This window comes from Gymnoscopelus braueri, assembly GCF_963280865.1.
Source record: "Gymnoscopelus braueri genome assembly, chromosome: 22".
Classification (NCBI taxonomy): domain Eukaryota; kingdom Metazoa; phylum Chordata; class Actinopteri; order Myctophiformes; family Myctophidae; genus Gymnoscopelus; species Gymnoscopelus braueri.
The window spans coordinates 13,592,737-13,860,560 of record NC_137624.1 but is presented as its reverse complement, the minus strand read 5'-3'; the positions used below and the strand labels follow the sequence as shown (position 1 = coordinate 13,860,560).

General features: G+C 41.8%; 5 protein-coding genes across 13 annotated transcripts in view; all 5 read left to right on the top strand.

Moving 5' to 3' along the window:
* Window positions 1–8,607: 8,607 nt before the first annotated feature.
* LOC308078361 (glutamine synthetase-like) lies at window positions 8,608–13,817 on the top strand. Its single transcript, XM_080419491.1, has 7 exons — window positions 8,608–8,667; window positions 9,342–9,516; window positions 10,279–10,440; window positions 10,864–11,010; window positions 11,506–11,633; window positions 11,825–12,024; window positions 13,413–13,817. The coding sequence occupies exons 2-7, from the start codon at window positions 9,348–9,350 to the stop codon at window positions 13,726–13,728; spliced, it is 1,122 nt and encodes a 373-aa protein (XP_080275617.1). The 5' UTR covers window positions 8,608–8,667; window positions 9,342–9,347; the 3' UTR covers window positions 13,729–13,817.
* A 43,737-nt stretch (window positions 13,818–57,554) lies between these two features.
* Window positions 57,555–125,037, top strand: arrdc1b (arrestin domain containing 1b). Its single transcript, XM_080418595.1, has 8 exons — window positions 57,555–57,703; window positions 91,784–91,894; window positions 104,731–104,781; window positions 115,546–115,700; window positions 117,464–117,646; window positions 118,439–118,615; window positions 120,030–120,492; window positions 122,859–125,037. The coding sequence occupies exons 1-8, from the start codon at window positions 57,586–57,588 to the stop codon at window positions 122,921–122,923; spliced, it is 1,323 nt and encodes a 440-aa protein (XP_080274721.1). The 5' UTR covers window positions 57,555–57,585; the 3' UTR covers window positions 122,924–125,037.
* Window positions 125,038–130,311: 5,274 nt separating this feature from the next.
* LOC308078735 (histone-lysine N-methyltransferase EHMT1-like) lies at window positions 130,312–165,310 on the top strand. The gene is made up of 26 exons (XM_080420048.1): window positions 130,312–130,333; window positions 145,530–145,617; window positions 146,012–146,544; window positions 146,676–146,901; window positions 147,062–147,210; window positions 147,972–148,133; window positions 149,911–149,982; window positions 150,839–150,944; window positions 152,047–152,175; window positions 152,904–153,190; window positions 154,530–154,768; window positions 155,285–155,494; window positions 155,582–155,664; window positions 156,146–156,252; window positions 157,364–157,486; window positions 157,827–157,925; window positions 158,262–158,366; window positions 159,145–159,299; window positions 159,618–159,788; window positions 160,290–160,434; window positions 160,694–160,771; window positions 161,551–161,666; window positions 162,194–162,280; window positions 162,742–162,820; window positions 163,410–163,585; window positions 164,286–165,310. Exons 1-26 carry the CDS (start codon window positions 130,313–130,315, stop codon window positions 164,473–164,475), a joined length of 3,936 nt encoding a protein of 1,311 aa, XP_080276174.1. The 5' UTR covers window position 130,312; the 3' UTR covers window positions 164,476–165,310.
* Window positions 165,311–168,166: 2,856 nt separating this feature from the next.
* LOC308078856 (histone-lysine N-methyltransferase EHMT1-like) lies at window positions 168,167–184,111 on the top strand (the record flags this gene model as incomplete). The annotated part of the gene is made up of 16 exons (XM_080420200.1): window positions 168,167–168,231; window positions 170,172–170,258; window positions 170,347–170,429; window positions 170,530–170,636; window positions 171,169–171,291; window positions 171,417–171,515; window positions 171,805–171,909; window positions 172,956–173,110; window positions 175,355–175,525; window positions 177,388–177,532; window positions 177,739–177,795; window positions 178,484–178,599; window positions 179,189–179,275; window positions 180,451–180,535; window positions 182,305–182,480; window positions 183,675–184,111. The coding sequence occupies 16 exons, from the start codon at window positions 168,167–168,169 to the stop codon at window positions 183,862–183,864; spliced, it is 1,851 nt and encodes a 616-aa protein (XP_080276326.1). The 3' UTR covers window positions 183,865–184,111.
* A 2,050-nt stretch (window positions 184,112–186,161) lies between these two features.
* Window positions 186,162–267,824, top strand: part of cacna1bb (calcium channel, voltage-dependent, N type, alpha 1B subunit, b) — a 234,243-nt gene continuing 152,580 nt past the window's right edge. For 6 of the 9 annotated variants that reach the window (XM_080419990.1, XM_080419993.1, XM_080419992.1 and 3 more), the window contains exons 1-6: window positions 186,162–186,353; window positions 187,826–188,072; window positions 188,569–188,643; window positions 195,269–195,574; window positions 198,999–199,104; window positions 207,709–207,848. In XM_080419990.1, coding sequence (XP_080276116.1) covers window positions 186,293–186,353; window positions 187,826–188,072; window positions 188,569–188,643; window positions 195,269–195,574; window positions 198,999–199,104; window positions 207,709–207,848 — 935 coding nt within the window. In that variant the 5' untranslated portion in view covers window positions 186,162–186,292. Of the gene's footprint in view, window positions 186,354–187,825; window positions 188,081–188,568; window positions 188,644–195,268; window positions 195,575–198,998; window positions 199,105–207,708; window positions 207,849–267,824 lie in introns of those variants that run through there. The other 3 variants (XM_080419988.1, XM_080419995.1, XM_080419994.1) reach the window with 3 other exon arrangements.

The window sequence follows — 267,824 nt, the reverse complement described above, 5'->3', positions numbered from 1 at the left end:
TCCAAGAAATATAGTGGAGTCAAAAGTACAATATCTGTATCAAAGAAAAAAGCAAAAGAGGAGGGCTGCAGCGTTCTTAAAGTCTGTGAAAGATAAATAGCAGAGTAGGAAGGTGCTCTTTGGTTAGAAAAAGGGGGGAGCCTTCAAAGTCAGTACAATATCATTTATTTGAATTGTAGTGGACTGAAATTAATCCAAAAATACAAATGCTCAAGTACAAGTACAGATACTCAAAATGTGTTACTTTAGAATAGTACTCAAGTAAATGTACTTTGTTACTGTCCTCCTCTGGAGCAGGTTGGTATAGGTCCACAGGAAGGCTGCTCAGCGCGGCCACTCACTCGCCTAGCAACTCGCTCAGGTGTACCTCACGAGGCTCAAGCCCGCGCTGACGGCGCACCTGCCTTGTTATTATCAAGTGATTTAAGGACGAGTAAAAAGTTATGTATTTGTTGTAGAACCACTTTATTTCAATACATTCAACAATAATAAGTTATAATAATCAGCTCTTTATTATGTATACGTACAGATAATGTAACATATTAAGGATAGTGTGCTTAATAAGTATACAGAACAATACGTTTGGCATATAGGTAAGATATATGCTAAGATGTGCAAAACATACGTATTATACAGACATTCTGAAGAACTTTACGTTATTTGAAGTCGACGTTAAGTATCCAGTGCACGTTTTATGATGAGACCGTGTTGGAAAGTCAGATGGACAAAGGCTACCATTGTATGGATGGAAATGGTATGAAACTCCTTAAGATTAAGGTCTACAATTTAGCCCATAAAGCGCAGAACTGACTGCCAACAGATGTAAAATCCACGCAGAAGTTGCCTTCAAGTGAGGCTTGTTGTTTTGGGAGCAATGCTGCTGTGGAGTCATGGTATAGTAGTTGAGAGAGAAGTTAGGCAAACAGTAAAACCATCAGTGAAATGTGACCATATATTTATATTTGTACGCTCTCAAGTTACAAATGAATAAATGAACACTGAGGACTTTACTGTGTAGTAAGAGAGAGGGAAAAGGTTAGTGGAACCAAAAGTGCGGACCCAGGAAGTTGATCTCTTGTGATCTTGGACTGGTTAGTAAAAGTCTGAATTGTGTAGAACATGATATGAAGTTATGGATGAATGTTGGATTCAATTTGATTGTAATCCTGTAATTGAGATTTGTATAAACTGAATGAATTAAAGTTCAAAATGTCTAAATAATGTTGGTGTTCTTTTTCTTTTTTAAACATTTTAAACATTTTTCTTTTTTATTGGAAGATCACTCAGGCCTTAATTATCTTAGCTGCTGTGGGCCAGCAATGCTTGGAATTCCTGCAAACTTTAGATCTTATCGTACTTTTAAATCAAACAGATCCGTCTTGTTCATAACATGATCAAGACATGATCTCTAGTCATATTATGAGAGATCATGTGTACTGATTTGCGTGAAATTTTGATAAAATCTGAAGGAGTAATATCAAAATTAATGTTTTACATAAATCTGCTTCCTAGTGGTGCTATAAAAGGCAGATGTGAAAAATGCAGGGCAAAGGTTTTTCCTTGGCCTCTAGGGAGTGCGCACACAAAGTCTTACACAGATGGTGCAGTTAGAGGTAAAAACACGAATTAGGCTGATTTGAAAATGTTCAAGTGACATTTCTTCCTCTGCCTAGTGGGAATGTTTGTGCAAACACACTTCGTTCATGATTTGAGGCATTTTGTTCAAAACGGAGCACTCCTGCAAACTTTGTCAGCCAGTCTTAGCCAATCTTGATGGAATATGGAAAATTGGACAGATCCATCTTGATCTTGTGTGATGTATGGATAAAATCTGTATATCAAAAAATGGGTTTTGCAAAAATCGGCCTCCTGGTGGCGCTATAACAGGCCATGCTGGATCACTCATAGGTTCTTCTCTAGCACCCAGGAGTGTCTGTGCTCAGTTTCGCTGCCATAGGGCCAACGCCAATCGTGCCGGAGATTATCTGTTCACACTCACAGATAGACAGACACACGTCACAGACGGACGGACAGGGTGCAAAACTGGCACACCTTCGGCTAACCTCGCGTCACCAGTCTTTCCAACCTTCGGCCTGGCGGAGACAATTAGGCTACTGCGCCCGATTGTGAAACGCGGGCCAGCTCTCTCGCTTCATAGAACAAACTGGGATGCTGAGCTGACCAACCTCCTGGCAACATCCCGTATCTAGGCAACGACAACAATGTGTCCTTGGCGCGCTAATGAACGATGCAATAGCCTACAATGCAATTCAATTGGCTACATGCATCCAGGGTATTTATTTACCTATCCGATCGAACTATTGTAGCAGCTACGGGGTGGCTGGCTCACGACACGAGACTGATGACATTATTACCGGAGCTGGCATTAGAATAGAGTATTATCATCATATGGGTCAGGTGGTGACAGCGCCCGCTGCAGCCGTGTCTGCAGACCTAAACTTGGACTGGGCACCACATCTGTTTCAGAGGGAAGAAGAATTATCTGCACAGTGACAGTTTTGTCACGCACGCGGCGGCAGCACGCCACGGGGACTTCGCAAACGTTGACGCTCGGTGACTCCGTGCACACACAGTGACAGTGCACACACACCTTGGTAGGTTCCCAGGAGATGATGGACCCTGCAGTGCTCATCTTCCTGCTGTATGTGATGATCGCTCACGAGCTGTTCTGTGGCATCATGCAGTACCGGCGGCAGGCGAACAAGCCCCGCAAACGGCCAGGACCGATGTTGTACTCAAGGTGAGGTTTAATAAAAAGGGTATAAAGATGTAGACAAATATGCTTTTCATATCGGGAAATGAAGTAGGATGTTGAATTGCGTTAATAGGCTATTAACCAACAGTATTCTCTTTAATTTGAACGATCCCCAGTTTGATATGCATTGTAAAAAAATATATATATATATTATAGCCAGTAGGACCCCAATGTAGGCTACACTGTAAAGTCCTCATTGTTAATTTAACTCTGAGAAAGTGCAAATGGAACCAAATGGACCCGTTAAGGATGCCTTTGGTTCCATGTGTAGCCTACTACACTAGATAAGGGTCCATTTGGTTCCTAACTATCAATCATTTGGGGCCCCTGGGGGTCCCTGGAAGGCTGGAACCCACGTTGAGAACCTTGAGAACCATCAGCTAAATAATGTTAAGCTATAGCTTTAAAAGACTCTCATCAAGTTGCATAGAATGCTTTCTATAAAAAGAAAAAAGTTTCATATTAAAAAAGTTTAATATGAAACGCTGTTATTATATACAATATAGTGGGGGTCCCTGCTTTGTCTTTCTCTCATCTAGGGGGCCCTTGGCCTAAAAATATGAAGAGCCCTGCTATAAACGTACATTTTTATCAGCTTATGTGAAATTCCTCTTTCCTACACAGTATGCGGGTGCAGGGAGCCTGGAGTGTGAGCAGCCAGCCCACCAGGACGGAACGATGGAGAGACACACGAAAGACTTGTCGGATTGTGAGAAAAGCATAATGAAGAGACAAGAGGAACATATGTGGAGGATATACAGTACAGACTCAGTCACAACACACATGACCTCTCATCACTTATACTGTAGCTGTATGAATGGGACATTGACCTTAAAGTTGCCTTTTGGAGGCTTATTGTTTTTTGTTCTGATCAGTACATTGTACACCATGTGGAATCTTTAAGCAAAATAATGTTGTTTTGTGACGCGTTTGTTTATCGTATGATGACTGATCTGCTGTTGATATCATTGTTTCATGCGAGGCATACGTTGGCCTAGATACTGATGATGAATAGGTTATGCCAGTGTCAGTGTAGTTCAAATATAGCCTAGTATGTTTTATCAGTATTGAACAGTATGGGAACTCCACACTAAAATCCTCAGTGTTCAATTTAACTCTGAGAGTGTACAAATGTAACCAAATGGACCCTTACGGATCCACTTGGTTAGATTAGTACACTCTCAGTTACTGAAGGATAAATGAACACTGACGATTGTAAAGATAGGAGGCCTATTTTCTCTGCTTTCTACTGAGGCTCTTGTCCTAGCTGTGTGCGTAAAGGATAATTGTGTCAGATCCTGTGTGTTGTATAAAAATCACACCCTGTGTGAAGTGGGCGGTGTCTTCCTAGCTAACCACAATACTGAATGGAGTCAACCAATCATGTACAAAAGATAAATACATTTATTGAAACACTCTTTATGATGGACAAAACCATAACTTAAAAAAAACAAATGTATTGTTTTTTTTAAGTTATGGTTGCTTATATGGGGCTATGCACATGTGTCATGTGACACTGGCCAATCACAGTCCTGAATAGATTGTGATTGGCCAATCACAGCGCAGGATAATTGTACAAATTTCCAAACTTCACTTTTAGGGGCGGTTTCACTGCCCAAGATATTTGTACATTTTTCCAAATCTCACTTATAGGGGCGGTTTCACCGCCCAAAAATCCCTATCATTATTGTGACCAAGAGAATTATGTGGACACTCATCTTTAATATATAAGTAAATAAATCAAAGAAATATGCACTACTTCCATTGGTTTATAAGCATTTAGCCGAAACTCTCATCACTACCTCAGTTAGTGAAGAAGAGTTTATGTGTCTTGCTCAAAGTCCTTTGGACATTAGAGACATGACTTTTAACACAGTCAAATCCTCAGTGTTAATTTTAAACTGCAACCCATTTAGATAATGTTGCTGTAATGTGGATGATGTTGAAGAGTAACTTACTGGGGTCCAGAAACGTTGATGTTCAACGAGTCAGTAGTTTTCAGAAATGTACAGTGCCAGCCTTTGGTCCTGACGACTTGGTTGAAAACTGAGAGTGTAAAAAGTTAAATTAACTCTCAGGATTTTACTGTCCATTGGATTGGCTCAAATCCGATGATGTCCTAATTGTGGAAATCAGCTGGGTGGTCTTGTTTGACCACCCAGCTGATTTCATCATATATACACTCCAACAGTTTGGTTAATTTGCCTTTTTTCTTTTCAAGATAGGCCAGATATTTAACAACTGATGTGTTGCTCAACAACACACATCGCAACAAGTTTTCTTTTTCTTTTTTGTATAGAAAAAAAGTTACTTTCAGTGTACTTTTTATGCACCCCAACAACTGTATTCTCCATTATTCAAGTAGTTACGTTTTCTGTTTATCTTCATTTCCACTTGTGATCAGTGAAATGTGTACTAACCAATGATTTAAGTGATGATGTAATGATTGCTTTTGATGAAGCCTTATAAAACATGCTTATCTGTGTATGAAATGCCTTATTGTTTTGACAATGTTAAGGGAAAATGTGTAGACAGATTAGACAGGAGATATGCTTTGTGTCAATACTAAGAATTAGAAAGGAGCGCTCAATAGAGCACATATCTCTGCCAAAGACTGGGCAAAACTCCATATTTGGGCAAGACTGGCGCACGGTGGTCTAATCCCATAGCCTGGAGGGGCGGTGGGTCTGAGGTAATAAATTCGCCGTCGTTGACAGTTTTGAAAAATATTCAGGAATTGAGTTCCTTTCCCTGCTGGGCTGGCACAAGAAATTTGACGCTGATCAGTGAAGTGGTTTGCCAGATTAGCCGTGGACAGACGGTCGAAAACATGATCTCACCCCATGCCTTCAGCCTGGCGGAGATTATTTGAGAAATGTATCAGATAGGCGTGAGTTCAGTAAAGGTTGAAGCAGGATGCATTTACAGGCTCTGCCTACCCATGCTGGGTGTTATATTAGGTATAAATAAAGGCTGCAGAAACAAAGAAAGATTGAAGAAAAAGGAATTGAGAAGGGAGAGAGTATTGAGAGAGAGAGGGAGAGAGAGTCAAGAATGTTTTTGTGAGTATTTGTAATAGTATTTGTAGAGATGTAATATTTTGGTGAGACAGAAAAGAATACATACATATTGAAGTAGTTTTTTCTATAAAGTAAAGATAAACCTGCCCCTTGGTGTACTTTAATATTTTTTTACATTCGTTATAACCTCCAGGTAGTAGGCGAGTCCAGCACCTTGTTTAAAAACTTCAAAGCCTGAATTTAGTGCAAAATAGAGGCAATACTATAAGACTCCATCCTGTTTCTCCCTAGAAGGAGTTATTATAGTCCATGGTCTAAGACAACCCTGGAGCTTCTCAATCTTTGTGTCTGGCTCAGGAGGTAGAGCAACCCCCCCTCCAGGTTTAGTGTTGAAGTGTCCTTGAAGACACTGATGAAGTGCTCCCCGGGCTCTGTATTAATAGCGCCCACTGATGGGTTAATACAGAGGACGAAATCCAGATATGTGCATAATGTATTTGGCAAAAACCCAGCAACAACTCCAGTGGAGGAAGACAGAAGGCATGATCACAATTTATAAGTCAATACAACATGGGATTGTTGTCCGACCTAGACGACATCAAAGTAGGTCCAATGACATACCGAATCATACCCATGTAAAATGATGCATATCCAGATTACAAGAGCCTGCTGTTGTATATGACAGCAAAATAAACCAGACTTTAAGGACAGAAGGTGTCCAGATATTTAATTGTTTTGTACTGTCAAGAAACTTGGCACTCTGATGCCTCTCCAACTATATTATATCTATATTTGTTTAAATAAGTGTTAAATAACTATATTCTGATAGTCATTGCTATAGACTAGTGTTTGTTCAGTAACCAGGATCTCCCCATCTCTCCAGCTCACAGATGATACATTTTCAGGTCAGGATACCAATTTCATCCAATCAGCACACAGAACTCATGCAGCATACAGGATAAACAAGTGAAACTGGAAGTAATAAAATGAGCAAACAAAAATGGAACTGTTATAGTCTCCTATAAAATGGAAGCTAATAAATGGGTCTCTCTCCTGATGGGATTACATTTGTAGCCCACCTGAAAATATATTTTCTGTTTATTAAAGAGCTGAGAAGTTGGGGAGGCCCTGTTACCGAACAAACACTCTATAGCAATGGTTATCAGAATATAAAGTTTGAGCTTTTTAACAACCAAAAATATCACACCACTTTTAAAACCCTCATATTAAAACCTGAAGAACTTATTGGTGTTCGTCGATACATGCATGTAATCACTGTTTTACTTTAGTATTGTTTGGCTTCATATGCAAGCTGTCCTTTATTGTCCTTTAAGCATTGTACGTATATTGTCTCTTGTTTGTAAGCAGAGAAAAAAAGGAGAAAACATACCTATGAGACATTTTATTTTCCTTGAACTTAATTTGAAATACATTTTTCAGTAAAGAAAATAAATTGACATCCCCCATATGCATTCCCCATGATGCAGTATTCTTTTTTGTTTGTTACCTGCAGCCAAGCTGTTCATTCAGTATTCAGACACACTACATCATGTATGGCTGCTCTTGAAACAAACAGAAAGGCAAAGGCACAAACACACACACACACACACACACACACACACACACACACACACACACACACACACACACACACACACACACACACACACACACACACACACACACACACACACACACACACACACACACACACACACACACACACACACACACACACACACACACACACACACACACACACACACACACACACACACACACACACACACACACACACACACAGACAGACATGCACACACAGACAAATGGGTGTGGCCTCCCCTATATCATGTCATAGCAACAACCTCTCCCTGTGAGAGGTAACCATATGACCCAGATAATGACATGACAGGTGAGACAAGTTCAAAATTGAAACACAAAACAACATGAGATGAGATCACACAGAAACAAATTTATATAATACACATCATAAATGAAAGATTTAATACACATAGGTTTGACCATAGGCTGTGAGAATCATGGGGGAGCTACAGTATATAGAGAGAGTAGAGCACATTATTTATAGAAGATATGTGAAGTCTTTATCCTCATTGAGATCAGGATACTTTAACAGCAAAACACCAACCTAGTAAGGCACACATAATGTTGTGTTGTGCTCAGTCCCTATCTGATAACATTAAACGCCACATATACTTTATGAAGGTAGCCTCACTTGTCTAATAAACTCTGACTCTGCCCTCTGGGAATGTCCCCTTTGGACGTGGTTGTGCTGTGAGTCAAAATGTTCTGTCCTTCCCAATCTCAAGACAGCTAGCCTAATGGAAAATTAGCAGCCTCTATTTTTTTTAATTGTGTGCTGATGTGCACTGAGCTGCAAGGTTTTGATGTGGCTCAGCAAACATCAATAGTTGTCCATCAGCAGATCTCCTGCCTCCTCTTGGATATTCATGTTTAATTCTCGTGGGGAGAGAGAGGTTTTGGCTGGCTCAGGTGTACATGTCTAAATGTCAGCATTGTCTACAGCGGATTTGTTTTGTCTCGTTTTGTTTTGTTTGTTTGCTAATTTATAGATGATTTAACTTTATATACAAAATAAAGCGCCTGGGTGTGTTGATACTGAGCATATAGAGTATGTGTTGTGTTTTGTGCTGATGTTTCCTGTCCACGGAACAGAAACAATGGATGATGTTTTAAATAATTAATTAATTCATATACTGTAAGTCACGTGAGCCTGTGACATCAGTCATTTGCATGTCATTGAAACGCTATAAACAGGTTTAGGTAGTGTAGCAGAAATCAATCTGAGAAGAGAGTTGACACAGAACTTCATCTTATCTGGACTCTACCAAAGTAAGTTCAGACATGTTTATTTGTCTATTTGCCTCTTATTGTGACATGTTAAAGCTGCACTATGTAACTTTCCTCTTCTACTCCGGATTTGAACCCGGGTCTCTGGGCAAGTGCTGCATTATTTTACCTTTGAGCTAATAGAGCCTGCCTGCTAGCTCATGGGATGAATTGAATCTTGACCTCAGGTCAAAATTCACGTCAAACCAGAAACAGAATCGTGTCAAAGGTCATGTCTCACCTAGACACAGGATCTAAATGTCTCAATAGACATACTCTACCATACAGATTGGATGAAATTACACTTTATTCATAACAAAATAAAGTTACATAGTGCCACTTTAATACAATGTTATATGTTTTTTTGTTAATGTGCAGAATGTTTGTAATATATTCCTCACATGAACATGGATTACATGCATTGCATATTTACATTTAGAGCTCGAGTAACCTGGCATCCCCTATTTTGTTCATTATAGGTGAACATTTTCCAAAGATATATATTTAAAATGTTCACATCATGATGTGTTGTGAGCTTGTGGATTGCTTTTTTTAAAATATATATATATATATATACTGTATATGTATATATAGGGCTTAAGTGGTAATTTTTTGCCACCCTCTATTTATTTCTGAAAATATGCCTCTGACAACGCTGTAAACTATCTCTTCTAAAGGTCAACATGGAGACCGTGTCAGACAGTTCTCGCCTTAACAAGATCCTTCGGCCACATTACCTGAGCCTACCACAGGGAGACTACTGTCAGGTCACATATATCTGGCTTGATGGCTCGGGGCAGGGCCTGCGCAACAAGACTAAAACTCTGGACAAAGAGCCTAAATCAATTGAAGGTAATCGCCTTCGTCTCCTGTCCTGCATGGGTGAATTTTATACTGTGTAGCATGGGGGTTAGTATAGGGTGGGCGATATGGACAAAATCAATATTATCAGATCACATCATATTTCTTATCAAATACCTCAATATGAATGAATATTGTGATGAGGTCATATTGAGAAAACAATATAATTTTTTTATACAATTTTTAAAAATAGTGAAAATATCCGATTTACAAGTTAATAATGTGATGTGATGCGCTATGAACAATGTTTAACAATTTTGAAAGTCTACAATCAGGCTCAATTGTTATTAGAACCAGGAAACCAAAATCCCAGACGATATCTAGTCTCATATCACGATGTTGATGTAAAATCGATGTATTTCCCAGCCATAATTCTTACCCATACAGTAACTATGTGCTCAGGGGAAGGTTGCAGTGTTAGGGAAGTGACCACTGTGAATGCGGCCATAATTGCACTAATGACCAATGCAATACCAAATGCCATGACTTTGATTTACTCTACATACATTTAATCAGTAGAAATTGAAAAAAGTGATAATAATAATAAAGAGGTGATTGTTAAAAGTTATTTTCCAAGGACTGGACAAGTTTGCACAATTGATGATTAAGATCCTAGTCTATGACTGTATGTACTGTATGTGCTATTAATTGCCAATATTCCTCTCCAATTCCTCATCAATTTCCCCGGGGAAGAATTACTGCATACTTATTGTAATGTATTGCATCTGTTTTGCTGATGGTTCATTCTGACAGATATTCCTGAATGGAGCTTTGATGGCTCCAGTACGGCCCAGTCTGAGGGTACCAACAGTGATATGTACTTGGTCCCCATACGGATGTTCAGGGATCCCTTCACCCTGGACCCCAACAAGCTGGTGCTCTGTGAGGTCCTCGAGTACAACCGCTTACCTGCAGGTATAACCTAATGTTTCTCCTACAAGACACAGCTGTGCAACAGTAGGGCTGTGACAGTTAATCTAACTAATCAACTTCATTGATTATAGAACATATAATTGATTGTTTAATAAAATATTCGATTCATAAATAATAATCAATCCCAATGTTTTATGTCATTATAGGTGACAAGTGTTTTTAAAATAAAGAATGTAAAAAAATAGTGAAAATTGCTGATCTACAAGCTCACAACGTGTGGCAATGCAATATGTCTATTTTAAAAATGTTCTGCATGACACAAATTATAAACGTATGCTTACATGGTTATCGATACATTGCTTGTTATGAGGTAATTGATTTGTTGATATATGTAAGAATATAATCAATAATTGCATCTCTATTTATAATTGTATAATTATAACCGCCTTTTCCCCCCCAATCCAGAATCAAATCAACGGTTCCAGTGCAGTAAAGTGATGGAGAAGGTTAAGGAGCATTGCATCTGGTTTGGCATGGAGCAGGAATACACACTGTTAGGAATCGATGGACACCCTTTTAGTTGGCCTCAGAATGGATATCCTGGACCCCAAGGTACTGTAGCACACGTGTTGCTCAACTACACAATAAAATACTAATACTAATGTGTCCTATACCCTTGATTTGAACTCGGGTCACTCTCATGAGAGATGTCTACCGCTCTGGCGCTCTCTAAGAGGCAATCCTCGGCCAGGGGAGATATTGCGCGTATGAGCCACAGGCTGTACTACTTGTCAACACCTGTCCTACCTGACACCAGTGTCTAGGTTTCTCAGTGGAAGAGTAGGGAGACATACCTACAACCACTGCACAGATGTACTGGTTATTTTGTATTAACATACTCCATACCCTACAGATTGGTTAAAATACAATTGTATTCATTAAAATCAGTTCTTTTCTTGAATGCAGCTTTAACTATTCAACTGAGTGTTGCAGTTTCAAGTGGATAAATGAACACTGAGAACACTGATAAACATTTTGTATACACATTAGATTTGAAAGGATTGGAACGACACTGAACAACAGTCTTCTATTGTTTTCCATCTGAAGGCCCATACTACTGTGGCGTGGGCGCAGGCAATGTTTACGGCCGTGATATCGTGGAGTGCCACTACAAAGCCTGCCTCTTCGCCGGGGTCAAAATATGTGGCACCAACGCTGAGGTTATGCCTTCTCAGGCAAGTACTAGTTACTACAATGTTGCATAGTGGAAGGAAATACACCTCGGATTACATCTCTCACATTAATGTAGTTGTATGTCGACTTGATTTTGCGTTTCTCCACTCATCTTGTTTTTCTTACGCCTCTCTCCTCTCTCTTTCCCCTGTTGCTCATTTCCATCTTTCCTCTGTTGTTTCTCGGATTCCAGTGGGAGTTCCAGGTGGGCCCCTGTGAGGGGATTGAGATGGGGGACCATCTGTGGGCGGCACGTTTCATTCTGCATCGCGTGTGCGAGGACTTCGGGGTCCTCGCCACCATGGACCCCAAGCCCATGAAAGGCAACTGGAACGGTGCTGGCTGTCATACTAATGTCAGCACCAAGCTGATGAGGGAGGAAGGTGGACTGCAGTGAGTGTATACACGCGCACACGCACGCGCGCACACACACACACACACGCACACACACACACACACACACACACACACACACACACTGACACACACACTGTAATACTGGATCCCTGATCTGAGAGAGAGAGAGATTTTTCCTCTCACACCTGAGAGTGTGTTTGTTGTCTCCGCCAGGCCGAAAGGCATGGCGAGAGTATGTTTTCGCCCCTGCTGGCGAGAGTATGTTTTCGCCCCTGTCCGTCCGTCCGTCCGTCCGTGTGTGTGTCCGTGTGTCCGTCCGTGTGTCCGTCATTCTGTCATTTTGTGTACAGCTAATCTCTGGCACCGTTGGCTTGATCGCAGAGAAACTGTGCACACACACTCCCTGGATGCCAGAGCAGAACCTCTGCCCCAAATTTTTCAAATGGGCCTGTTATAGCGCCACCAGGAGGCCGCTTTTTGCAAAACACATTTTTGGACAATACTCCTACAGATTTTGGCCATAAATCCCCCAAATCGGTACACAGTATCTCTATAGTCATTAAAAGAAACGGCTAATTTCAGATTTTTCATATTCCATCCTGATTGGCAAAAATTGGCTTTCAAAGTTTGCAGGAGTCATCCGTTTCGAACAAAATGCCTCAAATCATGAACACAGCATACAATTTCCGTGAAATTTTGCTCACACATTCCCATTAGGCCGAGGAAGAAATGCCATTTGAAAATGTTCAAATCAGCCTCATGGTGGCGCAGTAACAGGCCGATTCGTGTTTTTACCTATAACTGCACCGATCAGTGTAAAACTTTGTATGCACACTCTCTAGAGGCCAAGGAAAAACCTTTGCCCTGCATTTTTCACATTTGCCTTTTATAGCGCCACCAGGAGGCAGAATTATGTAAAACAATTTTTTTAATATTAAGCCTTCAGATTTGATCCAAATTTCACGCAAATAGGTACACATGATCTCTATAGTCATGTGATCAAGACGGATCTGTTTGATTTTTCATATTCCATCCTGATTGGCTAACATTGACATTCATGTTTGCAGGAGTGGCCCGTTTTGAACAAAATGCCGCAAATCATGAACGCAGCGTCCGATTGTGGTGAAACTTTGAATGCACATTTGCACTACGTTGAGGAACAAATGCCACCCTTTTAACATTGGAATGTTATAGCGCCACCAGCAGGTCAAAATTTGCAAAACAAATTTTTAGAACAAAATGCCTCAAATCATGCATGCAGTGTCCGATTGCCGTGCAAAGCCTAAGAATAAATGGCACCCTTTTCACATTGGCCTATTATAGCGCCACCAGGAGGCCATAATAACCTACCTGACCTGGCGGAGACTTGTGCTCCGAGGAGCACTTTTTCTAGTTGTTTATGTTTCTCTACTATTGTGTTGCAGACACATTGAGCAGGCCATAGAGAAGCTGGGCAAGAACCACGCCGCACACATCTTGATGTACGACCCACGCGGAGGACAGGACAACAAGAGGCGTCTGACGGGCCTGCACGAGACCGCCCACATCAACGACTTCTCTGCGGGCGTGGCCAACCGCGGGGCCAGCATCCGCATCCCGCGGCAGGTGGGACAGGAGCAGCGCGGCTACTTCGAGGACCGCCGGCCCTCGGCCAACTGCGACCCGTACGTGGTGACGGGGGCCATCGCACGCACCTGCCTGCTGGAGGGACTGGAGGAGGAGGAGGACGAGGAAGGGTGATGCAGAGTGAATGTGTCCAGAGGTGGATACTTGCACTACAGGACAATCCTCTGTGTCATTTTATCCATTTGTTAGAGTGTACAAATGAAACCAAATGGACCCTTATGGTTCCATTTGTACAGTCTCAGAATTGCAAATGGATAAATTAAAGTGATATTTTTTGGGGCTATCTTGTAAAAATAGAAAAGCAAAGAAAAAAAGAGAAAGAAGTTAAAGCTCTATATGATAATCATTGCTATAGAGCAGGGGTCTTCCACGTTTTTCAGGTCAAGGACCCCTTAGCTGAGAGAGGGATGAAGCAGGGACCCCCACTACTTATTGGATTCATGTTAAATGTGTGTTTTCAGACATTAAACTACTTAAACCCTCAGATATACTTTGTAAACTTGACCTTTGACTTGGTCTGCTCCTGGCCGAAAATCTATAAGCTCACAATGTGTAGCTGATGCGCTGTGAGCTTGTAGATCTGCTATTTTCAGCTAATGCTCCCCCCAGAATAGGGATGCGAGGGTTCAAGTCACCCCCTAGGGGTCCCGGACCCCCTGTTGAGGACCCCTGCTATAGTGTGTTTGTTCAACAGGGGTCTCCCCATCTCTCCAGAGAGTAAATATATTTTCAGGTGGGAGTGGGAGACCAATTTTCATCCCATCAGGACCCTGATTGGAGCCATTTATGAGCTTAGTTTTTGTTCAGTTCCATTTTGTTCTGCTTTTGTTTTTGTTACACTTTCAGATTCACTTGTTTTTTTTTCTGTTCACTAAAGACTCAAGAGATGGAGAGATGGGAAGACCCTGTTACTGAACAAACTCACATATCTTTGATTAAACTAAGGGAATATAGAGCTATTTAAAATGTATTTTAACAAATAAATAACACTTACAGCACATCTGACAGTGAGGAGTTTACTGTGTTCTGCAGGATGAAGAGATAATAATGTTAGATGCTTTTATTCACCAATGCGTTGTTTTAATCTTGTTTACTTTAGAGCCATATGAATATCTATGAATACCTACTGTACAATATTATATACGTATCACTGCTGTTAATTGGATACCTAAGATATGCTGTTAATAGTACAGTGTATATTCCTTGTCAGTTGATTTAGTGAGCACACATTATACGTTACGTAGGCCAGTGGTTCTCAAAGTTAGGTGCGGGACTCACTGGGGCCCTTGAAGGAGTTCCAAGGGGTCCCCAGCAAAATGTGTTAATATATCCACAAGATCAGTTTAACCACTTTAACCCTGTATATATTGAATACATTGTTGATCTACAAGCTCACAAAGCATCGCAATGTGTGTGAAACATAATACATATTGAATATTTTTTGCAACACAAATCTTGTATGGGGGTCCCTGGCAATGTTTTTAGATGGGGTCTGCGGTCAAATAACTTGGGGGTACTTGACATGAATAACTTTGAGAACCACTGATATAGGCTATTGTTAATTGATATTAATGGATCCTTTCTTGTTTGATTGTAAAGTAGCCTACTACTTCAGGTGATATCATGAAATAAAGGTGCACTGTGGCGGTAAGGTGAAACTTTCTGCAATTCTCCACTAGGTGGCGCAATGATAATGCTTTTAATTCCAGATAATCCTTCAGCTACAGTAGCCTCTACTCAGGGAGTTTGAAAAAGGAATACACATTAAGAGTTAAATTAACACTGATGGCTTTTAAAGAAGAGATATTAATTAGGTGTCCAAACAGTAGAGAAGTGATGATGTAACCGATCATATTCCCCAGACCAGGCCCAACAAATTGTAGACTAGACAAGACCAAGGATATCACTAACGTGGTGTCATATAATTACACACACACACACACACACACACACACACACACACACACACACACACACACACACACACACACACACACACACACACACACACACACACACACACACACACACACACACACACACACACACACACATCATTTCAGTATTGCCAGTTAGTCTTATGCTGAAATGTATTACATTTGTACGACTTACACAGTCAAATTAACACTCTGACATGTGAGATGATGAACATGAAACTCATGTCCTCATTTGAGGACTGACCTTTGACCTTTGAGCTCTCCGAATGGATAACATTTTCGAGTTGTGTAAAACAGTGGCTCTCAAACTTTTTAATTGCAAGGACCCCCAGTTTGATGTACATTAAACATTTTCAAGTCAAGGACTTGTATTTGGACGCGGACCCCCATCTGAAAAGGTTGTGCCAGGGACCCCCAGAAGAGAAGATTTATGCAAAAAAATTAAATAAAATGATTCATCGTTTTCCAAACATAAAAAAATAGCAGATGTACAAACTTGCAGCGCGGCACGAAATGACGTGCTGTGAGCTTGTATATCTGCTATTTTTGAATAGCCAACGTATAAATGGATAAAGTGGTTAAAATGATTGTGATATCGTATTAACACATTTGGCTGGGGACCCCTGGGGGTCCCCGGACCCCACTTTGAGAACCACTGGTGTAAAGGTATAGCCTTCACAACGTGGCCGGACAGGAAAAAAAAAAGAAGTGATTCTTCAGACCTGATCAGTTTCTCATTTCCATGGATACTGCCAGTAACTTGGCAACCATGGCGTTTGTCTGTTGTCATGGAAGCATCTGTCTCAGAGCATTTGACCAGGGTTGGCCGAGTAGCTGTGTGTCTCTGTGGCTTTTACCTTAAAATCCTTCTAACATGTTGGCAACTGGAGCATAGGAAATAAGGGGGGAAAATACATTAAAAAACTGGATAATTTGAGATGACATGGTTTGAGTTGAGATTACATGAGTGCTCTTCTCACCCCGGATAAAAAATGAAACCTAAATTGAAAATCATAAGTGGTTATTACCTCTTGTGAAACATTGTATAACATTCTTACATATGCAAGACAGTACACAGAGGAGCGTCCATTGACCTTGGATAATGATGCCCTTTCCCTATAACAAATCCTGACTATTAGTTTAGAGTTAAACTGACATTCTGGATTTTGCGGTGCAGATCCAAATGGAAATCCAGGTAAAGACAGCAATCCTTTTTTTCCTTCTTTTTTTTTTACATAAATACACCATTAAAGCTACCTGTCACAAAGCGCCTAGCACAAAAAGCACCCACAATGACAGACAGTACTCTTTCTGACTGCAAAACCATCAGGGACAGGTAGCACACTGAAACCATCAGATTATAATCATTCATTCATCCTTTCATTATTATTATTATTATTGTTATTATTGTTATTATTATTATTATTATTATTACTATTATTATTATTATTATTATTACCCCTATTGAGTTTGGCGTGCAATTAAGGCAGCGGCTATTGGAAGTGTACACGGCCAAATTTCCAGGCCCCACTGTGCAGCCCGTGGGGGCGTGAAAATTCAGGGGGTGGACTCTACATGTCCTCTGGGCCCCCCTCTGCGCGTGGACACTACTTGTTCGCCCATCAGTCTTACGGATTACCCACACAGATTTTTTTCCCCTTTGTTTACGTTTTAGGGTCCTATCTTGCAGTTCAAGCATAATTCCACAGGGTGGCAGGGTGTCAGGGTGCAAGGCTATGAACCAAAACTATTAGAAATGAACCGTGTACACCTCCCACAGTATACTATGGGAAACGGCGTTTCTGATCGTGTACACCTCCCACACTATGCTATGGGAAACAGCGTTTCTGATCAAGTGACCTCCCGGGACGCTGTTTCTGGGCGGGGTCTCGCCAAATTTGTGCCACACCCCCCCCGATGGACCTTCTCGAGGCTAGGCTAGCCTTGTCCAGCCTAGTCCAGCCTATTACAGAGCGAACTATTAGAAATGTGCTCCATGTACACGGCGTGTACACCTCCCACACTATGCTATGGGAAAAGCCGTTTCTGATCATGTGACCTCCCGGGACGTTGTTCCTGGGCGGGGTCTCGCCAAATTTTTGCCAAGCCCACCCCGATGGACCCTCTCGAGGATAGGCTAGCCTCAATCAATCAATCAATCAATCAATCAAGGCCAACTATTAGAAATGTGCTCCGTGTACATGGCGTGTACACCTCCCACACTATGCTATGGGAAACAACGTTTCTGATCATGTGACCTCCCGGGACGCTGTTACTGGGCGGGGTCTGGCCAAATTTGTGCCACCCCCCCCCCCCCCCCCCCCCGATGGACCTTCTCGAGGCTAAGCTAGCCTTGTCCAGCTTAGTCCAGCCTAGTCCAGCCTAGTCCAGCCTATTACAGAGCGAACTATTAGAAATGTGCTCCGTGTACACGGCGTGTACACCTCCCACACTATACTAAGGGAAACGGCGTTTTTGATCATGTGACCTCCCGGGACGCTGTTTCTGGGCGGAGTCTCGCCAAATTCGTGCCGTGCCCCCCCCGATGGACCCTCTCGAGGCTAGCCTCAATCAATCAATCAATCAAAGCTAACTATTAGAAATGTGCTCCTTGTACATGGCGTGTACACCTCCCACACTATGCTATGGGAAACGACGTTTCTGATCATGTGACCTCCAGGGACGCTGTTTCTGGGCGGGGTCTCGCCAAATTTGTGCCGCACCCCCCCCACCGATGGACCTTCTCGAGGCTAGGCTAGCCTTGTCCAGCTTAGTCCAGCCGAGTCCAGCCTAGTCCAGCCTATTACAGAGCGAACTATTAGAAATGTGCTCCGTGTACACGGCGTGTACACCTCCCACACTATGCTATGGGAAAAGCCATTTCTGATCATGTGACCTCCCGGGACGTTGTTCCGGGTTGGGGTCTCGCCAAATTCGTGCCAAGCCCCCCCCCCCCCGATGGACCCTCTCGAGGATAGGCTAGCCTCAATCAATCAATCAATCAATCAATCAAGGCCAACTATTAGAAATGTGCTCTGTGTACACCTCCCACACTATGCTATGGGAAACAGCGTTTCTGATCATGTGACCTTCCGGGCCGCTGTTTCTGGGCGGAGTCTCGCCAAATTCGTTAAACAGTCATAACTCCAGTTCCCGGCATCGAAAACCTACAAAACTCCCTAGGTACAATTAGACGGCCAACAGGGACAGGCTAAAATGTATTAAGCCCCACCCCCTCTTTGTTCCTATTGGCTGGGCTTTAAACAGCCATAACTCCAATTCCCAGGATCGAAAACCTATGAAACCCCTTAGGTACAATTAGACGGCCAACAGGGACAGGCTGAAATGTGTTAAGCCCCGCCCCCTCTGTGTTCCTATTGGCTGGGCTTCGAAAAGCCATAATTCCAGTTCCCAGCATCGAAAACCTACGAAACTCCCTAGGTACACTTAGACGGCCAACAGGGACAGGCTGAAATGTATTAAGCCCCGCCCCCTCTGTGTTCCTATTGGCTGGGCTTTAAACTGCCATAACTCCAATTCCCAGCATCAAAAACCTATGAAACTTTTTAGATGCACTGAGGGCCGTTTCTCACTGGATCCGTTTTCATTGAAAACGTTTCCCAATTCGAATGCTGGCCTCAGTGGCCTGCATTCACATTGGGCATAGATCCTATCGCACCACAGAACACATGCATATACACCCCCGATCCTACAGGTGGCGGCATGCACATAGTGTTTCCCCTGTGGACACAGACGTCATCATCTATGCGACAATGTTTGTGCTGGTCACGCACAAATATGCGTTTAAATATGTTGAAAGCAATTTGCGGTGAGAACTGAATAACACTACTCATCATGAAAACATCATGCATGTGCAATATAAAATATTAATATTATCCAGTGATATGAAAACATTAGCTAATGTTTTTATATCACTGGATAATATTAATATTTTATTTCAAGGTGCCTTGACAAAATTAAAACACCATTACATTATTATGAATAGTATTAACCACATGAACCCCAGCATGGGGGGAACATAAGCCAAAAATAGCCAATCTACAAGCTCACAATGTGCGACGCGTTGTGAGCTTGTAGATCTGCAATTTTTGACAGAGAGATTTGGTGTTGACAGATAAAAGCGTCCAAGAAAAGTAGGTCCGTTTTTACTGAGAATAGAGGGTTTAAGTAGGCTACATAATAATAAAACAATAACTTTATTTATATAGCACTTTTCAAAACATGAGTTACAAAGTGCTGCTGAACAACCTATTTTACCTTATTTTATGCTACAATTGGAGAAAAGGTCAAATAAAAGATACACGTTTTTTTTTAAGCATAAGGGAATAGCCTACCATAGTTAACAAGTAAGTTAATTCTGACAAGCAATAAAGAAAACACATTTAAACAAACTAAAATGAGACCAAAATAACTTTGGTCTCGTTGCCCACATCAACAAACAAACAAATACAGACATACATGTGAATTACATCAATAATTATGAATGACAGATTCATATGGTAGAAGAGTGCAATTTATGACAATAAAGCACAGAGATGTTTCGTTTTTGTAGCCCACGTTTGTGTGTGAAACTGTAGAATTAATAAAAAGAAACTTCTCATTCATTTTGGATAGTAATTATTCTGCTATTCTTCATTATGCTCATTATAATATTATATTATATCTTATCTTCATATAACTGGTCCTCATAATGCTCATTATAATGTATTTTGGATAGTAATTTAATGTATTATTCTGCTATTCTTTATTATGCTCACATAAGCTATTTAGAAGGGATAAACTAAACTGTGCATTCAGGAGAAATTGCATCATGAGTGAAACGGCTATAGTCCTTGGGAAACTATAAACCTACGTAGGCCTACATCTAAATGAGTTACCATATTTACTTACAAATTTCAAATTACAAAGCCTTATAAGCTATATATTTCTGGGATGCATAGTAGCTGAAACTCCACAAGATACCCACAAGATATACTATATGCGCTGCTCGCGCACCTGAAATGCGCGATGGAGACCCGCCAATGTTTCATGACTGATAGACATGAAAGAAGGCCCTTCACAGCTAATAGATAATTTTAAATTTTAAGAATCGGTTCAGAATTGAATGAGTAAAATTGTTAGAAAGGCTCCCATAATATAAGTTGATTATTATTTCAATTGTTATGTTCCACCTTAAGAGTAATATGCACCAGCCCACCTTAACACACTCTAATGTGTGAGGGGGCCGTGATTTTGCCATAACTTCTTTCATTTTTTTTAAATATATATTTTTAATGTTTATTTTATTTGAAAGTGGAGTATCCCTTTAAGTGCGCAATGCATTCTGGGGCGTTTTCATTCATTCAGTAGCACCGGCTAGAAGAGCAGTGTTTTTGTTGGCTGTTTTTGTCGAGTTTATATACCGTCACCTATTCCAAATAGCGGGCCACTTCCGTCTAACGGTACGCTTGCTTTCACATTGCAGCTACCGTACCCGAAAACGCATGATTCGGATCCGAGACTGCCTCCCGAGGTGGTTTCGGGAACGGAACGGTTATCCGTTTCGCGGGTCGATTCGCTACATTCACACTAGCCAAGCGGTCTGGAATGCGCACCCGGGACCTGAGTGTGAAAGCGCCCTTAGATGGCCAACAGGGAAAGGCTGAAACTAGGCTAGACCTGGGTGTACTAGGCTTTACTGTACTAGACTCTACTGGTCTCTAATAGACTGTTTTAAATTCCAGTAGGCTGTGCTGGTCTGAACTATGGTCTACAAAGGTTCATGCAAAACTATTGCTTGTGCACACACAAGCTATTGCCCGTGTACACAGTGGTTAGTCCCTATGGGTTGAGGATCTACAGGGCTGACAAGAGCCTAATAAAGCCTAATAGAGCCTATTAGAGTCTAGTACAGCCTAGTACAGCCTAATCTATCCTAGTCCAGCCTTATCAGTCCTAGCATAGCCTGGTACCCCCTCCCCTATTCTGTTCTCCCACCAGGCTGGACTAGACTAGTCTTGGGTGTACTAGGCTGTACTGTACTGGACTCTACTGGTCTCTAATAGGCTGTTTTAAGCTCTAGTAGGCTGTGCTAGGCTGTACTAGGCTCCATTAGAATGTAAAAGGCAGATCTGTACTATGGTCCACACAGGTCTACTTTGGCCTAAAAAAATTCATGTAAAACTATTGGTTGTGCACACACAAACTATTGCCCGTGTACACAGTGGTTAATCCTAATGGTCTGAGTATCTTCAGGGCTGACAAGGGACTAGTACAGCCTAATAAAGCCTATTAGAGTCTAGTACAGCCTAGTACAGCCTAATCTATCCTAGTCCATCCTTATCAGTCCTAGCATAGCCTGGTACCCCCTCACCTATTCTGTTTTCCCACCAGGCTGGACTAGGCTAGACCTGGGTGTAGTAGGCTTTACTGTACTAGACTCTGCTGGGCTCTAATAGTCTATTTTCAGCTCTAGCAGGCTTTGCTAGGCTGAACTGGGCTCTATTAGGCTATAAAAGGAAGTACTTTACTTTGGCCTACAAATGTTCTTGCAAAACTATTGGTCGTGCACACACAAACTATTGCCCGTGTACACAGTGGTTAATCCCAATGGTCTGAGTATCTACAGGGCTGACAAGGGACTAGTACAGCCTAATAGAGCCTATTAGAGTCTGGTACAGCCTAGTACAACCTAGTCTAGCCTATTCCAGCCTGTTCCATGCTAGTATAGCCTATACCACCCTCCCCTAGTCTGTTCTCCCAAAAGGCTGGACTAGACTAGTCTTGGGTGTACTAGGCTGTACTGTACTAGGCTCTACTGGTCTCTAATAGGCTGTTTTAAGCTCTAGTAGGCTGTGCTAGGCTGTACTAGGCTCTATTAGGCTGTACAAGGCAGATCTGTACCATGGTCTACAAAGGTCTACTTTGGCCTACAAATGTTCATGCAAAACTATTGGTCGTGCACACACAAACTATTGCCCGTGTACAAAGTGGTTAATCCCAATGGTCTGAGTATATAAAGGGCTGACAAGGGACTAGTACAGCCTAATAAAGCCTATTAGAGTCTAGTACAGCCTAGTAAAGCCTAATCTATCCTAGTCCAGCCTTATCAGTCTTAGCATAGCCTTGTACCCCCTCCCCTATTCTGTTCTCCAACTAGGCTGGACTAGGCTGGACTGGGCTGGACTAGGCTGGACTAGGCTGGACTAGGCTGGACTAGCCTGGACTAAACTGTAATAGGCTGGACTAGCCTGGACTAAGCTGGACTAGGCTGTAATAGGCTGTACGAGACAGTACTGTACTATATTCTTCAAACGTTCTTGTCAAACTACTGGTCGTGCACACAAACTCATGTAAAAACTATTGCCTGTGCACACAGTGGTTAAGCACAATAGTCTGTTACCCCACTAGGCTGGACTAATCTAGACTTGGGTGAACTAGGCTGTAATAGGCTGGACTAGGCTGTTATAGGCTGGACTAGGCTGGACTAGGCTTTAATAGGATGTACGAGACAATATTTTACTCTATCTTACAAACGTTGATGTCAAACTATTGGTCGTGCACACAAACTCATGTAAAAACTATTGCCTGTGCACACAGTGGTTAAGCGCAATAGTCTGTTCCCCCACTAGGCTGGAATAGGCTAGACTTGGGTGAACTAGGCTGTAATAGGCTGGACTAGGCTGTTATAGGCTGTTATAGGCTGGACTAGGCTGGACTAGGCTTTAATAGGATGTACGAGACAATATTTTACTCTATCTTACAAACGTTGATGTCAAACTATTGGTCGTGCACACAAACTCATGTAAAAACTATTGCCCTTGCACACAGTGGTTAAGCCCAATAATCTGTTCCCCCACTAGGCTGGACTAGGCTAGACTTGGGTCAACTAGGCTGTAATAGTTTGGACTAGGTTGGACTAGGCTGGACTAGCCTGGACAACGCAGTAATAGGATGGACTAGGCTGGACTAGCCTGGACTAGGCTGGACTAGGCTGGACTGGGTAGTAATAGGCTGGACTAGCCTGGACTAGGCTCTAATAGGCTGGACTAGGCTGGACTAGCCTGGACTAGGCTGTAATAGGCTGGACTAGCCTGGACTAGGCTGGACTAGGCTTGACTAGGCTGGACTAGGCTGTACGAGACAGTACTGTACTATATCCTACAAACGTTCATGTCAAACTATTGGTCGTACACACAAACTCATGTAAAAACTATTGCCTGTGCACACAGTGGTTAAGCCCAATAGTCTGTTCCCCCACTAGGCTGGACTAGGCTAGACTTGGGTGAACTAGGCTATAATAGGCTGTTATAGGCTGGACTAGGCTGTAATAGGATGTACGAGACAGTACTTTACTCTATCCTAAAAACGTTCATGTCAAACTATTGGTCGTGAACACAAACTCATGTAAAAACTATTGCCCGTGCACACAGTGGTTTAGCCCAATAGTCTGTTCCCCCACTAGGCTGGACTAGGCTAGACTTGGGTGAACTAGGCTTTAATAGACTGGACTAGGTTGGACTAGGCTGGACTAGCCTGGACTACGCTGTAATAGGATGGACTAGGCTGGACTAGGCTAGACTGGGCAGTAATAGGCTGGACTAGCCTGGACTAGGCTCTAATAGGCTGGACTAGCCTGGACTAAGCTGTAATAGGCTGGACTAGCCTGGACTAGGCTGGACTAGGCTTGACTAGGCTGGACTAGGCTGTACGAGACAGTACTGTACTATATCCTACAAACGTTCATGTCAAACTATTGGTCGTGAAAACAAACTCATGTAAAAACTATTGCCCGTGCACACAGTGGTTAAGCCCAATAGTCTGTTCCCCCACTAGGCTGGACTAGGCTGGACTTGGGTGAACTAGGCTGTAATAGGCTGGACTAGGTTGGACTAGGCTGGACTAGCCTGGACTACGCTGTAATAGGATGGACTAGGCTGGACTAGGCTAGACTGGGCAGTAATAGTCTGGACTAGCCTGGACTAGGCTGTAATAGGCTGGACTAGACTGGACTAGCCTGGACTAGGCTGTAATAGGCTGGACTAGTCTGGACTAGGCTGGACTAGGCTTGACTATGCTGGACTAGGCTGTATTAGGATGTACGAGACAGTACTTTACTCTATCCTACAAACGTTCATGTCAAACTATTGGTCGTGCACACAGACTCATGTAAAAACTATTGCCCGTGCACACAGTGGTTAGTCTCAAGTGTGAGGAGCCACAGCGCTGACAAGAGCCTAGTCCAGCCTAATAGAGCGTAGTACAGCCTAGCACAGCCTAGTACACCCTGGTCTAGCCTATTCAAGCCCGATCCAGCTTAGTATAGCCTAGTACAGCCCTCTAACTAGCCCCCCTCTCCTAGTCTATTCCCCCACTAGGCTGGACTAGGCTAGACTTGGGTGTACTAAACTCTACTGGGCTCTAATAGTCTGGACTAGGCTCTAGTAGGCTGGGCTAGGCTTTACTAGGCTCTAGTAGGCTGTACGAGACAGTACTTTACTGTAAGCCTAGAAACGTTAATGTAAAACTATTGGTCGTGCACACAGACTCATGTAAAAACTATTGCCCGTGTACACAGTGGTTAGTCTCAAGTGTGAGGAGCCACAGGGCTGACAAGAGCCTAGTCCAGCCTAATAGAGCCTAGTAAAGCCTAGCACAGTCTAGTACACCCTGGTATAGCCTATTCAAGCCTGATCCAGCTTAGTATAGCCTAGTACAACCCTCTAACTAGCCCCCCTCTCCTAGTCTATTCCCCCACTAGGCTGGACTAGGCTAGACTTGGGTGTACTAAACTCTACTGGGCTCTAATAGGCTGGACTATGCTCTAGTAGGCTGGGCTAGGCTGTACTAGACTCTAGTAGGCTGTCCGAGAAAGTACTGTACTATAAGCCTAGAAACGTTAATTTAAAACTATTGGTCGTGCACACAGACTCATGTAAAAACTATTGCCCGTGTACACAGTGGTTAGTCTCAAGTGTGAGGAGCCACAGGGCTGACAAGAGCCTAGTCCAGCCTAATAGAGCCTAGTACAGCCTAGCACAGCCTAGTAAACCCTGGTCTAGCCTATTCAAGCCGATCCAGCTTAGTATAGCCTACTACAGCCCTCTAACTAGCCCCCCTCTCCTAGTCTATTCCCCCACTAGGCTAGACTAGGCCAGACTTGGATGTACTAAACTCTACTGGGCTCTAATAGGCTGGACTAGGCTCTAGTAGGCTGTGCTAGGCTGTCCTAGGCTCTAGTAGGCTGTATGAGACAGTATTGTACTATAAGCCTAGAAACGTTAATGTAAAACTATTGGTCGTGCACACAGACTCATGTAAAAACTATTGCCCGTGTACACAGTGGTTAGTCTCAAGTGTGAGGAGCCAGAGGGCTGACAAGAGCCTAGTCCAGCCTAATAGAGCCTAGTACAGCCTAGCACAGCCTAGTACACCCTGGTCTAGCCTATTCAAGCCCGATCCAGCTTAGTATAGCCTAGTACAGCCCTCTAACTAGCCCCCCTCTCCTAGTCTATTCCCCCACTAGGCTGGACTAGGCTCGACTTGGCTGTACTAAACTCTACTGGGCTCTAATAGGCTGGACTAGGCTCTAGTAGAATGGGCTAGGCTGGGCTAGGCTGTACTAGGCTCTAGTAGGCTGCACGAGACAGTACTGTACTATAAGTCTAGAAACGTTAATGTAAACCTATTGGTCGTGCACACAGACTCATGTAAAAACTATTGCCCGTGTACACAGTGGTTAGTCTCAAGTGTGAGGAGCCAAAGGGCTGACAAGAGCCTAGTCCAGCCTAATAGAGCCTAGTACAGCCTAGCACAGCCTAGTACACCCTGGTCTAGCATATTCAAGCCCGATCCAGCTTAGTATAGCCTAAACCAGCCGTCTAACTAGCCCCCTTCTCCTAGTCTATTCCCCCACTAGACTGGACTAGGCTAGACTTGGGTGTACTAAACTCTACTGGGCTCTAATAGGCTGGACTAGGCTCTAGTAGAATGGGCTAGGCTGTGCTAGGCTCTAGTAGGCTCTACGAGACAGTACTGTACTGTAAGCCTAGAAACGTTAATGTAAAACTATTGGTCGTGCACACAGACTCATGTAAAACTATTGCCCGTGTACACAGTGGTTAGTCTCAAGTGTGAGGAGCCACAGGGCTGACAAGAGCCTAGTCCAGCCTAATAGAGCCTAGTACAGCCTAGCACAGTCTAGTACACCCTGGTTTAGCCTATTCAAGCCTGATCCAGCTTAGTATAGCCTAGTACAACCCTCTAACTAGCCCCCCTCTCCTAGTCTATTCCCCCACTAGGCTGGACTAGGCTAGATTTGGCTGTACTAAACTCTACTGGGCTCTAATAGGCTGGACTAGGCTCTAGTAGGCTGGGCTAGGCTGTACTAGGCTCTAGTAGGCTGTACAAGACAGTATTGTACTATAAGCCATTGAAACGTTAATTTAAAACTATTGGTCGTGCACACAGACTCATGTAAAAACTATTGCCTGTGTACACAGTAGTTAGTCTCAAGTGTGAGGAGCCACAGGGCTGACAAGAGCCTAGTCCAGCCTAATAGAGCCTAGTAAAGCCTAGCACAGCCTAGTACACCCTGGTCTAGCCTATTCAAGCCCGATCCAGCTTGGTATAGCATACTACAGCCCTCTAACTAGCCCCCCTCTCCTAGTCTATTCCCCCACTAGGCTGGACTAGGCTAGACTTGGCTGTACTAAACTCTACTGGGCTCTAATAGGCTGTAATAGGCTCTAGTAGGCTGTGCTAGGCTGTCCTAGGCTCTAGTAGGCTGTACGAGACAGTATTGTACTATAAGCCTAGAAACGTTAATGTAAAACTATTGATCGTGCACACAGACTCATGTAAAAACTATTGCCCGTGTACACAGTGGTTAGTCTCAAGTGTGAGGAGCCACAGGGCTGACAAGAGCCTAGTCCAGCCTAATAGAGCCTAGTACAGCCTAGCACAGCCTATAACACCCTGGTCTAGCCTCTTCAAGCCCGATCCACCTTAGTATAGCCTAGTACAGCCCTTTAACTAGCCCCCCTCTCCTAGTCTATTCCCCCACTAGGCTGGACTAGGCTAGACTTGGCTGTATTAAACTCTACTGGGCTCTAATAGGCTTGACTAGGCTCTAGTAGGCTGGGCTAGGCTGGGCTAGGCTCTAGTAAACTGCACGAGACAGTACTGTACTATAAGCCTAGAAACGTTAATGTAAAACTATTGATCGTGCACACAGACTCATGTAAAAACTATTGCCCGTGTACACAGTGATTAGTCTCAAGTTTGAGGAGCCACAGGGCTGACAAGAGCCTAGTCCAGTCTAATAGAGCCTAGTACCGCCTAGCACAGCCTAGTACACCCTGGTCTAGCCTATTCAAGCCCGATCCAGCTTAGTATAGCCTAGTACAGCCCCCTAACTAGCCCCCCTCTCCTAGTCTATTCCCCCACTAGGCTGGACCAGGCTAGATTTGGCTGTACTAAACTCTACTGGGCTCTAGTAGGCTGGACTAGGCTCTAGTAGGCTGGGCTAGGCTGTCCTAGGCTCTAGTAGGCTGTACAAGACAGTACTGTACTATAAGCCTAGAAACGATAATGTAAAACTATTGGTCGTGCACACAGACTCATGTAAAAACTATTGCCCGTGTACACAGTGGTTAGTCTCAAGTGTGAGGAGCCACAGGGCTGACAAGAGCCTAGTTCAGTCTAATAGAGCCTAGTATAGCCTAGCAGAGCCTAGTACACCCTGGTCTAGCCTATTCAAGCCCGATCCAGCTTAGTATAGCCTAGTAAAGCCCTCTAACTAGCCCCCCTCTCCTAGTCTATTCCCCCACTAGGCTGTACTAGACTAGACGTGGGTGTACTAAACTCTACTGGGCTCTAATAGGCTGTACTAGGCTCTAGTAGGCTGTGCTAGGCTGTCCTAGACTCTAGTAGACTGTACGAGACAGTATTGTACTATAACCCTAGAAACGTTAATGTAAAACTATTAGTCGTGCACACAGACTCATGTAAAAACTATTGCCCGTGTACACAGTGGTTAGTCTCAAGTGTGAGGAGCCACAGGGCTGACAAGAGCCTAGTCCAGCCAAATAGAGCCTAGTAAAGCCTAGCACAGCCTAGTAAAGCCTGGTCTAGCCTATTCAAGCCCGATCCAGCTTGGTATAGCATACTACAGCCCTCTAACTAGCCCCCCTCTCCTAGTCTATTCCCCCACTAGGCTGGACTAGGCTAGACTTGGCTGTACTAAACTCTACTGGGCTCTAATAGGCTGTAATAGTCTCTAGTAGGCTGTGCTAGGCTGTCCTAGGCTCTAGTAGGCTGTACGAGACAGTATTGTACTATAAGCCTAGAAACGTTAATGTAAAACTATTGGTCGTGCACACAGACTCATGTAAAAACTATTGCCCGTGTACACAGAGGTTAGTCTCAAGTGTGAGGAGCCACAGGGCTGACAAGAACCTAGTCCAGCCTAATAGAGCCTAGTACAGCCTAGCACAGCCTAGTACACCCTGGTCTAGCCTATTCAAGCCCGATCCAGCTTAGTATAGCCTAGTACAGCCCTCTTAACTAGCCCCCCTCTCCTAGTCTATTCCCCCACTAGGCTGGACTAGGCTCGACTTGGCTGTACTAAACTCTACTGGGCTCTAATAGGCTGGACTAGGCTCTAGTAGGCTGGGCTAGGCTGGGCTAGGCTGTACTAGGCTCTAGTAGGCTGCACGAGACAGCACTGTACTATAAGCCTAGAAACGTTAATGTAAAACTATTGGTCGTGCACACAGACTCATGTAAAAACTATTGCCCGTGTACACAGTGGTTAGTCTCAAGTTTGAGGAGCCACAGGGCTGACAAGAGCCTAGTCCAGTCTAATAGAGCCTAGTACCGCCTAGCAGAGCCTAGTACACCCTGGTCTAGCCTATTCAAGCCCGATCCAGCTTAGTATAGCCTAGTACAGCCCTCTAACTAGCCCCCCTCTCCTAGTCTATTCCCCCACTAGGCTGGACCAGGCTAGATTTGGCTGTACTAAACTATACTGGGCTCTAATAGGCTGGACTAGGCTCTAGTAGGCTGGGCTAGGCTGTCCTAGGCTCTAGTAGGCTGTACGAGACAGTACTGTACTATAAGCCTAGAAACGATAATGTCAAACTATTGGTCGTGCACACAGACTCATGTAAAAACTATTGCCCGTGTACACAGTGGTTAGTCTCAAGTGTGAGGAGCCACAGGGCTGACAAGAGCCTAGTCCAGTCTAATAGAGCCTAGTACAGCCTAGCAGAGCCTAGTACACCCTGGTCTAGCCTATTCAAGCCAGATCCAGCTTAGTATAGCCTAGTACAGCCCTCTAACTAGCCCCCCTCTCCTAGTCTATTCCCCCACTAGGCTGTACTAGACTAGACGTGGGTGTACTAAACTCTACTGGGCTCTAATAGGCTGTACTAGGCTCTAGTAGGCTGTGCTAGGCTGTCCTAAACTCTAGTAGGCTGTACGAGACAGTATTGTACTATAACCCTAGAAACGTTAATGTAAAACTATTGGTCGTGCACACAGACTCATGTAAAAACTATTGCCCGTGTACACAGTGGTTAGTCTCAAGTGTGAGGAGCCACAGGGCTGACAAGAGCCTAGTCCAGCCTAATAGAACCTAGTACAGCCTAGCATAGCCTAGTTAGTACACCCTGGTCTAGCCTATTCAAGCCCTATCCAGCTTAGTATAGCCTAGTACAGCCCTCTATCTAGCCCCCCTCTCCTAGTCTATTCCCCCACTAGGCTGGACTAGGCTCGACTTGGCTGTACTAAACTCTACTGGGATCTAATAAGCTGGACTAGGCTCTAGTAGGCTGGGCTAGGCTGGGCTAGGCTGTACTAGGCTCTAGTAAACTGCACGAGACAGTACTGTACTATAAGCCTAGAAACGTTAATGTAAAACTATTGGTCATGCACACAGACTCATGTAAAAACTATTGCCAGTGTACACAGTGGTTAGTCTCAATTGTGAGGAGCCACAGGGCTGACAAGAGCCTAGTCCAGCCTAATAGAGCCTAATACAGCCTAGCACAGCCTAGTACACCCTGGTCTACCATATTCAAGCTTAGTATAGCCTACTACAGCCCTCTAACTAGCCCCCCTCTCCTAGTCTATTCCCCCACTAGGCTGGACTAGGTTAGACTTGGGTGTACTAAACTCTACTGGGCTCTAATAGGCTGTACTAGGCTCTAGTAGGCTAGGCTAGTTTGTACTAGGCTCTAGTAGGCTGGGCTAGGCTCTACTAGGCTCTAGTAGGCTGCACGAGACAGTACTGTACTATAAGCCTAGAAACGTTAATGTAAACCTATTGGTCGTGCACACAGACTCATGTAAAAACTATTGCCTGTGGACACAGTGGTTAGTCTCAAGTTTGAGGAGCCACAGGGCTGACAAGAGCCTAGTCCAGTCTAATAGAGCCTATTACCGACTAGCACAGCCTAGTACACCCTGGTCTAGCCTATTCAAGCCCGATCCAGCTTAGTATAGCCTAGTACATCCCTCTAACTAGCCCCCCTCTCCTAGTCTATTCCCCCACTAGGCTGGACTAGAATAGACGTGGGTGTACTAAACTCTACTGGGCTCTAATAGGCTGTACTAGGCTCTAGTAGGCTGTGCTAGGCTGTCCTAGACTCTAGTAGGCTGTACGAGACAGTATTGTACTATAACCCTAGAAACGTTAATTTAAAACTATTGGTCGTGCACACAGACTCATGTAAAAACTATTGCCCATGTACACAGTGGTTAGTCTCAAGTGTGAGGAGCCACAGGGCAGACAAGAGCCTAGTCCAGTCTAATAGAGCCTAGTACAGCCCAGCACAGCCTAGTACACCCTGGTCTAGCCTATTCAAGCCCGATCCAGCTTAGTATAGCCTAGTACAGCCCTCTATCTAGCCCCCCTCTCCTAGTCTATTCCCCCACTAGGCTGGACTAGGCTCGACTTGGCTGTACTAAACTCTACTGGGATCTAATAAGCTGGACTAGGCTCTAGTAGGCTGGGCTAGGCTGGGCTAGGCTGTACTAGGCTCTAGTAAACTTAACGAGACAGTACTGTACTATAAGCCTAGAAACGTTAATGTAAACCTATTGGTCATGCACACAGACTCATGTAAAAACTATTGCCCGTGTACACAGTGTTTAGTCTCAAGTGTGAGGAGCCACAGGGCAGACAAGAGCCTAGTCCAGTCTAATAGAGCCTAGTACAGCCCAGCACAGCCTAGTACACCCTGGTCTAGCCTATTCAAGCCCGATCCAGCTTAGTATAGCCTAGTACAGCCCTCTAACTAGCCCCCCTCTCCTAGTCTATTCCCCCACTAGAATGGACTAGGCTAGATTTGGCTGTACTAAACTCTACTGGGCTCTAATAGGCCGGACTAGGCTCTAGTAGGCTGGGCTAGGCTGTCCTAGGCTCTAGTAGGCTGTAAGAGACAGTACTGTAATATAAGCCTAGAAACGTTAATGTCAAACTATTGGTCGTGCACACAGACTCATGTAAAAACTATTGCCCGTGTACACAGTGGTTAGTCTCAAGTGTGAGGAGCCACAGCGCTGACAAGAGGCCTAATAGAGCCTAGTACAGCCTAGCACAGTCTAGTAAACCCTGGTCTAGCCTATTCAAGCCCGATCCAGCTTAGTATAGCCTAGTACAGCCCTCTAACTAGCCCCCCTCTCCTAGTCTATTCCCCCACTAGGCTGGACTAGGCTAGACTTGGGTGTACTAAACTCTACTGGGCTCTAATAGGCTGTACTAGGCTCTAGTAGGCTAGGCTAGGCTGTACTAGGCTCTAGTAGGCTGTACAAGACAGTACTGTACTATAAGCCATTGAAACGTTAATTTAAAACTATTGGTCGTGCACACAGACTCATGTAAAAACTATTGCCCGTGTACACAGTGGTTAGTCTCAAGTGTGAGGAGCCACAGGGCTGACAAGAGCCTAGTCCAGCCTAATAGAGCCTAGTAAAGCCTAGCACAGCCTAGTACACCCTGGTCTAGCCTATTCAAGCCCGATCCAGCTTGGTATAGCCTACTACAGCCCTCTAACTAGCCCCCCTCTCCTAGTCTATTCCTTCACTAGGCTGGACTAGGCTAGACTTGGCTGTACTAAACTCTACTGGGCTCTAATAGGCTGTACTAGGTAGGCTCTAGTAGGCTGTGCTAGGCTGTCCTAGGCTCTAGTAGGCTGTACGAGACAGTATTGTACTATAAGCCTAGAAACGTTAATGTAAAACTATTGGTCGTGCAAACAGACTCATGTAAAAACTATTGCCCGTGTACACAGTGGTTAGTCTCAAGTGTGAGGAGCCACAGGGCTGACAAGAGCCTAGTCCAGCCTAATAGAGCCTATTACAGCCTAGCACAGCCTATAACACCCTGGTCTATTCTATTCAAGCCCGATCCACCTTAGTATAGCCTTTACAGCCCTCTAACTAGCCCCCCTCTCCTAGTCTATTCCCCCACTAGGCTGGACTAGGCTAGACTTGGCTGTATTAAACTCTACTGGGCTCTAATAGGCTGGACTAGGCTCTAGTAGGCTGGGCTAGGCTGTTCTAAGCTCTAGTAAACTGCACGAGACAGTACTGTACTATAACCCTAGAAACGTTAATGTAAAACTATTGGTCGTGCACACAGACTCATGTAAAAACTATTGCCCGTGTACACAATGGTTAGTCTCAAGTTTGAGGAGCCACAGGGCTGACAAGAGCCTAGTCCAGTCTTATAGAGCCTAGTACCGCATAGCACAGCCTAGTACACCCTGGTCTAGCCAATTCAAGCCCGATCCAGCTTAGTACAGCCTAGTACAGCCCTCTAACTAGCCCCCCTCTCCTAGTCTATTCCCCCACTAGGCTGGACTAGGCTAGATTTGGCTGTACTAAACTCTACTGGGCTCTAATAGGCTGGACTAGGCTCTAGTAGGCTGGGGTAGGCTGTCCTAGGCTCTAGTAGGCTGTACGAGACAGTACTGTACTATAAGCCTAGAAACGATAATGTCAAATTATTGGTCGTGAACACAGACTCATATATAAACTATTGCCCGTGTACACAGTGGTTAGTCTCAAGTGTGAGGAGCCACAGGGCTGACAAGAGCCTAGTCCAGTCTAATAGAGCCTAGTACAGCCTAGCACAGCCTAGTACACCCTGGTCTAGCCTATTCAAGCCCGATCCAGCTTAGTATAGCCTAGTACAGCCCTTTAACTAGCCCCCCTCTCCTAGTCTATTCCCCCATTAGGCTGGACTAGGCTAGATTTGGCTGTACTAAACTCTACTGGGCTCTAATAGGCCGGACTAGGCTCTAGTAGGCTGGGCTAGGCTGTCCTAGGCTATACTAGGCTCTAGTAGGCTGCACGAGACAGTACTGTACTATAAGCCTAGAAACGTTAATGTAAACCTATTGGTGGTGCACACAGACTCATGTAAAAACTATTGCCCGTGTACACAGTGGTTAGTCTCAAGTGTGAGGAGCCACAGGGCAGACAAGATGCTGGTCCAGTCTAATAGAGCCTAGTACAGCCCAGCACAGCCTAGTACACCCTGGTCTAGCCTATTCAAGCCCGATCCAGCTTAGTATAGCCTAGTACAGCCCTCTAACTAGCCCCCCTCTCCTAGTATATTCCCCCACTAGGCTGGACTAGGCTAGATTTGGCTGTACTAAACTCTACTGGGCTCTAATAGGCCGGACTAGGCTCTAGTAGGCTGGGCTAGGCTGTCCTAGGCTCTAGTAGGCTATACGAGACAGTACTGTACTATAAGCCTAGAAACGTTAATGTCAAACTATTGGTCGTGCACACAGACTCATGTAAAAACTATTATCCGTGTACACAGTGGTTAGTCTCTAGTGTGAGGAGCCACAGGGCTGACAAGAGCCTAGTCCAGCCTAATAGAGCCTAGTACAGCCTAGCACAGCCTAGTACACCCTGGTCTAGCATATTCAAGCCCGATCCAGCTTAGTATAGCCTACTACAGCCCTCTAACTAGCCCCCCTCTCCTAGTCTATTCCCCCACTAGGCTGGACTAGGCTAGACTTGGGTGTACTAAACTCTACTGGGCTCTAATACGATGGACTAGGCTCTAGTAGGCTGGGCTAGGCTGTCCTAGGCTCTAGTAGGCTGTACGAGACAGTACTGTACTATAAGCCTAGAAACGTTAATGTCAAACTATTGGTCGTGCACACAGACTCATGTAAAAACTATTGCCCGTGTACACAGTGGTTAGTCTCAATTGTGAGGAGCCACAGGGCTGAAAAGAGCCTAGTCCAGCCTAATAGAGCCTAGTACAGCCTAGCACAGCCTAGTACACCCTGGTCTAGCATATTCAAGCCCGATCCAGCTTAGTATAGCCTACTACAGCCCTCTAACTAGCCCCCCTCTCCTAGTCTATTCCCCCACTAGGCTGGACTAGGCTAGACTTGGGTGTACTAAACTCTACTGGGCTCTAATACGATGGACTATGCTCTAGTAGGCTTGGCTAGGCTGTACTAGGCTCTAGTAGGCTGTACGAGACAGTACTGTACTGTAAACCTAGAAACGTTAATGTAAAACTATTGGTCGTGCACACAGACTCATGTAAAAACTATTGCTCGTGTACACAGTGGTTAGTCTCAAGTGTGAGGAGCCACAGGGCTGACAAGAGGCCTAATAGAGCCTAGTACAGCCTAGCACAGTCTAGTACACCCTGGTCTAGCCTATTCAAGCCCGATCCAGCTTAGTATAGCCTAGTACAGCCCTCTAACTAGCCCCCCTCTCCTAGTCTATTCCCCCACTAGAATGGACTAGGCTAGATTTGGCTGTACTAAACTCTACTGGGCTCTAATAGGCCGGACTAGGCTCTAGTAGGCTGGGCTAGGCTGTCCTAGGCTCTAGTAGGCTGTAAGAGACAGTACTGTAATATAAGCCTAGAAACGTTAATGTCAAACTATTGGTCGTGCACACAGACTCATGTAAAAACTATTGCCCGTGTACACAGTGGTTAGTCTCAAGTGTGAGGAGCCACAGCGCTGACAAGAGGCCTAATAGAGCCTAGTACAGCCTAGCACAGTCTAGTAAACCCTGGTCTAGCCTATTCAAGCCCGATCCAGCTTAGTATAGCCTAGTACAGCCCTCTAACTAGCCCCCCTCTCCTAGTCTATTCCCCCACTAGGCTGGACTAGGCTAGACTTGGGTGTACTAAACTCTACTGGGCTCTAATAGGCTGTACTAGGCTCTAGTAGGCTAGGCTAGGCTGTACTAGGCTCTAGTAGGCTGTACAAGACAGTACTGTACTATAAGCCATTGAAACGTTAATTTAAAACTATTGGTCGTGCACACAGACTCATGTAAAAACTATTGCCCGTGTACACAGTGGTTAGTCTCAAGTGTGAGGAGCCACAGGGCTGACAAGAGCCTAGTCCAGCCTAATAGAGCCTAGTAAAGCCTAGCACAGCCTAGTACACCCTGGTCTAGCCTATTCAAGCCCGATCCAGCTTGGTATAGCCTACTACAGCCCTCTAACTAGCCCCCCTCTCCTAGTCTATTCCTTCACTAGGCTGGACTAGGCTAGACTTGGCTGTACTAAACTCTACTGGGCTCTAATAGGCTGTACTAGGTAGGCTCTAGTAGGCTGTGCTAGGCTGTCCTAGGCTCTAGTAGGCTGTACGAGACAGTATTGTACTATAAGCCTAGAAACGTTAATGTAAAACTATTGGTCGTGCAAACAGACTCATGTAAAAACTATTGCCCGTGTACACAGTGGTTAGTCTCAAGTGTGAGGAGCCACAGGGCTGACAAGAGCCTAGTCCAGCCTAATAGAGCCTATTACAGCCTAGCACAGCCTATAACACCCTGGTCTATTCTATTCAAGCCCGATCCACCTTAGTATAGCCTTTACAGCCCTCTAACTAGCCCCCCTCTCCTAGTCTATTCCCCCACTAGGCTGGACTAGGCTAGACTTGGCTGTATTAAACTCTACTGGGCTCTAATAGGCTGGACTAGGCTCTAGTAGGCTGGGCTAGGCTGTTCTAAGCTCTAGTAAACTGCACGAGACAGTACTGTACTATAACCCTAGAAACGTTAATGTAAAACTATTGGTCGTGCACACAGACTCATGTAAAAACTATTGCCCGTGTACACAATGGTTAGTCTCAAGTTTGAGGAGCCACAGGGCTGACAAGAGCCTAGTCCAGTCTTATAGAGCCTAGTACCGCATAGCACAGCCTAGTACACCCTGGTCTAGCCAATTCAAGCCCGATCCAGCTTAGTACAGCCTAGTACAGCCCTCTAACTAGCCCCCCTCTCCTAGTCTATTCCCCCACTAGGCTGGACTAGGCTAGATTTGGCTGTACTAAACTCTACTGGGCTCTAATAGGCTGGACTAGGCTCTAGTAGGCTGGGGTAGGCTGTCCTAGGCTCTAGTAGGCTGTACGAGACAGTACTGTACTATAAGCCTAGAAACGATAATGTCAAATTATTGGTCGTGAACACAGACTCATATATAAACTATTGCCCGTGTACACAGTGGTTAGTCTCAAGTGTGAGGAGCCACAGGGCTGACAAGAGCCTAGTCCAGTCTAATAGAGCCTAGTACAGCCTAGCACAGCCTAGTACACCCTGGTCTAGCCTATTCAAGCCCGATCCAGCTTAGTATAGCCTAGTACAGCCCTTTAACTAGCCCCCCTCTCCTAGTCTATTCCCCCATTAGGCTGGACTAGGCTAGATTTGGCTGTACTAAACTCTACTGGGCTCTAATAGGCCGGACTAGGCTCTAGTAGGCTGGGCTAGGCTGTCCTAGGCTATACTAGGCTCTAGTAGGCTGCACGAGACAGTACTGTACTATAAACCTAGAAACGTTAATGTAAAACTATTGGTCGTGCACACAGACTCATGTAAAAACTATTGCCCGTGTACACAGTGGTTAGTCTCAAGTGTGAGGAGCCACAGGGCTGACAAGAGGCCTAATAGAGCCTAGTACAGCCTAGCACAGTCTAGTACACCCTGGTCTAGCCTATTCAAGCCTGATCCAGCTTAGTATAGCCTAGTACAACCCTCTAACTAGCCCCCCTCTCCTAGTCTAGTCCCCCACTAGGCTGGACTAGGCTAGACTTGGGTGTATTAAACTCTACTGGGCTCTAATAGGCTGGACTAGGCTCTAGTAGGCTGGGCTAGGCTGTAATAGGCTCTAGTAGGCTGTACAAGACAGTACTGTACTATAAGCCATTGAAACGTTAATTTAAAACTATTGGTCGTGCACACAGACTCATGTAAAAACTATTGCCCGTGTACACAGTGGTTAGTCTCAAGAGTGAGGAGCCACAGGGCTGACAAGAGCCTAGTCCAGCCTAATAGAGCCTAGTAAAGCCTAGCACAGCCTAGTACACCCTGGTCTATTCTATTCAAGCCCGATCCAGCTTGGTATAGCCTACTACAGCCCTCTAACTAGCCCCCCTCTCCTAGTCTATTCCCCCACTAGGCTGGACTAGGCTAGACTTGGCTGTACTAAACTCTACTGGGCTCTAATAGGCTGTACTAGGCTCTAGTAGGCTGTGCTAGGCTGTCCTAGGCTCTAGTAGGCTGTACGAGACAGTATTGTACTATAAGCCTAGAAACGTTAATGTAAAACTGTTGGTCGTGCACACAGACTCATGTAAAACTATTGCCCTTGTACACAGTGGTTAGTCTCAAGTGTGAGGAGCCACAGCGCTGACAAGAGCCTAGTCCAGCCTAATAGAGCCTAGTACAGCCTAGCACAGCCTATAACACCCTGGTCTAGCCTATTCAAGCCCGATCCACCTTAGTATAGCCTAGTACAGCCCTCTAACTAGCCCCCCTCTCCTAGTCTATTCCCCCACTAGGCTGGAATAGGCTAGACTTCGCTGTATTAAACTCTACTGGGCTCTAATAGGCTGGACTAGGCTCTAGTAGGCTGGGCTAGGATGTCCTAGGCTCTAGTAAACTGCACAAGACAGTACTGTACTATAACCCTAGAAACGTTAATGTAAAACTATTGGTCGTGCACACAGACTCATGTAAAAACTATTGCCTGTGTACACAGTGGTTAGTCTCAAGTTTGAGGAGCCACAGGGCAGACAAGAGCCTAGTCCAGTCTAATAGAGCTTAGTACCGCCTAGCACAGCCTAGTACACCCTGGTCTAGCCTATTCAAGCCCGATCCAGCTTAGTATAGCCTAGTACAGCCCTCTAACTAGCCCCCCTCTCCTAGTCTATTCCCCCACTAGGCTGGACTAGGCTAGATTTGGCTGTACTAAACTCTACTGGGCTCTAATAGGCTGGACTAGGCTCTAGTAGGCTGGGCTAGGCTGTCCTAGGCTCTAGTAGGCTATACGAGACAGTACTGTACTATAACCCTAGAAACGTTAATGTAAAACTATTGGTCGTGCACACAGACTCATGTAAAAACTATTGCCCGTGTACACAGTGGTTAGTCTCAAGTTTGAGGAGCCACAGGGCTGACAAGAGCCTAGTCCAGCCTAATATAGCCTAGTACAGCCTAGCACAGCCTAGTACACCCTGGTCTAGCATATTCAAGCCCGATCCAGCTTAGTATAGCCTACTACAGCCCTCTAACTAGCCCCCCTCTCCTAGTCTATTCCCCCACTGGCTGGACTAGGCTAGACTTGGGTGTACTAAACTCTACTGGGCTCTAATAGGCTGGACTAGGCTCTAGTAGGCTAGGCTAGGCTGTACTAGGCTCTAGTAGGCTGTACGAGACAGTACTGTACTGTAAACCTAGAAACGTTAATGTAAAACTATTGGTCGTGCACACAGACTCATGTAAAAACTATTGCCCGTGTACACAGTGGTTAGTCTCAAGTGTGAGGAGCCACAGGGCTGACATGAGGCCTAATAGAGCCTAGTACAGCCTAGCAGAGCCTAGTACACCCTGGTCTAGCCTACTCAAGCCCGATCCAGCTTGGTATAGCCTACTACAGCCCTCTAACTAGCCCCCCTCTCCTAGTCTATTCCCCCACTAGGCTGGACTAGGCTAGACTTGGCTGTACTAAACTCTACTGGGCTCTAATAGGCTGTACTAGGCTCTAGTAGGCTGTCCTAGGCTCTAGTAGGCTGTACGAGACAGTACTGTACTGTAAGCCTAGAAACGTTAATTTAAAACTATTGGTCGTGCACACAGACTCATGTAAAAACTATTGCCCGTGTACACAGTGGTTAGTCTCAAGTCTGAGGAGCCACAGGGCTGACAAGAGCCTAGTCCAGCCTAATAGAGCCTAGCACAGCCTAGCACAGTCTAGTACACCCTGGTCTAGCCTATTCAAGCCTGATCCAGCTTAGTATAGCCTAGTACAACCCTCTAACTAGCCCCCTCTCCTAGTCTATTCCCCCACTAGGGTGGACTAGGCTAGACTTGGGTGTACTAAACTCTACTGGGCTCTAATAGGCTGGACTAGGCTCTAGTAGGTTGGGCTAGGCTGGGCTAGGCTGTACTAGGCTCTAGTAGGCTGCACAAGACAGTACTGTACTATAAGCCTAGAAACGTCAATGTAAAACTATTGGTTGTGCACACAGACTCATGTAAAAACTATTGCCCGTGTACACAGTGGTTAGTCTCAAGTGTGAGAAGCCACAGGGCTGACAAGAGCCTAGTCCAGTCTAATAGAGCCTAGTACAGCCTAGCACAGCCTAGTACACCCTGGTCTAGCCTATTCAAGCCCAATCCAGCTTAGTATAGCCTAGTACAGCCCTCTAACTAGCCCCCCTCTCCTAGTCTATTCCCCCACTAGGCTGGACTAGGCTAGACTTGAATGTACTAAACTCTACTGGGCTCTAGTAGGCTTTGGTAGGCTGTCCTAGGCTCTAGTAGGCTGTACAAGACAGTATTGTACTATAAGCCTAGAAACGTTAATGTCAAACTATTGGTCGTGCACAAAGACTCATGTAAAAACTATTGCCCGTGTACACAGTGGTTAGTCTCAAGTGTGAGGAGCCACAGGGCTGACAAGAGCCTAGTCCAGCTTAATAGAGCCTAGTACAGCCTAGCATAGCCTAGTACACCCTGGTCTAGCCTATTCAAGCCCGATCCAGCTTAGTATAGCCTACTACAGCCCTCTAACTAGCCCCCCTCTCCTAGTCTATTCCCCCACTGGCTGGACTAGGCTAGACTTGGGTGTACTAAACTCTACTGGGCTCTAATAGGCTGGACTAGGCTCTAGTAGGCTAGGCTAGGCTGTACTAGGCTCTAGTAGGCTGTACGAGACAGTACTGTACTGTAAACCTAGAAACGTTAATGTAAAACTATTGGTCGTGCACACAGACTCATGTAAAAACTATTGCCCGTGTACACAGTGGTTAGTCTCAAGTGTGAGGAGCCACAGGGCTGACATGAGGCCTAATAGAGCCTAGTACAGCCTAGCACAGCCTAGTACACCCTGGTCTAGCCTACTCAAGCCCGATCCAGCTTGGTATAGCCTACTACAGCCCTCTAACTAGCCCCCCTCTCCTAGTCTATTCCCCCACTAGGCTGGACTAGGCTAGACTTGGCTGTACTAAACTCTACTGGGCTCTAATAGGCTGTACTAGGCTCTAGTAGGCTGTCCTAGGCTCTAGTAGGCTGTACGAGACAGTACTGTACTGTAAGCCTAGAAACGTTAATTTAAAACTATTGGTCATGCACACAGACTCATGTAAAAACTATTGCCCGTGTACACAGTGGTTAGTCTCAAGTCTGAGGAGCCACAGGGCTGAAAAGAGCCTAGTCCAGCCTAATAGAGCCTAGCACAGCCTAGCACAGTCTAGTACACCCTGGTCTAGCCTATTCAAGCCTGATCCAGCTTAGTATAGCCTAGTACAACCCTCTAACTAGCCCCCTCTCCTAGTCTATTCCCCCACTAGGGTGGACTAGGCTAGACTTGGGTGTACTAAACTCTACTGGGCTCTAATAGGCTGGACTAGGCTCTAGTAGGTTGGGCTAGGCTGGGCTAGGCTGTACTAGGCTCTAGTAGGCTGCACAAGACAGTACTGTACTATAAGCCTAGAAACGTCAATGTAAAACTATTGGTTGTGCACACAGACTCATGTAAAAACTATTGCCCGTGTACACAGTGGTTAGTCTCAAGTGTGAGAAGCCACAGGGCTGACAAGAGCCTAGTCCAGTCTAATAGAGCCTAGTACAGCCTAGCACAGCCTAGTACACCCTGGTCTAGCCTATTCAAGCCCAATCCAGCTTAGTATAGCCTAGTACAGCCCTCTAACTAGCCCCCCTCTCCTAGTCTATTCCCCCACTAGGCTGGACTAGGCTAGACTTGAATGTACTAAACTCTACTGGGCTCTAATAGGCCGGACTAGACTCTAGTAGGCTGTGCTAGGCTGTCATAGGCTCTAGTAGGCTCTACGAGACAGTATTGTACTATAAGCCTAGAAAAGTTAATGTCAAACTATTGGTCGTGCACACAGACTCATGTAAAAACTATTGCCTGTGTACACAGTGGTTAGTCTCAAGTCTGAGGAGCCACAAGGCTGACACGGGACTAGTACAGCCTAATAGAGCCTATTAGAGTCTGGTACATTCTAGTACAACCTAGTATTAACTAGTCCAGTCTGTTCCATGCTAGTATAGCCTATATCGCCCTCCCCTAGTCTTTTCCATCAAAAGGCTGGACTAGGCTAGACCTGGGTGTACTAGAATTTACTGTACTAGACTCTACTGGTCTCTAATAGACTGTTTTAAATTCTAGTATGCTCTGCTGGTCTGTACTAGGCTCTATTAGGCTGTACAAGGCAGATCATTACTATGGTCTATAAAAGGTCTACTTTGGCCTACAAATGTTCATGCAAAACTATTGGTCGTGCACACACAAACTATTGCCCGTGTACACAGTGGTTAATCCCAATGGTCTGAGTATCTAAAGGGCTGACAAGGGACTATACAGCCTAATAGAGCCTATTAGAGTGTAGTACAGTCTACTACAGTCTAATCTATCCTAGTCCAGCCTTATCAGTCCTAGCATAGCCTGGTACCCCCTCCCCTATTCTGTCCTCCCACCAGGCTGGACTAGGCTAGACCTGGGTGTACTAGGCTTTACTGTACTAGACTCTGCTGGGCTCTAATAGTCTGTTTTCAGCTCTATTGGGCTTTGCTAGGCTGTACTAGGCTCTATTAGGCTGTACAAGGAAGATCTGTACTATGGTCTACAAATGTTCATGCAAAACTATTGCTCGTGCACACACAAGCTATTGCCCGTGTACACAGTGGTTAGTCCCTATGGGTTGAGGATCTACAGGGCTGACAAGAGCCTAGTACAGCCTAATAGAGCCTATTAGAGTCTAGTACAGCCTAGTACAGCTTAATCTATCCTATTCCAGCCTTATCAGTCCTAGCATAGCCTGGTACCCCCTCCCCTATTATGTCCTCCCACCAGGCTGGACTAGGCTAGACCTGGGTGTACTAGGCTTTACTGTACTAGACTCTGCTGGGCTCTAATAGTCTGCTTTCAGCTCTAGCAGGCTTTGCTAGGCTGTACTGGGCTCTATTAGGCTATAGAAGGCAGTACTTTACCTTGGCCTACACATGTTCATGCAAAACTATTGGTCGTGCACACACAAACTTTTGCCCGTGTACACAGTGGTTAATCCCAATGGTCTGAGTATCTACAGGGCTGACAAGGGACTATACACCCTAATAGAGCCTATTAGAGTCTGGTACATTCTAGTACAACCTAGTCTAGCCTAGTCCAGCCTGTTCCATGCTAGTATAGCCTATACCACCCTCCCCTAGTCTGTTCTCCCAAAAGGCTGGACTAGACTAGTCTTGGGTGTACTAGGCTGTACTGTACTAGACTCTACTGGTCTCTATAGGCTGTTTTAAGCTCTAGTAGTCTGTGCTATGCTGTACTAGGCTCTATTAGGCTGTACAAGGCGGATCTGTACTATGGTCTACAAAGGTCTACTTTGGCCTACAAATGTTCATGCAAAACTATTGGTCGTGCACACACAAGCTATTGCCCGTGTACACAGTGGTTAGTCCCTATTGGTTGAGGATCTACAGGGCTGACAAGAGCCTAGTACAGCCTAATAGGACTCTCTAATAGACTCTAGCCTATTAGAGTCTAGTACAGCCTAATACAACGTAATCTATCCTAGTCCAGCCTTATCAGTCCTAGCAAAGCCTGGTACCCCCTCCCCTATTCTGTTTTCCCACCAGGCTGGACTAGGCTAGACCTGGGTGTACTAGGCTTTACTGTACGAGACTCTGCTGGGCTCTAATAGTCTGTTTTCAGCTCTAGCAGACTTTGCTAGGCTGTACTGGGCTCTATTAGGCTATAGAAGGCACTACTTTACTTTGGCCTACAAAGGTTCATGCAAAACTATTGGTCGTGCACACACAAGCTATTGCCCGTGTACACAGTGGTTAATCCCAAGTAACTGGGAAACGATAAGGGCTTAGGGTCTAATCTTTGGATATGTTGTACAGCTGGCCGAGACGCACGGGTGGATGTCATCGGCGTGTGTGTTTGTGTGTGTGGGGGGGGGGGGAGATTGCACTGTGAATTAAGTTTTGTCAGAACAACTGAGTGGATTACACAACTTTTACCATGCTCTTATTTGAATGGGGAAAAAGCTTGGTAAGGGAAAATAATCTAACTTTTGAGCTGCTAAAATCGTTGCCTCTCCATGTTATTCCTGCGTGAGGAACACATGCCTTCAAAGAGCAGCGCAAGTTGACTCGTTAACATTCCATTCAATCAAGGTCTTTTGTTCTCACAGCTGAGACCACTAATGGCCCTAAGGCTCGCTGCAGCGAGGGGGAGGGAGGAGCGTCCTCAGAGCCTCCTGGACGCACAGCAAGGCAATGAAAACTGCGACTCTGTCTGTTAGATGTAGTATCAATTTACTATTTTTAAAAGTATTTTGCGGGCCGCCATGGACCTTTCCGCGGGCCGCTAAAAGCCTGCGGCCCGCCACTATGACATCACTGTACTAGGCTGTACCAGACTCTTATAGGCTCTATTAGGCTGTACTACTCCCTTGTCAGCCCTGTTGATACTCAGACCATTGGGATTAACCACTGTGTACACGGGCAATAGTTTGTGTGTGCACGACCAATAGTTTTGCATGAACATTTGTAGGCCAAATTAAAGTACTGCCTTCTATAGCCTAATAGAGCCCAGTACAGCCTAGCAAAGTCTAATAGAGCTGAAAACAGACTATAAGAGCCCAGCAGAGTCTAGTACAGTAAAGCCTAGTACACCCAGGTCTAGCCTAATCCAGCCTGGTGGGAGAACAGAATAGGGGAGGGGGTACCAGGCTCTGCTAGGACTGATAAGGCTGGACTAGGATAGATTAGGCTGTAATAGGCTGTACTAGACTCTAATAGAATCTATTAGGCTGTACTAGTCCCTTGTCAGCCCTGTAGATACTCAGACCATTGGGATTAACCACTGTGTACACGGGCAATAGTTTGTGTGTGCACGACCAATAGTTTTGCATGAACATTTGTAGGCCAAAGTAGACCTTTGTAGACCATAGTACAGATCTGCCTTGTACAGCCTAATAGAGCCTAGTACAGCCTAGCACAGCCTACTAGAGCTTAAAACAGCCTATTAGATACCAGTAGAGTCTAGTAAAGTACAGCCTAGTACACCCAAGACTAGTCTAGTCCAGCCTTTTGGGAGAACAGACTAGGGGAGGGTGGTATAGTCTATACTAGCATGGAACAGGCTGGACTAGGCTAGACTAGGTTGTACTAGGCTGTACCAGACTCTAATAGGCTCTATTAGGCTGTACTAGTCCCTTGTCAGCCCTGTAGATACTCAGACCATTGGGATTAACCACTGTGTACATGGGCAATAGTTTGTGTGTGCACGACCAATAGTTTTGCATGTACATTTGTAGGACAAAGTAAAGTACTGCCTTCTATAGCCTAATAGAGTCCAGTACAGTCTAACAAAGCCTGCTAGAGATGAAAACAGACTATTATAGCCCAGCAGAGTGTAGTGCAGTAAAGCCTAGTACACCCAGGTCTAGCCCAGTCCAACCTGGTGGGAGAACATAATAGGGGAGGGGGTACCAGGCTATGCTAGGACTGATAAGACTGGACTAGGATAGATTAGGCTGTAATAGGCTGTACTAGACTCTTTTGGGCTCTATTAGGCTGTACTAGTCCCTTGTCAGCCCTGTAGATACTCGGACCATTGGGATTAACCACTGTGTACACGGGCAATAGTTTGTGTGTGCACGACCAATAGTTTTGCATTAATATTTGTAGGCCAAAGTAAAGTACTGCCTTCTATAGCCTAATAGAGCCCAGTACAGCCTAGCAAAGCCTGCTAGAGCTGAAAATAGACTATTAGAGTCCAGCAGAGTCTAGTACAGTAAAGCCTAGTACACCCCCGTCTAGCCTAGTCCAGCCTGGTGGGAGAACACAATAGGGGAGGGGGTACCAGGCTCTGTTAGGACTGATAAGGCTGGACTAGGATAGATTAGGCTGTACTAGGCTGTACTAGACTCTAATAGGCTCTATTAGGCTGTACTAGTCCCTTGTCAGCCCTGTAGATACTCAGACCATTGGGATTAACCACTGTGTACACGGGCAATAGTTTGTGTGTGCACGACCAATAGTTTTGCATGAACATTTGTAGGCCAAAGTAGACCTTTGTAGACCATCGTACAGATCTGCCTTGTACAGCCTAATAGCGCCTAGTACAGCCTAGTAGAGCCTACTAGAGCTTAAAACAGCCTATTAGAGACCAGTAGAGTCTAGTACAGTACAGCCTAGTACACCCAAGACTAGTCTAGTCCAGCCTTTTGGGAGAACAGACTAGGGGAGGGTGGTATAGTCTATACTAGCATGGAACAGGCTGGACTAGGCTAGACTAGGTTGTTCTAGGCTGTACCAGACTCTAATAGGCTCTATTAGGCTGTACTAGTCCCTTGTCAGCCCTGTATATACTCAGACCATTGGGATTAACCACTGTGTACACGGGCAATAGTTTGTGTGTGCACGACCAATAGTTTTGCATGAACATTTGTAGGCCAAAATAGACAGTTGAACACCATAGTACAGATCTGCCTTGTACAGCCTAATAGCGCCTAGTACAGCCTAGCAGAGCCTACTAGAGCTTAAAACAGCCTATTAGAGACCAGTAGAGTCTAGTACAGTACAGCCTAGTACACCCAAGACTAGTCTAGTCCAGCCTTTTGGGAGAAGAGACTAGGGGAGGTTGGTATAGGCTATACTAGCATGGAACAGGCTGGAATAGGCTACACTAGGTTGTACTAGGCTGTACCAGACTCTAATAGGCTCTATTAGGCTGTACTAGTCCCTTGTCAGCCCTGTAGATACTCAGACATTGGGATTAACCACTGTGTACACGGGCAATAGCTTGTGTGTGCACGACCAATAGTTTTGCATGTACATTTGTAGGACAAAGTTAAGTACTGCCTTCTATAGCCTAATAGAGCCCAGTACAGTCTAACAAAGCCTTCTAGAGATGAAAACAGACTATTAGAGCCCAGCAGAGTGTAGTGCAGTAAAGCCTAGTACACCCAGGTCTAGCCTAGTCAAGCCTGGTGGGAGAAAAGAATAGGGGAGGGGGTACCAGGCTATGCTAGGACTGATAAGGCTGGACCAGGATAGATTAGGCTGTACTAGGCTGTACTAGACTCTTTTAGGCTCTATTAGGCTACACTAGTCCCTTGTCAGCCCTGTAGATACTCAGACCATTGGGATTAACCACTGTGTACACGGGCAATAGTTTTGTGTGCACGACCAATAGTTTTGCATTAATACTTGTAGGCCAAAGTAAAGTACTGCCTTCTATAGCCTAATAGAGCCCAGTACAGCCTAGCAAAGCCTGCTAGAGCTGAAAACAGACTATTAGAGCCCAGCAGAGTCTAGTACAGTAAAGCCTAGTACACCCCTGTCTAGCCTAGTCCAGCCTCGTTGGAGAACAAAATAGGGGAGGGGGTACCAAGCTCTGCTAGGACTGATAAGGCTGGACTAGGATAGATTAGGTTGTACTAGGCTGTACTAGACTCTAATAGGCTCTATTAGACTGTACTAGTCCCTTGTCAGCCCTTTATATACTCAGACCATTGGGATTAACCACTGTGTACACGGGCAATAGTTTGTGTGTGCACGACCAATAGTTTTGCATGAACATTTGTAGGCTAAAGTAGATCTTTGGAGACCATAGTACAGATCTGCCTTGTACAGCCTAATAGCACCTAGTACAGCCTAGCACAGCCTACTAGAGCTTAAAACAGCCTATTAGAGACCAGTAGAGTCTAGCACAGTACAGCCTAGTACACCCAAGACTAGTCTAGTCCAGCCTTTTGGGAGAAGAGACTAGGGGAGGTTGGTATAGGCTATACTAGCATGGAACAGGCTGGACTAGGCTAGACTAGGTTGTACTAGGCTGTACCAGACTCTAATAGGCTCTATTAGGCTGTACTAGTCCCTTGTCAGCACTTTATATACTCAGACCATTGGGATTAACCACTGTGTACACGGGCAATAGTTTGTGTGTGCACGACCAATAGTTCTGCATGAACATTTGTAGGCCAAAGTAGACAGTTGTACACCATAGTACAGATCTGCCTTGTACAGCCTATTAGAGCCTAGAACAGCCTAGCACAGCCTACTAGAGCTTAAAACAGCCTATTAGAGACCAGTAGAGTCTAGTACAGTACAGCCTAGTACACCCAAGACTAGTCTAGTCCAGCCTTTTGGGAGAAGAGACTAGGGGAGGGTGGTATAGGCTATACTAGCATGGAACAGGCTGGACTAGAATAGACTAGGTTGCACTAGGCTGTACCAGACTCTAATAGGCTCTATTAGGCTGTACTAGTCCCTTGTCAGCCCTGTAGATACTCAGACCATTGGGATTAACCACTGTGTACACGGGCAATAGTTTGTGTGTGTACGACCAATAGTTTTGCATGTACATTTGTAGAACAAAGTTAAGTACTGCCTTCTATAGCCTAATAGAGCCCAGTACAGTCTAACAAAGCCTGCTAGAGATGAAAACAGACTATTAGAGCCCAGCAGAGTGTAGTGCAGTAAAGCCTAGTACACCCAGGTCTAGCCTAGTCCAGCCTGGTGGGAGAACAGAATAGGGGAGGGGGTACCAGGCTATGCTAGGACTGATAAGGCTGGACTAGGATAGATTAGGCTGTACTAGGCTGTACTAGACTCTTTTAGGCTCTATTAGGCTGTACTAGTCCCTTGTCAGCCCTGTAGATACTCAGACCATTGGGATTAACCACTTCGTACACGGCCAATAGTTTTTGTGTGCACGACCAATAGTTTTGCATTAATACTTGTAGGCCAAAGTAAAGTACTGCCTTCTATAGCCTAATAGAGCCCAGTACAGCCTAGCAAAGCCTGCTAGAGCTGAAAACAGACTATTAGAGCCCAGCAGAGTCTAGTACAGTAAAGCCTAGTACACCCCCGTCTAGCCTAGTCCAGCCTGGTGGGAGAACAAAATAGGGGAGGGGGTACCAGGCTCTGCTAGGACTGATAAGGCTGGACTAGGATAGATTAGGCTGTACTAGGCTGTACTAGACTCTAATAGGCTCTATTAGGCTGTACTAGTCCCTTGTCAGCCCTGTAGATACTCAGACCATTGGGATTAACCACTGTGTACACTGACAATAGTTTGTGTGTGCACGACCAATAGTTTTGCATGAACATTTGTAGGCCAAAGTAGACCTTTGTAGACCATCGTACAGATCTGCCTTGTACAGCCTAATAGCGCCTAGTACAGCCTAGCAGAGCCTACTAGAGCTTAAAACAGCCTATTAGAGACCAGTAGAGTCTAGTACAGTACAGCCTAGTACACCCAAGACTAGTCTAGTCCAGCCTTGTGGGAGAAGAGACTAGGGGAGGGTGGTATAGGCTATACTAGCATGGAACAGGCTGGACTAGAATAGACTAGGTTGCACTAGGCTGTACCAGACTCTAATAGGCTCTATTAGGCTGTACTAGTCCCTTGTCAGCCCTGTAGATACTCAGACCATTGGGATTAACCACTGTGTACACGGGCAATAGTTTGTGTGTGCACGACCAATAGTTTTGCATGAACATTTGTAGGCTAAAGTAGATCTTTGGAGACCATAGTACAGATCTGCCTTGTACAGCCTAATAGCACCTAGTACAGCCTAGCACAGCCTACTAGAGCTTAAAACAGCCTATTAGAGACCAGTAGAGTCTAGTACAGTACAGCCTAGTACACCCAAGACTAGTCTAGTCCAGCCTTTTGGGAGAAGAGACTAGGGGAGGTTGGTATAGGCTATACTAGAATGGAACAGGCTGGATTAGGCTAGACTAGGTTGTACTAGGCTGTACCAGACTCTAATAGGCTCTATTAGGCTGTACTAGTCCCTTGTCAGCCCTGTAGATACTCAGACCATTGGGATTAACCACTGTGTACACGGGCAATAGTTTGTGTGTGCACGACCAATAGTTTTGCATGAACATTTGTAGGCCAAAGTAGACAGTTGAACACCATAGTACAGATCTGCCTTGTACAGCCTAATAGCGCCTAGTACAGCCTAGCAGAGCCTACTAGAGCTTAAAACAGCCTATTAGAGACCAGTAGAGTCTAGTACAGTACAGCCTAGTACACCCAAGACTAGTCTAGTCCAGCCTTTTGGGAGAAGAGACTAGGGGAGGTTGGTATAGGCTATACTAGCATGGAACAGGCTGGAATAGGCTACACTAGGTTGTACTAGGCTGTACCAGACTCTAATAGGCTCTATTAGGCTGTACTAGTCCCTTGTCAGCCCTGTAGATACTCAGACATTGGGATTAACCACTGTGTACACGGGCAATAGCTTTTGTGTGCACGACCAATAGTTTTGCATGTACATTTGTAGGACAAAGTTAAGTACTGCCTTCTATAGCCTAATAGAGCCCAGTACAGTCTAACAAAGCCTTCTAGAGATGAAAACAGACTATTAGAGCCCAGCAGAGTGTAGTGCAGTAAAGCCTAGTACACCCAGGTCTAGCCTAGTCAAGCCTGGTGGGAGAAAAGAATAGGGGAGGGGGTACCAGGCTATGCTAGGACTGATAAGGCTGGACCAGGATAGATTAGGCTGTACTAGGCTGTACTAGACTCTTTTAGGCTCTATTAGGCTACACTAGTCCCTTGTCAGCCCTGTAGATACTCAGACCATTGGGATTAACCACTGTGTACACGGGCAATAGTTTTGTGTGCACGACCAATAGTTTTGCATTAATACTTGTAGGCCAAAGTAAAGTACTGCCTTCTATAGCCTAATAGAGCCCAGTACAGCCTAGCAAAGCCTGCTAGAGCTGAAAACAGACTATTAGAGCCCAGCAGAGTCTAGTACAGTAAAGCCTAGTACACCCCTGTCTAGCCTAGTCCAGCCTCGTTGGAGAACAAAATAGGGGAGGGGGTACCAAGCTCTGCTAGGACTGATAAGGCTGGACTAAGATAGATTAGGTTGTACTAGGCTGTACTAGACTCTAATAGGCTCTATTAGACTGTACTAGTCCCTTGTCAGCCCTTTATATACTCAGACCATTGGGATTAACCACTGTGTACACAGGCAATAGTTTGTGTGTGCACAACCAATAGTTTTGCATGAACATTTGTTAGGCCAAAGTAGACCTTTGTAGACCTTAGTACAGATCTGCCTTGTACAGCCTAATATAGCCTAGTACAGCCTAGCACAACCTACTAAAGCTTAAAACAGCCTATTAGAGACCAGTAGAATCTAGTACAGTACAGCCTAGTACACCCAAGACTAGTCTAGTCCAGCCTTTTGGGAGAAGAGACTAGGGGAGGGTGGTATAGGCTATACTAGCATGGAACAGGCTGGACTAGGCTAGACTAGGTTGTACTAGGCTGTACCAGACTCTAATAGGCTCTATTAGGCTGTACTAGTCCCTTGTCAGCCCTTTATATACTCAGACCATTGGGATTAACCACTGTGTACACGGGCAATAGTTTGTGTGTGCACGACCAATAGTTTTGCATGAACATTTGTAGGCTAAAGTAGATCTTTGGAGACCATAGTACAGATCTGCCTTGTACAGCCTAATAGCACCTAGTACAGCCTAGCACAGCCTACTAGAGCTTAAAACAGCCTATTAGAGACCAGTAGAGTCTAGTACAGTACAGCCTAGTACACCCAAGACTAGTCTAGTCCAGCCTTTTGGGAGAAGAGACTAGGGGAGGTTGGTATAGGCTATACTAGCATGGAACAGGCTGGATTAGGCTAGACTAGGTTGTACTAGGCTGTACCAGACTCTAATAGGCTCTATTAGGCTGTACTAGTCCCTTGTCAGCCCTGTAGATACTCAGACCATTGGGATTAACCACTGTGTACACGGGCAATAGTTTGTGTGTGCACGACCAATAGTTTTGCATGAACATTTGTAGGCCAAAGTAGACAGTTGAACACCATAGTACAGATCTGCCTTGTACAGCCTAATAGCGCCTAGTACAGCCTAGCAGAGCCTACTACAGCTTAAAACAGCCTATTAGAGACCAGTAGAGTCTAGTACAGTACAGCCTAGTACACCCAAGACTAGTCTAGTCCAGCCTTTTGGGAGAAGAGACTAGGGGAGGTTGGTATAGGCTATACTAGCATGGAACAGGCTGGAATAGGCTACACTAGGTTGTACTAGGCTGTACCAGACTCTAATAGGCTCTATTAGGCTGTACTAGTCCCTTGTAAGCCCTGTAGATACTCAGACATTGGGATTAACCACTGTGTACACGGGCAATAGTTTGTGTGTGGACGACCAATAGTTTTGCATGAACATTTGTAGGCCAAAGTAGACCTTTATAGACCATAGTACAGATCTGCCTTGTACAGCCTAATAGCGCCTAGTACAGCCTAGCACAGCCTACTAGAGCTTAAAACAGCCTTTTAGAGACCAGTAGAGTCTAGTACAGTACAGCCTAGTACACCCAAGACTAGTCTAGTCCAGCCTTTTGGGAGAAGAGACTAGGGGAGGTTGGTATAGGCTAAACTAGCATGGAACAGGCTGGACTAGGCTAGACTAGGTTGTACTAGGCTGTACCAGACTCTAATAGGCTCTATTAGGCTGTATTAGTCCCTTGTCAGCCCTTTATATACTCAGACCATTGGGATTAACCACTGTGTACACGGGCAATAGTTTGTGTGTGCACGACCAATAGTTTTGCATGAACATTTATAGGCCAAGGTTCTGGCTCTGCCATAGTACAGATCTGCCTTGTACAGCCTAATAGCACCTAGTACAGCCTAGCACAGCCTACTAGAGCTTAACACAGCCTATTAGAGACCAGTAGAGTCTAGCACAGTACAGGCTAGTACACCCAAGACTAGTCTAGCCCAGCCTTTTGGGAGAAGAGACTAGGGGAGGTTGGTATAGGCTATACTAGCATGGAACAGGCTGGATTAGGCTAGACTAGGTTGTACTAGGCTGTACCAGACTCTAATAGGCTCTATTAGGCTGTACTAGTCCCTTGTCAGCCCTGTATATACTCAGACCATTGGGATTAAACACTGTGTACACAGGCAATAGTTTGTGTGTGCACGACCAATAGTTTTGCATGAACATTTGTAGGCCAAAGTATATGGTTGAACACCATAGTACAGATCTGCCTTGTACAGCCTATTAGAGCCTAGTACAGCCTAGCACAGCCTACTAGAGCTTAAAACAACTTTTTAGAGACCAGTAGAGTCTAGTACAGTACAGCCTAGTACACCCAAGACTAGTCTAGTCCAGCCTTTTGGGAGAAGAGACTAGGGGAGGGTGGTATAGGCTATACTAGCATGGAACAGGCTGGACTAGAATAGACTAGTTTGCACTAGGCTGTACCAGACTCTAATAGGCTCTATTAGGCTGTACTAGTCCCTTGTCAGCCCTGTAGATACTCAGACCATTGGGATTAACCACTGTGTACACGGGCAATAGTTTGTGTGTGCACGACCAATAGTTTTGCATGAACATTTGTAGGACAAAGTAAAGTACTGCCTTCTATAGCCTAATAGAGCCCATTACAGCCTAGCAAAGCCTGCTAGAGCTGAAAACAGACTATTAGAGCCCAGCAGAGTCTAGTACAGTAAAGCCTAGTACACCCCCGTCTAGCCTAGTCCAGCCTGGTGGGAGAAAACAATAGGGGAGGGGGTACCAGGCTCTGCTAGGACTGATAAGGCTGGACTAGGATAGATTAGGCTGTACTAGGCTGTACTAGACTCTAATAGGCTCTATTAGGCTGTACTAGTCCCTTGTCAGCCCTGTAGATACTCAGACCATTGGGATTAACCACTGTGTACACGGGCAATAGTTTGTGTGTGCACGACCAATAGTTTTGCATTAACATTTGTTAGGCCAAAGTAGACCTTTGTAGAACATAGTAAAGATCTGCCTTGTACAGCCTAATAGAGCATAGTACAGCCTAGCACAGCCTACAAGAGCTTAAAACAGCCTATTAGAGAACAGTAGAGTCTAGTACAGTACAGCCTAGTACACCCAAGACTAGTCTAGTCCAGCCTTTTGGGAGAAGAGACTAGGGGAGGGTGGTATAGGCTATACTAGCATGGAACAGGCTGGACTAGAATAGACTAGGTTGCACTAGGCTGTACCAGACTCTAATAGGCTCTATTAGGCTGTACTAGTCCCTTGTCAGCCCTGTAGATACTCAGACCATTGGGATTAACCACTGTGTACACGGGCAATAGTTTGTGTGTGCACGACCAATAGTTTTGCATGTACATTTGTAGGACAAAGTAAAGTACTGCCTTCTTTAGCTTAATAGAGCCCAGTACACTCTAACAAAGCCTGCTAGAGATGAAAACAGACTATTAGAGCCCAGCAGAGTGTAGTGCAGTAAAGCCTAGTACACCCAGGTCTAGCCTAGTCCAGCCTGGTGGGAGAACAGAATAGGGGAGGGGGTACCAGGCTATGCTAGGACTGATAAGGCTGGACTAGGATAGATTAGGCTGTACTAGGCTGTACTAGACTCTAATAGGCTCTATTAGGCTGTACTAGTCCCTTGTCAGCCCTGTAGATACTCAGACCATTAGGATTAACACTGTGTACACGGGCAATAGTTTATGTGTGCACAACCAATAGTTTTACATGAACATTTGTAGGCCAAAGTAGACCTTTGTGGACCATAGTACAGATCTGCCTTGTACATTCTAATAGAGCCTAGTACTGCCTAGCACATTCTACTAGAGCTTAAAACAGCCTATTAGAGACCAGTAGAGTCCAGTACAGTACAGTACAGCCTAGTACACCCAAGACTAGTCTAGTCCAGCCTGGTGGGAGAACAGAATAGGGTAGGGGGTACCAGGCTATAATAGGACTGATAAGGCTGGACTAGGATAGATTAGGCTGTACTAGGCTGTACTAGACTCTAATAGGCTCTATTAGGCTTTATTAGGCTCTTGTCAGCCCTGTAGATCCTCAACCCATAGGGACTAATCACTGTGTACACGGGCAATAGCTTGTGTGTGCACGAGCAATAGTTTTGCATGAACCTTTGTAGACCATAGTACAGATCTGCCTTGTACAGCCTAATATAGCTTAGTACAGACCAGCACAACCTACTGGAATTTAAAACAGTCTATTAGAGACCAGTAGAGTCTAGTAGAGTAAAGCCTAGTACACCCAGGTCTAGCCTAGTCCAGCCTTTTGATTGAACAGAATAGGGGAGGGCAATATAGGCTATACTAGCATGGAACAGACTGGACTAGTTAAGACTAGGTTGTACTAGGCTGTACTAGGCTATATTAGGATGTACTAGGCTGTACTAGGCTGGACTAGGCTGTAATAGCCTGGACTAGGCTTTAATAGCCGGGACTAAGCTGGACTAGGCTGTAATAGGTTGGACTAGGCTGGACTAGGCTGTAATAGGCTGGACTAGGCTGTAATAGGCAGAACTAGGCTGGACTAGGCTGTAATAGCTTGGATTAGGCTGTGCTAGGCTGTAATAGGCTGTACTAGGCTGTACTAGGCTGTAATAGGCAGGACTAGGCTCTAATAGGCTGGACTAGGCTTAATACGTTGAACTAGGCTGGACTAGGCTGTAATAGGCTGGACTAGGCTGTACTAGGCTGTAATAGGCTGGACTAGGCTGGACTAGGCTATAATAGACTGGACTAGGCTGTAAAAGGCTGGACTAGGCTGTAATAGGCTGGACTAGGCTGTAATAGGGCGGACTAGGCTGTAATAGGCTGGACTAGGCTGGACTAAGCTGAAATAGGTGGGACTAGGCTGGACTAGGATGTAATAGGCTGGACTAGGCTGTACTAGGTAGGGTCCATCTGGAGTGTGGGGGGACGTGGCATGACTTTGGCGAGACTCCGCCCAGAAACAGCGTCCCGGGTGGTCACACCCTCGAGGTCACGCCCTCGACGTTCTGTCTACAATACAAGCCTTTATGGCAATCAACTGAAAAGTTAGGCTACATAGCTTAAACGATTTCAGCCTTTCCCTGTTGGCCGTCTAAGTGCATCTAGGAAGTTTCATAGGTTTTCGATGCTGGGAATTGGAGTTATGGCAGTTTAAAGCCCAGCCAATAGGAACACAGAGGGGGCGGGGCTTAATACATTTCAGCCTGTCCCTGTTGGCCGTCTAAGTGTACCTAGGGAGTTTCGTAGGTTTTCGATGCTGGGAACTGGAATTATGGCTGTTCGAAGCCCAGCCAATAGGAACACAGAGGGGGCGGGGCTTAATACATTTCAGCCTGTCCCTGTTGGCCGTCTAATTGTACCTAAGGGGTTTCATAGGTTTTCGATGCTGGGAATTGGAGTTATGGCTATTTAAAGCCCAGCCAATAGGAACAAAGAGGGGGTGGGGCTTAATACATTTCAGCCTGTCCCTGTTGGCCGTCTAAGTGTACCTAGGGAGTTTTGTAGGTTTACGATGCCGGGAACTGGAGTTATGACTGTTTAACGAATTTGGCGAGAATTTGGCGAGAATTTGGCGAGACTCCGCCCAGAAACAGAAATGTTCATGTAAAACTATTGGTCGTGCACACAAACTATGGCCCGTGTACATACTGGATCTCTGCTGCCCCCCATTGATGAAACATAGTAGGCATAGCCGTGTACACGAAAGGCAGCTGGGTATGTTCACGTGCCATAGGAACTATGGGAAATGAACACGTGTGTGTTCACGGCGGTGTGTGTTCACGAAAGTGTGCACTTGCCATAGTCATTAACATTGAAACTGCCTGAAGTGAACGCCAAACTCAATTGTTATTATTATTATTATTATTATTATTATTATTATTATTATTATCATTATTATGTACAACATGCTTTCAGTTTTCTCTGTGTTCTGTTGAGGCAGTTGTATGTCCTAAATGAATGTTTTGACGCCTACTTTTAAAACATACAGGACGTTTACTTTTAACAGTATTTCTACATTGTGATATGACCCTAACCCCCCAAAAAAACTAATGAAATCTCACTTCGTCCACCACTGTACTTTAATAATGGATTAATTTCCTCAATGTTGATGTTTTTATTTCAACGATGACGTCATAACTTGGGGGTGGAGGCAGGGATGCAGCAGGTGAGAGAGACTGATGAGCATTGCTCTCGCTACCCAGCCAGTCAGCAGTGTTGCCATGTCCGCTTATTATAAGCGACTTTGGGCTTATTATTCTTCTGTAAAGTTGCTTGTAAATATTGGTAGTTGCGGGTTGCAGTTTTTGGGGGCTTGTTTCTAAAGTGTAGATGCTTATTTGGGCTTGTTCCCTAAATGTTGTTTAAACCAGCTGGTGGTTCTCAAACATTTTCAAGTCAAGGACCCCCAAATTAATATGAATTTGTCAGGGACCCCCATACAAGATTTGTGTTGTTTGTTGTTTCAAAAATATTCAATTTTTTTAAAAATGCCTTCAAGATAAAATAAATAAATAGCAGGTATCTGTTTAAAGGGCGAAGGGCTCGCTTCTTTTGGGCTTGTCTTCATAGACCTGCTTGTTTCTCTCACAAAACGTGGCAACACAGGTGAGAGAGACTGAATCGCACTCCTCTCTCTACCCAGTCAGTCTGTCAGTCAGTCTCATCCAGTGGAAGCAGAGAGCAGAGCCACCACCATGGGCAAGCTGCAGGAATTTGACATCACTTTCACCAACAATAAAGTGGTTTACAGTCCCGGCGAGTCCATCAGTGGAACTTTGAAAATAAGAACTGTCAACTCGCTGCCCTTTAAAGGTAAGAGCGTACAGTTTGTCTACAGTATTATTATCTAAACATTTTGGAGAGAGTTTCAATTTACCAACAGCCTATCGACTACAGTATGTTGTCATGCATGGTTCTGGTGCGGAGCGCAAGAAGTGACTCCTAACATGAAGTTTACCTTCTTATTTTAGGAAATAGAGGCAACTCGTGAGTCGTGTTAATGGGTGTTCTGAAACCATTTAAATTCCTTATTTCAAGACCATAATAGGAGGCTGTATGACTAAGACAGAGGACATAACGCATTGTTGCTGTGCGGAGCGTGTCATTTATACTCCGTCGCTCGCACCCTGTGATGTACGCGTAGTTGGAACACGTCGCGATGCGACGGAAAATAGCAGATCTACAAGCTCACAAGGCATCGCGACGCCACGCCTTGTGAGCTTGTAGATCTGCTATTTTTCCGGCGAGCGACAGGGACTCTCCACTTTTCACTGACAGTTGTTTGACAGTTAGCTCCGGACGTTAACTCCTATCCGCCCAGCTGCTGACAGACAGTCACTGCATGCCTGGCTGCTGGTGATGATGATGATGGTGGTGGATATTGTTTTTATTTTGCATGTCAGTCAGAGGCAGAGCGTATGTTTCAAAGCCACATCCTACTGCCTGCTGCACCGCATCCTGTTCATTACAGCATACATGTTGTTGTTGCTTGCATTCATTCATTCATTCATTCATTCATTCATTCGTTGTTGTGTGAGAAACCAGAGGAATGGTTGTTTAGGTTGCTGGTTACTGAGCAGTGTCACATACTGTATGGTGGGGAATACAGATGGAGTTGACAAAGTACAGTAGGCTATAAGCAAATAATGTGGAGCATCATCACACAACAGGTGTCATCTAGGGCTGGGCGATATGGATAAATATCCAATATCACTTTCTTTTCTTTTCTTTTGTAATCTATTTTTGCTTTTCTTACCAAATACATCATATTGACATTGTGACAATTCTTTAAAATAAGTATTCAAACGTAGATTGGCTATTTTTTTCTTTTTTGGACATATTTAAAAAATATGTGATTAAAACCAGGTAAAAAAAAAACTTTAAGTTATGCCTTATCACAATATTACGATTGCCAAAATCCCAGATGATATAGTCTCATATCATATCATATTATTGATATTATATCAATATATTGCCCAGCCCTAACACTGATCCCTGCTTTTGTTGTTGTTATTGTTGTTGTTGTTGTATTTAATCAAGTTTTAAGTTTAGTCTGTGATGTTATATTGATTATGACAGGCGTGCCGAATATAGCTTATCTACAAGCCCCAGAACGGCAGCATTAGCTGACATTCATGATGGTGGGTGGTAGTGGGTAGCAAGTAGGTTTTTCAAGGTGAAGAACAGCTTGTGGAGTTTCCATGGATGGAACTACACAAAGAATCCATTGTTGGATTCCTCCAGATAATAGAGGGCTGGAACCAACCTTCACATCCACAGGATAACGGGTAACTAGAGTAGATAACCTAAAGGTCCACGTTTGTAGGCTACTCACAGGTTTCACTGTGTGTAGATTAAGCCCTCAGTAGTCAGTATAAGAGTTGCTTTAAATGGCAAGGGCAATACATGAAGGAAATGTTAAGAATGCTAGTATTCGGATAACATGTTGTTTAGACAGATGCTAGATTCATTGTTTACCTGGTATCCTAGTTTCTTTGAGGCATCAGGGAATACATAGTTCTCTCTGCACTCTTCTTATGTGTCTATTTACCTTGTTTGTTGATTGGAGTTCATGCTTACTCTGATTATTCCCATCTTGCGCTTGTAAGTCGCTCTGGATAAGAATGTCGACTAAATGCCTAAAATTATAATGATAATAATAATAATTATTACAAAATGCTTCTATGGCATTTTGAAACAACTCTTGAAGTGTTAATCCAAATAAAAGGAGGAAAATAAATCCTGCAGTATCTGTTCTGCATGTATGTCCTTTTCCCCCTACATTATTTGAATGTATGATATAGTATATTATTCGTTTCTATTAGCTACTATGTTAATTAGCCTCTTGTGTTGGGGTCGACCTAGGACAGATGGCGTACAGTGGAGGTCACGCTTCCTGCTGGTCATACTGTAAGGTCACACCATGACCGCTATGGTTTGTGAGGAGGATGGGGACCATCTGACACCTGTAGCTGCCTCGGGGATCAATGTTTATTTAGATTCATGGCTAGGGCTGCAACAGTTAATCAAACTAATTGATTTAATTGATTATAAAAAATAATCAATTTATAATTAGTAATTAATTTCCAAAAAGTTTCAAAAGTAGCAAAAATTACTGATCTATGAGCTTGTAGATCGGCAATTTTTTTTATTACAATCGATTTGAATTATTTATTTTTTATTCGTATTGTTTGTATAAAACATAAAATAATAACAAAACACGCTTCTTGATTGATCAAATAAGTAATCTATTGAATTAATAATCCCTAAGATAATAATCAATAGTTTCAGCCCTAATGATAACATACTTGCCAATCCTCATGTGTATGGACCAAGCTTTTCCCTTCCCCGTGCCATGCTCTGCGAGTTGTCGGGACATTTGCTCATTTCTGTCAGGCCTTCCCAAGTCTTCTACACTTAGCATCCATGATGGGAGTCCCTTAGAGATGACTGGACACTTTATAACCAACCCTGCTCCTGGTGAATTCATTGGATGTTGTTGCTGTCTGGCAGAAACCATTAAAAAAAGAATAATCTTCTTCATAAATGTAATTCCCTACTTCATCATACAACAGTGTCTTGCCAAAGTATCGTAGATAGCCGATCTACAAGCTCACAACGCGTCGACTTATGATGAGCCTGTAGATCTATTTCTGACGAATGTTGAAAGTGGAAATATTGAAGCAAGGTTTTTGACTAAATAACCACAATGTAATAAATACATTGGGTTGGAACACAGATTCTTTTTTCAATTTCCTGATATATCCCCACCAGAAAACCTGAGCTTTGCCCAATTATGGCGAACAAGCCGGAAAACATTGACCGGACCACTTCAAAATGGACCTAGGTGTTTACCTTTGATACAGGTTCATGTTTGATTGTAGGCTGAGAGGTAGTAAGTGGTGGTTCCACCCTCTCCAAAAGTGTGTCTGAGCTGATAAGCCACATGCTATCCATTACATACAGTAGATTGTGGCATCATGTGAGCCCTTATGGATTTAGCCATTGTTGGCCTTTTATTTACATTGTAGTCTGAGTGGGGTATATACAGTTACCGCTTGTATTGTGGGGGAATAAAGAGAGAGGGATTGTTCTATATGGCAGACCTTGGTGCTGTTTTCCTTAGATGTTGATTCTGTGAGTTGAAAAGGGGGGGACAGGGGATATTCACCACCTCACTCTATTATTGATGAAAGGACCATTAGTCAGTATTTCCATTGATAAGCCCACTTAGCATAACAGTCATTTAAGGAGTCATAAATGCAAGGTTGGTGCACTGATAGCTATAAGATTGTATCAGCCTTTCTGTTCTTCTGAATCAGCAAAGCAATCACTTTCTGAAACTGTTGTGTTTTCCTCGATTCCTTTTCTCTGCCATGCCATCTAGAACAGGGTTTGTCTGTGTGTATGTCTGCGCCCCTTACAATTAGACCAATAATGCTGCTATGTGCGTGATGCCATGGCTGTGGTGTGTTGATCCGGGGAAGGTCATGGTCAAGGTAAAAACCAAGGCCATGTCCACTCCAGACATGACATCGGGGTTCAGCGTGACGTCATATTATTGACCCCTGACATCATATGGATGCTTTCTGAAGTTTGGGACCAGTGGTATGTCACCAGGGCTGTATGATATCGATCATTTTCTTAGCGATTAAATCAACGAAAGTTTTGGAACTTGTTTGAAACTTTTCACCTATAATGACATGCCCAAAATAGGGAGCAATTGTTAATCGATTAGTTTATTGAATTATCGATTATATTTTATAATCTATTAAATTGATTTGTTTGATTGTTGCACCCCTAGTCACCATAATGGGTGGGAAATACTCAGCTCTCTTGCCATCCAGTATAAAATGAAAGTATTTGTGGTTTTGACTGTTTTGTGCTTTGACCTGCCTATGACCTTCCCCGGATCATATCACACCACTATGCAAAGTTTCAGCCCAGTCTGACCTGGGGTGTGTTGGCGTTAGTGGTAGACAACATACTCAAGTAAATATACTCAAGTCTATTTTCTTTTTAATATCAATTCATTGCTGTATTCAAATTTAGAATATTTAAAGAAAAATAAATACGTCAGATAAAAAAATGGCTAAACATATTGTGATTATCTCAAATAAGGCTATTCTCACTATATTTGAAATAGGGCTTAAGTGGTTTGTTCTAATTGCGATTATCTCAAATAAGGCTATTCTCACTATATTAGACATAGGGCTTAAGTGGTTAATTCATAATATATTTTTGTAAGTTTGGGTCGCAAGAGTCAAAAGTACAACATTCTAAAAGAAAAACTATAAAAATTTACTTAAGTACAGTACTGAAGTTAATGTACTTAGCTACTGTCCATCACTGGTTTGGCATACATAAAAGACAGACAGACAGACAGACAGACAGACAGACATCTCCAATTATAAATGAATGAATGAATAAATAAATCCAACAAGCATTGTCATGGAGAGCTGAGGGGAACCCTGGGTGTGTGTGTGATAGGGTTTATAGATCTGGGGTGGCAGTGAGAGCCAGGATGTCTGGTCTGTTTAGCATCAAGGTGAGTGTTGGCATGTCTACCATGTCCCAGCAGTGTGTCTGTCTAGTCATCTGATACAGCACAGGAATATTGACTTATTGGAACAGCTGTGAGAGCGCGTATCGATGTCCTGCATAGCAGGGGAACACCTCGCTATTGACCTTGTATGGCTGTATACCAGCGGTTCACAACCTGTGGGCCGGCGACCGCTGGTGGTCCGTGAGGATATTGTAGGCGGGTCCCCAAATAATTGGCAAAATGCTACGATTTTATTGATGATGTAACATTAATTAAAAAAAATTATAATGCTCCAATGATCAAAGCCTTTTTTCCATTTTCTATATTTAAAAAAAAAATATTTTATTTCAAAAGATTTACAAAAAGGTTTAAACAAAAAAATCATCACAACTCATCCCGGGCAAACGTCACATTTTTGGTCTAAAAAGTTTGGGAACCACTGCTGTGTGTATATTATTTGCATGTAGATGAAGATTTGCAGCTTTAGTTCCAAACTGTTTTCCCAACTGGTCTGGAGGTGGAAGAGTGTGGGCTTTCTTCTTCTGCTAGAAAAACAACAATGGTCAAGTTCCTGAAATTGACTCTAAAGAGGGCATCTTTAGAGTCGTCCTTCTTCTATTGTTGTTTGTGATTTTCTGTTATAAAGTAGTCATTTCCAAGTGAAACCGCAAAACAATACACATACTTTCATTACAGTTCAATCATCATGTTTGGAAATAAGAGCTGGGAATATCTGTTTTGCATGTAGATTGATGGTAAATGATCGTGGCTTAGCTCGCAGCAAACGGCAACATTTAGTGTAACCGAATCACCGTGAATGGTAACGAGAGCCATTACTCTCATGTAAACAAGACTGCGGATCACACACACACACACACGCACACGCACACGCACTAGTCTCTAGTCTCACATTTTAAAATCTGACCTCAGCTTCCTGTTCTGCCTTGATTTACAGAACGTCTTACTTCTCTTTGTTTCTGTCTCGGTCTGCTTCATTAAATTAATTCCGTGTTTTGTCAGCATGTTATAACGGTGCAGTGAGCGCAGCCTGCCACGGCTTCATTTCATTCCCTACGCCTGGCATCCTCTGCACTGTCTGTGTGGCTGCTGAACAGAACATGTCATGAACAGAGATCCAGGCAATGAGGACTTGCAGTTGTACCGTGCTGCAGTGGTTCTCAAAGTGGGGTCGGGGAACCCTAGAAAAAGGGTCCCTAGGAGCAGTTTAACCACTTACAATTGTTTCAAAAAGCGTGTGTCGTGACCATAGACTATATGGTTGTGATGTGACAGATTGAGATGAAAGACTGTACTGTATAAGAATGACTATTCATATGATATTAGAGATTTCTCTCTCCCTACTTTCAGTATAGACAGTGGTATTATTCTGTACTCAATCTATCCCAGTACCTAAGATCTTCTCTTATGGGGGTCCCCCTGGCACAACATCTTTTTCTAAGGGGCGGTCTGTGGCTTAATATGTATCAATTAGGGGGTCCTTGATGTGAAAATGTTTGAGAACCACTGCTGTACTAATGTGCATAGTGATCACGTGCAAGAAAACAAAGACGATGAGACGTTCAGATAGAAATGGACACCTCCTGCACACTGGGCCTGGCGCTCCCTCTGTGGTTTATATCATGAGCACACACACACACACACACACACACACACACACACACACACACACACACACACACACACACACACACACACACACACACACACACACACACACACACACACACACACACACACACACACACACACACACACACGCCATGTTCATCCTGAGGAATACCGGCTGCGCTCTGAGAAAAGATGACTTACACTCTAAGTCATTAGTGTAAATGTATCCATTTGTAACTCTGGGGGTTGTAAAAACACTCAGAGTTAAATTAACACTGAGGATTTTCAGTGGGGAGGGAGTGCAGGGATTCCACCAGAACAGTTCAGTGTAGGCATATTACCACAGAGACTGAATTGATCAGCACAGAGACTAAACATCACACTAGACGTTTTAAATAAGAGCATAATTGACGTGTAATATGCTGGTTTTCTTAAGAATGTTTAGTTTCACCGTTATGTTTATTGGTATAACTGTTCTGCCCTATAAAGCCAAAGGGCAGCAACAACATTTTTGGACATATTGACTTATTTGTCACTTGGGGGATAAACTATTACGTCATGAACAGAGTAGACATACATTTAGTGCAATATCACTTATAACCCATGATTTTCAATTGAAGTTACTGCACTTTGGCTATGATATGGACAACATTTCATACCTTAATAATTGAGATAGGAAGTTTCTTTGTCTATACTAGAGGTTCGAGGTGCTACGCAGACCTCACATCTAGAGTTTGAGCCTACATCGCACCGCCAACCCAACCGATATGTCTGAGTCATAGTGACGTAGCCGTGGTCCTGTCTATGGGCGTATCGGGTTTGTTTATGGTTATGTCTGAGTCCGAGTGACGTGGCCGTGGTCCGTCCGCCCGCCCGCCCATTAGTCAATTCTAATACAGGATTGTGTAGCCCCAGAGTGCGCACTGCGCAGTCACCAGCACCCGCCCCCCAGTAGCGCCTAGACTAGACTACGTTTTTCCCTGCAGAGAACCCTGGAGTGTCAGTCCAAAATGTGGGCATCTCTTTTTCTTTTTCGCACACAGATCTCTGAGTCTGCAGCCAGCCGAGCCTACGGTTTTGTGAGTTGGCGTTGTGTTTGTCTAGACTCTGTGGGCCTGCCGGGGTAAATGATGACATCATTGCCTTGAGGGCCAGCGATAAGGGAGCGAGCAGGTGGGGGAACAGAGGAGCTGGAACAAACAAAGCCCTGCGTAATGATACCTGGAGTGTTCATTTCACTGAGAGCACACTGTTTCCTTCACTGGCATTTAACCACTTGAGCCCTAGCACTCCCTATTCTGGGGGGAACATTCTGGTGTTGAAGGAAACAAGAGCAGACCAAGTACAGAGCCAACTCAGGCCCGTTTCAATAGGTAGGCCTATAGAGGTGATTAAAAAAGTATTTTCTTTGCGAACGGGAAACATCGTTTCGGTACACAGACCTCCATCAGGTTATCTTTTCTCTCATCTGGTTCTTTTGAGAAGCTAACCTGATTAATGTCAGTGTACCGAAACATTGTTTCCCTTCCCAATAAATATGTTTTGAATGCAAGTGTGCAGGAAAACAGTGTGCAGGAGACGGAAGTCCTTTCTTTTATAATAGTCGGCCTCGGCCCATATGGTCCGACACACCTGTTGATCTCTACAGTTGTAGGTGTGCAAAAGTTCTGCACTTTTATTTATAGTGTTAAAATGGTAATGGGCCAAAGTGTGCGTGCTCAGATTTTATTATACAAGGGATTCAGCCAATCAGCGATTTAACCAAGCCTTAATATGCATTTATATATCATTGCTGTCGGGAAGAAACCTTGTATCTCCATATTTCTGCTTTTTTCTTTTGGGGGTGGGGTTTAATTCCCTACTTCATCATACAAGAGTGTCACACGAGAGTAGTGAAAATAGCAGATCTATAAGCTCATAACGCGTCACACAGCGACGATACAATAGATTTAGATTGTGTTTAATGTTATTTAGCATCATGTTATTGTCTCTGCCAGGCCGAAAGGCATGGCGAGGGAATATGTTTTGCACCCTGTCCGTCCGTGTGTCCGTCCATGTTTCCGTCTGTGTGTGTGTCCTTCTGTCTGTGAGCAGCTGATCTCTGGCACCGTTGGCCCGGTCACTGTGAAACTGTGCACAAACACTCCCTGGATGCCAATTCAGAACCTCTGGCCCATATTCCATCCTGATTGCCTAACAAAGTTTGCAGGATTGGTTCGTTTTGAATGCCTCAAATCATGAACGCAGCATGCAATTTCAGTGACATTTTGCACGCATATTCCCACTAGGCCGAGGAAGACATTTCACCCTTTTCACATTGGCCTGTTATAGCGCCACCAGCAGGTCTAATTTAGCAAAACACATTTTTGGAACAAAATGCCTCAAATCATGAATGCAGTGTCCGATTGCAGTGAAAGGCCTAAGAATAAATGGCACCCTTTTCACATTGGCCTAGTATAGCGCCACCAGGAGGCCACAATAACCTACCTGACCTGGTGGAGCCCTGTGCTCCGAGGAGCACTTTTTCTAGTTTTCTAGTTCTAGCTGATGTACTTTTCCTTTAACTCGGTTTTTAATTGTGATTGGCAATTTTATTGTTAATCTTATGGGAATTTGCCTGGAATTTGTAAATGTGTGCAGTGTACTACACCAGTACTAAAGTCTGCTCTCACAAAAAAGGAATGACATGAATGTGTCATCACTCTAAGCCTTCTTCTCTGGGCGTAGCTCAGTGCTGGTGATGTGCTGTCACTGCTGTTTTAACACCATCTGTAGAGCATTGTGGTGGTTGTGTTTTTGGAGCATCTTCCCTGCCAGTCTATGGTGCATGCTGTAGAAGTTGCGGAGTATATTCCAAATCTCTTCACTGTGTGGAGGAAGAAGAGCCATTGTCTTGCCTAGGCCTGTCACAATTATTACATAATCGCCTAATCGCAATTATTTTATATAATCGCAATTACATCGTCATAATCGTCATAATCAATTCCATGTTAAAAAATGTCATATTGAAAAAAGATTGCAAAAATGGTGGAAATAGCAGATCTATAAGCTCAAAACGCGTCGCGATGCGACGTGTTTTGAGCTTATAGATCGTCTATTTCCACTATTAATGTTTATTTTTAAGTGTAAAGTAATTAAATATGTGTTATTTGTCATATCTGCCCTGTGCAACTTTTGTTTACGAAAGCTAAAAGCCAAACAGAATTTTTTATTCATAATGTTCCATTAATTTTCAACGACAGAAACACAATTAAATTGTTAATCGCAATTATTTGAGTGATAATTAATCGTCAACTTAAATGTGTAATCGTGACAGCCCTAGTCTTGCCTCCTTGGCCAAAGCCCAGGTCATCATCACTGATGTGAACCCTGAGGTACTTGGGGCTGATGATCACTCTCTCCATTGCGGACCTGATGGTGTGAATGGAGACGTGTGCTCCCTGCAGCCACCCAGTAGTCCACGATCATAACCGTAGTTTTGGAGAAGTTCAGATGATCTTGATACTACGATATCTCGTCTTTCTCAAGTTTCATTTCCTCTCCGAGTTCCTACAAGGAAGAAATCAAAAAAAAAATTAGACAATTGTAGAAGTGACAGAATTGTAGTGATAGTGGTGGGCAGTGTTTCACATACAGTACAAACCATCATTAAATGTACACAGCAAAATACTCTGTGTAAAGTGTGATTTATTCTTAGTTGCACACTTGGTTTTACACGACAAAAATAGCTGATGATTTACCAGCTCACAAGGCATCATGCGTTGTGACCTTGTAGGTCGGCTATTTTTCAGTGCGTGACATGGTGCGCAACCGTCCATCAGACATTAGTTAGACTGTGATACTCTCGCTAAACACAGAGTATTTGGCTGTTTGCCTTGTCCGTAGCATCAGTGTGGCGTAAGCTTGGAGCATTGTCACCACCACCTGCTCCGTGTCCTCTCAGATTGGGATTATGTCGTGTAGATGATCCGTTGACCCCTATAACCAACCCCCCATGCTCTGTTATTTAGGTCTACATTAAGAGGATTCTTCCTCAGGGCCAACACACGCCATGGCGGCCGTATTACAGTATCTGTTCCCCTTCTCTTCCTCATTCCTTCCTCTTTCACTGGAATATGACTATTGTCCATTGATCTGTTGACATGTTATGATGAAGGGTGACTCAACAACTTCCCTCTACACCCTTCTGTATTGTTGTGTATCTGGCAGTGGTGGAAAAAGTACTCACATTTATTACTTAAATAAAAGTATCAATACTGCAATATAGAAAATACGTAAAGTAAAAGTCTGGAATTCAAAATGTAAAAGTACAAAAGTATTGGCATCAAAAAGTACCAAAAGTAAAAGTACTCATCATGTAGAATGTCCCATTTCAAGTTTTCAAATGTATAAAAATCTTTTGAAAATAGCCGATCTACAAGCTCACAATGTGTCGCATCGCGACGCATTGTGAGCTTGTAGATTGGCTATTTTCAAATGGCTGAAATGTATATAGGGCTGAAGTGGTTAGTGTATGTTTTGTAATAATAATCAAAATCTTGAAAGTAACTAGTAACTAAAGTTTTCAAATAATTGTAGTGGAGTAAAAGTACAATATTTACTTAGAAATTGTAGATACTAAAGTACAAATACCTTTTTTTACCTAAGTACAGTACTTAAGTAAATGTACTTGTACCAAACTGTGTCCTAGACTTCTCTCTCCTCATGGCTCCCAAGCTGTGGAATGACCTTTACCCATCTCAGTCAGGACTGTAGACTCTCTTCCCCATTTTTCACCACAGTCTGCAAACTCACCTCTTCCCCCTACTAGCGCTCCTCCTTATATCCTTGTGTCTCTCCTTGTTGCCTGTTTTGGTAGATGATATTACTATGCAGAGATGTTGGTTACTTGTTCACACATGCCATGTACTGTATATGTTATTTGGATAGACATACCGTTTTCTTGAATAAATATAGGAATGTTATTTAGATAGCATGTTGGTTAGACATATAGGTTTGATGTTTACCTGGTATCTTAGTTACTTTGTACTGGTTATAGTGGCACTAAATGTGTTTGTCTTTCCCTAACAGTGTGTTATGATCCGGGGTAGGCCAGTGGCAACTTAAAAAAAAACCGATGGTTACCTGGTATTCCAGTTTCTTAAAGCACTAAACAGTTTTTCTTGCACTGTTGTTTGTTGACTACGGTTCAACAAACTCTGATCTCACACTTGTAAGTCGCTCTGGATGAGATCATCTGCTAAATGCCTACATTGTAAATTGTAAATCATTTTCTTTTCATTTTTATTACTTTTATTACTTTTATTACTTCATTTTTACCCTGTCAATTGTTGATGTACCATTTAATCTGATCTTGCACTTTGTCAGTCACTCTGGATAAGAGCATCTACAAATTGCTTAAATTGTTAATTGACTTAAGACACTATAAGCATTAGTGTAAGACAATACAATCCACAGTAGTTGTAATACACTTGGTAACAATTAAGAATTCTAAGAGACTTAAGGGATTTTCACTGGGTCGTGAAATTGTCTAAACCTAGTTTACAGTGTTATGCATCCAGGACCGGGCTTTTCTACAGAAGCCCTGCAGTGAGTCACTCTTTACAGAGAAATGAAACCTTGTTTCCTGCACATGTTTCTTTGTCAGTCATCATTTGCTGTTTTTTTTTTTTGATTGTACAGTAAAATGTTGAGTACAGAGTTGATCCAGGTTGAAATGGTTACACCCAGCAGGAAATGTAAAAAAAGTGTTTTGATTTACATGACACATAGGCAATGTGATTGTTTCAGTGCAACTGGGGTAATGCTGCAGCGGTACACTTCACTGCGATCTCCAAGTGGGCCTGTATAAGCCAATAGCTAGCGCATGGTCAGGGTTGGCGGTTTGATTTCCCCTGGGAAAAAATGCTGTAGTTTAGGGCAGGGCAATATATTGATATTATATTCAATATTGACATCATGATATGAGACTAGACATCATATGATTTGGGATATTGTAATGTGATATGGCATAAGTGATGTTTCCTGGATGGTTTTAAAGTCTGCATTACACAGTCAAGCACGTCCTAGACTGACTCCAATAACTCCTATGTGGAATCTTTTGCAATACTTTTGAAACATTTAATCAGAAATCTTGTATGGGGGTCCCTGGCACAAAATATTCTCAGATGGGGGTCCGATGGAGGCTTAATACATATTTACTTAGGGGGGGTCCTTGGTATGAAAAAGTTTCACAACCAACCACTGCTGTAAACATAGTGGCATGCAAAGGAGCGAGGCTGTAATGTTGTTGATGAAGGAGGAGGTTTTGTGTGATGTTGCAGAGATTCTTGAAGTGCCTGTGGAATGTCACACATTCCATTCTTCACAGTCCACATAGCATGGCTGTCTGTCTACCTCTGGCTTCTGGTCATTGTCAGGTTTTTGGTTGGACATGAAAAATGTCCCGTTATCCAAAATGCAGTGCATGCCGATGAAGTCTTTTACAACCTGTAGAGCAGGGGGTCATCAACAGGGGGTCTGGGACCCCTAGGGGGTCCTCGGAGTTACTACAGGGGGGCCGCAAGCTCCCAAACAAGCTCCCAATGTGAGCTTGTAGATCGGCTATTTTTGAGTGTTGACGTGGTTAAATGTCTGAAAATACACATTAACATGAATCCAACATACATTGATGACAGTGCTGTCAAACAAGTCTATGAAGCTATCTATGAAATCTGTGTAAAAGTTTAATCTGCAACACAATTTTATACAATATGGGGGTCCCTGCCTCATCTCACTCTCAGCTAGGGGGTCCTTGGGCTGAAAAATGTTGAAGACCCCTGCTGTAGAGGCAAGGCTTTGTGCTAAGCATATTGAAAACTGAAACAAAAGAGAAGCAATATGTTCTGTACATTTAAACTGAAGAACGGGAAGCTGAAGTCAGACTTAAAAAATGTGAGACTACTCTTACTGTGTGTGTGTGTGTGTGTGTGTGTGTGTGTGTGTGTGTGTGTGTGTGTGTGTGTAATCAGAGAGATACAATAAGACATAAGTTTCTACCATTATCTCTGCAGCTGAGCCTCTTTTCCTATGCACTGCCTCTTCTCATTGTAATCCCTGCCGTTCTTTTACAGACTATTTGGGCCACTTGAATCACATTATCATTATTGTCGTTGTCGGGTAGAAACCTTGTATGTCCACAACTGTTACTTTTCAGAAAATGAACCTGTGTTCCATTGGATCCCATGTACCGTAGATATTATTTATTCACAAGCTCTTGTGAATGCTTTTCATTGGTTTGATATTTATAAAACCCACAGAAACATTTAGCAGATCTACAAGCTCACAACAAGTGACATTGCGACATGTGAGCTTGTAGATCACCTAGTTTTGCTGCTTTTGTGTGAAACTGTAGTATGACAAAGTAGGGCATTCATTTACCAAAGATAAGATGGATATACAAGGTTTCTAGCCCACACACACACACACACACACACACACACACACACACACACACACACACACACACACACACACACACACACACACACACACACACACACACACACACAGTAAAATCCTCAAGAGATCATATCCATTTTTTATTCTGAGTGTACAAATGAAACCAAATTTGGTCACATTTATACACTCTCAGAGTTGAATTAACACTGAGGATTTCACGGTGTACATGGATGATTATATTGAGTCAGACATATTCCAGACAGGGCACAGAGTGAATGAAGAGCCAGTAGTGGTATCCCTGAGTAGGGTTTGGAGCTCAGTTTCCTACTCAAGGACACTTCCCCAAGGATGGATGCATTGGCTGTTGAAGGGATCGAACTTGTGACCTTCACTTCTCTCTACCACGTTAGCCTATCCTCATCCTGCAGCCTTGAGAGTTTTTATACAATTGGTTTATTGCCGTTTTACTCTATATATTAAAGCCTCTCAACTCCCAATTCACTGTATAGCCTTTGTTACCAGCCCTTTCTGTAGGGTAACAATGCGTCTGATAAGCCCAAGACTGAGAATGTTGTCTGTAGGCGGAGGAATGTACTTTAGGATATATCATTCAAAAACATTTTGTGTGAATTTTATTTTCAATGTGAAAATTCTGTGTCAAAGTGTCAGACTGGCTGAGATCAAAACGAAAAGATTCAATGAAACAGGTTTTGTACAAAGATGAAAAAAAAAACATAATAGACTCCACCTTCCTTTGCCCGGCCATCCTCTGAATTTGAAGATATTCAAAGCTATCAAGAGGGGGGGGGGGGTGGTGCCAGTGGAAGACTGGGTGGTTGCATTGACGGAACAGCACATTATAACCAGTATTACAGCATTCAACAAAACAAATGTAGCGTTCAGGTTTCTGGAATCAGGATACTGCTGATGCTCTGTTGCAGATATCAATCCTAATTGCAACCTGCTGATCCAAAATTTAGAGACACTACCAGCTGAAATGCCATACTCTGTCAAATCGTCTTCAATTTGACTTCTGTGCAGAGATCTCAAGGTCACAGCAGGTCGGGCGACTACACAGTAAAATCCGCAGTGTTCATTTAACTCTCAAGAGTGAAATGAACAATTTAACTCTCAAGAGTTAAATGAACACAGGATTTTACGTGTACTCATAATTACCACCAGTGGCTACAATCAGAGGTTTGGTCGAAAAGATTCCCCTATCGTCATAAGGCCTGTTTTAAGTGTGGATTAGTATTTCTGTTGGATGAATCATATATATATAGATATAGATATAGATATTCATATAGATATAGATATAGATATAGATATAGATGTATAGGTATATATATATATATATATATATATATATATATATATATATATATATATATATATATATATATATATTCTTCAGTAAACAGATAATTAAAAATGACTGCTGATAATATTAAAAAAAAGACTATGCTGATAATTTGAAAAAAAGAAATTCAAATGTTGTACAGTGCAAGACAGACTATTTTCAAGCCATGGAGTACATTTAGTATTGATTCATTGTCCTAATATTATGAATATGGATGGAGAGTGCCCTGGAATCGCTGACTCCACAGAAATGTGGGCTACTCAGGCTGAGTGAACTGTACAATGTAATGAACACTACTAATAATAGATGAGATTTATTACACAGCAGAAAATGTCCACCTGGCAGTTGTACTGTGCAGTTGTACTCTGACTCCAGTTGTTCAGTGGAGTCAGTGTCAGTGGTGTAAAGTAACTAAGTACATTTACTCAAGTTTGTATTTGTGTATTTTTGTGTATTTATTCGGATCCCCATTAGCTGTGCCCTAAAGCACAGCTAGTCTTCCTGGGGTCCACATATACAAACATTACATACATTTAAAACATACATTTAAAAAGACAAAACATAAAGAAATAAATACATTAAACTTTAGAACACGTATAAGACTAATTAAAAAGCATTAAAAAAACGGCCTTGTGTTGCCTGTCTGGTGGCATATGTATATGACTCTAAAGTAAGTTCTGTACTTAAGTACAATTTTGAGGTACTTTTACTTTACTGGAGTATTTCCAATTGTCTATACTTTTACTTCTACTCCAGTACATCTCAGAGGCAAATATTGTACGTTTTACTCCACTACAATTATTTGAAAACTTCAGTTACTAGTTACTTTGCAGATATAGATGATTACATTATAAAACATACATTAACCACTTTAGCCCTATTTTATACCTAGGCTATTTGAAAATAGCCGATCTACAAGCTCACAACGCGTCACATCGCGATGCGTTGTGAGCTTGTACATCTGCTATTTTCAAAACATTTTGTACTTTTACTTTTGGTACATTAAGTACATTTTTATACCAATACTTTTGTACTTTTACAAAATTGTGTGTGCCTGATGAAGGCCAGCTAGTTGGAACTGTCACTTTAGAGTGTGTGTGTGTGTGTGTGTGTGTGTGTGTGTGTGTGTGTGTGTGTGTGTGTGTGTGTGTGTGTGTGTGTGTGTGTGTGTGTGTGTGTGTGTGTGTGTGTGTGTGTGTGTGTGTGTGTGTGTGTGTGTGTGTGTGTGTGTGTGTGTGTGTGTGTGTGTGTGTGTGTGTGATCTCACTCATTGTCATCCAGATGAGTTCAGCTGAACACAAGAGTGACCACAGAGGGCATGTGGGGTTGCCTGTTCAGCTCTGGATCTAATACAGAGCAATGTTGTCATGTGTGGTGACCACAGATGAGAAATCAAGTGTTCACATTGCAACTCTGCTGGCTGCTTGGTGATGTAACCTCCTCCGGGCTCTTACACAGGGATGCATCATGCTCACAGGTACACAGGCACTCACACTGTAATGTCTTAAGGCAGATTTGCTCACACTTAAACCAAAGTCAAAGTCTTGGCTTGAAGTGCTAGTCCTTGATGTTAGCAGAGGAAAAATATGTGAAATCCACAATGTCATTTTTTTATTTTATTTTTTTTACCGTTTAGCTGTTTAGAAGTGTGAGTGTGTGTGTGTGTGTGTGTGTGTGTGTGTGTGTGTGAGAGAGACAGGGGCTCACACATAACTGTAACTTTACACTGGAATTCAGTGGATGTCAGATTGGGTTGAAACTTTGCCCAAATATGGAGTTGACTCACGTCATTGTACTGATGGCATATTACTTTGTAATCAGCCATGTGTTCAGGGACGGAGACCTTTGTTCAATCAGGAACACGTCTTTTAGTTTCCAAATAAGAGATGATGATTCCTCATTTCAAAGGGGCGGTTGGCTGAACCCAGCAACCGCTTTATGTGGGATTCCCATACAGCCATTTGCAATAGATCATAAGGTCATCTAGTTGAGCCCTGACTCCTGTCCAGAGGCAGTGTAAAGGGAGATATGGGGAAAGTAGCAAGAGGCACTAATTGTGTGCAGCACTTAAACATTTAATGAGCACAGTGAATAGATCAGATTACATGCTTGTCTGGATGTAGAGAATGAAACGTCATGACCTCTGTGCTGCTGTGTGCACAGTAACATTCTCTGTGTTCATTGTGTCCATTTGTAACTCTCAGAGTTATTTGACACTTCTGGACTGTGCAAACACTGTCTCAGATGTTTGGTGAATATTATGAAATGGGGTGGTACCATGGTTTATGTTCTGTTCTGTAACTGTATTCAGTTGCGTTCCAGGCAGAGAAAACAACCCTCTTCACTCACACAGTATTCATTAAACGTGAAACAAAATAAAACCAAAAAAAAAATAGCACTATAACTTTCAGGGTAATAGGGCAGCTGGGTGGGAGACTGTTCCCTGAACAGAAGAATACAGGTTTGGGGATCATGTCTTATGTTCCCTCAACCCAGTTTGTTCCCTCAGCCCTGCGTTCCCTCAAATCCATGTGCCGTCAACCCTACGTTACCGTAATCCTATATTCCCTTAATCCTATATTCCCTTAATCCTATATTCCCTTAATCCTATATTCCCTCATCAGCCCTATATGTTCCCTCATGTTTTAGGCATCATTTCTGGGGCAGGAACCTTAGAATCCACACGCTAACACAGAGGATGATGGCAGTGGAATGTGGACCATGCCAACTCCATGTGGCAACTACAGTAACCTTGTGCAATTTCTAAATAGATTATACAACCGATTCTCACCGTATCTGTATGTAACTCACACGGTGCTGAGTTGACACTGCGGCCATCACAGCTTAGTGGCCGCTCACTTGGGCATCCCTCATATACAGTAGTGAGTCATACGGTCCACTGGGCCACATTCCTATTGAGTCGTCATGGTCAGCATTCCTTCAGTGTCATGGCATGCAAAAGGCTACCCCTGCTATCATTATAGTGATGCCAGGAAGGCAGGAAGGGCTGATACTGAGGGAACATATAGGGCCCGAGCTGACCCCACTGTGATTATGGCCACAGATTACCACAACAAAGGTTTGGGATGTTTGGTAAGATCTATATTAGTTTTACTAAATCCAGCAAATAGTGAAACAAGGAGCTTTCAGTTTCTATATTAGTTTTTCTAAATCAAGTATACAAATAATGAAACGAAGAGAATTTTTCAGTGACAGTTTCTATATTAGTTTGCCTAAATCCATCATACAAATAATGACTTTGTGTTTCTGCTCACGCTCCCTGGCGTGCAGTTATCTGTAACAGTGTGCATCATCCACTTAAAGACTGTGTTACAACTCGTCACGGCGTACTGCAGCAAACATATACTTTCATTATCAGGTGAAGTGGCACATTGGGCTCTATTCAGAGCCAGATTTGAACAAACCACTAATTAGGGATTTCGGACTAGGCAAGAGGCGTTTCCCCGCAAAATTCGGTATTCTATGGCACCCCCGTGACCCGCCAAACACCTGAGCTACCCGTTACATTATGCATAGGTGTGGTTTGGGCGTTACAATGATAAAACCAATCACCGTGCCAGAAGCCATTGCCTTTAAGAGAAGACTGCGCTAGCCGTCATCCCGATCCAATATATGCTCTAGCCTATCTACCTGTCTGCACTGTTGCCTGGTCTGATTATTATAAGCCACATTGGGCTTGTTTTCCTTCTTTTTTTTTAATCCAAATACATTTTTATATTAATTTGTAGCCTATTGTGTTCACAATAAGCTTGTCATATTAGTCAGATCCGGAATAGTATATGAAAGCCATTTAAAATATGTATACTATTGGTACACACTGGCTGCTCCCAAATAATTAATTACATCATGTTGCGACAACGCTCCTACGTGGTACACAGACAAACAGTAGCACATGGGTATAATAAATTGGACAGTTTTAGGAAAGGTCTATACTATAGCCTATGTACTCACGTTGGCTGTTATCGTTCTATTTCCACCGTTCTAATGGATTCCAGGGGTGTGTAAACATCTCTGAAGTTGCTCCATAGTTTCCTCTGAAGTGACGCAGTTTTAAAGTTAACTTACATCCATATTGTCCCCGTTATCTTTCATCATCCACCTTTGTTCAGTAATCCCGAACAGAGCTAAACTTTAAGTTTACATCAATCAAAGCCTCTCAAACCCAGACACATTGCTGCGATGCGTATGTGCGTCGCATGTAACTTGCTTGGAGCTTAATGCAGTGGTTCTCAACCTGTGGGTCGAGACCACAATGGAGCACCCAACGCCTGGCGAGCTTGTAGATCTGCTATTTTCACAATATTTATCTGTGGAACCGAGTCAAACAAAATGGGGGGGTCCCCAGTTCAAATATGGTTATTTTGGGGGGTCATGAACGTAGCGTTTACGCGGGGAATATAATAATAATATAGGCTAATATATATAATATAGGCTATAATATAATATTGACCCGCACGTCCCGCAGCAGGGGTTTAATGAGACAGCAGCCAAAATGAAAATCACACTATGATCCGATCACCTTATAAAAAATGTAAGTGCTTAAGATTTTAGCCCAAACCCAACGGGACCCGACCCGGCCCGTCGGCACCGGCTGAGCCGGGTCTAAGTTTTTTTTACATCCAAATAAATTCACATATTAATTAATTTGTAGCGTAGGCTATTGTGTTCACAATAAGCAACTTGTCATATTAGTCAGATCCCCAAGAGTATATGAAAGCCATTTAAAATAGTTATATATTCCTACACAGCTGATGCCAAATAATTAATCAACAGGGCAGCGCAACGCTAAAGTAGCCTAGGTCAAATCAATCACTGTCTTGTCATGACGCAGCAGTAGAGAGCTCCCTTTAAACTTTAAACCATAACATGACATAAATAATGGATCTTCAGAACTTTCTTCATGTCTTTTTCACCTCAAAGAAATTGTTGGATTATTTCTTCAAATGAAAGCACAGGCAGCGGCCAGAAGGTAACATTGGGTGTGATTTCTCCATTGCAAAAATGATTACGGTTATTCTATGAAACATATATTTCATAGAATAACCATACTCATTTTTAAAATGGTTATGGGGAAGTGTATATATTTATATAGCCCTATTTGCTCCAAGCTGTTTTTTAAATAAAATATAGACTGTTAGGGTAGAATGACTCCTGTTCTTAACGAATTACCAAGATTTAATGAGAAATAAGGCTTCTTTAGAAAAATGACTGACGGGCTGACTGGGTCTAATTTGTCAATTATTAGTCGAGCCAGGCTGAAATATTTAGGGGATATGAAAGCTCTAGTTAGTAGTTTGAAGTGCTCATGTGGCCTTAGAGTTGCTTCTTTTTGTTTTCATAGACCTGCGGACTGCGTTGCTTATTTCTCTCCAAGGCTGGCAACACGGCTCATGGTCCAACGCACAAAGCCATTGTAGTGTCTGTGTGCACTTGACGGGTGATTTTATAAACCAGCGGGTGCTTCTAGAATCCACTATCCCCCGTCCCCAAGCCGTACCCATGTGTGTCTGTAGAATTGCAATGTGGGGGATATAGCAACAACACGCCCACAGGCACACCTCCACGCGCAAATAACGGCGTCGGCATAATGGTGACGGGTAGAGCAGGTGCTAGAATAACCTATTGGGGCGGCGCAGGTCCATTATCCCGATTTAACGGGGAATTTTTGGCCTGTGAATAGAGCCCCTGGTCTATTCATGAGGAAGAGACCTTGGTGTACCTGACTCTCCTCACTCACTGTGTCACTCACTCACTGGTGCAAAAAGTACTCAAATGTTTTACTTAATTAAAATAATCAATACTGCAATTTAGAAGTACGGTACTCTGTTACAAGTGAAAGTCCAGAATGAAAAATGTACTTGAGTAAAAGTACAAAAGTATTGGTATCAAAATGTACTTAAAGTACCAAAAGTAAAAGTACTCATTATGCAGAATGTCCCATTTCACAAGTTTTCTAGAGTATATAAAATGTACAAAAATCCTTTGAAAATAGTAGATCTACAAGCTTGTAGATCTGCTATTTTCATGTAGTCAAAAGTTTTAAGGGCTGAAGTTGTGTACGGTATATGTTTTGTAAGCTAAATCTACAAAGTAACTAGTATCTAAAGTGGTCAAATAATAGTAATGGAGTAAAAGTACAATATTTGCCTCCATGTAGTGGAGTAAAAGTATTGGATATTGGAAATACTCAAAGTAAAAATACCTCAAAATTGTACAGTACTTGAGTACATATACTTGGTTACTTTCCACCACTGCTCACTGTGTCACTCTCTCACTCACTCACTGTCTCTCACACTCAGTGCCATTAACTGAATTTGTATGATAATTCATATTTTTAGACTGATGTTGCCTCAATGCTGAACTGTAGCTGTACTGTAACGTAAATACTCATATCAACACAGGTGTCAGCATATAATTTAGTCATAGGAAAGGGGGCTGGCATGGCTGTCTGATCCCATGGCTCAAAGGAGCCCACTGTCTCGGACTTTGAAAACCCCTGCTGTAGGTAATTTGATTGGTTCAGGCTAGTCTCCTTATAACAGGCAACGCTACATATCAGCACTGTTTGGCACGCAACTATGTCTACAGTTTGAAAATTCAACAGTTTGCTTGCTCGCTGTTTTGCATGCAACTATGTCTACAGTGTGCTTGCTTACTGGCTGTCAGGAACCGGTCTAATAACAAATATATTAGAAATATGCTTCATATCCCTGCAAATCTCTAATCTCATGCTAAACAATTCTGGAATTAAAAACAGCAAACTGGAAACTCTGTGCATTAAAGTTCAAGTTCAAGTTTGAGATGTGTACTTCAAAGTTCTAGCCTAATTTGGGATGTAAAACAAAATCATAGATGCTGAGGGAACATAGGGCCGTATTAAGATACGGTCACTTTTGTGGGGAGTGACGTACGATATAGCATAAATTTGGCTATATTATTCCGGTATTCATGCCTGCCATCTGTGGAACACACTTGGAATGTTCATAGATTCTCAAGAGATTCACCAGGCCCTTCCCTAATCTCCTCATTAAATCCTCTTGACCCACTTTGTGAAGATATCCCAGTCATCTTATAGACACAATTCTCGCCTTGTCTGGGGTACTTTCCCTGCTCCGTGTTTTGGCTGAAGGATAAATGGCTACCTCAGTCTGCATTGTTCCGAATTTAAACAAACTGTGGCTCCGTTGTGCCTGAGATCATCAGCAGGACCTTTCCTCAGAATAGCAGCAAATAACCGTCTTTTTCAGCCACTGTCCCTGACTGCACCTCAGTGGTGGAAAATTCTGAGGTTTTTTTTTTACTTTACTTGAGTATATCCAGTTTTCAATACTTTATACTTTTACTCCACTACATCTCAGAGACAAATATTGTACTTTTTACTCCACTACAATTATTTGAAAACTCTGTAGTTACTAGTTTTTTTCTAGATTTAGATTCGTAACACAAAACGTGCATTAACCGCTTATAGCTTATACTTGGGGTTAGGGATTGGCTATTTTCGAAAAAGATTTAGAGTACTTTTACTTTTGGTACTTTAAGCATATTTTGATGCCAATACTTTTGTACTTTTACTCGAGTAACATTATCAATACTGCCCTTTTACTTACATAGTAACATAGCATTTCTACATTGTGGTATTGCTTGTAGATCTGCTATTTTTAAATAGCCAAAGAAATCTTAAAATGACACGGATGCGTTCCCGGTCTTAATGGATTAAGTAAAACATCTGAATTACTTCTTCCACCACTGCTGCTCACCGTGGCCCACACACACACACACACACACACACACACACACACACACACACACACACACACACACACACACACACACACACACACACACGCTGACTCAGTGATGCCATGTAGTGATATCACTGAGGTCAGCCTCTGACTGATGGAGACGGGCTGTGTCGCATTGGCCGCAAATTGGAAAGCCTTTGTTGCCACGGCGATTTCTCTGCTCTTGATCTTTTGTGTTGTTGACACGATGGGCCAGTTGTGTGGTCATTACCGTGAGCAAAGAACCGCCATTTACCAGTTTGAAGTAAAAAAGTGCCCTTTGTTACAGTGAAGGAGTGACATAACAAACAGCAGTGTTGCTTAACACAGGCACATATTCTATCCAGAAGAAAGGTTTTGCCCCCAAGGGCCCAGATTCCAGGACAGGGAGAGGGTGGTTGAGTATCACAGGAATGCAACGCATATATGAGTTGTAACCAGTGGTGGAAAAAGTAAATTTTGTACTTCAGTAAAAGTATCAATACTGAGATGTAGAAATACTCCATTACAAGTAAAAGTCCCAAATTCTAAATTGACTTGAGGAAAAGCACAAAAGTATTGGCATCAAAATATACTTAAAGTACCGAAAGTAGAAGTACTCATTATGCAGAAGAAAGTTTTCAAATGTATAAAATGTTTAAAAATCATGGAAATACTCCAGTCAAAATTGTACTTAAAGGGGAAATCCACCCATTTTCAATATTTAACTATGTCATTAATATAGCATAAAGGAGTTGTGTGGAAATAAGAAAAAATTTAAAAAAAAATTAACATTGCAAAAAAATTTAACATTGCAAAAAAATTAACATTGCAAATTACACTGTGATGACTCATCATGGTGTAATTTGCAATGTTAATTTTTTTGCAATGTTACATTTTTTTGCAATGTTATTTTTTTTTTTAATTTTTTCTTATTTCCACACAACTCCTTTATGCTATATTAATGACATAGTTAAATATTGAAAATGGGTGGATTTCCCCTTTAAGTACAGTACTTGAGTAAATGTACTTAGTTATTTTACACCACTGGTTCTAACCAAGAGGGGAAGAAGTGTGAGGAACTATTCCAAAACTATTCCCAGATACTGTAGATGCCTTGGGGAATTAAAACAAAAAAAAACACAAGGTACAATTATCCGTCCTTGGTTGTCACATGCAGTAAAGACTGTTAACACACAGTGGTGGTGAAGTGGTTCTGTCTGTCTGGGAACCGGAGGGTTTCCAGTTTGACCCCAGAGTCCTCCTGGATTTGTCTTGGAAGTAATAATAATAATAGTAACTTTATTTGTATAGCACTTTTCAAAAGAAGAGATAAAACCGTGAGCAAGATCCTGATCCCCTAACTGCTTCTCACGAGCAGGGTGGTGCCGTGTGTGGTTTCCTCCACTCTCTGTGTGTGTGTGTGTGTGTGTGTGTGTGTGTGTGTGTGTGTGTGTGTGTGTGTGTGTGTGTGTGTGTGTGTGTGTGTGTGTGTGTGTGTGTGTGTGTGTGTGTGTGTGTGTGTGTGTGTGTGTGTGTGTGTGTGTGACCAAAATAGACAATCTAAATAATATTACTGTAATCTGCACTACACACGCACAGACAATCTCCCTTTCTCTCTCTTTTTTTCCCTCTCTCTCTTTTTCTCTCTCACACACACACACACACGCACTTACACACGCACGCGCACACACCATTTCACATAAGGAAATCACAGCCTACGCAAAGCCTTTGAAGCATACAATGCAGACCTGTCATCGTAAAGCACTCATGCTTGCCCTCAGAAGGCTATCGATCACATTATCTCTCCTCCCTGGCGCTATCTGCCCACACAGTCTGATATACCGCTTGTGGTGATACAGTCCTGTGGCTGTGATAAGCGGAGCAGACATCATCCACGCCTACCCTCATGTTCCACTAGACGGACAGACATGACAGTCACTGAGCCAAGCTGTGCACCTGGACCGTCTCTGTAGTGCCGGGAGATCCTGCCAACAGACAACTGAGTCAGATGATCACACTCTAGTCTCTCCCAATCAGTGGTGGAAAAAGTAGTACTCACATTGTTTACTTAAGTAAAAGTGTATCAATACTGCAATGTAGAAATACTCTGTTGCCAGGAAAAGTCCGGAATTCAAAGTTTTACTCGAGTAAAAGTACAAAAGTCTTGGCATCAGAAAATACTTAAAGTACTAAAAGTAAAAGTACTAGTTATGCCGAATGTCCCGTCTAACATGTGTAAAAGGATGGCGACGCGTTGTGAGCTTGTAGATCTGCTATTTTCAAATAGCCAAAGTTTACATACAGGGCTGATGTATGTTTTGTAATAATAATCAAAATCTGCAAAGTAACTAGTAACTAAAGTTTTCAAATAATTGCAGTGGAGTAAAAGTACAATATTTGCCTCTGAGATGTAGTGGAGTAGAAGTAAAAGTATAGAAAAATGGAAATACTCCAGTAAAGTACAAAATTCCTCAAAATTCCTGAAAATTGTACTTAAGTACAGTACTTGAGTACAGTACTTGAGTACATGTACTTAGTTACTCTCCACCACTGTACTCTAGTCTAGTCTCTCCCAATGTCTCTCCTCCACTACTCGGCACGGTACAATTAGCCCTATATGACTCACTCTTTCCCTGAGGTAAAGCTAAACGTTTTCATTGTGAGTTCTTCGTTGAGAGACGCCCCGCGGCTCAGACGCTACTCGTAGCCAGCTGGCATGTCAAAGGTGTGATCCACAGCTATCAGTGTGTGTGATGCCGCCTGTCAGGGTGGGTGAGCCCCACCATGTGTTCTGTACTCTCCCTCGTTTTGATTCCCGTGAGATGACAAGATTTCATTATTACTCATAGCTTGGAGTATTGTTTTTTTGATATTATATACTGTGTGTGTGTGTGTGTGTGTGTGTGTGTGTGTGTGTGTGTGTGTGTGTGTGGGGGTGTGTGTGTGGGGGTGTGTGTGTGTGTGTGTGTGTGTGCGCGCGAGAATGGGCTTCCTTTTTTAGAGTAAACATGTTAACAAATGACAACAGAATTTCACCTATTTCTTTAATCCACCCATCAGTCTCAGTTCTGGTCTCTCTGTCTATCCATTCCTCTGTCATCAGAAGGTTAAAAATGCAGCTGCTAGACTTTCACTTGGAACAAAGAAAAGACAGCTCACTTGCACTGGTTACCAGTGAACGTTTTGTTTATAAATGGATTAGCTCCACAATACGGTCTCTGATCTGCTAATACCACATTCTGCCCTCAGGTCACTTACAGTAGGTCATCCATCCTCTCAGCAACAACTCTCAGTTCCCCAATCACACCTCAAAATCAAAGGTGACCAGGCATGTTCTGTTGCTGCCCCTAGGCTCTGGAATAGTCTCCTGTCCCACATTAACCACTTAACCACAATACACCCTATATACAGTATGTACTTAGCTGACCGTGGTCCCCTGGGGGTCTATTCTTGGGCCCCTCCTTTATTCCCTCTACACTAAATGTTTTGGTGAATGTTCACCACACAATGTGGAAGTCAGGGTTCATGTGGTTAAGTCTTCAACCGCTGACAATTCTAAATTAAAATGTAAAGCCTGTCACCTTTTTTCTCTTGCATTTAGCTCAGTCTGAGGTCGTCCCATATTTCTTTCTTCACTCAGTGGATTTCATATAATTTATTTTTGATACCCTCTAACAGCGTTTTAATCTATTGTTTTATTTGGTTTCTCATAACGTTATCATTTTGGTTTTGATTTTAGAATGTTATATTGTGATTTATGTGTTTTTCATTATAGTCTTCCTTTTGTGTGTATTATGATCTATTATGTTTTTTTTGCTTGGCTATCCTTAGTCTCGTGTGGCCAGACCTCCCACAATGTTCAAATGCTTCCGGTCATACAGCACTCTGAGATTGTGGAATAGTTGTCTGGCTACACAAGGCTAGGCTATCCTCAATTGGGAAGCATTGGGTCAAAGCCTGTTGTTAAAGGAGAATTCCGGACTATGTTTTTCTTACCTTTTTATATGATATTATTATATCCTAGGACAAGTGGTACAGTGTTAACAAGCTGATGCTGGGTGAAATCTCGTTTTGTGAGTCTTCCGGAGGGGCGCATCTAAAACAAACACTGTAAAATCACGATAAAAATACGCGATCTAGCGCATCGACCGCTTGGGTTTTTAGCTGCGGTGGACTAGGGATGGAGTTATTTTTCTACTGTACCACTCGTCCAAGGATGTAATAATATCATATATAAGGTAAGAAAAACGTAGTCCGGAATTCTCCTTTAATCCATTTAGACCTGATGCCGATTCCACAAATGTCTAAAATCCCAACAGATTTCAGAAAAACCTATGTTGCTATATCAGTGGTGCTCAAACTTTTTCATATCAAGGACCCCCAAAATGATATGTATTTGGCCGCCGACCCCCACCCAAAAATATTTTGTTCCAGGGACCCCCAGAAGCAAAGATTTGAGTCAAAATGTTCGCTTTAAAAGAATATATATGTCACAGTACGTTTGGAGAACCAGTACGATTGAAGACAGAGCGCTCGTTTTTAGGCACGGGGCTTCGGGGCGATGCGGGGCTTTTCGAGACAGGGTTTATTAGCGAGGCTCGCGAGGTTCTCCTTCTCCTCCTCGTGTGTGTGTGTGTGTGTGTGTGTGTGTGTGTGTGTGTGTGTGTGTGTGTGTGTGTGTGTGTGTGTGTGTGTGTGTGTGTGTCAGGGAGAAACTAAAACAAAAGCCAGCAGAACACAATAAAAGTATCTTAACAGTCCACCTGATTCGAATGCTATCTGCATTGAATGGGGAAATAGGCGAGTTTATTAGACCTTTGAATGGGCGAAATAGGCGACCTACTTACCTACCCACGATTTATCAGACCATTCATTGGGTGTTATCAAGACATACTAACCTACCAACTGACATGACTTAATAGTTCAGTTTAGGTTTCGCTTTTGGTTTTGGACCCTGACGGAGGCGCGCAGTCACAGGCGAACTGTCACCCCGTGAAGGACCACAGAGGGAGCTAAGGCGACCGAGTTGCCGTCCTGAACGGTGTGACGTTCGCCTGTGCCTACTCAGCGCCGTTTGAGTTATGTACCGATAGGCACAGAATCGTAAATATTGTTGTGCGGACTGCTCCGCCTCCAAGTAGGTCAGTAGCTCCTGAATGAATGGTCTGATAAATCGCGGGTAGGTAGTAGCCTATTTCGCCCATTGAAAGGTCTAATAAACTCGCCTATTTCCCCATTCAATGCATTGATAGCACTCGAAGCCGGTCACACACGCGCGCACGTGTGTGTGTGGTCGCGGCAATATATGCTTGTGCACAAGCCTGGCTCGTGGCTCCCTCTAGTGTTGCTTCTACAGAATTGCTGGGTGGGTGGTAAAAACGAGCGAGCCTTCTTCAATCGTACTGGTTCTCCAATCATACTGTAACATATATATTCAAAGATTTGCACACATTTTCACGATTTTTCAAAAATAGCAGATCTACAAGCTCGTAGCGCGGCACTCGGTGCCGCTCTATGAGCTTTTATATCTGCTATTTTTGAATAGCCAAAGTGTAAAATAATGCTTTTTAGCTCAAATCCCAGAATGACACTGATGCGTTGCAGGTCTCTATGGGTTAAATATGTCATATAACATTCAAGATGAATGTAATCTGAGAGTGACCTTGGCTGTGTGTAACAGAATGTGGCAACACATCATCCTTATAGTAGCCACCGCTGTGCCAGTCTGTGCACGTGCATGCACTCGTCTCCTGGCGTAGCACACTCATTACTACAACTGCTGGTCCATCTGGCCTACACATGCCCCTTGTATCTCCATATTTAATCTTTTTGTGTTTTTTTCCCCTCATAAATCAATGCCCTATTTTGTATGTTGTCTTATGACAGTGTCACGCAAAGGTGGCAAAATTAGCCAACACATTTGCTACACGACATGCTGTGAGCTTGTAGATTGGCTATTTATGAAAGTTTTTGCCTAATGATATGCCTAAAAGAGGGAAGCCAGGTTACCTAAGTGGTTAAGTCTGGGGCGCACGTTGGCCTAGTGGTCCAGGCGCATATACCACATATAGGCTCTATTGCAGCCTGACAACGCGTCGAGGGTTCAAATCCAAACCCCGACGACCTTTGCTGCGTGTCACTCCCCGTCTCTCTCTCTCTCTCCCTGTTTCCTGTCTATCTTCACTATGTAATATCAATAAAGGCAGAAAGTGGTTAAAGGGATAGTTCACCCAAAAAATTACTTATTTTCTATCAATTACACACCCCATGAAGCCTTGAATTCATGGAGATTTTTTTGTTTTTGACACTTTGAGTCTCCGCCGTCATCAAATTATTGGCTTAGGAATGCGAAAAAAATTTAATAAGTCTCCATGAATTCCAAGTCTCCATGGGTTGTGTAATCGATAGAACAAAATGTCATTTTGGGGGTGAACTATCCCTTTAAGTCTGTCTGTGGATTTTATAAATATTTAACCAATGAAAAGTATTAACAAGAGCTACAGTACACTTGATCCATTGGAACACGGGTTCTCTTTTATGCATTTTCTGAAAAGTATTTGGTTTTGGACATTCACAATTCTTTTGTGATCTGACAGGCATTAGATTCACTATTGCACTCTGTTGCAGTATCCAGGTTCCCTGCTGCTTTGGGTATTGTGAGGGACATGAACAGATTACCCCTGCACTGACCTTCTTCAAGGGCTGACCCCTTTCCGCATCAGTCGTACTGACAGTAAAATCCGGAGTGTTCATTTAACAAGTGTGATGAATAAACCTGATGCACTTCTATGGCGTTTGTACGTTGTCACGCGTGATTCACTGTCAAGTGTCATAAAAAATACTCAAGGACAGTGGTTACTGAACTTTTTAGCTCAAGACCCAAAAGAGAGATTAGATGTTTGCCCTGGACCCAAACTAGTGAAAATAGCAGATCTGCAAGCTCACAACGTGGTGTAGATCTGCTATTTTCATTACTTCTTAAATTTATATTTTTATTTATTGAAATTCTTCATTAAGTTGTTTTTAATTGATGAAAAGTTGTAATTTTTGCTGTTAAACTTTAAAAAAAAAAGTATTGTATTATTTATTTTACGTATAGGAAACGAAAAATAGGGGATATTACTTGCGACCCCTAAAAATTGCTCCACGACCCAGACACGGGTCCCGACCCACTGTTTGGGAAACAGTGCTCTAGGAGGTGTTTGCGAGTGTGAGTGCGCAATGTGTACTGTATGTTTGTGGGTGGGTGGGATTGTGTGTGTGTGTGTGTGTGTGTGTGTGTGTGTGTGGCGGGGAGGGGGGGGGGGGCTCACAATGGCATAGCGCCCCTCTGTGAAAAGGGCAGATGGCAGCAAAAAGCAGATTGCATGGTTTTTATTTAATGCCCTCATCAACAGTGACGAGGTTGAAGGGCAGCGCTGCCTTTAGTGCGCCACACATTTCGGTTATTGTTTTTAAACCGGCAGAAGATGTCCTCCCCCCCAGCCCTACCACGCCCCCACACACACCCCACCCCCTCCAAACTGTGCCAATAACCAGCTCTGCCACTGCCAGTGGAGAGTGCTGCCATCTGTCACATGTGCTTGTGTGTGTGTGTGTGTGTGTGTGTGGCCACACACAGTTCACAGTCGGTGTCATATGCGTCCCCTTTTTGCTGCAGTTCTTTTTTACCTTATGTTATTGTTTAATGTTTACCAATACACTGTTTCTATCTAGGTAAATAATAATACATTTGATTTGTAACGCACTTTATATTTGACACAGATCTAAAAGTGCTACATTGCAAGAAAAAAATATTTTAAAGATTTAAAAATAATAATAATAAAAACAATGAAATTAGTAAAATTCAGATCAATGGCCTCTTGCAGACCCCCCTCCGCAGATATACACAATATATGTGTCTGTCTTTAACTCATTCAGTGCCCGGCTTATTTATGGCAGTTTGGCTCAGAGTGCCACAGCCAAAATTCATTGTAAAAAAAAAAGTGCTTAGGAGCAGAGATACAGCCTTTTTCAGCAGAATATTTTCAAATCATGATATCTTGGGTTCTGATTTTTTTCCCCAAAAAAATAACAACAACAAAAAAACGTCTTAGACGTCCAGTGGCACTCAGGGCTTATATTAACGGACGTCTTAGACGTCCAGTGGCACTGAATGAGTTAACATTCTTTGCAAAAACATATAAATAAATGTGTGATTACTGTAGTGCTAAACAATAAGCTCCCATTCTATCCAGTCCTCTGCCTTTCTGTGACAATGTCAGGTCATGAGGAAATATGATAGCGTGGGAATCAGTTTTCAAGTAGAAAGGAGAGAAACGCAACCTTGTGTCCTTTTTGGCATTTCTTTACCGCCATGAAAAGGCTTTCACGTCATCACGACAGGGAGATCAACGGAGAGATGGGTGGGAGAGAGGGACAGCGAGAGGGTGTGTGTGTATGAGAGAGAGAGAGAGAGAGAGAGAGAGAGAGAGAGAGAGAGAGAGAGAGAGAGAGAGAGAGAGAGAGAGAGAGAGAGAGAGAGAGAGAGAGAGAGAGAGAGAGAGAGAGAGAGAGAGAGAGAGAGAGAGAGAGAGAGAGAGAGAGAGAGAGAGAGAGAGAGAGAGAGAGAGAGAGAGAGAGAGAGAGAGAGAGAGAAATCAGAATCATCTTTATTGTCACATGATCTCACATCACAGGTTTACAGGTATAAAACAGCGGGTGGAATACGTTTTTATGCAAGCTCCATCGTATTTGTTGTTTCCAGAAAGAGAAAGAAACAAAGAAGGGGGGTTGGAAGCAAGGACAAATAAAAAAAACAAAAAGGTATCTACATATTTACACATAGCATATCCATCCGTTTGGTATGTACATGAGGTTTAGACAAAAGGTGCTTGAGCATAACTGCTGGTATATACAGTTTATTGATATACATGGACATTTAAGGTTCAAGAAGAGTTTCAGCGCGTTGTACATGAGGCGCGTGTTCAAGTTCAACCACATAGTCCACAAAAGGCCACTTTCACTGGTATAATCCATAACTTGCTGCATCATTGTCATCATCATCAGTGGTGTAAAGTAACTAAGTACATGTACTCAACTGTGTACTGTAAGTACAATGTTGAGGTATTTTTGGGCGGTGAAACCGCCCCTATAAGTGAGGTTTGGATATTTGTACAACAAATCCTGCGCTGTGATTGGCCAAAAAGTACCCCGCCTAACCCTGCACCGTGATTGGCCAATCACAGTCTATTCAGGACTGTGATTGGCCAGTGTCACATGACACATGTGCATAGCCCTATATAAGAAACCATAACTTAAAAAAAAACATAAATTGGTTTTTTTTAAGTTATGGTTTCTTCCATCATAAAGAGTGTTTCAATAAATGTATTTATTATTTGTACATGATTGGTTGACTCCATTCAGTATTGTGATTAGCTAGCAAGACACCGCCCACTTCACACAGGGTGTGATTTTTACTTTACTCGAGTATTTCCAATTTTCAGTACTTCTACTACTTCTACTCCACTACATCTCAGAGGCAAATATTGTACTTTTACTCCACTACAATTATTTGAAAACTTAAGTTACTAGTTACTTTGTAGATTTAGATTATTATTACAAAACATACATTACCCACTTCAGCCCTATATACATTTTGACCTTTTCTACAAGCTTGTGAGCTTGTAGATCTGCTATTTTCAAAAGATTTTTTACATTTGAAAACTTGTGAAATGGGCCATTCTGCATAATGAATACTTTCTACTTTTGGTACATTTTGATACCAATACTTTTGTACTTTTACTTTTACTTAAATTTTGAATTCCGGACTTTTACGTTTTATGTATTTCTACATTGCTGTATTGATACGTTTACTTAAGTAAAGAATGTGAGTACTTTTTTCCACCACTCATCATCATCATCATCATCATCATCCCTAGATGAAAACATGTTCCAACATGTCAACCACAAGATCACCAGTTCAGAATCGGATTACTGGATCCCTTCTATTTCAGTGACAATTATGTGGGTGCTGGCTGCACACTCCCTCGTCTATCTGCCCGACCGACAGCCACACAGTCTTTTTGTTTTGATAGATTATTTACCACTATAGAGGAGAATAAGGCTCCATACACCCACCGCCGCCTCAAGTGGCACTATGATTAAGTACGCCACGGTGCTTTGTGCGCTCGATTGGGTCATTTTCATGCTAATTAGTGTGCGCAGTGTGGTCGAGGTCTGTTTTTCACACTGTGTCGACGGAGCCACGTGGAGTCACAACCCGCCCCGTAAACATGTAATCGGCTTCGTGTCTGTGGGTCGGGGATGTGTCAGATCATCGAAGGATCAAATTAGATCCCGGGGAACGGTTTGAATCTGATTTAGCTGAAGCTAGCGTGTGAGTTGTATAGGCTCACACATCCCAGCTCACATCAAAGCTTGACCCCCACCCTTGCCTCGTTTTAAAGCCATTCAAACCGGGAACGCAAACATGATCTACATTATTTGCTATTTTCTGCTATTTCAACTAGCCGATCTACACGTTGTGAGCTTGTAGATTGGCTATTTGAACAATTTGAAAATGTTTTTAAAAATAGTAAAAAATATGGCAAAGAAGTTTAGGGATAATAGGTAAGGCACTGGCGAAAATAGGGCCAGAAACGTACTTGGAACTCTGTACCAGAACTTGTGAGTGCTCTTGCAAGTTGCAACCACTACATGGGTTTCAAAGCAGTGCTATTTGTTAGTAATAATGGGTAAGCTCCAAGGACATTTATTTGGGAAATAACTACTTAACCCCTATATACTTCATTGACCGGGGTTCTCCAGGGGTCTGTCCTGGACCCAAACCCTTTTTTTCCCTTTACACCAAATCTCTGATCTACAAGCTCACAACAGGACACGTTGTATTGAGGAGTTCTGGCCACAGCAAATCCTCTGAAAGGTCTTTGATGTCATTAACCTACAGGGATGGAAACAAGCTAATAGCATATTATTTACAAAGTAAACTGTGGTCCAACATGAGATCACAAAAGCCTCAGGTTAAAGTACAACAATAATTCTTATGTTAACTATTTATCACTGCTTGTTTTCTCAGTATGTATCGTATGTTTGAACAAACAATGTTTTGACTCCCTGCTTTCCTCTCTCCCCAGCCATCAAAGTGAACTGTCAGGGCTCATGTGGGGTTTCCAACAAAATGAACGACACCTCATGGACGCTGGAGGAGCAATATTTCAACAGCACACTGTCTGTAACTGACAAAGGTGAGGTCATTTAAGTTTCTACAGTGCACAGCAATAGGGCTGGGCGTTATGACTTCAAATCAATATCATTTATTTTTGAACTTTTGCCTCAATTACGATTAATGAACGATTTATATTTTACTACTACTAGACGTTTTTCATGTTGATTCATTGATATAAGAGAACAAAAAACAAAAGTCGGTTATTGGTTCTAAAGGTCGGTTTCGATGTATTTTTGGTCAGCCCTAGCACAGCATAATCCTGAGTTAATGAGTGAAACTAACACTCAGGATGTGCCACCATGCCAGGTAATGGAACAGTGTGTGAATTCAATCAAGTAAAATAGCCATCATCATTATTCAACCTGTAGCGTGGATAAGCTGCTTGTAGACAGAACAGTAACACTGACTACTAGGGGTCTAGGGCTACAGGGAGCAAAACATTTGTTTGGATTCTACAAATAAAATATATTAAATAAAATAAAATAAATCGGACTTTCAAGTGTGGTCGTCTTCTATTGAATATGATGGTAGAAGGTTTTAGGGCTTTCTGTGAGCATAGCATCCATACTTGTAGCCCAGAAGCCATGTAACATGGTCGGGGGGGATTTCCTTTTGACTGAGCTGTAGACGTTTGGTTCCCCACACAGGAAATCAGGTCGTTACCCGTAGCATGTTAGTCATGCTGTCCTGGTAGTGATCTGCATCCTGTCAAAACACCTGACTATAAGGTACATATATAAGGCACTCGGTGCCGCGCTATGAGCTTGTAGATCTGATATTTTTGAATAGCCAAAGCTAAGTGGTTAAAATGATTGTAACGCTATGTTAACTAATTTAGCTGGGGACCCCCTGGTACCCCCCCCAAGGACTACTGGTGGTCCCCGGACCACTGGTTGAGAACCACAGCCTTAGACCACAAGTCAGTCTATAAACGCTTGGCTCAGCTAGACTGGTCTCCCAAGTCTTCATTGGTAAAACTGTGCGGAAACAATTTGGATATTAAAAAAATAAACTGCGTTGCAGAACCAATGCAATTTTCATAATTGGATAGTGATATGATTTGTTTTCAAAGCAGTAAACATTATGTTTGTTAACGGCTGTTCTCGCCACTGTTAAACATCTGCATTGAATTTAGATGTCACTTGACGTTATCGATAGACGGAGATCTCTGATCGTCTAGCAACACGAGGCTACACCACATCTTGAGGGGTGCACACAGCTATTCTTCAAAGTAGTCACTCTGCTGATGTAGCCTACCCTACTGTATGGTTTTCATTTCCATTGAGGCATTTAGCTGTGAGGTACCCAGAGTAATGATCAGCATGTGCAACCATAGTGTAGTGCAAGCTGCAGGCAGGTGTAACCATTAGAAAGAGCTGGGGCTGGGCAATTAACTTAAAATAAAACTGTTTTTTATAACCAATAACCGACATGTTGTAGGGTAATTGAATATTCAAGAAGGAGGTTTGTTCAACACAAAACTTTTTTTATATATATTTTTTCCTAGTATATATGATTGTAGAGGCTTTACTTACTGTGCAGTGAATTAGTGTGGTAATAGTATAGTAGGGCGGCTGTGCGGTGCAGTTAACCACCAAACCGCCAGGACACGTTGCTTTTTTACAGCAGTAATAAAAATTCCATACCAGCCCAGCCCTAGATAATAGCGTTTTTTACAGCTATGTATGTATACTTGAAGGAAGCCCCCCAGCCAGCTATACTAATGTACTGACCCCTGTAAGACTATAGCCTGGTTTATACTTAGTCATACGATGGTGTGACGTCCAGCGCAAAAAATAGCCGATCTAGAAGCTCACAACGCATTGTAATGTGACAAGCTGAAGGCTCACAATGCTTCACAATGTGACATTTTGTGGGCTTGCATGGGACACCATCGTACGGTGGAGTATGAATTAGGTGTACTGGTGTCTGCGTCGCTCTTCCGATATCAAACTTAGTAATGAGTGTCTACCAATCACTGATGAGGCCTTGCTGTTGTCAGTCGTGGAAAAAGTACTAAAATGTTTTACTTATGTAAAAGTATCAATACTGCAATGTACAAGTAAAAGTCCAGAATTCAAAATGTACTTCACTAAAAGTACAAAAGTATTGGCATCAAAATGTACTTTAAGTACCAAAAGTAAAAGTACTCATTATACAGAATGTCCCATTTCAAGTTTTCAAATGTATAAAAATCTTTTGAAAATAGCCGATCTACAAGCTCACAATGCGACGCATTGAGAGCTTGTAGATTGGCTATTTTCAAATGGCCGAAATGTATATAGGTCTGAAGTGGTTAATGTATGTTTTGTAATAATAATCAAAATCTATGAATAACTAACTAAAATATTAACTATAAATAATTGTAGTGGAGTAAAAGTACAATATTTGGATCAGAGATGTAGTGGAGTAGAAGTAAAAGTATTGGAAATTGGAAACACTCAAGTAAAGTACAAATACCTCAAAATTGTACTTAAGTAAATGTACTTAGTTACTTTCCACCACTGGCTGTTGTTGGGGTACTGCTGGCCAGGTACATTTGGACCTGGGATTTGTCATCCGCATTGACACATTCTAACTATTGGGAGCAGTGGGCAACTATTTAACAGCACCTGGGGAGAGGTCTAGTTCGGTGTGTTCTCACAGAGACAGTTCAACACTAAAGCTACAGGAGGAGCTGGGATCAAACCGGGACCTTACTGTTCCTAGATGGCCACTCAACCTCCTGAGCCAGTGAGGCTGCATATACGGTCAAATATGTTCACCATGTGCCACCAGGGCCTAACAACACTGGGGCGCTTAGCTAGACCTCTCGGAAATGAGGACTTTAGACAACCTATTGTTGTGTGTGTGTACTGTGTAATTCTGTGTGTGTGTGCGTGTGCGCGTGCTTGAGAGCCATGCATGCGTGAAACCTGTTGAAAATGCAAATTGCCATGTGGACCTCAGTGACAGTCATTAGACCATGTAATCTGCGCTGGTTAAAACATCACTGAGCACTTCAATGCTTAACCCCAGCTCTCTCTCTCTCTCTCTCTCTCTCTCTCTCTCTCTCTCTCTCTCTCTCTCTCTCTCTCTCTCTCTCTCTCTCAGATACAGCAGTAGTGCAATGTTTCTGAACACACGACCACAATACAAACTGCATCCATGCAACAGTCTGGACAATAGAATAGATATAGAACGTGATGGGAATCGAATGAGTAACCTTTACAATGTATTCGTCGGCGCTAACGGAAGCTGTGGTCGCTGAAGGCGGAATTCGCTTTACAGTTGTTTTTCTGTGCTTATTATTCCATGTGTTCATGTCTGTGTAATGGTTTATGAAAGGTATACTGTAAGCACGCACAGTAAAATCCCAAATGGTCATTTATCCATTAACTCTGAGAGTGAACAAATGGAACCAAATGGACCCGTAAGGGTCCATTTGGTTCCATTTGTACACTCCCAGAGTTAAAAGGTAGGGTAAGTGATGTTTTTTTGTTTTTGTTAAAGTACGGTTAAAGTACTATATTCTGATAGTAATCGTTGCTACAGAGCGTTTGTTCTGTCACAGGGGTCTCTCCAGCTCTTTAGTAAACGGAATGAATGCACATTTTCAGGTAGGTGACAACGTTTAAGCCAATCAGGAGAGAGCACTGAAAATGCATATTTTCAGTTTAATAAAGAGCTGGAGAGACATGGGAGACTCCTTTTACTGAACAAACACTCTATAGCAATGAGAATATAGAGCTATTTAACACTTATTTTAACCAAAGCAAATCACTTACCCTACCTTTAACCATATAAACCATAGCATCCCAATTCCGGAGCGAACATTCGGGTCATAATAGCAGATCGATGCGTTGTGTGTGCTTGTAGATTGGCCGTTTTCTGTGAAGGGATTTTGTTTAGACAGGGAGAAAAAGGAGCGGATCGAGTATAGAGCCATGAGGGACCACATTTTACTCCGTAGCGGTAAACAGATGCTCTATATTCGCGCTCACGCAGCGAGATAACAAGGCATGGAGACGTGATATCGACGGTATGAAATATACCAGGATTGGAAATCTGCGGTTGTTCCCACAGGACGGCAAAATTAAATGTACCAATAAATTACAGGCATTTCATGCGAGTGGGAAAGGTGTTTATCACTGTCAGGACGGTGTAGTGGCATCAGTGAGATGGCAAGAGAGCGTAGGAACATGTAATCTAGCACTGTAAATGTATTCCAGGATAGATATCACCAGTAAATGTCACTAAATGGTAATGTAAGGCGTTGGTTCTCAAAGTGGGATCTGGGGACCCCCAGGGGTCCTTGAGGGGTTTCCAGGGGGTCCCCAGCGAAATGCATCACAATATTTTTTTACCACCTTTTTTACTTTGGCTATTCAAAAATAGCAGATCTACAAGCTCATAGCCGCGCTATGAGCTTGTAGATCTGCTTCTTTTTTTTTTATCGTGAAAATGTGTGCAAATCTTTGAATGCTATAGTTTTTTAAAGCGAACATTTGTAACTCAAATCTTTGCTTCTGGGGTGGTCCCTGGAACAAAATATTTTGACGTGGGGGTCCGCGGCCAAATACATATCATTTTGGGGGTCCTTGACATGAAAAAGTTTGAGAACCACTGATGTAAGGCTCCACAATATTGCCAAGAACACAAGAGCCTGTTAGGAAATAACAAAAAAGTCTCCTTCTCATGACAGGCGAAAGACGAAGGTCATAACGTGCCTAACCAAACTGCACATGGTGGGAACCAGTGGACAAACACGTTCTGATGCCAGGAAAGTTGTGTAACTACCAGTGAATGTGGCACGTACCTAAATCCCTAGAGGACCGAGATAAGGCCAGATGGCCATGCGATGGCAAAAGTCTATTGTTAAGAGACATGACATGATTTATAGATGTATTGAAAGATGAGGGATAATGACTGTATAATACCCAATGTCGGGGTAGATGGGCCTCCGACAATCTGTATCACGCTTGCTGCACTATATGTCTCTGTAGACTTAAAGGGATAGTTCACCTTTTTTCCTATTTGATTAGTTACCCCATGGAGACTTGAAATCATGGATATTTTTTTGTTTTTGTCGCATTCCTAAGCCAATAATCTGATGACCAGCGGACCGGTAGGCAACGGTTCCGGTAGGAGACACAAAGGAGACTCTTTGTGTCTCCTACCGGAACCGCTGCCGGTCATCAAATTATTGGCTTAGGAATGTGACAAAAACAAAAGAATATCCATGAATTCAAGTCTCCATGGGGTGACTAATCGATAGAAAAAAATGTCATTTTGGGGGTGAACTATCCCTTTAACGTCTGCATTGCATAAATAAAGCCACGCTTGAGATTCAACATTTGTCTCACGACTCCTGATCAATTCTCTGGAAGAATAACCCAGCCACAGAAATCCACAACAGCGGTCCTCTGGGAGCGATGGCTTCATAGCTTGTAACAATGACAGCCCTGTCAGTGATGTGTCCTTTTATTTCGATATACTATTGGGAAATGAATATCTGAATGTCGTCCCTTGTGTATTAGTGCTGTGTGGAAGAGTTGATACAACGTTTGATGGTTTATTCAAAAACAGGGTTGGGAAACATCTTCACATTTTATGCATCTTAAATCTTATTTATATTATTTAAAACAAAAATAAATCTTCCAAGGGGGTTGCATGGCCTAAACAGTCAATTTAATTCTGAAGAGTGTATAAATGGAGCCAAATGGAATCTTACGGGTTCATTTGGTTACATTTGTACACTCTACATAGTTAAATTAACACTGAGAATTGTACTGTGTACTACGGTACTTACATTTTCCTACATTGCTGCTCAATCTGTTTCTCTAGAACTCTTCTAGAACCAGGTGACATTACGTTGAAAGTTCATAAACTACCTCCACCCAGGTAACTGTAATACATTATTGAAACAAGTAAAACTGCATTGGGAAAATGTGGACACGTTTTCTTTTAACACAAATTAGGTTTCACAGTCTGAGCAAAAGATTAGATTGAAAATCTTCTGTAGTGTAACAGTCCTGTTATGTTCACTAACCGACTACGCACACATCTCTGGTTTTGAGCCCGTTATTGCAGGGATTGTCAACTCCACTTTAGATCAGCTTAAATCATAAAAAAAGAATACATCATTTCTCCAAGTGATTGCGTGTTGAAATCAGGCCTATTGTTAGATCAAAGAGCGCTCAGTGAAGAAGCGAAGAAAGCTAACATGCACGCTGTGCAGGGAGTGGACTACACACGGTGCACGCTGTTCCGACGTGCGTGCGGCTGTCCAGGGACTACAGAGAGACAGAATTATGGTTAGGATCCAAACGGATTCCCTTTAACTCTCTCAGTGCCACACAACGAGATATCCCGAGTTTTTTCTGAATGCCCTCAGTGCCAAAACGAGAAATCCAGAGTTAAAAAAAAAAAAAAAAAAAAAAGTTTTTTTTTTAATTTATTTTTTTATGTTCAGAACCCAAGATATCATTATCTGAAGATTTGCAGCTCCATCCACTCTTTGTTTAACTTATAACTGAAAAACGCTGTATCTCGCTTCCTAAGCACTTTTTTTTTTACTTTGAAATATATATATATATATATATATGCTGGCACAGTATGAACATATTTTTTTATTTCATTGGCACTGAGAGAGTTAACAATTCCTTTTTCTTTGGGTCTTCATTAAAAAAAAGGATAAATCCAAATTCAACTTTTCATATAGTACTGCATGCATATTATTGTCGTGGTTCTCAAAGTGAGGTCCATGGACCCTCTGGGTTACTTGAGGTTGGTTCCAAATGGACCCCTTACAGGTCTGTAACTTTGAGAGTGTACAAATGGAACCAAATGGACCCGTAATTGGTTCCATTTGTACACTCTCAGAGTTGTGGTGGTCCTTGAAATTAAAATGTTTTGAGAACCACCCGTATTGTAATTGTATAGCAGACGTGAAGTCCACATACCAGAGACCCTGACAGTGTGGTTCTGGAAACGGTAACAAATATGATGCAGTGGATTCCGGTTCCTCTGTGTTAGATCCCAACCCTAGACAGAATGCAGAATATTGATGCAACTTTGACCACACTGATCACTGACAATCCACAAAACATGCTAGATCTGTTGGTGTTCCTCGGAGAATGAGTCACTCCTCAGTTCCTCCTATACTGTAGGTCCCAATATGGATAACGTGAAGATATAAACTTGTGCTGGTGAGTCGGTGACACAGCGCTAGTCGCAGGCAGTTTAATACGTAATTTAGTGGCAAAATCTCTCCATTCCCCCCCCCCCCCCCCCCTGCAGATATCTTTGTTGTAACAAGATTGAGCTAGCGAGGCAGTTTTGTGTTTATATGTATGGTATTTATTCAGTTTGGGAAACCACAAGCTCTAGAAATCATTAGCTCAATCAGCTCTGTGTATAACTGTAGTAGCAGTTTTCAGAAGGTGTAGGTGGCATACCTGTACCTGTTTCCTGTCACAGTTAATATTCCCATAGCTTCGTTTGATTGGCTCTGCAGTAGGTCTGAACTGGAAACACAAATGACACCTTCACATGTTTCCAGCTCAAATCTGCTTCTGGGCCAATCAAATTAACTCTCTCAGTGCCTAACCCTAACCCTAACACACACAACGAGATATCCCGAGTTTTTTCTGAATGCCCTCATTGCCAGAACGAAAAATCCAGAGTTTAAAAAAAATATATATTATTATATATATTATTTTTTTGGAAGAAGAAATTCAGAACCCAAGATATCATTATCTGAAGATTTGCAGCTCCATCCACTCCTTGTTTAACTTATAACTGAAAAAGGCTGTATCTCGCTTCCTAAGCACTTTTTTTTTTTTTATTGCTGGCAAAGTATGATTTTTTTTTTCTTTGGCACTGAGAGAGTTAAGTTATGGGAAAATTTACTGGAACAGGAAACGGTTCAGAAAACTGGGACTATATACAGTAGCCTATTTTGGCAAATGGTCAGTCAGACCCCCATGTATTTCCAGAGAAACAGAGGTAGGCCCTACAATTGCGATAAAGAATTCTGCAACATGGAACCCACAGTGTGCGTGTGCGAGCGTTCCCTTTTGGTGTTCATGTTACATTTCTTCGCTCAGCACGTGCCCAACTTCGGGTTTGGATGTGCATGTCTTTCCTCCTTTTTATGGTAAAGTACACCCACCCACTCGTGTAATATTGCTTAAATTTCACATCCTCTTTATCTCCAACAGTTTAACATCCTTCTTCTGCTGTGAAAATGGGCTGCTGTGCCCCAAGGGCTGAGTAAATACATTGAAATGACAGACCACACACACACACACACACACACACACACACACACACACACACACACACACACACACACACACACACACACACACACACACACACACACACACACACACACACACACACACACACACACACACACACACACACACACAGCCACACTGACCTGACTGTGGCTGACTGATAATGTGGTATGCCTCACTAGTGATGTCACTATACCCCCTCCCATGTTCTTTTGCAGTTATTCATTGTCTTTCTTTGCGAGTGGCAGGGCGGCTCGTCGGGTGCGTGTGCGTGTGTGTGCGCGTGCGTGTGCGTGTGTGTGCGCGTGCGTGGTGACACACAGGGCTTGTTTTGTAAACTGTCAGTTTTATATTTAGCCCACCCAAGCTTGAGGCAGATGCACCATATACTGTGTCTTGACATAGGCCTATTGTTGTCATCTTCCATATTACTGATTTCAGTTTCAACATCATTATGTGTTGTTTAATCAATAATAATAATAATAATAAAAACATCAACAACAATAATGAAAACTTTATCTTTGGTACTACATAGTGAGATGAGTACAACCACACGGAATGTGAGCTAATGCTAAATCAGTTAAGGAGACTCTTTTGGCCTACAGGTAAAACGAAACGACCTAATACAGTACCATCTTCTTTGACATTTCTCTGTAAGTACTTGCCCAGTATGTCAGCTCTGCAAACATGTGTAAACTCGTCCCCACAGCTGTTGTAGAAGAAGACAAGTACAGTACTTTTTACAGTAATATTTATAGTATAGTACAAATGCCCCCAGCACCCCCTCCCCGTTCCTATTTATATGACATGCACGCTCATGCGCACGTGCAAATGAGCTTACACACACACACACACACAAACACACAACACACAACACACAACACACAACACACAACACACAACACACACACACACACACACACACACACGCTTATACACTCTCACTCACACGTCTGCACCAATGCACCACAATGGAAATTAGCCTCTGGGCTTTTTTGTGTTTGTGTTTATTGTGTGTATAATATGTATTGATTATGCATTTATGCCTATTTTCAATAAAAAATATCAATCAATTTATCACAAGAGAATCTTTGGTTCAGTGGCTGCCTGTTGCCCCTACAGCAATGAAAGGTCGTCGGGATCGGGACTCGAACCCGCGACATGCTGTCAGCGGGTCCGATCAGCGGTCCGGGACCCAAAATTAACTTTTGATAATGTTGGGGCAGTGAGGCATTTGAAGTTCATATTGAAGTATTTCCCTTGTCAGCAAATCAAGAGCAGTGGAAAGGTTGCCCTTGATGAGGTCAGTGTTTGGTGTTGATGTTACTATCTGGAAGAATTTAATTGGACTCTTGGCTTATGGAGATAATTAATGGTCCGATGCGCTCAAGATGTTCCTGCTTTTGAAGGAGAGGGAAAGGGCCTAATGAAAGCTAATATTAATAATAAAAATCGTTGCTGTCCGGCAGAAACAGTGTATCTCCATATTTCGACTTTGGATACTTTTTCGTAAATTAATGCCCTACTTCATCATACAAGTGTTGCACAAAAGTAGTGAAAATTGCAGATCTACAAGCTCGCGATTCGACGTGTTGTGAGCTTGTAGATCGGCTATTTTCAAAATAGTGATAAAAAAAATAAGTTTTTTTGGACGTTTACAAAATTATAAATGTGATGCTCAGTATGGATGAAGTATCTTCTTTTCACAGTTTTTACAAATCCAACTGTATGCATCCATTGTGATCCATGTGCTACTGTATGTGATGAGTACGTTATGCAAGGAAACTTCCTTTATGATAAACAAGTGCCTCTTAAAAGCATCCACCAACTCTGCTTCTCAAATGTCTTTGTGCAGGGTATTTCATCATTTAACCCATTAAGACCGGGAACGCATCTGTGTGTCATTTTTTGATTTTGTTGGGCTATTAAAAAATAGCAAATATACAAGCTCATAGTGCGCTATCTTTGAATATATATTTTTAAAGCGAACATTTGTAACTCAAATCTTTGCTTCTGGGGGTCCCTGGAACAACATATTTGGAGATGGGGGTCTGCGGCCAAATACATATCATTTTGGGTGTCCTTGACATGAAAAAGTTTGAGAACCACTGATATAGCAACATAGGTTTTTTCAAAAAACTGTTAGGATTTAGAAGACATTTTGTAGAATCGGCCTCAGGTCTTAGGAGCATAATGTGTGAAGGCAGTGCTGCCAAGTGTCTTGTGAGTGAGTTTGGGTATATTAAACCTGCTGCAGAGGACCTTGGTTTCCGGGGCTGGGACGTTGAAATCCATTCTAAATGGAATTTGCTGGAATCCAGTGAAGTGTAGCCAAAAACAGGAGTGCATGATGTGGTCTCTCTCTCTGCTGTTATTGTTAGCAGACTAGCGGCTGTGTTTTGAATCTATAATCTCTTGTAATTGAGGTAAAGCAACTACTGGAGCACAGTCTGTTAAGTGCCTGTATTAGTGAAGGTGCACGTCGCACCTTTATTGATAATAAAGTCACGTAACAGTCCGTACCGCTCCAGTGGTTTCGTTAGCTTTGCTGCAGTGTCCTTCTCCTGAGATGCATCGGACCTGCCGCTACCTGGCTGATGCGCGGTGGCATTCCCTTTCTTCTCGTGTAACTGACTTATTGGCAGTGATGGAAGAAGTACTCCATTTTTTTTACTTAAGTAAAAGTATCAATACCACAATGTAGAAATGCTCTGTTACAAGTAAAAGTCCTGTATTCAAAAGTAATACAGGACTAGTAACTAAAGTTTTCAAATAATTGGAGTGAAGTAAAAGTATAATATTTGCCCCAGAGATGTAGTGGAGTAGAAGTAAAATTATCGAAAATTGGAAATACTCCAGTAAAGTATAAATACGTCAAATTGTAATTAAGTACAGTACTTGAGTAACTGTAATTAGTTACTTTACACCCCTGCTTATTGGGGGACAGTATTGCAGTAGTTTTATGTACTTGTAATAAAGGCATATAGTCTCAGCAGCATCCTGCTGTATTAAGAATTGCTGTAGTTTGGAGGTATTTCCTACATGGAAGACAGTTGACTTGGTCCCCATGTTGATGTGTGTCACAACCTCCCAACTGGTCTAGAAGAGCATCCCTTTTGGATTGGAACAGATAGGATTACCTCAATTGTATTTGCATTTAGTTTAAGGAATGCTAATTTGTCTACTGATGGATTTTTAACAGGCAGGAAGTCAACAAACAAGTAGCATTGGGATCACTACGGTAATTTTTAAGTATATACAGTACCTGCGTGTCATCTACAATGTAGATATGTCACCTGGACAATGCAAATGACACAAAACACACACTTTTAGATTGTAGATACATAGTATGAAAGTTCACATTATGTTTTTGTGTAAAACACAGAAATAGTGTTTCTGTGTTTTACACAAAACATAATGTGCGATATGAGTTTCAACATGCCGTTAGCTCAAACTTACAGCTGCCAAGAATTTGGGGTTTTAATTTTGTTTACTAGGATATATTCCCCACTCTGATTTCTGATGCTGTAAAACTGAACAAATAGATAGCACAGTAAATAGTGCAGTCGCATCATGACATCATAAACACAGTGCCAACACATCTAGTCTGTAAAGGGGAGAAGTGCACGGTAAAATCCACAGTGTTAATTTAACTCTTGAGAGTGTACAAATGTCACCAAATAGTCATCTGTACACTCTCAAGAGAGTGACGTTGGCCCTTTGATGTTCAGGTGGAAGGGAGAGGTGCCGTCTGTCTTGGGTCGATCACAGCTTTAGCCTGGCTGTGCTCTGTAAATCATTGATCGACTTTGCTGGGAAAACTGTTGAACTTTTCCCAGCCGACACGCATTGCGTTTCACTCACAAAACCTGTAGTTTGTCATTTCCTCTGACAATGTGTGATTAGACTCAGCTGTGTGAACCCCCTGCGTTATCAGCAGGGGAAAGTATCTCTCTCAGCAGGGCTGTGTTTGAACAGTAAAGCCTGTTTGTGGCTGAAACCCCATCCATTAGGGACATAGGTAAGCCCGGTAGGCGTGGCCCGTGTGTCACCTGGATATATCTGTGTCAGCGGTTGCTCTCAGGGCTATGATAAACAGCTAAAATAAACACACACGCGCGCACACACATGCATGAGTGTAGCAAGCAGCATGCGCGCTCATCCACACAACCGCCCGCAGCCGCCTCTGTAGGGGAATTGACCTGCATGTTCACGATGACATGCATACCAAACATTATTGTTGAGCCTTCTATCATCTCAAACATCAGCGTGACATTTGAAGAGTTTTGTGTTTGACCTATTTCTGTCGCTTCTTTTTACTTCACTTCTCTTGTTATCAAGACAATAGGTGTTGTTTGCCTTGAGTCCACGAGGAGGACTGGAATAGTTCATTGTTTAACCAATTTAAATGTTCCAATTTTCATCATTTGTACTCATTTGTCTTTATTTTGATCAAAAAAAATTGGATTGGTATTTTTATTGAACGTCCTTGTTATTCCTTTTTAACTGTAAACCTTATTATAATAAACTAAACTATAATGGTTTTCAACTGTTTGTTATCTTTTCACAGGAACGTTGAACGCCGGTGAATACGCCTTCCCGTTCCAGTTCCTCATTCCAGGTACTTAGGTTGTCTTTATCACTGTCCATATCACTGACACGCCTGTGGTTCCCCTAATTGTTTTCCAAGGTGAATTACTCCACGATCGTTATCAGAATTCCATTTCGTGGCGAAACAAATAGGTGACGTAAAATGACCTGCAGTTGGAACCACCGCTGATATCATATCAGTCAATTTGGAGATACAGTAGATAACCAGTGGTATTTAACATTTGGTCCCATTCCGTCTACGTTATTATGGCTAGACTATTGTTGCGCTGCATTAAAGTAGAAATGTGTCATTGTTGTCAGACTAGTATCACTGCGTGTTCAGTATTGTGAAACGTACCTTAGCGTGTAGTTACAGGGGTGTATTAGTGAATACGCAGACAGAGTGGTACCATAGCAACACAATATTTTTATGCTTACTTGCTTAGCCGTAATAAATGATTTGTTTTCTATGTTTTTATGTAAGCATGATTTGACAATGATGGAGCGTGTCATTGGAACCAAATGTTCCAACGATGTAACATGTAATATAGGCGGTGTGCTTTAAAGTGTTCAACCGAGGGCTCCTTTGAATGAAGCACAAAGCACTGTGATGTAATATAAAGATTGGCATGGCACCTAGACCTATGTCATCAATAATCTAGGAAGGCTCAGCTGTACGCACTTGCACTTCACATAGTTAATGTTAAACTGTACTAATGTTAGTGCCATAGGGGCCTCTGAAAAGGTACTGTATAACACTTGACCCATTCCCTGAAGACAAAAACTTCCACAGAACCAGTGGTGGAAAGTAACTAAGTACATGTACTCAAGTACTGTACTTAAGTACAGTTTTGAGGTATTTTTTACTTTACTCGAGTGTATCCAATTTCCAGTACTTTTACTTCTACTCCACTACATCTCAGAGGCAAATATTGTACTTTTACTCCACTACAAGTATTTGAAAACTTTATTTACTAATTATTTTGCAATTATCAATTATTATAATTTATAAAACATACATTAACCACTTTAGCCCTATTTAATACATAGGGTATTTGAAAATAGCCGATCTACAAGCTCACAGTCACACAGTTGCATCGCGACGCATTGTGAGCTTGTAGATCTGCTATTTTCAAACATTTTACCAATACATTTGTACTTTTACTCAAGTAAATGTTGAATTCCAGACTTTTACTTGTAACAGAGTATTTCTATAATGCAGTATTGATACGTTTACTTAAGTAACATATCTGAGTACTTTTTCCACCACTGCACAGAACACAATGCAAACCAGAGTTAAACTAGCTAAACTAAGTACTTTCTCCCTGTGAACACACAAACGGCACTGGCTCAAGAGGTAGAGTGGCCGCTCGGGAATCGGAAGGTTCCCAGTTTGATCCCCGGCTCCTCCTGGCTTAGTGTCGAAGTGTCCTTGAGCAAGCCACTGACACTGCTCCCGAGGAACAGGTTGGTGCCTTGCATTGCTGTTGGTGTGTGTGTATGTGTGTGTAATAATGCACATTGTTTTGGATAAAGGCACTATATAAATGCACCATCACTCACGCACACACGCACGCACGGCAGTGGTGGAAAGTAACTGAGTACATTTACTCAAGTACTGTACTTAAGTAAAATGTTTAGGTACTTTTACTTTACTTGAGTCTTTCCAATTTCCAATACTTTTACTTCTACTCCACTACATCTCAGAGGCAAATATTGTACTTTTACTCCACTACAATTATTTGAAAACGTTAGTTACTAGTTACTTTGCAGATATAAATTATTACATTATAAAACTATAAATTATTACATTATAAAACATACATTAACCACTTCAGCCCTATGTTATACCTAGGCTATTTGAAAATAGCCGATCTACAAGCTCACAATGACGCGACGCGTTGTGAGCTTGTAGATCTGCTATTTTCAAACATTTTAGTACTTTTACTTTTGGTACTTTAAGTACATTTTAATGCCAATACTTTTGTACTTTTACTCAGGTAAATTTTGAATTCTGGACTTTTACTAGTAACAGAGTATTTATATATTGCAGTATTGGTACTTTTACTTAAGTAAAGAATTTGAGTACTTTTTCCACCACTGTATATAAATGCACGCACGCACGCGCACGCACGCACGCACGCACGCACGCACACACACATGTGACACTTCAGGAAACACTCTCTCTCTATTTGAAACGACTGGAGGGTGATTATGCAGGTGTGAGGGCACACAGTGCAGGAACTGTCTGGGATGTTGTACTCTCTCTCTCATTCTCTGGGGTGGGTTGAGACGAGGGTTATTTTTAGCCCAGCGTCTCGTGGTGCTGTCACTGTTTAATTGCTCTTCATGGACTCTTGCTTTGCTACACGGCCTACAGCTTTTTTACCCCGCTCAGACCCCTGGGGATCTTGAGAGCGTTGGCACATTGACATGTTAACTAGGGTTATAGTTAACTAAACGACCAACAAAATAACTAAGGCTAGAATCGACACATTTGAGTTAAATAGAAGGCTTTACAATAACTAGCTGAAACATTGTGTGTTTGCAAAACTAACAAAAATCATAGTGAGAATGTTTTAAATAAAGACTAAAAAAGTTTTAGTCTTTGTCAATATTTCATACATAATCTACATACATAATACTTTTTGAATCTCACCCCTGACAAATACCCCATATTACAATAAAAAACTAACACTAAAACAAAAAATAAACAAAAACAATATACTGAAACTAAGCATTTTCCATTTTTTTGAAAATGCTTAGTTTCAGTATATTGTTTTTGTTTGTTTTTTGTACTAACTAGCAAAACCCATTTCAAAAACGAATTAAAACTGAACTGAAATGAAAAATGTAAAACTACAATAACCTTTGATGTTACTCCCTGGTTTGTGTTGAGTCAGAGTGGATCACTGCAGGCTACACACAAACTTTGCCCCCTGCAGGCAGTAAAACAGGGCTAAACATGCCATACTGGTGGACTGGCATGTTTAGCTTTGACTATCCCTAATCATGCTGTCGATCACTTTCCTAAGCAGAGCCAATGCGTTCGGTTAATTTAATCATATTATAGAAATCAATGTTCAGAGACTTGAAATATTACAGTTATTTTGATTGCATGGCGCGGAAAGGGGCCAGCAATGGGCCAAAACAGCCAAAAGCTTTGGTGTGTGTGTGTGTGTGTGTGTGTCACAGTAGACCAATCACAGCAAACCACACAGCTCCCCTGATGATGTTACGCCAATTTCAGATCACCTAATGCTGCTGTTAAGCTCTCACGTTAGCAGAACATTGATGCTTCATTCACAAACTGGCTGCACGCCTACAGTAGTAAACTTGCTATCCATAGACAGATTGTACAGGGAAGCCACACCGTTATTAGACTCTCTGTTTAGTCAAAGTCATGTCATCATGGTGTTTTATTGCATTTTCAACACAGATTGGTTTCAAAAGTAGTCCCTGGAGAAAAGATTGATTTGTGAAATTGAAGCGTCCATGACTTATTAACCTTACAATTGTGTTCAGCCAACATTGACTAAATTCTTCAGGAAGGTTTGGTAGCGTTTTGATAACTTGGGACAAAATGTAAATAAATGCTAAGTCTAAAATTAAGGGGAAATGGTCTATATTTGTTTATGGCTGAAGCTGTGAATAGACAATATCATGTATTAATGCTGGAATAGTCCTTTAAGGCCTTAACAGGTCTGTCAGATAAGGGGAAACCCAGATTGATCCAGACCCAGGGATGATCAGGTGTCGGTGGATGTGTTGGCTGCTCTGGGGACAACCATGTTGCTGTCAATATCACTTATTACAAGTTTGCCGTCGTCAATAAGATATGCTGTCAAGGATATTGCAATCAATATCTGGTTGTTCATAGACACAAGAGGCAGCAGGTGTTTGTCTAAATCAGTGTTTCTCATGCATGTTCATGTCGAGGACCCCCAAATTAATACTGTGTGTGTGTGTGTGTAGTTGGCTGCTGCCCCCCATATGAAAATGTTTGGTGCCAGGGACCCACCCATACAAAATTTGTGTTAAAATGTTTAAAAAATATTCCAAAGAATTGTTTTAAATAGCAGATCTACAGCCTGCAGATCGGCTATTTTGAAGCCAATTTATGTAGGGTTAAAATGTTTAAACTGATTTTGATGTTAAATAGCTCATTTGGCTGGGGACCCCCTGGAGTGCATTCAAGGGGCGAAAACAGTTCCTTCGGCCTGGCGGAAACAATAACACTACAGATTTTCCTGTCAAGTTTCAGAAAACTTCCTCTAAGCTGCTTACAGATGAGTTGACAAAAGACAATGTGAGAGGTCAGGTGGGGATGCAGGGAGTGGACAAAGGAGAAGGAGGGATGGAGAAGTTTGAAGAAAGATGAGAGCACACATGGGGATTTGTGAATGGCAGACTGAGTCTAAAGGGTTTAGGGTTTCACGTGGAGGAAGTTGAAAACCAGAAAAGATTAATAAACAGTGGTGGACAGTAACTAAGTACATTTACTCAAATACAGTACTTAACTGTACAATTTTAAAGTACTTTTATTTTACGTGAGTATTTCCGTTGTTTTGTTGTTGTTCTTTTACTTCTACTCCACTACATCTGAGGGAAATAATGTACATTTTACTTAAATAATGTACTTTTAATTATTTGACAGCTTTAGTTACTAGTTACTGTGTAGATTTAGATTATCATTACAGAACATGTATTGTTCATTACAGTGTACTGTACATGTAACATTAAGCCCTACTTTATACTTCATCTATATGAAAAATAGCCAATCTACAAGCATTGTAGCTCGACAAAAACAACTGGCATTCAACTGAAAAACAGGTTGTGAATAGATGTGACAATATAAATTAGGCTTGAAGCAGTGTGCTGCAGAAAGTATCCTATAGGCCACTGGTTCTCAAAGTGAGGTCCGAGGACCCCCAGGGGTCCTTGAGGGGGTTCCAAGCCATCCCCAGCTAAAGTAGTTAATATTAATGGGCACCTGCCTACTCGGGAATGATGCAAGTCGGGAATGCATGCACCATTCGGTTATGCAATACCCATTGTATCCATTGTACCCACAGTCAGCATACCCGTTGGACCTGTCTGTCTTGTGCCCCTTTTATACCCATTATATGTGGAAAAAGTGAAACATTTGGAATGTTTTTTCAACGTTTTAACAACACAAATGTGGCATAGGATGCATATGGGGGTCCGCAGCAAATTCATATTAACCCATTAAAACCGGCAACGCATCTGTGTAACCATTTAGCCATTATTTTATACTTTGGCAATTCAAAAATAGCAGATCTACAAGCTCATGAGCTTGTAGATCTGCTATTTTTGAAAAAACTTGAAAACGTGTGCAAATCTTTGAATATATATGTCTTAAAGCAACAAAAAAAACCTCAAACCTTTGCTTCTGGGGGCCCCTAGAACAACATATTTTCAGATGGGGGTCCGCGGCCAAATACACATACTTCTGGGGGTCCTTGACATGAAAAAGCATGAGCACCACTGATATTACAGCAACACAGCAAGTGTTTCAGAAAACTGTTAGGATATTAGAAGACATTTGTGGAATCTTATCTCACGTCTTTATGGGTTAATTTGGGGTTCCTCGTTCCTTGATATGAAAAGGAACACCCAGGCTACATCCTGCCCTGCTTTATTGTCTGCCTCAGAGAACAAGGAAGTGCACACAGACACCAGGGAGGCGTTGGCTGAGGTTGACTCAGCTTACGGGACTCACAGCTGCAGAGCCCTGCCTCTCCGTACCACAGAACTAGTGCAATTAGGCCTGGAGGGATGAATGGGTTTAGATAAGAAGAGCTGAGGTGAAGAGGTGAACGGCCTTGTTCCCAGAAACAATGAGAGAGACGGAGAGAGAGAGAGAGAGAGAGAGAGAGCAGCTGGGAGAGAGGAATAAATGACTAATTTATACCCTGTTGCATGACTGTGTCACTTGCTGACAAGATCTGGTCTTTTCGGCGAGGAACGCTGTCGTGCGATGAAGTCTTAAATTGAGCTTTAGACCAGCGATTCCCAACCGGTGGTCCGGAGCCCCCTGGTGGGCCGTGAGGATATTGCAAGTGGGCACCCAAAGAATTGTCGAAACATTTTATTAATAATAGTCGGTCGGACGGTTCTTGAGATACATGAACTACAGACCGATGTACAGACAGACGTACAGAGATTTTGCGCATTTATAGTAGGATAAAATGTACATTAAAAAAAAAAAAAAATCTTTAAAACCCGGCCCACCCATCCTAACACGGCAGCCTGTCGGCTGGCTCCTGTGTTAACTGGCCAGATGGGTGGGCCGCGAACACTTTTCAAGTGGCCCTGATCCAGGAAAGGTTTAGACTGTGGAGAAGACACGTGATATATACAGTAAATTAATGAGTAGTATAGTAGGATACTTCCTCTGTACTTCCTTCAAAGTTTGTCTTTGTATTGGAGGCTGAGTCAGACGGAAAGGCAGACATGTTGTGGAGATGAGAAGCTGATTGCTCAGCAGCGTCTGGGCTACCTATTGATGCACAACTGAAACACAGAACAACACCTAAACCAGCTTCATGCAGCACGGTGCCAGTCTGCAAGGCCTAAGACGATTTCTGAATTCAGCAATGACGTTTACCTCAACATTTGTATTCTGATCTAATTGCAATTTTTTTTCAGCCAACCCCTTGAGAGAGAATTTCACAAATACACATAATTCCTGGGACTGAACAATTCCAAAAGAAGAGACAGAATATGAAGTGTGTGTGTGTGTGTGTGTGTGTGTGTGTGTGTGTGTGTGTGTGTGTGTGTGTGTGTGTGTGTGTGTGTGTGTGTGTGTGTGTGTGTGTGTGTGTGTGTGTGTGTGTGTGTGTGTGTGTGTGTGTGTGTGTGTGTGTGTGTGTGTGTGTGTGTGTGTGGCGTTTTCAGCTGAATACAGCGCGCCGCCATTCTCAATGAATCAATTTGTTCACACTCAAGGACACAGACACAGTGTTTACGATTCCTGTCCCCTTTGACCAGCCAGCCATGAGCAACAGGACTTCTGATGTGTCCCCGAGGAGAGACATGCAGCTGTCTGTCTGTCTGTCTATCTGTCTCCCCCACACACTGGCTACAGGGCCCTGCCAAGCTGTCTCTGCAACCAGACTACAGCACTGCTTTTAATCCTTATTGGCAGCGGCAGGCAGGCCCTGTCCACAGAACAGCCACCGACATTGACATTATCATTCAAATGAGGATCAAGGGAAAGGCGAACCGATTAAAGGGGAGGGAGTGGCAAGAACTGTAATTATTTTTTTAAAAGCACCTTTTTCCTATCAAAATTCATTCAGAAGACAGAATTAGAGAGAAGTAAATATGTAACTCTTTGTATGTGCTGTATGTGTGTGTATGTGAGATCCAATACAAAAAAAAAGGATATGGAATAAAATAGAAGGCTGCTAAATTGTTTCAGTGTGTCTTGTGTTTTCACACTTTCTTCTTTCTATCGTCAATTTTGTCAGCGCATTCATAGCAATAGCATGATAGAATATCAGACTTGTAATGCCTAAGTTATGCTCTGTCGTACAATGGTGTTGCTCACCAATTATTTTTTTAAAGATTATACAAGCTCACAACACACCATGACGCTGCGTGTTGTGAGCTTGTAGATCGCGCAACACCGCTGTACGACTTAAAGGGATAGTTCACCCAAATTTGTTTCTATCGATTAGTCACCCCATTGAGACTTGAATTCATGGACATGTTTTATTTTTTCTTGCATTCCTAAGCCAATAATTTTATGACCGGCGGACCAGTAGGCATCGGTTCCAGTAGGAGACACAAAGGAGACTTGTTGTGTCTCCTACCGGAACCGCTGCCGGTCATCAAATTCTTGGCTTAGGATTGCGACAAAAACAAAAAAAATATTCATGAATTCAAGTCTCCATGGGGTGAAAAGTAATTTTGGCGGTGAACTATCCCTTTAAGTCTAAATCACGCCCTTGGTTCTATCCTCCTCTGTTCCCTGACAGCACTCTCCCAAAATAGTTATTTTGGTTTTCTCTTCTTACGTTTCCTTCCCTTTCTTCCAAAACCCTCCCTGTTTTCTCCTCTCCTCTGTCTCTGGATCCCGTAAACAAATAGACAGAACCTCTTCCCTCTTTGATTTATGAGTCAGATCTGCACTCATCAGACCGCCGGGCTCAATGCATCTCCTGACTTTGATTTGGCAATTGTTTCACAAATGCCAAAAAAACGTAGCAATATGAGAGCATTTGGTTGCATTTTTTGCTGGATAAGAAACATACACATGGGTACAAAGCAGTGGTGTGAAGTAACTAAGTACATTTACTAAATTTTGAGGTATTTTTACTTTACTGGAGGATTTACAATCTTCAATGCTTTTACTTCTACTCCGCTACATCTCAGAGGCAAATATTGTACTTTTACTCCACTACAATTATTTGAAAACTTGAGTTACTAGTTACTTTGCAGATATAAATTATTACATTATAAAACATACATTAACCACTTGAGCCCTATTTTATACCTAGGCTATTTGAAAATAGCAGATCTACAAGCAGCTCACAACACGTCGCATTGGAACGCGTTGTGAGCTTGTAGATCGGCTATTTTCAAACATTTTAGCCCTTTTGCTTTTAGTACTTTAAGTACATTTTGATACCAATACTTTTGTACTTTTGCTCAAGTAAATTTTTAATTCCGACTTTTACTTGTAACAGAGTACTTCTACATTGCAGTATTGATACTTTTACTTAAGTAAAACATTTGAGTACTTTTTCCACCACGGGTACAAAGTAATACATCTAAATAGGGTAAAATGTTCACTTACAGTACAGTGTAGATCAGTCTTTAGAAGTCTCGTAAGGAATTAGATTGGTGAATTTACTTTCAGATCTCTTTGTGGAAACCTATCTTTAAACCAATGTTTTTTTCTGTGGTATAGCCAACGTCTGAAGGGACTAGAACTGCGGTTTCCAACCTTCTCTGGATCGGGGCCCATGTTGAAAATCTTGAAAGCGTCCGCGGCCAGCCCATCTGACCACTTAACACGGCAGCCGGATGGCCGCGTTAAGTGGTCAGATATGGGTGGGCCGCGTGCATTTTCAGAGCATTTATTATTTCAACGATGAATCGATCGATGGTGTTCTGCTTCAATCAGTCGAACTAACATAGTATACTTAAGTTCCTATTTATCTGTGTCTAAATGAAGACACGTTTTTGTCAAGGTTTTAAAGAAAGAAAATGCCATGTCATTTTTTTATACGTTATTTGTTAGGGTTATATTATCATTTAAATTTAAATTTGTTGCCAATTATTTGGAGTCCCATTTGCAATGCCCTCACGGCCCACAGGACTAGAAGGCTACGTGCAAAGTCCCTTATCCCATTAAGACCGGGAACGCGGGGGGGGGGGGGGGGCGGAGCAGAGGCGGAGCAGAGGCGATGATTGACAGGCAAAATCCCTCAACAGCGACACCCGCAGGCAAAGATTTGTTTTTTCATTGCAGTTGAAAAGGCTTTAGAAAAGTGAGAGAAAAACACCTGCCATGGATCACTGGAGTGGATTTTTTTGTTAACTTTTTATACACGTTTGAAGGACCATAACAAAGACTTTTAATGTGTGGTAAAACTGAATGTCATGAAACCTTTAAAAAATATATATTTAAAGATTTGCACAAATGTTCATGAATTTTCAAAAAATAGCAGATCTACAAGCTTGTATATCTGCAATTCTTCAATAGCCAAAGTATAAGATAATGGTTAAAGTGGTTAAAATCTGAAATGACAGATGCTTTCCCGGTTAACACAGTGTGTAGTATCTTATTGATGACAGTGCTGTGAGGAGGAGGCCTTGATAATAATAATTGCCCAGTCTTAGTCTTAAGCCTAATTCATGCACCGCTGTACGACCGCAACACACAAATAATAGATGTTCACTCGGCGAACGTTAGTAGAACGAAGTATAAATGAGGTTTTTCCTCACTCTATTCTCAGCACCGTCTCCCAATACCTGATAATATGTTGTTCCAAAGATTGTCTTGCAGCCATTGAGGTTCTTAAATATCTATTTTGCTCAATATGTTTCCTTAATGAGTTATGGTGGGTTTTAACGGGGTGATAATAAGTGTGTCTATAAAAATCTTAGTTAATATTTGCCTTAACTTTATTCATTGGTAATGTTTACAGCTAAAATTAAACAACTGTTTACAGAAGATTATTTTACCTAACATGTGCTAGCTAAAACCCCTAAGGAGCCAATTAAGTATACTAAAAAATGTGTATTGCCTCTTATGGATTTATGGCTTTGATGTCTCTGGTCAATGTTAGTTTCAACTATTAGTCATCATGCTCACATGGTTTACTTAAAGGGATAGTTCACCCCAAAAAAAAAGACTTGAATTCATTGATATTTTTTTAGTTTTTGTCGCATTCCTAAGCCAATAATTTGATGACCAGCGGACCGGTAGGCAGCCGGTCATCAAATTATTGGCTTAGGAATGCGACAAAAAAAAGAAATCCATGAATCAAGTCTCCATGGGGTGACTAATCGATAGAAAAAAAAGTCATTTTGGGGGTGAACTATCCCTTTAAGCCTGATTTATATTTAGTTGCGGCGGAAGTGTCGCACACCGAAAAGAACAGATCTTCAAGCTCGCAACGCGTTGTGGGCTTGCATATCTGCAATTTTCGCGGCGGGACGCCGTCATATGACGAAGTATAAATCACGCTTAATCGTCTTCGATGTGAGACGATTGTTTTGAATTGTTTTCCCCTGACCTCCTCCTCCTCGTGCCCAGCCGCCGTGCCGACCTCCTTTGAAGGGCCCTTTGGGAAGATTGTTTACCGCGTGAGAGCTGTCATCGACACGCCCCGTTTCTCCAAGGACTACAAAGCCCAGAGAGGCTTCTACCTTCTGAACCCGCTCAACCTCAACACAGTGCCCGACATTGAGGTGAGAGCTACTGTATGGGGACCGGAGATTTTCCCATAAGCGCTTGCTTTTCAAAACACTTGGCCTCTATTTGGTTCTCAAAAGTGGGGTCGGGGGTCCCCCAGGGGTCCTTGATCCCGCAACGATTGCGGCATCAAGAACCCTGGAACCCCCATCAAAATGATAGGGTTCCAGGGGGTCCCCAGCAAAATGATAGATAGTTAGGAACCAAATGGACCCTTATGGGTCTGTAACTCTGAGAGTGTACAAATGGAATCAAATGGACCCGTTAGGGTCCATTTGATTCCATTTGTACACTCTCAGAGTTAAATTAACATTTATATTTTACAATATAAATTGGGGTCCCAGAGATAGGAATGCCATTAAATGGGGGTCCGTAGCCTAATGCATGTCAAACAGCATGTCAAAAAGAAAAAAGCAGTAAAAATATTCTCTTATGGGGGTCCTTATCTTTTCAAATAGGGGGCCGTGGGCTAATAAGTGTCATTTTGGGTGGTCCTTGACATGAAAAGGTTTGAGAACCACTGCTCTATGACTGTCCCAACCGTTTTCTACAGTCATGGGCATTTGAGAGCCGGTCCCCATGCCGGTTCAATCCCTTTACAAACAAAAGTGTGTACACAGTCTCATGCCAGCTCGCAGTGTGGTTAAATATATCACAGAGATGATTTAGACTCTAAATCATCTCTGTGATATATTTAACCACACTCTAAATGTTAGAGCACTGGTTCTCAATGTCGAGTCCGGGGACCACCATGGGCCCAAATGGACCCTTATTATGGGTCTGTACCTCTGAGAGTGTGCAAATGGAACCAAATGGACGGGTCTAATTGGTTCCATTTGTACACTCTCAGAGTTAAATAAACACTGAGGATATTACGGTAAGTATTTGTAACAAATGAGGGTCCGTGACCTGATGCATATCAAACTGGGTGTGCTTGAAATGAAAAAGGTTGAGAAACACTGATTTGGAGGCAGAGGTACAGCAGAGACAGGGACTTAGTGAAGCTGTGTAGAGCATGCACTCATTTGATCAGCTCCCATCTCGATCGAGCTTTATTTGATTTCAGGGCAGAGCTGCCTCTTAATTCATTTCCTCCTTGGCTCTCATGCATCACTTTGACGATGCACAGTCTTTCTGCCCCCTTGCCACTCTTCTTCGCCACGCCGACCCACAATGACCCAGCGTTCTGGCCAGTAAAGTAACCGAGTACATTTACTCAAGTACTGTACTTAAGTACAATTTTGAGGTATTGTTTACTTTACTGGAGTATTTCCAATTTTCAGTACTTTTACTTCTACTCCACTACATCTCAGAGGCAAATGTTGTACTTTTACTACACTACAGTTATTTGACAACTTTAGTTACTAGTTACTTTGTAGATTTTTAATTATTATTACAAAACATACATCACCCACTTCAGCCCGATCTACATTTCGGCCATTTGAAAATAGCCGATCTACAAGCTCACAATACGTCGCATCAAAAAAATGTATACATTTGAAAACTTGTGAAATGGGACATTCTGCATAATGAGTACTTTCTACTGTTGGTACTTTAAGTACATTTTGATACCAATACTTTTATACTGTGTGTTTCTACATTGCAGTATTGATACTTTTACTTAAGTAAAAAAAAATGTACTTTTTACACCACTGGCTTCCAGGAAGGGAGAGCTTTGTCGCTGTGGAGTCAGGCTAATGGGCGCTCCTAATGAAAAACAATAAACAACTATTTTTTTGTTTGCTTCTGTCTCCCCCAGCAACCCAGTTATGCTGTGACCACTAAGAAGTTCAGCTACCTCCTGGTGAAGACAGGAACCCTGATGCTGAAGGCTCACTGTGACCTGAGAGGCTACATCCCCGGTCAGGTCATCAGGCTAGCCGCGGAGATTCACAACAAATCTGGCAAGGACACGGGATGTGTGTTGGCCAGTCTAATACAGGTAACAGCTGAACCGCAATACTACTACAACTATTAACTCATTGAGTGCCTGAATTATTTCTGTCTATTTCTGGCCAGTACGATTTTGATTTTTTTTTTTTTTTCAAAGTAAAAAAAAAAAGTGCTTAGAAAGCGAGATACAGCCTTTTTCAGTTATAAGTTAAACAAGGAGTGGATGGAGCTGCAAATCTTCAGATAATGATATCTTGGGTTCTTTTTTTGAGTTTTTTTCTTTTTTTTTCAAAAACACGTGAAACACGTTAATGGCACGTTGCACCATAGCGGTAAAACACGTGAAACACGTTAATGGCACTCAATGAGTTATGATGATGATTATGTCATTTTCGTCAATCCTTGTTTTGCCTTGTAGCTATATTTGTATTAGGATAGCTTTGTTTAAAAACATACTTAAGGCATTAGGTATTATTATTTAATTCTTTCAAGTATTCAGCCAAATATTAGATTTTGAGCTTCGATGATAGAGATGATAGGCGATGGAGGCGGCGAGTTTTGCACAGTAGTAAAGTAGTAATTTTGAGTTTTTGCTCCAAAATAAGATATATACCTTTTGGAAAAGTCACACTTACTTTTACATCTTGTCTCAGTTAATGTATTGTTAGTAGTATTCATTACAGTTATCAGCTATTAGGAATACGTTTTGAATACCATTTTAATACATCTAATGTCCCACACAGCATTAGATGTATGGCAGCAAACAGTGTGGAGTGTTTTAATTGAAATGCATACTGCACATGTTGCTTTGTACCAAAGTGAAATACTGCCTCCTTACTAGAAAGTGACGTATAAGAGCAAACGGCCTGTGTATGATCTGAGGACCATAGCAGAGGTGGAGGGAGCCGGGGTGAAAGCTGGAAAGCACGCAGAATGGAGAGAGCAGATCATCGTTCCTCCACTCCCTCAGTCAGCACTTTCCTGTTGTAGCCTCATAGATATTGACTACTTCATTCAGGTGAGTGTGTGTGTGTGTGTGTGTGTGTGTGTGTGTGTGTGTGTGTGTGTGTGTGTGTGTGTGTGCGTGTGCGTGTGCTGGGATGTGTGTTTGTTTTGCGTGTGCTTTTTGTGCATGTTTGATTATGTTCGTGTTTCAGAAACAATCCTAATAGATTAGTTTGTTTGTTTATTTTGTTGGGTTATTGGAAAGTATTGTGGTGGATTCTTGTTATATCAAAGGAGGAAAGGATTGAATATTTTTTGAAATATTTGAAACATGATCACATTGACCTTTGTGTGGATAAACAGTCAAATTCTAAAATCTTACCTTACTGTGATTTGAATAGAGGATGAAAACATACAAATAAATGAAATTCTGCCTGTCCATATTTGGTGAATCGTAGTAGAAGTACTATTATGTGTTGTGCGTGTAGATATCCACTTGCTTAAACAGAATCTTTTGCCTGATTTGCCTATAATTTGAATTATTTAAATGTTTGAATCTCTTCTTTGTGAGCAGAGTCGAGAGACTCAAATCTGTTCCTTTCTCATACTCATGCGGCCAATTTACTGCACCATATTACATCCACAAAGCCAGGAACATGCTAATTGATAGAAAAAAAACAACATTAGACTGTTTGTTTTCCAGATTGGAACATTGGCCATTAGGCTGCAACATGCAGAGAACATTGTGAAATGAGCATAGACACACACACACACACAAGTCCAGGTACTCACAGAGTCTCACATCGTCGCTGTTGGGCAGAAATATTGGACAGAATTAATTTTTTGAAGCTTTTCGCCTTTAATGACATGCCCAAAATATGCCAGTTTGGAAGTGGTTAAGTCTACCAACGAAAAGCATTCACAAGAGCTCGTGACTAAGTAATAACTACATTGGATCCACTAGAACAGTGTTTTTCAACCCTTTTCATATCAAGGTCCATTATTTATTCGGCATTTGAGTCACGGACCGCCATTTGATGAAATTTAGCCTCTCAGACCCAAAACTTAGAATATTTTGTTATCGTTGGATAAGATTTTGTCCACAATTCCATGATGTAGTACCATAGGAGAGAGATGACAGGCAAACGTTGATCAAAATAGCAATTATTTAATTAAGTAATGCAGATGTTTAACAATAATTTTACTCTTGAGAGCGTAAAATGAAACCAAATTTGGTTTCATTTTACACTCTCAAGATTTAAAGATCTATAAGGGTCCATTTGGCTACCAACTCTTCCATAATTTAGCTGGGGACCACCGGACCACTGGTCCACTGGACCACTGGTTGAAGACCCCTGCACTAAAACACAAATTCTTTTTCCATTTCCTGAAAAGTAACAGTTTTGGACATACATGGTTCCCACCCAACACTGATGATATAAACCCACAGCTTAGCGTGTTTTTTTTTTTTTTTACGACTGTCGCAGGTATCACTAAAATCTCCAGAGGCGGTCGTGACTCTGCCCATCTACATCGGGAACACCGCCGTGAACCTGTCCCCGTCGAGACCCGCGACCTCCAGTCCGGCCCCTAGTCCGGCGGCCGGGGTGACCCCTAGCGCCCCGCCGGCCGAGGAGGACCCCGAGGAAGATCAGCTGTGTGCGGGGGGCCCCGCCAGCGAGGAGATCCCCACCAAGAGCCACTCTCAGCAAGACCCGTCGGGCCAGCCCCTCTGCATGTCCCCTGGCGCGTTCAGCCAGGCCCCCGGCGGCGCCGCCTTCCCGCCCGGCCAAGGAAGGCCGGGCGCCAGTGACTCGTCCTCCGCTCCCATGTTCTGTGTGTCCACGGGGGCCACCATACCTTTCTTCACCGAAGGAGACGTCACTCCCGTCCCCACGTCCTGCTCCCTTATCCTCCCTCCGGAATACAGCAGCTGGGACTACCCGCATGGTCAGTCACGTGCATTCACTCACGCACGCACGCACATGTTCAGTGGTTTTGCACAAACCTTAATGCCCTGCAACAGCTGTCTCCATATAGCAGTTTTGGGTTTTAGCATTAGATTAAGAAATACATTGCGGTGGTATACGGGGTGGCGCAGGCAGGGGTCATCGCTGTGTCCGTACACATTTGTCCTGGTAAGACTTGGCGTTGTCCGTGGCAAAGTTTCGATTTTCTTTTCTTTCATTTCACGGTATAATTTTGTCATTTTTATCATAATACCCAATTAATTTCTGACTGTCAGTGTCCAGGTTTTCTTCAGAATATTTATGACACTGATTTACCAAGACACTATGGCACATTAGGAGTCCACTAGGACGGTGGTTCTCTGACTTTTTCATTTTCAAGGACCCCCATAACTCTGAGAGTGCACAAATGGAACCAAATGGACCCGTACCCGTCCATTTGGTTCCATTTATGCACTCTCAGAGTTACAGATATGCAAAGGTCATTTAAGGCTATAGCTCTTATATGTTTCTAGTAATATTATTGTCCGCTCATTTGTATGTCCATGGCAAAAATACAATTTTGACAAAAAATTTACACCACAAGCCAGCATGGCGATGACCCCTGGGCGCACGGCTAAAGTTGCTGCCCGCCACAGGAGACTGGGAGTGGAACTGAGAAGGGTAGCGTGTTCCTCCTCATGCGTTATGCTCTTCCACTGAAGAAGAAGGGGCACATATATCAGTGGAGACGTGGTTGTCTCTTGTCTACCTTTTGCATGTGAACATGTATCATATGTGGGGAAAAATGTGATGTTTTTGCTAAGTAATTAACTCTTTGACTGCGGACGACGCGATAACGCGTCAAGTGCTACTTTGTCCAGTTGGCCGTCGACGCGCTCATTGTTTAATCTCTGATTGCGCTATGCTGCTTAATATTCAATGTTATTCTCGAGTTCCACTTACTTCACGGACATCTGCATCCGGTTTCATGACCTGGATTCCGTTTCCGGTTTTTGATTCTTTTCCCCAGTCATTTTCGTCCAAAATAGGTAAATAAACGGTCTTTCACACGGTATGACGGACAAACGGACAGTTTCTCTTCTATAATCTATGGTCTGGGTGACGATCAGTCATCGCCGTCGTGTATCACGACGGCATTTTGGCGATCAAAACAATCTGGGACGACGTCACTTCCGTTTTCATGTTTTTCCCTGTCTAATCTATCAAGAAGGCTGAGAGAGACCCAACGACCTGATCAAGCAGTCATGTGCTGCACTCTAGTGGCGGATTTGTGCTGGGTCTTTACATTATGTCCCCTTAAATTATTTTCATGAGAAAAATTCAAAATATAAAAATAAAAAAACACGAAAATTGCTGGCACTGGGGGAGTACTTTATGAAAATACTCTGGCAGTCAAAGAGTTAAAGGAGTTGGAGGGCATTAAATGGGAACCTATGGCGGCAAGCATAAAGGTGTATGTAAAGCCATGGAATGGAGGGATGCCTGCAGCAGATGTACTGTATATGCAGGCACACAAATAACACTAGCACATACTGTACAATCACTAGTCATACTATCATTATCACAGTTAATGATTCCATTTGACCGGTTTCCTGATCACACTACAACATGTTCACATTACCACGGCCAACCAAAGAACAAATACTTATGTGGGAGTCCACTCATTCTCTACAACCTGGGAAACGGTGGCTAATGTTATCCATGTGTTGACACAGAGAATTTGGCTGCAGATTGGGTGAGGCAACCACCCACCCACCCGCACCACAGTCATGTACTGTTGTAACATTGAAACGTGTCCCACCAAACAGTACAACACCATCGGCGCTGCACATCGCAATACCTTGTAGAGAATAAATGGACACAAATTACAATGTAGGCATTTCGCGGACGCTCTTATCCAGAGCGACTTGCTAAATGCCATGACCCCTAGTCAACCAGTAACAGGGTAAGTGGTCCATTAAATAGAGTGCTAAGAAAACAAGTATGTGCTAAAAAGGCATGCAACTAGCAAGGTAAACATCAGACCTGGCCAATAATAACACACTTACACCTTTTTATACTTTGTTGACCAGTGTCCCCTAGGGGTCTATACTATTACTTGTGTGTCCTTTTTTTTGGTCTCTACATCAAATCTCTCCAAAAATTGCTGATCTGCAAGCTCACAGCGTGGCTTTGTGAGCTTGCAGATCTGTTTTTTTTGCCGCAGGACACCGTCATAGAAAGGATTATGAATTAAATTACACATTAGCATCTGCCTACAAGTAAATCACGTGCCTAACAACAACGTAACTTAAAAGGTAGGATGTTGCTGAAGATAACTGAACTGTATTTTTGCATGTTTTCCAGAGCCTCCTCCCACTTACGAGGAAAGCTGCAGCAGTACCAACTCCAGCTTCAACAGTAGACAGTAGCATCACCACTCCCACTCCCACCCGCAGCCTACCTACGCCACCTGCTGGACAAATTAGAGTGGTGGCACACTGGTATGAACTGGACAGATGACATGGCCCCCTCTGTGATGACGTCTTTATTCCGTGTTTTAAAAAAGAAAAGGGATGTTTAATTTTGAATTTGCGATTAGATTTGACCCTGTTTCTCCCAAGGCAGTGTCGGATACATGGGTGAACTACACTGTGCCTAATTGTAGTACTCTGAATCATTATGGAAGGAGCGAGATATTTGATGTTGGGGGATTCGGTCATTTTTGGGGAGCGGTAATCAATATTTTTTGTAATTGAATCGAGAATACTTGCATCTGTGATGCCTTGAAATTGATTGGGCCTGCTAGAAGGTCACATTTTACAAGACCAAAACTTGGTTTTCATTGTAATATCATTCTAAACGTGTACTGTACTGTACTGTACGGTACTACTACTGTTGTTCCATCACTGTACCCTTGCATTTCGCATTCACCTGGGATTCATATCATCTGCTGCCTCAAGGCTTTGTCTGTCTCTGAAAACGTGTCCCTGTGTAAAAGATGGTCTCTGAGTAAAACCTCTTAGTGGAGCTGATGAACAGATTGAACGCCCGCGTTTTTAAAGAAACATCCCACAAGTGATGAACCAACAAAACCCAAATGTCGACGGTGACATGAATACTTGATAATGAACTTATCAAACTACACATAGGCGTGTCCTTGGATTTACTATGTACAGTGAGCTTGTTCATTTCCCCCTTCGGGGACAATTAAGAACAATAATTGTTACTTTTAGAGGTTCATATAAGTTACAGTAGCCGTGGCCACTAACTCTTCAGTTTGAATCTGGATAGGGAAACAGAAAGAGCGGCAGAGCAATACTGGACGCTCGATCTCCTCCTTCAATAACTACTACTATTGTGCCCTTGTGCCAGGCAGTAAACCCCAAACTGTTCCAGTGTCGCTGCTCAGTTTACATTGGACCCGTGAAGCCTGATTTATACCTAGTTACTGTACGCACCTGTGTCGCACACCAAGAATAGCAATTTTTCACGTACGACACTGGTGTGCAACTAAGCATTAACCAGACAAGGCCTATTAGGAAGGTTACAAACTGTTGCAACTGTAGTGAAGTGACAAATGGCACTGTCAACCACTTTGTATTAATGACAATACATCACCACAAACCACTCTCATACACAGATGCGCACACGCACACACACCCACACACATTGAGTGATATGATACTATGATTTTATTTTAATATTTTATGATACATTAATATAATGCATACATTTTTATGAAGTTGTACAAATTTATAAACAATTTTGGAAATAATATATTGTGTGTAAGAGTCATTACTGTAAATATATTTAAATCGAGAATTGTGATTTATCTGGAAGGACCCTAGGTTTGAAATGGAGGGTTTGAATGAAGGGGATGCTATATCGCCACCTTGTGTTGTTTTGTGCAAGTGGCAGGTTTTACTTGGAGACTATACCCTTTCATTTTTTTATTTATTTTTTTCATTTTTTAGCAACAGGATACTATTGCTAATTGTCCTGTAATGGCATGGTCTTTGACTACCCCCATGTGGCCATCAATGGAGACCCCTCATCCAAAATAAAAATGTGAACAGTTTGTACGTTTTTATACATGCTTAAAACTGGAACATAAATGATATGCTATTCAACCATCCAACACGTTTGTCTGTGATGCACCATCCTGAGACCTGTTGTAACCATCTTAATATATTCACATCACCTTATACTTGTGCAACATATATCACTGGTTGTGTATAGGTGCTGGCATTTGTAGATTAGATTAGCATTTTTGACATCTAGTGTAAATGTTTTGTTTAGTCTTTTGTGGGGCTTAGATGAGAATGTATGTTGGTATTCCCATGCCTTACTTTTTCTCAAGTGTTGTCAAATGTCCAAAACATTTGAAAAAGGAATTATCAGTGCAGACTATCAACATGAGGTACAAACTGTGTGCATGCACAAGACAGCACTTTTTGACAGTTTAAAATTGTGCTTGCAAAGTCTGTGCGTGTGTGTGTGTGTGTGTGTGTGTGTGTGTGTGTGTGTGTGTGTGTGTGTGTGTGTGTGTGTGTGTGTGTGTGTGTGTGTGTGTGTGTGTGTGTGTGTGTGTGTGTGTGTGTGTGTGTGTGTGTGTGTGTGTGTGTGTGTGAGAACCTATGCGTAAGGTTATGCCTAACCTAAGTTGATTATTTTCTGAAGATGCTTGATCCACATGTAAACGTCATCATTCAATTCATGCCTGACATTTTGCGATAATTCCCTGATTCATACAGTCTCATTTCATTGTCTGGTGTGGGCAATTTCCTATACTTTTTTTCAACTCTACACAGCGATACCAACACATTGTCATTATCCTTACATTAACTGAAGGACTTTGTTAAACACTTAACATAACATTGAGGCCTATAGCACAAGTTGAAATTTGTTGAATACAGAACAGGGGCAGACTGTTAGTGTGCACCTGAATGCGGACCATCTTGCCACATGCTTTTGACTGCAAGGGCTAATTTATACTTAGTCGCACAACTGGGTCACTCGACTAATATTTTCACTTGGAAATTGGTTATTTCATTAGCCGACATAGTTGTTTGATCATGTATTAGGCTTAAGGCAGGCACATCAGAACTGATGTTCCAACATGCAAACTATTGATACAGTGGTAAACTGCTCTGGCTCCATGGTGCCTTAAACAGTCCCAGTGTCCATTTGCCCTCAGTGTACGGGAAGGAGCCTGTGATGGAGTTGTTTATCTTCCTTTGTCAGGAGCCAATAAGGAGTGCTGTCATGGCTCTAGCTGTTGTGTCTCCCCTGGACTGAGCTAAGTGCACTTGACTTGACATAAATGTAGCTCTTGAAATACTGAGGATAGAACTCAGTGACTCTCAGATCTTGGACCTGCTGAACAAAGTTTGAATTTTTTATGATGATGATTATTATTATGATTATTTCTTTCGAATGGACCAATAACAGATTGCAATTTTGCAACCAAGAATGCTACAACTGCTACACTGTTGATGACATTTAAAGTACTCTCGTCAAGCCCTCATAAAAACAATTCATATTGTGTTTAATTCTTCCTCACCAAAAGGTACTATAGCTTTATAAACCTATAAAAAAAGGAATAAAAAAAAAATCCAAAAAGGTAGCACATCCAAAACATTTCAATTAAATGGAGGACAAATTACTCACATTTCCACTTTTTTTATTGGCACACCAATAAATTGAACGCTTACGCGTTTCGGCTATGAGCCTTCCTCAGAGCATGAACCCAAGCTTTATAAACCCTAACATGCGCTCCATCATTGCCCCCCCCCCCTTTTTGTTTTGTTTTGTTGGTGTGTATTTTTCTACTTGTAAATTGTTTACTGGTGCAGTACACAGATAATAGTAGCAACTGTCTGTAAATGTATTTCAACTTATTGCGCAGAATCAATCAAAGTTGTACAGCTGAACAATAAATTCACCTGCCATGTCTTTTATTGTTGATGTGAGTTTGTGAATACACACTGGTTGCATAGCTTCCATAATGAGCCATTTATTTTCCTTCTCACTTTAAAAGAGATGAGAGAGTGCATTAACGGGCAGAAGCAACTTGGATCTTTACATGTAGATCCAAGAGAAAGATCCTGAGTGTTTAGTGTATGCGTAGCAGCGTCAGCCCTGCCTTGAGATAAGAATAATCGCATCATATTTCCCCTGGCCAAGGGTGTGACTCCCTTGGAACGATAGCTAGACCTTTATTGATCCCAGAGGGAAAATACAGTTGTCCTGGTAGTAATGCATTGCAGTTATGAAACACGGGGCCGATGCAGAAAAAGAGATACAGCTAGGTAGAAAAAACATAAACAAAAAACATAGGAGATTTAATTATACTACAGAGCTCTTGCTTGGCCCTCTGCACTTTCACCAGGGATTTGTGTGTCGTATGAGCTACAGTATTAACAGGTATAAATAAATATAAAGCAGAATCAGAATCTGCTTTATTGTCACATCACAGGTTTACAGAAGTAAAAAAGTGGGGGAATTTGTTTTTGTGCATAGTTCCCATTGTATCGTTATTTCCATAGAAAAAAGAAGGGGAAGAAGAAGAAGAAGAGGGGGGGGGGCAAGTGGGAATAGTGATCAAACAAGAGAACAAAAAAAAACAAGTTATCTACATATTTACACAAGTACCTGAGATAGGATATAAAGGTGCGTGAGTATAGCAGCAGACGTATGCTGTGCATGATATACTTATGCACGTTAGTTAAGGTGCTAGAAAAAACACAATAAAAAGACAAAAATGTAGTTAAAGTGCACCAACAGTATATGAGCGGTAGATGCTTGGTTTCAAGGCGATCAAATCCAGATGGTTACATATAGAAGGAACCCTAGAATAAGTATGTACCCTACCTCAGGTCCCCTTTACCTCTACGGAATTGGAAGGTCACTGGTTCACCCCCCCGTCAGCCCAGTCTACTGTGTCGAAGTGTCCCTGAGCAAGACACTTAACACCTACCCCAGGCGCTGTATTAATAGTGCCCACTGCCCCTAATAGTTAAGAAATGCAGAAGACAAATTTCATGTATGTGCAAATTTACAGTGACAAATACCACTGTATATTTTAGTAACAACTAAAGGGGACTATTATTAATGTTGATATGATTATGTCATATGAGGGTCTTACAGCATGTATAATTACTACTGTAAGGTAATAGCCCAGTGGTTCTCAATTTAAAGTGGGGTCCCAGGACCCCCAGGGGTCCTTGAGGGGATTCCAGGGGGTCCCCAGCAGAATTTGTTAATATAGCATTAAAATCAGTTTAACCGCTTTAACCCTATGGGCTATACATAGGCTATTTGAAAATATATATTTTTTTAAAAGGGTTAGGAACTTGAAGATCAACTATTTTCTTGAAATATTTTGAAAATGTTGAATATATATACTGGTATATACTGTAGCCTATAGCTGATGTTGGGCAATAAGGTGCATGGTTTCAGGAAACTGTCTGCAAAACAATGATAACATTTGAGGAACAACATTCCTTGATGATGTGTGTTGATGTGTAACCATAATGTTAATTGCAGCAAAGCTCTTCAATAGTTTGTAATTTGTGATGAAAAAACATTATTCATGCGGACTATTAACATGACCTGACTAAAAGCCTGTAAATAAAGGAATATGTGTGTCTTTATCAATTATATTCAGATGAAGAAATGGGCCTATAGAAAGAGTCACATAATCCTAAATCAGCCTTATCTTGAAAATGATGGCCTTACATCTTTTGGTGGCCTTGTGGTAGTAGAGTGTTAGCCCTGAAAGTGGGAGGTCCGGGTTTAATCCCCAGTCAACTCATACCAAAGACTATACAAATGTTACCCAATGCCTCCTGCTAGGCACTCAGCATCAAGTGTTAGATTTGGGGCAAGCTGCCTCACAGTAAGGAAACAGGAGATAGCCTCCTATAGGCCACATGGCTTGTGAACCGTTGGTTAGTAACAACTAGTAACAACTCCCAATAGCCTTGGGAACCAAAGGTGTATTTGGCAGACAACCTCGAAAGAACACTTTCAAAATTGGTGATATTACTTCCAAATCAACCTGCCTATTAAACTATCTGTGAAAATCAACATTAAATTCAGTGGGCAAATTTGTGCTGAGTAACAAGCCACCGATGGAACAAGAACATCTCCTACGTTAAGTAAAGAAAACACAGCACCTGCTGCTGCCTAGCCAAATCCTCTCTGTTACTTTTAACTCTGGTAAAAATAGACCCTTATAGGGCAATTATGTACTGTTTTTATTGGATTTGTGATTCTTACAGAGTTATATTAACCACTTAATCAGAATCTATTTTATTGTCACAGCACAGGTTTACAGGTGTTAAGAAGTTTGTTTTGTGTGCAAGGCAAGCTCCATCATTTTGTTGTTTTCAGGAAAAAGGGAGGGGGCAGAGACAGGGAGAGCAAGGAGAAAAACTGAAAAGAAACATGTCAAAGATATCTACATAATATACACACATAACAAAAAAGCAACAGGTCTAACCTGTTAGAACCTATGTTAGAACCTATGTCTAACCTCATGTACATGAGGTTAGACATAAGGTGCAAAACTTGGCAACAGATTGATAGGCCCACATAGCAGCAGTTATGTACGTGAGGTTAGACAAGGTACAACAAGACATATTAGCAGGTTCACATATAAGAAGGTTGTCTGTATAAGGCAAAACTCAACAGGTACAAATCCACATGGTAGATCCACGAATGAAAGTAGTCCTATTTCTTTCTTTTTTAAAGCCTATACAGATATATGGTAATGATTGTACTTCTGTTGACCAGGGTCCCCCATGGGTCTATTATACTTAGGTTCTCTCTTTTTCCCCCTCCAAACAAAATCTCTTCACCAATAACAAAGCTACAAGCTCACAACGTGTTGACATGTTGCAGTGCAGAATGTGCACCTTGCCCAGTTTTCATATAGGACTAAAGGATATTCACATTATCCATTACATTCTGGTACACTGCAGGATCCTGTCCTCCACTGAAGAACTGGTGAAAAGACTAACAGTAATGGCAGGAAGGAGCATTTCTCCCAAACATTCTTTGGGGACATAGCATAGGTACTCTATGTCAGTGGTTCTCAACCTGTGGGTCGGGACCCCAAGGGGAGACCCCACATGATTTTGGTGGAGGTCCCCAGATGACAGTAACATGACAATTTAAGGACTTTTAATACCTTTTTAATACCTAAAATAACAAAAAAATTATAATAAATGAAATGATAAATGTTGTCACCTACCTGAAAATGTACTATATTCTACTTACTAAAGAGCTGGAGAGACCACTGTGACCGAACAAACGGTTCTTGTAGCAATGATTACTATCAGAATATAGCACTTTAACCTTTTTAACAAAAAAAAAAAATACCCAAAAATATCACTTACCCTACCTTTAATGATCAAAAAATAATTAATTACAATAATGTTACGGCTAGAGTCAAATAGAACTATCACAATGAAAAGTCATTTTTCAAGAAGAGAAGAAAAGAATAACATTAATTTTTAAATTGTTATTTAAATCAAATCTTAGCGTTTTCCCAATTATTTGAGGGCCAATATCCTCCTCAGGGCCCACTTGGTTTGCCCATTCAAACCAAAAGGGTAAAGGCAGGGAAAAGGGTACACATTTTACATGTATTTATTTATTTAATTAATGTATTTAGTGTATTTAATGTATTTATGTATTTGTGTATTAATTTATGTATGTATGTATGTATTTAATAATTTATTTTCTCAATCAGGTGTGGCATCACAGATCGATACGCGTGACGTAGGCACAAGGGGGCGGAGCTTCTATCCATGGCTTCGGTAGGAACCGAGGTGAGTGAGAACACAAGCTTGCTTTATGTCTGTGTCGCTACGTTTTGCTTGCATGCGTTCACGCAACTGACAATATTATCATTTATACATGTGAAATACTATTTTGGGGGGAGGGAAATGCAGTCTCTCGTACATTTTCCTCACGCTGTGGGAAAAAAAGGCAACCCTTTTGTTTTGTGCTATGAAGACCCGGGGAGAGAGAGGGTAACTGGATGTGCAGCACAGGAAGATGCTCAGCCCGGGAACATGTATTACAGTGTTGCCATATCCGCTTATTATAAGCGACTTTGGGCTTGTCTTTCTGTAAAGTTGCTTGTAAATATTTGTAGTTTTTGCGGGTTGCGTTTTTTTGGGCTTGTTTCTAACTTGCTTTATAATTATTTTTTAAACCAGTGGTTCACAAATATTTTCATAAATGTTTTGTGCCAGGGAGCATTTGTGTTGTTAGAATGTTTCAAAAACTAAAAAAATACTAATATTCCACATTTTATTTCTTGAGTTTTTGAAAACAGAAGATCTACAAGCTCTCAACGCGTTGTAAAATAGCCGATACATATGTTTAAAGAGCTCGTGTGGCCTAAGTTGCTTCTTTTGGGCTAGTTTTCCTAGACCTGGTTGCTTATTTCTCTCGCTAAATCTGGCAACACTGCCTTTGGTGTTCCTTCATACATGTTCCCGGGCCGCGTTGCTCCGCTCTCTCTGTAGTGTACTGCTGGCTGGCTCGCTTCTTCCAGCCCAGGAGCTTTTTAGCGGTACAAAATAAATCGTGCACGCGCCCGGTTTAGCTTGCAATAATGACCGGTAACCGATCGGCATCGTGCCGCGTGCTTTGCACAAGCCTTCTCTATCCAACGGCATGTGTTTCATAGTGTTATATAGTGTTTTATACGGCCAACGGTGTAGCCAGTTAGCAGCCCCCATCATAAGCCCCGCACACCAGTTCTCAATAATGTCTTAATTGAGGTTTAATGGTCGAGTTGTTGCGTCTGTAAACGCAACACTGTAACGTCCCCAGTGTTATATTATCAATGTGTAACTCTGAGAGGCTACAAATGCATCCAAATGGATACATTTGTAGCCTCTGAGTTAAATGAACAGCAGTGAAGGGAACATTGAGTGGGGGGCATCTTACAAATACATTGTAATAACAGACACGAAGCTGACAACTTGCTTGTTTTAGTGTTTTCGGTCAGCGAACTGGTTTGTGAAGCACTCAGCTTGGATCTTTGTGAACAAAGTGATCTCGGTTTTAAGTTCAGTCGGCGTTTTTCAGATCACTTGGCGCGCACAGTCCTCCTGTCGTATGGTATATCGGTGTGTTGTAACGTGACTGACGTCAGTCTCATTGTCCAGCAGTGTTTTGATGACCACGGCTTTAAACATTATATACTCTTATTGCTTAATAACAACGTTGTAGAAATGTTTTTTTTAGATGAGCACGGTCGTTCCATATGTCTTTTGTTAGAGAGGGTCCGCTCTTGGGCGACAGAGGGCGCCGAAATGCCACTTTAGATGTTTTGTATTTTGGACCCAAACCCCGCCCCCAATCTAAAATCATTCATAATATTCTATTTTCTATAAAGGAAAAATGGATTTGTGTTATTGCATAATTGGATAAAAATAAATAAAATACAATTACCATTTATGTTTATTCCTGGCATGCATATTCCCTTAGCAACTGTGATGTTAATATATTGAGCAGTACCACCTTCCGAAAAAGTTTCATCAGTGCAATCTACTGCTGTATCCATCTACCAGCTCATTTACTTTTTAATTATTACATCTTTATTGTTCTTTATTGTTACATCTTGTGTGCGGGTACATAAGAGTACAATTATTTTGTTATGGTTCCTTAGAGACATTGTAGCAGCCTTATAGTAATAACATTTAATAAACATATATACAAGGAAAATAGCTAAATATAAATAATTATAAAATAAAATCAAGGAATGATCAAGACTATGAAGGTGCTGTGTAAGTTGTAAAAGGTTCTTAGTTAGGTTTCTCAGTTTTAAACGTCTGTGTCAGTGTCCTTGGCATTTTGTAACACGCCTCTGACCTCCAATAGACCATATTCACACGGTGGCCATTTTGCTATTAAGTTAATTAAATGCCACCCCTTTCTTTCAATGCAAAGTGCCAACATGGCCGCCATGTGAATATGGTCTATAGGAAGTCGTGGAGTGGGAGGGTACAGGGGCACTGGCTTCCTCTGAACACAGATGGATTTAATTTTCCCGCCATTTTATTAGTTTTACCCTGGTCTGATGATCGTCCATAAGATTGTCTGGGAGTAGTTATTTAGCATCCCACTGCCAGTGGCCTTTCGGCTGCTGAGCCACTTGCCACATGGCAGCTTCTGAAACAGTCTGTGGTTGGGATGACTACGATCTTTGATGATCCTGCAAGCTTTGCTGACACTGTCCACCAAATGTCCTGGATGGAGTGAAGTTAACAAGCGTCACATTCACTGATATACTTGGCTCTCTGCACAACCCTTTACAAATGGCTTTGAGGTTGAGATCAGTACAGTTCCCATACCAGGCAGTGATGCCTTAAGTCTGCATGCTCTCGTGGTACTTCTGTAGAAGGTAGCCTACCCTGTAGATGTAGAAGGTAGGAGGTACCCATACCAAACTTCTTCTGTCGCCTGAGGAAGTAGAGGCATTGCTGTGCCTTCCTCACCAATTGTTTGCTGTGTACATCCCAGGTGAGTTTCTCAGTGATGTGGACAGCAAGGAATTAAAAAGTTGCTGACCCTCTCCACTGCAAGTGCCAGCTATGTAGATGGGAGCGTGCTCTCTGCCTGACTTCGGCATTTAGCAGATGCTCTTATCATTGATTTTACCACGACTCTCCTCTGTTTGTTTACATTAACTTCCGGTGTGCTTTGTCATAATTTGTCTCTAAGATTTGCCATTTCTGGCGACATACGTGGTGGACAAAGAGTGTGGTATCACTTTCCATTAATTCCTTGTCATCTGGTTGTGTTTGTAGTCCCTACCCTCAGAGAGGGATTTGGTTTGTACCTCCTAACCACCTCAGACAGTTTTCTTCAAGACTGTTTTGTCTTCAGAGATTTTGGAAGACCTGCTGAAGCCAAAATTTATTTATTTCACATTTTATTATGGGTTCTCAATTGAATCCAGTTAGATTCCTGCATTGTCTTCAGATTAGTTAAAAACTGAATGACCAATAAAAAGAATCGGACTCTGTGTGCAATACCTTTGGCCCTATTTTGCGCACGTCTTAAGTACCAGATCTTATGACTTAACTTGACCTGGAGGCGTGGCCAATGCTGTTTGGCCACTCAAAATAGCCAAACAACATTGGTCACACCTCCAGGTCTTCAGTTAAGTCATAAGACCTGGTACTTAGGACGCGCAAAATATGTCCCCTACTCCCCTTGAATATTAGGGATATTTAGCAGCTCTTGAGAAGAAGCTGTTGAGACGTGCTCGGGTGGAGCAGTGGTAAAGTACCTGCACACCATCGCGGAGGTTGTGGGTTCGAATCCACCGTGGTGCATCCGGCCTTGTTGAGCGTCTATACGAACATAATTGGTCCGTGTTCAGGGGAAGGGGGGCGGGGAGGGTGATATCGCCGCATGTAGCAGGGAGTGTTGGGCGGGAGGAGTAGGATGAAGGCTCTACATCCTCCCGGTGGGGGCTCCTCACTGACAGTTGAGTCAGTAGGATACAACAGCATCTGGGAACCCAGCGCCAAATGAAAAGGAAAAACAGCGCCCTCTGCTGTTTTGACTATCTCAGTTGGCTCTGGGAGGAAGTTGACGTAGCACCCGTGCGCAAGGAAACCTGGGTTTTGGTCTGCCTTCAGCGCATCACTTCCGGTGGTGCGACTATGTTTTCATTCCCACTAACAATATTTCTACACGGAACACTAACACCACTTCTCCCAGAGAACATGGATGGTTTTGGTTATAAGCCCACTTGTTTCTATGATGAAAGAGCAAGTTAAAATGTGAATATCTTTCTGTGGTTTTGTCTTTTCGCAGACGCTATTGTTAAATTAGTTTCGGTTGGTTTCGAGTGGGGAAGGATCGACGGACACGTGAATCCCGCCCACTACATTTGATTGCTTCCTGATCTGAAGGCACGCCCACTTGTAGGCCAGTGCGTACGTGATATGACGAACCCCCCCGACAGATTCAAACGCAGAGCAGAATCTGTTCTTGAGAGATTACAACAGCAGTGACAGCACAGAACATGCAAATGTGTGTGGGGAGGAATCAATTGGCATAACGACTAAATTGGGGAGAAAAAGGGGTAAAGAAGAGAATCTGTTGCTACAAGGGGTGGTTCACTTTCTCACCAGAGAAGGTTGCTTTGGTATAGTAGGCCTGGCAGCAACCCTTCTGCCCTGGCAGGCTGGCATCATGTAACTATATCATGGAGCTCAATATAGTACCACATATCTGTGGTTGTTTTGCCTTATTCACCTGGATTTGTTGTTTAAGACAAGTCTTAATTTGTGTTTTACGAATTTAAAGGAAAGGCACAATGAAGTTCAAGTTGTTCAGAATTTCCTATTTCAAGTCTCTGCAAGTTGATTTTCATACCGCACTGGAATGAAAGGAATGACTTACTCTAATGACTTAATTGAAACTCAAACAAACCATTGTATGCTTTGGAAGTGAAGTGAGTCGTAGTCAGTGGGCTGAACATGCCAGAACTTATGGTTCTTTAACACTTGATTAACCAACTGACTGGGTTTACACACAATTTCAAGATTTCAGTTCATAGTAAACACCTGACCCTGTTATGTGTTGAACCCAAAATATGTTGGTTTGTATACCGCAAATAGCAAGTCAGTGGTCCAATGTATTTGAATAAATGGATGGATTTTCATTTAGGCCAAAATATAGCTCCCAAAATATGCAGTTTCAAGAAAGGGATAAAGAATAGAGGCAGAAAGTACCAAGAAAAACATGTCACATTTTGTCAAATTTTCCTAATATAATATGAGCAATGTCAAAAATGTACATAAGCTGTATCCTATATTAAAAGTGCCTAAAGGGTCAACCGACTGTAATTGCCTAATTCCCGCCCCCACTGTGTTCCTATTGGCTGGGGTTTAAACATCCATAACTCCAGTTCCCAGCATGCTAAAGGCCCCAAACTGGGTAGGTGCTCTTAGATGGCCAATAGGGACAGGCTGTAATTACTTTAGCCCCACCCCCTCTATGTTCCTATTGGCTGGGGTTTAAACAGCCATAACTCCAGTTCCCAGCATGCTAAAGGCCCCAAACTTGGTATGTGCTCTTAAATGGCCAATAGGGAAGGCTATAATTGCTTGAGCCCCGCTCCCTCTGTGTTCCTATTGGCTGGGCTTTAAACAGCCATAACTCCAGTTCCCAGCATGCTAAACAGCCCAAACTTGGTAGGTGCTCTTAGACGGCTGGGGACAGGCTGCAATTGTTTAAGCCCCGCTACTCTGTGTTCCCATTGGCTGTGCTTTAAACAGCCATAACTCCAGTTCCCAGTATGCTAAATGCTTCAAAATTGGTGGGTGCTCTTAGACAGCGAATAGGGGCAGGCTGTAATTTGCTGATGCCCCCCCCCCCTCTCTGTTCCTATTGAATGGGGTTTAAACGGCCATAACTCCAGTTCCCAGTATGCTAAATGCTTCAAAATTGGTGGGTGCTCTTAGACAGCGAATAGGGGCAGGCTGTAATTCGCTGATGCCCCGCCCCTCTCTGTGTTCCTATTGAATGGGGTTTAAACGGCCATAACTCCAGTTCCCAGTATGCTAAATGCTTCAAAATTGGTAGGTGTCTTAAGGGATGGGCTGTAATTGCGGAAGTGGATCTGTTCATTTCCGGTTTTACCAGGAAGTGGTCGTAGACCCCTACCTCCCGAACACAAGGTCACACAGGTGTGACAGTGGACCTGGGTCCTGCAAGTGCATCACTGCTTGGCAGCAGTGTTATAGCAGTGTTTAACACTTAAAATGGCCATACTTCGGTGACCATTGCTCCTAGGACTAGCTTTGAAGGCTGTGTAGCGTCCTGAAAATTTAGTGGTCAAAAATAGCAATAATATGAGGCAGTTAGATAGTGGCACATATAGAATCACAGAGACTCTTGTGCGTGGTTGGAAAAGCATTAAAACAAGGCAGAAATGTCTCTAGTGCAAGTGGAGAAAAATTGCAGCGCGTATAATAGCAGTAGAAAATCATAGTGATACATTAGCATTAGATATCTAACATGTCAGTGTAAACATAAGTGACAGTGTCAGTGCTGCAGCAGCAGAGTGCAACCACAGTAATATTTTTTTTTAAAACACACCGTTTCCCCAAACATATCCCACCCAAGTCAGTCCATTTTATTTTAGGCCTATACTGTAATGTTATGCCAAATAACTACATTACTTATCTAAAATCACTTTTCATATGGAGAAGGTTTAGACTGATTTAGGAGTTTCTACTGCATTGTTGCACTGTTTCTCTCCTACTCTGCTCTCTATTTCACGAAGCCGCCTAGACCCCCCCTGCAGTAAACCTAGGGGAAACACTGGAACATTTGTTAAAAAAGTGGAGGTACTTAGTTTGGTGCTGTTCGGTCCAGCAGTTTGCCAGATTAGCTCCAGAGAGACAGACGGACAGACAAGCACACACACACACATGGGTGTTAACAGAGGGAGCGAGGAGGCAAACTGAAAAGAGCGAGAAGAACTGTCAAAAGAAAAATCCTAGTTATCTACATGATGAGGTTAGACATATTGTAAGTAGTATATATGGTATATTCCAACATAAGGAAAAACAGTATGTGGCATGCCATCCTGGTGACAGTAGGTGTTCAGGGCCTTGTTCAACAGTCTCGATGGTAGCTCAGGGAAGAGAGGGGGGTGTGGTTGGAGTTTGTTTTTTATTCGTTTAGCTTCTGTTTGGTATTTCATTAGGTAAATAGGCATTTGTTTTGGGTCTGCAAATATTAGTGCTGTGCTGTTAGATGATTGTGGGAGTGTCACGGTGCCCTTCACTGTGCACCATGACAGATAGATGGCTGGTAGAGGCTGAAGTTCGCTGAACTAAATATTGTGTAGTCCGACTTGGAGACACCCTCTGGGCCAGGCATGGGGCCGGTCTGACTGAAACTACAAGAAACATGGACTGTAGTCCAGAAAGAACTTAGATTTCATCCAGTTACATCAAAGGATTGGAAATCAAGTTCAAAACACCCCCCACCGCACCCACAGAAAACACTCATGCCACCTGTTTATTATGTCCTCAATGTCATAAAAAGGGGATTTGGGTTCAAAATCTGTCAAGTGGCCCTTTAATCAAACATATCTGTTTAATTGTTGGCGCTGGATATCGATTATAGTGTCGTTAGTGTGTAACTGTGTAGCCTCGATCTCCAGGCTTTTATTGCTTAGTTTTGCTAAAAAATAAAAGCCTGGCCCAACTATAGCCTGTACTGGGTATGAGGAAGTGTTTCATTTCCCAACCAACCAGAGTGCAGTGGGCGTCGCTCGTAATGTTGTGTTAACGGGGCGGGGGTTGACGGACAGATCGGTGAACCAATGGGATCAGGCGCCGTCTCTCGCCGGCTCTATACACACGCCCCTTTATACACGAAATCAGGAGGGTTGCAGCAGGCTAGTAACTGTGTATTAATCATGAATAAGTTAACGACATGAACTCTAGCATCCCTATTCACGTGTACATTTGGTGAAAATAGCAGATTTTACAGTCTCACAATGCATAGCAATATGACACGTTGTGAGCTTGTACATCGGCTATTTCCAATGAAGAGATTTGGTTTATTATATAGACCCCTGGGTAATACCAGTCAATGAAGTATAGGGTTTCCCCTCATAACAAGACAATACTCCCTAGACCTTTACCGTACTTTTCGGTCAGATTATGTTACAGAGGTAGTTTAGCAGATTGCTGTAGTTCAGATGTCTTTAACGAGATGTAGTTTGCTGGAATTAGTAACGTGACAGTCGGACATTAAACATGCTGGGTTTTCTTCCTTTTTCTTTCTCTAGTGAAATGCAAACACCTGTACTTCAGTGCATATTCTGTAATTATCTGAAGGCTTCAAGCCTGTTCTAAAAGACATGCAGGGTTCGCTGAGAGACAGCGGGACACCAGGGACGCTGAGGAATAAATGCATCCTTCGTCCTTCATAACCTCCGCCCACGTGTGCTGCATGAAATAAAGCTCTTGCCTCTCGTGAGACCGTAACTAACGGTATTTGGCCCTCAGTCATAATAGTGCTTCTATGGTCTAATACTAGGATTAACTTGATGTAGACTAATATACAATATACAGCTTCTTGCAATGTTTCTTCAGTGATAGTGGTAATTAGCCAGAAGAAGACAGAAGTCACATTAGCTTTCAACAAAACGTATTATACGTAGACTATCATTGACAAGCATTTTTCATGAAAATATGTCAAATGTGTCACAGCATAGATATTGAAACGTCACACACAAAGAAAATAAAGTGTGCATATGAACTGCAGAGCCTGTTTGACCGTAGTAAGGTCTTATTGTGATTTTATTGGACCTAATTATTATTGGACTTTTTACCCCTCAAAGCTCCAGGAGATTAACCTCACTCCGTCAAATGGAAGAAGCTTGCGACACACATTTTGTTTCACAGCGTACTTGCATCTGAGACTCCGGGCGCAGAATCGATGACAGACGGAGTTTCATTTTTTCAAGCTACTAGGCAGGTGATTGGATGATCCCGCCCCTAGCAGCCGCTGATTGGTTCGTATGCGCAGCGGTTCGGGCAGCTTTACTCTGTGAGCAATCCCAGACCCTCCTTCCTGAAACCAAATGCAATGCAATGCATGAGATTTCCGGAGGGAGGGGGTGTTTACCAGGCTACCAGGAGATAGGGGTATAATCAATGGCATAGGTCTTACTGGGTTAATTTCCTCTAGCATAGATTAGTGACTCCCAATCCCATAGTTTTACATGCTGAAATCAGCTAATATAGCCTTTTGCCAGAAGAGTTGAAAAGCATTCATGCTGCTGGCCATTTGGGCAACATTCTAAACATATGACTTCATGGAAATTGTTTTAAATTAAACATTTGAAATGGAGCAGTCTAGGATCCCAGAGGGTCCCCAGACTCAGATTAGAAAAGCACCAGCTATAAGATTTGTTTTGTCTTCTCCATGAAAGCCTATGTTGTCTCGTTTTCCTCACAGTTTAGGCTTTTCATTCAATATAAACAAATGAATAGGGATTCTAGGCTTAGCGTGTTGCCAAGTCATTCTCATTCAGATGTTACATTCATTCAAACCGAATTTCTATTACGGATGATCTTTAAATATAGTGGCACCATTGAGCCATATTGGTGTGTGACTAAAAGAGCTCCTAAAACTGGAGAGGACCTGTGTCATTGACAGTGAAAAAAATAGACGGCTGTTATCCATCTATTGCTCCTCAGGGGTACTAGTCTGTGTGACATGTATGGCTGATTCGGAAGCATTTGACGGCTCTTGTTTCACAAATGGCTGCATGATCGTTTCTTCCCCCTTTCTTCTTCCTTCTATATGGAAAAACGTCAGGGACCGATCTGAGCATGCCCAGAGAAGGCCGTGCCAGAGCTTTCTACAGTGCTGGCCATGTGACTTGACGAGGGGAGGGTGCATGTGTGGGTAGCGGCTAGATGTTAGTGTGTGGAGCCCTACTGTCTGCTGCTCCCTCCTCTCTGCTTATTGGAGTCAGACTTCCCTTTTTCAGGCACTTTTCACGGTTACCTTGGGTATTGTTGGAGAAAGAGAAAACAAGCAATGATCATTGGGCTCTCCACTTTCCGTATTGTAGATTCCTCAAGCATTAAACCCGATGACATGTCCCCACATTCTTGGTGTTTTAATTCATTGATTGGTAGAAGATATTAATTGGTTTATACATTCTCCAATATGATATGAATGATAAGATACATTAAATGTATAATGTTTATATTTTCCTTATCTTATCTTTAAAGTGAAAAGTTAAAAAGAGAAAAGTCTCTCTGTTGCATCTCTTCCAACCTCTGTTGTTCAGCAGATTTGTGACATTTTGTTCATAAATATACTAGTGATAATACTTTCAAGTTATCACCCAGCTCTACTGACACCAGTGTGCGTTCGTGACGAGGCCAAGGGAGGGCTAAAGAAGGAAAGTATACTACATAGCCTATTTATACACACAGGTGCGAGGTAGAATCCTGTACAACAGGAATTTGAATACCCATAAGTTACTGTTCTAGGTGTACAGTACGTGTATGCAGGAAGTATTATCTGTAATGGTTTCCACTGCACTATACATTCAACTTAAGACCCTTGTTTAGTGTTGGGAGAACCCTGGATCTGATTGTGTTGTCTCTACATTTGGTTGGGTGTACTGTTTCAACTTGTTTTACTGTGTGGCTCTCATTCTTAGTCAGAGAGGGTGAGAGATTCTGCTAAACACTTTGAACGTGTTTGATAAAGGTCTAGGAATTTAACATTTGTAAGATCCAGGCTTTGTCTTGTGTATAGGACAAGTCCAGGTCAATGTTACCCAACAGTAACACATGACTGTAGTGTAGTTGTACTGTGGTGACAGGTGTCCTCTTACACTCTTTAGAGTGTGGCAGTACACTTCAACTAGAAGCTTCAGTAAAACTGGCCTGTGTTCATAATACGCGGGGCCTTCTCACTGTTGGATCTCCTTTCTCATAACCCAGTAACTTTGTATTGTGATTTGTATTGTTTCTCTGCCGTACAAATAGAAAACAAATCCTTACACTCTTAGCAGAGCCTTTTTGTGCTCAAGTCTCTTCAATGACTGAGGATGTTCATAGCTTATTACTGGTCCTCTTCTGGTGACTATTTAACATCTCTTAAGGCTTTCCTCTAAACTCATCTAGCTCTGTTATTTCATCTGTGGGATATGGTGTCTGCCGAAGTGCCGATCACACGTGTCCGAGTCTCGACAGTATTATTATTTTGTGCACCTGCCCTGCACCTGCAGCTCGTTGCACACGTAAGTCTCAAAGTGTAATTCTGAAGGGTCTTATTGTTCACATGGTTCTCCTTTGGTGGAGAGAGCTGTAGGTTCTTTTTTTTTTTTACAATCAAATCTTAAGTCTCTCTTTTCAATACCCTTTCTCCATAACGTTCCCGGCGGTGAAGTCTTTAGAGCTGGAAAAGAGAAAGAAATGCCATTAAGATCTGAAGAGAGACTGAGCTTGCTCTGTGAAGATCTTATGAAGGGAGAGAGACCAGTAGAGGGAGCCACCAGGTCACATGACCACTGAGGTGAATGTGCATGTGGGGCGAGAAAGGAAAACAGGAACAATCTGTTCGAGACTCCCGCTCTCGCTCTCTCTTTCTCTCTATCTCACTCACACACACACACGCACGCACACACACACACACACACACACACACACACACATACTCTCACATGCAGACACACGCACACACTCCCTCTCTTTCTCTTACCCACACTCTCCTTCTCAATGGAGGCCATGAGAAGACAGCAGGTATGATGTTTGCTACAGGAACACATTTAGCACAGGAAAACATGTGCTAGGCTTTACTGATTACCCTTGATTGGTTCTGAATGGACCTCTGAGGAGATACTCATGCTTGGGTTTTGGTCTTTTTATTCAGCCATTTCTTTCTCCAAACATGAATATTTCAGTTTTAAGCTGTGATGTGTCTTCTAGTGAGATGTTTTTCTTTTTTTTAGTTTGCACTAAAAGGTGGTAGACAGTGTGTGCTGCTTGATCAACCCACACACGTCACGAACACACACACACACTGATCACAGTCCTTTTCCTCCTGAGCTCTTGGTGAATTCGAGGATATATTGTTGCTGTTGCAGGTACAGTAGCCGTGGCTACTGCTCTGCTCCAAAGGCTGGGGGTAGGAAGACAGCAAACAGTGCTGTGTCATTGGTCAGAGGCTCAGTGGTTTCAAGCCAGCGCCTTGGATCCTGTTGTTGGAGAGCTCTTCATCGTTATCACAGCTTTTGTGGAGAACTGTGTTGAGAGTAATCACTGACTGACAAGGCAACTTATTTCATTTGTGATGTTGGAGGAGCAGCCTGACTTCATGGAGATCAGGAGCAAGGGTATTTACGTTCCTGGCAGATGTTTTAGGCTCAGACCATACATGTCTCTGTTTTTACTGTCTGTGTCTGTGTCTCTGTCTGTGTCTCTGTCTCTCCTCTCTCTCTGTCTGTCTCTCCTCTCTCTCTGTCTCTCCTCTTTCTCTCCTGTCTCTCTCTATCCCTCTCTGTCTGTCTCTGTCTCTCTGTCTGTCTCTGTCTCTGTGTCTCTCTCTCTCTGCCCACCTTATGTTACTTCCAACTATCCCTCATGGGCAGTCTAATGAGATCTCATGGGGCATGATGGACAACCTAGACCCGGCCATACAGTACAATCAGGGACATACTTGAGCAGACACACACACACACACACACACACACACACACACACACACACACACACACACACACACACACACACACACACACACACACACACACAGGAAACAACAGCTGATTAAAAGACCCAAAGATACAAGTTGTCCTGTGGAATGGCATGATCTATCATGCTGCGCAAAGATACAAATGTCCTCAGTTTGTGCGGTTATTAATCAACTGATCAACTAATCCATTGATCTGTTCCTTACCTTCTTGGTTGGGTTAATACAAAGTAAGAAATATAGTCAGGTATTGAGATTTTAAACAATAAATAAAAAAAGAGAGATTGTTTCCTGTATATGCATGCAGTGGTGGTGGCCTTTTGTGTGTCGTGGCTTCCTGCTCTTTGTGTGGGCTGTTGGCACCCTTGAGCTGTCAGTCACACAAAAAAGAACTGATTGTGTAATGTGCTCCTGCTCGCAAAGGTAGTCTCAAGGTGGATCCATTTTTCCCGGCATAGCTATGCAGTCGTTGTGAACGTTTGTGTTTACTTGAAGGCCGTGACAGGCACCATATTCTCTTCACGTTGTAGGGTTCCAGAGTGCACTGGTTCAGAAATAGCCCAAGCGGGTAAGATTTTGTAATGAGCTGTATTTTCAGCTACAGGGCTATAGTGACATCAGCACCATAAATAAACATATTTATTTTTAGAATAATTAACCTTTTTAATTTAATCAGTTTATTCAGATTTGAAGAGTCATTGCTTGTTCAGTCATTGTTGAAGCTTCAATGTTTTTGTTTTTGAAGGACATTGATAATTATTTTTTGTTGTATTATTAATGTGCAGATTCATTAATGAGAACTCAGAATTCAGGCATAGGTATATCACTCCTTTCAGCAGTTCCCTAGAATGCTGCCCCTACTACCTTCACCATCTAGTGGAAAGCTGCTGCAATGGGCATGCTGTGTCAGTAAACAGTCTGGTTACAAAATGGCGGAGATCTGCAGACAGCTTTCTCTTTCTCCCCTCCCCCTCCCTTTTCTTTCTCTAACGTGTGGTTTCCTTTTCCGTCCACTAGGGGGACATCTGAGGACAGTGTTTCCTCTTGCATTCCTAAAATTCATAAAAGAAAACTAAAGGGTTCTTCTCTCTGCCCTTCACATGTGGTGTCTGCATTCCTCCAGATGTTTCACCATAGAGGCTTTAGATGTTGTCCTTGATGTTCTCTGGAAAGAACTCACACTGTTGTTCTGGTCACAGAGTCTGTCCTCACTGGCCCTCACAGTAATCAGCTTAATGTTGCTGCTTCAGTCTCTAAGTAAGATCCAAAAAATCATTCAGGTTGTTTATGTTTGGTCTATCTAAATGATCCTGCTGTTCTGTTCAGAGTTACTAGTCCTACATTTAGAACATTCATTCTCTCACTAGCTGCAGCTCATTCTGTGCATTTCATTGTTGAAGGCATCGAGGAGAGACTTCTTTGTCTGCTCCCTCGCTGAAGCCCTTTTGTTAACAGGCAACCACATGCAAACTAGTGTTCCTGCCTCCAGTAGGCCTTTTGATCATGGGCTATAGTTAGAGAAATACGGTCTTATCTGCTTTAGATTAATCGTGCTTGACATTCTCTGGTGATTTGATTGAGAGACTGTGGGGAAAGTATCTCCCTTGATGAAAATAACATGGAATTCTGTTCATGTTAAGGGTGAGGCCTAATTGGCTACATGTGGATTATAGAGCTGACGCATAGTCTGTAGGTCTATCTTCTCTCTGTTATCCCCTAAAGACCCAGAGAATGAGGTGACTACACAGGCACTGGCTGTGCTGACGTTGAAGGACAAACTGACGTGAATCCAATAATATCCTCTTCCTTTTTAGCTTTTGATTTGGCAAGCTGCCACTGTGTTATGGTTTTGGAAGTGACAAAGAGTAGATGTGAAAGAGTTAAAACTTCTCTGAAAATGAAAGCAAAGTGGATGAGATAGAGATGCTCTCTGTAAGTCATTTCCTGGGTAGAGATATAGATGGGCCTCTGTTGTCGCCTGCTTCAGAGCAGATATTTCCCCAATGCTTTTAGAGGCAGTCAGGTGTCGTCTGCTGCAACTGCTAAGTGGCCAGCAGGCTTGCCTGGTGCGTGGGTTGGCAGGTTAGGGGTGAGGAAGAAATTAAATGGCTGCTTATATCTAACCTTTATGTTTTACCATCACTTATAATACTTCTACAATACGTTATGATATTTGGCAGATATTTGTACAGCCCTATCTTGTTATGGTTCAGTTTGTCCCTGAAGCAGCTATAGTATAACTATGAAATCTGCCCTGTGCTCTTGGCAGAACTACCGTACCACTGACATGAGTGTTATTGTGCACTTCTCCCCATGATATCGTGTACATAAAGCATAATCATCACCACCTAGAATATTGTCTCGACTCCTATGTGCCTCATCGATTGCTGATTGATCCAGAATTCCACGACAGGGGGGCTATTTACTGGTTTTACAGATTTATTTTTGAACAGCCTCTACTGCTGAGATGTATGGGTGCTATCTTTTGAAGCTACAGAATGGACATGCTGTTTAGCTGGAGCTTAGCCTAATAAGTGTCAAAGATAATTCAATTGGTTTTCCCTCATACCGTCTGTTTTAAATTTTCTTAATTTCTTTATTTTTGCATTTGAACAACATTTTATGCTCTCAAAATGATTGCACCCCCCACACCCATGCATTTCAAAGAGGTTGTTTGGTTTTATGTATATTAATATATCACTAATATACTATTCCCATATTTTTCCTGAACTGTATTCTTTTCATCAGCCTCCTGGCCTGGCCAAGGATAGCGTGGGTAAAGGAGAGCCCACAGGGAAAGAAGGAATGGATTCTCCTAACAATGGAGAAGAGAGAGGTGATACATTTAAATATTTGTCTTAACTCATTGAGTGCCATTAACGTGTTTCACGTGTTTTACCGCTATGGTGCAACGTGCCATTAACATGTTTCATGTGTTTAAAAAAAAAACAAAAAAAAAAACAAGATATCATTAACTGAAGATTTGCAGCTCCATCCACTCCTTGTTTAACTTATAACTGAAAAAGGCTGTATCTCGCTTCCTAAGTACTTTTTTTTTACTTTGAAAAAAAATAAAATAATAATAATCGTACTGTCCAGAAATAGCCAGAAATAATTCTGGCACTCAGTGAGTTAATAATGTTTTTTTTATTTGTTCTGTAAAATTCACAGTTATGTTTTAATTTTGAATGGTTTCCATTTGATGTTTCAAATATTTTTATTTTTTACAGACAGAGACAAGGAGGCTGCAACCAGGCTTGGTCCTCCGTCTGGAAGTGACGCAACACTAAATGGGACCTATGAGGGCACAGAATACAGTAGTAGACATAGGAGCCCGAAGCACAGCCTTTCAGAGGACAGCAAAATGTTATTGTCGGTCAATGAGAATGGAATGTTGGGGAGAGAAGTGCCGCATGGTTCTGTTACCGGAAGCAATGGATTAATCCTCGGCAAGCAGCAGGAGAGTGGTTCTGTGACGGTATCGGGGTTAGGGGTTACCCCTCAGAGTACTACCTGGTTACCCCTATTACCCCCCACAATGATGGGACATATGGTCAAAATTGTACCATCCTCAGCATCTGGTCATGGCCCGAGTTCGGGTGCACTAAGGACAGACACCAGTGCTGGAACCACTTTTGGACAAGGGGCGCCAGAGACAGATAGTAAAAATGGCATAGCCCCATCTCATTCTCCTGTACCATTCATTACAACAAACCGAGCACGCAAGACCATGTCCAGGCCTGCTGTCAGCCTGGCACAAAAGGTAACCAATAGCCAACGACACATAAGTTGGATGGGAATTATCTAAAAGTCAGTGGAGGGGGTTTCAGAGGAGATTGCATAGTAACACATAAAGGCTGGATCATAAAGGCTTTTGGTTCTTGTCGTTTGCAGCTTCTGAACAGGGAACTAAGAGAAGCAAGCGGCGCAAAAGTGGAGAGTCCCGTTACGCCCCAGGAGGAGGACGCCCCGCAGCCGACCGCCACGCAGAACCAGCTACCTCAGAGCCCAGCGGAAACGCCAGATTCAGCTCCAGCAACTTCATCGGGCTCACCACCAGCAGCCTCAGCTTCAGCCGTGGTTCCAGCCCCAAGGCCAGCCCCAGCCAAGCTCCAGCTAGGTTAGACTGCACTGGACCCAGTGATGAGAACGTGCATGACATTAAACTGGCAAAGGCCAGCGATTGTATTCTTGTGTTTTGAGGTTATCTATACATGGGTACGGAACATTTGCACCACTCACTCGCCGCTCACGAAATTATTATTTCTTGTTCCCCCCAGTCTCTCTCTCAGGAGTCATGCCATCTCGTAAAAAGAAGAGGAAGATGGGAACCTACAGCTTTGTCCCCAAGAAGAAAGCCAAAGTTCTACGGCAGCGAACCGTGCTGGAGATGTTTCAGCAGCTGCAACGCACGGCGGAGAACCAACAGGTCTTTGCCCTTCCCATTTAAATATTGAGATAATAATGATTAGATTTTTTTTTGGCCTCTTGGAAAACACCTCAAACTCTCCTTAAGGAAAAAAAGAACGAAATCACTTTTTGTTGGGTAGCTACAGATTTTGTCTCTGTAGAAGTGATGCAGCAGAGCCATAATCTAATAACTGATGTGGAAACACAAATGACATATTGGCAGATTTAGCACACATGCAACACACCCAGGGACAATGGAACATGCAGTTAATAAAGGACAGCGCCATACACAACGATAGACCAAAGATGAGATGTTACGACATACTGTCTATACTTCCAGAATTTGATCTCTGTGCATTTAGCCATCGTGGCTCATGGTACCCACCCTGTAACCCAAACTGTTATGAAGTGTCAGTCAGTTTACTGAGAAATACCTTTACTCAGTCTACAGCGTGGCTGTCCTGGCTGATAGGACTGAGCTAATTCCCATTGTCTGACTAAGTGTAATAACCTTACAACTGATTCCTTACAAATTCATTACATTTAGATTTTAAGATTGTGTAGTGTGCGCAGATGTTTTACAGATCATGCGTTTTACAACTTAAGCCCTGTATACGTTGTATATATATGAATAGCGAAAATAGACGATCTACAAGCTCACAACGCGACGCAATGCAACGCGGTGTCAGCTTGTCGATCTGCTATTTTTGCTAAAGATGCCAGTTTGAAAGTGGTGAATAATCTCCATTCCTTTCTCTTTCTCATTTCACACATCATTAGCCCAAACAGCTGGCTAATGTGAACGGGGAGCGAGTAGAAAATGAGTCTGAGGAGGACGAGTCGGAGGACGGAGACGAGTCGGACGAAGAGGAGGAGCAACCCCGCAGAGATGGAAGTGTCAGCGTCACCCAGGAAACGAGCTCGTCTGAACCCGCCTCGCAGGTTGGAACAAAAGACTGTTTATTTTGGTATTGGCCTTGTTACGGTATATTGGCCTTTTCTTTTACTTTGTGTAGCATTTCTGCTGTATTGGGACGGGGCATTGAAGAGAGATGTGGGGACAATGAGTGCAGAGAGGATGACTGACCTTCAGTATTAAATCCACTCGATATACATATACTTCATTGAATGGAGTCCCCAAAGACATTTATTTTTTAAACATTTAGCCTGCAATGACATCTCCAACATAGGAAGTTATCTGAAAGTTATCTGGTGAAGCGACCAGTGTGCTCTGTAATAATTGCTTGTTATCACATAACCAGCCTTTATTTGCTCTGGGTCAGGGGAGTGCTAAAAGGACACGGGAGGTGATAACTGATATGCGCCCTAAGGCCATATCAGCCCTAGAGCTGATATGGCTCCATATATATATATATATATATATATATATATATATATATATATATATATATATATATATATATATATATATATATATATATATATATATATAATCACTGAATAGTGATAAAACCACCGCTCATCTGCCAGTAGACTTGGGTGAGTTGCTGGAGCCAAAAGGAAACCAAATGAACAATAAAAGGCAGCCTCCACACACTCAAAACTGTGCAAAATCAGATTTTTGTATTTTTTATGTAGAAAGCTTTCGGTCATAGACCTTCCTCAGGCCTCATTATAACATCACTGAAAAAAGCTAATGTTACATCTGACTCTTGCTTGCTATTGGAATTCAATATGGGACATTGTTCTATCCAAATAACAGTGTCAACTGTCACCTAATCCAGTGGGGCCCATGCCAGTGGCAGTTAGCATACATCACTAAAAGGGCTTGTCGTGACTGAGTAGGTGGACCGTGGTAGTGTTTTACAATCGTTCATGATGTAACATGCATCATTTTTTACTAATATCAGCCTGCATGACACCCATTTTCACAAGGGCAATCCTTGTGAAACATCAGTTTGCAATTATTTATTTGCACTGCAGTCGTATAATATTTTGCTTCATATGACGATGAATGGCTATGATTATTTTTACATTCACCAGTCTGATGATGGTGCAGTTCTTTGCCTTGCTTTAGAGAAGAGCAAGTAAGCTACATACGTATACCAGGAATTTGTCCTATTCGTCTACCCATCCTAACTATTAGGAGCAGTGGGCAGCTATTGAACAACAACTGGGGAGAAGTTGGGTTCAGTGTCTTCCTCGAGGTCACTTCAACACTAAGTTAGGAGGACCAAACCGGGGACCTTCCCATTCTCAGATGGCTGCTTTGCTTATTGAGCCACTGAAATGGTAGCAAGTTTACCCAAGTCTGGAGTTGCGATAGCCAGAAAGCCCACACCTAGTTGGTAGAGATTGAATAAAATGTGTTAATTCTATCTCCACAAACTACTTTGTGGCTTTCTGTAGGTGATTGAACATCAATGCAAAGCACATTGACCATTTGTCTTGATGCCACTTACAGTATTTCATACAATTGTGGAGATGTGGCACACCTTTGGTGGGTCGTTGTGGAAACACGCACCTTATGCAATCTGCTTTTAAGTCTATATCATTCAAAAAGCACTTTCAGGACCATTTGAGTATACCTTAAAGTATGACACAAAGTAAACATACTTTTTAAAATTTCTCCTCCAAGGTGGACAGACTTTTTCATGGTTGTTCATCTGGATGCTGTTTTGGGTGAACGAGAGGATGAGGCAGGGTTCCTGTGATGTGTTAGTGTTGGTGATGAGGTTTGTTGTTGTCTGTGGTGCAGCTGGGGGAAGAGCAGGAGTCTGAGGAGTCTGCAGAAGATGAAGGTGAAGAAGAGGGCACAGAGTCAGACCTGGTAAGATCAGCCAATCATCATGTCAAGGTTTCATTTCTGGGACTGAGCTGTGGGAGTGCATGCTATGTTAACAATGTCTCTGGAAATGTGTCTTTCCTGTTGGAAGTTGCAGTGTGTGGGTTCCATTTCACTTACTACTTTGATCTTAGTACCTATGCACAATATCCAGATACTTTCTAAACTAATTATCCAATATATCAAGGCTAAAACAGCAAGTCACACCTCGAGAGACACTCACATAGACAAAACATGAAACTGCACAATGCACAGTCATTGATTCTTTGTAAAACCAGGAAATGCCAACCTGTGGAGGTTCCATTGTAGTTGAAAATCTATCTTGTTCTCTGCAAGGAAGCGTGTAAAACATATTTGATCGTATCAGTGAATCTCTAACTTATGCCAGCATTGTCTCTATAAAGCAGTTTTGTTCATAGAACAGAAACCTTAAAAGATCCCTATGGGCATGTATCCAAAGGTGACAACAACCCCAGACAGTCACTCCCACACAACACTAGCCAAAACACCCACATGGGAGCATGTTGAAAATGGATGCACTCCTCAGCTCCGCTTGCACATGTGACATGGCTGTGTAATGATGAAAAAAAATCAAAATGATGCATCCGAATATTAAAATTGTGTTTGAATAGCAGCCTATTGAAGAAACATACAAATATTTGGGGCCAGGTAGGATTAGATTACACTTTATTTGACCCAGAGGGAGATTTCTGAAAACAAATCCCCTCAGGGACATTAAACTCGAATCTAATCTAATTCGGGGGCCAGCCCTACAAATTGCCTTCTGTCCATCAGTCAAATTCACTTTGGTAATTACAAATTCACTTGTTCACCTTTTTAGAGCTCTGAATCCAGTATGAAGAGGAAATTGAAAAAGAAAACAAAGGGAGACAACGCCTGGCTTAGGCCGTCCAGGAAACGGAAAAGGAAGATAAAAGTCAAGTCAGGTAATGGTACATTCCCTCAACACTACGCTTCCACAGTAATTTACACTGTAAAACATCAGTGTTAATTTAACCCTGAGAGAGTAGAAGTGTAACCAAATGGACCGGTTAGGGTAAACTAAGGACGGCAAACGTCACTCTACATGCATCGATTAGTGAATGGTTCAGCACCACCACCAAAGGACAGCGACCCACTGTGATCAAGCAGCATGCTTTTTTTTAAATACGGGAATAAAATGACCCAAAGCAGCATGCAGAGCCGGTTGAACCACCGATCCGACCGATATGCCCATATATTCGGGCCATTCGGGGGGTGGCCCGAATGGCCGACGTATTCCGTTCAAGCCTTCTTGATTTATTACAGATTTCCACGGGAATGCTAACGTAAAACTCCATATACGGATATGGCTGACTTATCGTGACATCAGTGAAATGCCGCGTGCATCCAGTCAAGCACTATATAAAGGGTGGCCGGTTACCCTGAATATACCACTACCCCTAACACTATAACCTTCGAGATCATCGACCAGCTCTCACCAGGAGAAAGTCCAGCAACTCCTGTACGAACCAGGATATTTGGCCTTACAACCCAAATACCTCTGCATGGTACATGGCTCTTTAGATCCATATTCATTCTTAATCACCAGGGTTCACATCTCGGTTAAGTTCTTACACAACTTAGACAACCAGTCACCTTTCCTTTGAGTAGTATTTTATATGATCTTTGATATGCTAAGTGGGAAGTTGTTGGATCAGTGGATCTCCAAAGAATATATCGATTAAACCACAAACCCGATATACGGAGTACCCTGGTGTCTATAATAATATGACATCATAGTTCTGACTTCATAGACTGACCTGGACTCCATATTGCCTGACACAGAACTCCATATATTGCCATAAAAGGGACACAGAAAGACGGATACAGAAATATCCATGTATGGGCATAAAAGGGACATATGATACAGTGAATGTATAAAACAATTTAATTTCCTTTTTATGCAAATGTCATTACTGATTTTGGAAGTTTAGTTTGGTTGATAATCTCACACAAGTCCAGCCTTGCGATTTTATGTGTGCAATATTGACCCTTTCACTCCCTCAGAGACTCCAGTTGAACCCCAGGAGGGTCCAGTTCAGGCTCCAGCTGAACCAAGTACAGAGTGCACAAAGATCTCCCCAGTGTCAGACAACCCCATGGCCCAAGAACCCACGGTTTCGTCACAAAAGACAGGTGAGAGCTACAATGGCTTCATAGAATTCTCATGGTGTGTTTTGCCATAAAATACTGTGAAATGCCACTGCTCAAATACTAGGAATTGATTCTGCAGTGGTTGGAGGTTGTCAAGTGGGCCATTGATTAAGTGGTAGAAATGTGCTGGAGGGGGGCTGGTTCAAGTCCTGGGTAAAGTTCAAAGTTGCAGCTTTTAAATGAACACGTTTATTCTGTGCTGTAGGGCTACAACTATCGATTATTTTCTTAGCGATTATAGATGCAGATCTACAAGTTGAGTTTGTAGAGCAGCTATTTTCACTATTTTAGATTTTTTTAGAACTTATTTTTTAAGAAAAAATTGTCCAAAAAGGGATCGATTACTAATCGATTATCCTATATTAAAATTGGCTAATGGGAGGACCGACCGGCGGACCGCGTCATCACGCTCATATCACTATGACTCAGCCATAACCGTATAAGGAGTTCACAGTGCAGCTATGCCCAAATATGGAATGTGTTGTCTAACCTCGATGTGTCGTCATGGCATCAGGCGCAAACAAATCAGTCACTTTATATGGGCACTAAAAGGGGCATGCCCATATATGGGCATGGGACAAAGACTGAGATCTCCATATATGGGTATATCGGTCGGATCGGCGGTGCAACGTAGGTGTGAGGGCCAGTCCTTTTTAAATGATCGATTATCAATGAACCAATCAAATCAATTGGTTTGATTAACTGTGCAGGTGAGTCTACTGGACCAGCGGTGCAGGAGGACCTGGCCCAGGAGCTCCCGCTCTGCAGCTGTCGCATGGAGACGCCCAAGAGCCGAGAGATCCTCATCCTGGCAGACAGGAAGTGCATGGCTACGGAGAGTGTGGACGGACTGCTGAACCGCTGCCAGGGGGCCGTGCTGAAGCACGAGATGATGCGTCCCTCCAACTCTGTCCAGCTGCTGGTTCTGTGCGAGGACCACCGCAATGGCATGGTGAAGCACCAATGCTGCCCAGGCTGTGGCTTCTTCTGTAGGGCTGTGAGTGGATCAACTCTTCTACATATATTAACCACTTGAACACTATGCTTGGTTGACCGGAGTCCTAGTGACCTTTTGTGTTTTCGCTCTACGTTTTAAATAGCTTGTAGATCGGCTATTGAAATTAAAATGCTTTCCTTCATGATCAGTGGACAACGCACATACAATATTGATATTGTTTTAATATTGTAATACCGTGACATAAGCCTTATATCTACCTATACATTGGGATAGTTAACTCTCGCCGCTTCCGACGCCACACTCATTCCATTGTTTCGGACTAAACACAACAACAACATATCACATGTCACCACAACACTAGCCACAACGTGCGCAATGAATTCACGGGTGGCGTAGGCTACTTCTCATTGCTCACCACACATTTGCCTCCTCGCAGCACATTTAATTCAACTCACCACATTACGACCACAGCGGACGGGGAAACACTTTAGCACCGTTTACCGTGAGCACCGGCGAGCGAAACCGAAGCACCCCGAGCCAACACGACGCGGCCGCCATTGAAATCTCTCCATCTCCACAACAACAACAACACACACGACCACTTCGCTTCAACCCGCGCCGTTGCTTTCACTTTGCTCATGTCTCTATCCCACCACACTCACGCTAATATGTCCTTCATTTTCCTCCCAAACAATACATTATTAGTTACCCGCGCCAGCGCCTACACGCTGATTATTATCGTCACAATATTGGTATTTGGTAAAAAATATTTATTGTGATGTTTGATTTAGTACATATCGCCCAGCCCTGACATACAGTACAACAAATAATAATCTAAAGTTTAAATGTAATCCTAAATAATTTATGTACACAAATTGCTGCACTTACAGGGGGTGATCAATCCTGTGTATCCTTCTGAATAAGTCCACATGCAGGAAATAGAGTATGGGTGCAGGACTTACCATGCTTTCAGTCATTTATTTATTTTACAGCGGGGGAATTAACACCTTATGGTTAAAAACTTTGGCTGTTACTGATTTACCAAAAAGGTGTTCCTCAAGATAGATAAATATTGTTGTAATTCATATGAAAAGAGATTAACTGAAAGAGAGTATAGTAAAGGGGTAAGAGTCGTTCACACTAAGCACTATAATAACTATATTGTTCGCCATTGTATTTTTTTATAGTTGGTGTGAACTCTGCCATCCACTTCACTTAAAAAACGATTTTTAAAACTCTATTTTTATAGTTATCGTTATAGTGCTCAGTGTGAACGGCCCTGAAGTATATAAACCCTTATGTTTTACACGTAGCCAAGATACAGGTAATTTGCAGTGGCTCTTACAGTGATTTACGCCTGGTCATTGCTTTCCCATAGGGAACCTTCATGGAGTGCCAACCCGACGTCAGCATCTCTCACCGATTCCATCTCGCTTGTGCCTCGGTGCTGAGAGGCCAGAGCTTCTGTCCCCACTGTGGAGAGGAGGCAGGCAGAGCCAAGGAGGTCACCATCGCCAACGCCGACACCACCTCCACGGTGCCCCTGACACACACAGAGGGGCCGGCCACGCCTGGCGCACTGGAGGGCAGGGCAGACTGTGACACCACCACTGGCAGGTAGGACTTTGTAGAAATTGTACCTGACGTCATACAAATAATTGCAATTAATGATTTCATTGTTGATTTCAAAAATATTTTTTTGTGCCTTTTTTAGGCTTTGTAAACTTAAATTGAACAGGGCAGATGTGACGATAATATACAAAGCCTATTACTGAAATATACAAAGAAATGGCTGACAATTACCAATGTTAAAAATGTGTAATATTTACTATGGCCAAAACATGCCATATAAAGTCAGGGTTGCCAGATCTGCTTATTATAATTTCCCAGCAAGATTTTATTTGAAAATAGCCGATCTACAAGCTCACAACGCGTCGCATCATGTGAGCTTGTAGATCTGCTATTTTCAAATAGCTGATGTACATGTTAAAGTACTCATGTGGCCCATAGTCGCTTCTTTTGGGCTGGTTTTCCTAGACCTGGTTGCTTGTTTCTCGCACAGAATCTGGCAACACTGTATACAGTACTTAATAAGTTTGTACTTTCAAACATGTCCTCTTTATTTATTTGCAGTACATCTCATGTAGCTGTAAGTGGCGAGCTGGGTGGCAGGGCAGACAGCTCTCTGCCCAGCTGTTCTGGACAGGGGCTCGATACCTCTGCGATTCCTGGAGCGTTCATGATAGCTGCACCTCTGGCTGTGATGGGGGAGGCTCCTGTAATCCTCCAAGGACCACCTAAAGAAACCCTGGACAGTATTCTTCTGGCCCTCGATACAGAGAAGTAAGTCTCATCTCTAAAGTATCACGTGATTTTGCATCAAACTACACACTGCCTTGATCGTTGATTTTCATTTTGTTCTCTAATTAGACCCAAGAAACTGCGCTTCCATCCCAAGCAGCTTTACATCTCAGCCAAACAAGGGGAGCTCAAGAAAGTCGTGCTGATGCTAGGTGCGTTAACTCCCTCTGGTGGTTGCAATTGGCTATTACAAATGTCTCACTCTGCACATTGTCTAGTTTGTCTTTTAACCCATTGAGGCCTGAGGTTCCGATTCTGCAAAAATGTCTTCTAAATCCTAACGGTTTTCTGAAAAATGTATGTTTCTATATCAGTGGTTCTCAAACTTTTTCATGTCAAGGACCCCCAAAAATGATATGAATTTGGCCGCCGGCCCCCAGAAGCAAATATTTGAGTTAATGTTTGCTTTAAAAGAATATATATTTTCAAAGATTTGCACACATTTTCACGATTTTTCAAAAATAGCAGATATACAAGCTCGTAGCGCGGCACTCTGTGCCGTGCTACGAGCTTGTATATCTGCTATTTTTGAATAGCCAAAGTGTAAAACAATGCTTTTTAGCTCAAATGAAAAAGTGACGCAGATGCGTTCCCGGTCTCAATGGGTTAATGGAAAATGTGTCTTTATTCCAGTGGAAGGAATAGACCCCAACTTCAAGATGGAGATGCAGAATAAACGCACACCGCTCCATGCTGCAGCCGAGACGGGCCACCAAGAGATCTGTCACATGCTCATACAAGTAAGTCACCGATGTGTTTTCCGGATCCAAGTATGCAACTCTCTGTTCTTGTGAGTGTGAGTGAGTGGGGAGTCCTGCACCTAGTACTGAATGTCATACAATATCACTTGATTTTAATAGGTGGTTAAATATAGCCCTTTTCTCAAAAAACAACTTAGTAGTGGAGCTGTGAAGTGATTGTGAAACTATTGTATTGAGGCTGTGTGTACTTATGCGTGTCCCTCTGTCTGCAATGACTTAACCACATGAACCCCAGCGTCCATGTTCTAGGCATGTCATAATAGGCAAATGTAACAAAGTGCATGCTAATGTGGGTTCTGCTCAACACACGAGACAGACAGGTGAAGTTACTCACCTGTGCTTTATTTGGCCACACACTGTTCACACACATAAAACTCAGTAGTAACTGAAACATAGAAATAGGGGTTCGGCAGCTACTCAAACTATTACATTTATAGATCATTCATTTTAATGCCGTAGCAGCGGTCCGTAGCAGATCTGAGCTTGTAGATCGCTATTTTTGCCTGATACTGCTTTACGACCAAGTATAAAATAGAGCTTAAGTGTTTAATCATATTAATCAGTTGTAAAAAATCGATTAACTTATTTTTTCATGTTGGGTCGCTTCTCGATTGTAAACAATATTATTATTGCTGAGAAAATAATGGATAGTTGCATGCCTGTATAGAAGGCCTGCAACATGGATAGTTGGTACGCCCTTGAGCCCAGCTGTGCTGGGTCTGCGGCTTGCCATGTGTTTTGCATAGTCTTCAACTCTGCACCCCTTTTTAGACAGCTCTCTCAGATAACGTCTTACGTGTGTGTGTGTGGGTGGGTTCCACCCATCTTCACTCGCTGACCGTACAAATCACAATTACTGCGTTGTCTGGTTGAGGACTATGGATTGCCCTGTGATCATTTGTCTTGTTTATTTTTGTACAGAAATTCTTAAATTCATGTTAAGAAGCTAATGTTTCATGACAAAACGCCCCTAGAAATGTCTGGGGAAAACTGTAAAAGAAGCCCAGCAATGACATTCATGCTTTGATGCCTTTGCTATACATAAGTACATAAGTATTAATAGCCCATGTTTGCGGTGTGGCCCATTCAGGCTGGTGCCAACTTGAATATGTGTGACGATGACCAGCGCACACCACTGATGGAGGCCTGTGAGAACAACCACATAGACACAGCCCGCTACCTGTTGAGAGCTGGAGCCAGCTCCAGACACAGGGTAAGGACTTTAAATTCAATGTCCAACAGCTAAATTGATTAATTCACAATTAAAGGTAGGGTAAGTGATTTTCTTTGGTTAAAATAAGTGTTAAATAGCTCTATATTTTGATTGTACTCATTGCTATAGAGTGAGAGAATACAGTGCTTTAACCTTTTTTTAACACAAAACTTTGTGTTTTAACCCAAAAATGTCACTTACCCTACCTTAAGTTTTAGTTTTGGTTTTGGTTTCAAGTCAGCCAGAGTAATTTTGAACAATTAGTCAATTACACTGAAGTCTGTGTATTTATTAATAAACATTTGTTGAGGTTTCATGTGACTTGTTTTCTTTTCCTCAGGATGTAGAGGGGTTCACGTGTCTCCACCTAGCGGCAAAGTCTGGTCATTACGACATTGTTGAGTACCTTCTCTCTGGACTGGTAGACATCAACTGTCAGGTTAGTATAGTACTGCTTCTCCACGGCTCTGTCAGTGACTCATACCGTGATCACTGCTGTGTCCTGTCGTAATGGAAAAAATGCTAATCGCCAAAGGACCAACTTTTGATTTTGACAGAAGATGATTACAAATTGCAATATATAATCTCCATTCGCCAATTACAGTAGCTTTGAAGGAATTTAACATTTGTACAGATAATTGACTCTTTTTTTCTTGAACTTTTTGAACCTTCTTTTATTCATTCTTGCGGAATGAATTTTTGTAATCTTTAGGCTTTTTATCGTGTTATGTCATCAAAGAATTGATCTACTTTGATCGGCTTGATTCTTGTTTAGGATGATGGTGGCTGGACGGCTATGATCTGGGCTACAGAATACAAGCACGTGGACCAGGTGAAGCTGCTTCTGTCTAAAGGGGCCGACATCAGCATCAGGGACAAGGTGAGGTTCTTGATTATATCACATGCACAGTTGACGATGCCATTCAGCTAGAGGGCGAGGCGTGCGCTCTAACACCATTTGTTGTAATATTCTACCAGTTGTTAACCATCATGTTCAGAGCTTTTCTCCCAGTGCATCCATTTACAAATGCTTGTGTGAAGTCACTGACCCATCCTTTGGTGCGTTCGAAAATACAGCACTGAGCGCACTGGCCAATACAAACTAATAGGCGAGTGTGCTCCGGTGCGTAATTTTCGAACGCGCCCCTTGTCTTATAGTCCTATATCATAACCGGTAAGTGATAGGTATTATGACAACAGTTAACCATCCTTGCGTGTGTCACCACTCAACTCTGTTGTTTTTAAATGTGCTCTATAAATAAAGTTGCATTGGATTATAGTCCTACAGTATAATAGCCAGGAAGTGATAGATATTGTCACGACACCAAGGCTAGGTAAAAAGGAAAGAACCGAAACGTCACTTTCTTGGTCCGGCAATTCCGACGGGCATATATATCAGGCACTGGGAGGTAAAACTGGAGCCGGAAGTTGGATGGAATATATTGAAGTGGACAAGCTTTTGAATAAACACTATCTTTGGATCTTTGTTAAATAATCAGTTCTGTTTCTTTTTATTTATTTATGTGCACTCTATATAATTTTGTTGAGGTATCTGAATAGCACAGATTAAGTTTCTGACTTTTTATGACATGCCCATAATAGGAATGCTATAGGGTTCAAGTGGTTAATATGTGCTATTCCTCTTGTCACTTCTTCAGGAGGAGAACATTTGCCTTCACTGGGCAGCGTTCAGTGGCAGTGTTGACATCGCAAAGTTGCTCCTGGATGCACATTGTGACCATCAAGCTGTCAACGTCCACGGTGACTCCCCTCTTCACATCGCTGCACGAGAGAATAGGGTGGAGTGTGTCCTGTGAGTACTGGATATACACACACACACACACACACACACACACACACACACACACACACACAGTATTGTATATGTGGTTAATAGTGTTGAGCATTATGTAATGTGTTTTGTAAATTGCATTGTATTTCTTAAGCTGCCTAAACTAAATTCTGGTAAATCACTGAGTGTAAACCTTGGTAATGTCGGTATGTCTTGGCGTGTTATAATTAGCAATTTAGTCATTTAGGAAATGTAGGCATTTACAACAACTGAGTGCTTCAAAGAAACTAGGACACCAGGTAAACGGGTCGTTTTAAGTGCGGGGTTTCTCTTTCCCAGGCTCTTCTTGTCTCAAGGTTCGGACGTCAACCTGAAGAATCGAGAGGGAGAGACCCCTCCAGACTGCTGTAACCACACTTCCAAAGTCTGGGCCATCTTGCAAGCTAACAGGAGGGAAAGAGAAGCCAAAAACCTCTCGTCCCCTAAGAATGCCGAAATAATCCTTCACAGGTCAGTTTTATGTTTAACTGACAAGAGTGTGTGTTTAGAGAAACAAGAAGTTGAGGCTAGAATGGCTATGCGAATACAAGCCTTCGCTCGGTATCGGACCGGGGATTATCTCACATAATTGTGATTCAGGCGATTATGTAATAATTGTGACTGGACTACCCATATAATCAGTAGTTCCTTCTTCTAAATCAGTAGTTCACACTTTTCAAGACTTTTTTTTTTTTTTTTTTAAATAGCAGATGTACAAGCTTGCAGCGCTGCACGAAGTGAACTTCTATATCTGCTATTTTTGAATAGTCAACACTAAAATCTAAAGTGACACAGATGCTTTCCCGGTTTTAATGGGGAAAGTAATCAAACAGCAATAATGCAATAACAGTAATGAATTAAGTTTATAATAGAGCAACAGAGCAATGACAAACAGGTGTCATTCAAGGAGATAAACATCTGCTGTGCTTGGTAAAACTATTGCATGACCCCCTTGTCCATTTCCGTTTACAGAGACATAGCTCGGGGGCACGAGAGGGTTCCAATTCCCTGTGTCAACTCTGTGGACAGTGACCGTTATCCTGACAACTATAAATACGTCCCTGAGTGTTGTGTCACTTCCCCCATGAATATTGATAGGAACATCACGCACTTACAGGTGAGACAAGCAGGACACCATGGGCATTCCATCAGAATGGTGTCCAAGGGACAATTTTGTCTTGTTGTTATTGGTGGGGAAATCAACAGAGTATTGCCTTTAATGGAGAGTAAATCTAAATCAATGCTAATACTTATTTTATAGTCTCTCGTAAAATAACTATGTGCTGAAAAGATCTTACAATGAAGTATAAATCAGGTTTATAATACATACAGTAGCAGCGTAATAACCGCTTTCCTTCTTTAACTTTGGCCCACAGTACTGTGTGTGTGAAGAAAACTGCTCAGCTAGTGTCTGCATGTGTGGACAACTAAGTCTACGATGTTGGTATGACAAGGTAAGGCTGAATTATTGAAAAGAATATCACTATTTCAACTGTTGTGCAGTGTCGGTTTTGAGGAGATCAGATCAGTGCAAGTATATGAGTAAATTAATGCATTTGTATACAAGACAATATATACAGTAAATAAGAAAAAGAGGTTGCGCATCAACAATGGGTTTTCTCAGTGGAGTGCTAAACCCAAAATCCAGTATACATACAGTATCAAAAAAATGAATTAAAAAAAATCCAAAAGGGTAGCACATCCAAAAATTTCAATTAAATGGAGGACAAATTACTCACATTTCCACTTTTTTTATTGGCACACCAATAAAATGAACGCTTACGCGTTTCGGCTATGAGCCTTCCTCAGAGACAATATATACAGTGTCTATTAAATCACGTGAGAAGCACTGCCTGGATCAATATTTGCCTAGCTGATATATCGTCTATGTTCTGTGTGTGAAGTATAAATCCAGCTTAAATAAGTTGTAGAAGAGCTACTTTACTTGTTTGTTTATTTAGATGAGATACTGCACATTAATGAACATTCAATTCATGTATTCAACTGAACATGATCTCATGTAAACATGCCAGATTTAACTAGAAGCCACTTTCCATCCACGGTACAATACAATAATAGCATAACAAATACAGAGAACATACAACTGCCTATTTAAGCCTAACTAAAAACCTACATACCTACTGCTGTGGGCAACACAGTTCAAGGTGAAAATTTACACACACACACACACACACCTTTTTTAAATGTCTGTCTTTTGTTATTTGACCATCAGGGAGGGCGTTTGCTACCGGAGTTCTACCTTGAAGACCCTCCCTTCATCTTTGAGTGTAACCATGCCTGTTCCTGTTGGAGGGGCTGTAAGAACCGTGTAGTACAAAATGGACTAAGGTACTAAAATTGCATTTCAACTGCATCATGATGTGGTACTTTATGGAATCTAAAGATCAACCTCTTCTTCTGGCTCCAAATCTTGCTTGCCGTCATCTAATTCGGAACCAGATGTCATGTCACCAGCATGATGATAATCTTCTGTATTCTACTGCTGTGATCTTTGAACCTGTATTCTGTCGTAAGCCTTGAATACACTTAGTGTGGCGCACACACTTGCCGGCGAGCAAGGATTATACACCACAAACTACACAATGACATTTGTCCAGATTACAGACACAAAAATGAACCCACATTTGCTAATAATAATCATTACGGTTCCAACTGGTCCGATGCTCCATCAGGAAGTGACAGATTGTCGTAATTTGTGCAGATCTTTAATATCAGTCGCCATGGCCAAATATGGGTTATGATCGGGATTTCAATCTTCATGTGTGTCGGCATTGGCAAAGACTCGGATACGTTGACATCTGTTGTTTGTTTTTGAGTTTGAAAAACAACTTCTAATGATAATCGTCATACTCCAGGACCAGACTTCAGCTCTTCAAGACCAATAAGAAGGGCTGGGGTGTTCGGGCAATGCAAGACATACCCCAATGGACCTTTGTATGCGAGTAAGTACCAATTATCTATTCATTGTTAAATTCAAGCCTAGTCACAGAAAACAGTTTATTCTGGGAGACAGATTCCTGGGCAGTGTTTGAGCAGTGTTCTGTCCAGCACTAGTCCTCCCTATAGCATCCCTGCTCTCTGATGACCATGGCGAATTAAGGGAAATCGCCACGGACAGATACGGAGCTGACACTGTCATTTCCCTTACGGACATTTAATTAGAAGTTGCAAAGAAACATTAAGTGAATTGTTTTATGTTGTTTCTTGAGAAGTCTAATACAGGCACTCATGATGCAGATTAAATGATTTGTTGAACTGAAATGAACAGTCTCTTCTCTATGAGACAAGAAAACTGAAAAATCACTGTTCCACTCATTTCAACAATTGTTGATTGGTGATTGCATTACTTAACCACTTTAACCCAAGTTGTAGGCCTGTTGATAAGTCTCATTTCTTTGCATAGGTATGTGGGGGAGATCATCTCGGAGGCAGAAGCAAAAATGAGGGAAAATGATACCTACATTTTCAGCTTGGATTCCAAGGTATGTTAATAACACCAGTACCAGTTTCAGCCACATCAGCACTGCTTCAATAGAGGTGTTGTGTGTGTTTTCTCGGTTTTTAAATGATATAAACACAACCACAAAGCACCCATGAGAGTAAAGCCTGACTTATACTTGGTTGCGTGGGGCCATTGCACAGCAAAAATAGCCGATCTACTCATTGTGGTTGTATACCTCCACCAACCAGTAGCCATTTAGATCTGTGTCTTTACAGACTCATAATATACAGTATATAATGAATGAAGACTTTAATGAACGTGTTTTGTGATGTCACAGTGACCTTGACCTTTGACCTTTTACCACCTTGACCACCTAATCAGTTCATCCTTGAGTCCACTTGGATGATATCTCAAAAATGAGATATCATCTTCACAATGTAGGGACAGACATGAGATCACCTTGACTTTGATCAACTACTTATCAGTTGAGCGTCTATTATTTTGATCTTGTCTTTTTATTGTTTTTATAATTTTTTTATTATTTGAGGTATTCGTTTTGTACAACTCTGCTCTCCGCTGTGTTTGGATGGTTTATTTCATTTGAGCCTTCATCTTCTTTCCCCTCTCAGTTGGAAGACTCGTACTGCGTTGACGCCCGTTTCTATGGCAACATCAGCCGGTTCATTAACCACATGTGCGAGCCCAACTTGTTTCCTTGTCGAGTGTTCACAACTCACCAGGACCTGCGGTTCCCACACATTGCTTTGTTTACCTGCACAAACATTAAGGCTGGAGAGGAGCTTGGGTACGTTTGTGATTTGTTTTTCCTGTTGTTTTTAAACCCAAAATAATTGTCTTTCAATGATAACTACTGTACATGTATGAATATGTCAGCCTTTAGACCAAAAGCTTTTATAGTAGTTATATTTGGGGCATGAGACTTGCATGGGCAAGGCATAAAGGACCATGCAGATTTTGACTCGATTAAGAACAGCAAACTTTAAGTCACTGGTCCTCAAAGTGGGGTCCGGGGACCTCCAGGAGTCCTTAAGGGGGATCCAGGGGTCCCCAGCAAAATGAGGAAAAAAATTGCCCATCTACAAGCTCACAGTGCATCGCAATGCATTGTTAGCTGGTATATCTGTTATTTTGGAAAAATGTTGTCAAATCTTCTCTTATCCCTGGCACAAAATAAATGGATAGGTGGATACCTTTATTGATCCCGCAGGGGAATTTCAGTCGCCCAGGGGCAGCACAGCAGTTAAGAGTTACAGAGTTAGGAAGTCATTAAAGAAAGTACTGTCATATACAGCAATACAAAGGCAAGAAAAACAATAAGAAATGGGGGTCCGCGGCCAACACATATCAATCCGGGGGGGTCATTGACATGAAAATGTTTGAGAACCACTGCTTTAAGTTACAAGGGTGTTACTGCACAGACGTGATTAATCAAAGCATGGCGTAGTAATCGTATCATTCCTCTTCTCCACATTATCCTTTGTCAGATTTAACTATGGCGACGCCTACTGGGAGGTGAAAGGCAAATATTTCAGCTGTGAGTGCGGCTCCCCCAAGTGCAAGCATTCAGCGTCGGCCATGGCCCAGCTACAGGCAGACAGCACCCCAGAGGACCAGCAGCAGGACAGCACTCTGCCTGACACCAGCTCTTCTACAACTGCTTCTAGCCCCTCCTAAAGCATACGTTATACTTTACTCTACAACGGTGTCAGTCGTCGTCAATAAAAACGATTTTCAGCTGGAAACAAACAAATGTGTTGCAGTTATTATCATACCACAAAGTATGAACTAAGACTGCCATGGACCTGTACTGTATCGCTCCATCTCTTACTGTTTCTGGTCGAAATGATGGCATCTTCCAAGGAATGTCAAGCAAGCCCATCCAAATCTACAGATGCACACAACCAGACAACCAACGCACAATCCAAGCTTGCAGAGAGCACCGCTAATCCCTCGTGCTTTCTTTTTTAGTTTTGTTTTCTCCAACATGAACAACGGGGCAGTGAAGTATAGTGAGGATACACAGACTTATCACAAACTGCTCTCCATTAAATGGATGGTTCTGGTTTTTCTTTTTCTTTGGATTTGATATCGCACATCTCCAGGTTCTTGTCTAATAGTTAATAACCGTTGCTCTGCACTACGGTTTCTAATGTCCACTGGAAACTTGGTAGCATTTTGTAGCAACTGTTTTTTTGTTTACTGGCTAGCTGATTCCGTTAAAGAAAAAAACTGAACTATCCCTTTAATGATATAGTGATCATACATACAATGTTTTTGAAGGGTAATTTCTTTGAAATCCTCAAATGGCTTATTTGATATGTTTATGGAATTTGTTTTGGTGTGGAGAGGACAAGTTCTTTATTTCTTTTCCTACATTTTGTTTAACCATAATTTTGTATGTTAATTTTTTGTCTAATTAAGTTAACGGAAGCATACAGTGTAGTTGGGTGCATATTGTTGGACCTGTCTGGTTGATACCTACCATTCCAAAATAAATGTTTTGATTTTATTTTTTACGCATTTTAAGCATGTTTTAAAATGGACTATTTTACCACAATTGTGGAATAAATGATCTTTTTACTAATGAATTCAAATAAACAAACTAGAAAATGGTGCTGAAAGATATTTTTCTTTTGAGCTCCTTTTCTTTTGGTCCCCAACATAGCTTGTAAATTTAAACGTTTATGTACTATTTCGGCAAAATTAGGTGAATATATTTTGACTGAAATGGCCATATTTTTTGTTTTTGTTTTTTCACCATGTTGATAAGCGTTCATGTTTTTCCACAATTGTGGAGGAAGTGATTGGGGTTCAAATGAAAATAGGAATGAAATTAGCAAATGGTGCTGACAAAGGTTTTCATTTTGTATTACTCAAGTGAATAGATTGTAAAATACAAGAAAGTTTAAGTTTTTTATGTTTTGACTGTATGTCCAGTTTTATTACAGTAGTTACCTGTAGATAGATAGCCTGTTTCAATTTTGTTTCATAATCTCGTGTTGACAGAAACCAACCCATTACTCTCATGTCTTTTTCAATGTTGTTAGTAAAGCAGTGACTCTTGTGCAAATTCTTGAAGGAATACATTAAAAAAAAAATTATGATAATGCACCTCCATTAATTTCTGTTACATATTTCTGGACAGTGAAACATCCATCTAATTGGTTGTATCTTTTTTCAATAAATTTACTACTAATGCATTAATCCTGATTATGTTTTACTCTTTTAATATGCTTCATACAGTTTCTACTTAGAAGTACTTAGTGTGGACTGGGTCCTTGGAAGGTTTCAAGGGGGGCAAGGTAGCTAAATTTGCTACCTTGGCTATATTTAAAAATAGCAGATATACATGCTCACAGCGCCACTTCATGTCGTGCTGCGAGCTTGTACATCTACTATTTTTTTAACACAAATTTATCTTCTCTTCTGGGGGGTCCCTGGCACAAAACCTTTTCAGATGGGGGGGTCCGTGGCAAAAATACATATCAATGTGGGAGTCCTTGACATGAAAAGGTTTGCACTGACTTAGACGATGCACCTGCTTTTGGAGTAGATTTCTTTTAACTCCTTATCTGGTCTCCCAGACCCACACAACATGACTAAAAGAACTTCAAACTGCAGCCTGCAGTCCATTTGACCCTGTGTGAACTGAGCAGCGGTGCATTTCTGACTGACAGACAGGCTTGGGGACCTGGCACTGAAATATTCCTGCAGCTGTGTCATAACTAATTCAATGCTTCCGTCACAAAGTGTCATGTAATGTGTCACTCCACAAAGGTTGGACACTACTACCATGGTTGGATTGCTGGGCGGGGGATCCACGCCTCTGCTTTTGACATCCTCCATTTGGTCATTTGTTTTTATGGCCAGAGGGGATCTGTTTTATCCCTGCTTCTGGCCAGACTGAATTAAATACAGTACATGCCATTTCCTTTGGGGAAATGATACGTATTTAATATGATATAGCTGATATGTTTGATATTTATGTTTTGATAGTGTAACAATAATTTAACAATTTAACAATTTGCTATGCAAACAAGCTCAAAATGTTAAAAAAAATAACACTTGTGGAGCAAGATACAGCTTGTGTGTACTCTGCTTGAATTCTGCATTAAAGTCAACCTCAAACCTTTTTTTTTAAATAGCCGATATACAAGCTCACAACGCCTCGCAACTTGTAGATCTGCTATTTTCACAATATTTATCTGTGGAACCGAGTCAAACATAATGTAATGCCTCAATTCCAAGTGCTTGTCAGGCTGGGGGGGTCCCCTGTTCAAATATGATTATGTTGGGGGGTCACAGCCTGAAAAGGTTGAGAACCACATATAGTCCCTCTCAGGGCTCTATAATAGGCCCCCTCCTGTTTTCCCTCTACAATAAATATCTTCACCTTAAATAACCATTCTGCAAGCTCACAATGCTTTGCGTTGGGACATGTTGTGAGCTTGTAGATCTGCTATTTTTGCCATAGGCCTATGTTAGGTGGGTCTAGAATATGGATTCTGGGTTCAAGAGTGGTTCCATCCCTGCCTGGACCAAAGGAGCTGAATGGCATGGTTGTTATATAACACACCACCAAGGCAGACAAAGCCACTGTAATTACAACCATCAGTCACTAGAAGTCAGAATCATTTATTGAATGAACTTGAGTTACTATTTACTTTGTAGATTTTGATTATTATTACAAAACCACTTCAGACTTATATTTATACTTTGGCAATTTGAAAATAGCTGATCCACAAGCTTGTAGATTTGCTATGTAGAGTAGCCTACTTTTACTTTTACTTAAAATATATTTTTGATGCCAATACTTTTGTACTTTTACTCAAGTAAATGTTTAATACCGAACTTGTACATGTAACAAAGTAGGCCTATTTCTACAATAGAGTATTGATACTTTTACTTAAGTAAAACATGTGAGTAGGCTAACTTCTTCCATCACTGCCGATAGGCGCGTCTTGGTCACATGCGCTCATTCTGATACTGAAGCTTATATTGAAGCTTCTACAACGAGCGATCAAGCAGAAATCAGAGGAAAATGCGTCTGATCGGTGTTACCAACAGAAACAAGCTTTTATTTGTGAACCGGGCTAATATTGATTAAATAAGTTATAATTGTTCTGTACAATTGTTTTTATTCGACTAGCTGAAGAGCACGCCGGAATATGTAGTTAACCAGGCTACAAACTTACTTTTCTTTCTTCTTTTTTTGTTTTTGTTTTTAAACTTTTTACCCGTTTTAATAACATGGAGGATGAGTGAATGGACAGGACCGAAAGAACACATTTTCACTGAAGCGATGTCAGCTATTTGTAATAATGCCTCGTGCTTGAAGTTGTGCCACTGTGGAGAGGAGACCACCATGGCCAAACATGCCACCTCCACACACACACTGACCCCGACACACACACTGGACCTGGAGGACAGGTAGGGTGGTGCACTGTCATCTGTTAGCAGGTTGAAACCTTTGTTGTCATTAATTGTGGTAGACCATGGCTGCAGGATTACCTATTTTCTTGCTCTATAAATTATATATTCTTTAATTAATCAAAATCAAATAGCCGAATATTAATAAGATAATTGGATTATTTTATTTTATTTTATTTGAATCAACGTGAAAAAATCGAATAGATTGTATTTATAATTGACTTAATCAATTAGACCGATTAAACACTTAAGCCCTATTTTATAGCCTACTTCATTGTCTGGCCTACAACAGTGTCTAAACAATTGCGAATATGGCTGATCTAACTGTACCAGCTCAAAATGCAATGCCTGATATTCTCATGCCAACTTTGCTAAGAAACCTGGGGCCTGTTCCTCAAAAGGTGAATTAGAGCTAAAGCCTGGCTTTACCACCTATCCTGGCTTAATTTAGCCAGGATTAGAGCTGAGTCGGTTCCTCAAAAGGTGAATTATCTTGAAGATTAGTTTAGCCAGTTCACCCTGGCTAAGTTTAGCCTTATCCGATTCCTCAAAAGAGAATTGAAGCAAGCCTAGCTTAGTTACCATGGCAATTTAGCTGTGAAGTTAGCCTGGTCAGGAGCAGGCTAACAGCCAAGCTTTATTAATCCAGTGCCTTGTTCTTCAAGTTTTGTGAAATAGCTGTTAGTCCAATGACTCCAATCATAAACCAATGAGTTTTTCTACACTTATTCAATTCTTATGCGAAAATCAAAGATCTACAAGCCCGAAATGTTTTTGTCTTATGGCGGCCGGGGGTCCCCGGCCCCCCATGGACCCCCGCCCCCGTGGACCCCCGGACCCCCGTGTACCCCCGGCCCCCTGTGTACCTCCGGACCCCCGTGGACCCCCGGACCCCCATGGACCTCCGGACCCCCGTGGACCCCCATGGACCCCCGGACCCCCATGGACCTCCGGACCCCCGTGGACCCCCGCCCCCGTGGACCCCCGTATACCCCAGACCTCTGTTGGGGGTCAACGGGGGTCCGGGAGTACACGGGGGCGGCCCCCCGTGTACTCCCGGACCCCCGTTGACCCCCGTGGACCGTGGACCCCCGGCCGCCAAAAGGCAAGCTTTTCCCTTGTAGATCTTCGATTTTAGAAATTTGAAATTAGAAAATTATTCTAAGTGTTTATAATTATAATTCCAACATTCACTTAAACTCCTTATGTTTAAACCTAACTGAATTATATATTTATGGATTTGTATATAAATTAATTGCATATTTTTGGACAACTTGTGCATTTAATTTGTCGGCAATACTTTGCCACGCTTTCTCCCTGGATCTATATTTATTGCGGCCGTGTTTCCTTTCTTGCTTATTATAAATTTTACTTCCTTGTAAGATTCCATGAGCTGCTGCAGTGCTGCTGTTCAGCCACAGAGAAGAACGCCACTCTGGTTTTGGGCTCCATGATTGGTCAAGTTCAAGGATTCTGCTATCGACTTTCATGGTCTTTTATAGAAATAAGTGAAGCCTGGCTTCATTATCCTGGCTCGACACAGCCTGGCTTGACAAGGCCTAGCTCGACAAAGTCGCTCCTTTTCAGCCTGGCTTGGCGTTCCAGGAACCGAATAAACCAGGCTATACGGACCCGACTTTGTCAAGCCTGGATTTGACTTAAATCCAGGCTTATTTAATTCACCTTTCGAGGAACAGGCCCCTGGTGAGTGGAAATCCTGTGTGGATGAATGAAAAATTAAGCAAAATGTGAAAAAGTCATCATTAAAGCTGAAACAAGTAATATAGATTAATATTTAAATTGAATGAAACTTAGCTCCTTTAATGTTATGTATTGAGCAGCACTGACCATTCCACAATTTCCATCACATCAGTGCAGTGTAGGCTATACCAGCCCATATAGCCTACTGTATAGTAAATGACCCCTCTTTATATTTGCAGCTCATCCCATCGTGGTGAGGTGGGTGGCAGGGCAGACAGCTCTCTGCCCAGTTCTGAACAGGGTCTTCTGGCCCTTGATACAGAAAAGTAAGTTAACTTATCTCTAAAGTATCATGTGATTTGCATCAAACTACACACTGCCTTGATCGTTGATTTTCATTTTGTTTCTCATTAGACCCAAGAAACTGCGCTTCCATCCCAAGCAGCTTTACATCTCAGCCAAACAAGGGGAGCTGAAGGAAGTCGTGCTGATGTTAGGTGCGTTAACCCCCCTCTGGTGGTTGAAATCTGCTATTACACAAATGTCACTCCACACATCTGTTTGTCTTTTGATGGAAAATTTGTCTTTTTATTCCAGTTGAAGGAATAGACCCCAACTTCAAGATGGAGACACAGAATAAACGCACACCGCTCCATGCTGCAGCTGAGACAGGCCACCAAGAGATCTGTCACATGCTCGTACAAGTAAGTTACTGTGTGTTTTCCAGATCCAAGTTCTGTTCTTGTGCGTGTGAATGAGTAGTAGGGTGTCCTGCACCTAGTATTGAATGTCATAAACTGTATTGAAGATCACTTCATTTTGAAAGTGGTTAAATATAGCCTTCAAGTATTAAATGTAGTTAGTTTGTCTTGTCTCAAAAAACTACTTAGTGGTGGAGCTGTGAAGTGATTGTGAAACTATTGTATTGAGGCTGTGTGTATTGTGTAGGCTACTGTATGTATGTCCCTCTGTCTGCAATCATAATTAACCACATGAACCCCAGCGTCCCTGTTCTGGGCATGTCATAATAGGCAAATGTAACAAAGTGAATGCTCAACACACGAGACAGACAGGTGAAGTTGCTCTTGTTCTTTATGTGGCCACACACTGCTCACACACAAAACTCGGTATTAACTGAAACATGTAGAATTAGGGTTGCAACAGCTAATCAAACTAATCAATGTGCCTTTGTTACATAAGTATTAATAGCCCATGTTTGCGGTGTGGCCCATTCAGGCTGGTGCCAACTTGAATATGTGTGACGAGGACCAGCGCACACCACTGATGGAGGCCTGTGAGAACAACCACATAGACACAGCCCGCTACCTGTTGAGAGCTGGAGCCAGCTCCAGACACAGGGTAAGGACTTTAACTTCAATGTCCAACAGCTAAAATGGTTGATTGACAATGAAGTTATGGTTTTAGTTTCAAGTCAGCCACAGTAGTCCACAGTAGGTTCATGTGACTTGTTTTCTTTTCCTCAGGATGTAGAGGGGTTCACGTGTCTCCACCTAGCGGCAAAGTCTGGTCATTACGACATTGTTGAGTACCTTCTCTCTGGACTGGTAGACATTGACTGTCAGGTTAGTATAGTACTGCTTCTCCGTGACTCATACTGTGATCACTGCTGTGCCCTGTCTATGATCTACTTTTTCTTAATACAATTATATGCAGGTAAAAGGCAATCTATTGGGAGGATTTGGAGAACCCCCTACAAAATAACTACGATCTTCAAACAAAATATAGCCTTTTTGGATTTTAGCGGTACCCTGTGTTGTCAGACAGTAATCAGGATATCTTGAATTCAATAGGCTTTTTATCGTGTTATGACTTGAGAATTGATCTACTTTGATCTGCTTGATTCTTGTTTAGGATGATGGTGGCTGGACGGCTATGATCTGGGCTACAGAATACAAGCACCTGGACCAGGTGAAGCTGCTTCTGTCTAAAGGGGCCGACATCAGCATCAGGGACAAGGTGAGTCTATTATGAAGATCAGGTGGTCCGTCACATGATGTCACGCCTTACATATATACACAGTCAAATCCACAATGTTACTTGAGCTCCCAAGGAGTACAAATGGAACCAAATGGACCTGTTCCATTTGTATCATCTTGGAGTTAAATGAACACTGAGGACTTTTACAGTGTATCCGGAGTTTCAAGGTTATTATTAGGGGTGGGACGATATGGGTATCTTTAGGCCCTCGATAACAATAATATCACGATATTCGATATATTGCGATATCACGATATATTGCATGAAATTTCACCAACGATATATCACGATAGTCCTTGTATTCAATTCATGAACACAAAATAGCACCAAACAGTTCAAAATCATCATTACACAAATACACGGAAAAAGTCGGAAAAACAACGTATCACAAAAAAATAAATAATATATATATCAATTTTTTTCGGCAATATATCGAGTATTTATCGCGGGAGAAAGTATCACGATATATCGCGATATCGATATATCGTCCCACCCCTAGTTATTATGTGCAGTTGATGATGCAATTCAGCTAGATGGCTAGGAGTGCACTCTTAACACCATTTGTTGTAATATCATAACGTTGTTAACCGTCATTTTCAGAGCTTGTCTCCCAGTGCTCCCATTTGCGAATGCTTGTGTGATGACACTGACCCATCCTTGTCTTATAGAGCTATATATCATAGGCTGATATGATAGATATTGTCACGACACCAAGGCTATGTTAAAAAAGGAAAGGACAGAAACGTCACTTTCCTGGTCGGGCAATTCCAGCTGGGAGATTCGTCAGGTACTGGGAGGCGAACTGGAGCTGGAAGTTTGATGGAATACATTGAAGTCAATGCAAGCTGAAAATAAAAGAAGACTTATCACACGTTGTTTTCTTATATGTGCCACACTGTAGAATTTTATTGAGGTATCTGAATAGCACAAAGTAAGTTTCTGACTTTTTTTATGACATGCCCAGAATAGGAATGCTATAGGGTTCATGTGGTTAATATGTGCTATTCTTCTTGTCACTTCTTCAGGAGGAGAACATTTGCCTTCACTGGGCAGCGTTCAGTGGCAGTGTTGACATCGCAAAGTTGCTCCTGGATGCACATTGTGACCATCAAGCTGTCAACATCCACGGTGACTCCCCTCTTCACATCGCTGCACGTGAGAATAGGGTGGAGTGTGTTCTGTGAGTACTGGATATGGACACACACACATGCACACGCACGTGCACGCGCACACACACACACACACACACACACACACACACACACACACACACACACACACACACACACACACACACACACACACACACACACACACACACACACACACACACACACACACACACACACTACTAACTAAAGGACCACAATGAATATAAGCTATCCTTTAACCGTTGTGTGCACCTGTATTAATTTGAACTTGCAATTTTATCAGCAAAAATTCAATGAATGAATTAATTAATTAATCAATCAATCAATCAATCAATCAATCAATCAATCAATCAATTTCACTCTCAGAAATTTAGACTGAGGACTTTACTGTGTACATCCAATTGATGTTAATGAACATACTGTAATACTGTACGTGTAGTTAATTATTACAAGTAAGACGCGCAAACGCGGGAAGCGAACGCAAAAACAAAACAAAAATCAATGAATTTTTTTTTAAGTAACCAATAAAAATAAGAAAAATACCCAAAAATTCTGCGTTAAAAGGAGCATCTTAGAAAAATACAAATTCACAAAAAAATTACTTTGAATGTTTTTGAACAATTCAACAAAGTGTTTGAAGTGCCTGTTTCACCCACTTCCGGGCGGCGGAGCCAAAATCCGAGCCCGAAGTATTTGTTCGTAGACCCCTACTTAGGGGGGGTAGAAAAAGTTTCGGAGCGATTCGGGCACTTTTCATTTAACATGGGGTTTCAATGGGGAGTTTTTAGGAGCCTTCTCCGGGGCGTGGCTTCCGGGGGAAGGGGCGGGCTTAAACGCAACCTTGACAGGTGTGTTCAGTTTTCACAGACCTTTCATTTGATGTATGGTACGTCTAAATTGGACATTTACTTATCTCAGAGGAGCTGCACACAGAAAGTGCACACAGAGACCCAGAGACACACACAAGCCGAGCACGGTTTCATAGTATGCTCCACTTGCGCGGAGGCGCGCCTTCGGCGCGCCTCCTTCCGCTGCGTTCGCAATTATTATTTTTTGCATTGAATTTCCTCAATATTGTAAATCAACTTAGCTGTAGCCAACAAACAACAGTGTAAATGGTCATGTAAATAAAGTGCAAAGAACAATTGAGTGCTTCAAAGAAACTAGACGCGTCGCAATTCAGGGCAATTGCAGAGTGTGGTTGCGCCGACGCTAGTCGCGGTTCGCTGCCGCCGGGACTCGAGGAATACGCTGGGAGGAATACCGTCGGAGGCTGCGCCAATTACATTGTCACGCAACTCCTGAGATCACTTGCGTTTCATTTTGAGAGGATTGGTCCCCCCAACATATGGTTTTTGCATCAAAAGGTTACATTTTGAGCATTTGTGGCGCCCCCTATGGATCAAAGTGGAAATTATTTTGGGGATTTGTTGAGTAATCCACACTTGACATGTGATTCAAATTTGGGATTGACTGGACGTTTTGTTTGTGATTTGTGGGCTTTTTTGTAAAACGGGCCCCTCCCGCTAACTTTGGAAGCCATTTACGGACGAACGGTATGGACTATCAAAATTCTGTCGCATAAATACCCATCGCATGGGTCCAGAGATCATGTGTACCGATTTTTGTGAAATTTGGACAAAATATATGGGAGGAGGAGCTAAAAGTGTGTTTTGAAGAAAATTCAAAATGGCGGAAAATCTATCCTGACGCAAATGGGCGTGGCCTATATGGGGAGTTGCGTCATGACCCAAGGAATCTAGGGAAAAAGACATTTTGATTTTACGACCTACGGTTCAAGAGTTATAGGCCAAAACGTAAAGGGGGCTGTTATAGCGCCCCCATGTGGCCGATTAGTGTAATTATTTTTTCAATAATTTCGCACTAAATTATGAACCTCCCCTCCAAATCTGGTAACTCTAGCTCTTACGGTTTCTGAGAAAGAAATACTTGAATTTGAGTTTTTTCACTTTTTCATTAAAGTGGATGGGGAAATTTAATGCACTAATAAATCAATATCAATAAAACTATGCAACCAATCTCTTAGCAAAATACAAGCACACTATTCCCGGTGAGGCCGGTCATTTTGACATATGGCACTAAATTGGGAAAAATAAACTGTGGGCTGTGATGCGATTTGAAATATTGTTTATCTATAATACGGAATAAAGTGCGAGGATTACTATAGTCTGGTTGCCCTGTTAGGGCAACCACACTAACTAGGATACCAGGTTAATAGGTCATTTTAAGTGGGGGGGGTTTCTCTTTCCCAGGCTCTTCTTGTCAAGAGGTTCGGACGTCAACCTGAAGAATGGAGTGGGAGAGACTCCTCCAGACTGCTGTAGCCACAGCTCCAAAGTCTGGGCCATCTTGCAAGCTAACGGGAGGGAAAGAGAAGCCAAAAACCTCTCGTCCCCTAAGAACGCAGAAAGAATCCTTCACAGGTCAGTTTTATGTTTAAAGGGATACTTCACTTTCGGGCCGGGGAAACATTTAAAAAATATATTAAAAATAAATGAAAAAAGTAATGGAAAATTCATGGCCCCCTCACGCATTAGAGTGTCCTACTAATGTGTGAGGGGGCCTTTATTTTGCCATAACTTCTTTCATTTTTTTTTTATATATATTTTTAATGTTTATTTTATGTGAAAGTGAAGTATCCCTTTAACTATCCAGGGGTGTATATTAGGGGTGGGACGATATGGGTACCTCACGATACGATATATATCACGATATTAGGCCCACGATAACAATATATATCACGATATTCGACGATGTTCGATATATTGCGATATCACGATATTCGATATATATTGCAAGAAATTTCACCAACGATATATCACGATATCTGAAAATATCGATATATTGCGATATCACGATATATTGCATGAAAATTCACCAACGATATATCACGATAGTCCTTGTATTCAATTCATAAACACATAAAATAGCACCAAACAGTTCAAAATCATCATTACACAAATACAGAGTAGTAAAAACAACGTATCACAAACTTAAAACATTTTTTATATATATATATATATTTTTTTAATATCGATATGTTTCGGGAGGATATCGATTATTTATCGCGGGAGAAAGTATCGCGATATATCGATATATCGTCCCACCCCTAGTGTATATAGTGAAACAGGAAGTTGAGGCTATGGCAATGCTGTCGGGATTGAACCAGGGATGTTGCAGGAGCGTGGTCAATACACTGCATCTGGCTAGCTACTGGTGTGCACCTCAAATTGCTTTGCTCTTTGATAACTGTTTGGTGCTTTTGCTTAAAGCCTAATTTATGCTTCCGTCATACGATGGTGTCCTCACTCCTCACAACGTGTCACGGAGTGAGCTTGTAGATCAGATATTCTCGATGCGGGATACCGTCAGATGGCCAGTGTTGGGCTTGTTACTCTTTTTGAGAGTAATATTAATACTTAAAGGGTCTACACCATGAAAATCACTTTTTTCTTGTTTTTTTGTATTTTTTGGGGTCCCCAGTGTCTCTTGTACCCAAAAAAATGTTTTTTTTTAAATTCAGTCATTCCTTCTCATTTCATGGATTTCCAGAATGGGCGTGTCTGAACAGGCGATCTCAGAATGGAAATGTTTATGATGTCACAAACATTATTGATGGCAAACCCAATGTTAAATGAAAAGTGCCCGAATCGCTCCGAAACTTTTTCTACCCCCCCTAAGTGGGGGTCTACGAACAAATACTTCGAGCTCGGATTTTGGCTCCGCCCCCCGGAAGTGGGTGAAACAGGCACCTCAAACACTTGGTGGAATTGTTCAAAAATGTTCAAAGTGTTTTTTTTTCGATTTTGTATTTTTCTTAGATGCTTCTTTTTATGCAGAATTTTTCCATTTTTTTTCCTTTTTTTTAATAATTTTTTTAAATATTTTTTTGTATTAACAGACAGAATTGCTCAGTAGCCCCCCCCTGCCCAAGAGGACGTTTTGGTATTGCAGCTGAAAGCGCTGTATAAGCCAGAGACAATTGACTTGGGATGAGTATATCTGAGTGATGATTTAGGCTCAAACCTTTTGAAAAAGGTTTGAGGGACATACACCATATGATATTAAATATCAAATATTTTTTTTAAATTCATGGTGTAGCTCCTTTAACTTATTACTCCCAGTCCCTGCCAAAAGGTATCTTTCGTTACTTACCAGCACTGCAAATCAGGCTTTAAGACTCAGGGATTCCCATTTACTGTATCTTGACTGAGGAGTTCCCATACCTGCTGTGCTTAGTAAAACTATTGCATGGCCCCCTTGCCAATTTCTGTTTCCTCTACAGAGACATAGCTCGGGGGCACGAGAGGGTTCCAATTCCCTGTGTCAACTCTGTGGACAGTGACCGTTATCCAGACAACTATAAATACATCCCTGAGTGTTTTGTCACTTCCCCCATGAATATTGATAGGAACATCACGCACTTACAGGTGAGTCATGCAGGACACCATGGGCATTACATCAGAATGGTTTCCAAGGGAAATTAACCGCTTGTGTGAATTTGACTTGATGTTATTGGTGCAGAGATCAACAGAGTATTGCCGCGACAGAGAGAAAGTCTAAATCAATGCTAATGCTTAATTGTTGCTAATACTAATGCTTAAACCGTTTTTCCTTCTTTACCTTTGGCCCACAGCACTGTGTGTGTGAAGAAATGTGTGGGCAATTCAGTCTACGATGTTGGTATGACAAGGTAAAGCTGAATTCTTGACAAAATCAAATAATAATAATAATAATAATGATAATAATAATGAAAATGTTAAGTGTTGTGCAGTGTCAGTTATCGGTTATCAGTATATGAGGAAATGAATGCAATTGTGTACAAAAAGTATACATAAGAAAGAAAAAGACAAAACATATCTTTTAAATCGTGTGAGAAGCACTGCCTGGATCAATATTTGCCTATAGTAAAAGAGTCAGACAGGCTGTTAAGGGCAAGTTGAAAAACACACATAAAGGGTTAGTCATTACTCTACCACGAGTAGCAAACTCTAAATAATTGAGTCTCTCTATTGTTAGGACTAGAAAAAAGCTATATGGGGCAAAAACCTGATATTATTGTAAACTGATCAATTTCTGTCAAAACTGAACGCTCCAAAAGTAGGCGGTTCAAAGGCCTGACCCATGATTTGAAGTTTGGACGCGATTGAACAACTCTGTGCTGTTGCATACCAAGTGCACAAAATCCACAACTCTTATGGCTTATATGTATAGGATAAAAGTAAACTAATTATAGCCATGACATTTTTGTGAAACACTGATTTTTTTTTTTTTACATCTATAAACATAGGCTAGCTGCATGCAATGCAATTCAAGGTGAAAATGGTGCACACACAATAATCCAAAATGTGTGTCTTTTTCTTTTGTTATTTGACCATCAGGAAGGGCGGATACTACCAGAGTTCTTCTTCCTTGACGAGCCGTTCATCTTTGAGTGTAACCATGCCTGCTCCTGTGGGAAGGACTGTTGGAACCGTGTAGTACAAAATGGAATACGGTAAAGTTGCATTTCAACTGCCTCATGATGTGGTACAAAGATCAACCCCTTCTTCTTTCTCCAAATCTTCTTTGTGGTCTTTCAACTTCGATATGTCAGTATGTGGGAATGATCTTTGGATTCTGTACCACATTATTTACCTATACTACCGTAGCTATACTTACCTAATACACCTGCTTGATGGTGAAATCTTCTGTGTTCTACTGCTGTGACCTTTGAACCTGTATTCTGTCTTAAGCCTTGAACACACTTAGTGTGGCGCACACACTTGCCGGCGAGCAAGGATTATACACCACAAACTACACAATGACATTCAGATTCGTCCAGATTACAGACATAAGAATCAACACACATTTGATAAAGATGATAATAATAATAATAATCACCATTACAGTTCCGACTGGTCTGATCAGAGAGTGATAGGTCGTCCATGGTCCATTGGTCCATGGTGACCCACCCTAAATTGTTATCATCATCATGACCAAATGTGGGTTATGATGTATGTTGTGTGTCGGCATTAGCAAAGACTCAGATACTTTGGCATCTGTTGTTAATTATACAACTCCTAATGATAATCTTCATACTCCAGGACCAGTCTTCAGCTCTTCAAGACCAATAAGAAGGGCTGGGGTGTTCGGGCAATGCAAGACATACCCCAATGTACCTTTGTATGCGAGTAAGTACCAAATATCTATTCATTGTTAAAGGGATTGTAGGCAAGTTCAGAGATAAAAAAAACTGTTGTCAAACACCGCCGCTCCACTCCCCCCCCCCCTCCTCATCAGCAGTTTGTTTCCCCGACCACCAGGGGGTGACGCAGGGGGGACTTCTAAACGGGCCATGCCGAAAATAGGTTGCTTTATTCGGATACAATATGTGTCACTGCCCGCCCCTGCCGGTTCTCTGAATTTTTATTTTTTAATAGGCTCTGTCATGATAAATTGACCACATATATGAAGTTAAACAACTAAATTCTATCCAAACGATATCTTAAGTAAATTCCGTGCCTCAAAAAAGAATTTTGAGAGCGTTTTAAAACCGAAAGTAAAAAGTAAAAACTGCCCACAGAAAACAATGGCGGCTCGTTCCATTTTTGTCGGCTGCACTCGGTTCCATTCGGTTTCACTCGAACAGTTCACACGGACGCGCACGGACGCGCACGGACGCACACATGCGCGTCCATGCATTTACATAAACTGTAGGGAAAATACGGATTTCAGAAAGAGGACTGTGTTTCAATGCAGGAAAACACCCCAGCATCATTATAAAGTGGCTGATACAGGGGAAAAAATGCAAAATATATATATATAAATATCTTTACAATTTAGGCTTAATGTTGCCTAGAATCCCTTTAAGTTCAAGCCTAGCGCAGAAAACGGTTTCATCTGGGAGACATTCCTGGGACAACTTTCATTGTCCCACTCATCAACATCAACTCATTCAACAACAATTCATATACTGTACTTTGTCAAAGTCAAAGAGCGTAGCCGATCTACAAGCTCAATGCGTTGCAACACGTAGTGAGCTTGTAGATTGGCTAGTTTAAGTTATGTGGTTAGATAAAGAAGGGCTTGGTGTCACTGACATTAATATAATATGTTATAGTATTTGTTATTTTAATAGTGATATTGATTTTAAGGAAAGGTATGAGAAAATCATGAAATTGTTTTCAATAGTTCCAAATATTGGATTCTTAAAATTAAAGCTGAAGTTTTTTCTTATGGAAATTTGTGCTGAGTGTGTCGTCTGATTTTATTTTATTTATATAAGTGTTTTTTCTTTGGACAGCATTTAAAAACGAAATGTCTAGCAAGATGTAGTTCTGTTGATAAATGTCATTTCTTTGCATAGGTATGTGGGGGAGATCATCTCGGAGGCAGAAGCAAGAACGAGGCAGGATATTTCCTACATTCTCAGCTTAGATCAAGATCAAAAGGTATGTTGTTAATATAACACCAGTAGTAGTTTCAGCCATATCAGCATTTCTCCTTTTTTGGGCGGTGTAGCCGCCCCTATAAGTGGGGTTGGGACACCTCATTAGTATTAGTTTCCTGCACTGTGATTGGTCCACTTGGCCCACTTTCCTGTACTGTGATTGGCTGACTCTATTGGCTGACTCTATTCAGCACTGTGATTGGCTAGAGAGACACATGATGACATTAATAACCTATAAATAGGATTATGCACTTCCAAAAATACATTCTTTTTGGAAGTGAGCTTCCATCACTATGATGACCACTGTGATGACCACACCGCCCACTTCACACTGGGTGTGATTTTTTAAATGATATAAACACCACCACAAAGGACCCCTGTGCTCCAGACGACCCCTGTGCTCTAGACCCGTTGTTGACCTGTCTGTCCAGTATCAAATGCTGGATGAGTGAGAACTTTCTTAAGCTAAATGAGGATAAAACAAAAGTTCTCATAATTGGTTCTAGTGAGCAGAGGAAATCAATAATAAGTAGACTTGGTAACCTGACTGTAGAAAGTAACACTACAGTAAAGAACCTGGGGGTTATTATTGATTCTGAATTGAATTTTAATACACACATTAATCATGTTACCAAGATTGCTTTCTTTCATCGTAGAAATATTGCGCAAATTAGAGCCTATCCGTCGTTGGACGATGCAAAAACGTTGATGCACGCTTTTGTTTTCTCTCGGCTTGATTACTGCAATGCACTTTACTCTGGCCTGCCAAAGAAAACAACTGACAGATTACAACTTGTTCAAAATGCGGCAGCTAGAGTTTTAACTAAAACTAAGATGAGAAGAACATATTACTCCAGTTCTAGCTTCACTACACTGGCTCCTCGTTGTTTTTAGGATTAATTTTAAAATTATTTTACTAGTTTATAAAGCTCTAAAAGGTCTGGCACCTTCCTACCTCTATGACTGCCTGCCTAGATATGTTCCAAACCGCCCCCTCAGGTCTTCAAGTGCTGACCTGCTCGAGGTGCCTACAATGACATATAAAAAACACGGTGAAGCAGCATTCTGCTTCTACGGACCGACATCGTGGCCGTGGAATAAACTCCCATTACACCTAAGACAAGCAGCCTCTGTGGATAGCTTTAAAGCACAGCTCAAGACCTACTTCTTCACTCTTGCTTTTAGTTGATTTTTTGGTTGATTTTTAAATCTCTGTGTTGTTATCCATGTCCTCACTGTATTGCCTGATTCACTGCCTTTTGCTATTATTTTAATGTTGTTTTATGCTTTTGCTTTTCTTTTTTGCTTTATCATTAAATTAGTTGTAATTGTAATTGCATTCTTGCACTTTGAGCTGCATTTCATGTGATGAAACGTGCTATACAAATAAAGTTTATTATTATTATTATTATTATATGTAAAGACTGTGAGGGAATTTAATGAACGTGTTTTGTCAGGTCACAGTGACCTTGAACTTTGACCTTTTACCACCTTGACCACCTAATCAGTTCACCTGGCCCTTTGTGCCAAATGTCATGAAATTCCCTCAAGTCATTTCTGAGATATCATCTTCACAGTGTTGGGACAGACTTGAGGTCACAGTGACCTTGGCTTTGATCACCTACATTTAATCAGTTCATCAGTTTATCGTCATTCTTTTTATTTTGTGTTTTTTTATTTGAGATATTAGTTTTGTACAACTCTGCTCTCCGCGCTGTGTGTATGGATGGTTTATTTCATTTTGAGCCGTCGTCTTCTTTCCCCTCTCAGCTGGAAGACTCGTACTGCATTGACAACCGTTTCTATGGCAACATCTGCCGGTTCATTAACCACATGTGCGAGCCCAACTTGTTTCCTTGTCGAGTGTTCACAACTCACCAGGACCTGCGGTTCCCACACGTTGCTTTGTTTACCTGCACAAACATTAAGGCTGGAGAGGAGCTTGGGTACGTTTGTGATTGTTTTTCCTGTTTGTTGTTGTTTTTTCATGCACGCACACACACACGCACGCACGCACGTACGCACGCACGCACGCACGCACGCACGCACGCGCGCGCACACACACACACACACGCACACACACACACACACACACACACACACACACACACACACACACACAGTCACACACACACACACACACACACACACACACACACACACACACACACCACACACCCCACACACACACACACACACACACACACACACAGACACACACACACACACACACACACACACACACACACACACACACACACACACACACACACACACACACACACACACACACAGACACACACACACACTCTCTAGTGTCTTACGCTAGAAACCCACCAGACACACAAGCATAAGCACACGGATGCTGATTTCCTTCCGCTCCATGTTAAAGCAAGACCACTTTGGTAGAGGTTTGGGTTGTGTAGTTACTTTGCTAATTAATTCAGACAATAGAACATCACCAAACCCAGCACTGTTTTTTTTTATTTTATAAAAATGTTAACTTCCTGTTGATTTTGCTTTTGTTTTTTGAAGAAACCCCGGACTGGATCCGGATCTTCAAATAATCAAATCAACAAGATATTTTTTATTAAAAACAGTACTGGGTTTGGTGATGTTCTATATGGTCTGAATCAGCTTTGTTTGTGTTCGTTCACGTGCCAAAAGAGTGACTTTGAGAGCTGTTTTACCCTACAATGTCAATGAGGAGCATATTTTGAATTATCAATTTCTAATCAATGGAGCAATTATTTTTTATTTCTTGTCCACCAATGGAGTTACAGCATGGCAAGGTAACTACACTACCCAAACCTCTACCAAAGTGGTCTTGCCCTTTAATGGATGCAGCCGTGCAGGGACGCTCCACTCGCGCGCGCAAAGATTTTCTTTCAGTTTTGGACATACTGTATGAGGTTTCCACCAGACAGAGACGATATAGCCCACTGAATGTTTGAATATGTGAGCTTATTGCTAGTGTATATTATTGATATTATCGTCACAATATCGATATCGAGGTATTTGGCAAGATATATTGTGATTTTTGAATTTGTCCATAGCCCTAATCAAAGGTAAACTTTGAATGAAGGCTGGCATCGTTTAGTAATCAAAGCATTCCTTCTCTTCACATTATGCTGTGTCAGGTTTGACTATGGCGACGAATACTGGGAGGCGAAAGGCAAATATTTCAGCTGTGAGTGCGGCTCCCCGAAGTGCAAGCATTCAGCGTCGGCCATGACCCAGCTACAGGCAGACAGCACCCCAGAGGACCAGCACCAGGACAGCACTCTGCCTGACACCAGCTCTTCTACAACTGCTTCTAGCCCCTCCTAAAGCATACGTTATACTTTACCGAAAATATAACCAGTTTCAAGTGATTTGGTTTCAAATTAAAATTGGAATGGAAAATACCAAACGATGCTGACTGTTTTCGTTTTGTGTTACTCCAGTGAATAATTTGTAAAATACTAGAAAGTTTAAAGTTGTTTATGTTTTGACTGTATGTCCAGTATGTTACAGTAGTTACCTATAGATAAATAGCCTGTTTCAATTTTGTTCCATTATCTCGTGTTGACAGAAACCAACCTATTACTCTCATTTCTTTTTCAATGTTGTTATTAAAGCAGTGACTTGTGCAAATTCTTGAAGGAATACATTTGAATAAATGTTATGTAACACATGCTAATTTCTGTTACATATTTCTGGACAGTGAAACATCCATCGAATTGCTTTTTTCAATAAATGTACTACTAATACATTCATCCTGATTACGTTTTACTCTTTTAATATAATGCTTCATACAATTTCTACTTAGAAGATGCCCCTGCTTTTGGAGTAGATTTCTTTTAACTCCTTATCTGGTCTCCCAGACCCACACAACATGACTAAAAGAACTTCAAACTGCAGCCTGCAGTCCATTTGACCCTGTGTGAACTGAGCAGCGGTGCATTTCTGACTGACAGACAGGCTTGGGGACTGGCACTGAAATATTCCTGCAGCTGTGTCATAACTAATTCAATGCTTCCGTCACAAAGTGTCATGTAATGTGTCACTCCACAAAGGTTACACTACTACCATGGTTGGATTGCTGGTCGGGGGATCCACGCCTCTGCTTTTGTCATCCTCCATTTGGTCATTCGTTTTTTTATGGCCAGTGGGGATCTGTTTTATCCCTGCTTCTGGCCAGACTGAATTAAATACGTGCATTTCCTTTGGGGAAATGTAGACTGTCTAATAAGTTTATACTTATGTTTTGATAACTTGACATTTGTCAAAAATAAATTCAAAGCCACAGATTTGTAATGCCCATAAAGTTAATGTCCTCCTTTTAACACAACATATGAATTGGTGCAAGTCATTAGTCAATTACTATGGTCAGCCAGTGCTGTAATGTGTTGTAAGGTTTCATTTCTTTAATAGGCCCAACTTTATTTATAGAACATCATCTCAAAGCCTTCCTTTTTGCAGAGAAAATAAACATTTAATAAAACTTCCCAATTTAACCACTTGAACTCTAGCGTCCCTCTTCTGGAGCGAAGATTCAGTGACAATAGTCAATCTACAAGCTCACAATGCGTCGCAAGTCGCAACGTGACGTGTTATTATATTATTTATAACACTAAAAATATTTCATATTTTTAGTGTAGAGGGGAAAAAGGAGGGGGGCATAGTATAGAGCCCTGGAATATTCCGGTCAACTAAGTATATGGTTTAAGTAGTAATGGGAAAAGACATGGCTAAAGATTCCCTTTTCATGAGTCCTAAGAAAAAGTGTATGCCCCTGCTTTTGAGGCTGCAATCCTGACATGCATCTACAGTACTTGCAGGCCCCCCGGGACTCAGTGGTCCAAGAATGGCCATTTTCAGCAGATTGTATGATAGCATAAAGCCCAGTGGTGGACAGTAAAGAAGTACATTTACTTGAGTACTGTACTTAAGTACATTTATTTTGCATCTGTACTTTACTTGAGTATTTGTATTCTTGTGATTTTCACATTTCAAGTGCTACATTTCAAAGACAAATATTGCACTTTTGACTACACTACACTTCTATGTAGGGATAAAGTAGCCTACAATATGAATAAACCACTTACCGTAAGCTTATAGTGAAAATAGCACTGATCTACAAGCTCAGAACACATTGCGATGCGACAAACTTGTAGAGCTGCTATTTTCACTATAATTGTTTTTGTTTTGTTTTTCGGAATTGTTTTGAGAGAATGTAAATGTTCTTTGTTAAGTACAAATTTCACCTAGCAACTTACACTTGTTAGTTGAGTAATATTTGACCAGGAGTATCAATACTTTGACTACAGTGCTGGGGTTGAGTACTTTGTCCACCACACTGATAAAGCCTGTGGGTTTGGGTCCAAAATGTCCCCATGAAGAACCAACAAGTAAAAATGAGGAAGTGCCCCTGATTGTGCATCTGCAGGCCTCTTCCATCTCATAAACTAAACGGTGATTGCTCCCTTCCTGATTACCGGGGCGGACAGGGAAAGCAGAGTTGATAATTGAATCAGAGAGATTTCTCCTTGTAGACGTTTGGTCTGATAACAAGGTTCTTAACTGGCAGGGCAGGAAACAGCCTTTCCGCATTCCAAGGGGGAAAAACTAAGACCTGTTTTTGTGTCCCGTTCCCTGCGCCTCACTGGGTACTTCCTTTGCAAGCAGGCACAGCATTGTGTAGGCTACACACATACATTCTTTACTTGTATTAGTATTAACATATACTGCATTGGATTTACAGCAACAAAGGGTCATGACACGAAAAGTCCGTAAGAACACCCGGTGGGATGAGAGGAGATCAACGGTGGTTTACGGTAGGTTTGCAGTCATTTCTGGTTCTTAGGAACTGTTCGTGTCCATCTGATCCCAATTTGAGAACTTGGTCTCAGCTATGCTTACATATTATCCTTCTCGGTTCAGTTTCCAGATGTGTTTCCATTATTTTTTTATCTGGGAGATACTCCTCTAACGGAGCAGGTGTGTCGTAATCCCTGTAAGCCTTGTCCTATTGATTTGTTTTTCTCAAATCAACCAAAGGTCAGGCTAAGGTCACAGTGCAGGGCCAAAGTTTAGCCCTATGCTTAGCTTAGGCTATCATGTACATATAGGTCATTTTAACAGTGACCAAAAACAGAGTGTGAGGGATGGGTGAAGCCATTTGGGGTTCTCAGAATGCTGGTCCATTAAGCTATTGCTTTATGTTGTCAGCTGAATGTATTTTCTACCTGACATGTAACATATATGTATACGTATGATGCATAGTATTTCTTCCCCCTGTAAAAGAGCCCATCTTTCATCATCTTTTCCCTCTATAAACCACTATATAATCATGCTGGGGTGTTTTTTTCTGCAGAAATACACATCCCTCTGCGGCTCTGGCTGTATTTTGGTTTTGTTCCACTGTTTATGTTGACATTCCACTGTTTATGTTGACATTCATCCCTTGCAGGGACTCCTCTGTCTGTGGGGGGTGGGGGTGGAGGGAGCTCGGCCAGAGCTCCAATTGAACTTCACAGGGGGTTGTGCACTGAGTTGATTGATTGGGCCATAAAAGTGTCAAACTTGTTCTGTGCTCGTTAGTGCTCTCTCTAATCAATGAACGCATCAAAGACAGCAATCACTTTGATACCTGTCAGAGAGGGGAGGGGGGAGGGGGAGAGTGTGTGTGTGAACACACACAGATCTGCGATCTTACCTAGTATACCTTTAAAGTCGTAGTAGGTAAGTAAAAAAAAAAAGATTTTTAGCAACCTCTGCTGGTCACTACCATCATTGCAGGTCTTTAGTGCATTCCTGCATTACCCAGAATTCCATTTGTTTTCACCAGAAGGCAGAAGCGTTTCAAAAAGCATTCTTTTTGTTGTTTTATACTATCTGCGGATCGTTTCTCTTATCCAGTGGAGCTTTAGTTACCGTGAGCTGTGTTTTCTTTTGCTGTTGTTTTTCCATATTCAAATCCTATAATGCCATAAAAACAGCATGAGATAATTTTTTGTTCCTAGCGCGGTAGTTCCTGGACAATCAGGAAACCGATGCATTTCCGTTTCCGTTTTCCGGCCGGATGACGCCAATTTCGCGGGAAAGACGCCCCTGTCCAGGCACTTTCAATAGAAAATATGTTTATAAAAGGCTTTCGAGGGTGAAATTCATGGAATGGGTGTTGTGAAACATTTGCCACTCACAAAAGATATACAATTTAACTTTAGTTATTATTTTTTTTAAAGTTACCTAGTATAGCTTTAAGTAAAACAATGGTGTACTTTTTCCACCTCTGCAAAAAACCCAGCTGTGCGCTCAACCACGTTCAATTCGTGGAAGATGCTGACCGTGGGCTCTGATTATGACACCTGGGCTCAGTTACCCAGGGGGGGACTCAACCGTAGAGCGGTGGAGCTGGGAGACCCGGAGAGCTGCGGTGACACCGAGGTGACAGGAGGAGGGGACACCGAGGTGACAGGAGGAGGGGACACCGACATGACATACTATGACTCTGTCCAAGAGCTCGACGAGGTGGTCCCCAGCAGTGGTGGAAAGTAACTACGTTTATTTACTCAAGTACTACACTTAAGTACAATTTTGAAGTACTTTTCTGTACTTTTACTTCTGCTCCACTACAGCTCAGAGGCAAATATTGTATTTTTTACTCCACTACAATTATTTGAAAACTTTAGTTTAGTTACTTTGTAGATTTTGATTATTATTACAAAATATTACCCACTTCAGCCCTATACACATTTCGGCCATTTGAAAATAGCAGATGTACAAGCTCACAATGCAATGCATTGTGAGCTTTTAGATCTGCTATTTTCATTACTGATTGATTCTTTTGAAAACTTGTGAAATGGGACATTCTGCATAATGGGTACTTTCTACTTTTGGTACTTTAAGTAGGCCTACATTTAGATGCTTTTGTACTTTTCCTCAAGTATATTTTGAATTCCGGACTTTTACTTGTAACAGAGTATTTCTACATTGCAGTATTGATACTAAAGTAAAGAAAATGAGTTTTTTTCCACCACTGGTCCCCAGGTCCTCAAGCACAGGTGGCCTGTGTCACATCATTAAGAAACATGATGACGTCAACCGGAATTCATGGTCAGACAGGTAGGAGGCAAACCTGTGTTGTTCATTTTTTATTTATTTGTGTATATAAGGCAACAGGCATAACCACATTTTAGTTTAGTCTTATTTACGAGTAATTATTTCATATATTATTTTATTGTGTGACGTGACGTCGTACCCGACGTACCGTCATATAAAATGTAAACTTTTTAAACATACATTTAATTGCAGTACACCACGACAGCCACTAGATGGATCCTCGAGCGTCAAGGACAAAGGCAGTCCTTAAAGGCTACTGTATATGTCAATCTGTTGCCAGGGAGGGACCCTCATATCTTAGTTTTTAGATTAGATTTAGTACAGAACTGTCTACTGTAGGTGGACAAAGAGAAACCTAGTTTCTAGATTGTTTTGTTCCACTTTTGCCTTGGCAATGTAAACATAATATTTTCTCATGCCAATAAAGCCCCTTTGGATTGAATTGAATTGAAACCTAAGATATGAATAGCCTTGTGAGTCATTCTCAAGGCCAGTCCACACCCAAGCAACTCGCAACTACTTGCAACTACCCGCAACCATTATCCCCAATGGCAGCAGCCCACATTTTCTAATTGGACTTTACCTTCTACTCTAGCAGGTGTACTAATAGTGTACTATTTACTAAATACTTTCACCCTGGTGACCCTATTTTGGGCATGTTAGAGGCACATAAAAAAGCATTGCATCACTATGCATTGTAAGCTTGTAGAACAGCTGTTTTAACTATTTTTGAAATAGGGCTCATGTGGTTAAACGGTTCCTCTGCTGGGGACGCCCTGGGGAACCCCTCAAGGAGCCCTGAGGGTACATGGACCCCACTTTGAGAACTAAACCACTGGCCTACATTGCCATCATTATGCTGTCACAATAACCCACACTAACACTACATTGGTCTCTCAAGCCAGCCTATCTCTTCCACAATCTTGGCAGAAGCGTTGACAAATTATGGGAGCCGACACACCTGTCTTAAAAGACTATAACACTACATTAACATCCAAACCTCACAATCTGGGGCCCTGAATATGTGATAAGGCAAGGCAATTGTAGCGTACCCCGCCCAAAGATGGTCTTTTACTGGTGGTTTAGATGAGGTTTATTTTAAAACCAACAACGTAAAAGCTGGGACAGAACAAACAAACAAACAATTAAACATTTTCAAATTACAAAAACAATCATTCACATTGAACAACACTGTTACAATAAAACAGACTTTAGACAAATAAAATACATGAACACACTTTAAACAAATGAAAATATGCCTTGTGCCCATTTAGGCAGGGGGCTAAAACCTTTACTGTCAAGGAAGCAGACCTAACCCTGGTGCTGCTGCAAACATTTGAGTCCCTCTCTGGCTGAGCAGACAGGTTATAATATTGACAAATCAAGCAAACCCTTTCAAAATAAGAGCTCCTCACAAGCTCCTCACAGAAACATAGAATTAACATAAATGCAATGCACCTGAGTGACCTTTCCTCCGAGGTGGAAAGACTGGTGACACGAGGTTAGAGTGACCTGACACACAAAATCATATACCAAAATAAAAGCACATTGCCTTGGGGTCATTTACAGCAATGATAAAGGGAAATTGTGCACAATGGATGATGGTCAAAATGTTATGGGGTAGGCCCTATAGGCCTACTTGCAAATTAATCGCATGCTATTTGTGAAGGGTTATGGAAGTGTGTGTGTGTGTGTGTGTGTGTGTGTGTGTGTGTGTGTGTGTGTGTGTGTGTGTGTGTGTGTGTGTGTGTGTGTGTGTGTGTGTGTGTGTGTGTGTTCGGGGGGTGCTTGCCTTGTCGTCACCGCTCACCACAGTTCACTAAGACTGCATAATGACACTGGACTTACTGTATGAGTCATGCCACAAATCGTTTTTAACAATCCACTGAAACAATTTCTGTTGGTTTTTCATATGTGCCTTTCCAATTTTGCCTTTTGTTTACTTTACTGAAGTAAAATTATGAAGGTATGATTTATTGTAATATCCTGTTCATTGTACTAATATCCATCTAGAGCTGATAGTACAGTCATTGTCCTAAAGCCATGGTTTCCTGTCCATTACATAGCCTGAAAGCAGTCAATATGAAACTTTGTCTTGTAAAACCTCATTAGACCAGAATCAGTTCATCATGTCGTTGCTGTCCGGCAGGAACCTGAACCAGCTAACAATTTTTTTCCGCTTTTGCATTTTTTTCCCCATAAATCAGTGCTATTGAACACCCTTTACATGTGTGTTGGTAAAAAAAAAATTGAACCAATGAAAAGTATTAAAAAGCGCTTCTGACAAAAGCAGCTAACTCCATTGGATCCTCAAACTTTCTGCTAAACCAGCTAACTCCAGCAAAGGGGGGTGGAGTTAGCTGGTTTTGCTGACTCCAGGCTCCACCCCCTTTTGACCAAACCTCATTGTGAGCTTGGAGGTCAATTCAGCTGTTCTTATCAATGATGAACAAAACCTCCTAACTCCACTTTTAGTTTTGTTTTTTCATTTCCTGAAAAATGAGCATTTTGGAGTTAGCTGGTTCCTGCCGGACAGCAGAGATATCAGAAATATCTTCAATCCAATCATCCTTGACAGCACTGGTTCTCAAAGTGGGGTCCGGGGACCCCCAGGAGATCTTGAGGGTATTTCAACGGTTTCCCAGCAAAATGAGGGACAGTTTTAAACACTTAAGCCCTATTTTATATTTGATCGACAAGCTCATTGCGTGTCGCGATGCAACGCATTGTGCGCTTACAGATCTGCTATTTTCAAATTTGTTTGACAAACTTGACACATCTTGACACAAACTTGAGTCTTTTCAAAAGGGGTCCGTGGCCGAATACATTCATCAACTTGGTGGTCCTCGACCTTGACATGAATGTGTTTGAGATAACCTGCCTCAGCAGCACTAGGCTACTGCGGTTCTCCTGTCCTCTGCTCCTCTGCACGTGTCTCACTGCGACATACTGTAGTGTCAATTTAAAGTAGCACGAAGGACAGTATTGATGTACAGTACAGTAATTCATTTTCAAAGCCCTGTTCAATTGATTTACTAATATAATTAAATGGCACAAATGAAGCAACAGGCGCTTCCAGAGTGACTTATAAGTGCAAGATCAGAGTGCTTGCTGTAAATGGTATGAACCCTAGTCAACAAACAATAGGGTAAATTGTCAAGTAAACGGAGTGGCAAGAAAATCAATAAATACTACAACGTACTGTAACTAGAATACCAGGTAAACATCAGACCTAGCATCAAGTACAGCATAGTATTAGACACTAAGTACAGCATAGTATTAGACACCTTCAACAAAACGGCACCTTACATAATTAGCTTTGTGTTTCTTGTTCCTTTGCACAGAAAGGCAGTGTGGTGTGGTCTTTTCAATTTTCTAAACGTTTAGTTTGTTGCTGTTTTAAACGGAACACAATTTAAGTGTTTGACTGGGAATAGAGTCCAAAGAGAGGCACGCACATCCCCAAAGATACAACAATACGTACACTAGAGAGAGAAGAAAAATAAGTTTCTTCTCCCAGGAGAATGATTTATTGGCAATGAACGTTTCGACCACAACCGGGTCTCCATCAGGTCTGGCTAGGAAGCCATATTGTAGTTCTGTATCCTGTCAGTGTCATCTGAGTCAGCTCTTGTAGCTACCGGTGTGCAGTGGTGGAAAAAAGTACTCACATTTCTTACTTAAGTTAAAGTATCAATACAGAATATCAATATAGAAATACTACAAGCAAAAGTCTGGACTTCAAAATGTACTTGAGTAAAAGTACAAAAGTATTGGTATCATAATGTATTTAAAGTACCAAAAGTAAAAGTACTCATTAGGCAGAATGTCCCATTTCAAGTTTTCAAATGTATACAAATCTTTTGAAAATAGTAGATCTACAAGCTTGTAGATCGGCTATTTTCAAATGGTCTAAATGAATATAGGGCTGAAGTGGTTAATGTATGTTTTGTAATAATAATCAAAATCTTCAAAGTAACTAGTAACTAAAGTTTGCAAATAATTGAAGTGGAGTACAAGTACAATATTTGCCTCTGAGCTTTTGTGGAGTAGAAGTAAAAGTATTTGAAATTGGAAATACTCAAGTAAAGTACAAAATGTACTTAAGTACAGTACTTGTTGAGTACATGTACTTAGTCACTTTACACCACTACCGGTGTGCGCTTAGAGCGGACGGACAGATGTTGTAAAAGTGGAAGCTTAAGCTGGCTCCAGACCAATCCAAATACTAATGTAATCCAAATACTAAATGTAAAGGCACAGCAACAAAACATGTGAATGTGCCAACCTGCAGCTCTGTTTGCTCGGTCAAATATCTCAGATTTGAAGAGATTTTAGGTTGTCAAATGTGCATGGGACATGTCCCCCCTGGGCTGCCCTATAGACACAATGCAAAATAGGACATAAAAACAAGCCAAAGTAATACATTACATATAGCCTATATTAAAGATTAAAATAATATAAGTCCAACATTTAACATACAATTTGTGAAAGGTCAAGTAAGTATAGTATACATAGGCCAGTGGTTCTTTTTCATATCAAAGTCCCCAATTTAGTTGACATGATAGCCTTGGACCTCATACTCAAATAATAGAATATAGAATACAGATATAGATCTGCTTTTGTCCAGAATTCCAAGCCATATTGATGTGGTAGAATGGTAGATAACTAGGCAAACATACGATCATAATAACAAATCTTATACATTCTCTAACTTCTGGTAGATCTTAACAACTGTTAGATTTTATGGGAACCCCCTGGAACCTCCTCAAGGACCCCTGGTGGTCCCCACACCCCACGTCGAGAACCACTACTATAAGCTATAGGATAAATAGTGCACGTAAAAAATGGTGACTCAACTCTAAGGATTAATGCTGAATTTACATTAATTATCTTTAGATGGTCAATAGAGTAGGAGTGTATATTATCTCGTTAAGTACCTGTTAGTGGATCATGATGAATGTCATGGTTTGGAAGGGTGTTTTAAAAGCTGTCTGACTCAGACAGATTAAGTGGTGAAGGCGTATCGCTGGCCTTGCCTCATGCCTGTGCGTGAACCAATAGTTAGTTTACAAATGCAATGGTTTCCTATGTATTCAGAACACCCAATTATTGTAGATTGTTGATGTACCTTGACTTATGTTGTATCGTTGTTATATTTTAATGTCTGTATTTGTTTCTTGTTGTTTTGGGGACTACGTATGGAAAGTAGCTTTTGCTAAATCCGGCATATTTACACTTGCTCGTGTGTATGTATTACACATGTCTTGTGTTAATCAATGTGCACTGTCCCGACCAAATAAATAAATTGCCTTACCATTATTACCATTTTATGTCAGTCTTAGATCTAGGCTATTAGGATTTGGATATAACCTACTAAGAAATATGTCTGGAAATAAGATTGCCAACTCAATATTTCCTGAGCATCTTTTATTTACAGACAATCACAATATGCTTTTAACAGATGTAGAATATATGTAGCCTTAATTCGACTCAGTAAACTGTTCACCTCTAGCGCTGCTCTGTCTGTGCTGAATTAAAGAGTGAATCATGCTTAAGTTACTTGGTTTGAGCTCCAGGGCTTTTGAGAAGATCATTAGGTACAGTCTCTCTTAGCCTCAGTGGTGTTAAGTAACTAAGTAGCCTACATTTACTCAAGTACTGTACTCACAATGCGTCGCGATGCAACGCATTGTGAGCTTGTAGATCTGCTATTTTCAAAGGATTTCTATAAATGGGATGGGACATTCTGCATAATGAGTATACTTTTAGTGCTTTAAGTACATTTTGATACCAATACTTTTGTAGTTTGACAGTCAATTTTGAATTCCGGACTTTTACTTTGTCAGAGTATTTCTACATTACAGTATCGATACTTTTACTTAAGTAAAAAGAAATGTGAGTACTTTTTCCCACCACTGGCTACAGTCTCTCTCTCAGCCTATTCAGCCCACAGCCGGTGCGCTCCAGCAACCGATAGGCGCGTCTTTGGTCACATGCGCTCATTCTGATACTGAAGGTTATAGTGAAGCTCCATACAGCGAGCGATCATCAAGCAGATATCAGAGGACACAATGCGTCGGATAGAGCGACGATTGGTTTGTTTTATCGGTATGTGGCAGCAGCTGAAGCCCAAAAGAACCAACCAGATCGCTTTTCCAACCTCGTCATATCATTTCGACTGACGTTTTCTGGCGACTTTCAACTGGTGTTTTTTGGATGTTTTGGCACGATGTTGCCACCAAACAGAGACAAGCTTTTGTTTATGATTTTTTTTTCTCCCCCTTCCCAGTGTTATTTATCATCATTTCCCACGAGGAACCGCGGGGCTAATATCGATGGAATAATAACCCTACATTAACTAAATCGTACAACATTTTGAAGCGCACCAACTTTTGTTTCTACGCGTTTTAATCTCACGGAGGGATGAGTGAACGGACACATTTTCACCATGGAGCAATATGTCTCTTTTAAATCTCCAAACCCAGCCTGATCTTCGTGCACACTAAAAGCTGTGTTGGATTTTGGGGGTGTTTTTGTTTGTTTGTTGTGATGCGTCTCCCTTTCGTTCTCACTGACACCAGTGTGGATTCTCCTCCTTGTTGGATCTGTACGTTGTTGTTTCCAGGATGGCTCGCTTCGCAGACGATCTACCCAGCCGCTATGGACCAGGTGGCGGCGGGGGTGGCGGAGGCGGAGGAAGGGGTGGCCCGATGGGGGGTGCCGGGAGAGGGGGTCCCGGAGCCCGGGGCGGCGGTGCTCCGGGGGGCGGCCAGAGGATGTACAAGCAGTCGATGGCTCAGAGAGCCAGGACCATGGCCATATACAACCCCAACCCCGTCAAACAGAACTGCCTCACCGTCAACCGCTCCCTGTTCATCTTTCGGGAGGACAACCTCATAAGGAAGTATGCAAAGCGAATCACTGAATGGCCATATCCTTTTCCCCCAATGATAGCCTATACTGAAGCCTATGTGTATCAGTGGTTCCCCAAACCCTTTGGCTCGAGAGACCCAAAAGAGACATTTGTCTCAGTCTCCCCATGCAGGACCCAAGCTAGTGAAAATAGCAGATCTACGAGCTCTTGTGAGCTTGTTGTAGTAGATCGGCTATTTTCACTACTTCTTAAACATTTGTTTTCAAATGTATGGGATTTTTAGATATTTATTTATTCATGAAATTATTTTTGAAAAATCATTGAATTTGTTTAGAATTCATGATTATTATTATTATTATGTGGGGGGGGGGGGGGGGTAGTTTGAAAATGTTTTGAAATAATAATAATAAAAAACAAAATGTAGGAAACAAAAATAAAGGGATATTTACTCGTGACCCATAAAAATGTGTCCGCGACCCACAAATGGGTCCCGACCCAGTGTTTGGGAAACAGTGGCCAAGGGTAAAAACATTATGTCTGTATTAATCTCAAATGGTCCTTTTTGGGAAGTAGGCTGCTACACACTTTACTGTATGTTTCCAGCCTTCCAGGGTAGCCTACACCATGTTTATAGGAACACTTTGCACTTTTTTTTTAATGTGTTGGTTTAGGTTTTTATTTTCACCTCACTCTTGCACCCCCGAGATTTATAATCTATGTCACAATCTGAAATCCTATTTTGGCTTTTCATATAGCCTAACCATTTATTTGACTTAGTATCCTAGTAGTCCTTCCTAGTCTGCATCTTTCTCCGTTTCTCTGCGATTCACTGACAGGCAGCACCTGTCGCTCCTCGCCTTTATCGTCAGGCAGCTGGATATGCGGACGAGGATAGTGAAAATAAGACATCAATATGTGTTAAAAAATAAACAATTCCGCCATTCAATATTGTCCCACTGGGCTTTAATTCACATTGGAAGATAAGATGCGATGAAGTTCTTCAGCTGTAAATGTGTAGGTTATTATGCAGGCAAATCAAGCATAGTTGTTAATAATACCGATTAAAAATGTTTTGTTGCTTTAATTATGCAACAAACGGGCCGTCAAAACTACAGCAGGGACATTCGATCGTAGGCTAATTATTTTGTTCAAAGCCCACTGCTTGTTTGTTGTTCTGTATGCTAAAGCGCTGTTTCCCAAACAGTGGGTCGGGACCCATCTTTCGGTACAATTTGTATGGGTCACGACGAGTAAATGTCAAAAAACATTTTTCATGAAAAAAGAAAAAAGAAAATCAAAAGAATTTAATGAATAATAACAATTCTAAGAAATCCCATAAATTAGAAAACAAATGTGTAATGAAGTAGTGAAAATAGCAGATCTACAAGCTCACAACGCGGCGCGAAGCATCCATTGTGAGCTTGTAGATCTGCTATTTTCACTAGTTTGAGTACCGGGCAAACGTCTCTTCTCTTTTGGGTCTTTAACTAAAAACTTTGGGAACACGTTTGCTAAAGTGAGCGCTCAGTGACTGGGAGAGACTGCTCTGAGGTTGTAAAACGCCTCAGTATAATAGCCTACGTCTACTACATGCATGTCAATATTCCCTTAAATAATCTGGATAACAATCAAGTAGGCTAACTAGCCTACTCCATTATGCCCTGGTGCGTGTACGTCTCATCCTGTTTACATCCAGCTATACTAGACACGGTAGAGAAGAGTCTGGAATATTTCCATATTAACTTGTAGTGTGTTATTGTGCAGCATGTAAACGCAGCCAGTTCTTTTTTTTCTCCCTTTTTTTTTTTTGCCTGAGCCTCTCTCCTTGTTTCTGATCTCGCCCACGCCACCCTCTAGGCTGGACAACTTACAGGGGCGAAATGACAAACGCGACCAGACAGTTAGATCTGCTGTGTGTGTGTGTGTGTGTGTGTGTGTGTGTGTGTGTGTGTGTGTGTGTGTGTGTGTGTGTGTGTGTGGGCGAGAGTGAGAATACAACCCTCCCTGAAAAATGTAATATTAATAATAACGACGTTGCCCCGCCCCCCCCACCCCCATGACTTCATATGGTTTGCCATGGTTCATCAGTGGTGGAAAGTAACTAAGTGCATTTACTTAAGTACTGTACTTATGTACAATGTTGAGGTATTTGTATTTTTACTTGAGTATTTCCAATTTCCAATACTTTTACTGCTACTCCACTGCATCTCGGAGGCAAATATTGTACTTTTACTCCGCTACAATTATTTGAAAACTTGAGTTACTTTTCAGATATAAATTAAGATATTATGAAACATACATTAACCACTTTAGCCCTATTTTATACCTATAGGCCATTTGGAAATAGCCGATCTACAAGCTCACAACGCGTCGCATCACGATGCGTTGTGAGCTTGTAGATCTGCCATTTTCAAACATTTTAGTACTTTTACTTTTGGTACTTTAAGTACATTTTGATGCCAATATTAGTACATTTTGAATTCTCGACTTTTACTTGTAACAGAGTATTTCTATATTGCAATTTTGGTACTTGTAACAGAGTATTTCTATATTGCAATTTTGGTACTTTTACTTAAGTAAAGAATTTGAGTACTTTTTCCACCACTGCTCGGTTCACAGAACTGTCCAAATTAAATACATCTCAGCTGCAATACTGCAAAAAAAAATAGCCTATAAATTCATTCACATTTGTCAGCAAATTCCTATCGTGGCTGTATATTCAGAACTATTAGGGTGTCTCTGTCATGGCATGTGCAAAGTATTGCAGATATGGGTCTTTCACGGTCATAATTCCTTATATTCCCTTTTAATTCAGAGTTTCCACAAAAGGAAACTGCCCTCGGGGAATGACCCGGTAAAAATGGATCGCAGAATGAAGCGACCATTGAAAATGGATTGAAGTGGTCAACCATCTGGAAAGATCTTGAGCTCAAGTATAGCTCATTTTCTCTCTAGAGGGGCTTCCACCACACAGCAGAAAAGAAAGGCTGTTTTTATTACTAAGTACACTATGTTTGAGCTAAAGTACACCGTGATATATCATTATTATGCACAAACAGAAACCAACATTTTCTTCAACATGCTTCACTGTGCACTGATCACAGTAATTTCACTCCTTAAAAAAAGATACATTAAGTTGCTCTGAACAATTCACACAGTCAGTTTCCTCATTAGATGATCATAGTATACAGTATAAGCATTTAGCTTTCATGAGCTTACAATCCATAACTTTGTGTGTGAATAATAATATGTCAATGCAATGCGAATATGACTATCTGCTCTTATATTGAGAAATTTAGATACTGTGGTCAGGTACGACCACTACAGGTTGACAAGAGGTATTGCATGAATCATCAGGATAGGACATGATGAAAGTTACAGATTGCAATTTTAATGTGTATTTTGTCATTGTGCTTTGAAATGTAATTCAACTGAATTAATAAAACCACTTCTTGAGGCATATATTCCTTAACCTCCACACTCCATTTGAGTACATGATCCTGGCCACCATCATTGCCAACTGCATCGTTTTGGCTCTGGAGCAGCACCTACCCGCCAGTGACAAGACCCCGATGTCAGAACGCCTGGTAAGGGAGACAAAACTTACTTACGTACTTAACTTACTCCAAGCAACCTTTCACAACATTGCCTGCATTTTGAGAGAGAGAGCGAGAGAGAGAGATCTCCCATCGGGCCAATTGCTCTGTTAGAGTTTGTGTTCCTATCCTCCGTGTAGCACCCCCCCCCACCCCCCTTGTCCGTATTGAGTGGCCCCTTAATCCCAGTTGTACGGCTAGAGAGGCAGCACTCCCAACTGCACAGCAAAAATCCTCAGGGTTAATTGCCCTCTGACAGCGTACAAATGGAACCAAATGGACCCTCTTACCAATTTTATAACTCTGAGAATGGGAGAATTTCAGGTCCACTTGTATTGGTTCCATTCGTACATTCTCCAGGGTTCAATGAACGCTCATGGATTTAACATTGTGGTTATAGATCGGTGGTTCTCAACCTTTTCAGGCAGCGACCCCCCAAAAAAGTATCATATTTGAACGGGGGACCCGCCACCCACCCTGATAAGCACTTGGAATTGGAATTGTAGGAGTAGAGGCATTGCATTTGGTTTGACTCGATTCCACAGATAAAATTGTGAAAATAGCCGATCGGCTATTTTCACAATTTTTGCCTCTTTCTCAGATTATTTGACAATTTGGCCAATGTTTGACCAGTTTTTATAGTATAGTTTGTTGATTACTTTTGATGCAATAACGGTCTTTTTTTTAGGTATTAAAAAGGTCTTAAAGTCCATAAATGATCACTTCACTGTCATCTGGGGGACCCCACCCTCCCCACCGCGGGGGGGAGGGTCCCGACCCACTGTTTGAGAACCACTGGTATAGATCAAGTTGACCAGCTCTAGTTGCCTTGTGGTTAGTGTCCACTGGGAGGTCGGTGTTCAATCCCCGACAAGAGTTATGCCAAAGACTATAAAACGGCACCCTCCATGCTTGGCACTCGGCGTCAATTGTTGGATTTGGGGGGCAAGTCCCACTAGCGTCCTGTCCAGGGGGGTGTGCTTGTACATCATGGCTGGGGGACGTAGGAGATCCTGTGGGCCACGTGGTTCAGGAACCGTTGATTCCCAAGGCTTTAACCCACTAAGACCGGGAACGCATCGGTGTCATTTTAAGATTTCTTTGGCTATTCAAAAATAGCAGATCTACAAGCTCATAGCGCGGCACCGAGTGCCGCGCTATGAGCTTGTAGATCTACTATTTTTGAAAAATCTTGAAAATGTGTGCAAATCTTTGAATGTATATTTTTTGAAGCGAACATTTTAACTCAAATCTTTGCTTCTGGGGATTCTACAAATGTCTTGTATATCCTAACAGTTTAAAAAAAAAAAATTATGTTGCTATAAGTGGTTCTCAAACCTTTTTCATGTCAAGGACCCCCAAAATTATATGTATTTGGTCGCGGACCCCCATCTCAATGTTGTTCCAGGTTGTCCCCAGAAGCAAAGACTTGAGTAAAAAAAATCGCTTTAAAAAATACCTATATATTCAAAGATTTGCACACATTTTCACGATTTTTCTAAAATAGCAGATCTACAAGATCATAGCGCGGCACTCGGTGAGCTTGTAGATCTGCTATTTTTGCCGGAACCAGGGGGTCTGGCTTACATGAGGCTTTGTACCTGTTTTCTCCATACATGGGCATGGTCACTTTGTCCTTAGGCCCCAGCCATAAAAGTCTGTCCCCCTTTCGTCCATACATGGGCATGTTTTGTACCTGTTTTCTCCATACATGGGCAAAAAACAGGTTTTGGTCACTTTGTCCTTAGGCCCCAGCCATAAAAGTCTGTCCCCGTTTCGTCCATACATGGGCATAGACACAGGCTGACACGTCATGTGAAGTCTGGGTCTGGCAGAACCAGGTCTCCTGGTCTTGTTTGAATAGCCAAAGAAATCTTAAAATTACATAGATGCGTTCCCGGTCTTAACGGGTTAAATCAAATAAATGGACCGAGTTGGAAAGGCAACCTCCCTCGTTAGTGTCTGGGACACCCTCTGTGTTCAGCAGCGTGAGTCTTGTGTCTTTTCTCTGCGTTCCCGTTCTGTAAGTCAGTGGGAGCCTCACAGTAAGCTGCCTTTGATCCCCTCCTCTTGCTCCATGTTTCCCCCAGCTGCATGTACACGAGCTGGGCTTAAACCAAGCATCTGAACTTTTCCGGTTCACTTTGTGCCGTTAAACCAGACAGAGAAAGGAAACCAAATGAATGAAGTATGGAGGGTAAAAATCGTCTTTGAGTTGATTTAACTCAGTCTTGGTTGGAGTTCCATTGGAGAAGTAAAGCCCTGTGCACTGGAGAAAAAAAAGGAAAATATATTTAGAGTAAATGGGAGCTACATTGTTAAACATTTAACCACTTTGACGTACGGATTTTGGTCATGTCGTGATAGGCGAGAGTTTGAAAAGTTTAAAAAAAGCTTTTCAAAATAGCTGTTCCAATCAAATTGGCACGTTTTTTTTGCGCTATTTCGTCATACAACGAAATATATGGGGGTGAACATTTGGCAAAAACAAATATAGAGGTATTTGTAATGCTCTGGAAGCCTCTCTACGTTAAAAGGTTAAATTAAATGTATATTGATGATATAAGTATCCTTGTAAGGCTTGTATTTGTTTATAGGGAGTTTAACAGGTTGGACTTCCTCCATTCTTGACATCACAAATCTGCTCAACTGAATGTTGGTGGCAGGGCAGATGTAGCTGTTCAAACATCTTTTCCCAATATTTATAAAACATTATTGTAGGCCTATATGAGAATGCCAAACAAAGATTCTACGTCTACGTGGTTTTCAGAAATGTACAGTGCCAATGTTTTTGCTCGGTTGGACTGAAGAATCAACTTTATTGTCACATCATTGATTTACAGTTATAAAGAAGTGTGTGAATTTTTGTTTTTTCAGAAAGGGTCAACTACGCCAACCGCTCTATAGGTTCCTCTGTTTGCGGACGTTGCAGTTTCCATACCAGGCAATCATATATAGGGCCACCTGCTCCTGTTTTTAATAATCTCCCTAATTGAGATGCAGCATCAGCATCAGAGATGTCTCGATTAAGGAAAACAAAAGGTAGCACTCAGCACCTGAGAAAGTGATTAGCGCGGTGGGTCGCTAAGAACGCCGCCGTCTCCACCTCCTCCAACCTTGACATTGCAATGGAACAAGCATCCTTTTAACCCATTCAATCCGGGGAACGCATCTCTGTCGTTTTAGATTTCTTTGGCTATTCAAAAATAGCAGATCTACAAGCTCATAGCTGTGCCGCGCTTTGAGCTTGTAGACCTGCTATTTTTGAAAAATCGTGAAAATGTGTGCAAATCTTTATATATATATTTTTATTATTTATTTGTAAACTATTTAGTTCCAGGGTCCCCCAGAAGCAAAGATTTGCGTTACAAATATTTGCTTTAAAAATAAATTTATTTCAAAGATTTGCACACATTTTCACAATTTTTCAAAAATAGCAGATCTACAAGCTCATAGTGCCGCGCTATGAGCTTGTAGATCTGCTATTTTTGAATAGCCCAAATAAATCTAAAAATGATAGAGATGCGTTTCCCGGATTGAATGGCTTAATTAGAACAAGGAAGGAATCGGCCTTTATTTACTTGCAGGCTTTAAGTGGAGATAATTAGAGAGTATTTCAGATCCATTGCAAGTCTTTGACACTAAAATCTTCAGGGAGTTCCCACGCTGTCCTCCAAAGGCCCTTGTAGGATGGAGCATATCGTCCCTGCTGGGTGGAAAACTTGTATGTCCAAATTTTAAACCTTTCAGGAAATGGAAATGGAACCTGTGTTCCAATGGATCCTACAGTATGTAGTTATTATTATTTAGTCACAAGCAGTGGTGTAAAGTAACTAAGTACATTTACTCAAGAACTGTACTTAACTCTTTCAGTGCCAGTGAAATAGAAAAATATGTTCATACTGTGCCAACAATTTTTTCTAAATAAAACAAAATAAAATAATAAGTTAAACAAGAAGTGAATGGAGCAGCAAACACGATATCTTGGGTTCTGAAAATTATTTTCCAAAAAATAAATAAATATATATATATATATATATATATATATATATATATATATTTTTTTTTTAATAAAAAAAAAAAAATCGGGATAACTCGTACTTGGCACTGAGGGGATTCAGAAAAAACTAGGGATAACTCGTAGCTTGGCACTGAGCGAGTAAAGTACAATTTTGAGGTACTTTTACTTTACTGGAGTATTTCTAATTTTCAGTACTTTTACTTCTACACCACTACATCTCAGAGGCAAATATTGTACTTTTACTCCACTACAATTATTTGAAAACTTTAGTTACTAGTTACTTTGCAGATATAAATATATTACATTATAAAACATACATTAACCACTTTAGTCCTATTTTATACCGAGGCTATTTGAAAATAGCCGATCTACAAGCTCACAACACGTCGCATCGCGACGTGTTGTGAGCTTGTAGATCTGCTATTTTCAAACATTTTAGTACTTTTACGTTTGGTACTTGAAGTACATTTTGATACCAATACTTTTGTACTTTTACTCAAGTCAATTTTCAATTCCGGACTTTCACTTGTAACGAGTACTTCTACATTGCAGTATTGATACTTTTACTCAAGTAAAACATGAGTGAGTACTTTTTTCCACCACAGGTCACAAGCTCTTGTTAATACTATTCATTGGTTCAATATTGATAAAACCCAGACACAGACTTAAACCGCTTTCACTCTTACCAAAAAAAAAAAATCAACAATGGCAGATCTACAAACTCGTAGATCGGCTATTTCTGCGATTTTTGCGCGACACTCTTGAATGACGAATTATGCCATTAATTTATGAAAAAAATAAACACAAAAAGTTGAAAAATTGAGATACAAGGTTTCTGCCTGACAGCAGCGATATATAATGCATAAGCATTGTAGATAGTGTACATAATGGATGATAACACATTGCCTCTATCTACAACATTGTTCATTTATTCAGAGAGCCCTCCAGCCCAGCCATTATGTAAGGAGCGTTATGTCGACAGCTCCTTTTATATAGTAAACTAAGGGCTGATTTATACATAGTCTCTGTGACTGTGTCGCCTCGACGAGAATACAATAGTACCATGAGTGTAAATGACCAGATACAGTATCGTCGCTGTCTGGTAGAAACCTTGTATGTCCAAAAGAGTTACTTTTCAGGAAATGGAAAAAAAATAACCAGTGTTCCAATGAGTTAACCAGTTTCACTTTTAATGGTCAAACATAACAAAAATTGAAGATCTACAAGTTCACAACACGTTCGGCAAAAGCAGCGACATACTTGTACGGCAAAGTAGGGCATTAGTTTACAAAAAGGTTGAACTGTGGAGATACAAGGTTTCTGCCCGACAGCAACTATATGTCTCACTGAATGTGTAGTTATTCTCTTGTTAGAACGCCTGTCCCTGGGAAATTACCCTTCTTCTGCTGGTCAACACAAAAAATACATATATTCAAAGATTTGCGCAGATTTTCATGATTTTTCTAAACTAGCAGATCAACAAGCTCATAGCGCGGCACAAACTGTCTAGGCGATATTGTCAGGGAGTCATTGTCATTCTGTTTCTCGCGAAAATTTAACTAATTCGACGGAAGTAACATTAGCGTTTTCTCACCGTCAGTTGATGCTTCATATCCATAAGAGTCAATTCGCCGCGATCATTTGATCTATTTTTGGAACACAGTTCTTATTTGACCCGATATTAAAGACGTCTATGGGAATTCAGAATGGGGGGGGGGCGGGGCCCAGGTAGGATGTGTAAATTACGTCAGACTTCGGTGCTCTATTACAAAAGTACTGGCATCAAAATGTACATAGTACTCAAAATTGTCTAAATAGCAGATCTACAATCTCACAACGAGTGAGCCTGTAGATTGGCTATTTTCGAATAGCCGAAGTGTAAAATACGGCATAAATGATAATTGATTAACGTATGTTTTTGTATTAATAATCTAAATCAGCAAATTAACTAGTAACTGCTCTGTCAAATAATTGTAGTGGAGTAAAAAAAAGTACAATATTTGCCTCTAAGATGTAGTGGAGTAGAAGTACACAGTGTCATAAAAAATGGTTAATACTCAAGTAAAGTAAAAGTACCTCACAATTGTACAGTACTTGAGTAAATGTACTTAGTTATACCTCCCACCACTGCGCTGTTACAGCTCTCATCGGGCACACAGACAGTATCTATTATGGCCGTGGTTGTTCGCTGATGTTGGATTTAAATGTGACACTGTGCAGAAAAGGTCACGTATATCCGATAGTGGCCGGGGGGGGGGGGGGGGGGGGGTTTCCAGCCAGGCTGTCATACTGGTTTATATTATGTGGCTGTTTTGCATTGGGGGTTGGGTGGGAGTTGGGGGGAGGGAAGGGGGGGGGGCTGGGGGGGGATGCTGTCAGGTTGTAGTATGGACAGAGCGAGAAAGAAGGAGCGAGAGAGAGAGAGAGAGATAGAGGGGGGGGGGGGGGTTAACCCATTAAGACCGGGAACGCATGCTGTGTCATTTTAAGATGTCTTTGGCTGTTTAAAAAATAGCAGATATACAAGCTCATAGCGCGGCACCGAGTGCCGCGTTATGAGCTTGTAGATCTGCTATTTTTGGAAAAATCGTGGAAAATGTGTGCAAATCTTTGATTTTTTTTTTTTTTTTAAGCAAACATCTTTGCTTCTGGGGGGGTCCCTGAAACAAAATATTTTTGAGATGGGCGTCCGCGGCCAAATACATATAATTTTGGGTGGTCCTTGACATGAAAAAGGTTTTAAGCACCATTGATATTATAGCAACATAATATTTTTCAAAAAACTGTTTTTTAGAAGACATTTGTAGAATCCCCAGAAGCAAAGATTTGAGTTACAAATGTTCGCTTTAAAAAATACATATATTCAAAGATTTGCGCACATTTTCACGATTTTTCAAAAATAGCAGACATACAAGCGAGTGCCGCGCTATGAGCTTGTATATCTGCTATTTTCGAATAGCCCAAAGACATCTTAACATGACACAGCTGCGTTTCCTGGCCTTAACGGGTTAACACAGGCGTGCGATATCCTCTGCTAGTGCCCAGTGAATAAATCCCCAGGCCCTTGCCAACCAACAGTATAGCGGAGGCAAAAAAAGCCCTAATTTACGCTTCGTCCGCACGACGGTGTCGCGACGGCGCAAAACAGCCGACCGACAAGCTCGCGACGCGTCGCGTCCGCGGCACGTTGTGAGCTTGTAGGTCGGCTATTTTGTGACGCGCGCGACACGGTCGAGCGGACGAAGCACGAACGGGCGGGGGGCTAAATGGAGATGGCGTCCTGTCATACATGTCTGATTACTTGGAGGGAGACCAAGGGTTCAGTCAACCGACGCTGCATGAGTGGGCTTCAGATGAAAAGCGTGCGCATGTGAAATCCTCCGTGTTAATTTAACCCATTAAGACCGGGAACGCATCTGTGTCAATTTTCTTTCATTTCTTTGGCTATTCAAAAATAGCAGATATACAAGCTCGTAGCGCGGCACCGAGTGCCGCGCTACGAGCTTGTAGATCTGCTATTTTTGAAAAAACTTGATAATGCGTGCAAATCTTTGAATATATATATACATTTATAACTAAAATCTTTGCTTCTGGGGGTCCCTGGAACAATATATTTTGAGATGGGGGTCGGCGGCCAAATACATATCATTTTGGGGGTCCTTGACATGAAAAAGTTTGAGCACCACTGACATAGAAACATAAGTATTTTCAGAAAACTGTTAGGATTCAGAAGACATTTGTAGAATCGGCCTCAGGTTTTAATGGGTTAACTCCGAGGAGTAAACAAACAGAACCATAAGGGTATACGTTTGGCTCCGTTTTTGCGCACTCTTCCGAGCCTTATTTTTGCTGTGCGGTGAACCGTTGAGCTGTTTTTTGTTTTCTTCCTTTCCTTCTGTGAAAAATAAATAGTAGAATGCCTCATACAATCATGTCCAGCAGAAGTTATGTGAATCTCTCATGGATGCATGTAGTAAAAAGAAATGTTTGCAGCGTGTTGCATATATTGTTGTTTCATTAAAGGGATAGTTTGCCCCAAAATGACTTTTTTTCTATTGATTAGTCACCCCATGGAGACTTGAATTCATGGATACTTTTTAGTTTTTGAGGCATTCCTAAGCCAATAATTTGATGAGCGGTTCCGGTAGGAGACACAAAGAGTCTCCTATATGTCTCCTACCAGAACCGATGCCTACCGGTCAAGCTGGTCATCAAATTATTGGACTTGACAAAAAAAAAAAAAATATCCATGAGTCTCCATGAGGTGACTAATCGATAGGAAAACCTTTTTTTTGTGGGTGAACTCTAAGTCTAAGACAAGTAGGTCTACATTTCCACGACTTCTCATGGTTACGCTATGTGTATACGGTATATATTTAATCTCACTATATCTCTCCTCCTTTTATCCACTGGGAGAGCTCTGTTCATCACTTGAGGGGAAGTGAAAGGAACCTTCTTCCTTTCTCTCTTTCGTCCATCTCTCACTCCATGCTTCATTACTCTCTTACATCTAACAAAAAAGATGTCTCTCTCTCTCCCTTGTCTCTCTCCGTCTCCCTCTCTCTTTCTTGTAGGAGGCCACGGAGCCCTACTTTATTGGAATATTCTGTTTCGAAGCCGGCATTAAGATCATCGCCCTGGGCTTTGCGTTCCACAAAGGCTCCTACCTCCGCAACGGCTGGAACGTAATGGACTTTGTGGTCGTTCTTACCGGGTGAGTTCCTCGCCCGCTGGGTGTGTGCGCTGGAGATGGAGCGCAAAGAGTGGTTTCTTTGTGTGTGTGTGTCAGTGGTGGGAAAAGTACTCAAATTATTTACTTGAGTAAAAGTACCAATACTGCAATATAGAAATTAAAAGTCAGGAATTAAAAATGTACTTGAGTAAAAGTACAAAAGTATTGGCATCGAAATGTACTTAAAGTACCGAAAGTAAAAGTACTAAAATATTTGAAAATAGCAGATCTACAAGCTCACAAGCTTGTAGATCTGCTATTTTCAAATAGCCTAGGTATAAAATAGGGCTAAAGTGGTTAATGTATGTTTTATAATATCATAATTTATATCTGAAAAAGTAACTAGTAAGTTTTCAAATAATTGTAGTGGAGTAAAAGTACAATATTTGCCTCTGAGATGTAGTGGAGTAGAAGTAAAAGTATTGGAAATTGGAAATACTCAAGTAAAGTACAAATACCTCAAAATTGTACTTAAGTACAGTACTTAAGTAAATGTACTTAGTTACTTTCCACCACTGGGGAAATATCTATATTTTCCTTGTATCCATCAAAATATAAAAACAATGTGATTTACTATATTTTATTGGACCATAGCGGTGACTCACGGTGTACTTGACATTACGGCAAAAATGTTAAACCAATTTTCCCAAAGCATATCGGTGTTGTGGTATTGGTAGAATGGCTACTCCAAATACGTTTTTCTCCTACAAGTTTGAATGTTTAATATTCGAACAAACCATATTTTTAAACATACTGTATGACGTTCCTTGTGGCATGGAGTGATTCATGGTGAACCACACACTCATCTGAAAGATGTATCTGGTGAATGACTCAAGCCTATGGTACGCTTCATATAGCAGATTCCCCTTTTGCACTCTAATGTTGCCTAAATTGTTTGTATAGTTTGTAGGTCATCTGTTATGATAATCAGATTATTACAGTTATGTGTAAGCTAGATCTGCATCTCCATGGTCTTCATTAGTCTCCCCTGTGTGTGTGTGTGTGTGTGTGTGTGTGTGTGTGTGTGTGTGTGTGTGTGTGTGTGTGTGTGTGTGTGTGTGTGTGTGTGTGTGTGTGTGTGTGTGTGTGTGTGTGTGTGTGTGTGTGTGTGTGTGTGTGTGTGTGTGTGCTCTTGCGCTCGCATGCGCGCGTGCGTACGGCTAATATCGTATACTAGTAGGTAGTCATGTCTTTTGCACACGGACCACAATTCCTGAATATCCATCAAATTGGTAAAATGACAACAATCTGTCATTTTTGTGAATTAATAATGAAAGAGAAATCATCCCTCCAGGCTGTGGGATGCGTGTGTCCTGCAAGGTTATGTAGGATGAACTAGCCAATAGGGCACCTGTTCATCCAGCCTATGGTATCTTTACGAAGCGCACAACAGGTTGCAATGCCACGTGCTGTGAGCCTGTACAGTAGATTGGATCATTCTTCCTGCTTTCAAGTGAGACATTGTTACACATTGCACAAATGTACGTAGTTAAGTGTCCTTGATGTATATCACGTTTGTCTTTACCTGCACAGATGTATGTAGAGTATATACTGTATGCATAATATGCATACATGAGTAAAAGTAATATGCATATATGTAATATGCATATATGATAAAATGCATGGTGAGGTATGATATATTATATCATACCTCACCATGCATTTTATCATATACTCCCACTGTAATTCTGCACATTCCCCCATTGCACATTCCTCGTCACTGCTATAAGAGGGCTTTTAGAGGGTTAGAGTTTGTGTCTTTCCCTATTCTTAACCTATCATTCTTATTCTTATCATCTTGTATATTGTATTGCTGTTGTTCAGTGGTGGAAAGTAACTAAGTACGTTTACTTAAGAACTGTACTCAAGGAAAATGTTGAGTTATTTGTACTTTACTTGAATATTTCCAATTTCCAATACTCTTACTTCTACTCCACTACATCTCAGTGGCAAATATTGTATTTTTGCTCCACTACAATTATTTGAAAACTTTAGTTACTTTTCAGATATAAATTATTATATTATGAAACATACATTAACCACTTCAGCCCTATTTTATACCTAGGCTATTTGAAAATAGCCGATCTACAAGTTCACAACGCGTCGCATCGCTACGCGTTGTGAGCTTGTAGATCGGCTATTTTCAAATACTTTAGTACTTTTACTTTTGGTACTTTAAGTATATTTTGATGACAATACTTTTGTACTTTTACTCAAGTACATTTTGAATTCTGGACTTTTACTAGAGTATTTCTATATTGCAGTATTGGTACTTTTACTCAAGTAAAGAATTTGAGTACTTTTTCCACCTTTTTGCTGTTGTTGCACAGTCTTACGGACCATGTCACACCAACATTTAGCTGCTTGTACCACCTGAGTATGAGTGAGTAAACCCCACTTGATTGTTGATTCATTGTATGGAAGGTATGGAGCTTCTTGGAGATTCCTTATCTTGTTTTGTCATGGATGGAAACAAAGCTGGGGCTGGGCATAGTATGCCTGTTGCACAATTGTATATTTCCTTTCTGTTAGATGAAAGGATCGTGATAGTTCATGAAATTCGAGACTAAACTTATTTATAGCCTTGTTTCTGGGTTGTTGTGGATGTTTTTTTGATCCTGGGTTGTGTGTGAGTGAGACTCATGGCGTCTGAAAGTATGAAGCTTGTATAAAAGACCCTGTAAACCAAAAGTACAACTACGCAAACCACTAAGAATTGCAGTCACACTTGCAGGTTATTTGCCATGCCAGCATGCCTCTGCTCCCACATTCCCCCTTTTACACACTTCCTTCTCAACTCTATAAAATGTGCCGTTAATGCGAAAGGTCGCTCTGTTTTTATTGGGACAGATGATATCCTGCTTTGCAGGATATGTTTGTGAGGCATTCCAATGCCTGAACGGAGTACATTTCACCATAGAATGTGTCTCCCCCAAAAAGACAAAGATCCAGCTCCTCCTGTGAGCTTCGTATCTTAAGCATGATGTTTCAACCCATTCAAACCGGGAAAGCATCTGTGTAACCACTTTATCCATATTGTATATACTTTTTATTCAAAAATAGCAGATCTACAAGCTCATAGCCCACACTATGAACTTGTAGATCTGCTATTTTGTTTAAATCTCGGAACATTTGTGCAAATATTTGAATATATGTTTTTTTAAAGGGAACATTTTTAACTCAAATCTTTGCTACTGGGGGTCCCTGGAACCAAATATTTTCAGATGGAGGTCGGCGCCCAAATAGTAAATACATATAATTTTGTGTTTGAGCACATTATATTTTTATACATTATAGCAACAATAGTTTTTCAGAAAACTGTTAGGATTTAGAGGATTCAGGTCCACATGGGTAAACATCATTAACACATTGGGTGCCAGAGGTTTATTAAAATAGTATACGTTGAGTGCCAGCATTTCTTCCATCCACTTGCGTTATACGATTCGTGCTGTGAGAAGCCCCGACGCGGAAATGCATGTAAACAAAGCGTGCGTGCGAGACGGCGGAGGGTCCCGACTAACGCCTGGAACAATAATATTTCCAACGCGACCCTCCATTGCAGCGTGATCGCCGATCGAAAACGGCTCGTTTCCACCACATTAAAAAGAAATGGAGATATTAAGCTTTTAATCAAGGAGATAACATTGAAAACGCCGACCGGAAGGATTTTTGACATGGAGCCAGATCCAGCCTCTTCTTCTCAGAAAATGCTTGGGTGATGTCAAAGTTTCGTTTTAGCGCCCCACGTGGCCCACATGTATAAAAATAGAATTGGGTCAAAAACGGTCCGGACCGTTTTCGGCACTTCTCGTTTGGACCCTCAAAAACGGTCCGGACCGTTTTTGGCATTCAATGTGTCAACACGAACGTAGGCGTAGTAAAAACCAAATGGGTACGAAGAGAAGTCCAGCGCGCTTCAACCAGTTGAAGGTAGAAGGGCTCGTCGGTGCTCAACAGGGACAACTTGACCAGAGAGAATAATACGTGGGCACTTCAGGAGAGATTGCCCAAATAAAATACTGGAGCACTCGGCTGGTCTGCACGTATTCACCATTTTACAGGGGTGGTGACTGACAAGGAGTGAAAACCATATCATTTCTTTGTTAGGTTTGAATTAAATAGCTTCTACAAGAGGGAAGCCAGTGTTTCAAAGGTCAGTGTTTAGCCAAGTCTTTTGTTGTTATTCATGAACTGAATGTAGCCTTCATTGAAGTGACACGGGGGAAACATGTTTGTCCTAAACATGTCATCATGAAATGAATGCAAGTTAAAATATTCATGAATTAACATACACTGTAATATTTTTTTTGTATTTTTTTTTATCTCTGCCAGGAGTGGCAGAGAGAATTTTTGTGTAGTGCAGGGGTAGGCAACAATGTTAGCATGGGTGCTAACATTGGCACAGGGCAGGCACACTGGCATAAGTGTGAGAGAGAGAGGATTTTTGGCTTTACACAAAACATTCGGTATGTATGTTTTTGTGTACCCCCCCCCCCCCCACACACACACACACAATGGAGAACAATGGAGAGAGGATGGAAATGAATGAAAATGTTGTTACAAATATGTTTATCAATTTAGGGCATGGTTGCCACGTTCTTACTTGCACACACAATGCACTCACAAAGCGAGTGTGGGCCCAGTGACAACCGACAACCCGATTCAGACCAGATTTTCAGAGTTGGCCCTGATCCAGAAAAGGTTGGGAACCACTGGTCTACAAGAACGTTCTTAAAACTAGGAAGGCGCGGTCAGCAAATCCGTCTTTCTCTCTCTGTGGCGCATGTGGAAAATAATGTTTTTTGGGTCTGTGTATGAAAAGGCGCACGTGGGCAATGGGGGAAGGGCAATGAAGAATGACGCAGATGGGTAATGCCTTGTGACACAAGTTTGAACAGTGGCAGACTTGGGAACACAAATAAGCCCAGGAATTTGAATGACAGCGGCCCCCATATCTGTCATAAATTGTCCTAAAAGCAGTTGGAGCATGACATCCGAAGCATGTCAAGCAGTTGATCCGTCTTGTCTGTGGAAGTATGGAAGTAATAGTCCACTGATTGGTCTGCAGTTTGATCTGAACTTTTCCAAGTGATGCCATTTTTTTCTCATCAGCAGAGTCCATTTAAGGTCAAGGCTGGGAAGGCTTGATCTTACCAAGTGCTCAATGTGAATACAGCTAGTCCTAATTTGTCTTTTTCCCCCCCGTAACCTCTCTGTAAATCCATACAGAGAGGTTCCCATTTTTCTTTGATTCAGTCAGCACTGATGGGTCTTAACCCATTCAGTCTGGGAACACATCTATAAATGTCTTCTAAATCCTAACAGTTTTCTGAAAAACGTATGTTGCTATATCAGTGGTTTTTTGATTGATTGACATTTTTATTAGGCAAAAGAATGTAAAACAACACAGTTACATGTACATTTATAATACTTTTGTCTAAAAGGTCCGACCAAAAAAGTTCTTGCGGACTTATTCCGTTGGGGTCCTTGAATTAATTTCATAGACATATATAGTAGCAACCAAACAGTTCAAAAATCAACATTAAAATACAGAGGAAAAAAATATAAATACCACTATGTACAAAAAAAGCATGAAAACTTGCTCAAACTTTTCCATGTCAAAGACCACCCAAAATGATATGTATTTGGCTACGGACCCCCCCAGAAGCAAAGATTTGAGTTACAAATGTTCGCTTTAAAAATATATATATAAAAAAATGTGCAAACATTTTCATGATTTTTCCAAAAAATTGCGGATCTACAAGCTCATAGCGCGGTACTCGGTGCCGCGCTATGAGCTTGTATATCTGCTATTTTTGAATAGCCAAAGACATCTAAAATGACACAGATGCGTTCCCGGAATTTAATGGTTCCTCTGCTTCATTAAATTAATGAGCAGACCGATTGCACTGTCCAGGCGTTTACACGTGGCTCCAGGAGTGGATTTGTGGCGTAAGTAATGGCCATTCCAGCACGTCTACAAACCAATAAATTATAGTGGCTATCAAAACAGGAAGAGGGTGAAGATTGAGAGGAGGGGATGATTGAGAATGTTGAAGTATGGAGAAAGATTAATGGGGTCAAGGTGGGGGAAGTTGAGAATCAATACATGTGTATGGAGGCTGACCACTCCAGTGTGGTCGAACAGATAGTGACATAAGGAAAAGCGTAAATGTATTGTAGAATATGCTGAAATTCCTAAATAACCATTATAACGAGCTGCAATAATTGATTGTTTGATAACATTTAATTCTAATTAACTGCCAATTAAATAAAAAAAATATGTGCGTACTGTGCCAGCAAATATTAAATTTTCTTACCTTTTTCAAGTAGTCACAGAATATTTATTATCTCCAGTATGATCGATCCCCTGATGGTTGCTAATCACTGAGGGTTATACTGTGTGGTTTCACACATTAATGTCAACGAGGTAGTGCTGCACGATTCTTGCTCAAATGTGAATCACGATTTTCCTCCATAAGAATTGAGATCACGATTCTCACACGATTCTCACACAATTCTCTTGTAAATATTGTGGAGTATCGCTGGGAGATCGCCTGTTAGGTAAGCACCACACCTCAGAGAGGGAGCGGGACAGAGACAGAGAGAGGCTTCACAGACACAGCAGCAGGCTGGGCTGCGTCATAGAGGGGCGTTACCTACCAATTGCCCTCATGAGTCAGCCCCATCTGAGCGCACCTGTGTGATCGCCTAGGTGTGGCACCAAACTACAAAACAGTCGCTCTGTCTCAGTCTCAGCCTGGCTCTCTTGGTGAACAGACGGGTGCTCAGGCGGTAAGCGATTCTCCACTGTTTTCCCTCACAACTGTGTGTGTTAGTGAAATGTAAAACTAAAGGACATTCTCTGTTATCTTCATAGGCAACCTGCAGGAGGAATGACAACGGATGTTATGATGAATGACAACAGAGGTTATGATGAATGACCATGGAAATTAAGATACATGACAACAGAGGTTATGAAGAATGACCACAGATGTTATGATGTGATGCCCCGGACTCGGGAAGGAATTTATGTTGAAACGTTAATATTATTTACAAATATAAACATTGCTCTATGAGCCTGGCTGTTTCCTCCAATAAACGCCCTTGATTGGGTTTGTACCCTGACTTTTGCGTCTTGGCTTGTATCAGTTCCCCACAATATAAAAATATTAAGCAAAAAATTAAAAAAAGAAATCGCCATAATTTAAAATCGAGTTTGCATAGGTGTCTGAATCGAGATCACGATCTTTTTTCGATTAATTGTGCAGCACTACAACGAGGTCAGCGCGACCTCGTTGACGTTAATTGTCTGCCTTTGAAAATAGCACGTCTTGACCAAACATACATGGTAAAAAAAGTACACAGAAGCAGAGATGCAGCCTTTTTAAGTACTAAGTTAATCAAAGAAGTCAATGGAGCAGCAAATCTTCGGATCACGATATCTTGGGTTCTGAACGTTTTTCCTAAAGAGAAAAAAAAGAGAGAGAATTCATCACCACAGTTATGTGGGGCAAACATATTTACCTTTTTGACTGCAGGATAATTAACAAAGGCTTAGTGGTTATTGACACCAGTGAGTAAATGTTTAATCTAGTGCACACTATATGAATATACAATTCGGCTGCATCAGGGAAAAAGGGAAATTCTTCATCGTTCATAATGGGTGGACATGATTCATCTCACTATTGAAAGTCCTTACGCTAATGAGTCAAGATTGTCGTCATGCTCCTGTACCTCTTATTACTGTTAGTCCACTCTGAAGCCAGTATGCTCTTTAATCCCTCTGTAACATTGGGCTAATTATGTCGATACAGCCGTCCACTTCTAATGAGAGTCTAAATGATAGCACAGCCAGAGGAGGTGGCAGACCTTTCATCTGTCCTGATTAGACATTAGAAGCTGCTAATAAGAGAATACATTTTCCCTCAGTGTCAAAGGCCTAATCAATAGAATGCAAAGCTGGACAGACACGACCAGTCACAGACAGAATGTACAGCACCGACACGGGGCGAAATGACGTCTTTCCGTGTTTAAAGGGATAGTTCACCCCCACATTTAGTTTTTCATACCGATTAGTCACCCAATGGAGACTTGAATTCATGGATATATATTATTTTTTTTGACGCATTCCTAAACCAATACTTTGATGACCAGCGGACCGGTAGGCAGCGGTTCCGGTAGGAGACACAAAGAGTCTCCTTTGTGTCTCCTACCGGAACCGCTGCCGGTCATCAAATTATTGGTAAAAAATATCCATGAATTCAAGTCACTAGGGGTGACTAATTGATAGAAAAAAAAGTTATTTTGGGGGTGAACTGTGCCTTTAAGCCCTAACTTATTGTGCAACGAATAACGAAAATAGCCACAATGCATTTTGCTACAAGCTCACAGCTCACTTTGCTGTTCAAGAAATGACATCAAAAGAAACGTGTATTGCAATTGCTTTGAGAGGAAATTGAGTGAAATCACCCATGAGTCTGAGGTGGTTCAAATGTCAGGGTGCTGTGACTACAGCCGTAGCTGAGTGGGTGGAGAGGCCATCTGATAATCAGAAGGTCACCGCTTTGCCTCCCCCAGACCACTACCTATGGCTGTGTGTCGAAGTATGCCTAAGCAAGACACTTACTGCCACCCCCCATCTGAGTAGCCATCAGCTGGATGGAGCTGAAACCCAAATTTGCCCCCGGGTTCAACAAAGTTCTTCCCTCCCCTTTTATCGGGTCCCACTCAAATCAAGGGAAAGAAGTCCATTCAGGGAAGAAAACACAGACAGAAAAGCAACCGCCTCTGGCTGCTGGGAGCAACAGTGGGTTTTAACATCTCATGTAACCATTGGGTGCATTCAGAGGAAGACATTAATGTATCCATTGGACTGACAGCATAGGTCACTGACTGTATGTAGGCTACAGTGTGTTTGTACAGCATACTGTATGTAGGCTATGTGTGTATAGGAAACCGTTCATGTGTGTTGTGGCTCCCCAGTCAACCACCCCTAGCCTTTTTCTTAGACAGTAACCACGTGGCTTCCTACAGTAAGTCCCATGGGACCGTTGGATCGGCGCTCTTCGTTGTCGAAGTCAGTGGTTCTCAAACTTTTTTGTGCCAAGGACCCCCAAATTGATATGTATTTGGCTGCGGAGCCCCACCTGAAAATATGTTGTGCCAGGGACACCCAGAAGCAAAGATTTGAGTAAAAAAAAATTGCTTTAAAAAAAAAAAAGACATTTGCACACATTTTCGAGTTTTTTCAAAAATAGCAGATAACAAGCTCAGAGCGCGGCACTCGGTGCCGCGCTATGAGCTTGTATATCTGCTATTTTTGAATAGCCAAAGTATAAAATATGGATAAAGTGGTTAAAATGACCCCTGGGGGTCCCCGAACCCCACTTTGAGAACCAACGGTCTAAGTGTGCCATGCTGGAACAGCACCTCTTGTGACTGTAAAGTCCAACAAGGGAGTAGAAATCCTGTTAACAGGTGAATGGGGTGTCTGGACTTTAAGACAGTGTTTTTGTGCTTCCGTGGGCCCTCTTCTCATCCCACTATATAGCAACTGGTCTCCAGGTGTCTTCCCAAGTAAATAGGACAATGCTGTGTGTGTGTCTGTGACAAAGGTTTTCAACAGACTATCTCTGCTCATCGACCTAGGTGAAGACCAGGTGTGCTCCCTGCATTTGTCTTGTAGTGTCTAATTAGTTAATTTTGTTCTTGTAGAAGGTGACAAAGTCGGCACATCTCATGTCCTGGGGACACAGCTCCCTTTCTCCAGCGGAGGCAGAGGAGTTGGTGTAGGTGGTCTTAGAGTGGGCATTTAGCACGTATGTCTCTGCGGGGGCCGTCTCATTTGACACTGAGAGCTCATCTCATTTATCAATCACGTCTACCTTTTAAAGTTTATTATTCTGCCTTATTATACTGACCCTGTGGCAACCGCAACCTAATGCTCCTGTGTTAACTCTGAGAATCTATAAAAAGCTTTTGCACACCTACAAAGGCGACAGGTGCGTAGGACAAGACCAAACGAGGGCCCCAACGTACTGGAAAAAAACCCCTCTGTCTTCAAATGCAAGACCCCTCTTGCTTTCCGGCAAAAACAAGCTGGATTCAAACGGCCACAGCTGTGCAATGGATTGCCCCGTGTAGATATTTTTTCCCCCCCCTCTACTACGACAACCCTGTGCGTGTGATGAGGTGAAGTCCGTGAGGACGGAGGTCATTGAGAATATTCCATGATTTTTCAAAGGTACAGTAAAATCGCTCTCTTTCGCTGGCAGTGGGGTGACAATATTACACTATCACTCTGGCAGTCAAAGAGCTAGAGGCCAAGGAAAAACCTTTGCCCTGCATTTTTCACATCTGCCTTTTAATTGCGCCACCAGGAGGCCGAAACATTTGTAACTCAAATCTTTGCTTCTGGGGGTCCCTGGGACAAAATATTTGACAAATGTTTGCTTTGAAAAGTATATATTCAAAGATTTGCTCGTATTTTCAAGATTTTTTCCAAAAATAGCAGATCTACAAGCTCATAGCTTGTATATCTGCTAATTCTTTGAATAGCCAAAGAAATCTAAAAATGACAGATGCTTTCCCGGTCTTAATGGGTTAAACTGGATCCTAAAAAATTTACAGGGAGCCAGTGCAAGGACTGGCGAGGGTAGGGGTTGATGGGGCATGTCCTCCTGGAGCTGGGGAGTTGCCTGGCAGCAGCGTTTTGGGCCAGTTGTAGGCGGTTTGAAGATGAGTTCTTGAGGGAGGTGAAAAGTGACTTACGGTGTAGTTCAGGCACGACGAGGAGACGAGGAGAAAAGCAGTGGTGTAAAGTAACTAAGTACATTTACTCAAGTACTGTACAATTTTGAGGTCGTTCTTTTTGCTTAACTGGAGTATTTCCAATTTTCAGTACTTTTACTTGTACTCCACTACATCTCAGAGGCAAATATTGTACTTTTACTCCACTACAATTATTTGAAAACTTTAGTTTCTAGTTACATTGTATATTTTGATTAATATTACAAAACATACATTACCCACTTCAGCCCTATGTACATTTTGGCCATTTGAAAATAGACGATCTACAAGCTCACAATGCGTCGCGATGCGACGCATTGTGATTTTCATACATTTTATACATTTGAAAACTTGTGAAATGGGACATTCTACACAATGATTACTTTCTACTTTTGGTACTTTAAGTACATTTTGATACCAATACTTTTGTAATTTTGCTCAAGGTAAATTTTGAATTCCAGACTTTTACTTGTAACAGAGTATTTTTTACATTGCAGTATTGATACTTTTACTTAAGTAAAACATTTGAGTACTTTTTCCACCACTGGAGAAAAGCATGTATAATCGTTTTCATTTGTGTGTGTGAAACAACACACTGTTTCACAATTGCACTATGTTTCTAGAAAAAAAACATTTGCGGGACAAATAATTGATGTACTTGTCCAAAAGTGTGTGTGTGTGTGTGTGCGTGTGTGTGTGTGTGTGTGCGCGCGTTGAGAGACTTGACAGCTGTGTTGGATAAGACAGAACAGTGTGAACGCTATCATTTCGGAACGGGCAGGCTGCCACCCTCCGTGCGAGGAATTGGAATCCGTTTTCACCCATCTATTCTTTCGTATTTTTAGAGATGGAAATGGATGCGCTTTGGCAGAGCAACGCCACAATGTAAAATGCCGAGTGCTCGTTGGACCCTTACGGGTAATTATTTGTCACAATCTCAGTTAAATGAACACTCAGGACTTCACTGTGTAAGCGCTACTTATCCCTCTCTTGTGTCGTGATTGAAAACGGCATTTTTTATCCCGGCTTTTGAACAACTTTAATGTGCGCTTCCCACTTACCTACTTACCATCTGATTTGCTTATTTAAAAGACTTGCTCTCTCGCCCACTTTGTGTTCACTTACTTGCTCACTTTAGAGTACCCATCTTACTCTTTTATTCTCATCGTTATTTACAGTACTCACTTTTTTATTTACTTGCTTTGCAGTACTCACCTACTTACTCTGTTACTTGCCAATTATCCAGTCAGGCAGCAGTGGTGGAAAAAAAATACAATTTTTTTTACTTAAGTAAAAGTAACAATACCACCATGTTCAAAATGTTGCTTGAGTAAAAGTACAAAAGTATTGGCATCAAAATATACTTAAAGTACCAAAAGTAAAAGTACTTAAATGTTTGAAAATAGCAGATCTACAAGCTCACAAGTTGTGAGGTTGTGAGCTTGTAGATCGGCTATTTTCAAAATAGCCTATGCATAAAATAGGGCTAAAGTGGTTAATTTATGTTTTATAATGTAATAATGTATATCCGCAAGTGACTAGTAAAGTTTTCAAATAGTTGTAGTGGAGTAAAAGTGCAATATTTGCCTCTGAGATGTAGTGGAGTAGAAGTAAAAGTATTGGAAATTGGAAATACTCCAGTAAAGTAAAAATACCTCAAAATTGTACTTATGTACAGTGCTTGAGTAAATGTACTTAGTTACTTTACACCACAGTCAGTCAGTCAGTCAGTCAGTCAGTCACTCACTCACTCACTCACTCACTCACTCACTCACTCAGCTCCACAATATTTTCCAACATATTTTCCCAGAACAACATGGCTATTTCAATCTATAGCTGTGACTTATTGATTGCTTCCTCTTCACTTGCTTCATTTGACAGGCGTGCGTGGTCACTGGTCTGAGATCTGTGAGAGGGAGGAGGGAAGAGGAGGCGTACCTTGTAAAGGGTCCATGTGGTGTTCAATTACATCAATCGCTTGGATGCATAACCTTAAAACTCTAACTAACCTCATTCTATCACCAGTCAGTCTCAAAACCCCACTATTCTATGTAGTTGATGACGACGTATATTTTGACGCTGGGGATTATCATATTCACTGTTATAGTTTATTCTGCATGGGTGGGTGGCATAGTATTATGATACATTATAATAGGCTCTATGCACAGCAGCCATACAGTATTATCACTTCCTTCACAGGTGTTACCAATACTACTAATGAAGGCTCTGTTCCATTTAGTGTGCACAGTGGTTCTCAGAGTTTTAATTTCCACGACCACCATAACTCGAGAGTGTACAAATGGAACCGGTTCCATGTGTACACTCTCAGAGTTACACACCCGTAAGGGGCCATTTGGAACCCCCTCAAGGAACCATGAGGGTCCCTGAACCCCAATTTTAGACCCACTGGTGTAGCAGAGCGTAATTAAGATATTTAAAACAAGCAGGGTGCATGCAGCGGAACAATAATCTCCACTCCTAAGAAATGGATTCAGATCATGAAATATGCCTGGTATAAGTACATCACTCTGCTCTGTGTAGCGTCAGTGACTTAAAGGGATATTTCACTTTCAAAAAAACTTTGGGTCATTTTATCGTCTACTCAGGCTTTTGTGAGCCCCCCAGACCGTTTTTAAAGGAGAATTCCAGTCATTTTAGATGTTTGCTTTGATGTGTCGCTAATCACTCACCAACATACAAAGGGCCGTTGAATTTTCCAGAGAAGCCCCTGTTGTCCATTGTGGAGACCCCTTCCCCTGGCATAATGGAGTAATGTGTATAAATGAAAATCGCCTATTTTAGCACCTCCAAAGTTCGTTTTTTTTCCACTAATCCTCATTTTGCAGTGTACTGACACTCAAACATGCACTGAATGTCCCTTATGAGCTGCCGTTCATGCAGAACGACATGGAGCTGGTTGCTTGTTTCTCTCACAGAATCTGGCAACACAGAGGACAAGCTTCACGTCGTTCTGCATGAACGGCAGCTCATAAGGGACATTCAGTGCATATTTGAGTGTCAGTACCAAGCCCCCAGAACCCAGTGGTTTCATTGAAGCCAAATGGACATGCTGGCCATTCATGGTACTGCAGCTTAGTACCGCAACATGAACGAGCGAAAACGGTTTCAACCAATGGGCTCGACTCACGAGCATGCGCACGAGCTTGCGCACGGGGCTGCGCGCTTCTGTGACGCAAAACGCGTCACAGAAGTGACGCGTTTGGGGCCATAATAGGCCGCGCCCACCAAATTTCCAACCCGGAAGAAGGGGTGAATTAGGCCCATGCGCTGGGTGAGCAACTCAATGCAAGTGGATGGGAGGAGATTTCTGGTGCCCTCTCTATTATTTTTAACTCTATGGTCAGTACACTGCAAAATGAGGATTAGTGGAAAAAAAACGAACTTTGGAGGTGCTAAAATAGGCGATTTTCATTTATACACATTACTCCATTATGCCAGGGGAAGGGGTCTCCACAATGGACAACAGGGGCTTCTCTGGAAAAATTCAACGGCCCTTTGTATGTTGATGAGTGATTAGCGACACATCAGAGCAAACATCTAAAATGACTGGAATTCTCCTTTAAGTTGCTTGATTTAGTATTTAGATATTTGATAATCATTTTATCAGACACGCCCCCTTCCTATACAAACCCATTATAACTTCAAACTCCATTTTTAACCTGTTAGATTCATCAAAAACACCTGACCTGGTTCTGCTGACTCACCCTGCCCTCCTAATACGTGAGGGGCCGTGTTTTCTTTTATTGTATTTTTTTTTTTTCATTTCCCCAAAAGAATATTAAAAATAAATGAAAAAAGTTATTGAAAAAACACGGCCCCCTCGCGTATTAGGAGGGCAGGGCGAGTCACCAGAACCAAGGACGGGTGTTTTTGATGAATCTAACATGTTAAAAATGGAGTTTGAAGTTATAATGGGCTTGTATAGGAAGGGGGCGTGTCTGATAAAATGAATATCAAATATCGAAATACTGAATGAAGCAACTTAAAAACGGTCTGGGGGGCTTACAAAAGCCTGAGTAGACGATAAAATGACCAAAAGTTTTTTTGAAAGTGAAATATCCCTTTAAGTATGTTTTAGAGAGGACGCCTACAAGCTCACATTGTAGATGATGTTGTTTTTATTACATTTTTTATCAATAAAAAAATATGGTTCTTAAATGGTTCTTTTAAACTAAAAGGTTCTTTAAAGTTCTACTTAGTAGATTTGGATTATTATTAGAAAACATACATTAACCCCTTCAGCCCTATATACATTTCGGCCATTTGAAAATAGCCGATCTACAAGCTCACAATGCGTCGCGATGCGACACATTGTGAGCTTGTAGACGTGCAGACCTTTGTTTTGGTTTCATTCTTATGGGAGTGAATTGTATTATTGGTACTCCTCTAAGATGGAGTGAGAAGAACTGTGCAGCTGATACTGTCATGGGTAACAGTTTTGTTTGTGCGCAATAAAATCCTGAGCCTTCAGTTAACTCTGAGAGTGTACAAAAGGGTCTCTCTGAGTTCAATTACTGTAGCACTCTGTGCTCTGTGGGATGCTGGTGCTCTCCCCATTCTATTTACACCTGTATCCAGGTGTGCGTGTGTGTGTGTGCGCGCACGCATGCGTGTTTGTGTGATTTAGTCTCATACTGGAACACACACACACACACACACACACACACACACACACACACACACACACACTCACTCTCACACTCTCACACTCTCACTCACTCACTCACTCACTCACTCACTCACACACACACACACTCACACACTCACACACACACAGAGAGAGAGAGAGGTTTGCTGGCCTCATAAACATTGCCATATTGTTTTATAAAAGTATTATTTAAAGGTTATTGTTTATTATATGAAGATTTTCTCTTCCCTGTTGTCGTGAAACATTGACAACCGGGAAGAACATTGACACGCTCAGCACTGGACTGATTGTCACAGCTAACGATCTTTAATCACTTTGCATTTCATTTAAATTGTATTTTTTGTTGTAATTGGCAGCATCAGAAATGAGGCTCCCTCGCTCAGTTTACGGTATCCACTTAACCTATGAGCCATTTAACCATTTAAACAGAACAATACATATTTTGACATTATCCTATCAACAAGTACTTTGTCGTACAAAGTATTGCATCCTCTGCAGTGTAATATGATAAGAAATAAGATAGGAATATTCCACATACTCAATTGTCTGGTATTGGGTTTCATTTTGCTGCAGACATGTTTGCTGTAAACATTACTTAACTTAAGTAACTCTCTGACAGCAAGAATCCAACAGTTTCATACCTTTTTGTAAAAGTATTAGCCACTTGAACCCTATCGATACCTCATCATATGACACAGTGTTGCTCTAAAGCAGCCCAATTGCAATTGTTTTGAATGTTCGAGAATAGGGACGACATTTAGAAAAAATAAGTAATTAACCCTTTAAGACCTGGGACGCATCTGTGTCATTTTAAGATTTCTTTGGCTATTCAAAAATAGCAGATATACAAGCTCGTAGATCTGCATATTTTTTTTTTAAATCATGGATTTTCAAAGCAAACATTTTTAACTAAAATCTTTGATTCTACAAATGGCTTCTAAATCCTAATAAAAATACTTAGAAAAAACGTATGTTGCTGTAATATCAGTGGTTTTCAAACTTTTTCATGTCAGGGACCCCAAAATGATATATTTGACCGGACCCCCATCTCAAAATATGTTGTTCCAGGGACCCCCCAGAAGCAAAGATTTGAGTAAAAAAAAATCGCTTAAAAAAAAACAATCAAAGATTTGCACTAGGGCTGGGACTCGATTAAAAAAATGTATCTAATTAATTAGAGGCTTTGTAATTAATTAATCGCAATTAATCGCATTTTAATCACATATCAATATTTGACCTGAGAACAGCATTTTTTTCAAATGGATTTTGGCATACGTCTTTAAGTACATGTACTCAAGAAGTACAATTTTGAGGTATTTGCACTTGACTCTCGAGTATTTCCAATTTCTAATACTTTTACTTCTACTCCAGTAACCACTATATCTCAGAGGCAAATATTTTACTTTTACTCTACAATTATTTGAAAACTTTAGTTACAAGTTACTTTGTAGATTTCGATTATTATCATAAAACATACAGTAACCATGTGAAAATAGCAGATCTACAAGTGCAAGGCATTGTGAGCTTGTAGATCTGCTATTTTCCACCACTGGAGGCTGGTAGAGTGTGTTGCTGTTACTGTTGTTTTATAGTCGTTTAATTAATTATTAATACAAATTGCGCGCATGTGACCCGCACCGCATCGTGCACCCCCCCCCAACGGGACAAACGCGCGCATGGGGGGGGGGGGGCATCCATTCCAGATTCTGATTTGCCCAGCCAACATTATCAAGCAGGCTATGCGGCACGTCTTCATTCAGTGGCTGCAGTTACTTTGTTGTCTGAGAAGTGAGAACCACGTCGTTCTCTCACTTCTCAGACAGCTTCTCAGACGGACCGGTTGGTGCGCTGGTATGATCGGTCCCTCTGAAACTCGTCCAGTGAGAAACGTTCCGCGGTGCAAAAATAGGTCAGATTAAAATGCAAAAAAAAAATTAACGCAATAGTTTTTCTGTAATTAATTGATCGAAATTATTGCGATAAAGTCCCGGCCCTAATTTGCACACATTTTCACGATTTTTCAAAAATAGCAGATCTACAAGCTCATAGCGCGGCACTCGGTGCCGTGCTATGAGCTTGTAGATCTGCTATTTTTTGAATAGCCAAAGAAATCTAAAAAATGACACAGATGCGTTCCAGGTCTTAATGCTCTTTGCTGTTTCAACAAATTGCCGCACACACGCGTGTGCGCACGCACGTTCACGCACACATGGAACACTCTGCGGCGCTGGCTGCCAGCGTTCTTGTCGCGCGTGGCTGAAAGTGTTCCTTGTCGTCTCCTGTGGGCAGAGAGGAAGGGCGTGATACCACCACGCAGAAGTGGCAGACTGAGAGGCTGCCAGGGCTGTAGATCATTTTAGACTTTATCGTGCAATGCTGTCGCGTGCCAAAAATAGCCGATCTACGTAAGCCGGCGACACGTCGCATCACATCAGTTATTGAGGTCAGAGGTATGATTAAGCTTTCAACAAGAAACGAGAGGAAAACATGCATGTTTCAAAAGCAATTTCGGATGGGTCCTGGATCAAGAAATATTCTACGTTTGGAGTTGAAACAGAAGCTCTGGCGGTATACACAACACATCAATTCTTAGATATACTGTATTTGGGAATTGCTAATGTAGAAGGGGAGATAGAAATAATATGCTCCTAAAACATGAACTCCTCTAGATACATAAAGGCCTTGACTGACTCGTGATTTTGATACACGGTTTGATATACGGTTTTGCAAATACAGTACACCTGTGGAGGTCCAAAAAGCCAAAAAAACATAAATATACTTTTTTTTTTACCTTTTTTTTTCTTTTCGTTTTTTTCCACAAGGGGGGGGGGGGCTAGCGCAGCCCTGGAATCACCCATGAACACTCTAAGAAGTAAGGGACAGATGGATCACCGTGCCAAACAATCTGGCTCCCATCCATTCTATCTCCTTGCTAAAAACCTCTGTATCTCCTTAACTTTTTACAGTGGGCAAAACGAGTCATTCTCGATGCGCGATCGCAATGGTGACTCTCATGAGACATGTTGTTGTTCCAGGCTTTAGCCAGGACCATCGCGCACCCTTCACACATGCATTGTTTTTCATGGATTGCTCGTATTGGAGTCTACAGCTTTAAACAGCACAGCGCAGCGCAACGGTGACATTTCTGGCACCGAACGTAATCTGTTATTATAAAATTCAGGCACCCAATGTGTTAACACAAATCTTTGCTTCTGGGGGTCCCTGGCACAGCATATTTTCAGATGGGGGTCCGCGGCCAAATATTTATCAATTTGGGGGTCCTTGACGTGAAAAAGTTTGAGAACCACTGCTGTACTGTATGTGACTGTTGTGTACCTGAGTCTGTTTGGAGTACGTACTATTTGAGGTGCATTTACACTGGAGTTGTTTCCACTGTGACTTTCTTCATGCACCTTTAAATTATGTGCCTGTTGCTTATGTGGCCTGTGAATATGAATCTGTGCATGTGTTAAATGTTCCACCAGGAGTGTGAAATTGCATGGTTTGGAGATGGGGGGGAATATGGGTATTAAAGATAGCAACTCTCTGTATGTAACTGAAGTTTCTGAGGAAGAAGAACGTTGAAATGCCATGACAGATAAAAAATCCTTTTGATGGGAGCTATTTGATGTGCAGATTTTTCTGTTTCAACTTAACCCATTAAGACCGGGAACGCATCTGTGTGTCATTTCAAGATTTCTTTGGGGTTATTCAAAAATAGCAGATCTACATTCTGCTCTCTAGATCTGCTATTTATGATTTTTTTTAAAAATGTGTGCAAATCTTTGAATATATATATTTTTTTAAAGCGAACATTACACTCTTACAACTTCTGGGGGTCCCTGGAACAAAATATTTTGAGATTGGGGTCCACGGCCAAATACATAATTTTTATCAGAACCGCTGATATTTATAGCAACATACGTGTTTTCAAAAAAACTGTTCGGATTTAGAAGACATTTGTAGAATCCCCAGAAGCAAAGATTTGAGTAACAAATGTTTGCTTTAAAAATATATATATTCAAAAGACCCATGATTTCCCCCCAAAAATAGCAGATCTGCAAGCTTGTAGGTCTGCTATTTTTGAACAGCCAAGAGACATCTTAAAATGACACACAGATGCGTTTTCCGGTCTCAATGGGTTAATATTGCAGGTTTCAACCGGGCTGTTGGGTAAGCTAGACAGCCCTTGGTAAACACTCGTAACTGAAGCCTTTGAATTCAGGTCCTGTCGCTAGCATGACCAAGGAGAACATCACCAGTTGTGACAAACCTTTTATCCCTCATAGAAGCGAGCAGTAGCACACTTATGATGTGGGACGCATTGACATAATTATGCATGATTGCAAGAAATACTAAAAATAACAAGCTGAGCGGAGTCTCCAATTCCAGCGAGTGTTCTAGCCTGCTGCTTTAATCCTACATATCTCTGCTGTCCGGCCGGAACCAGCTAAATCCAAAATGGTAATTGTTCAGGAAATGAAAAACAAAATATCAATTTTTCTGAAAATGAAGAAAACCTTATATTTTTTAAAACAAAGCAATACTGCCTCATCAAACTTGGTATTGTGACTTTATATATTATCAGATACTTGCATGTGTCATTATATTATCACCACTTTACCCAAATCCAGCTCAAGTGGAGTTAGGAGTTTTGTCCAAACACAAATCCAGCGCAAGTGGAGTTAGGAGGTTTTGTCCATCATTGATAAGAACAGCTGGCAATGGATCTCAAAGCTCACAACACATCACAACGCATTGTGAGCTTGGAGATCAGCTATTTATGGTGAGCGCCATCCTCATATACTAAGTATAGATCAAGCTGAATTCTGTACTTAAACAACTTTTATTTTAACATGCATTGTAAACAACCATGGATCTAACTGTTACCACTGTTGTTCTTCTACAGTTGAGTGCAACAAACAATTCTGCCTCAATACTCAATCATGTATTTAACAAAAGCAATCATGGCACACCAACAATAAATAAATGGGCATATAAATACAAAATACATTCATGAAAAATAGAATCTGTAGCCTATCAAATCTGTAGCTTACTGCACTAACCACAGTTGAATTTACCTATCATATACCTATCAACATTTTATTATCACACTGTTGTGTGTTGTGTGGTGGGTGTTTCTTAGTGCTTTAGATTGTCATAAAAGCTGTGAAAGTCTTTTGGCATGATCACCTTGAGCTCTTGGAGATGTTTGAAACAAACTCCTGCACACACTCATTCTCTGTCCATTAACATTTAAAAAGAAAACACGAGCAGATGACCTTTGTGAAGACACCCTTCTCCTCTTTACTGGGGTGACATCTATCAAACCTTGCACATACATTCTCTTCTCTTCCCAGTTTATGTTCTCCCAAAAGCATTGAAAAATCTTCTCCCTGTCTGCCTCATACAGAGCAGAGCTTCTCTGAGAGCCTGAGAGGAGGGGGGAGTTGTTTGTTTTTGACGGACAGTTTGAGGGTCCAATGGAGTTAGGAGTTTTCGTCAGAGGCGCTTTTTAATACTTTTCATATGTTATTATTTAAAAAAAAATTACACAGATGTAGAAGGGGTCCAATAGCGTTGATTTATGAAAAAAAAAAAAAAAACTGAAAATGGAGTTAGCTGGTCCCGGCTGGACACAGACGAAATAAGGAAACCTCTATTCATCAGTCACAGTCACTTTATCACTCTGTACCGCATGGTTCTCCTCAGTGGGTTGAGCTATTGATCTCAAATGTTATGATGTTGTATTGTTTTGAGTGCTCGAGTACGGACTAGTTTCAATGAATAAAACAAACCAATCTGTATGCTCTTAATAAAACATAACCTCTGTAGCACATCTGCTGTGTTTGGAAGTGTGTTTTGGCACCTACTGTTTGACAAGTAGCCCTTCCTGAAGCCCACCACGAGCCCCTGGCGAATTGGGGATTGCGTCTCGCGTCTAGACCCGTGTTTGAATCCTGGGTGTCACGGTGGCAATTAACTCTCTCCGTCAGGAGATGATGTGAAACATAAGGAGGATTGTACAGTAGCTTTAAAAGAATAAGCATCAAAAGCAGTTTTCTCAGGATATCTTCATGATGACATTTTTGACAATTTTTTAACAGACTGGCTGATCAGAGAGTGTGTGAAGCGTGATTCATCAGAGGAAGGGAGCTCTCTGTTTAGCATTCATGAGTGCCTTCCCCACCGACATGCATTTCTCCCACCGATTCCAGTGTTTTCTTGGCTCGCAGACAACAACAGCTGTCAAAATGGCTCCGTTATGATGACTATGAGCTTGGCTCCGAGGGATTCTGTTCTCCTGGCTCTCTCTGGAAGCGATAGTGGCCACTGGGCAGCCAAGTCGTGTTCAGCACCCAGTCGCCACAGGCCAGACACTCACACACTCTCCAACTGCAGACCTCAGAAGCACCACATGACCAACGGATCTTCTTTAGAACGTTGGTTCTCAAAGTGGGGTCCGGGGACCCCCCAGCAAAATGATTTGAGAAAGCCTCACAATCATTTTAACCCCTTTATCCATATTTTATACTTTGGCTATTCAAAAATAGCAGATCTACAAGGCTATGAGCTTGTAGATCTGCAATTTTTTTTAAATCGTGAACATTTTTGTCAAATTTTTCAATATATATTTTTTAAAGTGTAACTCAAATCTTTGCTTCTGGGGGGTCCCAGGAGCAAAATATTTTGAGCTGGGGGTCCGCGGACAAATACATGTCATTTTGGGGGTCCTTCACATGAAAAAGTTTGAGAACCACTGCTTTAGAATCTTCGTTAGGTCAAAATACATTACAGTACATGAATACAAACTATGGCAGTGGGCGGCAGTGGCTCAGGAGGTAGAGTGGCCGATTGGCAAACAATAGGTTCCTGGTTCGATTCCTCTGTGTGTGTGCGTGTGCGTGCGCGCGTGTGTTTCTCTCTGTCCTATTCAGTAAACAAACAAACCACTTTAACCCATTATTTTATACTTTGGATATACAAAAATAGCAGATCTATAAGCTCGTAGCGAGCTTGTAGATCTGCTATTTAAAAAAGATCTTGAATCTTTGAATATATATTTTTAAAGCAGACATTTGTAACTCAAATCTTTGCTTCCCTGGAACAAAATATTTGACAAATATTTGCTTTAAAAAATATATTAAAAGATTTGCACACATTTTCACGATTTTTCTAAAATAGCAGATCTACAAGCTCATGAGCTTGTAGATCTGCTATTTTTGGGGTGCCCGATACCTGTGCCTACAGGCTCTAATTGCCTAACAGCGGGGTCCCTGGCTGGACTGACCATTTGCTGCATGTCACTCCTCTGCTCTCTCTCTCTCTCTTTTTCCTGTCCATCTCCACTGTCACTATAACTAAAGGCTCAGAATGAAAAGCCAGGAGAAAGAAAAGAGTGATGAGTTTTGACAAGCATCTTGCTCTGAGTCATCTGTTGATTTCATGAGTGCTCACAGTGTTTCACTTTGGCTCGTCTCCGAGTAGTCTCTCTCTGAAGATTGTGGAAAGTAAATAAACTTTTAACGTTAAAGACAGAAGAGGCTCATACTGGACAGACAGCCGAAAAAAGTGCATGATTAAAGGCAAGAAAACAGATCTTATTCATTTTCTGAGTGCGAGCCTCTTCTTTCTTTAATGTTGCCAGTTTATTAGACCAGACGGTCGTAGCGTAGTGGAATACAAACGAGTAAATAAACTGAGTACACACACTACTCTAACAAAGTTTAAAAAAATATGTATGTATTTCATTCAGTTTGTATTTGGACAGAACAGCGTTCAGAGGACATTAAGCCATTAAGATCGGGAACGCGTCTGTGTCATTTTAGATTTCTTTGGCTATTCAAAATATGAATAGCCAATAGCGGATCTAAAAGCTCATACAGTGACACGCTATGAGCTTGTAGATCTACTATTTTTTTTTTATCGTGAAAATGTGTGCAAATCTTTGAATATATATATTTTTTTTATTTGAAAAATGTTTTTGTTCCAGAGACCTCCAGAAGCAAATATTTGAGTTACAAATGTTCGCTTTAAAAATGTATACATTCAAAGATTTGCACACATTTTAAAAACTTTTTTTTTTAAAAACAAAATAGCAGATCTACAATACAAACTTGTAGCTTGTATTTCTGCTATTTTGAATGGGTATCTGGCCCGGATTGAATGGGTTACGGACAGGGAGGGAGGAGGGAGTCAAACTGTGACACCCCTGCAAAACAATAAAACACTTGCAGTGTTTTATTGTTGCAGTGGAGTGTTCTAGTATATTTTACTCGGGTAATCTCTCCTGAAGTGCCCAGGTGTTATTATTCTCTCTGGTCAAGTTGTTCTGTTGAGCACCGACGAGCCCTTCCACCTTCTGCTGGCTGAAGAGTGCTGGGCTTCTCTTTACTTGTATAAAACGATACCGGTCTAAATTATCTTCTCAATTTACAATGTTCTCAAGTGTGTCTCCCTCACACTCATTAGTTCATCTGGTATTTTCACCATTAAGCAAGTTACTACAGTTTGAACGGTGGTGTTTTCACACTGTTAAAGTCAACGTTCTGAACCACCATAATTAAGTCTCTTATCCAGGCACATCGTGTCTAGCAAACAATGAACGGCTTGTATCTTCTCAGTGAACAACAACACAGCACAGCACACACACCCCTACCGCCTCGGCACCACAGCTGAGCACCATTGACAATGTGTTTGGTTATCTGACATTTTTACCAATCTGCAATATGTCAATATTGACTCTGAGGGGACACAATAGAAGGTGCGTGTGGGTGTGTATATATGTGTTTGTTTGTGTGTGTGTGTGTGTGTTGGTGATTATGTGGTGGAGATACTGTATCTCCAGACAGACTGCAACTAGACAGGCAGATGTTCAGGCTAAATGTCCATTAATTCAGCCGCGTATAGCTGGCTAAACATTCTCTTCAGAGTGGTGTTGTATAGTGCTGGCATTGATGACCTCTCGGCCCCTCACAACTACTCCGCCACATGCAGCCCTATAAACACAAAACACGTTGGTAAGATTGAGTGTGTGCAATGCAAGGTGAACATGTGAGTTTGGTGCTCAAATGATCACATAAAACTCGCCGATAGATGCACATCTAGAGTGCATCTATCTTATATGTCTGTCTGAACATATGGAGGTGAATTTGTACTACTAATTCGGATGTTTGCGACTTTCTCTACCTCTCTCGGTCAGAAATCTATAATCTATAATAGTGATGGATTAAGGTAATAGGCTAAAAGTCATGACTATAGTAATGATGCTTATGGAACTCGACGCAAGAGCCTCGTTCCTGACTGCTTCACTGTCGTTCCAATAATGATGGTAAAGCACTCCCCTTCATGTAATATTGTAGCCTGGTTCCAAACCATAGACCCCGCCCACTCTCTGAGTGGACTGCCTCTTGGTCTGGTGTTCAAATGTGAGCCTAGGATATCTTCGATACCCTCCAGTACTGTCCAATGAGAGTCGGAGGTGGGGGTGGGTCTAACGACAAACCAATCAGCCAATCAGGTCTGACGACAAACCAATCAGCATCGGCGGATCCGTGGATCTCTTGTGATTGGTTTAGGGAAATTCGAATCCCCTCCCCCTTGCAATCGCCGACACTGCAGCCAATGTCAGCCTGAAGCTCCTCGCAGCTTCAGGCTGATAATCAGGCTAGTAATATTGCTTAATTAAAAGTATCAGTCGACAGTGTTGGATGACAAAAAAAAGACATGTTGTGTCCACCACCCACTCACTCACGTTTTTGTCATTTTCTTTCGGCCCACACCGTGGGCAGGCACTCTTCTTCCACTTTTATAAAACAGCCATATAAGAGGAGAGTGCAGACGGATGTAGGCTTAGACAGGAGAGGTCCCGAGGGAGAGGACATAGCCTTTAGATGAACTGTCTGCAGTGTAGCTCTCCTGGATCCGTCTCTGGAGACCTCCCTCCATTCCAAAGAGTGTGAATCCAAAAGGAAGAGACTGACCTCGCCCTCAAAGACACGCCCAGTGTGTGTGTGTGTCCTTCATTGAACCTACACACAACGTCCTCCACTCACACATCCATGCACGCACTGCCTACTATAATTGACCTAGTGCATCCCAATATCCTCTATGTGGCCTCTGTCGTGTCTTTGTGTGTATTGTGTGTGAGAGATAGAGATGGATGGAGTTGGATCTTAAACCAAATGTTAAATCAGTGATTACCTTATGGAGAGAGAGAGAGAGAAAAGAATGGTCGGGTTGCCAGATATAGACCGGAACATGAAACAAAGACGTCAACATTCAGTGCTGACCCCCCGGGCTACAATTCCACTGATGAGCCTTCAGGTCCATAATGGTGATTATACAGAAGAATGTCCCTATAGCTGCCATGTCTGCAAGGACCTGATTGGATTAATTGAGGGCAGTGATATAAAAGGAAAGAGGTTGTAACCGATATCAGCCTTAGGGCTGATACAGCAGTAGCTCTGACCAATCAGTCAACGCAAGCTACAGTGAAGCAGACTTGTCTTTCTTTCTTTCTTTCTTTCTTTCTTTCTTTCTTAACAATTTGGTTCCAAATGGACCCTTACAGGTCTGTAACTCTGAGAGTGTACAAATGGAACCGAATGGACCCTTAGCGGGTCCATTCGGTTCCATTTGTACAGTCTCAGAGTTATGGCGGTCCTTGAAACTAAAAAGTTTGAGAACCATTTGTAATATTGTAATTGTATAGCAGACGTGAAGTTCCACATACCAGCTCTGACAGTTTGATTAAAGAAAAAAACGGTTCCGGAAACTGTTCCAAATGTGATGGAACCGATACCGGTTTCTTCGATGTTGGATGCCGGTTCCTCCGTTTTCCCGGATCCCAACCCTAGTCGTGAGCAGTGTTGGGCAATATTACTTAGGAGAGTAATGTGATACTTATTATATATTACTCCTTAAAAAAGTTATAATATTATATTACTTATTACTTGGAATCAAGACTAATATATCATGTTACATATTATATATTACTGTTTTGGCATAGGTCCATAGGTCTTCAACAGGGGGTCCGCGACCCCTAGGGGGTCCGCGGAGGTACTGCAGGGGGTCCGCGAAATTGTTGTTTGATTAAACAATATTTTTGTTTGATTTTTATTTTATTTTTTTCATTTTTTCCCCCAAAATGTCAAATTGTCTTTAAACATAACATGAATCCATAGCAAACAGATAAATGGAGTCACAATGCACAATAACATGGTATGTTTATACATATTTTGTAGAGAATTTTTATTTTGCACACCTACTGGGGCAGGTGAGTATAGGAGCAGGCAATATAAAACACAATTGTATACATAAATATACAATATATGTGGTAGCCCCCCCTACCCTAAGAGGTATCTCCCCATCAGTTTGGGGGTCCCTGGCCTGAAAAGGTTGAAGACCCCTGCCTTACACTACTCGTTACTGGGTGAAATAATATTACAGTAATATATTAAAAGGAACTTGTTACTGCCCAACACTGGTCGTGAGTGTCGCATCCTCCGACACGTTCTCAATCCCAGCTTAGTAGTATAATAAGGGCACCTAGATCCTAACATGCTAAGCTAAGATGCTAACATGCTAATAGTGTTAGCATAGCGTGCCAGTCTTCAGAGACGAGACGGGCGTAACGCCGACCCGTTGAACTCCGCTCACTGTCATTGTCAGTGAAAGGAGAGGAGTTCAACGGGTCCACTTTCGTTGTCAATGAATGGCGAGAAAGTCTATTCACTGGTGAATACCGCCGGTTGTCATGAGTTATTAACATAACTGTGTGTTAATGAGCCAGAGTCTGAGCTATTCATTTTTTTTTAAATGGCCCGACCCCAGCCCTAATCAACGGATCGGGACCCATTGGGCTTGCAGACCTCTTGTGTGTGTGTGTGTGTGTGTGCCTGCGGATGCCGAAATAGGTGCAATGCTATACATCCTGCTGCCTCACCAGCCAGGCAAGTAATTACAAAAAAACGTATGGAAGGGTTGTGTTTCAATATGGACAGTAATGGAGAGTGACTCTATTTCCATGTTAAAAAATGGTTCATCATAGACTGCACTTCATTTCACGATTTGAACATCTGGATCGTGGGTCTTTCTGAATAGAAGCAAGCAGAACCCTGGGGTGATGTAAATTTTCATACATCTCCGTTCAAGTAAATAAATGAGCTCATATGGCCTAGTACCACAGTGCAGTGTAGCGTACAAAAACAAAACAAAAAAACTGAAATATGTGATTCATTCCTCTGACGCATAATTTATTGTCCATCGTATGACGGTGTTGTGTGATCTACAACAGTGGTTCTCAAACATTTTCGTGTCAAGGATTTGGCCGACGGACCCCCATGTGAAAATGTTTTGTGCCAGGGACCCCCAGAAGCAAAGAACGTACACATTTTCGCTTTTAAAAAAAACATATTCAAAGATTTGTATATATGCTATTTTTTTTTATATCCAAAGTGTAAAATATGGTTAAAATGATTGTGACACTATATTACCGGGAACGCATCCGGGTCGTTTTTAAGATTTCTTTGGCTATTCAAAAATAGCAGATATACAAGCTCATAGCGCGGCACCGAGTGCCGCGTTATGAGCTTGTAAATCATGTGTGCAACATTTTTAACTAAAATCTTTGCTTCTGGGGGTCCCTGGAACAACATATTTTGAGATGGGGGTCCGCGGCCAAATACATATAATTTTGGGGGTCCTTGACATGAAAAAGTTTGAGAACCACTGATATAGAAACATACGTTTTTCAGAATACTGTTGGGATTTAGAAGACATTTCTAAAATCGGCTTCAGGTCTTAATGGGTTAACCAGAAAAGACTAGTTCAGAACAAATTCTTGTAGTGCCCCTGGCCTACCAGTGTTGGGCAGTAAACCAGATACAAGTACCATGTTACTGTAACTAATTTGCTTAGTTTTTTAGTAACAAGCCCAACACTGGCCCCTACTCTGGAGAGAACATTCACCAAAATAGCAGAACTAAAGGCACACTACATGTCGTTTTTTTCTCCAATGCCTCTCTTGCCCATACTCTCTCTGTCTCTCTCTCTCTTATCTACCATGAACCCGATAGAGGCGATGTCATGTCGCCTTCCTGTTTCTATGGTGACGAGGTGTGATCTGTCGCCAGCATGGCTCTCGTCTTGGTGCTTTGGTGCGGACGTGCTCTCTCTCTCTCTCTCTCTCTCTCTCTCTCTCTCTCTCTCTCTCTCTCTCTCTCTCTCTCTCTCTCTCAAATGTGTACTGTCACACAGTGAGGGAACTGTTCTATCATGGCCTTTCACTTGCCCCCTCCGACATTGAGGAATATCCATTTTCTCATAAATGGCACTTTGAACTAATATGCGCTCATGCGCTATCTCACTGTAACCTCTCTCTGTCACACCCTTTCTCTCTCTCTCTCTCTCTCTCTCTCTCTCTCTCTCTCTCATACTGTGTCTCTTTTCATGTCATGATTACTTGCTTTCCCCAAATAAAATATTTTCATTTGAAATAGAACACAAATACAAATTGACACAAAGACATAAGTAGTGAATCATAGACACTCCTTGGTCTACAGCCTGTTATATCGTTGCTGCCTGTCAGGCAGAAACGTATCTCCACATTTCAACTTGTAATGTTTTTTTTTACCTAAATGAATGTCCTACTCCATCATACTGCAGTGTCACACAAAAGGCAACCGTAGCCGATCTACAGTCTATATAGTCTGGCTATGCAAGACTAAGAGCTGTGTCTGCTGTTGACAATTTTTAGAAGTCTGTACCCATTAAGACCTGGAAAAATTATGAAAATGTGTGCAAATCTTTGAATATATATTGTTTTAAAGCGAACATTTTCAACTAAAATCTTTGCTTCTGGGGGTCCCTGGAACAACATATTTTGAGATGGGGGTCGGCGGCCAAATAAATATAATTTTGGGGGTCCTTGACATGGAAAAGTTTGAGCACCATATAGAAACGTACGTTTTTCAGAAAACTGTTGGGATTTAGAAGACATTTGTAGAATCGGCTTCAGGTCTTAATGGGTTAAGACTCAGCTGTTTCGACTGTTTTTCCATATTGTTTGTGATTGCAGCTCTTTGTGCTGTGTCGTTTCCTGTATTGTGGTTTGTTTGCTGGTCGATTGGCTAAATGGTTATTGTCACAAGCTCGTGCATGCGAGCTCAGCTCTTTTGCTGTTGTCTTTCTTGTACCATACCCATTTGTTTCCAACTCTTCAAGTATTCTCTTCGTTTTGGGATTCTTCATTCACCACGAAAGAATGTGACACAAATATCTTTTTCTTCTCCATGAATTCAATGCTTCACTACGACGCCGTGTTAGGGCCGCCTAGGTGTCCAACAAGTGCGCAATCTAGGGGAGAGATGCAGGAGCTTGGTCATGGACCGCTGATCGGTTACATTATTATTGAAAAAATATTCGGATCATGACAAACATACTGTAGGCTACTAACAAGTTTAAGGAATTATCCCCTCAAGCCCAAGGCATACAGCCTGTATGCCTTGGGCTTGGATCAAGACGTACTGGCAAACCGTTCCAAATTATGCACACCATGTGCCTTGCAAGAGCATCACTTCTCCTGGATTTAAAGACGGGGTACCATGATTTTCAGTGATTCCCCCCCCCCCCCCCCAAAACATGATCATCAGGTATTATGGTTATACTAGGAGGAAGATTTTTTTCAAAAAAGTGTACAGAAAGTGTTAAAATTATGTTTTTATGTGGACACACCTCCAGTTCATTAAGATATGCTGGAAACTGGATATGCGCGCGCCGGGGTTTGGAGTGCGCTGGGACTGGCCTGATCTTAATGACCTATGCTATGCAACAGCACGCACATACATCTGAGCTGGAAGGACGCGACGGTTGAGGTCAGTGACGCATTGATCACTGATCAAAACATCTGTGCACAGGCAGTGTTAACCCATTGAATCCGGGAACGCATCGGTGTCACTTTAGATTTCTTCGGCTATAAAAAAATAGCAGATATACAAGCTCATCGCTATGAGCTTATAGATCTGCTATTTTTTTTAAAGAAATTGTGAAAATGTGTGGAAATATGTGTTTAATATATATTTTTAAAGCAAACATTTGAAACACACCTTTGCTTCTGGGGATTCTACAAGTGTCTTCTAAATCCTAACAGTTTTTTTTTAAATGTATTTGGCCGTGGACCCCCATCTCAAAACATTTTGTTCCAGGGACCCCCAGAAGTTGTAACAGAGTTCAAAATATTCTCTTAGAAAATATATAAGTTCAAAGATTTGCACACATTTTCCACGATACAAAAAAATAAATAGCAGATCTACAAGCTCATAGCGCGGCACTCGGTGCCGCGCTATGAGCTTGTAGATCCGCTATTTTTATTTGTATTTGTATTTGTATTTGTATTTGTATTTGTATTTTCATTTTCATTTTCATTTTCATTTTTTTGTTATAACACAGAGGATAAATTTACACACGTTTTAAATCCTCAGAACTGTAGACGTGACATCTTCGAGTATTACCAAACTTCCGCAGCATGCAGCGCTGGACTAGTCTGATGTGGTTGAGAGCTCTCTAGCTCTGGTCCATAGCGTCAGAGGGAGTTTTCCTTACTCATTCTAATGCTATGGTCCAGAGCTCTCCTAATACTCCGGATGTGATCATGATTAATGAAACCACCAGGACTGTTTTTAGTTTAGAAATTGGATGTTCCAATTGTTCAATGCGTAGCCATGACGCATTGAACAAAGCGTTCGTCTATTGATTAATTTAATTCAAGAGTAGCCTATTTCCTTATTGCTAAATCCGATTGCAATGTATCATTTGATTAAGCCATCCATTGGCAAAGTGGGCGATTTTTAGGCTATGATCCAAAGTGATAGGATCGCACTTCCTTAAATACACATTTCTGGTTTTATTTTCTCCGAAAATGTTCTATAGTTTATAATGTCGGACATTTTCTAGTTCATAAACTCCGATGAATTTTTTTATCCTGAAAGTGTTTGAACATTTTCCGCGGCCAAATATATATAATTCTGGGGGGGGGGGGGTTCTTGGCACGAAAAAGTTTGAGAACCACTGATTTAGAAGGCATTTGTAGAATCGACCTCAGGTCTTAACTCATTCCCTGCCTAGAACGTTATTTGACCCAAAGACCAAGGAGATAGGATTTTTCGAAGATCTAGACTCCTATCCACTTCCTTGTTAACTTAAAACTTAAAAATTCTGTATCTTGGCTCCTGAGTACTTTTTTTTTTTCAATTAAAAATCTCTGGCAGTGGGCAAACGCGGCCAGAAATAATTCAGGCAGTGAATGGGTCAAACTAACATAGAGTATTTTACTGCGACTGGAATGAGCCACCATATGAACCTTGAACAAAAAGACTCAGCTGGTTCAGCTATACCTCATTGTCCTCACTCCTCCTTAACATTTTTTTTGTGGGCACTCACAGAATAGTGCCATGTCATTATCACAGTCTATGCCAGTTATACTGGCTTGGTACAAGTCCAGGACTGCACTCCAATTATTATACAATATAAACCATACGAAACACTTTAAATAATAGTTAATTTAAAGGTAGGGTAAGTGATTTGCAATTATTCAAATAATTGCAAAATGGGTCTATGTTCTGATAGTGCTCGTTACTATAGAGTGTCCTGTCCATATAAGGAGTCTCCAATATCTCTCCAGCTCTTTATTAAACAGAAAATGCATTTTCAGTGCTCTCTCCTGATTGGCTTAAAATGTGTCACCTACCTGAAAATGTACTATATTCTGTTTACTAAAGAGCTGGAGAGACCCCTGTGACCGAACAAACGCTCTGTAGCAGTGATTACTATCAGAATATAGTAATTTAACCTTTTTAACAGAAAAAAGAAAAATACCAAAAAATATCACTTACCCTACCTTTAATTCTGAGATTGTACAAAATGTGACCAAACAGTCTATTTTGGTCACAGTTGTACAATATCAGGAATACAATACACTGGAAACACTCTGCTACACCAGTGGGTCTCAAAGTGTGGTCCAGGGACCCTCATGGTTCCTTGAGGGGGTTCCAAGTGGCCCCTTATGGGTGTGTAACTCTGAGAGTGTACAAATGGAACCAAATGGACCCTTACGGGTCCATTTGGTTCCATTTGTACACTCTCAGAGTTATAGGAGTCCTTGAAATTAAAAGGTTTGAGAACAACTGTGCTACACTAAATGGAACAGAGCCCTCATTAGTATAAGGATAAGGATAATTCCTTTTAACAGGTCGTTCATGAAAGTCCTTGCGGTCTTGTTTCCAATGAGAACCTGTGAGCACTTGGGGTTAAGAGTCTTGCTCAGGGACAAATTTCATATCATCGGCACATATGCTGGGATAGCCTGGAATCGAACCTGGGGCAACCAGGGCCTCTGGTTCCCTAGGCGGGCTCACTAACCACTCAGCTATGGTCGCCATTGGTAATACCTGTGAAGGAAATAAGGAAGAGGCCCATTTCTTTCCAATATGGCTGCGGTGCATAGAGCCTATTCTAATCAAGTTGATTTGTGCATGTTTTATTACAAGTATTGGTTGTACTTTCAAACATGAAAAAGAAAAAAACACCTGGGCTGGTTGGCAATTGCTGCCAAACTTGCAAAGCAGTCCTCTGCATTGCTTACTAGTTCTGTCAATGACACTTAAGTCTCTAATTCATGTGACATACTGTTCTGGCTGTTGTCCAGTCTGTTTATGTCCGTCCTGTTGCTATGGTTCTGTCATGCTAGGGATCCTATTTTATTTGTTTTATCTTAACAGGTAGTTTATTTTGAGCGAACAGATTTGGTGTGCTGTAGAGGGGAAAAAAAGGAAGGTACCCAGGATAAACCCCTGAGGGACCCCAGTTAACTACTCTTTAAGTGGTTAATTTGAAGCTTTGAAAACATTCATAATTGTGATTGTTAACATAAAATGGCACTTTTAATTGCAGAATATAACTGAAACCGAACTGACTGGTTCGTTTCAGACCAATAAAATGGATCCATACTGACTTGTACCACAGTTTCTCTCCCACGCGGAACAGAAACAGTTTTTCCCTGTATACCGTACGTCTCTTATCCATTTACCTCTGTCTATATATATTTCCCCCACTTCCAGTTTAACAAGGGATATCTCTTCAATTGTTACTATCACCCAAACGTGCACCTGCTCTCTCTCTCTCTCTCTCTCTCTCTCTCCCAGAGAGGAAGCTGAGGAGTGACTTTGTTTGGTTGTCATTCAGCCAGCTGGTACTGGTCTGCAGGCCACCTGGGGCCACACATGATTGGCATCTGCACACACATGTTAACCCATTAAGACCCATACAAATGCCTTCTAAAATCAGCAGTTCTCTTGCGATTTTTCAAAAAATAGCAGATGTACAAGCTCGCAGCGCGGCACGAAGTGACGCGCTGTGAGCTTGTAGATCTGCAATTTTTTAATAGCCAACGCAAAAATGTAAAATGACACAGATGCTTTTCACACACGCACGCACACAATGATGTACCCCTCTAGGTACAAGGGCAGTCCAGGTGTGAGTAAATGTGATGAAAGATGCCATGATACGTTAGTGTGATAAGTTACACATAATAACATCTCTGTACAGTATGTACTAGACTACATTCCGTCTTTGCAAGCGATATATCGCGATACTTCCTCCCGCGATTTCTTTTTTTAATACGTTTTTTTTTCCTGACTCTGTATTTGTGTGATGATGATTTTGAACAGTTTGGTGCTATTTTATGTGTTTTGAATTGAATACAAGGACCCCTAGTTTGTAATGTTTTTTTCCTTTTCTTCAGAGGTTTAATGTGTGCTAACCTGTAGTGCTGTAAACTGATTCTAGATTCTCTCTCTTTCTTTTCATTTCCCCCCCAATTTAGTCGATGCCAATTCTCCCATGTTGTATAGTCCCTGTCACTGCCAACCCTTATTGTTGTTCTGCCGAGGGTGTGTAGACTACCACATGTCTCCTCCATTACACACAGTATAGTCAACAGCCAGTTCTTTTCACCTGACAGTGAGGAGTTTCATCAATAATTATTAAATATTCATACAAAACCCACAGACACCCTTAACCACTTTCACTTTCAAAATAGCAAAGATGTCACGAAGGGCGACACGCGAAGAAGTACGGCATTAATTTACGAAAAAACATAAAAACGGAAACACTGCTGTACAAGGTTTCTTCCCAACGGCAACGATATAAAACGATTGGTTGATTGATTGATTGATTGATCGATCAAACACTACCATTGTGTACGCTACAGCTCTATAGGGGACGTGCGAGTGAAGCGCTCTGCATCGGAGGCTCCACAGACTGCCTTCCTTCCCTTCACATCCACTTTAGCAGCATAATACTGAGACATCAAGGGACGCGCACATCAAGGGAGAAAGAGGCAACAGAAAGATAGACGGAGAAAGAGAGAGAGAGAGAAACATGATCAAAAGAGATGCTTGAGCAAGGGAGGCTGAGAGGGAGAGACACACACACACACACACACACACACACACACACACACACACACACACACACACACACACACACACACACAGAGAGACACATGGTGGCAGAGAAGGGGATGAGGAAGTGTCTTGACAATTGAAGACTGCATCCACTCAACACGTTATTATGTGCGTTTGCACATGTGCGCTTGTTTTGTTTGGGTTGGTGCCCCAGTAGTATTTGTGTACTTCTATCTGTAGACTGAGATGACACACACACACACACACACACACACACACACACACACACACACACACACACACACACACACACACACACACACACACACACACACACACACACACACACACCCACACACACGTGTGCATGCCAGTCCCAAACATGTTGCTCAGAATTAGCCAAAGCATACAGTATACAGTGTTGCCAGATTCTGTGAGAGAAACAAGCAACCAGATCTAGGAAAACCAGCCCAAAAGAAGCGACTATGGGCCACATGAGCACTTTAACATATACATCAGCTATTTGAAAATAGCAGATCTACAAGCTTACAACGCGTCGCATAAAATCTTGCGGGGGAAATTATAATAAGCATATCTGGCAACCCTGACAGTATAGCGTACTGTATAAGTCAGGGACAAAGTGTTCACCTCCAGTATGCCTCCCAATTTCATTCAGACACATTCCAAAAAAGCGCTACTGCCGCTGTTAGTCGACCAGTCTTCCTGTGATAAGGCCCCTGTTATGCAACAGCTATTGTCTCGAGTTATTTTCTTACGGCTGATAAGTTGAAGCCTAATTACTTTGTGGCTATAGTGGCTCTCTGTAATGGCCTCGGGGGACAAGATTCATGGGTGACTCAAGCCTAATTTATGCTCCGTCGGGCGGCGGAAATAGCAGTCAAAAATAGCAGACCTACAAGCTCACAACCCGTCGCGGGTGCGACGCGTTTTATGGTGGTTACCCCAACTTTCAGCAGCTGTCAAAAATTCCCCTAGGGAAACTGCATTTCAGTCTTTATGAGATGTGTTACTAGACACTTTTACAAACACATTGGTGAAGAAATTTCTTGGTAAGGAATTTATTCCCAGATTTTTTAAATATCCCCTGACTAGTAGTAGACTTTGAGAAATAGACACTGTGAGGATTTTCCTTGTCCTCAGAAGAGAAATTGTAGTTTTATTATTTTTTATTATTTTATTTTTTTATTATTATTTTATTATTATTATTATATATATTTTTTAGTTCAGTTAGAAACATATTCAGTTTACCGTTAGGATCAGACATTTAAAGTAGGGTTAGGGTTAGGGGTTGGAGTTAAAACTTAAACTTGTCGCACAAAGAAAACAGCAGATCTACAAGCTCACAACGCATCGCAGGCAGCGCAGCGAGGTTTGCTAAAACAGTAGTAATACCAACATGTGCGTGCGTCGTGCGTGCTTGTGAGGTTATATAAAACGGTAGCATTGTCATAACTAGTGATTGCATCCACATGTTGGTTGTATGAAGTCCATGTAGCATGCTACATTTCACACTAACATGATCTGATGTTATCGTGGTCTTGTGTGACATTCTCAGTAATAGAATCTCTTTCTTTTGAACGACATTATATGACGTCCACGGATGTTCCTATCAATGCTACCTTCATGGTTCCCTGACAGCATTTAACTCATTAAGACCGGGAAAGTATGTGTCATTTTAAGATTTCTTTGGCTATTCGAAAATATCATAGCGCGGCACCGAGTGCCGCGCTATGAGCTTGTAGATCTGCTATTTTTGAAAAATCTTGAACATTTGTGCAAATCTTTGAATATATATATATATTATTTTAAAGCGAACATTTGTGACTCAAATCTTTGCTTCTAGGGAAGCATTTAAAAAAAAAAAAAAAACATATGTTTTTTTGTGGTGCTCAATCTTTTTCATATCAAGGACCCCCCAAAATGATATGTATTTGGCTGCAGACCCCCATCTCAAAATACGTTGTTCCAGGGACCCCCAGAAGCAAAGATTTGAGTTACAAATGTTCGCTTTAAAAATATATATATTCAAAGATTTGCACAAAATTGTTATTTTTGAATAGCCTAAGAAATCTAAAAATGACTCACAAGACGCGTTCCCGGTCTTAATGGGTTAATGCAGAAGGTGATGAGTTGTCTTGTCACCGTCCGTCCAGGGACATCATGTTCATTAGTTTGTAATAAACTGCAGGCCCAGCAGCATGGAGAAGCCAGGCTTTTAACACATTCCATGCCAGAGTTTAATCTCATAATGTACTCACCAGTGCCAGCGTTTTATTGTTGTTTTTTTGTTTTTATCATGTCGCCACAGACCTCGCTAAATAAGTTAAAAGTGCGCGTTCATTTGGTTCTAAACACACAGCGGATCCGTGAGAAACGTCCAGCGAAAACAGTTTCCAAATGCGAGCCGCCATCTTGAAGCTACAGCCGATACACGCTAAACAGTGATCAGCGAGGAGAAAAACAACAAACCGAGAAAATCGAGTTTTAAACAGGATCCCAGACAGGAAGCGGATACGATCGAAAAAAACGGAACCCGAATAATTCCGTTTCCGACCGAAAACCGGAAACGGAAATGGATCAAAAAAATTCGGAAAGTGCACCTTGGGCGATTAACATGGGAATCGGCGGTTCGCGTAGATCTACGCGACTGGCACGCTGCGGCTTTAAATAGGTTCGCGTAGATCTACGCGATTGGCATTCAATGTGTTAACGGGGTCAATAATTCATTGATCCAAAAACAATTCATTGCACTTTTGGGAAAAGACGGGGCTATAGCGTAAGTAAAAAGCCTGGCCTCATATTTGCCTCTCAGCGTGGGCAGGCTGAGGTCAGATGTTATATAAAGAGGCCTTGTCTTCATAAATCATAATGTTTTGGTTGTTAACATTGCACCTTGAGGTATTTTAAATCGTATTCTTATAGCCTGAGGAAAATGCACTTAAGTTTTTTCATTTAACCACATGAATCCTGGCATCTCCATTCTGCGGGGGAAAGGGGGGGCATTTGGTTGTGACGCGTTGTGAGCTTGTGGCTATTTTTGGCAAAGATATTTTTGTGTACAGTGAAAACTGGAGAGGCCTCCTGGGGGACTCTGACCAACCACGGCAGTAGTTTTCCACCTTTTTCATGCCAAGGACCCCTAAATTGATATACATTTTGGCCGCGGACCCCCATCTGAAAATGCCAGAGACCCCCAGAAGCAAAGATTTAAGTAAAAAATGTTCGCTTTAAAAAATATATATATTCAAAGAAATGCACACATTTTCAAGATTTTTCAAAAATAGCAGATCTACAAGCTCATAGCGTGGCACTCGGCTATGAGCTTGTAGATCAGCTATTTTTTAATAGCCAAAGCTAAGTGGTTAAAATGATTGTGACGCTGTGTTAACTAATTTAGCTGGGGACCCTCTGGTACCCCCCCTAAAGGACCACTGGTTGAGAACCACTGCACTACGGCATATAGGGTTCGAGTGGTTAAAGTTAGCCTTTTGCTTATGGTAATGTAGATACGGTAGATAGAATGAACACAATGAGGTGTCTGACATGTCAATATAAGGCACGCAAATTGTCACTGTCGGGTGGAAATCTTGTATGTCCAAAACCAATCCTTTTTTAAAGGACAAAATAGCAGATCTACAAGGTCGTGAGCCTGTAGATCTGCTATTTTGACTACGTTTGTGTGACACGCTTGTGTGCTGAAGTAGGGCATTCATTTACCAAAAACAAACAACTAAACATAACCATGTTGAAAAATGGAGATATGAGGATTCTGCCCGACAGCAACGGAACGATAAGAGACAGGCTAGGAATGTCTGCATGACATGTGTCTTATCCATTCCCTGCATGTCTAAAATTAGAATTCATTATTGGTCCCTGGTGTTGATACCGGGAGCAAATGATGTACAGTAAACAAAGCCACTACGCACACCTGATGTACTGTACTGTAAACAAACGCCGACTGAAATAGCTTCTGCCCCAAACAATGCAAGCTGTGAACGCTCTCAAATGGTACTGTATAGTGGCACGTTTTGATTGTTTGGTTGTTTTATTATTATAATTTTTTTGCGTTTTACCCCTTTTTTCACCCCAATTTAGTTGTTTTGCCAATTCATTCCTCCCCACACACATTGTGTGTTGTCACCGGTGGTGTAAAGTAACTAAGTACATTTACTCAAGTACTGTACTTTTGTACAATTTTGAGGTATTCTTACTCCACTGCAATTATATGTAACTTTAGTTACTAGTTACTTTGCAGATATTCATTATTATATCATAAAACACACCTTAACCACTTCAGCCCATTAGGCTTTTTGAAAATAGCAAGTACAGAGTGAAAGGTCAGGTTTACTAAGTATTGTTTAAGTCCATGGTTAAATGTCTGGAAATACACATTAACATGAATCCAACATGATAGTGCTGTGAAACAAGTCTATGAAGCTGCCAATGAAATCTATGAAAAAATTAACATTTTATACAATATATAATGGGGGTCCCTGCTTTATCTCGCTCTCAGCCAAGGGGTCCTTGGCCTGAAAACGTTGAAGACCCCTGGTCTAATTTATACTTGGTCGTACAACGATAACCCGTGCTGAACATCGCAGCATCTACAAACATTCTTTGGACTTAACTTGTTTGCAGGAGCAAGATACATTTTGTAATGATGTTTTGCCACCCCTAGAAAAAAATGAAATGAATCCACAGAACAAATTAAGAAATACAAAATCCATAATACTTCATCTAGACTCAACATTTTATACTATTACACAATATTCTCAAGAGTGATTTCACACAAAGCATTCATATCCCATCAATGTATTTCTACTGCACCTTCTGACAACATTATTTAGAGCTTTTCATTTCGTATGCACTTTGCAACGACCCAAGTTACACACAGTAGTCGTTATGCTTGCCCAGAATGCCCACTTAGAATTTGATTTGACATTGGAGAGTAAAGTGATTAGGATATTAATCTGAGAACCTTCATTGTCAGAGAGCAGGTCTCTGCCAGGCTAGGTTGCCTACCCGGGGTCTAGTGGGCCATCAAACTTTGGAAGTCAGTCATAGCCAATTGGAATGGAAAATCGGACTGATATATAGGTGATCACGTGACTCCAGAGGCGATGTGAGTTGCGTGAGTTTGGGACAACATATAGGAGTAGTGGGCCTATCAAAAAGTGTGCTTTGAAAAAAAAATATATATTGCGGAAAATGTTGTCTGGCACAAATGGCCGGACCCTATTATGGGGAGTTGCGTCATGATCCACGGAATTCAGGGGGCGAAATGTTGATTGTACAACCTCCTTGGCCTATGACTTCAAGAGTCATTTAGGCCAAACGTGACGCGGCCTATGACTCCAGGCAACATGAGTTCCAGCATGAGGCCACTTTGACACCATTTTGTGCGACACTCTAGTATGATGAAGTGGGTATTCATTTACAAAAAACAAAAAAAAACATGAGTTGAAATATGGAGATACATGGTTGGTTTCTGCCCGACGGCAACAATATATTAATAATTGATATAATTATTATTGGTGACATTCACACATAAATCATTGTGGACAGACTTGACAAACTTGCACACAGACTGTCTCATTAGACAGACAGACAGACAGACAGACAGACAGACAGACAGACAGAGCAACCTTTTATTGATCACTAGGGAAATTTCAGCTGTCATAGCGGCTCCGCAGTAGGCATGAAACATTACGATAGTTTCATAATCCCTTCACGGCTCCTGTAAAAAGGTGTCAGTCTGCGTTTGTGTGGATGTGATTAGCTCAATGTCTCGCCCAGTTTTTCTGTTTTATCTGTGCTGTTGCCACGGCGGCTGAGAGTAATGCCTTTTTCAGGCAACGTGCCATTTTGATGAGATAACGGGCATGTAGGCTCCTGAGATTCAAACGGAAAACAGACCTTCCTCCTCGTCTTATTAGCACCGAACGTTAGGACATTTTTCATTTTCCTTCTGCTTTGCCAAGGACTACTTGCAGTGGTGTAAACTACATTTACTCAAGTACTGTACTTAAGTAAAATGTTTAGGTATTTTCACTTTACTGGAGTATTTCCAATTTTCAGTACTTTTACTTCTACTCCACTACATCTCAGAGGCAAATACTTTTACTACAATTATTTGAACATTTTAGTTACTAGTGGCTTTGTAGATTTGTATTATTATTATTACAAAACAGACAGTAACCACTTCAGCCCTATATACATTTCGGCCATTTGAAAATAGCCGATCTACAAGCTCACAATGCGTCGCATGTAGATCTGTTATTTTCAAAAGGTTTTTCATACATTTTATGCATTTGAAAACTTGTGAAATGGGGCATTCTGCATAATCAGTACTTTTACTTTTACTTAATATATATTCTGATACCAATACTTTTGTACTTTTAAGTACAAAAGTAAGTACGTTTTGAATTCCGGACTTTTACTACTAGTATCAATACATTGCTGTATTGATACTTTTACGTAAGTTTAAGTTTAAGTAAAAAAATGTAGTAACTTTTTGCACCACTGGACTACTTGTGTTCTGACATCACTTATACTCGCACTTAATTACACTTTTTTAGCTTTTAGTCACATTTCTGTCTTTTTACTTGCTTTCATATGTACAGTATGTCTTGTGACTTTGTTGTTGTTGTTGCACTTGCATATTTTTCTTGTTGATGTTTTGTCTCGTTCTTTACAGCACTTTGGTCAATTTCGATTGTTGTAAATGTGCACCATAAATAAAGATTGATTTGATTAGATTGAGTGAAAATAGAATATTGGGCGAAAATTCATTGCAAAATATAGTTGCTATGAATACAGGTGTGCCTTGAGATTTTGACTTGCCCAATGGTGTGCCTTAGGTAGAAAACCACTGCTCTAGAGTGATAAAGATACAGTTTGTGTAGTCTTGGTGGTTTGTAGCGTGTAACTGACTGCCGGGTCGAAAATTAACCGAAGACAATCTTTGTACCTGGTGTACAGCCTTCATGGTAATATGAATAAAGACTTTTTTTTTCACTTTTACTAATGTTTGGGTCACTTTAGGAAAAGGAAATATCAAGCAGAAAAAGCTCATCTAAGGGTATTATTTCTGCTGTTAAAACAAGCTAGCAGGTAATTTTTAACCCGAAGTCAACACAAGGGATCGAAGATTTAAAGTCTCTCTCTCTCTCTCTCTCTCTCTCTCTCTCTCTCTCTCTCTCTCTCTCTCTCTCTCTCTCTCTCTCTCTCTCTCCCCCTCCCTCCCTCTCTCTCTCTCATTCATCACTCTATGATCACAGAGAAGATACAGGTTCTCAGGCCTCCTAAATAATGCCCAGACACCGTGACAGCCAAGGATTCATAAAAACGTCATATTACGACAGTGACTCGCTCTCAGCCAGGAGCGTTTGTATAGATAGAGGCTGTACAAAGAGCATTGTTCCACAGGCGTGTGTACTGGCGTCTTTTACAGCACTTTGTAAAAACACATTGGTTTACAGGCAGCTGGCAGGGTGTAGGTTCTACAGCTAAACTGTAAAAAATTAAAGGGAAAAGAAGATGTATTTTTTGCATGCAGTGCTGTATATAATCTTTACAGAATTTACTATTAGGTCTGGGAAATATATATCGAATCAATATTGTGATATGAGACTGGATATTATGGATATATCGATATATCGTGATATTCAAATGGCCGAAATGTATATAAGGCTGAAGAGGTTAATGTATGTTTTGTAATAATAATCAAATTACAAAGTAACTAGTAACTAAAGTTTTTAAATAATTGTAGCGGAGTAAAAGTAAAATATTTGCCTCTGAGATGTAGTGGAGTAGAAGTAAAAGTATTGGAATTTGGAAATTCCAGTAATACAGTAAAGTACAAATACCTCAAAATTGTACTTAAGCACAGTACTTGAGTACATGTACCTAGTTACTTTACACCACTGATAACAGGAGTGATGCATGTTGCTGTCTCCCAGTCGGAATTGTCCCGAAAATTGCCGTGAAGATACAGAGAACGTGGCAGGTGTGCGGGCGGGGGAGGTGATTCTGGAACATGTGTGGCTCGTTTTGATAATGACTCAAATTGAGCCAGTAGTGGAAAGGAAGCACATTAGGGACTCTTTCTCCCTGGGAAATGTTGAGTGAAATCATCACTACATCAACAAGTACTGTACATCACCACCTGCACTGACAGCCTGGCACCTACTGTATAATGTAACGTTTCAACAAGCCACGGCGTTCTCTTGAATCCATAATGTGGCGTAATGGCCCACGAGTGTGAATGTGTGAAAATAAGCGGAACAAATTATGCTTGTGTTGGAGAGACTGGAGCCAGATGTATGAGACCAACAGCAGTTTAAATTCATGCAAAGTAATCGTCGCAAAAATAAGGCAGAGGTTCTCAGACCTTTTCATGCCAGGGACCCCCAAATTGATATATATTTGGCCGCGGACCCCCTTCTGAAAAGGTTTTGTGCCAGGGACCCTAGACCCCAAAAATATATTCAAAATTGTCCAATATTTTAAAATATTTTCCCAAAATTCTTCAAAAATAGCAGATGTACAAGCTCACAGCGCGGCACGAAATGGCACGCTGTGAGCTTGTATATCTGCTATTTTTGAATAGCCAACGTATAAATGGATGAAGTGGTTAAAATTATAGTGATGCTATGTTAGCTACTTTTGGCTGAGGACCCCCTGGACCCCTGGGTGTCCCCGGACTCCACAAGTTGTGTGCTTGTAGATCTGCTATTTTTGGCTAAAGTTCTACTCATAATAGGGATGCTTGGTTGAAGTGGTTAATGTAAAAATCACACAAAGATTTGGTGGACCCCCTGTAGTAACTCTGAGGACCCCCTAGGGGTCCCGGACCCCCTGTTGAAGACCTCTGAATTAGACATTAGATTGATACACCTACGGTCGCTCGGGCGGCGCAGTGGTAAATACCTGCCCACCACAACAGAGCCTGGGAACCAGTGGCGTAAGGAACTTAAAAGTTCTTGATGAATGTCTGTTACCTCCGTCTATCTGTTTGTGAGTGTCTGATAGCAGGATAACTTGAGCCGTTTAGGAACGGACTTGGTGGAAAATAGTGGCTGTCCCAAACAATGCACATAATGTCTGAAATTCAGTGTGCTTTGCATGCAAAGGAAACACATTATACAAGTACAATACTTGAACTAAAATCTCACAATGTGATGTGTTGTGAGCTTGTACAAGTGGAAACTACTAGATTGTACATTTAAAGGTAGGGTGTGATAAGTGATATTTTTTGGTATTATTTTTTTTTTTGTCAAAAAGGTTAAAGTACTATATTCTGATAGTAATCATTGCTACAAAGCATTTGTTCGGTCACAGGGGTCTCTCCACCTCTTTAGTAAACAGAATATAGTAGGTAGGTGACAACATTTAAGCCAATCAGGAGAGAGCACTGAAAATACATTTTTTTTCCTGTTTAATAAAGAACTGGAGAGACATGGGAGACTCATTTTACTGAACAAACACTCTATAGCAATGATCACTACTATCAGAATATAGAACTATTTAACACTTATTTTAACCAAAGTGAATCACTTACCCTACCTTTAAATATAAATAATCATGTCTCCACAATTTCTTATGGGAAGAATTTATATTTGAGAAAGTTCCCTCTCACCTCACCCCAATACACTGATCTTTTTTTCTTTCTTTTCTTTTTTGCCCCCATCAGGAGATGGGGCAAAAAAAAGAAAAGAGAAAAAAGGATTACACAGAAAAAAAAAGAAGAAAAAAAAAAGATAATTATGATAATATTTCAATTATAATAATCGACTTCAATTATAATAGCGTCCCTGTATGACAGCTACTGTTCCCCACAGCCTGTGTCTGCAGTCAGGCTGAACTAGTCTTATTTTCCTACAAAAACAATCAGAGCGAACAGATGAGACATCAGTGTTGTCTGGTTGAGTATTGGGCTGCCATGGATTCTTCAGTCAATATAAGCACTTATGGAGTTGAAAGTTGCCTGGAGAAAATCACGTTTTGTTCAAGTGTACGAACGCAAACACACATGTACACACACGCACATACGCACGCACGCACGCACACACACACACACACACACACACACACACACACACACACACACACAGCACACACACAGTACATCTGAGCATTTGGATATTTATACTGAAATTAATCAAATTAATGATTAACTACTAAACTAAATGTACCAAATTAACCAGAAGTTAATAAGATGCGCTCGGGTGGTGCAGTGGTAAAGTGCCTGCCCCTGTGGGTTCGAATCCACCATGGTGCATCCGGCTTTGTCGAGCGTCTAAACGAACACAATTGGCCCGTGTTCAGGGGAGGGAAGCCGGGCAGGAAGGGTGATAATTGTCACTGCATGTAATCCTACGGGCTGGGGGCAGCGTCTGTCAGCAGGGAGTGTAGGATGAAGGCCCTACGTCCTCCCGGTGGGGGCACACACACACACACACACACACACACACACACACACACACACACACACACACACACACACACACACACACACACACACACACACACACACACACACACACACACACACACACACACACACACACACAGATGCACTCTCTCTGTCTTAATCAGATTTTTCTTCTAACAGACCTCTCTGTCTCGCTCTGTTCATGAACTACTGTGTTATGGTGTGTGTTGCTGTGGGCTGACAAGGGAACATAACTCAGATTGATACACAACTAGCGGAGGAATGGAAGTCACAGTGTGGAGGAAGGTCCTGGTCACTTCCATCAAGATAACACACACACACACACACACACACACACACACACACACACACACACACGCGCGCGAACACACACAAAAAAATAACCAAGGACCCAGTCAGTCCTCATAAGAACATTTACTGGTGGGCTTGTAGCCCTGGGGTCGCGCTCAGCTCAGATCCCTCTGACCTGCTGTGTGCGCGCACGCGTGTGCATACGTAATAGTGAAATATAAGAGTTTTAACTTTTAACCTGGCATCCTTTTTTTGAGCATGTTCAAAAAAATATTTTTCTAAATAAATTCTGAATTTTTGAAAATAGCAGATCTACAAGCTCGCAGCTTGTACTGTAGATCGGCTCGTTATTCGCCGTATGAAGCATTGGGCTTTAACATGATGGCGTGTCTCCACTGTTCTGATGGTCCAGCCCTCTGAGGTCACCAGCACCAGGAGGACAATCCTGATGCTTGAGTTGTCACACTATCACATTTGGCAGAGTGAGTAAGTAATGAATGAGTTAATGAATGAGTAATAACGAGAACAAGCTGGCTCATGTCTGAGCTCTGAGGCTGTGAGCCAGTCTAGTTAGTGTATAGGGCTTCCCGTCTTCTTCTCGTCCTTGCCTTTGACTTGTTTATGAGCTCGGAGCAAGTGTGTGTGTGTGTGTGTGTGTGTGTGTGTGTGTGTGTGTGTGTGTGTGTGTGTGTGTGTGTGTGTGTGTGTGTGTGTGTGTGTGTGTGTGTGTGTGTGTGTGTGTGTGTGTGTGTGTGTGTGTGTGTGTGTGTGTGTGTGTGTGTGTGTGTGTGTGAGAGAGTGAGAGTGAGAGTGTGTGTGTGTGTGTGGGGGCTTGGTCAGAAGAACCACAGGGTTGTACTGCAGGCAGCTCTGGCATTCTGTGTTAAAACCATCTCAAAGTGGGGTCTGGTGAGGGTCCTCGAGGGGGTTCCAGGGGGTCCCCAGCCAAATGATTGATAGTTAGGAACAAATTCGACCCTTATGGGTCTGTAACTCTGAGAGTGTACAAATGGAACCAAATGGATCCTTTCTTCCATGTGTTCCACTTGTAAACTCTCAGAGTTAGATTAACATTGATTACACTGCAGTGTAGATTGGGGGTCCCAGAGATCAAGATGCCATCAAATGGGGGTCCGTGGCCTAATGCATATCAAACTGGGGGTCCTTGAAATTAAAAAGGTTGAGAATCACCGCTATAGCCGTACGAATCTTCTCTTATAGGGGCATATATTTTCAAATGGGGGTCCGGGCGGGCTGATATGTGTCGATTTTGGGGTCCTTGACATGAAAAGGTTTGAGAACCACTGTTGTGGGGAACGCTTATCACAGCTGTCTGCTCACATTCTATGTCATCACGACCCATTGGCCTTATGCACGTAACGCCGTAAATCCAGTGGTTCACTCCCTGGACCCCACTTTGAGAACCACTGCTGTATTTTCACTGTCAAGTGGGAAGTTTTGGGCAAAATTTTAACAGTCCGTCGCCCGCTTGAAACGATAAGAATCCCCCCCATCGCGTTGTTTTTCAACGCTCTCGGTCTCCCTCCCACACTCCGCCTCCCCCCCCCCACACTGGAATGGGTTCTCATTCCCAACTCGTAAGGTTGGCAAGTCCGCTAAAAACATTTAACAAATTTAGACCTGAGGCGATCTCTTTTCTAAATCCTAACAGTTTTTGGAAAAAAAAAAGCAGATACAAATAGCAGATATACAAGCAGATATACAAGCTCATAGCGCGGCAAAACTGCTGTTTTTGAATAGCCAAAGAAATCTAAAGTGACACAGATGCGTTCCAGGCCTCCCCCCGGAATGAGCTTTTAGGCAAGCGAGTGGCAACTCATTTAGATGTAGGCCTGCCTACGTAGGTTTATGGTTTCCCAAGGACTTTATCCGTTTCAGTCATTCAGTCCGACTTCACTGTAGCCTATAGTAGCCTTTTTATAAATTATATTTGAACTTTGTCTAATATTATAGAAAGTCTATAATATTTAGAGAAATTTAAAATTTAAAATACAAAAGTAGTAGTAGTAGTTACTAGTTGTGAATTGGCAAACTGGACATTTAGACTGAATGTTTCCTTTATCCTCATCATTGCACCGACTCTTGGCCAGGCAGCGTTGTATGAGGTGCAAGCCTGCGTTCCTTTGTTATCGCCGTTTTAATGGGAAAGTAGCAGATCTGCAAGTTCAGACCAGTTTCTTTTTTTGTATTGGTACCAGACACGGTAAAACTTAGGCTAGCCTATACTACTTGTCACATTTCTCATGTAGGCTACCTTAATTTTATTTAAACAAAAAAAACGTTTAATCTGACTGAATAGATTGTTTTGATTATAAGTTGCCGTTTCATGTCAAGGACAGGTAAAGATTGTTCCTCCATCACAGGCTCAGATCCTCGGAACTTCCGTTCTCCTGGACAAGTCTGGGCTTAACCATTACAGGCTTATTAAATGACGCTATAGAATAGAATCATTCATTTTATCCCGCAGGAGCGAGCGCTTCTCAGCACCAACTGTGGCCGAATTAGAGATTTGATAGGTCATTTTTGGCCAATTCTGACAGCACTACTAAGCACGGACATGTGCAAAAGAATGCATGTATTCCAAACAGAGAGGAGCGTTCGGAATAAAGTGTTTATATGGTCAATTCCGATTGGTATATACCGATTCAAACGGTATATACCACCCCTCCAAACCCAAATGAAAATTCATTCGGGTCAGACTGGAATGGAATATTCTATTCCAATTGGCGTGTTTACATGAGCATTTCTATTCTGAATGAATTCATTCATTCATTCCGAATATAAGTGTATTCATTCCGAATAAAACTGTCCATGTAACCGCAACCAGTGAGGACTGTTGCGTGTTTGGTTATCTTTTCTTCCTGTTAAGGGAGGCCGGCATAAATGAGGTCTAATTGGCAGTAATAAGAACAGAAATGAGTTTTGCCGTGGATTATGGTGTGCAGTTTCAGCTGCCCTCGAAGCTCTGCAAAGGGGACAGACAGACAGACAAGAACACAGACCAGCACTGCCTGATAAATGATCATCTGATTGCGTGCACAGTGTCAGAGAAAGACGTACTGCAGTAGCTGAAGATAGAGGTAGAACGAACAGACAGACAGACAGACAGACAGACAGACAGACAGACAGACAGACAGACTGTGTGTTTCTGACAGCATTTAGACGGCATGCACCACCATGTTCTCTTGCTGGTCCTCTGGGAGCGGCATCTCTTCTAACTTAGATGTGTGAAAAACTCAATAACAGCTTCACCCCCTCCCCTCTCCCCCACACACCTGCCAGTTCTCCTGGACCGCCGTAATTAGTACATCACTCAACCTCACTGTATGAGACAACCACGTTCACCTGCTTTATGATGCTTTTTTCTCACACCAATGTCTATCTCAACACATCCCAATCCACTTATTTTGTTTCTTTCGTTCGTTGTTGTTTTATTAATTTAAGGTTGAGTTAAGAGATGCATCAATTATGTTGAAGATTACATTAGACAAGTTATGAGTTTGTTTGGTAGGTTTGTTGTACTGTATGTTATAACAAGTAAGACGCGCGAACGCTGGAAGCGAACGCAGCTTGACTGTAGCTGCTATATTTCAGCCACACTGTAGTAGTGCACTCTGGCGCACTCTGGCGGCTGCACACAGGCAGTGCAGCTGCTATATTTCAGCCACACTGTAGTAGTGCACTCTGGCGCACTCTGGCGGCTGCACACAGACAGTGCAGGCAGTGCACACAGTGCACACAGACAGAGCCACACACAGAGCCACAACCCGAGCACGGTTTCATAGTAAGCTCCACTTGGGCGGAGGCGCGGCTTCGACGCGCCTCCTTCCGCGTTCGCAATGAGTCTGTTGTATGAATGTTGTGTATTGATGCTGGTTGAGACCGCAGGAAGAGTAGCTGCTGTAACGGTACAGTAAGCTAATGGGGATCTAATAAATAAATCTAATCAAATTCTCTTCTACATTGGTTCTCAAAGTGGGGGGAGTTCCAGGGGGTCCTCAGCTAAATGATACATAGTTAGGAACCAAATGGACCCTTATGGGTCTGTAACTCAGAGAGTGTACAAATGGAACCAAATGGACCCTAACAGGTCCATTTGGTTCCATTTGTACACTCTCAGAGTTAAATTAACATTGATTTTACAATGTAAATTGGGGTCCCAGAGATAGAAATGCCATTAAATGGGGGTCCGTAGCCTAATGCACATCAAACTGGGGGTCCTTAAAATGGTTGAAAATCACTGTTAGAGCCCTAAAAATCTTCTCTTATGGGGGTCCTTGGCATATATCTTTTCAAATGGGGGTCGCCGGGCTAAAGAGTGTCAATTTGGGGGTCCTTGACATGAAAAAGTGTGAGAACCACTGCTCTACTAGGCAGGTGCACCGGCCTACTCGTGAACTATGAAACTTGGGAACGATGCAACTAGGGAATGCATGCCCCTCCCTGTTACGCAATACCCATTATACCCGTTGTCAGAGTACCGTTGTAACCGTCTGTCTGTGTCCCTTTTGTGCCCATATATGGGATTATCTGAGAGCATGCCCATATATGGGCATATCAGGGGGGGATCAGCGGTTCTTGTGCAGTGGTAAACGTCTGTGGAGATTGTCTGAAGAGTGGAAAATGACTAAGTAATCAATTGGCCGTGATTTGCCAAATCAAGCTTAGGCTGGGGTTGCCATGGAAATCAATTGGCTCATTTGGGCCACGGCCAGTGCCTTTTCTGGCGGTTCTGGACAACCGCCTATCCTACCGTCTCGACGCCGGGCACTGCACTCCCTCAGGTCGTCTGCGACGTGTGTGGCGAATTTGAAGTCGGTCGGTCGAATGGTTCTCGAGATACGTGGATTACAAACGTATACATACGTACGTACGGAGATTCCCTGCATTTATTGTAAGACATCTGCTCGCTCTCTCTCTCTCTCCCCTCCATTTCTCTCTCTCGCTCTCTCTCTCTATATATAATCTGTTTGTATGTGTTCATTTGTCTGTCTTTATAGTGTTTCTTCAAGGCTAGTTGGTCCTTGTTCTATGTTTACTATAACAACAAAGGTTGAGTCACAGGACAAGGAGATATATTTGTTTAACCGCAAAAGTGTGTGTGTGTGTGTGTGTGTGTGCGTGCGTGTGTGTGTGTGCACGTGAGTTTGCGTGTGCTGTTATGTAAGAGAGAAGGAGAGAGAATGTGTTTGCATGCATATAAACGTGTCCAATGGTGGAAGACAGAATAGAGCAGCAATAACAAAAAAAAGTCTGTGTCTACACATGCACTTTCAGGCTGCTTAGCTTTACAAGGCAGCAGGTGTGCTCGATACTGTGTGTGTGCGCGCGTGTGTGTGTGTGTGTGCGTCAGTGAGTGACTGATGGGTGATAGCGTCACTGGTCGTATTTCCTGTCCAGTGTCTGGCGCCCACATGGACATACTGTACTGTATCGTGGTAAATGAATAAAGATGTTATTAAAACCTATAGCTTCCACTGCAGCATTGTACTCTGCACCGCACAGTCATCACACACATACGGTCTCTCTCTCTCAGACACATACACACACCAAAACAGTGACTTCTTGATTGTGCTAACGGACATAATAGCAGCAGGGGGGATGATTCATGTCTTTTATTATCTATATGCTTTTGTCTCTTTATGTTCAGTCAATGCTCACTGCACTGTGAAATCCTCAGTGTTACAATGTTTTCCAAACAGTTTCCTGTCAAAAAGGGGCGTGGCCTAATGGCTCAATAGTGCCCCCTATAAAATGTTGTGCTTGAAGCCCCACAATACAGTTTCACCTACATGTATGAAAATCGGTACACACCTGTATTATGTCCTGACTTACAAAAAAGTCTGTTGGAGCCATGACCTAAATCAAACAGGAAGTCGGCCATTTTGAATTGATAGTGGCGTTTTTGTGCATTTCACGCCATTTTCACGGGTTGTACTTTAACAAACTCCTCCTAGGCGGATTGTCGGATCTGCCTCAAATTCGCTCAGAGTACGAAGAAGACCTTAATGATGAAAAGTTATCAAAAGCTTGAGTTTTCGTAAAACGGCGTGACCGTGGCAAAGTGTCAAACTTCAACGCCAAACAGGAAGTGAAAATAGCCAATATACAATTCCTATTGGCTGGGCTTTAAACAGCCATCAATCCGGTTCCCAGCATCGAATACCTGTGAAATTTGCTAGGTACACTTAGACGGCCAAAAGGGATAAATATCAAAGAATCAAATAGTTGGGAATCACTGCACTGATTGCAACGGTGTCTGCATAAATCATTGTAGGCAGGAATGCTTGGCAACGGTTTGTGTTGCGTTTGACATCACACAAGAGCTCTGATCTGCCCATATAAGATGTCTTTAGACATGGAATTAGTCTGAGTACAACCAAGAGGCATATACAGTATTGAGATATATAACTAGAGAGAGAGTGAGAGAGAGAGAGAGAGAGAGAGAGAAGAGAGAGAATATAGAAGGACAAATCTCCAAGAGAAGAGAAGAGAAGAGAAGAGAAGAGAAGAGAAGAGATATATTACCATCCACATCACAGTCCATGGAAAACAGCATCTTTGACAATGAACCAGCGGAAGGTCAAATGTCCAGCCAGGAACAAGGAGACCTCACAGGCCAACCACGATCATACCAAGACTTTAATTCAGCCGCAAGAGGTAAAGATACATCCAATGACTTACACAGTCTAAAGACACACCAGCGTGTGCACACCGGTGAAAAACCGTACCGCTGTAAACAGTGTAGCAAGAGTTTTAGTGGGGTAGGATGTCTGAAAATACACCAGCGTGTTCACACTGGAGAAAAACCTTTCCACTGCACGCAGTGCTCCAAGAGTTTCACCATGTCGAATAGCCTAAAGACGCACCAGCGTATTCACACTGGAGAAAAACCCTTCCACTGCACGCAGTGCTCCAAGAGTTTCACCATGTCGAATAGCCTAAAGACGCACCAGCGTATTCACACTGGAGAAAAACCTTTCCACTGCACGCAGTGCTCCAAGAGTTTCACCATGTCGAATAGCCTAAAGACGCACCAGCGTATTCACACTGGAGAAAAACCCTTCCACTGTAAACAGTGTGACAAGAGTTTCAATGTGTTATCTGTCCTACGGATTCACCAGCGTGTCCACACTGGAGAAAAACCCTTCCACTGCACGCAGTGCTCCAAGAGTTTCACCATGTCGAATAACCTAAAGTCGCACCAGCGTATTCACACTGGAGAAAAACCCTTCCACTGTAAACAGTGTGACAAGAGTTTCAATGTGTTATCTGTCCTACGGATTCACCAGCGTGTCCACACTGGTGAAAAACCTTTCCTCTGTAAACAGTGTTCCAAGAGTTTCAGTGTGTTACATGACCTACAGAGACACCTGCGTATCCACACTGGAGAAAAACCTTTCCACTGCACGCAGTGCTCCAAGAGTTTCAGCGTGTCGAGTAACCTAAAAACGCACCAGCGTGTTCACACTGGAGAAAAGCATTTCCACTGTAAACAGTGTTCCAAGAGTTTCAATACCCACGGTAATCTGAAGGCACACCAGCGTATTCACAGTGGAGAAAGACCTTTCCACTGTAAACAGTGTTCCAAGACTTTCAAAACCCACGGTAATCTGAAGGCACACCAGCGTATTCACACTGGAGAAAGACCACAAAAGACCTTAACGATGAAAAGTTATCAACAGCTTGAGTTTTCGTAAAACGGCGTGACCGTGGCTAAGCATCAAACTTCAACGCCAAACAGGAAGTGACAATGGCCGATCTACAATTCCTATTGGCTGGGCTTTGAACAGGCATAACTCTGGTTACCAGCATCGAATACCTAAAAAACTTCCTAGGTACACTTATAGACGGCCAATAGGGACAGGCTGAAATTGCTTAAGCCCCCTCTGTGTTCCTATTGGCTAGGCTCTAAACAGCCATAACTCCAGTTCCCAGCATCGACAATCTACGAAACTTGCTATGCACTTAGATGGCCAAAAGGGACAGGCTGTAATTGCTTAAGCTATGTAGCCTAAATTTTCAGCTGATTGCCATACAGACTTTGTGGACAGAGCTGCGAGGGCCTGTTCATCGCTGCTTGCAGCTTTAATTTATAATGTATTTTTGAACGTTTGGGTCTCGGGAATACACCAAATGTATCGCTCTTTGGTCAGGATTTAGCTTTGTATTCTCTTGCTGCTTAGACTGTCACTGTCACAACTCTTCACTAATGTGCTGTATCAACTGACCAACTGACCACATTAACCCTGGTGTCCCTATTTTGGGCATGTCCTTTGTTACGTGTCATGCATTTATGCATGCCTTGTGTTGGGTCGTTGTCTCTCCCAGTGTCGATTTCGTCGACTAAAACTATGACGAAAAATGTCTGTTGTGTTGACTATCTATTTTCACTTACGAAAACGAAATAAAAACGAAATAAAAACTAAGCTATGATGACTAAAACTATGACTAAATATACTGACAATTTCGTCAACAAATAAAAACTAGACAAAAATGTTTGGGAGGGACTATAGGAGAAGAGATCCAGTAGAACTAACACATCATCATGGGTGTGCGCGGGTGTCACAGACCGAAAATAGTTGATCTACATGCTCACAACGCGTCGCAGCGCGACATGTTGTGAGCTTGTAGATCGGCTATTTTCGGCATTCAGCCAAGTGAAAATCATTTCGATGCCATCACGGCCCGCCAAAAAAAAAAATGTCCGAGTTAGCAAGCCATGGTGGATGGAATTGTTTATCACGTAAAGGAAAAACGAGCGCTCCCTTCCCCCACATCTCAGCCAATCACAAGCTGGTGAGTCCTCCCCAACCGCACCAGGTGAAAACAATATTGTGTCCAATCACATTGCACCACCTGTCAAACTCTGCCCCATCGCTCGATTGGCTCCTCCTCCAGTCTTCCATTCCCTAACAGCCACTTTCTTTATCAGTAGTTCTCAAAGTGAGGGTCCAGGGACCCTCAGGGTTCCTGGAGTGGATACTAAGTGGACCCTTAAATGTCTGTAACTCTGAGAGTGCACAAATGGAACCAAATGGACCCTTGCGGGTCCATTTGGTTCCATTTGTGCACTTTCAGTGGTACAAACTTTAAAAAGTTTGCCCCGTTCATCTGCAATCTGCCCTCCCGCCTTTTGACTGCCTTCTACTGCCTCTTCTAGCGAGAGAAACAGCTTGGTTTTGTGACTGTTTAAGTCTGTTTGTTTTGTCCTTTTAATGCGATTTGTTTGTTGCACGGAGAAGGACTATGTTGCATTGGGGTAGCATTTAAATTTTGAAACACATACTGTAGGAGTTTTTGTTAAATACACTAGGCACTCTGACCTCGGTGGGTGGTGAGTGCCACGGTAAGTTTTATAATGATGTGCTTCACCATTCTTCTTCACTCTCAGTATTGCTCGCATTTTTTGTCTTTTCATCTCTCTCTCTCTCTCTTTCCTCTCTCTCCGACTCCTCTCTCCGACTCTAAACGTAGTGTGCACTTCATAACACACCCGACGCGCTGATGAAGACACTCGGGGATTAAAGCAAAAATAAATCTCACAACTGAAACTTTTTGGTCATGCCGAATCGATACCCAATCTGTCATTTGTGAAATGGCATGAAAGAACCCGGTACATTAGCGTTCTGTTTCCTAAACAGGGATACAAGTGGCTGATAAACCATCAGAAACTCAACAGATTTTTTTTTTGGAGTAGATTAATTCTCATTGACTAGAAAATGGTGTTTCCCTGATGTTTAGTTTCTTCAATGTGAATGAATCAATGCACTTGAATGGATGAATCCAGTGCATTGATCAGATCTTAAACATAAAACACAAACATAGACACCTGACTAGTTGTTTTGATCGTCGATCTCGCGCACAGTTCTATTTCAGTCCTTCCCCCCCGGCCCACGTTGTGCTGCTGTTTAACTTACTGCAGTGGTTCGTTCGTGGCCAACCCATCTGACCACTTAACCTGTGTCAGACGGGTGGGTTTATTTTAAAGGTTCTATGACATTCATTTTTACTTTTTTTTTAATTTTGTATGATTTTTGGGGGGTTTTATGACCTCAATTAGACCCAAAAAACGGAACTTTGAACATTCAGTGGATTTTCTGTGGTCTGAAAAGTAATCTGTAGGCCCCTTTGACTTTGATGTCACAGTCGATTAATCCCGCCCCCTCTCCTCTCCGCCCCTCCCCTCCCCTATCCATTCCTTGGGGGGGGGGGGGGAGCAGTTTGAAGGACCATGATAAATACTTTTAATGTGTTGTAAAACTGAATGTCATGAAACCTTTAATGATCAATCAATTGATTGTGCTGCGGATTGGATCAATGAAACTAATGTAGTATACAATCATTTTTAAAGGTATATTATCATTAAAATCGTAGCGTTTTGCCAATTATTTGGAGGCCCGCTTGCAATATCCTCATGGCCCACCAGCGGGCTCCGGCCTACAGGTTGTGAATCACTGATTTACGGTATGCTAAGCGAGACGACAGTATAAATGATGCTTCAGAGCCGATCTGTAGCCCTCTGACACCAGCTGACAAACACACCGCACATGATTGTATATTCAGCTGATTTCATCAACGCGTGTGCAATAATACCACTGGTATTTGTTGCGCTGTGAGGTCAAAGAACACATTGTACTGTCAAGAGTTAACAGGAAATTGTGTCTGAGGTGTGTGTGTGTGTGTGTGTGTGTGTGTGTGTGTGTGTGTGTGTGTGTGTGTGTGTGTGTGTGTGTGTGTGTGTGTGTGTGTGTGTGTGTGTGTGTGTGTGTGTGTGAGAGAGAGAGAGTGTCTAACGTGCACGAACAAATAATGAATCCTGCATCCTGGCTGTAGTCTTTTTTTTCTCCCTGCTGGATATAATTATTTTCTATTTTCTATTATTATTATTTTTTGTTACCATTAAGACCTGAGGCGATTCTTAATTGTTTTTCTAAATCCTAACAGTTCTTTTTTAAAACAATTGAATTTATCAAAATCTTAAAGATTTTTCAAAAATAGCTGATCTACAAGCTCATAGCGCGGCACTCGGTGCCACGCTATGAGCTTGTATATCTGCTATTTTTATTTTATAAGTGGGTAATCTTGGGTTCTTACACAGAACGTGAAAAATACTCTATTTTTGTCATTTTATGTTTTTTTAAGATCGGTAACAGAGAGACAGGAAAGGTATGAGTAAGAGCCCGGGAATGGATTTGAACCGGGGTCAGTTGTGAGAAAGACTATAGACCTTATTTATTGTAAATGCACCGTGTGCATAACTATGTACGTTTAACTTCACCACCTCTTTGTTACAATCAGGGTTGCCAGATCTGCTTATTATAATTTCCCCGCAATATTTTATTTGAAAATAGCCGATCTACAAGCTCACAACGCGTCGCATCGTGACGCGTTGTGAGCTTGTAGATCTGCTATTTTCAAATAGCTGATGTATATGTTAAAGTGCTCATTGTGGCCGATAGTCGCTTCTTTTGGGCTGGTTTTCCTAGACCTGGTTGCTTGTTTCGCTCACAGAATCTGGCAACACTGGTTACAATTTGCAGGTCTGCATCAATTTTACGGAATTGCACAAAGTAGAGCCGGGCAATATACAGTATCAATATTACATGGATAGTGTTACAAATGGCTTTTAACTTAATGAGGAAGCTCACACAAACCAAGAATGTTCAAGTTTTATTAACACTAACATAAACCAAAATGTAACCAACATTTAAAGTATTTAAATATCTAAGTCAGAAGAATCAGTGGTGTATGCAGTGTGTGGAGGATGAGTGTAGTGTGTAATGTATGCAAAGCATACTGTAGTAACCAATTGAAACCAGCAAAGCATACTGTGTAACCACTGTAACCATTATTTTATACTTTGGCTATTCAAAAATACATATATTTTTTAAACCAAATATTTTTAAATCAAATCTTTGCTTCCGTGGGTACCTGGAACAAAATATTTTGAGATGGGGTCTGCAGCCGAATACATATAATTTTGGGGGTCCTTGACATGAAAAGGTTTGAGCACCACTGATATACTGTAGCAACATGCGTTTTTCAGAAAACTGAAGACAATTTAGAAGACATTTTTAGAATCGGCCTCAGGTCTTAATGGGTTAACCAACAAAACCCCAAAAGGCTGGAGCACTCCCAGAGAGCTGCATGGTGAGACATTCAGGGAGAGACTGGCCCAGCAGCCTTTTATATAGAGGGCAGTCCAGGTGGGCCAGATCTCCATTAGTGACATTCTCCACCCCCCCAATCAATCACTGAAAGACAAACTAGCTAGTAAAAGCCAGTTAGTAACCATGACAACTAGACAGACAACCCCAGGGTTGTCACAATAGTGTGATATGAGACAAGAATATTGTCTGGCATTTAGGATATTGTAATATTATGATATGGCATAAGTGTTGTCTTCGCTTGGTTTGAATTATGTAAGCCCTATTTTAACCCTTTCAAAAATGTTCAAAAAATTGCTAAAATAGCCAATCTACAAGTCCATAACATGTCGCCCACATGTGTTTCGTAAATAGAAAAAAAGATTATTGTCACAATATCGATATTGAGGTATTTTTGATAAATATTGTGATATTGTCATTTGTCCATATCGCCGAGCCCTAGCACAGAAAACAAACAATAATGGTTGGAATTCAATGTTGAATAATAATTGCTAGAACAAAGGGAGTCTGTTTATATAGCATGATGTATGTTACGATAAATAAAAAGAAACATTATCGTCGCTGTCGAACCTTGTATGTCCGGAGTCGTACAAATAAAAAAATATTATAATAGTGAAAATAGCCGATCTACAAGTTTAAAATAGGGAGATACAAGGTTTCTGCCCGACATCAACGATATACTGACAGTGAAATAATAATATAATAATGTAATAGTCTACAAAATGAGCCCTGGGAAATAAAACATTGTGTCATTTCAGCCTGATGACCTGAGGTTTCTATTCATTATGTCATCATCTCTTCTTCTCCTCCTACTACTACTCCCTCTCTCTCTCCTTCTCTAGTCTCAGTAATACACACTTCCTCGCTGTCGGGTAGAAACCTCGTATGTCCAAAACCTACAGAAAATGAGCTTGTAGATTTGCTATTTGTTTTTCCTACTTTTGTGTGACACTGTAGTATGAAGAAGTAGTGTATTCATTTATTAACCCATTTAGACCTGAGGCAGATTCTGAAAAAACACCTTCTAAATCCTGACCTAAGTTTTCTGAAAACGTTCAAATTCTTATTAAAAAAATTAAATAAAACATTACGTTGCTATAATTATGTTTAGCAACAACTAATGAGACGCGGAGGTGGCTCCCGGATTGAAAGGTATAACAACGTATAGGTTACAACAGGTCTAAAAGACAAAAACATAAAAAGGTTGAAATATGGAGAATACAAGGTTTCTGCCAGACAGCAATGACTTGCTTATCGTTGCTGTTGTCGGGCAGAAACCTCTTATCTCCATATTTTAAACTTTTTGTGTTTTTTTCGCAAATTAACTCATTATCTGCCAAAAAACGTTTATAAACGTTTTTGGCAAAAAATATATTTTTTACAAAAACATTTTTCTAAATTAATTTTTTATTCTATGGGTTTTTCCGTTCTTCCCAAAGAACCAGGAGATAAAATTTTCCAAGAAGTTGCTGCTCCATTCACTTCAATGTTAAAAAATAAACGGACAAAAAAATATCATTTTTTCCAAGTACTAGCTTAGAAAACACTGGCAGAGGCTACAGACTGTTCTAGAGAAACTCTAATTTAGAAAGTCTAATTTAACGCCCTGCTTGATCATACTACACAGGGTCACACCAAAGTATCAAAAGCAGCAGATCTGCAAGCTCGCAACGCGCTTTGAGCTTGTAGATCTGCTACTGTTGCCGTTTTTGAATTGCAATCCTGTAAAGCGCTGGTGTAAAGTAACTAGGTACATTTACTCAAGTACTGTACTTAAGTGCAATTTTGAGGTATTTCTACTTTACTGGAGTATTTCCAATTTTCAGTACTTTTACTTCTACTCCACTACATCTCAGAGGCAAATATTGTACTTTCACTAGTTACTACTGTAGTTACTTTGTAGATTTTGATTATTATTTCAAAACATGCCTTAACCACTTCAGCCCTACATACATTTCGGCCATTTGAAAATAGCCGATCTACAAGCTCACAATGCGTCGCATTGTGAGCTTGTAGATCGGCTATTTTCAAAACATTTTTACACATTTGAAAACTTGAAATGAGACATTCTGCATA

Excerpts from the sequence above, each read along its gene's own strand:
- LOC308078361 (XM_080419491.1), top strand. The coding sequence starts at position 9,348 with ATGGAGACCGTGTCAGACAGTTCTCGCCTTAACAAGATCCTTCGGCCA. Across the intron at positions 9,517-10,278 it reads AGAGCCTAAATCAATTGAAG|ATATTCCTGAATGGAGCTTT; the intron begins GTAATCGCCTTC and ends TCATTCTGACAG. Across the intron at positions 12,025-13,412 it reads AGGGAGGAAGGTGGACTGCA|ACACATTGAGCAGGCCATAG; the intron begins GTGAGTGTATAC and ends ATTGTGTTGCAG.
- arrdc1b (XM_080418595.1), top strand. The coding sequence starts at position 57,586 with ATGGGCAAGCTGCAGGAATTTGACATCACTTTCACCAACAATAAAGTG. Across the intron at positions 104,782-115,545 it reads GTTCCAGTTCCTCATTCCAG|CCGCCGTGCCGACCTCCTTT; the intron begins GTACTTAGGTTG and ends CCTCGTGCCCAG. Across the intron at positions 117,647-118,438 it reads TGTTGGCCAGTCTAATACAG|AAAGTGACGTATAAGAGCAA; the intron begins GTAACAGCTGAA and ends CCTCCTTACTAG.
- LOC308078735 (XM_080420048.1), top strand. The coding sequence starts at position 130,313 with ATGGCTTCGGTAGGAACCGAG. Across the intron at positions 156,253-157,363 it reads TCTGTCACATGCTCATACAA|GCTGGTGCCAACTTGAATAT; the intron begins GTAAGTCACCGA and ends TGGCCCATTCAG. Across the intron at positions 162,281-162,741 it reads CAATGGACCTTTGTATGCGA|GTATGTGGGGGAGATCATCT; the intron begins GTAAGTACCAAT and ends TTCTTTGCATAG.